This window comes from Vidua macroura, chromosome 6 (assembly GCF_024509145.1).
Source record: "Vidua macroura isolate BioBank_ID:100142 chromosome 6, ASM2450914v1, whole genome shotgun sequence".
Taxonomy (NCBI): domain Eukaryota; kingdom Metazoa; phylum Chordata; class Aves; order Passeriformes; family Viduidae; genus Vidua; species Vidua macroura.
The window spans coordinates 5,900,786-6,187,202 of NC_071576.1; the positions used below are offsets into that span (position 1 = coordinate 5,900,786).

The window sequence follows — 286,417 nt, forward strand, 5'->3', positions numbered from 1 at the left end:
GCAGGAAGAGGGACCAGTTAATCTAAACACCAATAAAAGAGCAATTCACATGAGGAAAGAGAAATTGATTCTGCATGGCATTTTAAGAATATGTTTCTTCTGTATCATGAAGTAGATTGATTAATTAACCCTGAATCACATTTAATAATCAAGCAATCAGTTATGTGTTCCAGGAATTCTGGTTCTATGACCCATCTCCCAATAACAGCAAATTACTAACTGTGTTTAAGATGGAGTTAACATAATTTTTTTTGACTGCTAGAAGAGCTGATGTCATAACATCAGACAGGTCAATCAGTTTTGGATAATAATCTTGAATTTTGGAGGAGGACAGTTCTACTCCTAGAATTCTCTTAAGATAAATAAATGATGGCAAGTTTTCCTTAAGCCTGGTTCTACCCAGTAGTACAAGCTAGTTAATGAGGGACTTAGAAGTTGCTGGAAATACTTTATTTTTGAGTTTATGGACATTTGATACAGTGCTGAATCCATATATTGCCTTTAAATCTAAGAAGCATAACAAACCTCTACATTTTCTGCATTAATCTAGATGTATTTAATTAGCAGTAAAGCATGAGGCTGGGAGCCAGGAGGTCTGGGCTGTAACTGCTGTGGGGATCCTTTGCAAGCCTTGCCTTTGCCTGTCACCTGGGAATAAAAGTCTCTCCAGGGAGCATTTGCCACAGTGGAACTTAATTTACTGATGTTTTTAAAGAGCTTTAAAGGACTGAAATGGGAGGCACAGGAGAAATGAGAATTGTGAGGATCTATTGTGCATCCCAGGACCCTGGCAGCTCTTAATGATGGACACATGGCAGAAAGTTTACAGAATAGCTTAGATAGCCACATAGTTGGGTACTTACCAAACACAAAGCTTGTTCCTCCTGAAATCAATGGAAGTCCTGTGCTAAACCTCATGAAAGCAAGACCAGCCCTTGTTCTCTGGGTCTGTGTCAAAAAAAATGATGCAGACATGTTGTCATAAAATTTTCCCACCAGGACTGCCTTCATCACGTTGAACTAGAAAGTGCAAAGGAAGAGGGAAGCAAGATATGTATCTCTTTACATGAAATGGAATTTTATTTTTAATCTCGAGACAGGCTTTTCTTGATTGCTGTGCACAAATTTGTTTTACTTTGCTATTGCCAAATTTCTTGAGCTACTGCCAGTCGTAATTCATCTGAGCTCCTATGTCATGATTAAACACGTTGAGTGACTGAATGAAGATGGGAAATGCCAGCGCACATAAATCACAACAGACTGTCAGTTGTTCTTCATTTGCTTCCTCCTGCTCCTCCTCATTGTCTCCCAACACCCACGATCAGTGCTGTTTCTTGGTTGCTTCACTCACATGTGTCCTCATCCTGCCTTTCTTACAGCTTCGTTTACAAAAGCTTCAGAACTCTTGTTCTGCCAAGCAATCCTTGTTTCTGGGGAAAGCCCACGTGGAACACTCAGGTGAGTCAAATCCAGTGGCTTCCACTAGCATTGCAGGGATATGTTCACATTAGTGTGAAAAACCCATTCAGCTTGACTTTTCAGCCATTGAGAAATGCCACTAATCCACATCTCAGTTCTCATGGCTCTGCCCCAGCAACGGCTCCCACCCCAGCCCAAAGAATCTTGAGCTCACAGCCAGTGGAGGAAAGAGCACAGAAAACTGGGGCTACGTTTCAGCCCAGACTGATGAAGAACTGTGCTCTGGGCTCCTGGCAGCTGTTTCTTCCTTTGGCAGAAGATCACAAAAATGATACGCGAAAACACCGAAGAAATGGTAAATCACTCAAGGAAAACTACATCTATTTTGTTTTGTCCTGAAGTGTTTCATTATAATCATAAACTATAAGGTGTTAAAGGGGTTAACAGGCTCTCAACTCATTGTCAACTAATTATCTTTAAGGTGTTGTCATCACATACTAATCGCTGGGTGAATGCCAGTCCCACCACGGGGAGGTGCCCAACCCCAGGGTGACCTTCTCTCACCTAACAGATGCTTACTTCATTAACTTCAACCATCACTTGCACGGAAAAAAGCTTTTAGGGGCTTTCATCTTTTTAAAAGGGCAGGGAAAAAAACCCTAATAAACTGGTAGCCTGGTTAGCAGTAGGGGACAGCTTTAGCTTCAGGCACCATGGGTGGCTAAGATGTATGAGAAACAGATGTAAGGCCTTTGGTGATAGGTCTGCACTTTCTATTTATTGACAAATGAAACAGGCAATAGAAGGCAATTAAAAGCCAATGATTGCACACAAACAGTGCAAACCACAACAGCAGAGAGGAAAGAAAAGCAACAGCACAGTGCAACTCAGCTTGTTCAGGGCCAAGTGACATCGATTTGGGAAGCAAAAATGTGAATTCGTTGCAAAGAAAATGTTTTGAGTTTAAAGCTGAAGAGGTTTGATAGTTGTTCTTGCTTTTGTATTCTGTTTTTCCCTAAGGGCTGCCCAGTTACAAGGTACTTCCCAGCTGTGTGACTCTGGTTTTCTTTCTGGGGTTCAAAGAGGAGCTTCAGCACTGGTTTTAATTGATGGAATGGATAAGAAAGATAATCAAATGTGAATAGACAGCAAAGGGACAGTCCTTCATTGCTGTGACTGAATGTGACAGTGTTCTGATACCAAACCTCAAGTTTGACAACCTCTCTAGATCTTAACGTTTTCCTAACAGGCAGCTGAGACCTGGACATGAAAAGATAAATTCAAATTCCTCTACTCGGGTTCTCTAGAGAGATTTATCCCTTTTCATTACTAATCTTCTGTCCTCAGGAAATCAGTTTGCAAGATAGTTTATCTCTGAAAGAACTCGAGGAGTGTGTGTTCTGCTGACCTCCCTGATCCCAGAGTGTACAGATAGGGAATGCAGGGAAGAGGGGATCTTCTTTGTAGGTATTTTAACAACCAGACCTGAGATAACACCTACTTTTCACTTAATATGATGAAGGTGCAAATCCATAGGCCCAATTTAAGTGAGTCTTTATTCTGCAAACTATAATTTTGCACCAGAGGCAAGGAGAAAACCAGCAAACCCTCTCAGGATGATGTTACGGCCGAGCAGAATCTCATTAAAAATCAATTCCTCATGTCCATAAAACAAGTTTATTTTATCTTGTGGGAGCCTGCTGTTAGCACTCACACAGTCCCATTGTGTGGAATTCCTGCCCCTAGTTGCATGCCAAACTGCACAGTGTACCATTAACAAGTTTCAATTTTATGCTAAGCTTTTCAATATTTTTGGTGTCATTAACCGCAGGTTATTTTGCCAGCATGTGGTGTCTTATAACATATGTTATTAATAGTGATGACATGTTTAGGTTCTGAAGGTTTAAACAAGACCTCCAATATTTACATTTATAAAAGGGGGAAATGATGAGAGCAGTGCTGCCATTGGCCACTGAAGGCTCCAGCTGTGCAGGTATTCATCCTAACCCTCACAGGTCAAGGCTTGCTGGCCAACTGTTACAAAAACATAATGCAAACCACATTTTATAAGCACCACAAGACAAGCCAATACATGTTAATTATCTATTAATCTGCCCTTTTTGTAGAGGGTAACAGGAGGGACATGTGTTTGGCCTTGTGCTTTGCAGAACCCCACCCAACCAAGGCCTGCAGGGATGATGGCACCTGGGTGATGTGGGTGCCATGGGCTCAGGTGTCCTAATCACTTACACTGCCTTAACACCACAGATAATCACAGAATAGCCAGAGCTGGAAGGGATTCACACGGGTCTTTGAGTCCAACTCCTGGCCCTGCACAGGACAGCCCCAAAAATCACCTGAGAGTGTTGTCCAAACACTGGATGAACTGTGGCAGAGCTCAAGATGCTCAGCAGCTCTTCTTCACTGAGACCACGCCATGAAAGCAAGGTAAAATACACTCACATCTCAAAAAGAGAGGTCTGAATTAATGCATTTTATGCCTTACTGCAACAGGTTAAGAATATGCACATGCTCAGTAAATAGTTTTGCTGGCCTGTGGTGATTTAAACTTCTGTAACTTGATTGTGTCTCTGGGCCTTTCATCTACAGGGCTTCTACATCTCTCTCTCTGTGTTCTGGTTGAAAAATGGCATTTAGGATTTTTAGGCACTACTGTAATTAATGAATAATGGTTTCATAATGATTTAGAAATGTCACTTTTGCAAGCTGTGAAGAAAACATCATATCTTCAAAGTATTGCTAATTTTGCATGTGTGTGTTTGGGAAGAGAGGAGGGAATTGCAGTCCTTAGTGCCAGACATAATTAGGATGATTAGTCAGGGCTGACTACACTGTAAATTATAGGGAGCAAAGAATGGTGCTTGAGTGATGCTTTGTGGTGCTAGGAAATGATTCATGTCTAGGAAGAATAAACACAGTGACTTAAATGAATTATCATATACTGTATTTAGCTGTAGTGACAGAAGGAGTCTAATTTTCATTTTTTTAAAAATTTATGGTGCACCTAAGATTGCAGGCTTAGAGATTTTCAAAAGGACACATTCAGCTCTATTTAGGCAACCAACTAATTGACTTCATTTACTTGATTAAATTTCCCTTAGAAATTCCAGTGGCACTGGTTTAGGTTTTTGGTTCACAAAAAAAGTACAGGCATGGAAAAATGCTGCATGAAGTGGAATTTCCTGTGAAGACAGAGTTGCTGTGTTTGTAACAGGTAAGTGTAGGCAGCAAGGAAGTGATGGTCACAAATGTGCCTGTGGGCCCAGCTGCTGAACAGAACCAGGCATGGGCATGGACCTCTTGGGAGAAGTCATCCACTTTTCATTCCTTACATAACGATTGTGCTTTTTGTAACAGTGATGTTATTTGCTGTGATCTCAAATACTTCAATTAAAATACAGGTAATTAAAAATGCGACATGACCTCATGCTGTTATCTCTGAAATGAATGGTCACAGAGCAGATAAGGACTTGGTGATGCATCACTTGTTTGGGTCACCAGGGAGCCCAAGATCTCTGCTCCTCAAACTTCTCTGGGCATAGGAGATGTCCTGGTCAGTCAATTTATTTTATTTTCCTATTAGTTTTTGAATCAAAATTGCACAATGAATAAAGTGAAGGATAAAATAGAGCTGAAATTATCCTTATTGTTTTATATAAGGAAACAAACAAAATTACCTGACACATCACGTGTTCCCAAGCCTGTATTTTCATCTTCCATTCATCCAATAAAAGTTGTGTGAAATTTTTAGGGAATTTCAACCAAATCAGACAAACAGAAAGAAGATTTAAAGTAAGGATTCACAGGGGATTCCTACAGGTTTTATGGAAAGTGATGTCTGTGTAAAATGAAATCTCCTTTCAGTACTTCAAGGGAGCTTATAAAAAAGAGAGTGACTTTATACACAAGTAGCTAGAGATAGGACAAAGGGGGATGGTTTTAAACTAAAAGAAGACAAGTTTAGATTGAAAGAAATTCTTCCCTGTGGGGGTGGGGAGGCCCTGGCACAGGTTGCCCAGAGAAGCTGTGGCTGCCCCATCCCAGGAAATATTCAAGGCCAGGCTAGATGGGGCTTGGAGCAACCTGGGACAGTGGAAGGTGCCCATGGCAGGGGAATGAGATGATCTTTAAGGTCCCTTCCAACCCAAGCCATTCTGTGATGATTCTGTAAAAGATGTAAATAAAAGCCCCCCCTGAGAGAGAGAGAGGCAGCAGCACAGCTCCTGCTGTACTGATAGAAATGGGAAATACCTGTGAAACACTGAATACTTGTGTCACACTGAACACCCCGAGAAGAGAAGAAGCCTGCGCTGGAGTTCTGATCCAAGTATGAGACACAGCTACAGGTTTCACAAGTTATGGTGTTTACAGAACCCCTTGACTTTAGACCCCAAAAATTAAAATTCCTTTTGAATTCAGCATCATAAAATAGCATCTAGGAAATGGAATACTTGCAGTATGGTCAGGACACTGAAGAAGGATTCTGTTTTGTTAAAAAGGCTTGTTTTTATGAGTTCTCTCAAATATTACACACAGAAGAAATAATTTGTTGTTAGTCAAGAAAAATTACCCAAATTTTATTTTCTTTCTAATTAATGAGTTTCAAAATAATATTTATTGGAGTTTTTCAAGGCAAATGGGCAAGTTAGGCATGCATCTCCTGCTGGCTTTCAGTGAGGACTCAACAATTCACTGCCATATTTTTTCTTTAAAAATCTCCTCCACCACTATGCAACTATTCATTTAGGCAGGACTGATTTTGTATAGAAGGAGTGCCAGAACATTAACACAACTTGTAAATAATAGAGGGCTCTGCTGGGTGGTGAACTAGGTCCTGTCTCACCATGCTGCAGCCCTCTCACAACAGCTAACCCTGGATTCAGGCATCCAGCACTAGGAGCAAATTGAGAAATGCAGCTGGTGACTTTTTTTGTTTCATTTTTATTTTTCTCCTCCTCTTAGAAGTCTCCAGCTAGAATTCCACAGCAAGGCCCCCTGCAGACAGCAGGAGCAAAGTAGTTGGTGGAGTCAGGAAATTCTGGAGAACCAGAATGATCCGATCTTCATTGTTGATCCTCTTGGTTCATATTTATTTCTGGTTTGGGAAGTGTCACTGCCTCCCTACAGCATCTCTTAAAGGTTACCTATGGAACTTTTTGGAATTTTAAGAGCCTTCAATTTTCTCCAATTCATCTGGTGACAAAAAGATGGGATGGCACAGCGCAGTGCCCAGGAAGGCTTGGAAGGAAAGTGTGACCTGGACCTGGACTGGGGTGTGCCAGCTGCTGCTGGGGCCAGGAGTGTGTCCATGTGCACTGAGCTGCTTCTCCCACATCCTTTCATTCAGTGAGCTGAGTGGGGTCTCTGCCCTGCTCTCAACCTCAGCACAGGCTCTTGCCTCTTCCCTGACACTGCATTTACAGCACAGCAGCTGAACAGCCTCAGGACTGGTGTTTTTCTTCCTCTTTACCTAAAACTACCCTTTTTGAGGGTAGTTTTCAACCTGCCCTGCCTGCAGGTCACTGTTTTGGAGGAGCACAAAGAAATTTGGGGTTTGCAGCAGGTTCTACATTCAATTATTGCTTTGAAGTCATTACAGTAATCAACACCAAAAGCACACAGACTCAGATGCACTTTCCTGCTTTCCTCATTTTGGGAGCTCTTTGGGATCAAGGCAGAATTCTTGCTAGTCTGGCTCTTTCTCATTCTCACTATGTCTTGTCTTCAGGACCTGGGAGCCTTTTCTGCTCCTCTCTTGCACACTTTCTTTATCTCAGCTGGCTCTGAAACCAACATTCTTCAGTATAAAAGCATCTCCTGTTTCCTGCACGTGCTGTCTTTCCCAGAACCTACAGTCCCTTTGGTCTCTTCATTTGCAATTCCCTGCCACTGTTTTCTGCTATTCTCTCTCTTGTCAGGTGGCCTCAAGCAGCCTCCAAAGTTATCCAGGTCCCCACCTGATGATCAGCAGCTGAGCCTTCTTCCCTCCCAGTCCCTGAGATGTTCATCACACTTAAGAAGTGAGGTAGCAGCTTTCTCTTTGTCCATGGCTGTTACAGTGGAACAGACTTTTGGCAGCATTTAGTGACCCCCTTTTTTATTAGCCCTGTGAAAGGGCACTAAAGTTTCTCTCATCACCTCCTGTGGATTCTGGGACACTCTAAGCCTAAGGGAGCCAAGAAAGAAAAAGATTCCCTGCTCAGAGTAGGTTTTGTAGCCTCTGAGACATGCAAAGAGAGTCCCAGAGAGCAAGCAGAATTCACAAGCTGTGTGTGGAGAGATTGCCCAACTTGTCACTTAACATGAAATTTTACAGTCTTTCCCTAGGAACGTATATTACTTTAACAAAATAAAAAGACTTTCCCCTTATCAAGCATTATTCTTTTACATTTACAGTTTGCCTGACATACAGGAGTAATATTCCATGGTTTGCTACAACTTGTAAGTTTATGACCCTTCTGTGGCAGATCAGACTAAACATAATTCATTCACAGCTACTTAGTGTTCTGGGAAATAAACCCCTGAACTTAAATAACTATAGTGTGACCTCTGTAAAATATTATTTATGGGTTAAGAACTGTTATTATGTACATATCAAGATATGCCAAAGGTTATAAAACAAACACTAGTCAGCAAACTGCACTGTTTACTGGCCAAGTCACTCGTGGCTTGCTTTCTGGTTATAGTCCTACAAATTCTGTAAATGGAGAAAAAATATGACTTGGCTGCCTTGGTAATTAGAATGAAGTTGAAGCTATTGACCACTAAGGATTCGATAACAAATAATTCTCTGTCATAAACAGAATGCCAAAATGCAACCAAGCAATCCAATGGAAACAGATGGAGCTTTCCATTAAAAGAACATTGATTGCCACAAGGGTGCAGCCACTGTCCCAGTCAGCAGGGAAATGACAGCCCCTCATCCACGACTCATTCTGTAAATCAGTCAGGAGAAAGCTCCAAGCACGATGTAATGCCTCCAGAAGGGAATTTCAGGTTCTGGTTTTGATATCTGCCATCTCACAGGGGGCTTGGGGAGCATGTGAGGGTGTATTCATTGCTCTGCTTGTTCGTGGGTAATTTACCTCTGTCAGAGCACATCTTGTGCACAAGGCTCCTGAAATGTTTTACAGGCAGGGCTGTACAGACACATAGATCAGAAATGTTCATATCAGTCAAAACCACATCATATAATTTTATGTGAGAAATCTGTCATGGTTTATTTCCCCTTCCCCTTACTCTCCCCTTCCCCCCCAGATAATGGTAATAAAAGAAAAAAAAAAAACAAAAAAAACCAAAAAGGGTTTGAATGAAAAATTAACCACTTACTTTATTTGGACAAATCTTGTAACAGTCACATTTAATGTCATAGACAGACCCTTCTCTATCACTTTTTCAGACAGAGAAGTTCCCCAGGAATGTCAAAGGGATTTTAATAATTTCTACAATAAGGACAAATGTAAGTACCTGCACACAGATTTTCCTGGCTCTCACATCAAGTCCAGTAATGCTCAGCTCACAAAGACCCCTTTCAACTTGCTCTTTAGACATCAGGGAGGGTTTTAGGCACATAAAGTAAACTTGTAAGGGGAAATAAAATTTTTTCTAGCCCTCTGAAGAGAAATTTTTTTAATATTAACTCAGGATTTTTTCTTTTCTTGTCCTACTACAAAACTACCACATAAGAGAGCTGGTACCAAAATAGCCAACAGCCCTGTGGTTAGGACAACCCCTAGAGATAGTGAAGACTGAAATTCATGTTCTTTTGCAAACTTTGGATTTGCTCCTTGGTGTGCCACCTCCCATGAGAGTGCCTGCTGACCTTCCTCTGCTGACCAAAACCCCATGCTGGGCTGAGCCAGCTTTTCTCCTGGGAGCTGGGGTGGGAACCAGCACCTTTCACTGGAATTTCTCAATCCATTTTGTTCAACAGGTCTCTTCTGCCCTACTAGCTCATGCTTTTTCCATAGTGTTTGTTACACATCCTAACATTTCCTTCCTGACTCGATCCCATTACAGGAGTGACTCTGGCAGTGACTCTGGGTATTTACTTAAACACCATTTTCACTGCATTGAGGCTGTTGAAAGATCCCAGTTTAATAGCAAGGAGAAAGCAGGTCCTGCACCAGTATGATGTAGACTGGGAGGAGTGAGTTTGCTGCTATATTGTCACTTCTGGATGGAATTGCATGAATTCCAGGCTGATATCCCTAATCTGGGTGGAAAACTGGCTGTTAGCATGGGAGCTAAACTGCTCACTAAATCCCTCTGAGATTCCCTTAGAATATGGCAGGTGTAGGCTTAGCCACCAGTCTCCAGAGATATGGGAGGTACTGGAACAGGCAGAGCTGGGTGGATTTTCCTTTGAAAAAATGAAAAAAAGTGGCATTTCCAAATATTTGGTTCCTTTTGCTAGGTCACAGTTTAGGTTAATGTTTACTCATGCGCACACTTCCTGTGACCTGCTTTAGTTTAGCTGCAGCAGGACTGGGGGGACCTGGCTTTCAGAAGAGCTGTGCATCCATGTCTGCATTCTAGGAGGAAAAACCCAAACCATGGGGAAACCAGGGCACACTGAGCACAGAGCATCTGAAGCCAGCACAGGGACCCTGGCAGGGGAACTGGCTGACCTGTGTCCTATTCCTGGCTCTGTCCCACCTGCAGGGTAGTCTCGAGCCACCACTTTTCCCCTCTTGGGTCTGTTTTCCTTCTTCCCTTATGCAATGTCTGTTTTGATGGTAAGCTCTGTGGAACAAGCTGTGTGTTTCTTCCTAGGTGTTCACCCAGTTCCTAGTACAGGGCAGTCCTCTGCTTATTTCACTCCACTAAGGCACCACTAAAAAGCAAATAACATAAGAGATCTGAGCATTTTTGCTCTTATGTGTTAAACAAGATTAAATATGTATTTTGAAAGTGAGCTCCTGTGGGTCTCCTGGTTTTTTTTTTTTTTCATTTACACCCCAGAGTAATTTTTGTCTCTGATTGCACAGGAGGCTTTAACGTTTATGTCCTTGGAAGAGGCTGGAGCTGGTAGTTGAAAGCACAGCCCTGTGCTGCTCAGTGCAGTCCCAGCCTGCCCAGGGGGCTGGTCTAACCAACCAGAATCAAATTAAAGCGCATCATAAAATTACAGCATGCTTTTCTGTAAAGTTTTATTTTTACTTTCCTGGGCCTGGCCTTCAGGTTTCATTAGAAGCAGTGCTCAGCAGAGCTCCCTGTGGGCTGAGGGTACCCTCTAGAGGAACAGGCACTGGCAGCAGTGAAATACAGGGATGCTCTGTCATCCCAAAGGCTTTTTTAAGGCTAATGAGAAATGAGGGAATATGAAATGCTGACTCTGGATCCTGCCCATTTGTGCTGCTCACTCTGTGCAAGGGTGACATGGTGCAGGTGGTTTTAGGGGTCACGTTTAAAGGGAGATGTGTGCTTCTTCAATCCTCCCAAAATCTGGGGTTTGTGGTTCCCAGGCCTGGTGGGAATAGTGCAGTGCAAAGAGGGACACAACACTTGGTGTTTCCTCCTGGCATAGTGCTGGCAGAGAATCATTTAGGTTGGAAAAGACCTTTTAGGTCATCAAATCCAACCATTGTCCCAGCACTGTCAGGCCCACCACCAATCCACATCCCCAAGTGCCACATCTAAAAGATTTTTGAACACTTCCAGGGACCGTTGTTATGATTCCACCACTTCCCCAAACAGCCTGTTTAGGGCAGTTTGACCACCCTTTCAGTGAAGAAATTGTTCCTAATATCCAATCTAAGCTTCCTCTAGTGAGGCCATTTCCCCTTGTCCTGTCCCTTGCTCCCCGGGAGCAGAGCCTGACCCCCACCTGGCTCCACCCTCCTGTCAGGAGTTGTGCAGAGCCACAAGGTTCCCCCTGAGCCTCCTTTTCTCCAGGCTGAGCCCCTCCAGCTCCCTCAGCTGCTCCTCATCAGACTTGTGCTCCAGATCCTTCCCCAGCTCCATTCCCTTCTCTGCACCAGTCCCTCGATGTCTTTCTTGTTGTGAGGATCCCAAACCTGACCCCAGGATTCGAGGTGTGGCCGTGGTGGTCCCCTCAAGGCTTATATGGGATCATGCAGGCTGAGCACGACGTTCAGGCTGTCAGTTCTCTTCAGTCTGGCCAGCCCTGCTGGGAAAATTGTTTCCCCTGTCCATGGAATGGGGTAGGTCTTCCTGAAATGGAGTTCACACTTTATGGGAGGAAAAAGACTTCTTTTTTATTTGAATTTTTGCAGTGTTTCCTTCTTCATAGGAATATTCTTTACACTCAGATCTCAGCACCCTCCAGTCGAATCTGTCTCTTCACCCCCAAACAATTGGAAGGAATGACTTTTGTGAGCAAGGGCATTGGCAACACAGGTTGCCAATTCTTTGGTTTCTCAAAGAATTATGGAGAAGCTGACAGTATCTAATGACAGCACAACATGCAAAATAATGCTCCCACTCCATTCTCCCGTTGCAAATGCCTAAGCTTTATATTCCCATTGCCTTGCCTTATTGCAGTACTTCAGCAGCTCTTCCTTGGTTTGAAAACAAAAGAGGCAGCTCCATCTAGAGGTCTGTGACAAGGGAAGAAATCCTGGTTTTCATAGCTCTGCTCTTAGGAGTTTCTGTTGATGCAGCGTTGTGTATGTGGGAGTGCTTTCTCCTGTTCAGCATGGCTTTGCCTCCTGGTTTCTAAATGTTTTCTAAGTTCTAAGATTTTTGGAGCAAGGTCTTGAAGTTTTAGAGCAATCCTGAGCTATTCTTATTTCCCCAGCTTATCCAGAGTGAGCTGCAGCTCAGCAAGAGCATCCCTATGTGTAGTTGGCTGCCTGTGTGCAGAGTCTGGGACAGAAATGGGATGGTCAGGGAGGTCCTGAGCATTGTTTCTCCCTGATTCTTTACAGACATCTGAGAATTTCTCAATGCAGTGTGGGAGAGAGGACTGTGCTCAGGCCTGCACTGGTATTTTCTGGCTGAGTGCACACCCTGATCCCAGCGAAGGGAAGAGTTCCACTCTGGGAACTCCACCATGGAGTGGGGATGGGGACATGCAGGTAACTTTTATTCATAGGTGTGTACCAAGAGAAATGTTATTTTAAGTAATTAGGAATCTAACAGTCTGACTCAAAGGGTCCTTGGGATGGCATCTTCATATCCCAGAGCTTTGGGCTTTACTGAGATTTTAAAGATCTCAGTAAAGGTGCATACAGTGCTTTTTTTCTACCTCTCAGTGATGATTAAAGCAAAACCACAGAGATACATCCCCTGCACAGCACATCCCAGAGTGCAGCCCTGCCACAGCACTGTAATCCTGTGCTGGGGGTTGTGTTGGGGCTTGACTCTGAACCAAGAGGAGAGTTCTTTGTAATGGACTGAAGAATAAAAATCAATATTGCTTAGATGTAATTCAAAGGTTAATAATGCCCAACACTTCCTATATGTTTCTTTTTCTTTGGATCATCCAGTCCAGGTAATTGCTCCCTTCCCCCTTTGAGCATCCTTCATCATCATTATATTCTCCATAGTGTACTCTCATTAGAATACTTTCAACACCATTATTCCTAACCCTTTCCTGCTGCCTGTTATACTTCCATCTGTACTATAGGTATTGAAGATGATAGATCTTGTGGTTGCTAGAAAATGTACAGATAAATAGAAATTAGTGGTCAATGCCTGCATTTCAGTAGAACAGAGTTCAGCTCTTGAGATGAAGAATGAATATGCAGTTCTTGGCAGATGAGATTTTGTTCTGAGAAAATAAAAATTTATGAGAGACATGGCAGGAAACTGAAAGATCAGGCTCAGTCTTGACTGAAAAAAGAACTTTGAGAGCTTGTTGATCCTTTGCCAGTGTTAAAGGAGTCGACTCAGTTAAGTATTCTTAGCTAATATAATGAGTCTACAATGTGTAGTCATAAGAGCCCCATAACATTATTACATTTTTTCCCCTCCTCTTTAGTGTTAAACAATGTCTACTATTGTTTTAGCTCAGCTCATAGTTCAGTCTTTGGAGGACTTAAAAAAATGCAAAGTTAAATTATTCAATAAATAAACAACACCCTACTTCTTAAGGAATAACATTAATATTAGATAAACATTGCAGTGAACAAGGACATCTTTAACTAGATCAGTTTGCTCAGAGCCCCATCCAACCTGACCTTGAATGTTTCCAGGGATGGGACATCCACAGTGTTTAACCACCCTTGTTGTAAAAAAAGTCTTTCTTATATCTGATCTAAACCAACCCTCTTTTAGTTTAAAACCATTACTCTTATTGCAACAGGGTCTACTAGAAGTTTGTATCCATCTGTCTTCCAAACCCCCTTTAAGTATTAAAAAGTCTCCCTGGAGCCTTCTCTTCTCCAGGTTGAACACCCCTAACTCTCAGCCTTTCCTCACAGCAGAGGAGCTCTGAGCACCTCCACGGCCTCCTCTGGACCATCTCCAACAGTTCCATGTCCTTCCTGTGATGGGGATCCCAGAGCTGGATGCAGCACTCTAGGTGGGCAAAGACACTGGGGTCTCTTCAGTTTTTGAACAGTCCTGCTGTTCCTCTTGGAAAATCCTGGGATTTATTATGTTCCTCTTGGAAAATCCTGGGATTTATTAAGTTCTGATCTGACCAGAAGCTGAAAGAGGCAGAGATGCTCTTTTATTCTACCCCATTTCCAAAAGGTAAAGAGAATGCACACACCTGACAGTCTGGGGCCATTCCCAGCAAGCCTGTGCTGCTTAAAGGCATAAAGTGCACATCCTTGGGCTTCTTAAATACTTCTGAATTTCTTGTCCAACTGGTTCTGTTGCACAACATGTTAGCACGTGCTGGCTTGGGAAAGAAGTGGTGGGAAGGAAGTTGTTATCAGAAGCTGATAGGAGGGAAGCTGTATCCCAAGTGCCTTGTTTATAGACAGGAACAGATAAGGTGACTCATATCTCTGAGTCCCCAGCACTACAACATCCCCATGCTCATACCACGTGAGACACAGAGGCTTTAACCCCTGCCTCAGGGATGACAGAAGCACTTTTTAATCCTTGGTTGTACAAACCAAGAGTGTCTTTAGCCTGCTCTTATCAAAATCTCCCATCTTTTTCCTCTTGATACTGGATCCATTGGTTGCCACAACATCTCAATGGGCTTGCAGGTAGCACTGGGCTGATGTAATTTGACCAAATTTGAAGAAGTCCATGCTTGTCCTCTGACCACTTTGTGTGTAGTCAAACCATGACAAGATCCCATTTCACAAGCCAAACAGGAGCAGGGTTGGTGAGGCACCTCCAGTGCAATGCATTCAGATACTGCATCGTGAATCACTTTATTTGAGGAGCGTGACCTCTCCTCTTCAGAGAGTTAAGCATCACATGTGCCACCAATACCCTGTGCTGGTTGTGGCCCTATCTGATTGATCCAAGCCTTTAGTGAACAGGTTGGATCACCTATTCCAGGTGTGCCTTTGTAGGAGAGAACAACTTTAAAAGGACCATTAATAAGTGCAGTGCGGTAGGAAAAGACCAACAGCTGAGAAATTGAGTTATTTCAATACCATTAAATATACCCAACCACACAGAGGGCAAGGCTCAGTCATCTCACATATCTTCACCTCTGAAGCGCTGATAGTTGTCTTGCAACACCAGCTGTGTCTAGCACTGAGGGAGTCCAGAAGATGGTGCTCTCAAAGAGCACTAACAATGCATTTCTGGGTGTCTCCTCCCTCATTTGGGTACCACTGCAGGTTGAAGAATACTGCTCAGACTGCTCCATGAAAGCCACTTCCATGACAAGCTGCTGCCAGGCCTTCATGGCATTTTGACACTGGTGTTGTTTTTCCATTGCTTTGAACTGCAAAAAGGAGAAGAAAGCAGAGAGAAAAGTGGATCAGAGACCTTCAGCATTCAAAATGTGTGAGGGAAGGGCTTTCATATCTCAGTCATACTGGGCAATATTCCTCCCGTGCAGGCATTAGCAAGATTAGGGCTCTAAGCTTATTTGTAAGCCACAAGGCCAGAAGAGGACTGTACAATTATCTGGAGTAAATGTTAATGAGGGGCAGAAAGCATTCACCCTTAGCTGACACATAAGTCCCTATGAAGAGGAAGTAAAAGACATTTTTAAACTTGAATGTTGGATTTCAGTAGATTAGAAAGAGAGAACCATGAATGAAGCAGAAGATTTTCCAGCCTTCTATGTACACGCTACTGGATCTTTTACAGAAATCTCATTATTAAGCATATGGGTGGAAGCTGCTGCCCAACAAAAAAATACAGAAAATCAGGAAAGCAGAGGGCACTGCAGATGCCTGGTGCCTCAGAGCTCTATGGTTTGGAGGAGAGGTTTGTTGGGCTCAGGGGTAGGGGGCTGGCATGTGAACTGAGTGTCCACATGAATGCCTTGAACCCATTTCTGAGCATGTCCGTCATGTTCGGGAAAAAGTGAGAAACTAAATTATAAATAATAGAGCAAGACTGCTGGGAAAGAAATAAACCCCAGTAAACCAGAACAATCAGTTTGTTCTCCAGTGTTTCCTGTACAAGTAATAAAATCTAATAACTGAGTTGCTGTTAACAGTTAATGACCACTGCATTTGTTAATGGACCCAGACAAATGAGAGCAGTTTAATACAACAAACAGGCCATTAGCTGTATTAATGCTTGGATTGTAGGAGTTAGAGCTCTTATAAACTATATTCTGCAGTTTATAATACCAGCACTTTATAAAATGACCTGGTGTTTTCCAAAAAAATAAAAAATAATAAGGATCAGGTGAGCTACAATTTAAAACAATTTCGTTTTCCAAAAAAAAAAAAAAAAAAAAAAAAAAAGGATCAGGTGAGCTACAGTTTAGAAAATCAGTATTCATGGCAACTAGGAAAAGCTGATATTAGGCTACAATCTCTTTTTCTGTTTTGTACTGGAATAAATCAGGATCAACAACATGCAAACCAGGCCTGATTCTTGTATAGCTTAAATGAGTGGCAGCTTTGATTTTGACTTCAGTGAGTTTTGGATTGATCCTATAATTATTATTATTAGAGAGGAATTTGATCTTTTTTTTTTTTTTTTCTTCTCCCTAAACCACAAATGATTCCACATATGGGATATTCAGTCTTTAGCAGCTGTCATTGTTTAAAGGTTTAACAAGCAGTCCTATAGAAAGAACTATAAAAGGGAAGTGGTATAAATAGACTAAAATTAATAGAGGAACAAAATAGAGTTAGTTCCTACTTCAATTGCCTCTGCAGTTCTCTTAATATTTTGTATTTTTTATAGTGTATTTAGCTGCAGTTTCAGTTACAAAAAGTGTCACTGGCACTTTTTGCAATGGTAGTTGTGAAAGACAAAATTCTTCCATTGCTTTACAGACTCACTGCTGAATGTAACCAATGTCTGGTAGAAATTTAATGTGGAGCATTTTAAGACTTTGCCCTTAACTTGCCAAATGAGGATGATACTAAATTATTACAGAATTATAGGCTGCTGGGGAAGGGAATAACACACAGTTTGGTAGGAAAAAGAAATGGAGATTTTTACAGGGTGCATTAAATGGGCTCTAATTTGTGTATATCTGTAGTGTGAGATGGGGCCAGGCTTAAATCACAGTGTTACAACAGGACTTGGCCAAGCTCTTTGGCTTTGTTTGTGGATCTGAACTGGAAGTTCTTCAGACAGATTCCCAAAAACACAAGAGAGAAGTTGCACAAACTTATCCTTAAGGTTACTGTGACCTGAAGGAAGAATGCAGCAGTAAACTTTGAGAATTGTTCCCATTTTTGACCATGCACCCACCTGCAGGGAATGGTGCCTAAGCCAGCCTAAGGAGGTGTCATTCTTCATTTTTTTTTTTTTTACTTAGATATGGAAATTACAGTTCAGAGGAGCATAGCATGCTCACTGTGTCCCTCCTAGATCCATCATACCTCAGCCATGCTGTTCCATGTCCTTCCTGTTGATTCCTTTCAGCTGGCAATTTGTGGTTTAAGACATTCCTGAGCCAGGGTTTATCTCATGGTCAAGTAGCCACTATTAAGTCTATCCTCCATTAACACCTAGTCCTGGATAAGGCTGTTTATATTTCTGGCCTCCATTTTTTGCAATGAACTCCAAATTATAACTATGCATTCTCTGAATAGGCATTTGCTTCTGTATGTTTTTGAACCTCTGACCTCAAAACAATTGTAAGTGTCTTTTAGGTCTTGGCTGGGAAAGAATGAAAAATCCTTTCCCATTCATACAGCTCATGTGGTTTATGATTGTACAGATCTTGCTCATATTTTCCTTTTCATTCATTCCTTCCCAGACTTAGAAATATCAAGCTAGGCAGTCTCTTTCCCTTCACAACCATATTTCGTGCCTTTCATCACCTTTGTCATCTTTTTCTGTGCCTTTTCTAGATCTATTCTGCATTTTTTTGAGATGATGGGAGCAGCAGGCTTGCATACAATAAATGGTATGAAGTGTGTCATTTATACAGTGCCTGAGTGACAGTTTTGGCATTGCTGTTAGTTGTTTCAAACAATTACCAATAGTCTACTTGTCTTTTTGATTGTTGGTGAGCTCTAAGCTTTTTTTTTTCCCCAGGGGGTTTTCCACTACTACACTGAAACCTTCTCCTAGAGTGCCAGGTTAATAAGATTGCTTGTACTCTGGCTTGTTTATCCTGTAATTTACCCATAATTCAGATTGCACTGCCTTTCTGCTTTATTTTCTATTTGTTGCCACTGCATGTCTCCCACCACTCTGCTGCTCAGGCACATCAGGAGACCTGTTCACTCTTCTCAGTGGGTTCCTTGAACAGCTCTGTGCCACGGGCTGACTGCTCAGGGAACCATCCAGCTTGGCAGGAAGCACAGGGAAGAGCTCAGCCTCCCTGAGCACTCGAGGCCACAGAATGAATCACCCTGCCATGCCTGGAGCCTGGTCTCCAAGGTCCTGCTGAGGAAAGGAAGAGAATCCACACTCCTGCAGACCTGACTGGCCCCCACAGCTGTACAAGGAGGATCAATGCAGCCATCACCAGATGGTACAGCTGCATTCAGCCTTGCAAGGTCAGGGTGTGCAGGGATGCTTTTGTTCTTGGAAGAAAATACCTAACTGGGGATGTTTTTCTATTGCATGGATGTCTGGAGAGTAGGCAGGGTAGATTCTGACTTCATGTCGCTGCTCAGTTCTCTTTGAGAACAGGACATTTGGCCTTTGGCTGGGAGTTCAGAATAGGGGTGTGTTCAGATGCTGTTTGAGATGATCTGTTCCAGACTGGTTTGAGTGCATAAACAAAATTAATTAGATTCACATCATATGAGTCCACAGGATTGATTTTTTCCTGCAGCAGAAAACTGGCTCACACTGCTGTTCACCAGAAATACTTACAACTGTGGCTCACCTGCTTTTTTCCACGAGTTTTACAATACTTGCTAGGTTTATTTGAAGTCTGGGATAGAGGAATCACGTTATGACATGAGATTCCAATGAACCACTGTATAGAAAAAGTTATTTACGTCCTCACTCCTATTATGGATGAAACTCCAGCATGGCAAAGTACTTCACCTTATGTGATTAAGCAGAGGAAATGGCACTGTCTGAGCCTTTAACCAGCAGATTTTTGTCTTCTCCCTGTTTCTGACAGTAAATATGTGAGCCAGCCATTACTTCTAACACATAATGCTTGGGGTGACTTTCATCTCTGCCTGCTCAGGAAACTGAGGAAAAGGTAAAGAGAAATTTTGACAGTATTATGTCACTCAGTGATTGTAATTCATGTTTATCTCTTAAGTATAGTTAACCAAACGTTCTTCACTGCTATTGCACTGAGCCCTTTGAAAGGGCTCCAAGCAAAGTAAAATCTGTATTTGATGATTTGGAATTTACAGAGTGAGTGCTTCACCCTTTCTAAGGCCTTCAGCCTCATCCTTTGGGTACTCATGCTGGGTACTTTAAAGTTCAGGCTGTCTTTAAACCTTGTCTGCAGCCCTGAGTGAGTCCTGGTGAAGTCTTCTAAGAACTCTGGGTTGCCCATGATGGTCAGTATGGATTCTGCCCTGGCTTCAAGGGACAGCTCATAACTCAGAAGGACAGAATTGGTGAAAGTACCAAATGACAGATACTGGTGCTCTTGAAAAGGTAAATATGAGACTTTTTTATTTTATGGTGTCATGAAAGATGAAGTGGTGAATCCAGACACAAAAGCAGTAGCAGATACACAGCTGATAAAAGGAAATCTTTATTTCTGACCAGCTCACTGCTGTGGGATACTGGAATCCAAGAAGGTACAAAGACTAAACCCAGGGAAAAGAAAATTACCTAGAATGATCACAGCTAATGCTAAAATGCATTTCAGAAGGAACATCAACACAAAAATCCTAAGTCTACAAGTCTTTTATGAGAAGAGAGTACTCTGTTTACTTGGCCATACCTGCTGTTAAAAGATCTGGAGCCAGTCACTCCTGGAAACAAAATCCCAGAATGTGGGGTGGCAATTTCAAAAACTAAGCCTGTATTTCTCCTCAGGATGAGCTGTCCTAACCAAGCTAAAAAAAATCTTAAACACTTGTCTTCTCCAGTTAATAGTGACAGAGCAAGGAACTTAAAAGCCTTGAAAGGAGACCTGTCAGAAGTCTGATTTAAGAGTCTACAAGTTTTTCTGGCAGAACAGTTGCTTCCATGTGAGGAGTGATCACATTACTGAACCTGTTCCACCTGCTCTCTCCAGAGGAGGCAATCAGAGACAACCTGCTCTGTCTGAGGCTTGGAAGGAGCCTTGGCTTGGTGCTCCTGCAAAACTTGGGACTTCTAGAAGAAGAAAACAACATGGCAAAGGGGGCAAGCGAGGAAAGGGCATGGGAGAAAACAGAGACGGTCTGCTAGGGAATGTGAAAGATGGCAGAGCTGAGGTAAGAGGAGTGGTCTGGAAAAAAAAAAGAAAAAAAAAAAAAAAGAACCACATCAAAAAAACGCTGCCAGCTGTTAGCCACTCTTGGCACCATCCAGCTGTGGTGGGGTCACTCAAAGGACCGCATCTTAGGGAGCACAACCTAATTCAGACGATGCCGGCTGAACAATGCCACCGGGAATGCAGGATTTCATTGTTCCCTACCCAGTTCACACCGCTTTGCTGTGAAATCTGCAAAGCAATTAAAACTAATTAAATTCCGACTTTATTAAGTGCGATCAACCCCCCGAAGACAATCCACCCTAAAAACAACCCTGCACGCCGAGTGCCAGGCACGTTAATCACCCGCAATTAAGCCCCAAACGGCGGAGCCAACCCATCCTTGTGTTCATCGCGCACGTTCTCCCGGCTGAGCGATGCGGGAAGGCGCCGGCAGCCAAGGGCGAGGTGCGGGCGGCGGAGGCAGCGCTGCTCTGGGTCGCTCCTGCCCCCGTGCAGCCGCCGAGGGGCCGCGGGTCCGAGCGGCGGGCGCAGCCCCAGCCCTTCCCGGGAGGTGCTGAACGGGGGCTTGGAGTCCCGGGGGTCGGAGTCACTCGGGGGTGTCTCGGAGCTTGCCCCCGGGGCTGTGTGCTCTCCCGGGGCCGGGCAGCGGCCGCTCCTCGCCCCGCGCCGGGGGCTCCGGGCCGCACCTCGGCAGCAGCGGGACGGGACGGGCCGAGCCGTGCGCTCCCCGCCCTCACGGCGCGGCTCCGCGGCTCCTCCCCGCCCGCCGCCGCCGCCCCACGCCCAGGTGTCCCCGAGCCGGATCGTGCCGCTCCCCCGCGGCAGGAGCAGCCCGGGCCGGGCGGCGGAGCGGCGGCGGGAGCGGGCGGGGCGGTTCCGGAGCCCCGGCAGAGCCCGGGGGCGGGCGCGGTGCCACCGCCCGGCCCCCTGAGGAGGCGCGGCGGGGCTGCGCCGGCCCGGCAGGAGAGGCTGGGTGCCTCTCCCGGCGGGAGCGGGCTCTGGCTCTCCTCCCGGCGCCCGGGCGCCCCGGGGGCGCGGCCATGTCCGGAGCCATGAAGTTCAGCGGGTACCTGAAGGTGCGGATCGGGGAGGCGGTGGGGCTGCAGCCCACCCGCTGGTCCCTCCGGCACTCGCTCTTCCGCAAGGGCTACCAGCTCCTGGATCCCTATGTCACCGTCAGCGTGGACCAGGTGCGCGTGGGGCAGACCAGCACCAAGCAGAAGACCAACAAGCCCACCTACAACGAGGAGTTCTCGGCCACGGTCACCGACGGCCATCAGATCGAGCTCTCCGTCTTCCACGACACCCCCATCGGCTACGATGACTTCGTGGCCAACTGCATCTTGCACTTCCAGGACCTGCTGCGCTCCGCCGCCCCCAGCGACACCTTCGAGGGCTGGGTGAGTACCCGTCCGGAGGAGAAGCCGGGAGAGCTCCTCTGGGAATGAATGAAGGGCACTGGCGGCGCCGGGGCTTGTCCTTGCATGCCTGTGCCGCAGACGCGCAGCCCGGTGTGTGTCTGCAGGTACACAGGTGTGCTCCTTCACGCATCTGTTTGTGCCCCTCTGCTTCACATTTGCTCAGGCTGCTGTTCCTTAGGGACCCTACGGACCCTCAGCTGTCGTAGCTTGAGGGTGAGGACGCTGTAGTGGAGGGCTGTGAAGTCTCTCCTCATGTTTGTAAATGAACGGAGACAGGACCTGTAATACGTAACTTGCAAACTACACCAGCAAATTCACACAAAGGTATTCCTCCCTCCTTTTGCTCAGCACACAGAGGCGCACTTGGAGACTCGGATACCTGGGTTGGACGTATTTCTGCCCAGCTCTACACATGCTTGCACAATAGCTTGATGTGTGCATGTGGATTTCTTTGACTTCTTAGCAGAATGGCAGGACTAGTCTTGTGTCTGTTATGTACACTGCTGCTCTGCGTCAATGCAGTTTCACTCTGAGCTAATTCTAGGTTATTTTCAGGTAAATGTCACTTGTATGCAGCCCAGAGAACCTCGTTCATGGATTAGTCCTGATGGTGAGAGAAACAGTACAGTCTCTAAAGTTGTACCTTTGTTTCCAGCCTTGTAAAGGAGGACAAGGTGACTGCATTGATCCAGCCAGTTTGCTGGTAAGAGTTAGTTTGATAAAAAAAGGCATTTATTCTGAGTAGAGAAGGTGCAGAAGTGCTGAGAATATTCAAGGCTGTGATGGGTATAAACTTTTTGAGGCCAAGAAGTTCAGGATATGCGGTCAGATAACCACCACAATAAAACCAGGTGTTGAGGCTGACACCTCAACGTATAGAGAACAGATAGACATCTTGATCCTATCACTGGTGAGAATGCTGGGACTTTCTGCTCTCAGTCAGTGTCTGTGACTGAGGTGCGATGCTACACACCTTTGGGGTGATTATAGGCAATGATTAATAAATGTATATTGGGGCCATTTAGTTAGGCCCCTTATGGATAGGTGTGAGGTTCATGCACTGGAGGTGTTCTCTCTCAGTCCCTGATGCGGTTTTTGTGTCGGACAGAAGGGTCCCAGCCAGTCTCCAGTGGCTTAGCTGAGGTGCTGCTCCTGACAGCCCAACCAGAGCTTAGGTAATGGGGTTTGCCTGGTGCATGCATGCCCAGCTTCCCACACTTCCTGTGTCCCTGGAAAGTATCTGCTCTGCTCCTGGGGTTTGTGCTAAACCAGTTTCAAATACAGAACAGACCCCCATGGGCAAGGCAGAGAGTGAGCTTGGGATAGAGCTATGTGGTTTTGAGGGTTTTCTTGATGTTTAAGTTGCTGGGGATGTTTGCTGTTTAGAGAGGCCCAGTCCTCTAGGGAGGCTGGAGTCCTGGACACACTGGAGCTGGCTACACGTGGAGTGGGACTCCTCTGCTGCAAAGGTGGTGGCCTTATTTACATTACTGAAATACCTGTCATAATACTGCTGCTGGTGTGGATCCACATACATTTCTGCCATTTAGTCCATCCTGCAGTGCTGATTTTTAGGGCAGATGCAGACTGTGGCCTGAAATAATAATCTGTTCTTTGGTGAGGAAAAAGTTTCTAATCCTTGCGGGATAGACGTGTGTTTTATGAACAACTGTACCTGTGAGCTGATGGGTGCAATGGGGTGGGAAATCAGAGAATTCTTTTAACTAGATTGATGGAAACTGATTTTATATTTGGGCATGTAGACAGAGGCTAAGAGCTGCTGCTCTCCCTTTAAATGAATGTCTGAAACTTACAGCTGGGGTGGATTTCGTGGGGAATGAGCAAATGTTTGTCTTCTGTTGCCTTTCTCTCTCCCCTCCCTTCTGATTTGCTTCGTTAGCATCTCACATAGCGTGCAGCCTGGATCACATGATGACAGGGAACAGCATCTTGCCCTGATAATTTAATATGTCTTGATAAATCCAGCAAGGCTGTCACGGGAGTTTGTGTAACCAGAAGAATAGGAAATGCTGGTTTGTACTAACCCAAGGTCTATGAGCTGCTGGCACAAGGCGAAACACCGCAAGGAAATGTGGATGATTTGAAACACCTCCACTCCAAAATCCTTAATTTCTGTCCTTTTTCCATCCCCAAAATAAAAGCACAGATAGACAACTAGGGAGTGAATCAAATGAGAGGAAAATTGGTGAATCTTCCCAAGTTTAACGTGGCTTATGCTTACTTGGCTGTGCACAATTTTTCATTTTGATTTGAAATAGAACTTTTATGTTCACTTTTCTGATACAGTATTTCGGTAAAATCCAAATGATTACTAACAGGCAAACAGGGCAGTTGGCTGCTTCTGCTCCCTGAGCTCTCCTCCTGAGAGGAAGCTATCAAGAATTACCTATGGCAGTCTTGGTGTCAGCTGTCAGGCTCATGCTGCTCTGTTTATAAACATGGATTTTCTCCTGCTGAAAGAAAAAAATAAGTGTTTAGTTGTAACATCGGTCAGCACCTTTTGTGAGACCTGTAGGAAGTTTCAGTGAGAGGCAAGGAGGAGCAGTTGGTGTGTAAGAGTTGGTGCTTCCCAGATGACTTGCAGGTACATAACTGCAATTATGACCTGAACACTTATGCAGATGAGTAAGTGTATGGACATGAGCTGTCTCATCAGTAATGCTTATACACCTGAGTCATCCCACTGGGTGCTGGGGCAGTGTTCTCTGTTCATGGTTTGCTTTAAAATTCATGTTTCAGAGACTTCAAAACTGACCCTTTTCCTTGTAACCATTCAGGTTGTTTTCCAAAGTCTTTCTAGAAAACACATTAGCATGGTCTGGATAGCTTCTAATTTGCGTGTTTGTTGTTACACACATTTGACTTATTTTCCAAGGATCAAATTTGCAAGACCTTATTAACTTCAAGATCCTTCTCACTGTTTCCCCTTTCTTATATTAACTTGTCAGGTTTCAGCAAAGTCATTTTTATTAACATTTTCAATTAAACGCCGTAGTGCCTTCACCGTGCTGTAACGCAGTCACAGCTGAGTGCCATCTCCCCAGTGCCATGTTCTGTCTCTGGTAGGAATTTGCCTGTGTGGGTGTGAGATTGTGCAAACCTGAATGGTTACATTTTACACAGGTGTGCATGACCAGGTGCAGGGAGGGAGCTGAGCTGTTTGCTGGGATTTACATCAGGGCTGAAACTTGCCTCTTGAAAGCATTTAATTTTGCACTAGCCTGTGCTAGGATCTTTTTACTTGACATATGCACCTTTAAAAGGTATTATCTCCTCTTTGACTGTCTCTGAGTGCAGTATAGAAAGCTGTCATATATCAGTGAAACAAATGGAGTGTAGCTGAAATGGGCGATGTTTACAGTACCTAGGATTATTCCTGAGTTTTATGTAGTAGCTGAAGTAATTTTTAACCTTGGGGAAACACTCTTTACAGATACTGAATGGCATTGTTACAAGGGGATTATTTAATCACAGTTGTAAAAATTGTTAGTCCCTGAGTGGAGATGCCATAATTTCTAAGACTTTAACAAGGAGTAGAAATTTAAACCTTGATCTTGAAGTAGCAGATAATGAGACTACACTGAAGGAAATCACATAACAGATGGGCTATAAGATTAGTGAGCCAGTCACAACTTCCTGATGAGTTTGTTGCCATTCGCTCGTGTGCAGGAAGAGATTAAGGCAATTCTTGTGTGTTCCTTCACTTCAGCTCTTTTGCCTGTATGCTTCCCTATAATTTTTTTTCTTTCTTAGGGCAGAAATAATTGTGTTTCACCCATGTTTATATACAATTATATTTCTTGAAAGTGAAGTTCAAGAGCTAAAAGATAATTCACCTTCTCTCCAGAACATCATGGCCATGGCAGAGAGGCAGAGTGCTGCAGGTCAAATATAATATGGTTGCCTCTTCTTTTGACTCCTGCTTGACTGCAGGGTTCTTCAGGTGGGCAAAAGTTGCTTCAGGAAGCCAAAATACTTTATAGCTCTTGACAGAGGATTTTGTGATGCAGTATTTTGTGTCTGCCCAACTGTAGAGATAAATGAAGCTTGTAGAGCTGGAATAAGTGGTGTCTCCATGCACGGAGCAGCAGCAGGCTGGGGTGAAGTCCATTTGACTTCTGTTTCCATGCACACGACAGTGGTATACATAGTGCAGATCTCTGATCTGTGTGAAGGTCACACTGCATATTAATTAGGCTTGAGCAAAACGAGCTCCTTCCCTAACTTTTTGGAAGCTTTGTTTCTGTAATTGTTATTACTGATATGCAGTTACTATGTTGAATAGGACTTGTGGAGAGATATGCCCACTGCAGGAGGTAAGATGGGTCTGAAAGCTACTGGAATTTCAGCTTTTCTTTCTTTCCTTTAGCATAAAGTTGTCCTTTGGCCCTATGAACGGACCCCCTCAAAATGTCAAAAGAGACCCAGGACTACCTGAGAGTGCCCTGCAGCCCAAGACAAAGGCTGTAATAAGTAAGGGAAAATTTGTTGCTATTTGTCAGGTGTTAATAGTCTGTGGGGGTGTGATGCTAAAAACAGTTGTTCTGACTGAGGCAGATGAGACAGCTGACTGTCACAAAGAGCTGCACACGTACTGCCCTGTTTCAGCATCAGAAGTTGAGCTGTTTGGAGTCCTGTTTCTTGCTCCTCCCCAGTAAAAGACCTGGCTGGCAGCTGTGAGAATCCTTGGAGAACATGGGAATTTTGCTTGAGAGGAGAGAGTGTTTGGCTGGGAAGATTTGACCCAAGCATGAGAAGAGCCAGTTTCCAGTATTTGGGGCCAGTAGAAGGTTATGGGACTGGTGTTCTTGTCCTGGCTTTGAATTGAGTGCAGCAAGATATGAGTTTGGCTCTCAAGGTTTTCTGGGGGGCAGCCATATGGGCAGTGAAGTGACAGTGTTCCTGTCCCCTTCAAAGATATTGTCACTGCATTCATCAGGGACTGTGGCTGAGGCGGGGGAGTTCTGTGCCTGGGGCAGAGCCAGAATTCCAGGAGTGCAGGACAAGGCAGGACAGAAGAGTCCAGGCAATTGGGTACTGCAGTGACCTGGAGGGAAATGGTCACATGGCTGATGGGCATCCTTTGGGTACTCTTGCCACCAAAAGCAGTGGCAGTCACCTCGAGGTGACTGGAATGATGTACTGGAGTACTGCATCCATCCCTGGGGCCCCTCAATAAAAGAAAAATATGGGCTTTTTGGAGGGAGCCCAGAGGAGGCCATGAAGATGCTCAAAGGGCTGGAGCACCTCTGCTATGAGGACAGGCTGAGAAGAGTTGGGGTTTTTCAGCTTGGAGAAGGCAAAAGGGAGGCCTGGCAGCACCTTTCAGTGCCTAAAGGGGCTAAAATAGAGCTGGGGAAGGATTTTTGTCAAAAGCATAGAGACAGCAAAAGGGTAATGGCTTTAAACTGATAGAGGGGAGATTTAGATTGGATGTAAGGAAGAAATTTTTTACAATGAGAGTGGCACAGGTTGCCCAGAGAAGCTGTGGATGCCCCATCCTGGGCTGTGTTCAAGACCAGGCTGGATTTGGCTTGGAGCAACCTGGTCTGGTGGAAGGTGTCCCTGTGCGTGGCAGAGGGTATGGAATGAGGTGGTCTTTAAGGTCCCTTCTATTCTGTGGTTCTCTCAAGCCCTTGTTGGTGTGGTTGGCTGGAGTGGGGGGCTGACTTTGATGCCAGGGGTACCTTTACATTCCTGCTGATGGAGTTGCTGATGAACCAGTTGGAACCCCTGGTTGGAGGGAGAAGAGGCAGCCAAGGGCTGATGCCCACATTGCCCACATTTGGTCACGTTAGACGCTCATGAGAAGGTGTTTGCAGGCCTGCACCCGCAGCCCTGAGGGTGCTTTTTGCAGAGAGGCTGTGAGGAGGAGGAGGGGGCAGCAGGGTGACCGCAGCACAAGTGAGCCCAGCACCCCAGGAAGCTCTGTCCCCAGCCCTGCGCCCTGCTGGCCCCACCTCACCCTGGTGGTGGTTTATATTTAGCTTTTTCCACTAGTCTTTTAGTAAAGCACATTTCACCCAGGCTGTCAGAGGCTTTCTGTTTGGAGTATTTTCTGAGTAATGATTTGGTTTCTGGCCATTTTGAGCTTATAGGCAATAAACTCTGCAGAACGAATTGTCAAGGGGGCCATTTGAGCTATTGAAATGCCATTAGAAAGTCTACTGATTTACAGGGTAATTCAATATGAAAAACATATCCCTTACTGAAGTGAATAAGACTCCCACCCTTTCTTCACAAACTATCAAGGCTCCTTTGATGTTTTAGGCTTCAGCTATTGTGCTTTGCTAATACAGCCAGAAAACTGGGGGCCTTTTGTGTAACCATGGAGAAAAAGATGAACAGCAGAGTTACCACATGAAATGAGTTACTGGCAGCTTTTATAAGGATTCTGGATCAGCATCGCACCTTCTTGCCTCCCAGATTTCATCCTATTTAGGCATGCAGTTAAGACATGTCAGACCATGCTGCAAATTTAATTTCTTCTGGAGACAATGAGCAATCTTTGCTCTGATTGCTTGCTCCACCCCTGTGCTATTTGTAGGGCCATGCTGGACCCAGGCTGGAGTTGTGGATAACTAACCTGGCGCCGTGTCCTGGTGGAGATCACCACATGGTTGTTCCTCTCCCAGGCCATGCCCTTTTGCTGGCTGCTTGTGAGGGAAAGCCCTGCTTTATAATAATGATATCAAAGATAAATATGTTTCTGAAACAAAGAACATCCAGAAGCGTCCCATTAGCATTGCTAAGCCACTTAGGGTAAGCCAGACAAACAACTATATTTCTGCAATGCCACTGATATTTTTGTATGCTTTGATATGATGAGATGTTGTCATCACTTAGGGAGGTCAATTGTTGAGGAAGCCATCCTGGTTTAATTTAGAAGCCAGCACCACGAGCAGATGTGAGCCAGCTTTTGTCGCATTTGAGCAATGCTGTGTGGAAACAAGCATCCCTCAGCAGCTCCTGTGCTCTTGATATTCAGTGTCTGTCCTGGGCCCAAGGTGATGGAAAAAATTGCTTTTTCACTGCCCCTGCAAGACCTTTTGTGCCCTTGTTGTGCTAAATCAGAGGCATCTAATCAATGTCCAGATCTATCCCGCAGGCTGCCAGAGCAGTCTGACCAGCTGATGGCCCCACTCCCTGCGCTGCTCTGTCCTGGGGCTCCTCCAATGTGGGGCAGCTTGCAGGCAGAAGAGTTGTTCTGGTAACTGCCAGTTTTTTTTTTTTTTGGCTGGTCTTCCTTGTGAGACCCACTGCATCTTCAGAAAGCCTCATGCTCTCCAGCCTGCTGGTGCTCTGTGTTCAGATGCAGCTCTCAAGCAGAGACAGGATGCCTGTGACCTGTGTGACAAATGGATGGCACACCCCGGGCTGTCTCCTCTGAGTGCCACATTGCAAAGCAATTAAACCCATCCCGGGGAAGATGCTCTCCTGGGCTGCAAAGCCACAGGGATTTTGGGATGTCAGGTCTGGGATAAGATTTTCACTTGCTGGCTGGACCTCCGTGGCTCTGGATGGGAATTTCAGTGCTCCACCATGTGGTGTGGATCTGCCCTTTGGGTCAGCACAGCTCACACAGAACTGAAACCCAGCTGCTGTCACTGTGCTTACCCAGGAGCTTTGCCAGTGCAAAAAAATGTTGGCAGGGGAAGAAGGAGGGAGGGAGGTATGAATCTGTTAGATGACATTACATAAGGGCTTTTTCTTGGTGCTCACCTGCGCAGTTTCGTAAGTTTTGACTTTTGTGAGTGAGTTGGTTGTATTTGAATCAGTGATACAGTGGCAGCTCTCCAGACTCCTTCCAGGAGGGATCTCCTTTCTGTGGAACAGGTAGGAGATGAAGTATTGATGCAGAAACACAAGCTGGGCAGCTTTGGTAGCTGACTTCAGTTTGTGAAATGGGAGATAGAATAAATAATCTATTTTTTAACCAACATGAGAATGCTATTTAGGCCTTAGTGGAATTTCTCTCTTATTTTTATTTTTTTACTTTTTATTGTAGTACAGATATTTCTGTCAAAATGGGGAGAGGAGGAAAATGCATCCATGCAAGGCACATTTCTAAATGTGTGATTTGCTGTATGAGTGTTGCATGTCTGCTGTATGTTTAAAAAAAGACTGGTACAATCATTTGCAGTGTGAAATCACTTAACAGATCAGTAGAGCCCAGTAATCTCTCAAAATGAGGCAGTAAGGGACAGGATGTGAGAAACAGGCTGTGTGTCTCTGCTGTCCCAGGACTTTACATCTAATAGTAAGAATCACAGTGACAGATTGTCTGATAATGTGCAGCCAGGGGCTGAGGAGAGGTTTGAGCTGCTACCTCCATATCTGACACTGTGGTGTTTTTCCTGCCTTTCTCTCATACATTCTATATTAGCCATTCTCAGAGACAGGATTTTGACTTGCCAGCTGGTCTCATTTGGTGTGAAAGAGCAACTCGCACCTCTCTGCAGCACCTCTGGCTTCCAGCTCTTTCTCGCTCTCTGGCCTGCTCTGTGGTTTCTGTTTTGCCTTTGCTTGTTTCTTTTTTTTTTTTTTTTTTAATTCCTTGCCATCAGTCTGCATTTTAGCATAGCACAGTCTTTTGCTTTTTTTCTCATGAGTGCATTTAATTTTACTCTGTCACGTAAGCAAGGCATCCCTTGGAAATTAAATTCTTCATGTAGATCTCCACTTGCTAAATTTAGTGTCTTAAACCTCCTATGATAGCAGTAGCATCTTAGTTTGGGAATCCTGCTGTCATTTTTGGATAGAAAAATGTTTGCCATCCTTCACAGCTTTATAGATGCTGTAGTAGGTTCAAGCAGGACCAGTGCTGCTGGGTGCTGTGGGTGTGAGTCAGAGGGAGAAGTGCACTGTCAGAGGGATCATTTAGGGCTGTGGCAGCTCTCTGGAGCTGGCTGGCTCCACAGTCAGGATGGGAAAGAGGATGACAGTTTAACTATGACAGTAAAAGTCAGCATGGGATGTCTGTGCTCCAAAGTGCTTTTATCTGACAAAATAGTTGCAAATCAGTGCTGTCTCTGATAGCATTGGAGCTGGCTTGTCAATGTGTGAGTTAGTTCCTAGAGGGATTCTCTCCACCTAGACTGGTCAGTGTGCTCATCCCATGCTAAATGTATTCAGTTCTGGGCTTTGCTCCTTCAGAATAACAAAGGTTGTATAAATCAGGAATGACTAATGAAAGACTAGCTTATCCTGTTTGAATTCCTACTTTGTCTTGCATTTGCTTTCTTGGTAAACAAGGACGTATAGCTTGTTGGCCTTTTCCTCAGGACTGCAGAGCAGAGGAAAAATAGAGTTCTAAGTAGTGAAATTTGGGATTGATTTACTGCATGTTTTCTTCTATCTCATATCCTTCAATTCTTTTAAGTTTTACGTGCTTTTAATGTTATCCTTCCCTCACATGTAAACTGGCACATACATGAAGCTCTCTGTACCTCACTTCTTTCTGGTATCAATTTTTAATAACATCTACGTTAAAGATGCCTTCTTCCTTTCTTACTTGTTTTTAAAAGGTTTGCCTGTGTCTTCTGTGAGATTCCAGCAGAACAGGAGCCTGGTGTTTGCTCCTGCTGTTGCTTGTGAGGTTTACGTCAGTGGATTCCCCATGGCTTCGATGGAATTATGCTCCCAGCTTTGCAGTGGCTAACTGGGAGAAGAACTGGACACGTTTCCTTCCCCCTTCTTGCATGCAACAGAGTTGATAATGATGGCTGGGTTGTACATTATTTATTGGGCACAGCGAGTGCCCATGGTGCTCTGAGAAAGAGGAAGGAATTGGTTTTCGTCAATGGGTTTATTATCTAGGTCATTCACAGACTGAGGCATCTCACACTAATATATTCAATGAAAATTTATTCCCTCAGGCAGTTTGCTCCTGAGCCTGGAAGAAAATATAACCATGTGAGGAAAGTGTTCCCGTGCAGTCCAAATCCATGGTGGGATTTCTTGTCAGTGCTGCTCGATGGAACACGCTGTTAATACAAAAGCTACAAAGGTTTGTGTAGGGTGAGCCTCCATCTCCTAATAGGGCGTGGTGGGAGTATTGCTGCTGATAATCAGTTTTCTACACGGAGTCCCACGCTTATCACTTCATTATCTGTTTACTTGGTAGCAGTAAAAAGTCCAGCTTTGGGTACTTCCCAAGAACTCCTCACCAGACTGGTTTGTAAGGGAGGGTGATTTACTGGAGATTGTTGAAAATGACCCTGCAAATAGTTTTCTTTTATAGAAGTTTGTCCCTTGTTTCTGCAAGGGACTCCTGATGTGGCAGCTAAGAAGAAATGCTGGTTTATTTAGTCTTCTTGAATATGACGGGATGTAACTATGGTCATTTAGTAGCTACTTTACAAGCAACTAAGCTGTTCTCAGCTTAGAGTGGAGCAGAACTGGGTGGAAAAGATAAGCCATCTTCCTCTCAAAAATTAGCCCGTGTTACAATAATCCTGTCAATACCTGTGATAGTAACTTATTTTGACCATGCTTTAAATCAATTAGCTTGAGTAACATCTAGCCTGTCTTGCCAATAGGGATGGTGTTTTCCCGTCTTCCCTTGATTCTAGAAAGGAACGTGTTCCACTTTCCTCTTGCTGAAAGGTTTATCAAAATCTAGATCTTCAAATTCATTTTGCTTATGTCCAAGAAAGGAGCAAGGTCTAGAGCTGTCCTAATGAGCCCAGAAAATAGAGCTTTATTCTTTCCTTTTGAAGGACAAAAGGGGTGTGATATGGCAAAATAAGTGGTACAGGAATAGATAAAAGTTTCTTTGGCACATTTGCACAGGTTGAGGCTGATTTCTCCAGCTCTATCTAAAACACAGTGGAATCCCCTCGTATTTACTGTTAAGGAGCTGTCTCTGCTGGCCAAGACTCACTGTATCCACATCCTTAGGACTTGTCATCTTCTGGGAGTGACAGTGTCGAAATGAAGATCCTCCTGGATTCTGGAGGATCAGGGATAAAGCATCAAAAATCCAGGCTGTGCTGCACATCCTCACAGAGTGTTTTTCAGCCCCTTGTAAACAAAACAGGTTCATGTGCTAGCATGACCCTTTCCATCTGGGCTAACATAATAGTAATGAAGTCATCCAGTGTAGGAATGAGTTTTGTGTTTAAATGTGAGGGAGCACTTTTTCAGCAGGCCTGTGACGTGTGGGCTCTGGCAGTTTGGACAGGGCAGATCCAGGAGGGCACCCAGCAGGTTTTTGCCTTCCTCTGCCCCATGGGCAGTCGCTGTGCAGCAGGAGAGGTGGAGAGCTTCCTGCTTGAGTCTCAGCTTCTCACATACCCCATTTCACAGCTGAGCTTGCTAAAGAAACCATCAGTCAGGCGCCGGGCAAGTCAGTGTGGGGGGCTGTTTGCTGTGGTTTTGGAGTCGTGCGAAAGCAACCGTCCATTGTGCTGCCTCTGCGGAGGAGCGGTGGCGGCCGGAAGAAGAGGTGGGAGCGGAATTTTGGGGCAGCTGGGGCCCTTAATCTGCTTTTGGTCAAAGCTTGATGCCGGGATGGTTTTCCCCTGTATTTTGTATCTACCAAAGAACTTGGTTAATGATTTATCAGTTCACAGAATCACAGAACTGTTTGGGTTGTAAGGGACCTTAAAGCTTATCAAAGTTCCAACCCCTGCCATGGGCAGGGACACCTTCCACCAGACCAGATTGCTCCAAGCCACGTCCAACCTGGTCTGGATCACTTCCAAGGATGGGCCAGCCACAGCTTCTCTGAGCAAATTGTGCCAGTGCCTCATGCCCTCATAGGGAAGAATTTCTTCCTAATCTCTAATATTTACCCTCCTTCAGCTTGAACCATCATCAACCCCCTACTTCCCCCGCGGTTTCTGATGACCACTGTACCAAGCCCTGTTCTGAGGTTACCTGTACTCCTCTGGAGGCGTGTTGGTGGCTGCTCTCTTCTCTCTCTCAGGTGAGAGTTGCTGTGTGTAGTTGCACATCTGCAGGAGAGCAGGATGTTGATGCAGTGGTGTGGAGCTGCCTGTGAACGCCTGCCTGCTGTGGCACAGACAGGACATGACACACATTCATTTTAGTTCTTGCTTGGCGCTGTATCTAGCGAGGAGAAACCCTTTTGGCTGGTTATGTTCTTCCTGGTTAGCGCTTTCTTGGTTAAAATTCTTAGAATTAAAAGCTTCAGAAATTTTAAGAAGGAGCTTAGAACAGAGAATTGAAGCTGTATCTAAAATCATCACTTGATTCATTTTAGAATTGCATGATTCTGATTTTGTCAAGAGTAATATTGAAGGATCTGAGTGATTTCTTCACTCTGAAGGATCTGAGTGGATTTCTTCAAAGAGGAGCAAAAGATCATTCAAGCTGTCACATGTTTTGGCTTATGTGGATGTGATCTCAGAAGGTTTCTGGTGTGCCCTTGCAAGTTTGTCATTTCCCATTGTCATGGAGAAAGCTGTGTCTGTGATTAATACGAGGTCACTGGTGTTATTTCTATATATAAATAAGCTTAGTGCAAAGAGGCTTGCCTCAGCAATGCATATGCAGTACTCATTGTTTTTAAGTAATGCACTTCTTATTTTAGTAACATTTTTGAAGCTCCTGTTCCTGTTTTGAACATGAACATTAGGTGAGAAAAGAGTAACTAAACGTGCAGGTTTTAAGTAGCCCTTGGTGTCCCCATGTTTGGCTTCTGAAAGATTGCTCTGAAAACATCTTTGTGACCTCAAAAAAGCTCATCAGCGTTTTCTCAGTATAAGTTTTGTGGTTCATTTCTAGGTTGACTAAACTATCTTTTTATGTTAATAGTTCTGGTCATAGGAAGCTTCATTTGCAGAAAAATTTGCAGATTCTCTCATCTCTGGAAGTGTTCAAGACCAGGTTGGATGGGGCTTGGAGCTACCTGGTCTAGGTAAAGTATCCCTGCCTGTGGCAGTGGGGTAGGAATGAGATGATCTTTAAGATCCATTCCAAACCAAACCATTCTATGATTCTATGTAATTTGGGTTTGGTTTTTTTTTTTGGTTTTTTTTTTTTGTTTTGTTTGTTTTTTGTTTTTTTTTTTTTTTGTTTTGTTTTTTTTTTTTTTTTAATTACTCCAGCTGCACAAAAAATATGCTGTTTCAGTGCCTGATAATGTTTTTCTCTGTCAGCAAGAAGGATTTTTTTCTCTTTTGAATATATATGTATATTTTAGCCAGTAAATGGGTAGTTGCAAAATTCTGTACACCTATAGCATTTCTTCTTACTCCATCTCTGACAATATTAAGCAAGTGTTTCCACAGGAACAGTGCTCTTTACAATAGACAAGTGTTGTGGCTTGCTTCAAAGCCACAGCCAGAACACGTAGGTGTTTGAAGAGTACCAGATCTTTCCATCTCTTGCTGTGAATTTTCCCGTGGGTCAGTACTTGTTCAGACTTTCTAGCTCAGTATCCGAAACCACCCCCCTGTTTCATGTTGCTCTGTGTGGTAATGCCTCAGAAGCCTTTCAAACTCTGCTGGGCTGCAAGAGGAGTTTTTTGGAATCATGAAAAATCGCAATTCGTGGTGCGGCCAAGATCTAGTCAGCAGCTCCAGTTCAGGATCAAGTAAGTGTTCAAGGCCAGGCTGGATGGGGCTTGGAGCAACCTGGTCTAGAGGAAGGTGTTCCTGCCCATGGCAAGATGATGGAACTGAATGATCTTTGAGATCCCTTCCAAACAAAACTGTTCTATGCTTTTTTTTTGTGGTTCCATCAAACTCCTCACTACTGTAATCTTATCTCAGGCTCTTTCAATGTAATGTGTATTAGGAGTTGAACAGTGTTAGGTATTTTATTATCTTTCTTAGGGAACTGTGTTTGTAATGTTTCCCTTCACTGAATGTGGGTCAGTCATTAAAAGGGACTGGATCTCTTCTTTTACTTCCCTCCAAGGTGGTTGCTGAGAGGACAGGAACTGAGTGGCTCTTGGCTTTATATCACAGGGCTTGGTAAATCTTAAAGAAGGCAAGCAATTTGACTTTATTTTCAGAGGAGATGAATGCTGTCCAAGAGATTTCTGTCCTCAGCTGGTGAGAATTAAGGTAAAAGACTAAAACTAATGTGACTTTTCCCAGCGTGAGTAAACTCTTGCTTTGGGAATTACGGGAATGTGTCCCCACACACAGCAAGGGCTGTTTGTCAGCAGGAAGAGGAGCATGAGGTCCACATTAGCAGTACCACCCAGGTGGGGATGTGCTTTTCTCCAGGAGGAAATTTATACTTTAAACACATTAGTGTGTTTAAAGTATAAGCATGTTAAAAGCATGTGTGTTTGTATATAAAACACATGCAACACTCTGGCACAGATAAAATGCCAGGCCTTCCATTCACAAAGAACAAAACATTAAAACATTTGTCAAGGAGGGAACACGACAACAGTTGTCCTAAATATGACTGGCTTTGTAAGTGAGCCTGTCCTGCTCTTGCCTTACCCAGGATTGCCATGTGCTGGGGCTTGTGGCAATCCTCAGCAAAAGCTTTGTTTGGAGAGCAGAGGGCTTATCTGCAGGTTTGTGGGTGATGCTGAAATGTGAATGGGAAATGTGGTCAGCACCAAAGTTATGTTCTCGACTGACCTGTCAGCAAAACCACTCCAACCATGTTCTGACCTTTTCCTCTACATACCCTTTCTGGGTGTCTCAACCCTCTGGTTTATTTAATCCAAGGTAAATCTTGGTCACATTGGTTCCTCATCTTGAAACCACACTTTGGAAAGGGAAAAAGAAACACTAAAAAGAGGAAATAGGTGACAGCATGCTGCTGGTAGGTGCTAGCAAGCTGCCTGTCAGCTTGCAATTGTTCACAAAACCCTGGAGAGCCTTTGTCCTTCAGAGGGAGGCAGGTGGCTGGGTCAGCTGAGCAGCACATCCCAGTGACACGGCACCTCGTCACCATCCGGTGGCTTGGGAAGGCTGGAGGCTGGTGCTGTTCAGCTCCTTCCTGGCTTAGCCTAATTGTTGGAGTTACAGCTCTGACTTCATGGTCACAAGTGGGTAGTGAGATCATCTCTCTCATGAGGTAGATGAGGAAAACTGTAGTCACAGACTTGATAGGACTAAAAATTGCTTGGTCTTGGACAGTCTGTCTCTTTTTGTAATGCTTGGCCTCAGGATTTCAGGACAATTTTTTTTCCATATTATTTTTGGTACTGATATCCAACCCACTGTCCTTCCCCATTAAAAACCTCACCTCTGCACCCTTTTTTCTAACTGCTATTTCACAGAAATATTTTGATTGTACTCTTCCATCATCCCCACCAAAAAAAAAAAAAAAAACCAAAAAAACCCCAAAAAAACCCAAACAGAAAACCAAACACATAAACAAAACCCACTGTACAAATAGGATATGATCTAACTTGGCAAAGCAAGTGTTGGCAGTGGCGTGTCCTTTCTGGGTGTTGTCATCTGCAACCTACATTCTTTGTGCTGCCTGAAGACTTGATTGTGGCTCCCAGCACTGGACCTCATGGGATTGAAGCAGAGATGTGAGCAGTAACATCTGGACAGCAGGAGCAAGCATCATACCTTCAGGAATGCTGGGGGAGTGCAAGCCTTGGCACTCTTTTTTTTTTTTTTTTGGTACCTTTGGAAGCATCTAATTGGCTATGCAACCAGAAACTGCTGGTGCTTTTACATGATGTTCTGGGATGTGTGTACCCAGGGATATGGAGCAATCCCATAAGTGGTTGGCAGGGAATGGGAGAGGCAGTATGTGGGCTAAAGTACTTTTAAACCTTTCTTTTCATCTTTCCCTGTGTCCCAAGCAGGTTCTTTTCTGTGAGATGCCACTCATATTTGAGAGTTTGCTTTTCATCTTTCTGTCTCAAATTATTGGGCAGATAATCTTGCAACATGGAGAGGGGATGTGGTGGATTAATACTGGCTGGGTATAAATGTTAGTCCTTAATAATTTCAGTGCTAAGAAACTGCCAGGTGAGGAAGTGAGAGGAAGAAGAAGGAAGTCACTTTGATCAATTCCAGATCTGGGAAGAATTATCAGAGCTGAGGTGCTTAGGCTTCCCCATAGTGTTACAGCCCATGCTAAGGTTGAAAGTTGCTGGATTTAATCTCTCCTTTTTGTATCCTCACTAAGGATGAGTAATGGGACTAACACTTTAAATGGGAATGTGAGCTATGTTGGGAACTGTACTTCTAAAGACTGGCATGCCCCTGAGACATGCCATTTGAAATCTCAGGATTTGCCAGAAATATTGCTGATAACTTGATCCTGCACATAAATTAATTCATTGTGATGCTGACAGGGGTGGTGTTGTGTGCCCCTCAATCACTTAGCTCAAGGCTTTAAAGTCACTGAAAAGACTGAGAGTTCTGGTGCTTTGAAGCAATTGACTCTTCTTGATGTCTGGACTTCTTTGGAGTCCAGGTACATGTTGCTTTTGTGGGTTTTGCCTAGTTTCCCTTGCACTTCTCCAAGCAGTGTGGCTGCTGTGCAGTGAGCTGTTTTTTGAAGACCCAAAGCCCTGTTTCTACCTCTGCTCCTGCCATCTCCATACATTGTTTTCCTTTTCTGTAAAACTGATGGCATGAGATGTGCTCAGCACCCAGAGGGGCTTTGCTGTCTTTGATTGGAAAGGTGGAGATGTGTGGGATGTGTCTGATGTGGGTGATGTGTTTGGAGTGCACGATCTCCTGTGCAGCTCCTTCCCTCTGTCACATTGGCTTCAGGAGAGATACGGCAACAGCCCGGTGGAATGTGACACCAGGATGGCAGCCTGGGTGACAGCCAGCACTGTGGACCTTCCTGAAACTTCTGCCATCCACTTTTTAGGGTTCCAGCTGTCCCCAGCGCAGTGAAGATCAGTAAAATCTTTGTAACACTTGGTGTCGAAGGGAGGGATGAAGAAGGAAGGTGCCTATAAATCAAGCTCTCTGCAGAGCTGTTGGTTTGCATCTTTGCCTCTGTGTTGTGGAGCCCCATCTTCCTGGCATCAAGATGCTGAGCACATCTCACTCCAGAACCCTTCTTTTGTAGTTTTATAGTGCTCATTATTAGTGATCAAGCATCATAAACACCTGAACTTTTCCATCAGATTGTGTTTTGCTGCAGCACCAGGACTTAACTTTTTACTGTTGCTAAAAGGATGGTATTTGGCTCTTCAATATCTGACTGAAATGGTTGGAGTAGGAAAAAGTTATGACCTTTCCCCTTTCTACCTGAGGTGTTGAGAAATTTGATGGATTAGTTTGAGAACTAATGGATTTTAATGGTTCATGATCTCATCTGCTGTGGCCTGGTTTTAGAAAGAAGAAAGAGCTATTGGACAAAAATGGAAAAGCAGCAGTACACCAGATGAATTACATGTAGTAGGAAGATATTTTAAAAATAGTGACACACCTAATGGAGACTCAAATGAGAATAATTTCTCAGAAGTTTAGGATTATGCAATAAAGCCTATGAATAATGAGAAAATATTTCCCAGCACTGAATAGTGGAGAACAACACAAGGAGGTGAGTGAGCAAAATTCTGGGGAGACAGCTGCGGAGGGGCTCTTCACATAGTGATGCAGCTGGTTTAGGAGTCCCTGCTCCTTGGGTTCGATCCATGAACTGGGTATTGAGGGCTCTGCCTGATGCTGTACAACCCAGTGGATTGCCCCTAAGTTACCCCTAAGTGCTGTCCTGCTGTAGGTGTGCAGTGGTGGTCCCTGGGCAAGCCATGAGACACAGAACCTCAGACCATGTGCAGACTGTGCTGCTTAATGTAAAGTCATAAATTATTCATAAAGTCTGCCTCGATTTGTCAGGGAGGTTAATTAAAGCTGAAGGTGAATGCTGAGCCTTGGAAGACTTCTCAAGACTGAGAGAACTGTTGTTGCTTCTCTGCCCAATCTTTTTGTTTCTCCTCCCGTATTTCTGCCTGGTGGCTGTTCTGTTCCTCTCTGGCCAAACCCAGGTCTCTGGTGTGCACTGGGCTACCTGAGCTGGCTTTTTCACTGCTCTTTCCTTCCTGAGGGGCATTGCCTCAGTTCTAAGCACATCTGTGTCATTGCTTTTGAGGAAGCTCTGCTCAGCATTTCATCGTGGTGGCCCTTGGAGTGTTTCCATGTGGGAAGTGCCACCAACTTGCCTACTTGGTACCAGTCAATGAATTTATTTCTTTATAATTGTAAACAGAAAAAGTGGCACAATTTCCTGTGTTTTCTGCCAAGTTATGTTGGGTTCATGTAGGAGACAGAGAATACACTGGTTGATAATCTCCAGATCTTGGAGACAGAGAAGGGCAATTCCTGTATTGTGTGCTCAGTGATAGACCTAAATAGTGAGCTGTTGGGATCATCCCTTTGCAACTCCAGCTCTACAGCTATTTAAAGATTTTTCTTTTGGTGGTGATAACTGGTTGTTGAGGTCTATTGATATGTTGTCACTGTTAATTGACTGGAAATAGAAGATTTTTGTTGTCTGATTATTGGTCAATGCTTTGAAGTCCCCTCAAGAGGAGAGACCTTGTCCCACTGTCAGCCTCTTTTACCTGCAGTTGCACACAGAGGCAGATTTCTATACCTTGCATATGCAAAGCTGATAGCCTGATAGCAGCTACTGAATGTGAGCATGGGTGTATTTGCTGTAATCAAGTGTTCAGACAGCTGAAAATGAAGCCCTACATTTGCTGTCCTTTAATTTAGTGGTCCTGCATTGATGTCAGCATTTGCCTTTGGGAAATTAAAGTAATCTGTGATTTTCCTTCCCATCCCTTAAAAAAAACTAGCTGTAGGAGGAAGACAAGAGTAGTTAGAAGGAAAATACAGTGATGGACTGGACATGGTGACATTTGGCACGGTGTTACAAAGATGCATGGTGAATAATTAAGGTTTAATTGTGCTCAGCAGAGCTAAAGCTCTGCTTGTATGTGCTTGTGGTAGGGAAAGGCAGCATCCGTCCTGCCCACGCGATTCTGGTTTCGCACGGGCTGTGGGAGTGAGCTGGGGGGTTCCTGCCCCTTCTCTCTGCTCAGGGAGGCTCAGAGCAGCCTTTTCTCTCTGCCTGGCATCTACCCTGGCCATCATGTGCTGTCCCTGGGGTGGTTCCAGCAGCTTTGCTGTCCGTGGCAGTTCACAGAGTCATCCCACGCTTGGCATGTTCTGTGCCCTCAGGAAATGGACCCTCGCTGGTAGGGTCTGGTCACCCTTCACATTTGCTTCTCAGCCCATTTACCATACCAGCCATTTCTAGCCCCACACTTGTAGGAGGTGGTGGATGAAAGCTCTTCTCTGTTGCAGATTCCAGTGTGTGCACGACATTCTTAGACTCTTCCATGTCCTCCCCCCCCCCCCATTTTGTTTTGAATTTCACTTAAATTTCTAAAGGAGTGGGTTCTTACTCAGTGATGGTACTGTTGGGATCAGTGCCCACACCTTGTCTTCAAGAAACTTCAGTACCATGGGATTTGTAAACAGGCAATTGGATCCTCTCCCCCGGCACATAACTTGGGAAAAAAGGTAAAAAAATCCCTCTGGAGAGTTGCTGTTTTTCTTTGCAAATATTAGGAGAACCAAAACGTAATAGTCCCTGAACCAGTCATGTCTATGTTTCTCTCTTTTTAACTTTATAACATTAATTTTTTTTCAAATATGCTGAAGAGCATCTTCCTGTAATCATTACTTGTAAATCATTCATTGCTTTAGAGGTATTTCTCAAAAGCCATATAAATTGCTGTAACACCAGAGGAGCAGGCTCTAGCTCCTGCTTTCAAAAGTTTTATTTTTTTTTTAAGATTTGAAACCTCCTTTTTTTATCTGTATTATATTTGTAGCTCTTCAAGCAGGTTTTCTTGGCAGGAATTTTCACAGGATAAATAAATCTTGTTCCCACCTCAGCAAATCTCCTGTAGAGGTGGGTAGTCTCTTGGATGAAACCAGACTAAAATTGATTAAAGAGTCCAGGATTGGCTAAGAGTCATTAGTTATGCATACTTGTTCATGGCTGGTGCACAGGTTATAATTAGTCAGCTTGAACGAAAACAAAAGTAATATTTTAAGCAGCTGTCCTGAAACAAAAAATTAGAATGACAATATTACAATAATAGCTGGAATAACTGGTTATAGGAGTTTTGAGAGAGACTTGACTTTCCACCCATGTGTGAGTTTAGCTGCAGAGTATTAAACTTTGTTCAGGTGAGCTGCAAGGGCTTTAACACTCATGGTACATGGACCTGCTGACTGCAGGTGGGATTGGCAGCTTTTCCCACTGCTGCCCAGGTCTGCCCCTGGCACCTGTGGTGGGAATTGCTGCCCTGAGCATTTGGCAGCTTTCAAAGCAATAAGAAGATACTTGGTACCCTGTTGTGTGTGTGTGTGTGGTTTTTTTTTTTTTTTTTTTTTTTTTTTTTTTTTTTTTTTGGTTGTTTTTTTTTTTTTTTGTTTGGTTTTTTTTTGTTTTTTTTAAGGCACCCTAATTTGAATCTTAAAAAGTGCATGCTGTGCATTTGTAGGAAGAATACTTTAATGGGTTGGTCTGGAAATGCAAAATCCCCTTTGTACTAGGCAGCCCTGAGGATTTTCAAAGGTGTCTGACTTGATAGACAGGTGTCTGTCAGCCTCAAAAAGTATAAGAGGGACTGATTAACCCAGACATTTGTATTTGGCTGAGAAAATTGCCAATTGACCTGTCCAAGGAAGTGCTACCTTATTAAAATAAAGAAAGATCTGGCATTCCATAAGCATGATCTGGTAAGAGCTTAAACAAGAAAGATGACAAGAAATAACTAGAGGCATGTGAAAAACCAGCTTTAGCCTAACCCAAATCTTCAGCTCTTTCGACTGAGCCTTGGGAATTGCCTCTACAAACTACTGATTACATACGCAGTTCTGTTAATTAAAATTAAAAATTATGTAGGAAGTAAAAAGATACAGCTACTTGTTTAATTAAGCTAATGAAGTCCCTAGGTAGCTTTTATATTTGCTTTACTCACTGCAAGTGTCTGGCCTGTTCTGTTTTTGAAGCCATGTCAGCATTGACATGCCTTAGAAAAAGGCTGTGCTTCTAGGATGCTTATGGATTGTGCCTATGGGGAAGGAAGGACAGGGCAGCAATGGGAGAAGGGATGTTCTAGGCTCCAGGGTAAACACAGTCATCTTTTGTGTCTGATCCAAACACAATAAAAAGATTCCCACTGATTCTGATGTGCCTCAGATCAGACTTCCCAGGCTGGATTATCTGTTGAGGGGATGGGAGGGGGGAAAAAAAAAAATCTTATAAACTTGCGTTTGCAAGATGTAGTGCTCTCGCCAGGTGCAGTGCTGAAGATGTCTTTTCATCCTGGAGACCCACCATATCTACCTCATCTTGATTTTGGAGAGTGAGTGACTTGCAGGCAGGCACCCTTTGGATCTGCCTCTTCCCATCCTTTCCCGGGGCAGGCTGGGCTCTCTCGGAGGCCAACTCACTATACCTGCTCTTCAAGTTCAGTGGATGCTTCAGCTGGGTGTTGATATGTTGCCTGAGAGATTACCCTCATTCTGAATTTGTTTTCCAAACCTCTTCCATTGATGAATCATGCACGGCCAGTTTTTGTTATATGTGGGAAGGTATGTGATTAAGGAGCCCTGTTTTGGTCTCCCTGCATCTGCTCCACTCCTGAACTAACTTATTTTTTGTGATGCAGAGAAGGAGCGTAAATAACAGCTGCCCTGTGGTTGGGAGTGATGCCAGCACAGCCCTTTGCTGGGGAAGGTGTGTGAGATGCTTCACTGGGGCCCCTCCTTGTGGGAAACTGGTCCCTGGCAGCTCCCTTTGAAGTCACGTGGAACAGCAGGATTCTGGCAAGTTCAGGCATGGGGCACCATGTGAGTGGTTTGGGTTAGGAGTGGAGTTCCTCACTCCCAGCACACTGTCCTGGCAAAGGCTTGTGCCTCGCAGTGGAAGTGTCATGAAGCCATGCCTGAGCTCATCATCCTTACCTGCTCATTTCCAGCTCGCCTGCCAAAATCCTCCAGCGCTTGTTTTCCCTGGTCCGGCTGTGAAGTTCAACAGAAGTTAAAGTGTGTGCTTAGCTCTGGGCCAAAATCCTGTGCTGTTCTCACAGGTACAGCTGAGTTGATCTTTTCCTCTCCTTGTGCTGTGGACAAATGTGCTTGCCTTCATTTCCTTCAGGGTGACTAAAGGATTTACTACACTGATAAGCACACTTTCCTCTCCCAGTAAGCTAAAACTTGGCCAAGTTACGTCTAAACCAGCCAGAAAGTCTGTGTTTTTCCTCCTGGTTCTTCCCTGGGGGACCAGGCTGAGGATGAAAGTGCTGGCGAGGGGGGAGGGTGATGATTGTTTACAGATCTACGTGCCGGTGGTATGCTGCATGCCACCAGTTTAGTTTGACTTATTCTAAGATCACTGCACCTCACGGCATTCACAGTATCAGGCATGCATAGAATTTCATACTTCTCCTTTGCTCCCAATACAGCAGGACTTTCCTTTGGTTTTGATACTAAGTTTACTTCCAGGCATAAGCTTGTGATTCCCTAAAATAAGTTATCCCATGCTAGATCTTTGGCATTAGGAAACTTTTCTCTGTACATATTACTTTTTGATGATTGTGTCAAATACATATGGATGGTTACATTCCTGTATCACTTCTCTTATACTATGGTGTAGGAGTTCCCCCTGAGCATCACCTGTGCTGCCTTCAGGCTGTTGAGCCTCTCTCCTGCTTTCTTTAAGAAAGAATATCAGCTGCTTTGTTGACCCAAACTGATTTCATGGTCTACTTTGGACTTTATTAACTCTGTCAAGATTAATACTGCGACACCCTGTTTCTCTGTAAAAATGTAGGGGTTTTGCCTTTAATGTCAATGCTGGGAAATGAAAAACAAAGAAGAAGTGAGGAGCAAAATTTGGTGTCTGCGTGGTGCTTGTGTTCCACCCACGCTGCTGTTGGGAGGATCCCGAGGGTGTTTGCTGGTGCTGGGAGGTACTGGCATCACCGGAGCTGTGCCAGCATGGAGTCAGGGCTTGGGCTGCCAGCCCAGGTCGGGTTATCCCTTCCATGGCTGGAGGGCCAGTCCTTTGGCAGCTGCTCCCTTTTGAACTGCTCAGGTCTTATTAAGTAACAGAACACAGTGAGAATCCCTGTCTGTCTGTGAAAGTAGGTGCTGGTGCTGGAAGTGCTTTGGTGACTGCAAAGATTGAAGGAGGGCTTATATCAGGAGTTCCTCCTTGTGGGGACACAGTGGGGTACCAGACTCCTGACTCTGAGTCTCTGGTTTCAGCTGGCTCTGGGCAATTTCTGCGTGCCCAGATCTGGCTGCAGTTGCTGGGTTGGGAGAGTTTCCCACAGCGTGTGCTACAACTGTGGCTGCAGTGCAAGGGTGAGAGCGGTGCTGAGGGTGTGAAGCAGGGGCAGGAGCATGAGTGGCTGTGCTGCAGGGCTGCCTGAGGTCACCCCCAGGGCCTGAGCGAGGTGCTGGCTGTTCACACCCAGCTCAGCACGCGTGGCTGCCCCGGCACCGTGCGTCCAGCAAGTGTGAGCAGCTCACAGGTGTCAGCTGCCACCAGCACAAGACCATGGTGTGGCCATGGTTCAGGTGTCCCTGTGATGGTGGGAAGCATGTCCTGTCAGGCAGCTGCTGCTCTCAGGGAGTTGGTGATGTTTCTCAGGCCAGCTCAGCTCTGTGGTCAGACATTTTCTTTTTAGGTTTTTAGGTCCAGCGTTGCTTTCTGTTTCGGGCATTTCCGCATGTCTTGAGTTATCTCAGGTACCGAGTTGGCTGCTACTTAGCTGGTCAAATTCATCCTTAAAGGAGATCACAACAAGTCCAAAAGTCAGACTTTTCCCTGTGGTCTGTTATTATTTCATTTCCTGGTATGTTATCTTTTGTTGTTCTGTTGCTATCAATTTAAGACTAGAGAAACCCTTAAGACTGTCTGGTTTAAACCCTTGTCTAGGATAAGAATTCCCCATTGGTCCTGCATCCATCAGTGCCGGTGTGCCAAAGTTTCAGCAGCTCCTGGCATGCTGGGGCTTCAGCCTCATTTTGGAGCCTTTCAGCTGTAATTTTTAATTAGATCCCCTTTAGATGTTCTGTAAGAAGATATTGAGTGTAGCTCAAGTCCTCTTGGCTGAGTGCTCTTGGACTGTGGTACAACATGAGCACAGCCACTTAGTAGGTGTAGGGGATTTGACTGGCCTTTAATCTTGGAGTCTGGAGGGGAGAGAGATTGTTTTATAACCCTCAGAAATCTCCTGCTATTGCTTTCTGAATTAATTTGTTTCTGTTTTGTAAGACTGCTATAGGCAGAGGACTCTGCTGTGCTAGGGGCAGAGGAATCCTCTTTGCAGAGATGGAGAACAAAGTGTGTCAGGACTTTGGGCCAGTTTTTGTCTGTGCCCTGTGTCGAAGGTGGGTGATGCTTTTGTTGGATTCCCTAGCCTTATCCCAGAAGCTTGAGTCCTGACAATCCTTTGCTTTTAAGACTGAACAAGGAGTACAGGATTTATTCCACATCCCACCAGAGGTACTATGTGTCAGAAGAAGGGAGGAAGGTTCTTCTTTGTCAGTGTAGAAGCAGGAATCTGACATATCCTGTATGGAGACTGGTAGGAAAATGCTAAGCACTGAAGAATGAGTTTGGAAACCTAAGTAAGTAAGGATTTTTCCATAAAACCTGAATCCTTAGTCTTGTAAATCGATTTGTGTGATTATATATTATTATATATTTTGGAAAGAACCATCTCTTTACAAAGCTGCACATCTCTCCAGGGAACTGAAATTTAGGCAAAAATGATGCATGGTATTGCTGGAGTTGAAATCTATTTGGGAAATATCTTCAATATTAATGGAGACAGAGGGCTGTTCAAACACAGCTTCCTAAAACCAGTGTAATATGCAGTGCAAACAAGCACAAAAATTAATATTGAGTTAAGACTAAATATTTGCTTTAAAATTTCCTTGTGAGACTGATTTTAATTATTTTTTTTAGTGGAGAATGTAGTGTCCATAAAATCATCATTTTGGTAGGAAAAATCCTAATCCCAAGCAGTTGTAGTTTCCCTGTTTGTGTCGCATTGATAGTGTGTGTAGCACCTTACAACCATAGCTGGAATCATGTGAATGAGATGTTCACTCATTCTTTTTCCTGAGAACATTTCTTCTGCTCATCCTAACAAATTCCCAGCAGTTTAAGTAACAATTTCTCTACTTCTGCAACAAATTGTGGGCTAGGGAAATGTATGGCTGTCTGTGCTTCCCCTTCACTTACCCCAGAAGGCTGTTTTTTTCTGGGCTGTGTCAGCATTCTGTACCTTAGCCCTGCAGAGTCAGCCCAGCTCAGTCACCTCCTCCCACCTACAGCTGTGCAGGTGCTTTCCTTGCATTTGTAGCTTGGCTGTTTGGCTTTTCTTTAGGGTTCATCTTTCTGTTTTTCCAGTATCTTAATATTATTGCCTGTTAGGTTCATGGCAGCAGCATTTTTTTGGAAACCAGGAGCAAGTTCCTGGGTCAGGGGTGGTCCATAGCCCTTGCCTGAGGAGCTCGGGTTGATGTTGGGAGTTTATTTCAGTGATGTGCTGGGTGTTTACACTGGAGAGGAATCAAAGGCTCACAGGGTACAGGAGGCAGCCTGAGCTCATCATCCTGTGGTTGTACAGGAGGAGCAGGGAGGGTTTGGATGAGCAATCTATTAATTCCCCCAGAGAGCTCCATTTTCAAAATTCCTGTTCTGCACAGGTGATTGATACCAATGAGGTGTGAAGCTCCTCTTTGCTAATTTTAATCTTGAAATTTGTGGGAAATTCGGGGGGTGCCTTGTTACTTCTTTCTTTGTTTTTGTTTTTTAACTGAGATTTCTGTGTGACAGCCTGACTCAAATGTCAGGAATCCTTAGCTGGCAAATTAAAAAAAAAAACAAAACAAACCACCAAAAGCAAGACCTTTATTAAAAATGTATCTCAAAATGAAAAATCTACTCACCAAAAAATAAATGCTTTCTTACAAGGACAGGCTGACTGACACTGGGATTGAATGTCTGATCCCTAAAATTATGTTCTGTATCTCTATCTAATTTAGATTAAACGACAAGAAGTCCTTAGGTAACAGCACTAATAGTTTTCTATTTCCTATGGTTTAAGGCCAAAAGGTGATTTATGTAAGAAATCAGCATTTGCCTCAGCAATTATGGTATTTTGAGAGACTGAAACAATTTCACTGAGATAAAATATAATAGAGAGGAAATATCCGTGTAATTCTCGAAACAGCTGCACATTGATCTTTTCAGAGAATCCAGTGTTAGTCCTGCTTCATTTATCTCACAAATTGGAACACTATTACCCATATTTTTTTTTTTAAACTTCTGTTTCCTCTAGCAAGGTTGAGATTGTTCAGCACTTCCAGGAAAAAGGAGGACTAAAGTTCCTTATTTTTTATGGAGCCCTGAATGCTGAACAATTTGGGCACTGGATGCTTGATTTTTTTTTTTTTTTTTTTTTTTTCAATTAAGGTGTACATGAGAATATATACACGTTCAAATTTTTTCAAATTTCTGCCTCAAAGAAACCAATCTTCTAACATTTCCTTTCCTTTTTTTTCAGGTGGATTTGGAGCCAGAAGGCAAAGTGTTTGTTGTCATAACTCTTACAGGAAACTTCACAGAAGGTAAGGGAGTTACTCTGGCTTGTTTCCATTCAGAGCTGGACTCTGGTTTGTGTCCCTGCCATCAGTTCCAGAGCAGTGCAGACATTTTGGATTCTTCAGGGGCCACAGGCTGTGGTGTGCCTGAGGTTTCCTGAGTGATGGGGGAGATCTGGAAGGGGCTGTTGGTGGCAGCTGGAGCTGTGTGTGCCCTCTGCTCTGATCTCAGACCTGGAGAGCTGGGTCATGCTCTCTCTGGTTTATTTCCCTTAAGTTCTCCTTCAGACAGGTTGTTTTTGTCACTTGTGCTTTTCACCTGGCTGTCTCTCGAAGGGCAAGCTGAGGAGAAAGCAGAGCATGTTTAAAATGGAGCATGTTTAAAACATCTGGGTGGTTTTTGTTCCATAATGGTTCACATCTGCTTCAGGAGCATTTCTGTTTCCCGTGTTCCCTTCGCACAGGAAGCTTGCAAGATTTTAGTGTGACAGCTGCCCCAAAAAATTATCTGGGCAGCCTTTTTTCGGTAACTATATTTAATATATATTTAATAGTGTGATGGTTTTGATGTCCCTGTTGTTTATTGTGATACCAGTTATGAGCACGGATGTGAACTGTGCTGCAGCAACCCAGGAAATCTCGGTATTTGTAACCAGAGAACAGGGAGAATGCCAAGGTGTGCTGGGGAAGCCTGGAGGAATTTCTTGCAGGGATGAAAAGGATGTTAGAAATTGGATTTAATTTCCTATGACAGAGCCAGGGATGGAAGGAGAAGAAACTGGAGTGCTTTTACTGACTTACATCCCAATTTGTATCCACATGCAAGAATGCCATGCTTGGCCATTTAAAGCAGGGTTGAGCAGGGATGGTGGGCATGAGCATAAAGCCAGAGTGTGTTTCAGACCTGTGCTGGTGGCTGAGCATGTTGCTAACAAGGTCTCAGGAGATGAGAAATGCAGAACTCAGATGTTCTGAAAGCTACTGCTTTCCGAGGGAAATTGGATATGTTGGAAATAATTTACTTCTCTTTCCTCTGTTGTTCTTGAGGATGTGTAGACTTACAGAACAGGAACATCAAATATGGCACTTGGGTTTTTTCTTGTCTGGTTGTTCCTATGTATGGTCACATTTAGAGTTTCCAAGAAAAGTCTTAACCCAGGGCAAGCCTGATTGCAGATACTGACTTTTCCCAGTCATTGGGTAAAGGAGATATTCATGAAGAAGTGGTTTCCCTCTGATACACAGAGAGGTCTCATTCATAATATCATATTTGAGTCTGCTTTTGCCTCTTTTGCTGGAAGTGTGGAGGCTCTGAATGGTATTTGAAATTTTAAGGGTTTTTTAGAAAAAAGTCAGAGAATAATTCATTACTTGAAAGCTCAAAAAGAGGCTTCCCACTCATTCCCCTGATCTGGAGGGCAGCTGCTACTACCACGTCATCCTTGCTCCCTATGACTTCTTATGCTGAGCTAGTTGTTTTGTTTATGGAAATAGCCAAATTCACAGGGTCTCAGGCACCATTGTCTACCTCCAGTAAAGTAAAAGTCCAAAAAGTGGTTAAAGAGAGGGAGGAAGTAGGGGGGATAGAAGAAAAAATAGCAAAACCCAAAAAAAACCCCAACAAAACAATTGAGACTGGGGTTTTAGGCCCACCTGAGACTGCCCTATTTTGTTTGTCCTGTTTTGCTTACTCAAAACAGGCAGTCCTGGTGGTGCTTGGACTTTACCTTTAGGAGTGCTGTTTTTTTGGTTTGATCAGAAGTTCTTGTGACCAAAACCTTAATTTGGTTCTGCTCACCTAGAGCAGGGATGGGGAGCAGGGTGTGACTCCTGGGAGTCTGCCAGAGGCATTTGAGAGCTGTCAGGATGTGAGGGCAGTACAGCAAACATGCAGCTGCAAAGAGGTCAGTTCTTTGCAGATTCCTGTATCTGTCCATCACTGCTACCCTGCTGTTTTGAGGCAGGGAGATCTGCATGTTTGATGTGTTAAAAATACATGTAGTTTTTCAGAAAAAGAAAGGAACAGAGGAATAGGAAGTGGGGGAGGCCTAGAGAAATTATACCTGCCTCTCCTTATTTTCTCTGCTTGGATGTACTTGCTGTGCTAAGCTGTATTTGATTATATTAACTACCCTCATTCAGCTGACATTTCCTGTGTAAAGCAACCAGTGCAAAATTAAAATGAAAGTCTCCTTACCTTGGGAGGAGATTACCTCTCAGAGAAAATACAGAATACTCTGAGATGGAAGGGATCCACAAGGGTCAGCAAAGTCCAGCTCCTGAACTCCCCAAGGGTGACCCATCCCTGGTGGCCCTGGCATGCAGCTGGGGTGGAGGGAAGCACACTCTTCCCCAGCCATCTCCCTCACTGACTCAGGAACTGTTCCAGTCCAGATTGTTTTACAGAGAAGGGGAGGACTGACTTCTGCCTGCCATACTTCAGGCGTTGCTTAGGGATTGATTTCCTGTCTCTTCTCAAATGAATTTATTTACTCTTTCCTGGGTTTTATTTATTTCACCCTTTTAGGATTTTTTTTCCAGTCATAATTTTTTTTTTCAAGTCCTATGATTCCTTTTGAAAACTTTCTTATTGTTTTTTCTCTGGATATAAATATGATTTTTTTCTCCCCCAAGGGTGTCTTTAGCATTTCTTACCTCTGTCTCTGTGTCTCCTTGCCTCTGCTCTCTTAAAAATAGTGAATGTGCCTTCTCTGAGATGTGTTTTTGCTGTGGACGTGCCCCATCTGTGGATGTGTGAGGCATGTTGTCAGCTGAGGAGCTGGGAGCAGCAGCAGGCTGCAGTGTGTGGGACCACACCAAGCTCTGCCCAGCCCTGGGGACTGCAGGAGCTGTGGTTTAACAGAACCCAGAGAGTCCTGCTTCCCTCCCTCCCTGTGATCCCATGTGTGTGCCAGGATCTCTGAGATAATCCACAAGATCTCAACTCTTGCAGGCCCTCTTTAAAGGGAGAAAATCTGCTTTATTGCTCTCTTACACATGTAGGGATCTTGAGGTGACCCAGAGGGTGTTGCTCAGCTGGTGACATGAATTCAGACCTGCTCTCCAGTCCTTGTTGCTTTTCCCACTGAACACTGGTTTCAGCTGTGAAAGAGCAAACCCTGAATGAACTCTTCTTGGGCAGGATATGATTTGAAATCAAAAGCCTTGCAGTGAGTGTGGGTGAACCACTGCTGTGATTTGTGCCTCTGGACCCCTGTGGGAAGTTAGAAGAGATTCCCAAGAGCCGATGATGGTGCTTGGGCCAGGCTGTTTGGCTGCAGCAAGGTCAGGCTGGACACTGAGAGGCCCCAGGTGCGTGCCTGGATGTTTGAACCTCTCCCCTTGCAACACTGGAGTCCCAGAGCCAGCCCAGTCCCCTCGCACTTTGCCTGCAAGGTGTGCTGTGTGCCCTCAGTTTGCCACCTCTCTTTCTGTTTGCTCTATTTAATTCTGAGCAAAGCTAATTAAATTAATACAAATGAAGTATTTGACTGAATTAATGAATGAAGCAAGCCCTGTAGAAAACAGAGTGTTTCTATTTTAGTGCTTTGAACTCTTGCAATTTGCCTTTTTTTTTTTTTTTTTTTTGTGTTGTCACTCAAAGTGATAATTCTGGCTTGAAGTTCGGTTTTAATTTCATTGTTCTAAAATAAGTAATGATTGTTTCTTTTCTTTCAGTGTCAGTAAAGACAATGAAAAATTTGAGTTCTGGCTAAGAAATAGAATATTGAAAAGCCAAGTCTAGAGCGGATATAGCACCTATTACTAAATATTGCATGTTGGTAGGGTTTGCAGCAGCAAGGAATCATAGAATCATATTGGAAGGGACCTTTAGGATCATCTAGTCCCATCCCCCCAAGGGGGAAACTGAACCTGTTTACCTACAGGTAACCTAAGAAGCAGGTTGAGGAAGCCCAAACCTGCTTCTGGACCAAGAAATGCTTCTTTGTTTTGCAGCTGGCACATTCAAAAGGTTTGTCTTCAAACACAGAGACTTGTGGTCTTTTGCTGTCATTTTTCTTAGAATACATTTTTCTAACACAAAGTTTTTTTAAAAGAAATAATGTTTCCTCTGACAGGTATCACTAAAGATCTGAAGCCTTAAAGTGTCAAGTGGAACAGAGGTACTGTGCTAACAAGATCCTTGCTCTGCAGTATAATGTAGCTCCTCTGCCCCATAAAATTTCTATTGACACATCTGTTATCAGGTTCTTGCACAACAGGGAGGAAAAAGAGTTTTACCAATCCTCTGTAAACTGCAACAATGACTGCTTTTAGCCCATCTTTTATAGTTAAGGGAATAAATACTGGAAACTAGGAACCAGGAATTTAAAAAATGCCCTGTTCTCATCTCCTGTGTTTTGGGCCAGTCTTCTCTTTTGGTTTAGTGGCTCTAGCAGAGTTTTAAAACTTGTAGTAGACACCATCTAGAAAACCTGCTGGTCCAAACAGGACATACCAGTGCAGAGTAAGAAAGTTCTGCTGTCTTTGGTTCACAGTCTGAGGATATGGAAGTCTTTAATGTCTAGCCCAAAGTCTTATGTGGCAGAGACCAGCAGGAAACATGCATTTCTATGCTCTTGTATTTTTTTTTTCCAATGTCTGCACATTTTTTCAGTGCTTTACACTTGTCACACCTGTGTGCTGTAGGCAAGGGATTTCCAGATCCACTCCATGTTGGTTCAGCTCTGCATTTTCAGATGGAGATAGGTCAGGACAGTGTTGAGTCTCATGGGGGAGAAAATACACCCTAAGTGTGCCCTGAGAAGATTGAGCCCTTGCAGGGACTGGGAATGTAACCCACAAATGCTGTGCGTCTCTGTGTGGCAGGCAGGTGAGCTTCAGTGGATTCCCAGCCTTGCTGAAAGATGTCACTCAGGTTAAAAAATAAAACGCTAGGTTAAAAAAATAAAAGGTTTCCAGAGGCTGATCTTGAAGTCCTGAGCAAGTATTGGTCTCCTGGAGGTCACACTCTGCACACACCAACAGAGGTTTATCAGCCAAGCAGGTGGAGCAAGAGCAGCTCTGTCCTTGTCCTGAAGCCTCCATGAGTTTCTTTGTTTGTATTTAGAAGTGAAACTTTCAAAATGTGCACATTGCATTTCACATGTAAATATTGCCGAGAAAACCGAGTATTCTTGCACCCTGGAACTCTGATATCTCATATATGTCTCTCTGCCATTAAAAAAGAAAACCAAACAAAGCAAGTTTGTTAAATTCTGAATTTTCACAGGGAAAATATTTCAACATGAAAGCAAACAAACAAAGCTGTGTATTCCTGGTAGCAGGGAGAGCCAGACCCTGGGAAATGAAGTGATTTGCTTGGTGTTTATGGAGGGACTGTAATGCAGAGGCAGGAGGAGAACAGCACCCCAGCCTGCCACATATCCACAAGACTACTTTTATTTCTCAGAAAATGATCCATGTGAGCCCCACAGCTATTGCAGTGTTCTAATGCCAAGAGGTTTTTGTCATTCATTTGTGACTTGCCAAGGTCTGTCAACTGCAGAGATACCCAGGCACTGTAAAAATGCAACAAACATCAATATCAGGGTTAACTTCACTTCCTCAGTGGGCTCTGTTTTGTCTGGGCTCTGAAACCTAGAGATAAATATGCAGGCTTGCAATCAGTGGGATTTCAGTGTTCCTGGCTGTAATGAGGAACAGAGGTTTCTTTGCTTTATTTGAATGTGGTTCCTGGAAGAGGTGACGATAGTTCCCAGGGGAGACGAAATCTCCTTGGCCTTGGAGGACAGGGCTGTGCTGGAGCTGGTGTTTGTGCTGCAGTGGGGCTGGATGGGGAGTGTGGGATGGAAGGAGAGGAACACGAAGCTGAAGGAGGTGAGTGCTGGGATGCAGGGATGATGGCACAGCCCTGGTTGCTGCACCCTGATGCTGTTTCATGGCCATCCCTCTCTGGACCCAGTGTGGTTGAAGGCACCTGGATGATACCCTTGACTGGGATGAAGGGGATGCCTTGACAAGTAGCACACCTCAGGCTGTGCCTGGATTTCTCTAGACCACAGTTTGTGAGGTGCCTGACTGATGGAATAGGTAAATGGCTATTCAGAAGCCTCAGTGCTTTACCAGGGGTCAGTCTGTAAAGCTGTGCCAGAAACTGCAGGGAAAAAATACCAACAAAGCCATGCTGTTCATTTTTTTCATCCATATATATATTCACACACACACACACACACATATATATATATATATATATATATATATATATATATATATATATACACATATATATATATATATATATATACACATATATGTATATATACCTTTGGCTCCAACAACTATCAAATTAGGCTGTATCCCATTTAATATCTGAGTCTCTCAATTCTGGCTGCTGGAGGAGACTCCTGATTTAGGTGGTACCACCCCAGTCAAGGGTTTTCCTTGTGTCTGGGAGCCTGGCAGCCCAGCCTGTCCAGCATCCAGAAGTCCTTGTCCCCTGAAGGTAACAAGTGCTGTTGTGCTGCAGTGTTTAATTACCTCAGTTTACCTGGGAGGTGTTCAGGCATGGTTAGTGCTTGTGGGGAGACCCAAGGGTCCCTCTGGCTCCACAGACATGAGGAGGATCAGCAGCATCAGTCTGCTTGGTGAGGGTGTTGTGCAGTTCAGTCCTTCACTTCACTGGAGGAGGACAACACGTCCCAAATAACCAACTGAGCTCTGACCCAGCAGAGCTGAGTCTTTGGCATTGGGTGAGCTGGCATGGAGCTGTAGGAAGCAGAGCTCATCTCCTAGTGGTGCTTTAGGAGGTGAATACTCACACTTTCAGTTGATTCACCTCTGCTTTAGGTTGTTGCAGACCATGCCTAGCAGAAAATAATAGGTTTCCTGCTCTTCAGTGCCAGCTGGTTTTGTTTCCTGGAGTGCTTCAGCAGCAATGATTCTGTTTGTTTTCCGGAATGAAATGCTGAATCAAAATAGAGCTTTGAGCAAAGAGATCCTGACGTTGTTTGGCCAGGGTGACCTCAAGCTTGGCAGAGGCAAGAGAGGGAGGGATGAAAGCTGCTGCTGTCCCTGTCTGCTGTCTTTGGGGAATATTTACTCATTTGCAATGTGGGATAAATTGCATGCCATCAGCATGGCTCAGGGTGCTGTGGACACCACCTGCACTGAGCCACCTCAGTGGCTGCTGCTCCTGGCATTGCCTGCACTGCTGGTGCAGATGAGGGAATGAAGCAGTTTCATAATTGAGGGTAAATCTGTCTGTCTGAAAAGGATGCTCTTGGGTTTCCCTGGGGCTGCCTTGGGTGAGGCCAGTTCTGCACCAGCTGTCTGGACTGGGCAATTGGAGCAGGGCTGTGGTTGGTTTTTGGGCCAGAATTCTCCCTGACTGAGCTCAGCCCTGCCCTGGGTGCTGCAGTGAGGCAGGAAGGGGAGCCCTGGCAGTGCTGCAGAGGAGGGAGCAAGGCAGGAGGTCTGGCTGAGCAGGTGTCCTGCTCTCCTTGTTCCCATCTGCTGAGACAAGGGACCAGGGCAGTGAATGGTGGAAACACTGGGAAGAGTTGCTTGGAGAAGAAATAGAGCCATAAGGGTCTGGAAGAAGGACAGAGATAAGGAATTTTAGGAGAGATAGAAGGAAGTAGGAGACTGGTCTGGGGAGTGGTGATGGATGGGTATGGGCAGGAGTAGTCAGAAAGAAGCAGCTTAAAAGAAGCCCAAAAGGTTAAAGGAGGTGGGAGGAGGAGAGAATATGGACAGAGGGGGTTGTAGAGGAGCTGCAGGGGACAGGGAAAGGCTGCAGCAGCAGCATAGCTGTGACCATCAAAGCCAGTTTCTTGCTAGAGTCTGGAACTGTTTTTAATCCCAGAATCTCAGCTCTTTTCTGCCGTCTAGCTGCCAGACTGTTGAGCATGTGTGTCTGTCTCTGGCACTGATCCACACAGTAAAGCAGAGTCCGTTCCTGGGAAGTGTGTTCCCCTGTTAGTGCTCTCCTTTCTCCCTGGAGCTGTGTGCTCAAAACCACAGCCTTGCTGCTGAGCCAGGACCGAGGAGACTGCTGCAGTTCCAGCAGATGAACTTGCTTCCAATAATAAAATTCTTTGTTTATAAAATGTAGGAAATTGCCTTAAAGCCAGAAACCTTTTCATTTGAAGGAAATCATTAGAAAATAAAACTCTCAAAAGTCAGGCAATGCTGAATTTTTGTGACTAAGATGTGTCCTTGCTGTATGTTCACAGTACAAACTTGCAGATCACACTTGAAAGTCAGCAAGGATAAAGGCAGAAAAATGTTTCTTGTCCAGCCTGCCCAGCTCAGAGTTCTTAGGTATTGAGTGAGGGCCTCAGTCCAGTCCTACACCTGTTTTTACTTGCATCAGCTCTGGTTCTGTATTTCACTTGTGAATGGGAGGCAGAGTGGGAGAAACAAGCCCTTCAAGGAAGGGTCCAATTGCCTCTAAAAGGGCTGATGACAACTTGCACATGAAGGCCATGGCAGAGAAATCCCCGTGTCCCACGATCTGGCTGGAAAATGGCTGTGTGGGAAGGCAGTGCTGGAAGGAAGGCAGGGTGCTGTGTGGGGGGAGAGCTGCTTAAACCTGTGTGAGGGCTGTTGTGACCCTCAAACCACAAGCTGGCTTTCATCCCCTGTCATTTGAGCCTAAACTATTTCCCTCCTGAAGTGTTCCTTCCCCATTGAAGGACTGGGAAAAAAGATGAAGCGAGGTACAGGTTTTAGGTGTCTCTCCCTAGGCTGTTGGGGAAAGTGACTTCCTTTCTGCTCACCCAGTCTGCTTGGTTGTTAATTGAGAGGAGTGAGAGGGGAGAGTCTGTGGAGAGGAAGGGTATGCAGTTTCTGCTGTTCTTACACCTGCTGGAAAGGGCCACCTGTTTGGGAGAATGAAATTGGTGGCGTCACATTATGGAACTGCTGACACCAAACTGCCCAAGCAATCTAAGGGTGAGTCGCCATCCCTGGAAGTGTTCAAGAAACAGCTGGACATGGCACTCAGTGCTGTGGTTTGACAATGTGATGTTTGGTCAGAGGTTGGACTCGATGATCTTGGAGGTCTTTTCCAACCTTTGTGATTCTATGAGCCTGAACCGAGGCAAGCAACACCCTCTCCATGTGGCAGCCAGCATTTTTAACTCTGTATTTGTTTGGATTTGGGACATCTGCTTTTGAAATACCAGAGACATATTTCAGAAGTGGAGAAATATGTATTGCAGGGTGAAAACCATGTTTGGGAGGAGATGGGGAAGGGGGAGAGAATCAGATCTGGCTGTGTTAGCTGCTGGGAAGCTGTTGGGGCCAACTGTGTTTCCTGAAGGCCTTGGGAAATCCCTCTGGGAAATCCCAATAATCCCCTGGCACTGGGAGGGGCAGAGCACTCATGCCATCTGCAGAAGTTTCAGGATGGATTGTGCGATCCCCAGCCTGAGCACTGAGTATTTCCTTGCTGCATTGCCAAGGTGGGGATGTGTTGATGAGGTGTTGATTCTTGGCAGAGCTCTTCCCAATAAGCTGGGAATATAAGAGGCTGAATTTATTTTTCTTGACAGATGCTTTGCAGTGGCAGTGTCTTGCTCAGCCCATGGTGTGTGGGAACCTGTGTGGGAGAGCAGCATGGTAAACAACCTGCTTTTTAAGGCTGTTGAAATTAGAGGACTCATTGGCAAGCTGCCACATGGAAATCTCAAAAGTTCCTGGGTCAGCTGTGGAATCAGAGCTGAGTTTGTTGCTGGACCACTTGGGCTCCGCAGCTGTGGGGTGACCAGTCCACCAGGAGAATCCAGGTGTAGCAGGGTGGTGATTCAGGTGTTGATCATCCTGCCCAGTGAGCCTGAGGCCAGTGCACCTCCAGGGGAAAAGCTGAGGCCTCATGACAGCAGTCAGAGGCCCCAGGGGCAGAAAAAGGGGAATATTTAACTTGTCCTGCTGAATTAGCTTTTCCAGGTACTTTGTTCCTGACTAGACTCCAGTTGTGCTTTGGGGTACAGTTTACTTTCTTGTGGAAAAAAGAGCAGTGCCCTTGGTGAGGAAGGCTCAAGATTTCATCGTAGGGATGGCTGCTGTGTTGAGTAACGTGGTTACTTATTTCTGGAGATGCTGCAACGTTTTGGGATCCTCTGGACACAAGATGCTTGATATTCCCATCTCAACTGGCTTTCTGTTCATCCTAGTTGCTTTGTGTGTTTTGTCTTTGTGTTCCATAAAGAGCATTCTCCTACTTCTCCTTCTTTTGAGGTTGATGTTAAACCTGTGTCTCTACAAATTACACTGCCTGGACATAAAAATATGAGTTTTCAGCAGATTTGGTTGATTGTCAGGCATTGTGTGGACACCCTTGTTTCAATACCAAAGTATCCAACTTCTAAAGCTGCTCCCATGCCCAAAAAGGGGGATGTCCACTTCAAAAATAGCTTTAAGCTGCCCTTGGTTAAAAATAGGTTTGACTTGGATTTCGTGCTTCCCTGTGTGAGTTGTGATCCCTGGGCAGGGCCTCCCAAGAGTGAGTTGTGATCCCTGCTCTGGAACTACCCACAGCATGTGAGCTGCTGGTGGTTGTGACACACAGGAGCCCCCAAGCAGCAACAGCAGGGAGGATTCAGGATCTCCCTGCTACCAGTTCTGCTTTTCTGGAGGATTTTGCACAAGTGATGGGAGCTTTGACTTACAAATGCTGTCACTCTGTTCCTGCTGCTTCTGCTCTGCAGCCAGCGTGGTTTGAGATCTTCTAAATCAGAGGGCTTCTGGCACATGAATTAATCATGGAAAAGATCAAAGTTGCTTTGTTAGCTTTATTTTCCTGTTTTTAATGAATAATGTATTAAAATGGTTTCCTTCCCTAGTAAATCTCAGCATTTTTCTCTTTGAGTTTGGTAAGTGGAAAGGACCAACAGGAGGTTTTATAATGGAAATTCGCTTGCCTAAGCCCAAGGAAATAGTAATGATTCTAATTGTGAGGGGAGGAGGGAGAGGAGTCAGTTTGTTAGGGCTCTAATGAGCCATGCATGCAGTAAGAAGTGTTTTGGGTTTTGTTGGGGGTTTTTTGCCTGTTCTTATGTAGGTCAGTGTGACAGGAGTGGGTTATGGAGCAGTTGAATGCTGGTAGGTCTGAGATGGCAGGAAGGGGGCTCCATTGTGAGGAGGGAACAGTGGATGGGGTGACTTTTAGATTCAACTTCTGCTGGAAGACCATGTTCAGCTACAGCCAGAGGGAAGCACCTGTCTGGGATATGACCAGACTAATTTATTTTGCTTTTTGAAATTGTGTTTTGCTGGGTAAGGGACAGATACAAGGTGGCATTCTGGTCTCAGTGCCTGTCTGGGGCTCTCACAGCCTCAGTTCAGTGCTCAGGTTTCTCTTGTCTCCCTCAAATCCCTCTTCTGATTTCTATATAAAATCCTTTTCTCCTGGAATCTCCTCTCTGTGCAGGCTGAGATGGTTCTTTGCCATCACTGCCCAAGCCTGGTCTCTCTGGCAAACAGATATATCCTGAGGTTTTGCAAATGAATGCAAAAACTTGCAGAGATGGAATGGTAAGGTTACTCACTATAGAAATGAGTGGAAAGGCTTTTCCACTGACATTTTTCAGCCTTGTGCAACATACTGTGGTGCCTTGCTTCACAGCTGTCAACATCTGCAAGCAAATGTCTAAAACCAGCTTTTCTTAGGAAAAAAAAGAAAGCAACCTTTTCCAAGAAAAATCTTATAATAGCAACTGTGGAAAAGCTGCTCTGTGCATGTCTGAAAACCTGTGAGGCAGGTGGGATTAAAACTCTATGCAAAGTAACCTGTATGGTGTTCATAACTGGTTGGGAGACTTGAAGAGGCAGAAGAATACTTGTTTAGAGGTTCTCAAGCTGCCTTCTTCCTGCTCTCTCATGTTCTCACAGGAGTTATGCAAACAGATAAAAAGCAGCTATTCCTCACTCAGCCCCAGCACTGGGCTGTACCCTTGGCTTTGCAGCCATCTCCCCTCCTGAAGATGAGGATGCTCCCAGCAGCCACACGCTGGTCACACCAGCTCTGCAGAGCTGTCCTGCTCTCCCTGGCACTGTTACAGCCAAGTCCAAGAAGCTGAAAAAAACTGAGCCCCCCAAAAGTTGCTCTTCTGTCTTACCTACTGGTACCACCAGAGCTTTGGCATCATTGTGTAATTCTAGAAATAAGCCTGCGATGTGCTTTTTGTCATGCTCACCAGTATTGTTGTGTGAACCTCAGTGGTCCTGTTCTCACTGCTGCCACACTGAAACATCATCCTTCAGCTTCAGTCCTCAAATTTTATTAATCACTGGGAGCTGAGAAGAGTTTATGTCCTAGATCTGGCAAGAAAACAAGGAAGATGGATCTGCCCTACTTCAGCACTTGGACCAGAAACAGAGGTCTTGCCTCCAGTGCACAGTTCTGTGTGATTTGATGCAGGGATGATTACATGTTTGCATTTCCAAGACTGCTGATAGTGCTGTTTCACACTCCTGAGTGGGGAAACCTTTTTTGGATTCAGAACATCATTGTTCCTTTTTACTCTTTCAGACAATATTGACAGGTTGGCATCTTGAGATGAGCTGCCCATTAACATGGCTTTTCTGTGAAGTTCTGGAAGACAGCAAAGTGCTGCCAGCCCTCACTGGCTCTTTCTGTGATCTTCACACAAAACTTTATCCAGTTTCAGAGGGCAAAACAACAGCTGGATCAACCACAAGTCCCAGCCTGTGTTTGATGTGCCACATGTTTGCTTTGCAAGGAGCCTCTCGTGGGGTTGGAAGCAGAGTGCAGAGACCAGATTGTGCACAGACCGGCAAAAGCAACAGAAAGATCAACTGCTGCTGGGAGAGAAACCCCATTTGGCCAACATGATCTTTGTGGGGGTGGCTGTTTTCCACCTGGCTGATTTGTGCATCCAGCTTAACTTTTGAGGGGAACTGAAGAAAAGCTTTGTAATAAAAAAGGCTAGGCTTTCACTCTGCAGCACTAATGTTAGGGAAACAGAATAAGGTGTTTAAATCCTTTTCCCTTTTCAGGGTCCAGCTGTGAGCTTCTTCAATGGTGTGTTTGTGTTTATAACATTTTGATTAGCAAAGCTTCCCATGGTTTTGACCATCCACAGGATTATGGTGATAAAACTCCTGCTTAAAAGGTGCAAAACCTTAGTAAGGGATTTTTGTCATAACTTACATGTTTTCCAGCCAGAAAAATAAACTTACTGGTTTAGCCTCAATTTATATTCAGTAGATGTGAGGAAGCCCACTGTTGGGTAAATATTGAGAGAACACCTACATACTGATGGCTGGAGGGTGTGAGGGGTGAATTAATTTACTTGATCTGATTTATGTATTCTTTTCCTAAAACACCCACTGCTACTCTCTGTTACTCATGGGCTAGATGAGCATTTAGCATGATCTGAGATTGTTGTTCAGTGCTGTGGTGCTTGCAAGAGGTGAGGGGTCCCTTAATCTTCTATCTTGATTTTTATACTCCAGTAAAATCAGTGGTTGGTCTTTGCTCCATGCTTGTGTGTCACTCAGTGCAAGGGGAGCTTGCTTGCAGTGCTCCTTGGGGAGGATAATGTGTATACTGCTCCTGGTACTGATAAAAAAAAGGCTTAATTAAGTTTTTACCTAATAACATTATTGATTTAAGGCTCTTACATTGCTTTTAAAAATATCTTTATTTCTTTCAAATTAAAATGCCATGGTGCATATGGGAGTGCGACACTAGGAACCGTCATGTGTGAGGAGGTACCTGGCTGACCTTTGCTGTGCTGGAGTTACAGCAGTGGTCAACAGCACCACGGTGAGATTTATTTCCAGCAGATGAAACCTGACTCGAGTCAAACAGTTCCAAACACACCATTTCATCCTGCAGCTCTTCCTCTTGTTTTCCTGCTGTAGTTATGCCACCACTGTAAGGATTTGCCTGGCATAACCCCCTGGAATACAAACTGGGGCAGGGGGGAGAGGAGATATCTTTGCCCAGGAAGCTCAGGGGGCAGGTGGGGTGGTGGTAGAGGCTGCTGAGTGGGTGAGGATGTGCTGGTGCTTGCATGTGTCCTCAGATGACTTGGTGGGTTATTTATTCTCCTCTCCCGCTGCATGTATAATTTCCACTGCCATAAACACATGTTCAGTGTGAGTGCAGAGGAGGAAAGGGGAAGAGGCTTTTTAGTGTTGAACTTTGTAGTTAAGTTTTGCACATGGGCAGGCATAGTGGATACCCCATAGTTACAAATGTCCCAGTTGAACCAAGGATGTGGCAACTCCCTTCACTGAGCAATTACTTGTCTTCTTTTATAGCAGTATTTGGACATTTGAGCCATTCATGATGGTTGTTGCTTTACCAGAGATTAGAGGCTTTTAAAAGTCTGGGTCTCTTTAATGGTCTAGAATGGCTTTGTTTTGTAAAACACTCTCTGCATCCAAAAGGAAAATATGTATCCTACAGGAATCTGGCCATAATGCAAAACATGAGCTGGGAAAATGTCTCTGATGGCTTTATATTTTCTGACACCAAGGATGGGAGGCATGAGGTGCTGCTGCATTGGCCACCCTGTCACAGAATTACAAATTGGTTTGAGTTGGAAGAGACCTTAAAGATCACCTCATTCCAGCCCTCTTCTATGGGCAAGGACACCTTCCACTAGAACAGGTTGCTGCAAACCCCATCCAGCACACCCTGGATCACTGCCAGGGATGGAGCAGCCGCAGCTTCTCTGGGCACCCTGTGCCAGGCCCTCACCACCCTCACAGGGAAGAATTTCTTGTTAATAACTCATCTAAATCTTTCAGTTTGGATCTATTCCCCCTTGTCCTAGCACTACATACCCTTGCAAACAGTCTCTCTTCAGATTCCTGGTAGGTTCCCTTCAGGTACTGAAAGGCTTCATTAAGGTCACCCCAGAGCTGCCTCTTCTCCAGGCTGAGCAATCCCAATTCTCTCAGCCTTTCCATTACCAGGCTTCAGTGCTGCATTGATGGATGATTTCTGCCTACAGCCTCTCACTCAGTGGCACTGGGTCCTGCTGAACAGATGTGATGGGTGTGAGCTGAGGAACTGCTATCCTGGTGCTTGCAAGGAAGGAGGTTTTGGTAGCCATATGTTTCACCATTTCAAAATCACTTGCAGCTTGTTGGAGAGCTGAACTTGCCAGCTCCATGGTATGGTGAGTGGCATGCATGAGCACCCAAGCCCTGAGACAGGGGGATTTATTCTGTGAGATGTGGTTGTATATGTAGCTCCACTAAATCATGTGGTGGATGGTCTCCTGCAGCTACACCTGGGCTCAAGGTGTGGCTGAGGTTGAGCTAAGCTCTCCCTCTCCATTTCACTTGAGCCAGCACCAGGAAATGGGAAAGAAGAGTGCCCAAAAGAGTTGATGGCATGTGGAAAGTAATCCAGACCTTTCTGAAGCCTGCTTAGTAACACCCAGATTTGTTATATTGTAAATTGAGGTGAACCTAAGTATGGGTGAAGATCACCTGAAAGATATGCAGTATCAGCAGAACATTAGCTGGGTCTGACAGCCAAGTAGTGGGAGAAAGTGTGAAATTTGAGGAGTGTTTTAAATATGAGTTAGCTTTTAGTAAAGAAAAAACCCCAACTTGTGGCATGTGCATTAATGACAAGCAGATCTGCAAGATGGAACTGTTGTGCTGTGAGATTTTGGTGTCTGGAGAACGGGGGATGGAAGCCAAGTACAGCTCTAGGGAGGAGGCTTCAGGCTGGCCCTGGATGTGATCCACCAGTGCTGGCAGCATGGAGACTCCCTCTGTAGCCCAGGAAAAAGTAAGTGCCTGTAATTCTTTGGGCTTTGTGAACTGTTTCAAAATTGCAGTCTGTCTGAAGCTGGGCAAACCACAGGGATGCACAGCAGTGTCCCATGGGTGGCTTTGCAGGCTGTCATCGACTGTCCCCTATTCCTGGTGCCAAGGATTGATTCCCTCTTGCCACGTGTGGTCTGCACTGCATGGGAGAGCACCAGGGAGGTGATTACCCCATGCTGGTTCTTGATGGGAACCATAAAAAAACCAGAAGCTGTGGGAGCTAAATTGGGAACATACTCTTTTAAACCCTGCTAAATGGGAGCTTAAAGCTGTTGGGCTTCTAATGGAGCAGCTGGCATGGAGCAGGCTGGTAACTGGATTGCTTCTTTAGGTGATTTACTTAGGTGCTCACCGTCCACTCAAGCTCTGTGCTTCCCTTTCCATCAGAAGTTCTCCTCTGCATGCTGAACACCTATACAGGATACTTTGCCAGTTGAGGTGTTTGGCCCTGATCCAGGAAAAACACTTAAGTGTTTGCCTAAACCTAGATCAAAGTGATGATCTCTTGAATTTGAAGTTGGGAACATTCTGTAATACTATAAGGAATTTATTTTTTTTTATTCTCACATGAAGTTGCAGGAGGCTCAGGCTCAGCAAAGCAACTGTCTCTTCATCTTCCTTTTAGAGGACCTTTTGGTTGACCTCTTGAGGTTCTTCTTGGGCTTGTTTTCTATGGTAGATAACAAGGCAGTTGAACTTGTGCAATGATGGTTGAATGTTTGAAAGGAATATTAAACCTCCACAAATCAGATCTCACTTCTGGAGATCAAAATGACATTTCGTGCGTGGAAAAGAGGCGAATTATCTCCCAGCTGCAGAGTTCCTCCATCTTGCTGTCATGTGTTTCTGGTTGCCCACTGACAGAGGCAGGATGCTGAACTAGATGGACTGGTGTTCTGATTCAGTCTGGTAATTCCTGTGGTCCCCTGAGTCCTGTTGACCTCAGTGGGAATTAAACACTTGTTTAAGCACTTCCCTGCAAAGGCAGGCTCTTCTGAACCAGTCTCTGCCCAGCTGCTTGGAGCTCTGCACTGAAGAAAGCAGGTTTCTGTTAAATGCTTGGATCAGGCTTACCACATCCTTTTTCTTGGTGTGTTGAAATGGGAAAATCCTAATTTATATCATGTGCTTCCATGTAAAAAATAAATGCAAGCTGTCCTAAAGTCAAACCATGCTCCATGTCACTCTGATGCCATTGGGTAGGAGGTTTCCATCAGTGCCTGTGGAAGGGGCACATGCAGAAATGACAGGGAGAATTCAGCAGAAAACTCTTGGGCTTTATGGCTGGCTTTGCTCCTGTAGCAAGAGTACCAGGAGGAATACATCCCGTAGCTCACGGCCCCTTGAAGTGGCTGGGCTCAGTACTGACAGGATGGTTTCCCTTATCTCGACTCCTACAAAGAGGACCAGGAAATATGCCTGTGATGTGGGATTCCTACATTTCAGGCCTTGATCAGGTTGACAGCTTTTCCTCTATTTCCACCATCTCCCTTCCCCCGGTGGTTAATGAGCAAAGCCAGTTGAAAGCAGGGAATTGCTCTGCCCCTTTTTTGTGGCAAGATAAGTGGAAGGGTGACAGCTGTGTTTGGGTCCTGCTGCCAATCCACTGCTCTGGGAGTTTACAGACCTGTCCCTTCCTGTGGAATTATATCCATGCAGAGGGTTTGGCAGGAGCTGGCTTTGGTCTTGCATCCAGTCCACTCTCAAAACAAAAGTCCTGAACACAGAACACTGTTGCACAGTCACCTCTGGCAGACTCTGGTGTGTTGTTTTGAGGGCCTTCACTTTGCAAATTAACTAACTTGAAAACTGCAAATTTCATTTCTTTCTTCTGAGCAAGTGTGCCCCAGATGAGGCTTTGATCTGGGAAGCTCAGCTGAGTCTGACTAGGTCTGTGTGAGGATCCCAGAGACCAGCTGGCAGTTTGGACAGCTGCTGCCTAAATGAGAATGGCTCTCTTGATCTAGAGCTCAGTTCATGCCCTTTGAGAGACACTTGTTTTGTGTAAATTGAGCTTTGCTAGGAAATTGTTATGTGGCTGAACTAAACTCAGCAAAAAGATTAGATTATATTGATAGGTAATTAAATTGTGATATTAAATTGTGCCAGAGGAGTTTGGACTGGGCATGAGGAAGCATTTTTTTAATGAGAGGTGATTCAGACATGGAAAAAGGCTTCCTAGACAGGTGGTCAGTGCCCATAGCCTGTCATATTTAAGAAGCATTTGAGCAATGCTCTTAAAATACATAAACTTTTGGTCCATTCTGACATGGTCAGGCAGTTGGACTGGATGATTATTCTAAGTCCCTTTTAATTGAAATATTCTACTCTGTTCTGAAATTAAATTTTATTTTGGAACAATTCAGATTTGAATGCCAGCAGTTCCTAGATCCATCTTTCTAGAACGATCAAATATTACCTAACCTTTGGAAAATGAACCCTTTAAAAGAAGCTGAGTGTGGCACATATCAAACAACTAGCCATCATTGAAAAAGTAGCCTATGTTTTTTTTTAACCAGCACAGGAAGTATTGGAAGTATGTAAAAATGCTGCAAATAGTGATAAAGAAATGTAGCATGAGAATACCAAAGGTGGATGAACACTGTTCTCAAAGAAAGGCACTGCTTTCATTCAGCAAGTGTGGTGGTGGTCAGGTGGGTATGTGTAGTTTTGTTTTCAGGAGCTCTTGCCCAAAAAGCTGTGAGTTACAATAACTCATTAGCCTTGAGCTTCTGGTCTATTTACAGTTCTTGAATTAATAGCATGTCTCAATATAGGAGAGGAGTGAGGGGAAGATAGGAAAAGGCAGATATTTATAGATAAAAAATACAATTTTGAGCTAAAGGGGACATTGCAATTAAGTTCTGTACCTGTTCCAGATGCCATCCTTGTTCTAGACCACAGTCCCCTGACTTCTAAACCAGGGATGTAATTACGGCTTTTGAAAGCATTTTAGCATAGAACCATAGAATGGTTTGTATTGGAAGCGACCTTAAATATCATCTAATTCCAACCCCCTGCCATGGGCAGGGACACCTTCCTCTAGACCATGTTTCTCCAAGCCCCATCCAGCCTGGCCTGGAATATTTCCAGGGATGGGGCAGCCGCAGCTCCTGTGGGCAACCTCTGCCAGGGCCTCACCTCCCTCACAGTCATTAATTTCTTCAAAACATCCAATCTAAACCCACTGTCTTTCAGTGTGAAGCCATTCCCCCTTGTCCTGTCACTCTATGGCCTTGTCAAAAGTCTCTCTCCAGCTCTCTTGGAGCCCCCTTCAGGCACTGGAAGGACCTCTAAGGTCACTCCAGAGCCATCTCTTCTCCAGGCTGAAGAGTCCCAGCTCTTTCAGCCTGTCTTCACGGCAGAGGGGCTCCAGCCCTGGCATCATCTCCATGGCCACCTCTGGGCTTGCTTCAGCAGGTCCACATCCTCCTTAGGTTGAGGACCCAAACTGAATGCTGTAGCAAAACCAGAAACAATAGCTGTGTGTGATGACCTTAATGTCTTGTCCTTTTTTCTCCTTCTCCCCTGCTCAGGGACTCTGCAGAGGGACCGGATCTTTAAGAACCTCACTCGGAAGCGGCAGCGGGCGATGCGAAGGCGGGTGCACCAGGTGAACGGGCACAAGTTCATGGCCACCTACCTGCGACAGCCCACCTACTGCTCTCACTGCAGGGAGTTCATCTGGTAAGAGCAGCTCAAACACCCTGGCACAGAGCTCCCCAGTCCTTTGTGTTCTGGGGACAAAGCGCCCCAATCCTGAATGTCACTTAGGACTTTAGCCAGGGCCTCCGATGTGATGCCCTTTGCCCATCAGGTTTGGCAGGGTGCATTTGTGCTGCAAACTGGAGTCTGCTGCAGAGAGGCCAGAGGTGATGTGTATCTTGGATGCTGGAAGCAAACTGGCTTGGTGTGGGGATGTGGCAGTGTCCCTCCCTTGTAACCACAGATGTTATTTCAAGAGAAAAAAAGTAATGAAGCAACCTGAAGAAAGACCCTACTCACTGGAGTGGAACGTTGAGATTACACTGAGGAAAAAAAAAGTTGCCTGAATGTTTAGAGAAAATTCCTGAGAACAGAAAAGCCATCGGAGAGGTGTGAAGTGATGCATGTGGAGGAGTAGGCAGAGTAAGGAGAAAAACGTAGATATGCCTCAAAAGAACATGGAGTGGGAGAAATAATAACAGGGTGTGGGCTGCTGGGATCAGTGTAATGTGTGGTGTGTGTTGTAATGAAGTGAGGTATTTGAGAAATGAGAGTGAGGGGGAATATGGGGAATACAGGCATGTTGACAGCCTGCCCTGTGAGCCATGCCTGTGCAGTGCTTTCCTGTGCTCTCACACCCCTGTGCTGGATTGCACCACTACTGCTGGGCAGCTCTGCCATGGGATCTGATAATTTGGGATCCTCCTTCATTTTGGCTCTGCCCTCTGTAAACAGTCTGCAAGACGACCGTCCTTCTGCCACTGAACTGTGTCCATGTTTTCTCTTGGCCAGGGGCGTGTTTGGGAAGCAGGGATACCAGTGCCAAGGTAAGGTGCTCTGCTCCTGTGTGCTGTGTGTGTGGGATGTGCTGCTTTGGGATGTGCTGGGACATCCTGCAGCTGTGAGCTGCTCTGGAGCCACCACTCCTCTTCCTCCCCAGGCAGCCAGACCTGTGCTTTTGAGCCCCTGTCAGGTTTGCCACCAACATTCCTGCAAACACCTGCGTGTCCAGTTGCTGTTCCATCCTGTGCAGGTCCACTCAGTTGCTACATGCAACACCCAGCTGGGCTTGAGGCACCCAGGGTGCCTTCAGAACAGTGCTCAGCTGGTATTGGGACACCAAGTACCCTGCTGGAATGGCCACCTTCCTTTCTCTCCCTATGAACTTCAACAAAATAAAATCTGGGAGTTTGCGACTTTGTGGGCTGGCACAGCCCTCGTGCCAGAATGCATGGTTTGGTTGACTGGCTGTGGAGATGTATGTGGTGCTTATTTGCATTTAATTATTGTTCTGCATTTCTCTTTATTTTGCCTTTCCCTTTTTCCCAGAACTGTCTGCTTCCTGGTCATTCAGTACAGCCTAACACAGCCTGTTCCTGTGCAGTATAACAGGGCACTGGTGTCCTGTGAAAGGAAGCTGCATGTAAACAAAATGGATATTGGGTGTGAAACCCTCTTCACTGGATAATTATTTCAGCAGCATTTTTTAAATAGCTTGAGAAGCTATCCTGCTTCTTTCCGAGTCCATCACCCATGTTTGATATAGGCAGCTGTTTTCTAGGCTGTGTGAATAATCCAGTGCAGAATTTTTGTTGCAGTAGGTTGAAGATACATCTCCAAGTCTGTTGTAAATTCCAAGCCACCAACTATTTTTCACATCTGCACTGTGTGCTGATGATGCAGCTGAGCCTTAAGGAGCCCAGCTGGTGGATTGATGTGTTCTGAGTCTTCCAAGGGCTCTTCTCAGCGTGCCTCTTTTATTTCCTAGTGTGCACCTGTGTTGTACACAAGCGCTGCCATCACCTCATTGTCACAGCTTGCACGTGCCAAAACAATACTAACAAGAACGATCTCAAGGTAAAGTCATGTTGGTTATTTTGGGTCATCATACTTTTTCTGGGTTGCTGGGGTTGTCCTATAAGAGAATTTACTTTATGTTATTTTTATTCATGGGTTTAAAAGTGGAAAAGAGTGATAGGGACCTGCTTAAAAGCCATGCAGTGTCATCCAGTTGTTCTGTCGATGCCATTAACTGTTTGGAGTAGCACATGGTTTAAGAAGTCAGGCTATTTTCACTGGAAGACATCAATAAGTGGCAAATCTACTGGTTTCCTTGGTAATTTTCTTGCATGATTAACCGTGGCGCAATCAAAATCTGGTGTCAAGTTCTTAAATGTGGATTTCTCTGGCCAACCACTGGTCTTTGTTTTGCTTCTCTTTTCTTTCCTGATTGCCTGAAGGGCTCATTTAGTTGTCGCTGCACACCTTTGCTCTTTGAAATACATTGTAATAAAGAACCCTTGCATAAGTTATGTTTCTGAAAGTTTTCCTTCTTGCTGGTTTTGGCTGTGTTTGATGGGAGTAACATCCCTACCAAACACTGCCCTGTGCATTGCGTGTCTCATTTCTGGGACTGAAAATGGTTCAATAACTGTTTGAGGAAAAATCAAATCAAATCTGTTTATTCACGAGGCAGCTCTGTGTTTTGTGCCATGCAATTGCCTTTGTTACTTCTTCCCTCCAAACTGCTGAGCTGAACTCCTTAAAATGACCTCTTGACAAGCCAGATGAAAATGAGTTAAGAAGCCTAAGAGTAGAGTGCAAGTTAATTAGTGAATGTCCTTGCCCCTCTCTCAGGATTATGAAGGTTTTATGACACATTTAAACTACTTTTAAAAGAAGCCAGAATTGAGGAGGCACCACTCACCTTGAACTTCTTGTTCCAGTCACACCTCTGACTTTTCTTTAATAGAGTTGTGGGTTCCACCTCAGCTTTCCAGGATCTGCATGTTGAGAAACAAAGTCAAAAGTGATGAATATTGCTAAATGGGGACTGATTTCTTCAGCCATTGAAACATTTTCTAAAGGTGCCCTTGAGATGTGAATGATTTACAATTGGAAAAGGACAGATTTAAAAAGGGGATGAGTGCAAGTGATAAAGTGGAATGTGTGGCTGAAAGGCTGTTAATTACAAGGAGGGCAAAAAGAGGAATGAGAATTTTAGGAGGAGATGTGTAAGCAGTTCTATGTTAAAATTAATAAAATCAACAGTTTGACCTAAAGTTACATAATTTTTGCACATAGTATGCAAGTCAATCATTTTGAAACTGCGTGATTAAAAAATGCTCTAACTCACTGCAGTGGGATTAGTTTGTTTTGAGGTATTCAAATTCTGTCTTGTCTTTAAGAATTTAGACTTGGCTCGGGAGCCCTTGTTTTAAAATCTGCTTTGCCAGGTAGTCTGGCCAGACCAGCAAGGAAGGCAGGGCTGGCTCACAGCAGATGAGGCTGTTAATTCAGTATTCACTTGCCATAAACCTCAGTGAGGTGACATACTGGGACATTTTCTGACTTGAAATTATTTTCTTAGATTTGCACTTAAATGTCTGTATGTAAATGAACACCAGCTTAGAAATATGTGTTTGAATTTTAAACCTGTTCTTTCCTTTTGGTGCTGCAGGTGACTGAACAGAGGTTTGGGATCAACATTCCTCATAAATTCGGCATCCACAACTACAAAGTCCCAACGTTCTGTGACCACTGCGGCTCCTTGCTCTGGGGGATCCTGCGACAGGGTCTACAGTGTAAAAGTGAGCAGCTTCTCACTGTTGCATTTTCACAAAATACATTTATTTTTAGACTCTTGATGCACTGTGTGGACTTGATTTGTGCAACCTTCAGGAGAAAGCTGAGCAATGAATATTTATCTTTGTAAGAGTTAAAAAAAAGGTGGATCTCCTTTTTAATCTCTGGCTGCCAGAAAGACTCTACTTTGCACTCCCAGCACAGCTTTGTTTAACTTGCATTATTAAAAGTATTCTGCTTTCTGCATTTGTATTTTCCCTTTACCTGTAGGTTTTTCCTCAGCTAATGAGGTAAGGCAGTGAAAAGGCATCTGAAGTGAAAAAAAGGTTATTGCTTTAGGCTGACTGTCTTGCCTATTAATTGATGACTAAGCATGTTCCAGTGTTATGTTTTTGTTTCAGTGATCCAGACTGTAAAATCCTTGCCTTCATCTCCCACAAGAGGGTGTGTGTGTGCCCATGAGTTAGGGCAAGAATGATTTTTGTTTCCCACTGAATGCTGTCTTTAAAATTAGATACAGGAAAATGCAGGGGACGTTTGTTGTGAATTCTGTGGCATTATAAATATTAATTGTACTTACAGACACAGCTGCAATGGTAGTTATGCACCTCAAAAATACGTGCTTATGAAAAGCTTTAGGCAACAATGGCATCCTGCTTGGAGAGTTTGGGGTCTGTTCCTGGTTTTCAGGAGTTTATTCTCTTACTAAAGTCCTAATTTTGCTTCCACTTAGATCAGTGGCAAAGAAATCCCTCTAGTTTAAAGATGCAGGGTAGGTCCAGATGGGTGTATTTCCCGAAGCAGAATTAGTAAATTGTTTCTCAGCATTAAACCCTCCAAGTTATTTTAATTGTTCCTTTGCTTTTACTTTCCATTGCCCCCGTCAGTCTGTAAAATGAATGTCCACATCCGATGCCAAGCAAACGTTGCTCCAAACTGTGGAGTGAACTCAGCAGAGCTTGCCAAAACCTTGGCCTGCATGGGTCTGCAGCCAGGAAGCATTTCCCCAAATTCAGTGAGTATTTGTTTTTTTCCTTCTCTATTTAAAGCATTTACAACTGAGTCTTTCTATGGGTGTAGGAGGGGGCAGAAGCTTCCCACAGGACAGGTAATGTTGGGTGGTGGACTGCAGGAGTAGGTCTGTGGCTTGTGGCAAAGGCCTCACCTGGAAAATGGATGTCTGACATCCAGGTTTTAATCTATAGCTGTTGCTTTGCAATGTGCTTATGTTTCACAGTGCTGTGACTCTTCAACACTCTTTCATCTGCTTATCACAAATGAGAGCAGAATAAGACCCCCCCTGACTAATTAGTGATCAATATAATTCATGCCATGCTTTTTTTTTTTTTTTTTACTGCAAGTGCAAATGCTATCTGCATGCGTGTTTTGTGATAGAGCAAAAGAGCTCAAGAAGAAGCCTAGTTCTCTTCCCAGCTTTGTTACTTTTTCTGTGTGATTTTGGGGAAACCATTTCAGTCTTCACTACATCCCTGGCCAAAAATCTGCGGTCCCTGTCAACACAACAAAAGGAAAATGTTAAAGCCCAAACCATAATTTCCAGATGTGGTAAATCTTCTCATACAATTGGCCAGCTACATTGATCAAGCACATCAGGCTGTATCAGCCTAGCAGGCTCATTAGGCTGTGCTGCCCCTTTTGATTTCAGTTGGTTTGTAGCAAACTCTTATCCTTGCTCTTCCCCCTGTAGCAGTTTGGGGGACAGTTATCCTGAGAATTACAGGGAAATCCCATACTCCCTTTTCCATTCTGCAAAAGTCAACACTTGTTAACACTTGTTTGTATCATCTGCACATCAAAAGGAGATGAAAACAGAAAAAAAATCTGTGCTTGGTGTTTAATGATGTCTTCTTGTTATTCATGACATAAAGGATCTAGGAAAGTGTTCAGACTGTGCTGTAAGAACAACCCTGAATGGCTTTAAGCTGAATGAGGGTGAGTTTAGATTATATATTAGGAAGAAATTCTTTACTGTGAGCCTGGTCAGGCCCTGCCACAGGTTGCCTAGAGAAGCTGTGAATGCCCCATCCCTGATGTGTTCAAGATCAGGTTGGATGGGGTTTTGAGCAACCTGGTCTGGTGGAAGGTGTCCCTGCAGGGATTTGGAACTAAATGATCTTGAAAGTCCCTTCCAACCCAAACCTCTGTGTGTTTCTGTGACTGCTCTTGGTTCTTTGCCCACGGTGACAAGTCTCCTGTGCAGAAGGAACTTTGCTGTACACCAAAGCAGTCACAAGATGGAGCTCACGAAGTCCCTGTGACTTTGTTCAGACCAATAAACTGAATAGAAGTGCTCGTTTGTATGCACATGCATACCTGGGGAGCGGTGAGCAGAGGGCACCGGAGGTTGGCTTGATCTTTCTGTACTTCAGAATTAAGAGCTCTAGAAAAGTGTGCTAATACTGGTACAACTCCTGAATATGCAGCACCTCACTGCTGGCATGGGAATGAACAGCTTTCCATCAAATTTGGAGCAGTGGAGTAAGCCAGCAGCCCAAATGTGGACAAGAGACATTTGTTGAAGGTGGGGTCCCACTGAGCTGGGCTTTGAGTAAGAGTCTTAAAATCAAGTAGAATCATAAGAAATTCAGATGAGATCTGCTAGGGTTTTGAATCTCACCAGCCCTTTGCCTATTGCAGAAATTATGCAGTCCTCCTTACTTTGCTGATAGATAGAAGACTTGAATTTCCCCACTCATTCTCTTTATTTTTTGTGGGGAGTAGGGGGTGGAGAGAGTCAGCCTTGCCTCTTGACTACTGGGGATGGTCCTGTGCAGGGCCTGGAGTTGGACTTGATCCTTGTGGGTCCCTTCCAAACTCAGCATGTTCTGTGATTTTCTGTGATGTGCTGGGCAGTGGGTTTACAACCTGAAATGCCCAGATCAGGAGCTGGTGTTGAGATGTCAGCACAGCCCTGAGCAGTGCTGAGTTTGGCTGGTCACATGTGGCAGCTGTGTGATTCTACCAGCACAACTTTCTGTCTCTGCAGCCATAAAGTGCCCCTGGAAAGGCCCCAAATGCCATGGTTGGTAGATTGCCTACCTGTGAGCACCTCTGAAGCAGAAGTACAATTCCTCTGCAGACTGACACTTTTCTGCTTTCTTTCACAGAAACTGGTTTCCAGGTCTACATTGAAACATCAGGGAAAAGGCAGCCTGAAGGATGGCGACACCATTAATGAAATTTCAGCAAGCAAACTTGGGATCAAAGACCTAACCTTCCTTCGTGTATTGGGAAAGGGGAGCTTTGGAAAGGTGAGAGTTATTCCTGGCTATTTTGTGAGAAACCACATTCCTTATTTAAGAAGCCCCAAGGTAGGTGATTTCATAACATGGTACACAGGCTGTCCAGTGGTACTCCAGAGCAAGTACTAAGTGGTACTTGCTTTGTGCAACGAAGTTGGTTACAGAGAGCAGGGAGAAAAGGGAAGAGAAAGAAAGCTGACAGCAAAGTGAAGAACTGGATATCACAAAAAAGAAGTTAGCACCTGAAGGAACAGCTGCATGCCAGGGCCCATACCAGGAGCTGCAAGTGTGTGTTAACACCCATTTGGGCAGCATTTCTTGGAGCGTGTAAAGACTTTTCCTTTAAAGGCAACAAGGCAGTAGTTTCAAGCATGGTGGGGTGGTGGTTTTGTTTCTCTGCTTTGTCAGGAAGCTGATGTGAGTGTGTTTGAGTTTTATAACTGAGGAGAGAGGTGGAACGAAAGGCCCTGCTCAGGCAGTTTGTGCTGGCACAGTGGGTGACCTTTGACCAGCCAGCCCTGTGGCAGACAGGAGCAGCATGTGGGCATTTCTGTCCAGAGCAGCCTGCTGCAGGCAGTAGTGTGTGTCATTGATTGTACACTGGTGCCCATGCTAACAGGCTGACTCACTTTGGTCCACAATCCTGGTCATGAGATGACTGACATTTCCAGCCTGGGAAGGTGTGACAGGCTCTGTGCTGCTCAGAGACAGAGGGCTCAGCCCTTGCCATTCACCCTCACTTTTGCTTTAGGTGATGCTTGCCAAGATGAAAGAGAGTGGGCAGCTGTATGCAGTGAAGGTGCTGAAGAAGGATGTCATTCTCCAGGATGACGACGTTGAATGCACCATGACCGAGAAGCGCATCCTCTCCTTAGCCAGGAACCACCCCTTCCTCACCAAGCTCTACTGGTGCTTCCAGACTCCTGTAAGTATAGCCAGGCAGTGGCCAGCCTTCCTCCTGACACTGGCTGGAATGAGGAACCTTACTGTGTATTTGGCCCCTGGCCTGTTATCAGTGTCCACCTCAGACCCAGGAGAAACCTCTCTGCTGGAGGATGAACAGAGCACTGTGCTGTATTGCACCTCTAACATCTGCTGGGCATGTGGCAAGCAAAATCCTGGCCTTTTCTAAGATCCCTAACAAATTGGTAAGGCACAAAGCCTTTCTTTGTGTCTTCCCTAGAAACATCTCTGTGCCATTGAACGTTTCCAAGTGCAAATACCTGCACACCTGTAGTGTCCTCTGGTTGCTCTGAGATCTCAGGCTCTGCTCTGTTGCTGCCTGAATTTTTAACAAGACTGTATTTGCTTTGAGTTTTCTGCAAACTTTAAGATTTGCACTTGGAACTGAAGGTAGCCTCCGGTCTCTGACAGCATTTGCAGACTGCTCAGAACTGAACAAAAGATCCTTTTGGGGTTACTGGAAAGGGTCTGCCTGACAGGGGTGGACACTGGGTCAGATCCATGTGTGGTTGGTATTTCTTTTTGTGGGGGGCAGGCAAATGGTAGCATTGCTGTCCCTTGTGCCCCGTGTACCGAAGTGGAGCACAGAACATGGGCTGGGAGCCTCATCTGGTGTGTGCTGGTGGCTGGGAGCCTCTTGCTGGTGTGGGTGGTGGAGGGAGGAGTGGCTGACATGGAGGCAGTGGCCACAGCCATGTATGGCAAGGTGAATTTGGGAATCCCTCAGCTAAGCTGTTATTAGGACCAAAGCATTTTATGCAGTGTAGCTCTTCAAAACTGCCTGGGCTCCTTTCCAGTTGCATTTTATTCTTTGCTAAAGGGCAGTAGAGCTTTTTTTCCTCTTCCAAGACATAGGAGAAACTTGCCCTTTTAATTGCAGCTTTGCTCCTCCTACATAAACCCAAAATACCTTTAAAAAAACAAAAAAAGAGCAGACAAATGTATTCAGCCACCCACCCATTTCTCTTTTCACCGGGGTGATGCAACAGCCAGCTATGGATGTGAAGAAGTGTGCTCATTTAGGGTGGAGCCTTTGGGTAGACTCATCTAATAGAAATGAGTGGTTTGTGTTGGGTTTTATTTAATGCACAGCTCACATGGTTCACAGAGCAGCTGTGCTGTATAGCAGAAATGAAACTTAAAGCTCACTGTTGTCACTAGTAACCAAAGAAACTTTCATTTCATGATAGTTCAACTTGTAATGGCTTTCCTGAAATATCAGGAATGTCCAGTATTGTTGTGTTCTCTTTGAGGTCAAATGTGGACTTTGCCAGTCATTGCTATGGCCTTTGCTATGGCTTTGCTTAGTAAGTTTGCACTGTGGATGTGAAAACAGTCAGTGTGTTCCTGGGCTTGCAGGGTGCTTCTTATGACCTCAGAGAAGATCCAAGGTCACTGTGTGAGCACTGTTTGTCACATTCAGAAAAACTGAGTGCAGTCTGCTGTGGGTGCAGGCAAGGTCTTCTGGGCTGGTGAAGTAATTGCAGTCTTTTGCAAAGAGGAAGAAAAGGGGAGAACTCAGCCTGTTTAGACTAGCAAAATGAAAGCAAAAAGAGGATCTGATTGATGTCTACAGATGTCAGGCACTGAAGAGGGAAACAAAGCTGTCAAGATGCTGGTTAGGATTAAATGAGTCTAGACTGGCCATGGGTACAGTTAGACTGGAAATTAAAAGGAGGTTGCTAAACAGTAGAGCAGCCTGGAACAGGAGTTTCTGGACCAGCTTATCATCAGAGGAGCAGAGGGAAGAACCCCTCAGCCCTTGGTGCCTGAACACAGAGCTGGTCAGTCCTTGAAATGGTGTAGGAGTGGTGCTTGTATAGCAGGACCCTGCTACTTCCAGTCTTCCCTGGGTTCCTCTTTTACTTGAATCCCACTTCCCCTCTGATGATGAATAACACAAAGAAGGGAAGCATTTTTAACAAAAAAATGCAGATTTCAAATTAAGGTGGTTCATGACGTCTTTTGCCCATGGTCTGCACTCAGTGACACCCACTTCAGTCCAGAATAATTAGGTTTAAATTGTTTATTAAAGCACAATGAAACCCCTTTGCTATAGTAGAGAAATTATTACAACACCAGGATATTCACTGGTCACAGTCCTTCCAGGAAGGCTTAACCAGGCTGATACAAACTTGGGGTTTCTGTTTATTGTTTGTATGGCATGGGGATATCCCCTCCATTAACAAGACCTTGGCAGAAAAAGATATCTAAATATATAAACCATTATAGATATGAAAAGAGTAACCACTTATCCAAAATGTCATCCTGCAGCCATATTTAAAAATTTATGGATATTGGGCATGGTAGCACAAATACCCAGTTTGCAATTAGATGGAAACCACATGACATGTATCACAGTTACAGCCCAGACTCTTAAAATGTGGTATTAATGGTTCATGTTATAAAAAATAAAACACATCTCCAGTCTGCCACGGAGATCCTGGGTACATAATGACCTACAGGGCCTGCCTTTGGGAATTGTTGAAGAACTAGCCAATTTGAGGCCTCTTACCATCTGTCAAGGCCAAGTCAAAGCCTGATCCCATAAGATCAGGACAAGGTGGGCCTGTCTGGCACAGCAGTAGCCCAGCTGGAAGGCAGACAGGGCTTATGGTAGGTGCCATGTTCAGTTGGAGCCAGCAGTGCAGCCCCGTGGAATGTGAGCTAAGTTATGGACCAGGCTGCTTCAGGAACTTGGAAGAGTCATTGTCCATTCTGCCAGGCACCATCCATGCCTGGCACTGGTGAGGCTGCACCTGACACAGGGGTGTCCAGTTACAGCCTCCTTCATCCCAGTTCAAGAGGAAATCATGGAAACTCAAAAGGAAGGCTCTTGGAAGCGCCTGAGATGCTGCTGCAGTGTGAGGACAGAGCACTCATAGGATCTGAGAATTTGGCTGGATCCAGAGCCACTTGAATTCTGTTTCTTTTACAATATCCCACCCAAACCAGCAAACTCTTCCCCTGGCTTAAGCAGCCTGAGGGTGACTTTAACAGCCTGGGACATGTCTGTGCTGCACGGTGTGATGTCCTGTGGTGCCAGGAATGCAGCATTATTCCAGGGATGCCCCATCCCTGGAAGTGTCCAAGGCTAGGCTGGATGAAGCCCTGATCAACCTGATCACCATTCTGTGATTCCATGATTCGCTGAGCAGGCACAAGTACCCGAAAGAGCAGTGCGTTACCTGAGTTCATCTATACTGCTGCTTCTTCTTCTTGCCTATCTTAGAGCTGGCTGAGGTTTTGCTGAGCTTACATTAACCACTGATGGTTTTCAGAAAGGTTTTCTGTTCTCTTGTGCTGCCTCTGTGCTCAGTGTGAGCCTGCCTTAGTCTCAGCTGCTGCTTAAGTGATGACTTCCAGCAAGGGCAGCTTTATTTTCCCAGGGTGGGCTGAAGCTGCCTGACCTCCAGGCAGTCTCCTCGTTCCATCAGGGCTGAATCCTGCAGCCACTAGGTGGTAGGAGCTGCAAGGGCTGTCTCTGCCTGCTGTGGGTCACAGTTTTCAGAGTGTAAAGATGAAATATCAGCAGCTCAGCGGGCTGGCAGAGGCTCGATATAGCCATCTGTGTGCCCAGCACTGGGCTGGGCAGTTTTGGACTTGCATCTTTGGATTCCTTTCCTATGAAAGGCAAGGAAGGAGTCCATTGCAGGGGGACAGTTTTAATCCTGCTTCAGCTGCATCTATGGGAGGTCTTCCTTCCTCACCACTTCTCTGGTTTTTTGTTTTTTTTTTTTTTATATTTAAGGCTTTGCCTTGGGAGCTTTCCACCTTGCCTAAGCCATTTACCTCTGCTTTTTCTAGGGCCTTAGAATAATTCTTTACTGCCAGAGAGGATTATGCTTCTGCTCCAGTAATCTGTGAGTTGCTGACAGGTGCTGGGACCTGTGGATAATCGTGGATCCTGCATTAAGGGTGACAAGCACCAAAAAGTGTTTGTTTCCTTTTACCTGACAATGGTGTCATCCAACACCTCAACAATACTGCCCTAGGAGGGGTGATAGAGGCTAAATGTATAAATAGCTAAGTCAGTAATACAATCCTGGGGAATGTGAATGCTGGAATGTTTTAATTAAAATCAGTTTGCAGTAAGTAAGTCCTGTCTTCTTCGGGGTTTAGCAGCTATCCTTCCTGCACAGGTGGTTTGCTTTTAAATCCTTTTGTCTCCACTCATGAGAATGAAGAGGGGTGGGGGAGATCAGCTTCCCATGCCAACAGTGTTGAATGGCTTCTGGGTTTTACTTTTATTGCCCTTATCCCTTTTCTGGAGACCAAAGTGTCCTTCCAGGGGACTGTCCCCCAGGCGATGCTGTTCCCAGCGCTGTCCCGGTCAGCCAGCCTGATCGTTGTATGGATTTGCTTTCCCTCTGGCTCTGCTGACAGTTGCTGAGGCTCAGAGCCTGCCCCTGTTGTTCCAAAAATAGTGAGACACGAGAACTTGGCAGTGGGATGTGATTTTCTATAACGAGCGTCCTTCCAGATAATGACGAGCAGGCAGGACTGGCCTGGGACTCCAGGACAGTATAATCATGGAACTGGTCCCGTTTTACGAGGGCAACCTGCTCTTTGGCACGCGGCTTTTTGTCCCCATTTCTGGCCCAGGGCTCATGTCATGCTCTCAGCTTGGAAGGGGAAGGCTTCTCTCCACCTCCACTGGATCTTGGGGCAACTCAGGCAGTTCTGCCAGGGTCACCATGGTCATCTTGTCATGGGACCCTGTTCTTTAGAGAATTGAGCCTGCATTTCACCTCCTAGAATTGCTAGAGCTGACCTGGAGCCTTCAAGAGGAGCATCATTTTTAAGTGAGGGCCCACGAGCCAAATTGGTGGGACTGAGAGGTGGCAGCTCACCCACCCCTTGCCCCCAGGTGCCACAAGGGAGGTCGAAGTGCCCTTGTATGTCCAGGGGAGTCCTCAGTTGTGGTCTCCCCAGGGGATCTCCAGCATCAGCCTGGTTGTCCACCAGCCACTCCAGTGTCACCAAATGGGCAGAGCACAGTGCAGAGCCTGGTGTGGTGGAGGTGAGGGAGGCTGGAGAGGCAGTGACAGCCTTCCCAGGGCTCTGGGAGATGAACAAGTGCCCTGACACAGACTTTGGAGTGTGCTGGTGGGCGTTCAGGAAGCTGTGAGGCCTCTTTGATGTTCTTTGAAAGGCACTGGGAGGGAGCCCTTTGGGAGCAGAGAGGATGGCTTTGATCCACTCCCAGGCTCTGAACCCCCAGCATTCCCTCTGTGGAGGCACAACTCCTTGCATGCATTCACGTGACAGCCAAGTGCATGTCTTGGATACTTTTCTGCAGGCATTGACACTTTTTCTCTTATTCTTGAGAATTGACACCTGTGTTAGCCCCAAGCCACTCTGCTGGAAGGCTCTGCAACTCAGGCTGGAAGGAGCTTGAGTTGTTCTTTACCTGGGGTGGCAGGTTAGTTTTTGGGGTGCTCTTGGACAGGGAGGTACAGGGGAATTTCCTCTCTTCCCCTTCACTCTCTAGTGTAGATCCTGCAGGTGTGTGTGCCGTGTGCCCTCGTGTTGGCTTTGTGCCTACAACAGGGACAGCCAGTTTCTGCTTTCCTCTGGCTCCTGTCTAGCACAGAATAAAGGCAGGCTGGTCGAAAGTGCCTCTTCCTGTGGTTTGACAGTGTCCACATCCAGTTGTTGCTGGTTCCAGTTGTCAGTAAACCTGACGTGCGAGGCCTCCACGGCCCGCTCGGAAAATCTCTGCTTTTTCTGACATCTGCAGTGGCACCTTGCAGTGGGCACTTCATTGCAGGAACATTTGAGGCCAGGGGTTTTTTTGCAGGCAGGAGGTGAAACAAGATCAGACTGACATTTCTGACTCTAATCTGTGAACTTTGCTGGACGTCCATGCTTGGGCTGCACACTGAGGCGATGTGAGCTGAGGTGAAAACATGAGCTGGAGGGTTGGAAGGGTCAGCTGCCATCGTCCTGTCGTAGCTCCCCGGTGTAACTTTCTGACCCCAGATGGTTGAGGGACTTTGGATATTTGCATTTTCATGAAGCTGATATAAATGCCTGTCTCCATCTGCAGTGGCTCAGGGGCGAGACTGTAGCTTGGACAAATCATCAAGCTCACTACAAGGGTAGCCAAGTGTGTTGCCTATGGTTAGCCACAGTATGTGAAATTAATATTTTTTGTCCTTAAAATCAAGGAAGTTGCCGCATAAAAAGAGAACAAAATGGAAGCAGCTCTCAAGCAGCCCTGAGCAAGCAGATGTCAGTCAGTATTGAGGAGGAAGGGGAAGAAAAAAACAAAGGCAATCTAAGCTCAGAGAAGAAGTAACTGAGGTGTAAGCCAGTGATGCTTTAGGTTTCAGTCTCTTTGAATCCATATTGCTTTCCAGGTGATGTTTAAGGTGAGAAGATGGTTCACAAATCCTCACAGCAAGCTGTTTCCAAGTGGCTTTTGGGTGTTTTGGCACTCTTAATTTTTGTGAAGACCTTTGGCTGAGCTTGTAGAGGTCTCTAGCCTTCCCTTGCCCTGCCTGAGCCAGCAAACATTGCAGAGCTCAGTATTTTGTAAAATGGGAAGAGCTGTTGCAGGTTGGTCACTCTGAACTGAAAAGACAAATTTCAGTAGCCTTTTTAAACTGAGGGCTGTAAAAAAAGCATGGTATTTACAGGGCTATTCTCTTCTGACACACCAAGATGCCAGCAGCCAGCTGAGGGGTGCAGATGACCTATGAATCTTTGATTAACAGGTAATGTCTATAGTGTCATACACTCTTATTTCCTTATTTCTCAATTTATTCCCCTCTAAGTTCAGTCAGTCCTTTGAATTTTTGTAATCTTTCAGGTGGAAAGGAGTATTTACATGGTTTTCTTTACCATTTTAAAAGGTCTGGGAGGAAGATTTTGTGTTGCTTCTTCTTTCAATTTGTTTTGTATCCTTTTAATATTTAATTTTAATGATGCTCAAAGTGTCTTTTTTTTAATTGGGATTAACAAAACAGACTTTTTTTGTACATAATTGATTGGCTTATCTGAGTTTTGGGTTTTTTTCTAATTTGGGTCTGGTCTTGTTTCAAGTGGAACAGATACAGGTGAACAGGATAATCATCCCTTTGCACATATGGTGTGTAAAAGTTTCTAGTGAAAAGATAAGCTAATAGTGCTGTGAATTAGGCTGTCTTGCAGGGAGGGGATGAGGAGGAAGGATGTGTGTACGCTTCACTTGAATACCCCAGAAGATGCATTGTTCCAGACAAATGACTGAATTTGCCTGTTACGAAAACTCTTCAGCACATGAGCTTGAAATATCAGCCAAGTGGTTAAGAAAATAGGGGCAGGAATTTGGAGGCTGCAGATAGATTTGGGCTTGTTTGGTTGTTTGTTGTTTTTTTGGTTTTTTTTCCTTCTGGGGCAAGTGGGAATCCACAGCTCCCCTCAGCCCATCCTGGTTTGTGGTTGTCATCGTTGAGCTGCTCTGGAATGAGCTCAGTGTTGATGCTGCACTGTGCACCCAAGTGCCAGGGCCACCTTCACCCCGAGGGACCCTGCAGAGTTTATTTATGCAAGTGGCAAGAGCCACTTCATGATTCTCTGGGCCATGTGTATGTGCCTTTCTGCAGTGGCCTCACAGGGAGCCTCGTGGTGCCCACTGTCAGCAAGGTCAGAGAGCAGAGGTGGTGAGATGATAACCAGTGATAACTGCCTCATTTAGGTTGGTGACTCTTTATTAAAGGACCTGAAAACGAGCCTGGTGTGGGGAAGTGACATGAGATTCTCAGAAATGTGTTCACCAGCTGCCCAGCCCGGAGGAGACACCAGACGTACCTTATGCCCACTCTGAGCTGGCTTAATTTCCACTGCACCTCCTTCTAGCTTAATAAACCACCCAAAACCAGCAGAAGGAAGAAACCTTCCCCTTCTTAGCCTTTCAGCTGCATCACACAGTGAGCCCTCATCTGGGAACCCCAGGGCTGTGTGTGCCATCTGTGGAAGAAGTGGTTCCTGGGGCTGGCAGGCACTTCTGCAGCCACTGGAGCAGGGAGGAAGAGCAGCTCAACAGAGCAGATGGCTGTAAAACCTGCTTGCCTCTCTGTCTGGGAGTCCTGGGCCACATGCATGGCGTTCCATCTGTGCCAGCATGGGGCAGAGGTGTTCCTTGATGTAGTTGCTCTGATTTGAAATGAAAGGACTAAATCTTCACCTGACATCAGTCACTGCCTTGCTCCGTTGCAGTTGAGTGAGAGTGGCTTTGTCTGGAAATTTGGGGCTGAGCTCATGAGGTCTGCTCTTGTGCTCACACACGTGTTTGTGCAAGGGTTGTGGTGAGGCTGTTCACAGGATACCTGTGATCCTCCCTGGGTTTGAAGCCATGTGGAACCCCCCTGGATAGCCTGTTCTCCCTAGCCCTTGGAGCTGGGAGCGGCAGGTAGCTCGTGGGGTGCAGGGCTGCCTTGGTCCAAGGGCTGGGTGTAGATGGGAGACATTTCCAACAGGAATTCATAGAATCTGTGTACTCTGTGAAGGGCTGGGCATGGAATCATAGACTCATGGAATATGCTGAGTTGGAAGGGACCCATCAGCAGCACTGAGTCCAGCTCCTGGCCCTGCACAGCAGAGTCCCCAAGAGTCCCACCCTATGCCTGAGGGCATTGTCCAAACCCTCCTTGAGCTCTGCCAGGCTTGGTGCTGTGACCACTGCCCTGGGGAGCCTGTTCCAGTGCCATCCACCTCTGGGTGAAGACCCTTTTCCTGATATCCAACCTACACCTTCCCTGACAACTTCAAGCCATTCCTTCGGGTTCTGTCACTGGGCACCACAGAGATCAGTGCCTCCCCCTCTGCCTCCCTCATGAGGATGTTGAACAACCACAGTGAGGGAGGGGAAGCACTTCCAACAGGAATTCATAGAATCTGAATGCTGTGGAGGGATGGGTATGGAGGGGAGGCATTTCCAACAGGAATTCATCGGTTCTGTGAGGCCTGGGTATGGAGGATGAGCATTTCCTCACACAGCAACTTCTAAGAGTGGGGCATGACTGTGTTAGTCCTACAGAAATATTCAGTTACAAGCCTGTTTCCTATTCCTCCTCCAGATCCTGTGCTTTGCAGTGCCTTGACCCAGATACAGATGGCCACTTGCACTGCTGGGGAGTTGGACCTGTGGCTTTCTGAAGCCCAGTACTGAGAAATCATGGTTTATTTGCTCGCTCTCAGCAAGACCTGGGGCAGATTTGCTTTGTGTGGGGGTTGTGGACCACGAAGGGAGAACACTGGGAGCACTGAGAGAGCCTGCCAGCTCTTGTAATTATCTTGTAATAATTTGCTTGCAAGCTCCCTAAGCCATGCTGCTCTTTTTGGAAACAATAACGTTTCTCTGGGAAGCAGTGACACAGCTGTCTCTGTTTGGGGATGATTTGGAAAACCTCCTTTCTGCTCTGCAAAGCATAAATTACCAAAACAGGGAAAAATTACTGTTTTCTTGGGGAAGCCCTTTGGCTTCAGTGAACTCAGACTGAGCCCAAAGCTGATTTTCTAAGGAGTTGTGTGCATAAATTACTTCCAAAAAGATAAAATGCAAACTCAGTGGAATTCCTGAGCCAAGCTGACTTTTTTGTGGGGAAAAATGAGACCCTTGTGATTGGTGATAAGGTCCCAGGAGGCCTTTGGACTTGTGTGGGCTGTAAACAGACATTAGCTATGACTTTTAAGTAGAAGAGGGTAGAAGTTGGCCATCACACTGTCCCTTTTGGGCACAGGGAGAAAAAGGATGCTCTGTAAATAAAATCTGGATTTTTTTTTTTTCTTCCCCTGGGATGACAAAGAAGAAAGGCATGAGGATCCAAAACAGTTTGTAGAGCTGGTGAGGGCAAAGGGCTAAAGTGATGCTTGAGATGGATTTTAGTGTTTGCAAGGGGCAGTAACCAGTGTGTGTATTGTCCTTCGTGGCTCTTGCAGTCAGGGACTTTCTTCAAGTCCCACAAAACCCCCTAAGACAATGAACGAATATAATGGGCCACTGCTGTGCTTCCAACAGCCCCTGCCCTGCTAACAGGTGAACAAATAGGGATGGAAAATGAAAAGAAATAAATTTTTAGAAAAGCCAAGCAAAATAAAAAAGACAGCGCTCTTGCATGAAAATGGACAGGATTAATCTCTACATGTAAGTTGAAATAAACCTGCTTGATCCCATGGATTTTGTTTCCTCCAAGTGTTTTTTTTCAATTTACAGTAACAATTGCTCTGAGAGTTTATTCATCTTGATCCCAGTCCAGGAGTGGTGCAATGTGATTTCCTCCTGTGGCTGCCACTTGCTGCGAAGCCTTTCGTGTCACTGTTTCCTGTTGACTCAAATGCTCCTTTCTTACCACGTCAAACAGAGATCCCACATCAGGCAGACTTCTGGGCAAAGCACAATAGAAAAATAGACATGTGAGGAGTTCAGCACTGGGCTCTGTCAAAAAACAATCCAGCTTTCAGCTCCTCCTAATTCCCACTGATAGTCCCCAAGGAAGGAGGAGACACATAACTGACTCTTAGGTCAAATTTGCAAGTGTCTGAACTATCTACTGTTTTAAGATTTACTTTTCCTGGCCTCTTCTTAAGTTATTTACTCTGTCTTACTCTTCTGGCTGCAAATTGCCTTCTTTTTTTCTTCTTTATTCTTTATTTTCTATTCGTCTCACTCCTTCCCTCCCTCCTTCTTCTCCCTTCTTCCCCCTGCCCTTCCCTTCCTCCCTCTTCCCCCACTTCCCTCCATCTCCCTCCTTCTTTCCCCCTCTTTTCTTTTCCTTCTCCCCTCTTTTCTTCCCCTCCTCTTTTTTTTTTTTTTTTTATAGGATACCACTGTTTATTTTATTTCTTAACAATTCTGTGAGAGTGGTTGGTCTTTGCAGTTTTGCAAGCTGATAGTCTTCCTTAAGAGTAAAAATCATCTAGAAGCCTTGCCTGGCTTCTAGATGATTTTCCCCAAAGGATGATCATTAGTGCTGATTTTCCAAATGCTTGTTGCCAGGCATGTAGCTGACCAGTGCACAAATGCTGCATTATAAAGCAATTGTAATACCCATCCTGCTCTTTTCTTCAGCAGCCCTATGGGATTTCTAAGTGTTAGGAAACTGGGAAGACAATAAGTTGGACCTCCTTAAAATAATTTGGAAAAAAAAAATTAAAGATGCAGTAGCCCAAAGTTCTGTATCTCTGCTTGACCAGTGAAATGAGTCCATGGGTGGGTGTGACCATATAACACATGCAGTTATACTTGCTCAGATTTGCAGTTAGTCTGAAGCAAAAGCAGTTTTTAGAAAAAACCTGCTAATTCCATAGCAGCAGTGATGTGAATTTTAAAATCAGCTCTTTTGGTGCTTACCTGAACATTTGAGAAAGAAGTAGTGTCTTTCTGTAAGCATCATAGTAAAGATGAGTACAGGCAGAAGTCTCAGGGGGCTGTGGAGTTTTGCTTGTTCTGGAGAAGCTGGACATACATGTTTTAAGATAGGAAGTGTTAATTTTGTTTCCCTGAAGGTCACCTTTTAGGAAAGAATAGAAAATCCATGTGTGTTCACCTAAGTGCATGCATGTTTATACAGGCATATGTACCACTTACATAAACACACACACCGTCCCTCACCAGGCTGCTGGTAAATTAAATTGCTTCCTGTTGGGGTTCTGGCAAGAGGGATTTCTTTTTAAGTATGGGCTTGAGGAGATGCCTGGACAAGCTGGGCTAGATAAGCATGTGTCATGTGGAGAGATCAGCAAGGAAGGAGGTGGGAAAGAATAACAAGGAGATGTAAAAGCTGGCCCAACTGGAGAGGCAGAGGTGATACCTGTGCTGCAGCCAGAGGAACAGGCAGGCACAGCACAGCCAGACTGAGTTTAACCATCTGCAGTGAGGATGTGGCATTAGAAGGCTGATGTGGGCTGAAGAGCCAAGGCTGGTGATGGGTTTGCACAGTTCATGCTGCTCTGGCTCAGACCGCTGCCTAGACAAAGCAGCTCGGGTCTCTTTCAGTGCCCTCTCATAAAGACAGAGTGAAACAATGGGGTGGTGTTGTCTGTATGGACTGGAGATAGAATTCAGCACATGGCCTTGGTGCTGCAGTAGTGTTGTGGGAGTGCTGGGAGCAGTGGTGAGGCTGCACCTCAAATTCTGCGTTCAGTTTGGGACCCTCAGTGCAAGAAGGACATTGAGGTGCTGGAGTGTGTCCAGGAAAGACAGTGGAGCTGGGCAGGGGTCTGGAGCACAAGTCTGATGAGGAGCAGCTGAGGGAGCTGGAGGGGCTCAGTCTGGAGAAAAGGAGACTCAGGAGGGACCTTGTGGCTCTCTGCAACTCCCTGACAGGAGGGTGGAGCCAGGTAGGAGTCAGGCTCTGCTCTCAGGGAATAAAGGACAGACAAGAGGAAATGGTCTGATGTTGCACCAGGGGAAATTTAGATTGGATATTAGGAACAATTTATTCACTGAAAATGTGGTCAGGCTGCCTGAAACAGTCTGCCCGGGGCAGTGGTGGAGTTACCATCACTGAAGGTGTTTAAAAGATGTGTAGATGTGTGACACTTGGGGACATGGCTTAGTGGTGGGCTTGGCAGAGTTGGGTTAGTGGTTGATGGTCTCTAAAGGTCTTTTCCAACCCAGATGATTCTGTGATTTCATGATCTTTACCTTCTGGAAGGAGCCCAGGAGGAGCTGTTGGGCAGAGCCTAGGTTGGCTATGTGAAGAAGGCTGTCCTCATGTGTTACAAGCCATTTGCTTTCCTGCTCATGTCCAATGAGAAATGAGAGAATTTCTGTTTTTTTCTTCTGCTGTGTGCATCTCAAGATGTTAATACCGGTAGTCATTTCAAGCTGGCTGGCTGCCAGAAAGTGGAGCACGACAATGCTTATCCTCTTAAACTTAGAGAGGGTTTAAAAGTAGCTTGTAGATAATTAGCATCAGACTTGGGAAGAGGCTTGTGGGAAAGAAGAGAAAATATTACCATTAAAAGCCTGGCTGATCTCAGTTGAATTCTATGCCTGTTTTCCAATCTGCTTGTTCCTGATATTCAGAGGAAAACTGAAACAACAAATACTGAAAGTCCTGAAACAATTGCTGAGAGGAATTTTTGAACTGGACAGCAACAATTCCAGGGTTTATTTTTGTGCCAAATCTCTCTGTGTCCTTCCTCTCACAATCAAGTGAACACAGGCGAAACCCCTACTCACTGCAGAGTACACAACTTGAGCAAGTGCCTCCCTATCTGTAGGCTTTTGCAAAAGCCAGAACAAAGCCAAAAAAGAAACCTCAGAGACCAATAGCTGTGGTTAATGAACTGAACTTTATCAAACAGGTTGCTTTTCTGCTCAGCAGAAACTTTTATTTACGCTTCATGCTTATCAGTTCCTCTGTTCCCCAGAGGTGTCTGCAGGTTAGTCAGAGGAAAGCTGGAACCTGAGGGCCCAAAAAGCTGCTGCCATGCAAGTGTATGGCAGGAAATCCCATCCTGGAAAACAGCCCACGTTCTCCAGAAATAATGTTGGGATATCCTCGAGACAATGTTGTGCTGTTGTGGTGAAGCTGTACATTGTGTTATGGAGCAGCTTTCCCCCGAGATCTGAGCTGTTTACTAGGGAGTGAGTGATTTTTTGCAGATTTCTCTTGTGCCATTCAGCTCAGAAAGTATTGATGAGGGGTATCATCCCTGCTGGTTGAGGCTAAGGATAATTCAGAGAAACCCAATGGGAGCTGATTACTGATGAGCACACACTTACTAGCATGCCCAATCCACACGTGAACAAGAATTCATTTCACCACTGGGGTCAAAACTTTTGGGAGGAGTGCAGGGCAAGGAGGTACTAGCAGGTCTGCCTGGTATTAATTTGATTTTTCCTGAAAAAATCAGCCTTTCCCCTCACTCACTGTCTCACGCTTACTTAATCTGTTTCTGTTTGGGAGAAAATAGTTTTACTAAGACTTTTCCAAGCCTGAGCAAGGCTGTGATTAATGCTGTTCATGTTTGTTGTGTTTGCCTGTGTGTAGGATCGCCTGTTCTTCGTGATGGAGTTCGTCAACGGTGGGGACCTGATGTTCCACATCCAGAAGTCGCGGCGCTTCGACGAAGATCGGGCCCGGTTCTACGCTGCAGAAATTATTTCAGCCCTCATGTTTCTCCATAGCAGAGGCATCATTTACCGGTGAGCTCTGCATTCCTGGCTTCCCTTTGTCTGAGCCCCACAGCTGAGATGAGAGCTGGAGTTTTCTGCTTGAATAGAGAAGTGTCACTTGCTGCCCACCAGGAGCAAGTTGTCAGCTGGTGTCACAGTATCTCCACATTCCCTGTGCACGTTGGTCAAGGTGCACCACTTCCCAGGGAGTGAAATTTCTGGGCAAGCATCAAATGAAACCTTCCCAGATTTTCTGTGAGGTGAATGTAAGGATCTGTTGCTTTGGCCACAGTATGCCATCTTATTTCAAGGCTAATATATGCTAGTCACACTAAAGCCTGTACTTCCCTGCAGTAGCTACTCTGTTTAAACCCTGTCTATTTCACATACCTATTCAGTGCCACTCATCTCAGCCATTAAAAGTGTTTTCACTTCTGCCATGGCTCTACAGCAGGAGTTTTTCCTTCCTGTCCATGTCTGGCATCTTTGTGTTTGCAGCAGGATTGGAGCATTGTTGCCTCCATGCGTCAGTCGCCGCTCGAGGTCTCAAGGCTGTTCTCAGGAAGCTATTTCCCATAGATAGCTCTCCTTTGTTATTTGTCAGTTTTCTGTACTCAGGGGGGCAGTTTGGTTATATTTTTTCCTTTCTGTGCTGCTGAAGTGCTCCCCTGTCAGCTCAAGCATAAATGCATAGAGCAGCCAGCATGGATCAGAGCCAGGCTGCCATGCAGAGCCCTCCCTGGGCCAGCATCACCATTTGACCAGCCTCCTCCCTCATGCCCCAGAGGCAGAGCAAGGCTTCTTCTGGGATGGAGTAGGACTGAAGCGGGAGGTGTCAGCACTGAGACAGTCTGGTTGTACAGAAAAGTTTCTTTCTGCCATACTTCACACAACACCTCTGAAATCCTTCTGCCCAGAGCACTGGGGAGGAGGAACTGGCTGTTGTTTTCTTTGGAATGCTGTTACCTGGAATCCAGCAGTGAAGCACGTATTTTTGAGTATGGTGTAGTGTATCCCTGCTCAGTCCCACTTGTGGCATGCCAGCACTGCAAAGAATAATGTCAAATCTCTCTTTTTTGCTGCTTGGTTACAGTTGTACAGCTGGGATCCAGAGCTGGGTGCAGGATGGGGCCAGTTCCAATCCCAGTCCAGCTCTGTTAATGCCATTTCTGTGGGTTGGGCCAAATGTCATCTGATTTGGGACTTTACATAGTTTAACCCAGCCAGTAGGACATCCTCCCATGACAGATGAACTCAGGTTTGAGCTCACAAAAACCAGAATAGCTGAGGGCTAAAGTGGCCAAAGGGCTGGGGGCTGTGCAAGGGGCACTTTCCTATCTGATGGGGAGATGATAGGATCAGCCAAGTAAAAGCAGCTTCTCTGTCTCTTTCTAGCTTGAGCTCCAGTAAGAAACAGATGGTCAGGTGAGGACATAGAATATTAAAATATTTTTAAGCATGAACTCATGTGACATATATGGCACAGTGAAATAGAGAAGGAGTGTCATTTTAATATTCTCCATGTCCTGAGAGTCTGAAGATGACTAGTGATATATACCCTATGTATTGAGCTCCTAAAGCACTGTGATTGTCTGTACAGAATAGCAAATCTCCTTACTCTACAGCTGGATTTCAGTCTAATTCTTCCCTTGTGAATACTGCCAGCCGCTGAGGAGAGACCCTACCAGATAATTACCCAAATGACATTATCTTTAAAATAGTGACATCCAGTAGTTATTGTCAGTCATTCAGCAGCAAAACTGGGTCCGTGCGTAATGTAAAGCCTTGTGCTTATAGCTTGTCCTGTCTGTCCCAGCCTGCTGCCTGTCACAGGGCAGGAATAACTGATCCCTCTGGGTTTTGGCACTCTTCAAGTGCTGCTGTAATTCATGATAGAAACTGGAGGAATAATTGGAAAGCTCCTCGAATAACTGCACAGGCTCTGATCTTGTTGAGAAACTGGTTAAGCTGTGGAGTCAGGTAGCTTCAGCTTCATGGGGCAGGTCTGCAGGGGGGTGACTTGGTTTCTTATAATTAGTTGGGGTTCTGGAAGATACAAGAGGAGAGAGCTGCTGGCTGGGGCTGTACTGAGCTGAGGTTGCTTCTGTCATGCCACAGACACCAGGCTCTGGGAAGGAGTGTGCAGGATAGAAGGGGATATTCAGAATGGATATTCACTGCACTTGTGTAGAAGTTTGGATCAGATTTTATGGTAAGAATGTGAGTGTTTGCTTAGAGAGCAGGGGGCAGAGACACCAGAAGTAGCCTGACCAGAAAGGGTTTTACCACAAGCTCTTCAAGGTGTCTTCTTTCTGGGTTTCCAGGGTCAGTAGAGGAAGAGAGTTGCTGGCCTAGAATACTCTGTGTAATTTGTTTTTCTTCTGGGCTTAACTTAATAATACTGTATTTTTCTTTACCCCCTTCAAGACCGAGCAGTTCAGGAAAGAATCTGCATCTGCAAATGCAGCTTGACTTAGCAGGAGAACACTCATTGCAATGAGTGTTCTGCAAGTCAAGTTGCATTTGCCAAAAGTGCTGCCAAAAGCTGGGTTTTCTTTTCTTTGAAATGGTAGAGAGGTTTGAGAGACAGCACTGAAAGTTCATCAAGAAGTAGTTGAAACTTATCATTGTGGTCTAGCAGGACAGTGCTGGTGGCTGCTAAAATCAGGTGTTCATTGATTCCTTTTTCAGCCACACACAAGTAATTTGAAATAGCTGTAGAGCAATATTTTTGCAATTGCTACTGTAATGGGGTTTTGAGGCAGATGATGCATTTTGGCTATATACAATTTTTAATTTTAAAACTGGGCTTACAGCTGGATTAGTTCTTTCATGGGATGGTTTTCAAGATTCAACTGAAATTCTCTGTGAGTTTGCTCCTCATTTTGAGGAAAGACCTTTTTGTTTTCTTTTAAAGAGAGCTTTCAGTTTCAAAAATCTTTATTTTTCTCTCTTCATTTGCAGCACTACAAAGGAGAGATGGCTTTTTGGCCTTATCAAGGAAAGGTCTCTGTCTTGCCCTGAGCTGAGGTTTAGCTGTCAACTTAGCAGCACCTATTTATAGTTGCTTCCTGTAAAAAAAAAAAATAAAAATCAGCAAGTACAGTGGAGTTCCTTAGCCCATCATACAGGAGTATGCATCCAGACATGAAAACAATCCTTTTGCATCACCCCTAACCACAGAGGAGTAGGGCAAGGACATATTTGGGATCAGCTCATGCTGAATGCTGCCAGGACAATGTTAGGTAATAATCATGCTTATTGTAAATAAAATCTTTGCTCACAGGGCAATATTTGTGCACTGCTGCTTTCTCTAAGATTATTTCTAAAGGAAATTACTGTGCTGGGCTCTGTTGCAGATAGGTAGGTTGGTTTGTCATTTTTTCTAATGGCTGGATGTGCTATTTTTCTTGAGGCAGCTCTTGCCGACTTTCACTTTCCAGTTCAGCAGTTCCCAGAGTAGGGGAAGCATATTTTGGCTTCTGTACATGCCAGAAACAAAACAAAGCAGCATATCTGAGCAGAATTAGGTTGCACAATGGCTTACTCAGTACGAGGGAGCTGGTCCACTCACAGTCTGCTAAAAGGCAAAGTGATAGTGGATGACTGTAAGGGTTTATTTTAAAATCAGGGTATTTCCTTCTGAGTAGCACGACTGTGAAAATGGCTGGACTGCCCTGCTGTCCTTGAATTCAGACCTTGGCATAGGCTGAGGTACAGCTTTGGGAGTGGGTGGATCCACATGCCAAGGTCACCTACTTGAGTATTGAGGGCAAATGCAAGTATTTCCTTAAATTTGGTTATTATGGGGTTGGTTTTTTTTTTTTTTTTTTTTTGTTTTTTGTTTGGTGTTTTTGTTTTTTTTTTTTGGAGGAGGGGGCTTCGAGGTTTACAGTAAAATACAGTAAGACCTTTCTAAAGGCAACATAAAGCAGTCAGCCCAGCCTAGTGGCACAGCCTTAATTTTTATGACAAACCTTTCTCTCTCTCTGCAAATATGTCTCACTAGCAGGGTGCCTGGGCTGAGAGGGTCTCTTTTCAGAACATACCTCCACTACCTGCAGCGGTGATGCAGCATGCAGGACACAGCCAGCTGTGCACCCTGTACTTTAGTGGTGGTTTTGGCAGCCTGAGGTGTAGAGTTGGACAACTCCATGGCCCAGCTCAGTGCTTGGCACAGCACAGGGGCAGATCCATCCTTAAGGCTACAGGTGATGCAGCATGGAGGTAATGCAGCTGGCCAGGAGCCAGAGGAGCTAAAACACTGCTGAGAAGGACTGGTTATTGGCTGGCTGAAGAACCTTGCTTTCATCCTGAGGGCTCTGCTGGTCAGCTCATTTCACTGCCTTTGTGTCTCTGTTGGTGTTTCTAATGCAGCTGACCCCACTGGAGAGGCTGGGGGTCTGCTGCCTGCCACACCTCTGCATGTGGGATGGTGTGCAAAGAATGCCTATGCTCTGGTGTGTTGGTCCTGTGACTCAGTGGTCTTTAATAGGATGGGTGGTCCTTTTGGAAGGCAGAAGATAATTATGCAATGCCCAGATGAGAACATGGTCTGGCCTTGGGGCTGAACTCCAGCTCTTGGGGAAAATAAGATAAGCATATTATAACAGGTAGTGTTTCCTCCTCTGTGTGTTACCTGAGAGTATCTCCTTACTGTGTGGGGGACTTCTTATGACAGGGAAAAGCTTTCTCCTCTGGGATCTGGAAAGATTGCTGGATACTGGCCAGGCCTCTGAATTCATCACCTTTCCTTGGTGGAGGAGACCCATCAGGTCTGCAGCTCTGTGTCTCATGACTATTGGCTTTTATAGGGAAGGGGCTTTTTGCAACAGGTTAATTCCCTGCTAATTCAAACAATGAGCCTGTGACACTTGAAGGAAGCTTTACATAAGCCTTTTATGGAGACCAGTTTTGCTGGAAAGACTGCTGTTAACTGAAACAACACTAAGGTTTCTTTCAGCAAAATCAATTAAAAATTACATGCTGAAAACAGAAGCTGAATGCCTTTCCTAATTACATACAGCCACTGTTAACAGAGCAACTTTTATTAGTGTGATGTTTGCTTTTTCCATGGGTCAAGACAGTGTAGACATGGGATTCCTCATGTTCACTCTTTGATTTGTTTTTTGGTTATTGTTTTTTTTGTTTGGTGGGTGGGTTTTTTTTGGTTGTTTTTTTTTTTTTTCCACCAGTGATTTTGTTTAGTTTCATCTCATGCCCTTTTTCACATCTGGAGCCAGCTCTTGTTTCCCCTGAAGTCAAGGGGCTTTCCCCAGGGAGGTAAATGAGCAGTTGAACTGGATTTGTGACTGATAGCAGCAGTGCTCTGCAAGGCAAACTGGCTGGCTGGGGGGCTATTCAGGGATTAGTGGTGGTTTGCTTAGGTGCTGTGCATAGCTTTGTTTTCTTGGTAAATAAAGATAAGCCTTTGGTTCAATGAGGTGTTTTTAAGATTTTCTGAAAGAGAAAGACCTGATAGCAGCCTTCTAATATCTAAGAGGGGTCTACAAGAAGGCTTTTTTTTTTTAAAGAGACTTTTTGCAAGGGTATGCAGTGATAAGACAAGGGGGAATGGCCTTAAGCTGAAGAAGGGTAGATTGAGGTTAGATATTAAAAAGAAATTCTTTACTGTGAGGGTGCTGAGGCCCTGGCACAGGTTGCCCAGAGAAGCTGTGGATGCCTCATCCCTGGAAGTGTTCAAGGGCAGGTTGGACAGGGAAGATGTTCCTTCCCATGGCAGTGGGGGTTGGAATGAGATGATCTTTAAGGTGCCTTCCAACCCAAACTGTTTTATTGCTCAGTGAAAGTTTTTTGCTTGAATGTGCTACAGTTGATGCCTCTCTAGGTAACCATTGCTGATTTGATGTGTTTTATGCCTCTGTTCCCCATGGATTTGGCTGTGTGGGCAGAGTTGTTTGCATCTGAGGAAAGGGTGGGAACAGCCCAACCAGTGCCAAAATGGGTGTGAGTCTCCATAACCTCAGCTGTGGGATCTGCTGGCTGTCACTTCAAGAACTCTGTTTGGGAGAGCTCCGAGGCTCGGTGCTGTGTGGGATTGGGGCTCCAAAGACCAGAGTGGATATAAATGTAAGCAGAGTAAAATGAAGGATGTGCTGCATTCTGAGAGCAGCAGAAGGGATGAAATATAAGCTGATTATCTGGTGAATGAGTGAAGCAAATCAGCTAAAAGCTGCAAACTGGCACAGAATACCCCACCAGCAGAGCTATCCCTACAACTGCTTAGTGTAGAAGAGGAATTTTCATGCTGGAGTCTCTGGAGATGTTTCATTCAGCTTTAGAAAACATAAAGGGATGTGTCTGAGGGTCAGTAGTGTAGTGATGTCTGTAGTTATCTTATCTGACAGTCAACAGCTCGTGTAGACTGATTTGTGCTTCTAGACAGTGCATCTTCCACAGAGTTTTCCACTCCAATGTGGTTGTTGCATGCTTGTGAGATGGGCTCTTTTACAGCCTCTGGCATGCAGTGCTTAAAGGATTGCTTCTCTGCACTTGATCAAATGGAAAGTGCAGAGAGGAAAAAAAACCCCAGCCTCTCACGTTTCCGTGTCATGTTTAATCAGTCAGAGTGCAGGACAGTTTAGTCCTGATTTACAGTTGTGCTTACGAAGAGCTGTCCTGTTTTGAGATCCACAGATCAGATCTCTGTGCCCCATTGACTCCACTGTATATCGTCTGTGAACTTTGGTGGAACTTTCCACATGACTAAGGACTACTGAATAGCCCACAGAAGCTGTTGGCTCTGCTAGTGTCTACTTTTCCTTTATGGTTATTTAAAGGGACTAATTTAAAACCTGCAAACCCTGCACATAATGAGTTTGTATAAATCATTAAAAAACCCAGCTCAAAGGGGCCTCAAGAGTTTCTGTAGTTCATCCACCTGCCCCAAGGCTGGAGAACCTTTGCTGAATGCCAGTCTCATACTTTCACCTTTTTTTTTTTGGTGTAGCTGCTACATTTGCATATTAAAATATGTGAACTCTTACAGGCACAGACTCATTTAGGGAAGGCTTGCAATGAGAGTTTGGTGTTGTTTGAGAATTCTGGTGCTGGTGCAATAAAAATATAAATAAAAGAATCCCCTCATCTGTGGAGGGGATAGGTGATTAGATGTGAGTTGTGTTCTGGCATTCCTTTGTGACTAATACATCCTCATGCAGGCATTTCACAATTAAAGAGCATGCAGATGCAATTAAGAAATAGCTATGTGTAACAATTACAAGTTTGCAAAGAAAGGAGACTTGGAAACCAGAATTAGGTTCAATCTTTAAGTCCCAGAGGACCAGGGAGTATTTAGATTAGAACTTTTGAAATTAAGAAACTTTTCTACAAAAATACTGTTTTTCTGTCTTTCCTGCTCTCTTCATTCTGTTTTAAAAGCATAAAGGTCAACAGAAGGAGAAAACATAAAAACTTAAATATATTTTATGTTACTTAAAATTTATTTTTAAAAACTGCCCCTAAATATAACTGTTATGTTTTTAGCCAGAACTGCTCATATGGCTTTTAACATGTTCCCTGATACCAAGGGCATTCAGGTATATCATTTCACAAATTTAGAAAACATTTGCTCTGAGCTCTCCAGAATTGCCCAGCATTAATCCAGTAATTTTATTGATCTTTGTACCCATCTCAAAATGAGGAAGCTTTCAGTGTCACTCTCTGAGAACATGAGCCCTGGGTTGGCATTAGGAAGCTGATATATATAGCTGGGGAAAAGGTCTCTCTGTCAACCTTAATAAATGTTTTGTACAACTTCTTGAAAGAAGGATTATGCTGACAAAACACTGTTGCATCTGCTCCTCTGGCTTGCTGAAATTGAAGATTTCTTGCATCACGACGTGTTGCAGTGGGTGAAGTTGCTGTATTTGTGAGGGACACAATGAGAGACTCTGTGTCGAAATATTTGGCCTGCAGCAACAGCTGTAGTTAGCCAGGGAGATTTTGACTTATTCTTTTAGCTGCAGCAAGATTGGCACCTGATGTTTCCTTCGTCAATAATCCCAATGTTTAGATCTTGTTCTTTATGCCAGGGAGCATGTGGGTTACTCTGCTTTTATGCAAGCAGAGGAATTTTGTAAAGCCATCCAGTAACTTTTAATATCAGTGGTGCATCGCTGTCACACCTTGTCTATAGATTTTGTTTCAGAGCTGCCTGTAATGATACAGATATAAACTAAAAATAATAACACAATAGAAAATTTTAACTATGACAGGGTAGTGCTGCAGTAATAAGTGTTTTACAATTCAGAATTTCTGTCGGAGAGATTTCTCTCTCCTGTCAGTGGTACCCTGGGCAGGCTGGTGGGCACAGCTTTGTTTCTGCCCTCTGTGTGCCAGCTGAACTAGTGCTGGGGCTTGTCCTTAGCTGCTGGTGCAGGCCAGGTTGCTGTTTATGGGGCCTATTCTCATGGAGCAAGGGGAAAGCATTGCTCATCATTTGGCCTCTGAGTCATGGCACCTTTGCTGTTAATAGGTTGGAGAACCTCCCCTTTTATGAGGCTGTGCCTGAGGGCACAATTTAATCTTGGAATTGTATTACTTGGTTATTATTCCACTGAAGAAGCAGTGGCAGTATTCCAGCTGACAACAATGGAAAGGGGAGCAAGCCTTCAAGTCTCAATTGTGTACAAATGTGATATATTCAGAACCACAGAGATCCTTCACGCTCTGAGCTGATTCCTTCTGAATCAATTAAAGTTTCACAAGCACGATATATTATTAACATCCAGGGCTGCGTTCACAAATCTCTCAGCAGCGTGGTTAGAGGAGTGCTCATGAATCAAGAAAATGGCTTCCAAGTAGGAGAGGTTATTTACTAGCTAAATCCCTGATCCAGGCATACTGCCATGGCTAAGTCTGTCCAATAGGATGTGCGCATCCACATCCGAAGCATTTCTGATCTGAAGCATTTTTGTCATGGTGCCTGGCCAGAGTGGGTCATGCCATCTTTGATTGTTGTGCTGGAAAAGGAAGTGGGATGGAGGAGAGGATAAATTGGGAAAAGCAGGGTTAGCTGTGCAAGGGAGCAGGGGGATATTCTGCCATGTGCAAAGCTGTGTGGCAGCAGGGGCAGTAGGAAGTGCTCCCTTCAGACTCTCCAAGGACATTCCAGTCAGCCAGCGTGGGCTGTGGTAGTGAGGCTGCCATGTGTCTCCATGTCCAGACTCTGTGGCACTTGTGCTAAGGGTCTGAGCTGGTGTGTGACATTTAGCAAGCAGGCTTCGGGCTTTCTCCTTCCTTCTCTGGATCTTGTTGCGTTCCTTTTGACATTTACCTGGGCATGAAAATGTAGCAGGGTCCCATGTCCTGGTTGACTCGTGCCTAAAAGCTGAATTAGTGTGCTTTGTATTTCTGTTTGTCAGTATCTCTTAACCATAAGTTGAGGAATTGTATGCTTATCTGTGCTTCGGAGATTTTGACACAATCTTAGCAACTTTGTAACCTTTAGCATTTCCTGCACCCTCTCTTTTTTTTTTTTCCCTTTTACTTTATAACCATTCTTCCTAGCTAGAGCTCTCCATTGCAGTATTACTCATATAATTTCTCATATATTTTGAGCAGTAGCTTGAAACTTGGTGCCCAAACAGCAGCTTTACAGCCAGAATTTCTACCTTCAGACCCTGTTGAGCACAGAGGGAGCAAAAACCTTGGCAGCTGATTCCTGCTTCTTGCTGCTCTGTCCAGCCTTGATAAATGAGAAAGCCAAGGAGAAGCTGTGACTCCTGCCAGCTGGCCAAGCTCCCAGAGAGATAGTCCACCCACTGGGAAGGTCAGGAGGCAGCCCTGCCCGGCCACTCCACCCTTGCAGCAGCACAGAGCGTGGAGCCAGAGCTGGGCCTGCCAGTCCTGCTCCTGCTGGGGTCTCTTTGGGGCCAGGGCCACCCTCCACAGGAGGGTGACAGCTCTTGGTGTCCTTTGTGCTGCTTGGGATGCAGCAAGCCAGGGGAGATTCAGGCAGTCAGCTCATGCCTTGCACTGCACAGTTAATTTTGAAGTTGGGGTGGCCCATGGATGGCAGCTGATCTGCTGGTGGTAGGTTTGAGGCAGGACTGGTATAACTCCCGCCTGAATTGATGGGGTTTTTTCCCTCTCCTTACACAAAGAGAAAATGCCCAAACAAGCCTTTGTGGCATCATATCTGTTAAATAAATATCTTTTATCAGTGACTGAGCCACTTGAAATATAGTTCCCTGTCTGCTGTCAGAAAAGGCAATACTAAACTGTGCTGCTTCTTGGAACTCATGAGGTTTTGGAAATGAGCCAGAGCAAAGGGAAACCAGCTTTCAAACCCCTAAAGCCACAGGTCATCTGTGGCTTGAGTGGGCTGAAGTTGGATTCATGCATGGAAAGTCTCTATGTCACAGAGTCCCCTACACTCTTTTGATCTTGTGAAATTGCCTTGCTCACTCAAAGTGGTGACTGCCCTGACAGGGATAGCCCCGGGGGAAGGACAGCTATTTGGTGTGATACAATTAATGGGAAGCTATCTTGCAGCCTGCCTTATTTACTGCCCCTCACTGTCTCCACTCAGAGCTGCCTTGGGGTCCTTCAGGACTGATGGTTTTCCCAAGCCTCAGGACAGTCAGAAGTTCCTGCCAGAACTGTTGGTTGCTGCTTCCCAGCATCAGCCTGTGGCATCTCTGGTTCCCTGTGGCCGGAATAATGCCAGTAAATGCCAGATATTGCCAGTGAGCTGACACTGGGATGGGGACACATGGAAGAGAGAGGATGGTCTTTGGAGGCCTGGCTGTTGCCTGTGCATGAGTTAAATGTGGCATGGAGTACTGGGCATCTCACATTCTGTCATATCTGGGTCAGGGTAATTGAAGTCACTGGTTGTCTGAGAGCCTTCCCTACTTTCTCCTCACTTTCCTACAACCAGGCTCATGCTGAAAATCTCTACCTCTTCTCCAGGGAAGCTCCTAATATTTCCAAGTCTTTGCTTTGCCTGTATCTTCCTTGGGACCTTGCTGTGGTTTGGGGCAGTTCAGGTTGTTCTCCTGTTCCCTGAGGGATGCAGTTAAAAGACAACTGTCCTTCAGCAGAGCTGGGTTATAGAAATAAGCACATAATTCCCAGACAATCCCTATTTCCCTGAAGCCCACAGCATGTAAGGGTGGCTGGGGCCTCTGGGTGTAGCACAGGCACTGCTTGCTCCCAGGCTTTCTTTGGGCTGTGCTGGCACAGCCGTGCTCAGCACTGACCAAGTGAGTGTCTGTCCCAGCACTGTTATGTAAGGAGGAATTTCAACATTAATTACCTGTCTTGGCTTTGGGTTTCATTCTGTCTCTGCTGACACCAGAATGAGTCTCAGAAGATTCAGCGTGGCTTCCACAAACAAAACAAACTTTATTTCACAGGCTCTGGGCTTTGCTGCTTTCTGCCAGGAGCATCCACTCTTCTGGGATGTTTTCCCTTTGTTTCCCTGCCACTGAGGAGGGACAGCAGTTTTTCTGGAGATGCTGCTGAGCATAGCTAACATGCTCAAGTATTTGAGCTGCAGGGAGGCTGGCACTTCCAGTCAGGCCAATTAAAAGGGAAAAATTAACATTTCCCTTTGCTCTCAGCCACCTTCCTGTATTCTGAAGGGCTGGAGGAGGGAGGGATGTCTTTACAGCTGTAGAGGTTGGCTGGGACAGAAGTATGTGCTGGGCCAGACGTATCTGTGTGGATCGTGTTCTCCCTAATGGCTTTCCTCCCCCCATCTGAAGTCATTAATGCTCGTTAAGCCAGGATGGAAACAAACCCAAACAACAACAGTCTACAAAATAATTCCATCCACTCCAGACTAGTTCTTTTTTTTTACCTCCAGTGAAGCAATTAGTCTCCTGTGATCCCATTTTTAGCCAGACTGGAAACAACCAGCCGGACAATAGTGAATTCCTCTTCTGGCAGAGCATTCATCAGATCTGCTCCCTGATGGGAAAGGTGAGGCGAGTCCCCTTGCCTGGCTCTAGGGGAAGAATCTCCCTGCAGAAATTCCTGTGGGCCTTGCTGAAAGCCCTATTTCTGTGCAGCCTCTCCCAGTGAGTCACAGCCTCTGACTCTCTGACTACTCTGAGAGCTCTCAGTACCATGGCTTTTCTGCCAGCCCACTGCAGGGTTAATTCTCTGTGGTTTTGCTCTCATGGGTGTACAGCCCATCCCACTTGCTGGCTGATGATGCCAGTTGTGGGTGCCAGAAAGTCATGAAGTAACTTGTGGTTTATACCAACAGCAGGCCCATGTAGGACTCACATGGAGGTGGGGCGAGACTTTTCCAGTCTCGCTCATTTGAGTGGTACTTGGTCCTGGGAATGGCCCAACTTGGTCCTGGGAATGGCTCAGCCCGTGCTAGGGGACAGTGTTGCGGAGCAGCGGAGTGTGATATGAGCAGGGGCTGGCAAAATTCGGGGTGTGTGATAGGGCTGAAGTCACTGAGGCTGCCACCTGAGCAGGCTGCCCAGAGAAGCTGTGGATGCCCCATCCCTGGAAGTGTTCAAGGCCAGGCTGGAGGGGGCTTGGAGCAACCTGTTTTAGGGGAAGGTGTCCCTGCCCATGGCAACTAGGTTGGAATGAGATAATCTTTAGGGTCCTTTCTAACCACAGCCGTTCTGTGATTCTCTTCTATGATTCCCTGAAGTCCTGTGTAGCACCACACAGGGCTGTGGGGGGAGCTTGGCCAGAGCCACCCGGGAAATGACTCCATTCCTGTAGCTGCTTGTAACATGAGTAAGGTGTAGTGCTGTCCTCTGCCCAGGGCAGAGCCTGCAGTTGTGTCACACAGAGGGCCTTCCTCTTGCCTTTGAGGTTTTTGTAGGGTGTGGGGAAGTGCTGGATTCCCCCTCCATCGCTGCAGCTCCCTGCAGGACACTGCCTGCCAGGCATGCTGCACCCTCGCTGCCCTGAAAAGCACAGATGGGACAGGGGGGGCAGGTACAGATGGAGAGCACTGTGGCTGTGCTGCTGGAGGAGGAGACTTAAATCGCCAGGAAAAGGGATCTTGCTGTCTCTAGGTTCTGAAAAGCAGCCTTGATGCCACCTTAGCAGCTGGACAGTGCTAAACCCAAACACTTCCCTTTCAAGATGCAGGAAGGCTCTAAGCCCAAATCCACGTTTTACCTCACACACATGAGGTAAAAGCCACAGGGTTTCTAGTCAGGTGCCAGGAAAAGCTGCAGCTGCCTAGAAAAGGGCAGCTGAGGACAGAGGGGAGCTCTGCTCGCTCGGCTGCTGGGATTAAGAGCAGCTCACTGCGTGTTTGAGTCATGTGTCACCAGCGCCGAGCTCTGACTCCTCTGGTATGAAGGTGCCGTGTGGGCACCGGAGCCGGCGGGCTGTGGAGTGCTTCTGCTCGAGATGGAAAGCCAGGGTAGAGGAACACTTGGCAAAGAAGTCTGCCAGGCAGGCTCATCCAGGGATGTGCAGAAAAAGTGTTTCTGTCTGATCCCTACAGCTCGGATCAGCTCTGGGACAGAGCCTGCTGCATCCGAGCATCACCCTGGGTGTCGGCTGCTCCCGCTCTGTGCCTGGGCAGAGCCACCTTGGTTGCTGTGGAGGGATGAGAGGATGTTGATAAACGTTGTCATCTTGTTGGGTGTTCTCTGTTTTGAGTCATTCCAGTCATGGTGATGGTTGCTGGTAGTGCCAGCAGGCACTTGGGGTGTGGGCAGCAAACCGAATGCCCGAGGGTTGAGTTCCAGGTGGGTGGAATGGCGGTGGAGATGCCGGCGTGTGCAAGGGAAATTCAGGGATTCCAAACCTGCAGCGCCAAATTAAAGGATTGGCTGGAGAGGAAGCAGGATGGGTTTGTGTTTGTATCACTGTGGTTCTTCCCAAGTCACCACAGGGACAATGGGAGGTGGGAAGTGAAGTAAACCAGTGTTCAAAAACGGATTCCAAATGCATCAAGGACATAACCTTGATGGGAAAGCAGCTGCTATGGCATGGTGTGATTGCTTTCCTGTTAACAGCCCAGGACAGAGCACACTGCAGGACCCACAGCACCACCCCCCAAACAGTGTCCTGTGCTCTCACAGCCATGGGATCATTTCAGGTACTGTGGAATCATTCCTCATGCAAAAGCATGGAGAAGTTTGCAAACCACTTGTGAAGTAAAGCACTGTGGAATCTGTTTGAGACCAGAGATGGAGGGAGAGGTAAGCTTAAAATTTATGTCCCCAAAGTGCAGAGATGACATGGGCCATCTATTGCTCCATGTCTGCAAACCCATCTAGAAAAGTTCCAGGGGCTCATTAGCTTTAATGTGTCAATTGTGGGTAATGCATTTCAGCATGTTGGTATTAAAATAATGCCCTTTTTATTCCTTTTTCTCAGGACAGTACAGTCATTCTGCTTTCCCTGAACCTCCATGGTTATCCATTAGTCCTCAATCAATTATTTATTCATGGCAGAGTATCTGAGAGCAGCAGTACTTACTTGACTGTGGAGATGAGTTTGAAGTACCTGATGGCTGAAACCACTGGAATTGTCAATAACATTAAGAAGTACTTTCCTGCCACAAAATAAAAATGTAGCCTTGTAGGTGGAGAGTGCTAAACTTTGATGAGGACATGAGCTAAAAAACAGTGCACTTTAGATGCCACCTGGGTGCAACTTTAGTGAGTACAGACAAGGAGTTTTTTGAAAATCACCTTGCCTTCAAGTTGACTAACTTTTGCATTGTGATAGAAAATTTGTATTGTTGTGCAGTTCTGGCCTGTGTTGTAAACATGGGAGGTTTAGGTAGAAAATCTGTAATTCTGAGCTTTGATCTGATGTGGTGCCTCAGCAAGAGGCACCAAGGTTTTTGCCTGATGTTTCTTGTCACCCTAGACTAGAAATAAGTTTTGTTGGGGATTTGTGGTATCTTCTTCCTGACCAAAGGGATTTATAAGCAAGAAATATAATTTGAGCCTGTGTAAGCAAGAGGGACCTGACAGCTTCAGATCTTCCACAGCTAAAATAGTAAAATCTGAATATGTCAGGAGGAATATTTCCAGATAGACACACAGTCCCCTGGGCATCCTTCTCCATGGTCACACATGTCAGAGGTCAAAGGGACTTGCAGGGAGTTGATGTGTGAATGTGCTAAAAATTCAAGGGCTGAGCATTGTGAAGACAGACTTTCCTCACTCATGTCCCATTTCTATTTCTTTCCTTGATGGGGAAGAGGAGACAGTGCTTATTTCATTTTGTGATTCATTTGTTTCATACATAACAGGAACAAGGCAGCTGGCAGCTCCTTGTGCCTGGTAGCCATGTCAGGTGAGCACCACTTGATTCCTGCTCTGGGTTACTGCTGCTTTACTGACAACCAGGCAGCCATCTAAAGCACCTGATTTGGGAACTTTGGTAGCCTTGTCAGCTGGTGAGTCAAGTTTAGAGGGCCTGAAGTGGCTTGGGAAAGCTGAAGAGGGAGCCCAGACCAATGAGACTCAAGGTTAAGCACTTGATGTGCCACGGGGATAACACCAGCCAGCATTGTTGATGGGCAGTTTGGGGTCTGTTTGATGCTGTGTGGCATTTGGGGTGACACATGGGATCTGGTCTGTCCCTGCTGACTTGGCAAAAAGGTCAGAGTCACTGGTTCCTGCATGCAGGCAGCCTGGGAGGAGTCAGAGTGGGACTGCTGAGAGCTGAGCATGCCCAGCCAGGAATTCCACCTGGCTCTGCCCTGCTTATCCAGCATCCTTGGGCTTCACACAGCTCTGGATGAATCACCTGTAATTCACATGAAATGAGAAACTAAATCTTGGGATAATGACCCATCTTCTAGGCTCCTAGAAAAGCTTCTTCCATTTTATATTTAAGTGATTGCTGTGGTCAAAAGCAGAGAGATCAGAGCCGTCAGAAAAGCACTGTTTGCCTAAAGGTTCCCTGGAGTCTTGGAAAAAAAAAAAGAGCCAATTATATCAGTGATGGTGTCGGTCTGTTTTTTAAAGAAACAGCTCTCAGGACAGCATTTCCTAATAAATTCATTCATTTCTTCCAAGGGGAACCAGGCAGAACCCCCTCCTGTGCAGCAGTGGGATGGCTGTGTGCTTTGTGCCCACAATGTGTCACTAGCAGGGAGACTGTTCTTTTGCTCTGTGCATAAAAATTCAGTTCAGATAGTGAGGTTTTCAAAAGCAGCCCTGCTGGGCCAGCACAGATGCTCTCTCAAAAGTTAATAGTAAGTTTGGCAGTGCAAATCAACAGGCCAAAGCAAGGTGCTTTTAAAAATCCTGTCTAAAAATACAGTACTTCTGCCTTCAGCTTTGTTTATTCCATTATAGAAAGGAGATTAGCACCTGTAGTCTTAGCTTTATAAATCTGGATCTGTAATTCAGAGCCTTAATAAGGTTAAGTAGTTTTTTTTTTTCCTCAGGGCCTATTTCAGAATTGAGTGAACTTGACAGGAGTTGGTTTTTTTTCACTGATTTCTCTAGATTTAGAGTCAGGCTTAGAGTACAGTGAACCTTACCTGTATCAGATGAATGTGGAGAAGTCTGCCTGACCAGATTTACAGGTTCCAGGCAAGAGTGTCCTTCCCACAGAGCACTGTGCTGGCATTGCCAGTACCAGCACAGGTTGGTTTGCTGCCCAAGCCAGTGCTAGAGGCAGTCTGCACACATCATCCTGATGGATAGGGACATCTTCATTTTTATTTTCTTTGCTATTTCTAGGAGCAAAATATTCCCCCTAAGTCTGGAGTGTGAGGAGGGTGGATTCCATGGCAGCTGTGGGATGAGCAGGAGTCCCTTTGGTGTGGGCTGCTGGCTCATCCCCCCAGGGCAGGTTTAGTGGCACACAGTGGGGACGTGTTGCTGTGTGCTGGGGGAAGGAGGAGCCTTTGCAGCAGCACAGACCAACCCTGATGCTACCAGGACAGCTTGGAGCCTTCAGCAGCCCTGTGGTGGGCTGTGGGCAGCTGGTGATGAGTAATCCTGGATAACTCTCACTTCATCTTGTAGTGTTGAGACCATGCTGTGCTGCAGGCACAAACCTGATTTCATTTTAATTTCTATATCAGGCTTTGAATCAACATTGATCTATTTTTGTCCAAGTGACACAACAGGCTTGTGCTTTTTGACCTCTCCTAGCTCCATCAGTCTCCTGATTCTTGTTCCTGCTTTTGGGTCTTGAGTCTGTTGTGTGCCTCCTCTGAAGAGTTCGGGCAATAGGATGCACAGAAAGAAGCATTGTGGTTGGTGGGGTTTTTTTCTTTTTTTTTTTTTTTCCCTCTTTTTCTGGCAACAGTAGAATAAGAGCTCTGTTGGGAGCAACTCAGCAAGTAATGTTTCAGGGCCAGCAAATTCCAGTGTTGCTGCCCAGTGGGACTGAGGAGTCTATCACAGGACTAGGCTGGCAGCTCATCCAGAGAGAGAACGTGTGGCATCCATACCAAAAGCTGGACACGAAGCCTTTTTCCCTCCACCTCTCCCTTTCCTGCAGTAAACGGGGGGACAAATGCTCTGGGATTCAAGGAAACACTTCAAGTGTAGCTCCTCTTTCCTGATTAGAGTCCCACATAAAAGTGCAGCAAATAATACATAGATGATATATAAGTATCCATTAAAAATGCACACACACCAATTTAGATGTATAAATAAATTATAGGGATTGTGCCATCTTTGGGATTACTCCAGTGTGGCAACCTCCAGCACGCCTGTGTTTCACCAGTAATGGCTCTGGCTCATAGCTGCCCCATTTCACATGTCCCCCATGTCTTTTTGCCCTTGTAAAGCTGCCTTTGGACACTGTCATCAGCCCTCTTAGAGCTGCTGTGGCTGTAGTAAAGGGGCAGCTTGTGGGTGTGCCTGACCCCAGAGAGACTCACTGAGGTCCCACTGGATCTGTACCACCAACCAGCGTGGGGGAAGCTCTGTGATCATCTCTCGTGGTGTGCCCAGGGTTTTTAGTCTCTGCCTTCATACTTGAGCTTACCACTCTTGTTTTAACTGGAGGATGAATCACGCCTGCTCATCTCAGCAGCAATGAAGTCCTGTGAGTAATTGTGTTAACCTTCCACTGGTGCCCTTCTGAAGTGCCCAGAGGGAGGGGAGGTGGGAGTGCTGGTGCTTCAAACCACGGGAGAGGTCTTGGATGCTGGGTAGTGCCATCTCCTGTGCTGTAAGAGAAGTCAGTGCCTTGGGCACTGCTTTGTCTTCAGAGCAGCAGCCCGGGGTTCAGCAGGAGAGGGCCAGTGCTCTAATGTGGGCTGGGGAGCCCTTGCAGGCAGGAAGGGGTCAGGCAGATGGACAGCCAGCAGCGCTGGGTGCCAGCCCATCTCTGCCAAAAACCCCATGGTGCTGCCTTAATACAGACAGATTCCTTGTAGAAACTTGTCCTTGTGCTTCGAGGGCTGCTTGACTTTAAAATACTAATAACAGAGCACTTCTGGATACAGTGCCTGCCAGTCTGTTTAGTCTGAAGCTCAAGCAGCAGAGCAAGAATCAGAATTACCCCGTGAGTGTGCAAGACTGATACCAAGTGCCTTTAGGCATCCTGAAGAGCACAGATGCAGGTGTGAGGATCTGTCTTGGGCTAATTCACCCACTCCTGACCTTGCCCTCAGGGCAGTCCTTAGCCATGTGCTGTGGTGAGAGTGTTCAGCATGCTCCAGTGCTGAGTCTGACCCTGGACTTGAGTCCATATTGCATCAGTCTGTAACATCTTGTGTTGCAAGAGAGGTGGAGCCTGCTTTGGAGGCTGAGTATCCCTAATCCATCACACCTTTATCCTAACACATGGCTGCAGAGCATTTCCAAAGGTCTGTGCTCTGTGTGGTGTGTGTGGTGAAGCAGCAGGGTGTGTTGGGTGAAGCAGAGACAAGGCAGGAGGCTCTTGTTGTATTCTGCCACATTCCCCTCCCCAGCTGTCTGTGCAGTCTGCAGGATGTGCTGTGGTGGGATGGGGCTGTAAAAGCCCCAGGAATGGTGCTGGGCTCCTGGCAGGAGCACTGCTCACATGCTGAGGTGGCTGTAGGATGGACCTTTCCCCCAAGCCTCCTCTGGCTCCCATGGACAGCAAGGACAGGCAGCTGTCTACTGTTAAGTGGCCCAGCAATGGGTGTGGATTTTCAGTGGAGAGTTTCACTTACTTGTACCACTTACCCTGAATTCTGGGTTGGATCCATGAATCATTATATCACATTTCTGCTATTGCTTTGTTTGTGAGAAATGAGAAGGTCAGCCTGGAGCCGTGGTGGCTGTATTTACAGTCCCTAAACACTGAAGTCTGGTCAGATTTTGGAAACAACTTTTGGCTGTTAGGCCAGTGTAGAAGGGCACTTGCTATGTTTTGTGCCTACTTTCTGGTCATTACAAATTACAAATGTCTGGAGAGATCTTCCCTTCCTTTCTGTCCTGTTACGCAGCACTGCAGGTTGCAGTTTGCTGTAGCCAGGCTGTCTGTGTGGCTGACAGTGGTCTGGGTGGGTTTCACCTCAGAGGTTGTTTGGAAACCAAAATAAATGTTCTCTTTACCCAAAGGAATGTTTTTTCAAGGAAACAAAGAGTTGAAGTTACGTTTTGCAGTCCCTGTGTATTTTGACATTACTTCATGCCGTGCTGGGGAACATGGAGCACACAGACTGAATCTCATGAGATTTTGGGAATTGTGCTAGGAAGCTGCAGGTGTGTAAAGCAACACTTTCCATCTCAGCCTGCAATGCCCAGACAGTGGTGTGTGTAAATGCCTACACACTGCTTATATGTTGGGTAACAACAGTGTCCTACCTCTTTTTATTTGGCAGCAAAACTCAGATTTCAACTGTTTTTCTCCAGCTTGCTGCAGCTTGATCCTTTTCTGATCTCTGCTTTGTGGCTCCCTTTATCAAAGGCCAGTAAGCTGATGTTTCACTTGTGATTTCAGTGTTTCCTCCTGCCCTAAAGATGTGCCTAAGCAAATACCCAGCTCAGCCTGGGCTTTTATGTCTTAGCTCTGGTAGAATATGTTGCAGGTGTCAGCTTCAGCCTGTATTTACTGCTGCCACTCAGCTTTACCACTGCCTAGGACATGTTTATCTCTTCTTTGGGGCTATGAGAGTACGAGTTTCTGGTTATAAAAGTTTACTTGATCATAGAAATAAATAATGTTTGGTTATTATTAGAAAAATGTGGGAGATGTGAACCATTTTCTGTGAAGGAACTTATAAGCAAGTTCTCTACAACCCAAGACTTGCAGTAGAAATGGCCTTAATTCCCAAAGTGGTATAAAATCTTGAGGACAAAATGTGGAGATCCCTAGTCCAAAGCTGGTGGGAATAGATTCATGAAAATAATTATTTTCTTTGAGTTTCCTAACTGAGTCTCTCAGATTTAGTATGGAAAGAAAGATAGAAAATAGTTTTGTGGGCCCAAAATAAATGTTTAGGCTTTTTAAAAGCAATTTACTTTTTTTTTTTTTTTGCAAGTCAAGACAGCATTAGTTTCAGGTAAAATGAAGTATTTTAGTTTGGATGTTCCTTATGAATGCAAAGGAAAATGGGAGACATTATGAGCTTCAGAGGAGTATTTAGGGCTTTACATAAAACTGAGACCTCCATCTGTTCTCCTCCTTATTTAATCAAAGTATGGGTTTAAATCTGTTGTCCACTGTATTTGGAGCAAAGCCTCCAACTTGAAAACTACTGCCTTTTCCTTAACTATCTTACCAACTGTGCTATTCTGCTGGTTGTACATCTTTCATTCTCCTCTGTTGAAGTTGCTTCATTAAAAAAAAATTACAATGTTTTTGGAGCAGGAGCTGGAAATGTGTATTGCTTTGGCTACCAGAGCAGGCAATAAAAATGCATTTTTCTGCGTCATGATGGAGATTGCAGTATTTTTGCAAAGTAAAATGACTTCAGCAGAAGAGGTGGAGAAAAATTAAAAAGTTATCCCTGCGTGCAAAGGGACTTGAATGCACATTTGCTCACCCAAAAGTGTTTCCAAGGAGTGTCTACAGGGAAAGTTTTCCCCTTCAGAAAAGCCAAAGTTACTCATTTAGCTAATTTCAGGTTTGGGGATTTTGTTTTTCATTGTGTATTTTTTGAAAACCATTTGGCTGGAGTTTTATGTTAGCCACATTTACCTTTGTGGCTGGCACCCACTGCTTTCACAACTGAGTGATTTGCATTGAGATGGGAGCACCAGGCTTTAATGAGCTTTAAACTGGACCTCTGAGATTAGCAACCCTGGGATAAACTTGAGGGGAGGCAGGAAGCCAGTGTCTGCCACCCTTACACCTCTGGTTCCTTACTACATGGACAGCCCTTACCAAAACAGGGTGATGGAACCAAAATAAGGAAAAATCCCACTAAGCTTCATCCTTTCAAATACAGTTTCTACATCAGGAGTGAGATGGCAGGTACGTGTATCACACACATTCCCTGGCAAAAGTCCCTGGTGCAGGGAAATTGCATTTGACAGATGCTTTGGAAAAGGACCAGATCATCTGCAATTGTAATTTTGGATTTTTTATGAATGTCAAACTTGAGCAGCAGATGTGCAGAGAACACCTCTCCCAGTGAGTGACACTGAAGCAGCTCATTTTGTCATTTCTTCTGGGTCTAGACTAAACAAGACCATTAAGCCAGTGTGCCATAGCTGAGGGTGAGGACAAAGACAGCCTTTTCTGAGTCAGGATGAAGCCTGTTTTCCAGGGAAGGTTTGCCAGTGAAAGGCAGAACCTCAGCTGGACCTTAGAAACGCAGCCTCAGAAAACCTCTCTGCCGTTACTGCTTCATGGAACTGCTAAAAATACTGGATGGAAAATGCAAGTATTAAGGAAATGAGGTAGATTTGGCCTTTCTGAGCTGGATGGCTTCCAGTTTCATCAGCTTCCCGGAATCCTTGTTGCAAAAATGAAGAGCTCCTTGTAAATCTCAGAGAACTGTCAGTGTTTTTCCTCTCGTGTGGCCGTGCTGGCTTACAGGGTTCGGTGCGTGGGGAGACCTGTCAGCATCAAGCAGTGAGTTCAGAGCTCACAACTGCTGGGATGGCTTGGGACAAATGCTCAAACCACAGCTTTCCCAGGGATTTATCATATGGAGCAGCCAGAGAGAGCAGGCTCCAGAGGAGCCCGTGGCTGAGGCTGCCACTGTGCTGGCCCATGAGACCTCTGAGAGGGAAGCGTAGGATGATCTCCTGTCACTTTGCCGAGCAAAGAGCATTGAGCAGCCTTCTGTGGTCATGGGAGGTCCTCTTCTGAAATGATCTGCACGTAGCCAAGGGCCTGAGCAAGTGAGAGCCAGAGTAACGTCACACTACAGGTTATGTGAAAATAGAAAATGCAAGTGTTGGGTTTCACACTGCTGGACCGAAGTCAGGAGGAGACAACAGACACTGTTAATGGGTTTAACGTGCAGTGTGGAGAAGCCAAGGGCTGGAGCTTTGCCTCATGTGGTTAGAACTACGCTTACCCGGCGAGAGACAGTTTAAATTGAATGGCAGTGACAGAGATAGAGGCTTTCTGGGAGGACACAGCCAGCGCAGCGCTCTCGCACCTGCAGGGCTCCTGCCATCTCAGAGCTGGGATGAGCATGGTGCACTGTGCAGCTAACAGGGATTTTGGAACTCCTGCAGCATGTCCTGTGGGGCAGAGGCTGGAAGTGGCAGCGTGCCTTGGCGACGTGGTCAGCAGAGCTGGCCCAGCCCCGTAGCTGCCTCTTGCCTCTGCTCTTCCACGTTCGTGACTGTGTTTCTGCTGGCTCAGATGTAAGGATGGTGTATTTTGAGGTATGTCCAAGGTGTTCCAGGACATGGTGGATGTTTCAGGGAACAGAAGAAGGTTTGCTAGGGGGATCTCCAAGCAAGTTCACCAAAATTCCCCTTCCAGCTGTATCTTTAGGGGCACACTGCAACAGCCAGCACTGCCCAGGACCGAGAAGGTGTGTGCTGCATTTAAACCCAAGCCAAGAATAAACTGTGCATTTCAGCCACATTTTGGCAGATTCCTGAAAACAAGGCCTGCCTTCATGCTTGGAGGGCTTCCTTGCCCTGCCAGGAACCACAGGGAAGAGCAACAGGAGCTTTGGCTGTAAACTACTGCTGAAGATGGGCTGTTGTGGGCAACCACGCACAAACCTCTCCCTGTGCTCGCCTAAAGCCTTTCCAGGACAAGCCTTTGCCCACATGCCTCAGCCATCATTTGTGATTCTCAGAAGGGAAAAAATAAGTGTCTCCTGCTGAGCATTCCACCCAGAGCAAACACTGCGGCATGAAACAGGCATGGGCACTGCCCTTGGCACCCAAATTTCACTGGCCACTGGGCAGCTCGTGGGCCTGCTGGGAAGGGCAGCAGTGTTGCAGAAAGGCTTTTTGCTGGCTCGTGTAGCCAAGCCATCTTAAAGTTGAAGAGAGAGGATGTGTGATCTTGTGATTAAGATCTGAGCTAGAATTCAGGAAGCTGTTGTTCAGCCTTGTCTCTGGAGGACATGGGCAAATTTCTTAACTTCTATCCTGTGCTTTCCCATCCATTCAAAAGAGGCTAAGAATACTTTTCCTTATCTCTTTAGGAGAGGATGTGGCTCTGGTTGTCTTACACAATGTGTCCTTGATCTTTCCAGTGCCGCAGTGTAGCTGAGGGAGGGCGGTCTGGAGTCCTGTGGAAATGCCAATGCACAACAGAGCCATCAACCCCCTGATGCTCACTTTAGGATCATAGATAGAGGATGAACAGGATCAAGCTGGATTCAGCTTTCAGCTCAACCATAGGCTTTTATATTCATGTGGAGATGTCACCACCTATGTTACCACCCTCCCTACTGCTCTCCCTTCCTAGGGAAGGAGATATCCAACCAAAGGGCAAAGTGGATAAGAATCTCACATGAAGGAGTTCTGAGACCCTAGGATGTATTTTGTTTTTTGATCCTGATGTGGGCATCAGAATGACTTTAAAGATGGCTTTGTCAAGCCACCCCGTCACGGTGCTGCTGTGATGGCTCTGGGCAGCTCTTGGGCCAACACCTGACACAGTTCAAAAACTGAGCTGTGAGCTGTTTGTGCTGCACAGAGCTCCCATCAGAGCTCCTCTCCTGCATCTGCAGTGGTGCCTGGAGCTTGTCTGGCAGCTGCAAAGCAGAGGTGCTACGAGCTGCACTATTTTTAGGCAGGCATTGCCTAAGTCTGCAGATGACCTGTGGTGTTCCTGACAGTGCTTCTGGCTGCAGGCTATTCCCATGGGCAATCTCAAGGTCAGGCAAGCTGATAAGCTTTGTTAGGGCTCTGTCATTTTGGCAGCTCTGCTTTCCTTGAGGAGTTCCCAGGCTGTTAGAGGTGACGTACTGGAAAAAGCGTCCCCCTGCAGCTTGTTGGGCTGCAGGTCTCTTGTGACAGTGACAAGGAGGTCCTCACTCCAGTGAGGGCTATGGGGGATGTTCACTGCTTATATTAGTGCACTGCTGGAATTGATACAGCTGGGAGGACTATAAGAGTTTGCCTTATGATGGAGACATCCTGTGCTGCCCAAAGATTCCCCCTGCCCATGTGGTGTGATGTCAGTAGGAAGTTTCTTCTCTTCTCAGCTTGGATGATGCTCCAGATGGGGCTTATCAGTCAGGCTGATAACAAGGAGATCTGGGACTGAAGCCCCAAGACCTCAGGAGAGCAGGGAAGGTGCTTACCCTCTGCAGAGGCCTTGCTGTGCTCCCCAGCTCCAGTGTCTGCTCCACTGCAGCTTGGCTGAATCAGAGTGCAGCCTGTGTGCAGCATTTTGCTGCATCATAACATCCTTACACAATCTGACAGCTCTGGCAACCTCTGCTCCAGTGAGTCCCAGAGCTAAACGAGCAGGAGCCCTGCCAGCCAGGTTTGTGGTGTGTTTGGAAACCCATGTGGGCAAACTCATGCAGCATTAAATGGCATTGGAAGAATGATGCTTCTTCCTGCTTCCCTTTTGTAAGAGATGAAGCAAAAGAAAACCTCTCCTGCATGACTTTTGTTATATTTTTTGTGAAGATGAGGTTTGTCCAGGTTGCAGGTTGAGCTTTGGAGGCCTGGGATGGTGCCTGCATCTGTGTGGGACTGCTCCAAGCACGCAGTGACTCTGAATGATTCTCATTTCAGGGACTTGAAGCTGGACAACGTGCTGCTGGACTACGAGGGGCACTGCAAGCTGGCAGACTTTGGAATGTGCAAAGAGGGCATTCACGATGGCATCACCACAGCCACCTTCTGTGGCACGCCAGACTACATCGCTCCAGAGGTGAGGAAACCTTTCTTTGGTCAGGAAAATGGCCACCATGTGAAAAGTGTAAGTTAGCTTTTGGAACTGCCAGTGTCTTTGGCTTTGCCTCATTTGATTGCTGAGCTCAAGGTTTCCTCCTTAGATGTATTATCAGTAAAGCATGAGTAAATCTTCAGGCTGCTGTAGACACCAAAATAAGCCTATATTTTTCTCTAGAAAATGTGAGGTGAAAAATCGAAATAGAGCTGCAAAAATCTTGAGAGGCACATACAGATGCTGTCTCAGCTTGATTTGAAAGGAGATTGAATTCTCCTTCGTTACACAGTTCCTTTTTCTACCTCCTCACACTCCCTGTCATTCCCCAGTCTCACTACAAAATTAATAAACACCTCTTTAAGGAACAGCTGCCTCCAGATGCTGCCAGATGTTCCGACAAGGTTTCACATCCTTCAACACAATTGAATTTGTCTGTGGTTGATGTTTGCACCATTCTCCCACACTGACACTGTTTCCCCTGTCCAGCTGAAAGCCTTGCTGTAGGAGCCAGGTAGGTGTTTTCTTCCCAAGAAAGGGTAAGGAGGAGGTGATGTCAGCTCACACACGTGGCTGCTCAGCTGCTTCTGAGCTCAGCCAGTTTTGCTGGAGTGCCCCTTCTCCTCCAGCTCAGCCCCAGCATCGTTCTAAGGCCTTCCTTCCCAGGTGACCCAGCCAAGCTAATTCAGCCCTTGCTTAAAGCACCTGATGTACCTTTGTGCTGATCTGGGGGTTCCCAGAGTGAGATCACCTCATATTCCTGGACAACCTAACAGAGAGTGCTGTTAGCGAGAACTTCTGTGTTACCATTTCCAAACCCTTCTTTCCTCCCCTGCTCCTATATGAAGCTTCAGGGTTGGTGTTTCTTTCCTCCCTGTGCTGCAGATCCTGCAGGAGATGCTGTATGGCCCTGATGTGGACTGGTGGGCCATGGGAGTGCTGCTCTACGAGATGTTGTGCGGCCACGCGCCCTTTGAGGCCGAGAACGAGGACGACCTCTTCGAGGCCATTCTGAATGATGAAGTCGTCTACCCGACGTGGCTCCAGCAGGATGCAGTGGCAATCCTCAAAGCAGTGAGTTCCTTTGGCTGTTTGCTCTCTGTCCTAGCTTTCTCCAGCCTAATTCCAGCAAAAGAGAGCAGGGCCAGGGCATTGGCACGTTGAAATCGCGTGAGAGTCTGACCCTGACCCTCTTCTTATCTCGGATTGAAGGGTAAACAGAAAGAACATCCTGCCACACTTAGGTGTGTTTGCATAGTTATATGGTTTAGTAGCCAATTTGGCAAGTGGAGTGTGAACCTGTCTGTGTGTCTGGGCATTCCCCTGCTTGCTTAATGATTGACAGTGTGTGGTCATCTCCCAGAACAGAAGCAAACACAGGGTTTAATCAGTAGCAGCCATATGGCCAAGAAGTGAAGGCTTCCTGATAATCCTCTCTGGTAATGCCAACGTCCCCCAGGGTTGCTGCCTATCTGCATGCAAAGACAGGGGTTTGTTTTTTGTGTGTTTGGGAGGAAAAGAAACAGCAAAAAGTTTGAGGAGAGCTGTTGCTGGCAACACTCTGTCCTTGTCCTGCCATGTATTCCCAACTTTTTCCATGAGTTCTTCATCCACATGCCTCACATCTTTGCCTGTGACATGGGAACTAAGCTTTGAAGATTTTGGGCTCTGTGTGAGCCTAATGCACTGGAACTGCCTGCCTGTAAGGAATCAAAAGGTGATTTATGACAAGAGTGTTAAACTATGAACTGGGAGACCTAACTTGACTGTTCTGCTACTGACTTCTTCCTGGCCCTCGTCACATCACCAAATATCTCTAAGAACCTTTTGGAAAGAGAAGGATCAGAGTATTCCCTTTTCTCGATAAAGCACTGTGGACAAAGATGCATTTAAGAGTGGATACCAGTAAATATTATGGTAATAGAGGATCTAAGAAATCATTGAATAAGGTAGTAATTTATAGAAACTCATGGAGCACTAGCCCAGAGAAATGGGGTAGTCAGTGATGGGACCATTTGAGGGAAAGAGGAGAGTTTTTAGTTGCGAAAATGTGGAAATTTTCTGCTGAAGGGTTTCTGTTGTGAGTCAAGCAACTGCTTCCTATAGCTGAAAATACATCTGATAAATTTCACCGAAGTCAACTGACAATAAAATCCACTCCTGGAGGAGTAAGAGGAGCTTTGAAATCACAGGTTGTGTTCAGAAGTGATTGTTTGTGATGCTGGAGGCCCTCTTGGGTTTTGTAAATAACTTGCTACATATTTTAAATATAAACATGAACTTCAGACTCATTGCAGCTTCTGGAGCAGTGTTTATGTGGTTGAACTGGGACTTTAAGTACCTCTTAAGTACCAATTCCTCTTCTGCAGTGACAAGTCCTAGAGGAGTGGATTTGTTGCAGGTATATTGCATAATCATGAGATGGAGGTAAAATGTGGTCGTGTAGATGCTTGTCATAACAGGAATCTCAGGGTGTAATAAAATATGATTTGTGTTTTAGCTTCTTGATGAAATGAGTGTTTTCCTCATGCTGATATGGCCTGCCAGCAACAGCCAATGCAAGCTGCAGTCACCCCAGGCTGCTCTAGTTTGTATTCACAGCTCAGATTTTAACAGCTTAAGGTCCCTTCTGTGATTAATAGACAAGGAACTTGATGAGGGGCACTGGAAGAAGAAGGCCAGAATTGAGCAGGGAGCTGAGAATTTAAATAGAAAGCATTGAGCATCTCCAAAACCAGTCAGCTCAGTAACTGCTGGTTCCTTGCCTGAAAAACTTGTATGTTGTATTATGCTTGTCTGCTGTATTATTTGTTGCTGGTGACAAACAAATGAAATCACAGCTGCCTCTCTGAAATGCACATGCACTGCTCAAGAAAAGCACTACACTGTGTCTGCTCTGGGGAAAAAGGCTGGATTTTGAGGCATTCAACAAGACTCTTGGGATTTGACAGTTTGGATTTGGGATTTGGGAATTGACAAGTGAGATGTTCACTGGACCTTCAGCTCCTCAGTGTTTCTGCTCCCTGGGTGGCTGCTGCCTGGAGGTGATTGTTGCATCTTACTTAACAGCACTGGTGATAGCTGCCTACAGGCTGAATTTCTGCAGCTTCACAGTAGCTGCTTTTGGGCCAAGAGCTGTTCACTGGAAGAGCTCCTTCTTTCCTCCTTTCCTTCTTACACTGAATTCTAAAGAAGCATCAGAGCATGATGGCTTTAATGGGAAGGAAACATCCTGTCAAGAGATTTTCTGGGGCTCTAGATTAAAATGGAAGCCACACACACAGACACTTTGATTTCTTTTGAATGATAACAAATGTTATCGCTGCTGAGGTATTACATTTTTCATTATATTTTTGATATTGTTTGGTCAGTATTTTTGGGTGTTAGTATAACACAGAGTGGTAAACCTGGTTTTTTTTTTTTTTTGAGAAAGACAGTAAATTTTCTAGATGCTAAATATGTAGATTTACTTTTATACACGCTTTTGATGCTAATATTTCTCTTAGATGCAGCATTATGACTGAATGAGCATCTTCTAATTACTGTTTTGTTTTTTTTCTCCAACAAAACATGCACTTGAGCTCTCTGATTTGGAGCTGTGACAGTACTTTCTAGCCATGATGCTAAAAGCTCTGGAAAATCAGCATCCAACTACTTCAGTGACATAAATGATTGTAAGTAATTACATGGCATGGGAAGCCCGTGGAAGATCAGGGAATTAAACCTGGATTCTCTTGTATTGCAGGCTAAGGCCTTAGTAGCCTTAGTAACTGGATTATCCCCTCACTGCAAGTTCTGGTCTCTAACCTTGAACAGGACTAGTGAGAATTCACCGAGTTTGAATGGTACAAAGCTCTGAAATGAAAATCAAATTCTTAGGTGTACTTTGGTACAGGTGCTTAGTGATGCTCTACAAATAGATATATCTAGGTTTAGAAAGCACTGGATTCATTTGCCTTTGTGAAGAGCTTCATTTTAAATGAGGATAGTGACTTTTATTAGTCATTTCACAGATGCTCTTGCCTCGTTTGGCTTTCATTTTGCGTAATTGCATTTCACCAATTTCCCCTCATCAGAAACCACATGGTTTCTGAAGATTGCACCCTGTTCATCTTTGCAGTTTCTTGATCATAACAAAACTATGTTCTTAAGACCTCATTTACGTCACTGGGTGTTCCTGGAGGGTTTGTGAACACAGGTACCAAGGAAAACAAAACTGACCTCAGTGCCCTCCGACTTTGTATAGAATTGAAATAGGAAATATTTGTGCTCCAGAAAAAAAGGTTTTTATCTGTTTCCCTTTCTAATTATTTTTTTTTTTTTTCTTTTTTGTCCTTGAAATTTCCCCTGGAGTGCTGGGGAAGGGAGTAGGACAGAGGTAAATCAGCAAGGTTTGATAGAGTCAGTATTCCCAGAGGAGGAAAGTTGAACATCTCACTTGTGTACTCTGCTGTGTCAGAATGTGTCACTGGGGAATTCAGGTACTGATGCTTGAAGCCAGGAGGAGAGGACTCAAACTGAGCTCTCCTCTACTTGTGCGAGCAAGTCAAACTGGGCATGGATTTGCTTGTAGGAGTAATAAAATTGCAGGACAGGAGGATTGCTGCTGAATGGATTCAGACCACTTCAGCTTATTCTAGACATAAGTTTTGCTTTGATTTTAATTCCTAATTTCTCCATTGCCCTACCTGAATGCAATTGCAAGGAGTTCATGGCAGTTACAAGGAGCTATTGTGTTTGTGTGTGTCAAATAAATTATTTAAAATACTTTGCCATCAGCTGACAGAGCAGTAACCAGGGTCTGATCATGGAGAAACTGTGAGGGAGAAACTGTGTGAGTGCGCAGAGACTGCTGCACCAAATCTCTTACGGGGAGAGTGCAGCTAGAGATTACTTTGTTACAGCATATCAATATTCTGAATTTGTTAATTGTCACCACCAAAAAGTGCTGGAGCACAGAGGAGAGCTTTCCAGGCAGCATGAAGCTTTGGGATTGAGCTGAGTGAACTGCAAAATGAAATACAATCCTCTTGCTTCCCATAAGCGGGGTGGGTTTTTGGCAGCATGTTTCACTCACTTCATGCATGCCTTTCTCAAATGCAATTCAGCCACCCTGCCTGGCTCACAGGCAGCTTAGTTTGAGGGGAGAATGGAGGCACACACTGAAAATCAGGTCTCAGAAGTCGATGGTGTAATGGGAAGCAAATTCCCTGGGAAAGCTGCAGGGATTTTCCTTTCTGAGCTTGGTTTCAGATGAGGAGAGAAGGGCTAAGCCTATTGAGTCCCTCCATGGATTGGTGATCTCAAGTAGCAATGCTTGGCCCAAAGGCTTGGAAATTTGGATGAACAAGTGCAGCTTAGATGTTTTCACCCTCAGAGCCTGGTAACAGCAGGGGCTGGAAAGCAGCATCTCCCTAGGGAAGTGTTAGTACTGCTTTGCCTTCTACACCCTGGGTTTCCAAACTCCTGTCACAGCTGAGTTTGCTAAAGCCAAGGATGTCTCTTGGCATTTTTATGCTAACCCCCAGTCCTAATGAGAGCTCTGAAATATTTCTGGCCTAGCTGAAATGCTCCTTCCAAAAGTGAGGCTTAGGCAGCCTTGCCTGTAGCTTTATGTTTTGGAGACACAAATGAGACTAAATCCTGTTCTTCCTCCAGCTGGTTAAAGACGTGCATTCTGAGAAAAACCCTACTGGAGTTAAGAGAGTGGGCAGAAGTGGTTATATCCACCTCCAAGTGGGTTTTATGTGAGAAATAAACACCAGACAAGAAAAGAAGAAGGTGCAGAGGAAATTGGCTGTGTTTTTAGCAGCCCGTGCTCTCTCTCAGTGCAGGTGGAATGGCACCAGGGTGCCCAAATGCCCCTGGATTGGTGTGAAGAGTGAGAGGGGTGGGAAAGTGAGGGAGCTTGGCTGAGGGCAAGCATGAGAAAAATTGCATCAGCACTACAGTGCCAAGGATGCAAAAGTAAAACTTGAGCCATGTTTCTAGAGAACAACAGCCTGGAAGTGACTCAAAAGGCAAATGGTGTGGTTGAGTGAACTCTTTCCTGCTTTGTGTCACTGAGTTCCTTTCCCACCTCCAGACACCGAGACTTTGTTCTTGCAGAATTGTGTAAAATCCCCTTTGCACTGTCAGGTTAACTCCAGGAGGCTGTCCTGTCTGGGAGTGGTGCTGCAGACTCAGCTGCAGCAGTAATGGTGCTTTGTGGGTCAACAGGAGCAAGGTCCTGCTCTGACAACCTATGTTTTATGGACTTGTTTCTGGCTGTCAGACCACAAGGTGAGGGAGTTGGGATTTCCTATGTGTACCCATGTGCATACATAGAAATAAGTTTGGTGGAAGTTAGGAAAGTGCGTGTATGTGTATGATTTTCTTCTTCCCTAAATCTGCAGCTGACACTAGGTGAGGAAAAACTGTATTTGAAGGGTACCTTCCTCTGTCCCTCCTTGTCATGAAAAGGAACAGTGTTTCCCATCATTTTTCAGGAATCCTAAGTGATGATAAAGTGAGATAAATTTTATTGCTATGTTTGTGTGTATGAGTTGAATCCAGGACTCCCTGGGGAGTAGAAGTTGTCATTCCAAAGAAATACTGAGGAGCTCCTCGTGTCCCACATGGCCAGTGCACAGGGCAGTCCAGTTTGGCTGGATGCAGAATAACAGCTCCAGCAGAGCCCCTGGAGATTCAGGCTGTGCAGGCACTTACCTGAGAAGAAAAGAGTGGTGAGATCACAGAATGGTTTGGGTTGGAAGGGACTTTAAACACCATCTAGTTTCAACCCCCTGCCATGAGCAGGGACACCTTCTACCTGACCAGGTTGCTCCAAGCCCCACCCAACCTGGCCTTGAACGCTTCCAGGGATAATTGACAGCTTCTCTGGGCAGCCTGTGCCAATGCCTCACCACTCCATGGCCAAGAATTTCTTCCTTATATCTAATCTGTATCTCTTCTCTCAGTTTAAAACTGTTCCCCTTGTCCCTATCTGCCTGTGTAAAAAGTCCTTCTCCCTCTTTTTTATAAGCTTCCTTCTAATACTGGAAGTGTCCACATGCAAATAAAAAAGAAAATTCCCTGGAACACTTCATCCAGGGCCTGCTAAGAGAGAGAAGGCAAAGTGAGCTGCCCACCCTAAGGGTGCCACCCTGAGTGCCCAAGCCCTCAGTGAGGACCCCTTATTTTCAGAAGGGCTTTGTGGATGGTGAATGCTCTGTGCTGAACCAGACTGGCCCCACCACTGTGGGCAAATTGGAAATGCCTTGATGAGGAGAGGAGGCAAAGGGGTGGAGCTCTTACAGCAGAAAGACTTAAAGGAAGATTTTTTAATGTAATCAAAACAAACAGTCTGCTGTCACAGAGGAGTGGAGGGGAAAGGTCTGTTTCCAAACTGCTGACGAGGATGTCTGAATTCAGGAGAGGTGTGGATGATCCCAGCTGCCTACTTGCTGCAGCTGCTCGCCCCTGACATCAGCAGGAGGGTGAGGTCCTCTGGACTTTGAAGAAGTTTATTCTGTTCATATTCTGCAGTTTTTTGGGGTCGAGCACCTCTGGATAGGGGGAGGTCAGAAGTAGCTGTCACCAGCTCAGATGTCACAGGGGTGTCTGCCTCCTCCCTCAGCACATCACTCATTGTAACATCTGTGCTTTCTGCTGCCTTCATGCCTCACCTTTTCCCTAAGTCCTGGGCAGTCACTTTGGCCCCTGTGTAAACTCGACCAAACCCCAGTGTTTGTGCTCCTCAGGCCTCTCCTGAACACCTCCTAGGAGTGAAAAGAGGCAGCCAGATGCTGATGGTGCCTTTGTGTCACTGCTCAAGTTGTGTCTCCCCTTTGCATTTGTATCCTGCAGATCTGAGCCAGGTTCTTCCTTTCCAAGTGACAGAGAAAGGCAGATAATCTGTTTCACATTCAGTGCTGGAATAGACAGAATGAACTTGTTTCTGAATGAACCAGATGTATTTTTTAGGCAAAGTTCAAAAGGAAAAGGAACAGCACGATGGTGGACCCACTGAAATCAAAGAGGGAGCTGGATGAGCTCATTGCTTTATCCTCAGAGCTGAGGAGCCTGCTAACAAAGGCAGATAGATATTAAAAGTGCCTTCAAATGCCAATAAATTATTCTCCTTGGCATCTCTTCAGAGTTGGCAGTCTCCGTAAATTCTCTTGCACAATTTGATTAAGCTTTGGCTTTCAGCATGAGGCTGATATTGAAATCTCTCTGTGAAGCTCCGTGCTGGATCTGTGTACACATTTTTCCTTTATTTTGTTTTTCAGAAATGCTTTCATCTTGCATTTCCTGGTTGGCTCCACAACCACTGCTGCAAAAGCAGGGCTCTGGAGCCTGTTGTTTCCCAGCTGGGGAGGAACTCTGCAGTTTTAAATGATCTCTTGCCTAGACCATTTCTGCTATTAACACACCGTGGTGAGGTGACAGGGCTGTGCCCCACCATAGGTTGCCTTCTTACCTCTTTTGCCTGAGCTTCTACATCCATATCTGTAACCTGCTGTCTCTTACTCTTTCCCTCCTAATTCTTAAACAGCAAACAGTTTTCCCCAGTGATTTTAATCTCTTCTGTTGATTGATCACACCTTTTTCTGAAGCACTTCTCTTCCCCACAGTGATAGTCCCATGCTTCTGAATAATTCACTCTGAAAGAAAACTACAGGTATCTGTATAGAGCTTGCCAAGGCCAAATTAATCTTGAAGTAGTCATTAGGTCTTTTACCATTCCCTTTCCAACAGGCTGAAATTAGCTTCTTGTTTAAGTCAGCAGCGTGCAAGCTCAGATTTACTTCAGAAAAAGCTCCTGAAGCAGCCTATTGTAACATCAAGTGTGACTCATCCTCCTCTTTCCTGCCAGGGATGGGGGAAGGTGAAGGTGTATTCATAGTGCCAACATTGTCTTCCCCATCTTTTTTTCCTCCTTACTCCCTGGTGCTCAGGAAGGAGCAATTCCCGTGTCTGAGCCTAAGACCTGTGGCCCAGGCTCCTTCCTCAGCTCTGCCATATCTAAACTGATACCGAAGACCCACAAAAGGGGTTTGGTGAAGTCCATTAAAATCCAGTCTTGGGGCAAATCCTAAGGATTCCTTTGAGAACCTGGGTCCAGCCTGGGGTTGGGAATGATTGCTGGGATGGGGCCAGCTCTGGCTGTGCAGCCCCTGGCAGAAGGGGCCAGTCCATCTAACTGGGAGGTCTTCACACTGTGATAGAGGTACCAAAACTCTGACTGACTGAACTGTCCAGGGCTTTAGGTCTTACTCATCCCTCCAGCTTTGAACTTTATGACATGCTGTGTCTCCTTGGGAACTTTAAAATTAAAAGAATTGAAATATAACCAGGACTACAAAAAAAAAAGCTTCTTTGAAGTATTTTTTTTCTTTATTGGACTTTACAGGTTTGTTCAGGGCACTTTAGTCCCCTTTGTACTTGACAAATAGTAAATAGACCACCCAGGGTTGTGTAACAGATTCCCAGTTCCTCTTCTTGACAGGACTATCAGAAAAGGATTAATTGTTTTCCCCTGCAACCCAAGGAGGATTTTATTTCTGCTTAAAATGAGAGTGGGATCATGCTCCCCGTCTGTTAATAAGTGTGATGCTCATTTTGCCTTTGTGTTTGTGCTACTCTGATTGATGTATTGATTTAGTAATGGACCTGCATATCCCCAAGCTGTACCTGTAGCCTGACTGTGGTAATTGAAAACCAGCAGCAGGATTTTGATGTTGTCTGAGCAGCCTCTGCAGCTGGTGACCCCTGTGGGGGGTGACTCCTCATTTCTGAAAGCACAGAACACTCACTAAAACATTTGTCAAATATTCCACATAGTCAATGACTGAAGTTAGTGTATACTTATTATTACTTATTAGAGAAGTACCAAAAGCAGAAGCTTCAAAAATCAGTAGTTATCCTCAGGGGCCAATGCACTTGATACTTGTGGCCTTTTTATTCTACTTTTGTGTTGATGAGTTTGTTGTTGATGAGAGGGGAGAGGCAAGGAAACAGGTAGATTTTAACACAGTGAGGAGGAAGTTTGTAGCTATTCAGACAACATTTCATTCTGGTAGTCAGCAGAGTCTCATCAGTTTACACCACTGGGAGATCTGGAGCCAGATGTGTCTGTCCCACATGGGAGTTGCTCGGTCCACCTGGGTTTATTTTGCTAGTCAGTCCACCTTGGTTTATTTTGCTGTTCTCTTGCTCAGCACTGTTTGCAATCCAGTGAGTCCTTCTTGTTCCCTTGAGCTCTGTCTGGGCAGCATCGAGCAGCCATTTCTGCACCAGAGGAAAGTGAGATCAAATTTATCTGCTTAATACCCACTGCACTGACATTTTGTCCTTCTTGCCTGGGGCTAGCACATTGGACATGTGACTTCTGTCATGCTTATTGTTACATTCTTCTGGCTTTTAGGGAGCTGAGCTGAAGACTTATTTTTACCTCCCTTCCCCTTTTTATCTGGAAAAGGAGATAACAGATATTTCACACTCTGTCTCTTCCTCCCCCCTCTCCTTAAAATGCTTTCGGGGCAGCCTTGTACTTCTGAACCCTGGCACTGTGCTGGCTGGGCCTTCTCTGCACTGAAGGATTTCACCTGCTCCCAGTTTTGTGTAGCCAGGACTGCAGTGTGGGGGTACCCACACCCTTGGGGTCACATCCTGCCTCAGCACCACCACGAATTGCACTGGTAGCGATCAGGGCTTCCAGCAATTGATCCTTCTGTGTGCAGGAGAGGAGCAGAAACACCACGTGGCCTCTGATGTCTGCAGTCAGGGCAAATCCCCAGATGAGACAGAGGTGGCATTTGAGAGCGCCACGGTGACTCCAGGCCTGCTCTCAGCAGCACTCAGGGAAGGTCAGGAGGAGTCCAGCTTCCAAGTGCCTGGCTCACAGCCACAACCAGGCACTGGCTGAGCTGCCCTAAGTACAAGGACTTCCATGAGACAGCTCTCTGGCCACACCTTTTAGTGAAACTGGGCTGTGCTTCTTCCCTCAGCTCTTGTAACCCACTTGTGTGTCCAAGGCCTGGATTGCTCTTGCCTGGGGAAATAAGGCACATTTGTGAGATTCACCTGGCAGGACTGGGATGGAGGCTGATGGGAGCTTTGCCCAAGAGAGCGAAAGACAATTCCGGCTCGAAATGAGCAGCTTTGTATTAAAAGAAAAAAAAAAAAAAGAAAAGAAAAGGAAGATTCTTGGCTTCCAGTCATTAAAAATAATATAAGCATTAACAGACAGAACCACAGAACCATCTTTCTTCCTCTTTATTTGAGGGCTAATGACACTCCAGACCATGGGTTTATTTGCCTTACATAATAGGCAGCCAAACTGTTTTCAGCATTCAGTTGAGAGATTCATGTAGGGAAGCCTTAATTAGAGTAATTGCTCTATTTATATAATGATTCCCTTTTGTCTCAGATCAAATGGATCTTTGAGAAATCTTATTTCCTTTCCAGTTAATTTCTGCCCTGTTAGTTTAGCTCATGAATCTTAATGAAGAGAAGCACCTTGGGTATCTCTGATCTGTTCTCCCTCATTACTGGGGGGAAGACTGTGGGGCATTAATCTCCTGTGCTGTTGCTGCTGCTCTTTACTTTGGTACCAACATGGGAGAAACACCAACAGGCAAATTTTAAAACCATGACCAGGGAAATATTCCAATCCTTTAACAGTTTGAGTTGACTATTACAGTGCCACAATTTGAGTAGGGGCCCTGTGAGGCACGGGGTGTGATGCAGAGGTGATACTGAGGTACTGCCATCCTATCTGTGACAGGCAAAATAAAATGATGAATTTTCCTTGGTCTCTGTTCCCTGCCTGTATGTTTGGGAATATCCTCCCTCTCTGCTGTGTGCTTGTGTTTGAAAGAACTTCTGGGACACAGGATTTCTCTTACAGAGTAAATACACCAGAGACCTGGTAGAAACTGGTGTGTCTAAAAGGTTCTTTAGTACAAGAGAGAATGATTTCTTTCTTGTCCAGATGGCTGACAGTGTGAAGAGAGTGGCTGAGCAGAAAGTTGTATTTCTCTTCCTGAAGTGCAGCACTCCTGTGATAGGATTGAGCCTTGTTAATGTTTTTCTAGAACGTGATGCAATCTCACGTAATCTATGATATTACTCATGAAATTAATTGTCCTGATGCAAATAACACATAATCAGCTACGTAAAACAAATCAGGGATTCCAGTATTGAGAAAGAAGACTTGTAATTCAAGGAAATTAATGCAAGGAAATGGTTGGTTTGTGCAAACATCCCTGCAGTGACTCCCAGGCCGTTAGACTGATTTGCAGACTCAGCCTCTTGAGACAGAAGTTGCAATGCTGCATGTGAGCAACAATGGAAGAGTCCACCACAGCCTTGCCCAGTGTCCTAAGAGTCCTGGAGCCCTTCCCAGCATGTCTGAGCCATGGGTGAAGGGGAGGACCCGTCTCCTGCTGCAGGCTGAGCTCCCAAGGCTGACACAGATTTTCCCCAATGGTTGGCACTGCTATAGCAGCATTTTTTCCTTGTAACTTCACAGGCCCTCTGTGGACTAATCCCCAGATTTTAATTTCTTGTCATGGCTTGCTGCATTTTCTCTCACTAAAGGTTTTCAAATGATCTCGTGAAGTCATGGTTTTGGCTCATGCCAGCTGCTGGTTTTGGCTGCGAGGCTGCTGGGAGGGTTAGCTGAGGTCAGGGAGAGCTTTGCTCCAGTTTGCTGCTCAGCAAACTGGTGTAGCCCAAAGGATCCCAGTCTGAGGATGCTCCCAAGGGGCTCCTTACCCTGGGAATGGGGTAATTTCCCATGGCTGGATGTGGTCACAGAGCAAGGGCTTGACAGCCTGGTTCAGGTTTGAGCTTGATAGTGTTGTTATTGGTTTTGCTGGGAGGCATCTTGGATTTGGGTTTCTTTTTGCTCAGGAACATCTCTGGTTTGCCTTGTTGTTACTGTTAATTTTTTGTTTTCTTTGTGTTTCTTCACCTGTGTGCCAGAGGCTGAGGCTTGTGCTGCATTCATGGTTATTGTGGAAAAATAGAGATAATTAAGCATTAAGAGATGACATCTTTCCACAAAAAGCTTTCTGTTGAGCATCTCTCACCACCTGCACTGAAAGGTTGTCCTTGGAAGGACATTGAGGGTTATCAAACCTGTGAAGCAAGTGTCAACCTCTGGCCTTCCCAGGAATGCCAGAACAGCAAACACTTTGTAAGACATTTTCCAGCTGTTTTTGAGTGCAGCCAAGGGGGTCACGGGGAAGAGGAGCTACACTTCTGAAAACCTTTCCCCTGTGTGTGTAGGGGACACTGTGCAGTCTCAGCACTTCACCCCTCCTGCTGCACAAGAGCCTCTCACATGGTCAGGACAGGGGCATGGGCTGCAGATACTCATTTCAGAGATGGAGACTGAGCTGGTAATTTAAGTTTTTCAGAAGTCTTGAGCTCTTTGCTTTGCTGTTAGTGCCATCAGACAGCAGAGGCAGCACAAGATGGTCTGCCAGATGCTGCCCTGCTGCAGCAGAGAAATGTCAGTGCAGCCTCAGACAGGGAGGAAGCAGGATTCATGGGTTTTGGAGCCTTTGAGAGGTCATTGGAGTCTTTCAGGTTTTTCTGCCTACTGGGCAACACAAACTGAAAATTTATCATTTCTGTGTCAGTGCAATAATTCCTGGTGAATTCAAATAATGTTTGAGAGGCTTTGTTATTCATTTTAGTGGAAGCGGGCTTCAAAAATTTCATTCTGTCATTTTATATACCTCTTACATCAAAGCAGGCAGCTGTTCCAGTGCAGAACATCAGTGTGTCTCTGTTGGAGTCATCATTTGCACTCCTGCTTTTCAGCCCAGAAAATGACTGGAGCCACTTCCCAGAGAAACACCAGACTGTGTTGGATCTGGCACCTCCAAAATCCACCAGGAGATTTTATGTGAGGGAGGGGCAGCCATGGCCAGCCTGTGGTTTTCCATCACAGCCCCTGGGTGCAGAGGTGTGTGTGCATCCCCAGGCTGGGTAACCTGGCAGGGTGCTGCACTGCCCAGACTGCAGGGCTGTGTTTCACGTGCCACGCTGCTCAGAGCCCCATCCAGCCTGACCTTGAGTTCTTCCAGGGGTGAGGCATTCTCTGGGCAACCTGTGCCACATTTTTGCTGAAGCAGACCAAGTGTGTTTGACTGCCATGGAAGGGGAGCCTCTTCACGTTGTTGTGTTCACACTCTTGGTAGAGTGCATGGTCTATAACTCACTTCCAAGGTCCTGTTAGCCTGTGTTGGGTGCTTCCAGCACCTGGGAAACAGGCTTAGAGAGTCCTCTCCAGAGTGGTTCATGATGCTCTGGGGTCACTGCAGCCCCTTGTGCTTCTCAGCCCTCTTTTTACGTAGCCAGAGAGGCAGCAGCACTGACCATAGGTCAGTTCATTCCTGTTGGAGACAAGGAATAATCCAGAGGGGTCTTGTGGAAACCTGGCATTGGTTTCAGGAGCCAACCAGGGAAATGTGCTCCAGCAGTAGATTAATTCTTCACTCTTCTTCTGCCTCCTTTGTGGAGTGAATGGTACCCAGCTGAGGTTTCCCAGTCTCTGGGTCCAATGGACAAACCGGAGCTGGCCACTCGAATTTGAACAGTTTTGGTTTGAATGTTGTTTTACTTTCTCAGACCTCAAAACAGCCCACCTTAAGGGATGGCCTTTGCCTAATCCTCATTGTCCTAACAAAAAGGGTGTTTTAAGCAGCCAGGAATGAATTTATATTGGCTCTTCACTTGTTGCATTGGATTTCTTTGCTTGGTGCAGTTTTGGCATCACATGGAATACATCAAGCAAATAGGAATATAAACACACTTTTATATCCCAGGACTCTGAACTGGTCTGGAAATGGGCAGTTGGGTTCAGGTTTTGGTCTTATATGGTTGGGCATGAATGGGAACCCAAGCAAAGTTTGTTGCCAGTCCTTTTCAGAGTTTATTTACTTTCATGATTATTTTTTCCCTTTCCACATTTAACAGAAAGTTCCTGGTGTAATGGAGGTGGCGGTAGGGCAGGAGCCAGGAGACATGTGATGTATTCCCAGATCTTTTCTCCATTTTTTTCTTGTCTTTTTGGAATGTTTCAGTCTATACAACTCCCAGCACCAGCAAGCTCTGGTCTTATTTGAGCTTTCTAGGTGTTCCAGCAATGCAAATAAGAGCTAGTGAGGTGCAGATATCTATCTGTGGGGACAAAGAATGAATCTCTAGAGAAAGACAGGGCTGCCAGGAGGTTTCTGGTCTGTTTTGCAAAACAAAGAAGCCTAGTTCAAGGCTTGCAAAGGCTTGTCTGAACCAGGTCTCTCAGAGATTTTGGCTTGACCCATTTCTTGTTTGGAAACCAAGCTGTTTCTGGGTATATCACTATCCCCAACACTGTATATCACTGTTGGGGCAGTCTCTTGAGAAAGAAATTGTGTTGAAGTTCTGCTGGTAGAAAGGGAGAAGAACAGGCTGGAAGGGTTAGGGAGATACAGAAGTTCTGCCTGTCCTTGAGCCTGACCCTGGAAATGCTGCATCACCAGGGGCTGAAGAGTCCAGAAGAGCATGGGAAGAGCCCAGCTACAGCAGCCACCTTGGCTTCATTCCTGTCCTGTGGCTCCTCCTACAAATCTGGGTGCACCTGGCAGCTCTTTCTACTGATGTTTTGGGTAGAATGCTGGAAAACAGTTCTACTATCCTGTGGCAGCACGTGACCTCAGAGGGTTCAGGGGGTCAGGGTAGAGCTGGGGGGTTTGTGCTGATGCCAAAGGTGCAAGGTGAGCTGCAAGGTGTCAGCTAAAGGTGCCCCATCTGCTTCGTCCCTGTAGCCCCCTCAAATGGGGAGAATTCTATAAATCAGGCAGTCATCTTTCTCCTCCCCACCTTCTCTCTAGATGGGGAATGACTAGACCCTTTATCCACTTGTCCTAGGAGAGTTTGTACCTTGTGAAAGGCTCCTGCAGTCAGAATGCAGTTGGTCTCTCGCCGCACCTCCCCTTTTCATTCCCCCATTGCTGAGATGCAGCAGACTTGGCCATTCCCAAACAGTGACCGATTGTCTGCTTTGGCTGGTTCAGCTGTTTGCTAAACATAATGCTCTTTCATCTTCCAGGAAATCGTCTGGACACCTCCACCGGAGTGCAGCTTGCTTTATGCTGCTGTTTCAATAGGCAAATAAAAGCAGCTATTTTCCCAGTTTAAACATAACCTGATTTCTCCAGTGAATTGGAAATACTTGGGGGAAGGGGAAAGATTGTTTATGACTGAATTTTCAAGAACTGTTATTCTAAATTAACAAGCCAACCAGCTCTTTTCCTTCCTGGGGAAAGGATTCTCCTCCTCCCCTTTAAGAATATCCACAGCACTCACACTTCATCATTTTCATCAGGACCTAAAGCGCACCCACCGGGGCCCTCTCACACCATCTGTGTGATGTATGGCTTTCCTCATTGCTCCCTGGCAAGTCAGGGCACTTTGGCTGAGATTTGAGATTTCTTTTTTGCTGGCAGCAGAATAAAAATGTTACAAAATGAAATCCTTTACTGGCGTTTCAGCAGCGCGAGAGGAGACGGTCACCTGTCTGCTCCCATCAGCTCAGGGTCAGAGGGCTCTAAAAGCCAGAGCCTTGCCCGTTTTCCTCTGTTTCCTGAGATGACAGGAAGGAAAGCGTAGGCATCTGGCAGGGCTTCAGCAGGGAGAGGTTTAGGAAAATGGCACAGCTCAGGACTGACTCCAGGCCAAAGCCTGGCTGGCTGCTGGGCGGCGTTTGAGAGAAAGCTTGTACTCCTGAGAAATTAATACAGGAACAAATAATGACCAAACACACTGGGCAATATTTGTAATATTGCAAATGATGCAATTCAACTTTCTTTTCTTACTGTGGTAATCAAGGATTTCACCAAAAGCAAGAGGACCATGGAGAAATACACCCCAGCTTCTTCCTCTGGGGAGCGAGTCAAGTTCCTTGCACGCGGTTCCATTACGAGGAACTTGAGAAGTCCGGCCAGCAGCTGGGTTCAACAGGAAAGCTGAGGACAAGCTTTTGTGTGACTGCTAATGGGTCCCTCTCCCGTGGCCGTGCCGGATGGGAGGGAACAAACAGCCCTTTCTGTTTTGCAGTTCATGACAAAGAACCCCACGATGCGGCTGGGCAGCCCCGGGCTGGGCGGCGAGAGCGCGATCCTGCGGCACCCCTACTTCAAGGAGCTGGACTGGGACCTGCTGAACCGGCGGCAGATGGAGCCCCCCTTCAGGCCCCGCATCGTACGTGGGGAGGAGGGCTGGGGGAAGGGGATCCCTTGGGATTTTTTCCTCTTTTTGCCTCTGTAAGCAGATTTATTCCCGTGAGACAGGAAAGAGGTGAAGGAAGGGAAGTGAGGCCTCTGACCCTGGCTTGGCTGCTGGTTGGCCACCTGGTGAGCCACCTCTTTTCCCTTCCATGCTGGATTTTCAAAGGCAGCTCAGTGAAAAGATGCAGATTTGTAAAAGCAGCTGCAGCAGGTTAGGTGCTAAAGTACCCTTTGGCTTACCCCAAAGATAAAACAGGGTAAGTAATCCTCATACTGTTCACTCCACCTACCCCTCCACAGCAGGGCTGTCTCTCCCTTGTCTCTCTGTGTCTGTTCAGCACCCAGCACAGTGCTCGCTGCTCAGGCCACTGTCAGTGAGTGCTTCACGTGGCAGAGAGGCTGCACAGGACACAGTGGTGCCACACAGCCCTCAGGATGCTGTGTGAGAGAAGAGCACTGCTCTTCATGGACAGCCTTTCTGGGGTTGTTGCTGTGGCTTCCTTGCCTGGGGTGGCTTGTCTCATGCTGTGGTCACTCTGCGAGCTCTCGGTGGCAGTGGTCCACCCAGTCCTGCTCCCTGAGCACTGGGTGCAGGATCAGGTACTTGGGGAGGTGTGACAGCTCAAAAGCAGAATCTTCAGTTGCCCCTTAGCCTGAATCAAAGGCTAAGGCAGCCTGCTCTGTCTGCCACAAGCTGGGCAGGATCTAGGAATGTTAGACTTCAATGTCAATAAATTTTATTGACCTCAATGTCAATAAAATATCTTGCTCTGGGTGCAAGAAAAACACACCTCATGAAAATGTGCTACGAACACAGTTTGTGTGTGTGCATTCTAAACAGCCCCACTCTGTGGCACACAGCAAGGAATCCAACACCTGGAGGCCAGCCATTTGTCTTCCCACGGCCCAATAATTCAGTATTGTGCGAGTTTAATGGCTGGTACTAAGAGGAGTGCCCTCCACCCCCTCCCCAAAACCCAGCTGAGACACTCTGCAGATGAGGAGTGACTGTGTGGAGTCAGCCAGTTGGGAACGCAGCTGGTAACTGCACGGGGGCTGTGCTGCCACTTGAGGAGAGGGACTGATTTATGTTCCCTGCCCTGCCATGTCTGGCCAGGGAAGCCCCCAGAGTTGCTGTCAGTTAAATTTGAGAGGGGGTTCCCTGTCAGAACCTTCAGAGGCTGGAAAAGGCTTTGCTCTGTGAGGGGCTCTGTGGGGATAGCTGCTCCTACTCCAAGCCCTGAAAAAGCTCTCAGTCAGCTCAGCCTGGGTTATGGAAGTGATGGTTCAATGCACTCAGATACAGAGCAAGGATCAAGCAGATGATACACACTTTTGACGTGTCTTCCCTTTGTGTTTTCCATTTGACAGAAATCCAAAGATGACGTGAGCAACTTTGATCCAGATTTTATAAAAGAGGAGCCCATCCTGACCCCCATTGAAGAAGGGATCCTTCCAATGATAAACCAAGATGAATTTAGACACTTTTCTTTCACCAGCCCAGAACTGTATGAATAGCTGTGGCTCTGGAGAAAAGTTACTGAGAGGACTGGGTGGAAATCAAATGAAAACCAAGTTTACCAGTAATTTCATTCTCAAGGAGTAGCAGTGCACTGACTGGCACGATACAGCAGCACCACTGTCAGTGTTACCTTAATGTGAAATTGAAACCTTCCTGTGTTTGTAGGACTTCTGCAGCTCTTGGATCAAATATTGACAGGGTAGAACAAACATGATATTGTAAATAGCTGCTGCAGACAGAGCTTTGGATGCTGAGCTGGTTGGCTCAGCCTCAGTGTCACTGCTTGCAGTGGATTCGAGGAGTCGGCTTGAGCATGAAGCAAGTGTCTTGCAGCCCTGAGCCAAACAGACTTGTCACAATGCTGATTGTTTGCAAGACTCTTCTGAGGAGTCCCAGCACTGTCCAGCGTTTTGGAGACGTCACCCAACATCCCATGGCCTGACTGAACCAGATGTTCCTACTGACTTTACCTGTTTCCTGCAGTATTTATTTCTTTCCGAAGCACAAATGGCTCTTTTTGACACTGTTTGGGTTCCCATGTGAAATATTTCATTGTGCTGACTAGCAGAAGGAAAAAAAAAAAAAAACAAACAAATGTCCTATGCCCCACACAGATTCTTCCAAATCAAAGGGAAGTCATGTGCTTGTAGTGTTTTACTCTTTGTGCGTGTTGAAAAGTTTTAGTGTTTGCATTCTGTGAAATGCCTTTTTACATCATACATCTTCAATGCTCCTTTCTTTGCCTCCCAGCTGTTTTCAACTATAATGTAACTTGTTGTACTGTTTATTTAGGCCCTTTCTATTTAATTATGTTACACAGAGCCCCTTTTGTGGGTTTAGTGCCTCATTAAAATTTTGATCCAAAGTGGTAGCACTTAAATTATTTGTAGCATTATTGCGATGGGAGCCGCAGAGCTGGCAAGCTGCTTGAAGGCAGAGTTGTCAACCAATAGGTAACACAAAAGGACAGCTTTTCTCCCATGCGAGTGATAAACCTTATCTAAAGATACACAGTGACTTGGTTTGGATTGAGGAGCTCATTACTCACAGGGCACTTCTTATCGGTTGCATCCTCAAGCTTCTGCCACAGGCAGACTGAGATGATTTTTCAGTGCAGATTTTAGAACCCAGATGCTCTGGGAGAGGGTTTTATGCTTTTCCTGTTCTCCTGGAAGCTGGATGATTTTTCTGAAGCTCCTTGGCACACGTTTGCACTCCTTGCTGGGCTTGAAGCTGTATGACAGTTTTATAGCCTCTTCCTTGGGCAGATATGAATTCCTGGAGAAGGAAAAGGATTCTAACCTCTTGCAAAACTGATTATGTTTGTAGAGGGCTCCTCACGTGTTTTAGCTTGAGAGAAGGGTGAGGTGCAGCAGAGAGGGACAGTTCTGCACAGACCTTGCCCCACTGCAGCTGTGGAAGTTGTGTAGGGGAGCAGGAGCCTTGGGCATGGAAATTACAGAGGTACAGCACAGACCCACTGGTCTGTACATGCTCACCTGCTGTGAAGAAGAAATCTGAGATGAAGAAGCTGAGATGTACATGCAAGAATTATTCCTTCTCACTCCAGTCCCCTCTACTTGACTCAGTCACTTCTACCTCTGAAGCATCTCTGAACTGTCTGATAGGTGGGGCAGAGGCTCAGTTACCCATGGACTCTTCTTGTCTTTGTGCCTGTGTGTTCCACCAGTTCTCCCTCTTTCTTTCCTGTGTCTCCTCTTCCAGTAAGCACAGCTTCATCCTCTGATCTCCCTTCCCTTCCATGGGCACCTTCTGGTCACATTGTAGCCCAACCCTTTGCTGGTGTGTAGATATCCAGCTCCTCCAAAGCAGGGAAAGAGAGGAAGGAAGGAATGACAGGTTGTGTTGTCTAAGTGGGAGAAAAAGAGCAGATTTCCAGAAAAATGATCCCAGAACCAGCCGTGCAGGCTGGCTTGAGTTGTTTTCCCATATAGGAAGAAGCAGTACAGGGATGGATGCATTTGCATGAGGGGGGCACTGTGGCACCTTGGTCACGTGTGAATGACAGGTGGTGTGCACCCATCTGGTGCAGATGAGACCCAAGGCAATTCCTCACTCCAATTCCTTCTCAGTTTCGTGGGATTACAACTGCAGCAGTGCTCGCTAAGTTGGCCACCAAGAGTGAGAGCCCCAAACTGTCTGAATTTTGTGTTAGTGGCTTTTTGACTCTCCTACTCTCAAAAGAAGTCTCCTACTTTTGACTCTGCTGTGAGCAGCCTCTCCTTCCCTGGGGTCAGTGCTGGAGAACAGAAAGTGATAGACCTTTTTTTTGCCAGCACAGTGGCATCATCCCAGGGTTTCATTGGTTGTGTTATTCTTTGGGGCTCAGGAGACCTTATGGAATAGTTCCTGCTGGAGAAGCTCCTGCCACAGTGTTGCCTTCAGCATCAAAACATGGTACCATTTCCCTGGCCCCAGGATCTGAGAGTTTACGTCGCTGACAGCATGAAGAATGTGCAGTAATCACCTTTGGAGAGCTTTATTGCTGTGTCAATATTGTATCATATTTCATATCAATACTCACCAACCAGTCTGTGTCCTAAAAGCTTGGAGAGTGACAACTAAGTCACCTCTGGAGGTGGTCTGTTAGGATTGTGGTGAACTGCAAACCAGAAGGCTCGTGCATTTCTGGAGGATATAAGATGGTATTCTGGGGAGCAGCAAAGCTCTCACTGTGGCCAGCCACTACCTGCTTGTTGGCTTAATGGGGCAGGGTTCAAGTGACAAAGGGAGTTTTTCCCCCAGCTTCACTTTTCATTGATTTAAAGTGGCATCAGGGTCACTGCACCCTTCCATCACCCTTGATGCAAATTCATTGGCAATTCCGTGATTGCATTTGGAAGCCTGAGGTTCTGCTATATAGGAATTTTCTTGATTTTCACAGTTTTCACCTGGATCCTGATCTGTAATTTAGGGCAGCTCTTCCCCTCCGTTGCCTGCCTGGAACTCATATGTCTGGGTAATGCTTTCAGCCACTGGAGTCAGCAGATCCTGAGTCAGCCACATTTGGCCAAGATCCCTGAACTCTCCCATACTTTTTATGAGGAGCTGCCATTTCAGCTGAGTTCCCTGAGACTCTGTCAGCAGTATGGATGAAGATCAGCTCAATAAAAAGTATCAATGCAATAGCTTTGCTTTTGAAAAGCTGGATTAGTGTTTGCCATGCCATTGGATATGTAAATAAATATTGATTTATTAAAGAAAGAAAAAATCAAGCAAGGGTACAAAACGCAAGAATTTTCCAGGAGCTACCTTGGCAGCTTTTTTGGCTTCATTGCTTGCCTCAGTGGATACAAGATGGTTTTAGTCTGTTAATTTGCTTCTGGCTTTAGAAGTATATTAAGCTGGCAGCCACAAGTTTGTAAGGTTTAAAGCATAAAATGCTTGTATTCTCTCCAGTGTGAAAACTGGCAATTGAGCAAATTGTAATTAGTTCCCTTTGCACTGCTTTTAGTGCTTGCATGAAAAAAGAAGATCCCTTTGATGTCTGTAAATTTGTGTTCGGTGCAATCCTTTCATTTTCAAAGAGGTTCATGAAGTCTAGCTATAAAATTCAGTGGCCTACGTCTCCTTCAAGGCCTTTGAAAGTTGAGGCTAAGAAGCAGATGGTCTGGGATGAAGAGATGAAAATCATCTTGCAACTGCTCATGCTAGCTGTGCTGCCAAAGCCATCATTTTAAATACCACTGCTTGATAGGCAATGGAAAAAAATCTCACAGACTTCCAGTGCCCAAAGGATTTTAAGGTAAAAAATTCAATTCTGACTGCTGGCTGAGGATGCTTTGAATGCATTCCCAAGGACTGGCACGGGTTCCTCACTCCTTGTGAAGTCCTAAATGCTTTGCAACAGTAGCTTTTCCCTTGGAGCTGTGTGCTCCTCCTACAGAAGCTGCTCTTTCTCCAGTCAGATTTGAGAACAGCTCCCGTGGCTGTGGTATGGCAGTAGACTTGATTAGCAAAGCCCAGAGCCAGGAGCAGTGAAATGAAAACGTTTCTGGGATCATCTGCTCTGTCCCTTGGCCAGAAAGGGAAGAGCTGTTCACTGCTGCCTGCTCTCCCTCGGTTTGTTCAGCTGCTCAAGCGTGTAGCCAGAAGGTTTCTGCTCCTCCCCAGGGAGACCATTTCACAGCTTTTACAACTCTTCCCGCAAAGTAAATGTCCTGATATTTGGAAATGACGTGAATGAGATGAAAATCTGTCTTATCATGCCATTAGGATTCTCATTGGAAGCTGCAAGTCAGGGTTTGTATTACTAAATATATACAAGGCTGCCAAACCAAAGCATTCAGAAATGATGAGTCAGGTTGTCTGAAAATTGCAGCTCAGAAATCAAGAGCTTTCCAAAATAATAAATGTCTCCTTTTCTTTCTTTCTTTCTTCTCTTTTTTTTTTTTTTAAACATCTGTATTAAAATATTTTAGTTCCTGACTTTCACTTCTCCACATCAATAGGAGCAGGAATGTCATGCAATTATAATTTTTTTAGATGAAAGCTGAGGTCTGTGAATTGATGTGAAGCCAGGCATTGGAGCATGGAGAAAAATGCCAAACACCAAGAGCTGGATGATAAAACTGTGAGCAGGCATAGGTTTATGTATTTTTCCATCTCTTCCTACTGTTTACGTACAGTCACCACAGTGTGCTCCCTTGCATCCTTGTCTCCAAACTCACAGAGCAGGGCACGCAGAAAGCACAGGAGTGAGGAAGGAGAAGGGAGGAAGGCTGGGGAAGGCATTTATGTGCTGTGTAGTCACTGTGTGTAGGGCTTGTCCAGCAGCATTTCTGAACACGTGCATCAGCCCTTGCACAAGCCTGTCACCTTCTGCATCCCACACTGCCCGTCCTGCCTTCCCCTGGGCACAGCACTCAGCATCATCCCTCAGGCTGCCACGGGCTGGAAGTGCCCTGCTGATGGAGCCAGGCCTGAAGGAAGAGCAGGAGGTCATAAAGCATGGAGGAAAGGGAGCAGTGCTGGGATTTGGCAACCTTGGTGTCTTCTCATGGGGTCTTTGGTACAGCCAGTGTCCCGGTGATGCCCATATACATGACTGGCAGCTGAGGGGCTGTCTCCCCTCTCATGCCTTTAATAGCAGCTAAAAAAGAGAGGAGAGAGGGCAGTGCCCTCAAGAAATGGGGTCACAGCTCTGGGTTGTGACTGAGAAGATTTCACTGTATTTTAGAGGTGCCTCAGGCCACTGAAGGCACACAAGAATCATCAATTCTGCCCCATCCACCCTGGGGAAATCTCTCCATGAGGGCAGTTTGAGTGAAGGGACTTGGGGACCACAGGTCTCAGGGATGTGGGTGTTAGACGGCGCTGTGGCAAGAGGCTGCAGGGCAGGATTGAAAAGGAACATCCCCAAACCCTTTCATCTCAAGAAGGAAGCTTGAAACGAGCTTGGGTCAGACCAAGATGAAGTCTTCCCTGTGTGGGCTCCCCCAGGTAACGTGTCAGTGTGAAGTTAGCCCTGAAACAGTTTTAACTTGCCCGTGGTGTCAGTTCTGCTCCAGCTCTGAGCTCCCACAGCTGCTGTTGGCAGCAGTTCTTATAAAAGTGGAGTTGAGAGAATTCAGCAGTGAGTTCAGGATTGCTTAAAACTGTTGACTCAGTTCCTCCAGTGCCTCCTTCCCCCTCCTTCAAATGAGGGGTTTATTCATCACCTGGCTTTTCATTTCCAACCATGAACTGGGGTCAGGGCCTCAGTTTTTCTACAACAGTGACAATTAAAACTCCATTTCTTCTTAAATGGAACCTCACTTGATTCCAGGAACAGGATCTCCAGATCTTCAAACCACTGCAACAACTTCAACACCTCCACTATAACCACCACATCTTCCAGGAGAAGAACATTGCAGGAGTTGTTAATGAGCCTTTTTTGGAGACTGGCCAAGGTGTTCTGTAGTTCAGCTGGGAGTGAGAGGCAATTTTCATGTATCTCCATCTTATCTGCTGTTAGACCCAGACAGGAAGCAATTCCAGACCTCCCAGTCATTACAGGCCTGTCTGCTGCCCAGAGATGCCTCCTGCACAAAAGTCTGGCTTTCTTTTCACAAATGCTGTGTGGAAGAAACAGGGTATCAAGAGCTTTGTTAGGGGTTGGTGCTAAGCACAGTTTTCTTCTGAACTGAGACACAGTGGCACGTTTATCCCAAGAACGGGGTTGTTGGGTTTGCAGATTACTCTGGCCAGTGTCTCCTCCAGCCTCTGGGATGTTGCTGTCTCCACACTTTGGAACAATGGCAGCACCATCAGTAGCTCACACCTGACTGAGGCAGGAGGGCAGCATTACAGGTGAGTATTTCACCTGGAATTGAGTCATCATTATTTTTAAGCTCTGTGAAGAGCTTGAGCTGAGGTATTGTTATCTGGCAGACATATCTGGACATGTTGCTCTCCTTGGGGCAGCCTTTCTGCTTGCCTCTTCTCAGGCCCTTTATTCTTACTCATCACCAGCCCTTTCTCCAAAGGGAAGGCCGGGTGATGGTTTTCAACAGCTTGGTGCTTCTGCCATTTCCCTGGACAGTGGAGAAAACCTGCCTCCAGCTGCCTGAGGAAATGGGTCAAGTGTGCCCTATGTCACAGGTTAATGTTCCCTCTCAAATGCTAATCTCAGTAGTTTAAAACCCAGTTTTAACTGGAGAAAAAAAAAAGGCAAGTGGGACCTTTAAGCACATTCAGCTAGGCCTGGAATTCAGCAAAATCCCTGCACTTGTGGGAACCTTCATCCCCAAGTTTCACCAGGGCTCCCTGCAGACCCATGGAAATTGCCATGTAGAGCCTGTGTCTAAATTAGACCCTGGCAACCAAAGGCTCTTTTGTTTCTCCTTACCATGAGCAAGAGTTTCCTCTGCCAGTTTGGGATGTCTTCCCTCATCTGTTACCCCGACTCCTTTAATTTTTCTTCCAGTGCACCAATTTACCACGGCCCCAAGTCTCCTGCACACACAGTGGGGTCTTCTGCTGGTACCCATCTGGTGGAGATGTTGTAACCCAGAACGGGGCTTTCTCTCAGCTATTTTAGTGGAGTCTGGTAATTTGTCTGACACAGAAAATCTCCAAGCTGCAATCAGTGCCTGGGATGCTTGAGTGGAAAATGACAAAATTATATCATAGTTCATCTCCCCGTGGTCAATTACTCTGTGCCTACACATAGTCTAGAGCAGCCAGGGTGACTGTAAAGGTATCCAGCCTTTGTTTTGGCTCCATGGCCTCTGTTTTTGGGGAAACAGAATACCCATGGCCTAACAGTTGTTAGAGGTGAGTGGTCCTCAGTTCCTCTGGGAGCATCTTGGGCAAAAAGCCATCGACCTCCTCTTCCCTCCCATTTAGCCAGGCCTGGGCAGAGGGGGTGGAGGGATGGGTGGATGCCCTCTTCTCTCAGCAAGAGGGGATGTGTCTCCTGGAACTGAGGGAGGTACCAGGGAGCCTGGTGGTGGTGGCCAAATTTTCAGGGTGATTTGATAGAGGTGTCTCACAGTTTTGGTGGAGCGTGAGCGTATCCCAAGTGTATCCCTGAGCTGATTTAGGGCCCTAACAAATGGGTTTGGAGCACGTGGAGTTCCACACCAGGCAGTGGCCCACGGTGTCCTGCCTTGGAGACTGGATCCTAGGCAGAGACAAGGCATGAGCAAGGAGTTGCCTGGAGCTACCCAGGCCTGGAGTGAAAGCCTTAAAGCAGAAAGCTTATTAGTGCTCAGTGGGGCTGCAAGAGGCACTTGAGGTCACTCAGGGACTTTGCCTTAGTCCTCCACCCACCTGTGCACTCGGGCTGGGGCCATGGTGAGCAACTCCTGGGGGAGTGGAGCCGACTTGGTGTGCAGGACCTTGGGCTTGGGCAATGTATGAAAAGGCACCTGAGACTGGAATCAGGAAGCTTCTTTTAAGCACAGTATCATAAAATATCCTGAGTTGTTGGGTCCCACAAGGATCATTGAGTCCAACTCCTGGCCCTGCACCAGACCACCCTTATTTAGACAATACTTCAATGAGCATTTTAGTTGAGAAAAGGTGATGGAACCCTAAGCTGCTGGTGGTGCCTAGACCCTCCCCTGCTCCTTGTTCCCAGCCTTTCCCCCCAAAGCACTGCTGCCCTTGAGACAGTTGTTCATGGAGTGATGACCACAGGCAGCAGGAGCCCTGTGCTGATTTGGGGTCATTGGGAAAAGGTCACACAGACAACATCTGAGCTTCTAAATCTTGGTGTCCACCAAGATAGAAAGCAGTGTTCTGCAGCTTGTTTTTATGACCATCATAAACTAAATCCAGCATCTTCCTGAGACAGGGTACAAGATAAGCCTGCAACAAACCCAAGTAGAGAAGTAATTTTCTTTTAATTGCTGTCGTAGGACAGTAGAGATGAAAAACCAAGTGTCCAAGGGTATAGAAGCCCTCATCCCCTGATTAGATACATATAATGAGATGGAAAGCTAATCTATCATATTTAGAATCAGTCAATTAGAGGGTTAGGGTTATAGATGCATTAGCTTCAGCGTTAGGGACATATTTAAACCACAAACTGTACTTAGTCATTGCCATGCTAAGTGATAGTAGATGCAGGTCACCCTATATATGGGCCATGGTAATCAGCTTAAGTATTACTAATTAAGCCTTTCACCTTTGGGCTCCCTTCCATGCCACCACGCATGAAATGGGCCATTGAGGTCACAGTGAGATGCTCCTTAAAACCCAATACCCAGTGTTTATGGTGAAGTGGAGGGTGATTTGGCTTTCTAGCTCTGTCCCTGCTGCGTGGAGAGGGCTGTAAGCACACAGCTCTTGCTTTAATCATGTATTTTGCTTCTGAGTCTCAAGATGCCAGCTGGGCATTATTTGAAGCCCACGAACTGTCCAGGTGAATAAACCACATCAAAGTGAGCGTGGCTCTGGCATCTCCCTCCTGGCAATCCTCAGTCATGTTTTCAGAGGAAGTCAATAAAGGCTGCAAAGGCTGTAGTTGCTCTGGAAAGCAGCTTATGTGATTAGGCAGAAGGTCAAAAATAGCCCACAAAGGAAAGGCTGAAAATTTGTGGGTGTGATGCAGTGATGCCCAGTGATGCCCTCCCTCCCCACGCCCTGAGACACAGGTAGGTGTCCAAGGTCCTCAGTTGGCTCTGGCACCAGCCCCTCCTCTTCAGATTTCATGGATCCCTCAGGCCAAAAGCTCTTGATGACTTTATATTAATGTGCAGTTGCACCTGCTTTTAGGACTTTGCTGTGTCAGGATGGTGGCAGAGCCACAGGCCACCCTGCTGCAGAGGGCAGAACAGGGAGCTTCCCAGTGCCTCCCAGGCCAGGAGGAAGGCAGGGATAGCCATGGAAACGGGTGCAATGACTCTGGTTGCTCTCCAGCCCAAAGGGAGCAACTGTTTTAGAGCAGCTTATCTCTGTTACTGAGACATTCCTGGGAACAGTCAGGCTCCACTTTCATAGAAACATAGAATATCCTGAGCTGGGAGGGACCCACAAGGATCATCCAAGTCCAACTCCTGGCCCTGCACAGGACAACCTCAAGAATCCCACTATGTGCCTGAGAGCCTTGTCTAAATATTTCTTGAGCTCTGTCAAGCCTGGGGCTGTGAAACAACCACCCTGCCCTTAAACCTTTCCCTCTCCATCCTTTCCTCAGAGGCTAATTGCTCCATTTCTGCCTTCATTTCTGGTCTGCTGCGAATCTGAGTAAGATCCTCCTGCTTGTGATGGGTAAAGCCGAATACATGTCCATAGCAGCCCTTTCCAGGCACTTCCAAACCCTTCAACCCCATCCCTCTGGGGCAATTCTTTGCAAGCTGGCAGGAGCTGGCACAGAGGGCTTGAAGCAAGGATTTTGGTATTCTATCTCAGGAGAATACCAGGAACTTGTGCTGCTCACCAGGTACTGGAAAAGGTCTTAATTTTGGCATGCCCTGTGACCAGGAAATGATCTGAAATATTGCGTATTTTCTGGGACATGGGGCAAATATTGGCTGGGGCCAGCTGGTGAAGATCCCCCAGGGAAAGCTGGCAGGTTTGGGGCTGGCAGACCTGGCCCAGGGAGGTGGAGTGGGGATGATGCAATGAGCCACAGCTCTTGCACTGCCAGGGTTGGGGCGTGGGCAGGGAAAGTGTCCACGGTGTCCGGAGCCGGCGCTGGACGGCCAGGGTGCTGTGACATGGCAGCAGCTCTTCACCAGGCTCTGGAGGGGCAGCCAAAGCTATTGGCTTTCTTGGCAGGTCCCTGGTGTTTTGCTACCTGTGTTCCCAAGGGCCAGGGACACTGTAGGTAGAGCACAGAACCTTGATGTAGAGTTAAATTAGCAGCAAGTGCTTGTGGCAAGAAGCCTGTGACAAACATTTCACGTTTTCATGGAATCACAGAATGGTTTGGGTTGGAAGAGACCTTGAGGATCATCTTGTTCAAACCCCCTGCCATGGGCAAGGACACCTTCTGCTAGACCAGGTTGCTCCAACCCCAATGATGTTTCCCTTATGCTGATGGGGAAGCATTTTTGTCCCATGAACTGTGCTCTTTAGCAGCAGTATAATCTGTTGGGATTTCCCCCCCTAATTCTTAGCCAGTAACTGCAGGTCTTTGAGGGACTTTCCATCTGGCCATGTTCAGCTGCACCTTGGCACTTGTAGGTTGGTCAATCACTGGACGAGTCTTTGCAATCCATGCTCAGCCAAGCCAGCCCACAGCCACACCTCTCTCTGTACCTGCAGGATCTGTGCATTGTCTTATTCATTCTCCTCCTTTTTTTTTGGTCTTTTGCCCATCTGTGATCCTCCACCGCAGTTTCTGCTCCCTGTTTGGGGGAGAGCAGCATTGTACCAAGGAAAAATTATCAGTGTGACCTCTGAAAAGTGGATTTTATCACTCCCTGAGCCTGTGTTTTGTTTTGGGGGGGGTTATTTGTTGTTCATTCACCCGGCTTGCCGAGCTGCTCCAGTGCTCAGTCAGCACTTGGAGGTGGTGTAAGCGAGCACAGCTCTGTCCAGCAGAGTAGGGATGTCTTTGCTGTGGTGTGAGCAGTGTTGCCATTGGTTTGAATGTCACTTTTGGGGGTGGCATGGCCACCTCCCCATCACTGGTGGGGAGGGCAGTGCTTCCCTTTGCTCAGCACGATAGTGGGGCCAGACACTCTCCTTTTCCATGGAAAGAGACAGGCACTCTGAGCACAGGGAATTGTTCCTACTCTTCCCCATAGGATCCACCACCATTTTTGTTGCCTGTTTTTCCCATGAACTTTGCCAGTTTTCCACAGGTACCAGAGGTGTCCTGCCAGCCTTCCTCTGAGCCATGGCCCATCTGTGAGAGCCCAAGAGCAAAAGGGCTGAAACCATGGGGGTCCTGCATGTCAGAGACCCCCAGCTGGCATCTGTCTCTGCTTGAAAGGTGAAGATCTGTCTCCCAGCTGGGTACTGTGGAAGAACAGCCATGCCCAGGGTGAGAGGGTGGAGCCAGCAGGAAGCACACCTGTGGTTTAGATATGGGGTGAGAGCCTGGATTTTCAGAAGTAAACTTTGGGTCATGTTTTTGGGAGGTGCTGCAGTTGGGTTGGTATTTTCCTGTTTGTTTTCTTACATTGCTGAATTCCTGAAGGTGGATGCTCAGCCTGGACTCCAGGCCTGTATTCCTGGTGATGGCAATGGAAATCCTGTCTGTGACCTGAAACACCATCAGATTCTCAAAGCCTGAGCACATTGTGTGACCCCTCCAGTGCATCCCATGGGGAGAGAGTGAGTGAGTCCACTCCTGACTACCTGCTGCAGGGATTTAGGGGATAAAAAAGGCAAGAGCCATGCTGGGCACCGACCCAGCTGCCAAGCCCAGGGCTGAGGTAGTGTGAACATTGTGGGGGTGGATCCTGGCACTGTGAAATGAGGGCTAAAGGCAGACCTGCTCTCCAGCCACAAGTAACACAGGCTGTGGGGACATTTAGTTGCCTCTTGGCAAGGCACTGACTGGGAGGGGACTGTGTTTTTTGCAGCATCCCTGGTGCAGGAATATGGGCTGTGGCAGTGTTTGTCCACCGGCACGCGCAGCAAACAACTCGGCTGTTAGTCCTGGCTGCCTGCCTGGCAGCTGATACCTGTCAGAGTCCAGGACACCCCTCTGGCTGCCCTGGATGTCTCGAGACCCTGGCAGGGGGCTCGGGGACCTTGGCAAGAAGTCAAAAACACCTGTGGCTTCCATTTTAGCCCATGGGAGAAGCTGCCAACTCTATATGAGGAATTACAAGCCAAAAGGGTTTGAGTAGTGTAATAGGTGAATTGCCACAGGGTGGAAAAGTAGAATTTGGGGTTTTTTTTAGAATGTAATTCAGGGGTAAAAGATGGAGGAATCTGGGCGTGTCCTGGCCATCTTGTCCTCCATGTCTTGGTGTGATGGTGACACTTTTCTATTGGTTTAAGGCAGAGATTCACTGTTTAACATAGGTGGTGGGCATTGGCACAAATCTGTAAACATACCACACGTAATTTTGAGTATATAATGTGGGAGCTGCCCAAGGCTCGGGAGAGACTGCTATGGCTTCTGCACTAGGTGGACCTCGGCAGGTCAGAGAGAGAATTTTATAGATAAGGAGAAATAAACCACCTTGAAAACTCGACTTCACACATTCCAGACCTCCTCTTCAGCTGCCGGGCTAGGGGAACAAAGACTTTCACACTGTTGGGGTCTCACCAGCTGACCCTGACAGATACCAAGGGCTGTTGCCATCCCTGTGGGATGGAGACCCAAGCCTACCACAGAAAGAGGAATCTTTTCAGCTGAGAGAAGCCCAGAGATGTTTTTTTGGGGTCCCAGCTTCAGAAGCCAAGCAGGTGCTGCAGTGAGGAGAAGCTGCCCGCTCGCTGCCTTTGCCACTTCTCCTGTGTGGGGCTGTTGCACCATCCCAGCTGACAAGTCAAACATGGCAGGGAGTGCCCTTTACTCCTTCCTGGGTCAGTTGCTGCTGAATCACTCAATATTTGTTCTGGTTACATGGCCCTTCTTATCAGAGCTTTTTCTACTTCACCCTTCCACTTCCTAGCACACCAGGGTTTATCTCCTGACCCACTGGGCATTTCCAAGCTCTGTTTCCAATCTGGGGTTTCCATCCTGGCCCTGTGAGTGAGGCAGGCTCAGCCTTCCCACTGCCTTCCCAAGCATTCTCTATTTCACTGTGCCAGGGGGATAGAGCTGCAGCACCCAGCACATTTCTGGGTTAAATCACACCAGTTAACTCTCTCCTGGGACATTCTGGCCCATCCCCAGTGTGCTCTGGGGCCTGGGGTGTGAGGTGAGAGTATCCCAGAGGCTCATTCCATCCCAAAATGAGCCTGAACACCATGCATTTGGGCATGCCTAGTGCCTCGTTTTCCTCCCCTCTGCAGATCAGGGGGGATGGGGGCTTCAGGAGCACAATTCATGGCTGCCTTTCTCAGGTTTACAGGCCATCCCAGCTGCAGCATGCCCAAATTCTGGATGTGGCCCTAAACCAGCTGATACCACACAGGGAGCTTCCAGCTGGGTGGGTGCAGCCCTTGCCCTGAGATGCCAAGGTTGGGGTGTGGAGCAGATGTTTCCAGGGCTGTGCCGGCACCCCTGCAGCACCCAAAAACTGCCATTGGGGCCTGGATCTGAGAAGGGGTCACCACTGTTCCCCCCCTGCCCCACACAAAAGTGTTGGCTACCCTACACAGCCATCAGGGAGCCTGAGCAGGGTGAGGCTCCCTCCCTGTGGCGTCAGTTCACTGCGCCCCTGTGTTTGGGCTGTGGCTGATTAAAGCTCTGAGCAAGGCAATTGTGGGATGCAGGGTGCATAAATAGGAGGTGCTGGGGAGATGAGCTCCTCTGCCCTCTTGGAGAGTATCTGGGGGTGTATCTGTGGGTCATTCCTGCCTTCCCTGCCCTGCCTGAGCCCCTGGATCACCTTCACGGCGCGGTGATTTCCAGTAGCGGTGTGTGGTGGTCAGCAGTGGCCTGGAGGGATTTGCTCTGTCCCTCACTTGGTGGTGTCTTCCCTCCCTGGCAGGGGTGATTGAAGCAGCTGGAGAGCCTGGCCCTACCTGTCCAGGCAAAAGCAAACCCTGGGAGGCCACAGTCAAGTGAATTTGCTCTTAGAGTTTACTCCAGTTTCATTTTCAAGGACTTCTCTCAATTTGTGATTTGAACTAATAAGAGAGACTCTAGAAACAAAAGATAAATCCAGCCCAGCACTGCATCACTGAGCATCCTTTTCACACCTCAGGGCTTTCTCTTTTTTTTGATATTTAGAGTTTATTTAGAGTTTTCACAGAATAGTTTGGGTTGGAAGAGACCTTAAAGACCATCTCATTTCAACCCCCTGCCATGGGCAGGGACATCTCATGTTGCTCAGACCCCCATCCCTGAGCACTTCCAGGGATGCGGCATCCACAGCTTCTGTGGGGAACTTGTGCCAGTGCTTCAGCACCCTAAGCATTTTCTTCTAACCTTTCTTTTCTTTCTTTCTTTTCTTTCTTTCTTTCTTTCTTTCTTTCTTTCTTTCTTTCTTTCTTTCTTTCTTTCTTTCTTTCTTTCTTTCTTTCTTTCTTTCTTTCTTTCTTTCTTTCTTTCTTTCTTTCTTTCTTTCTTTCTTTCTTTCTTTCTTTCTTTCTTTCTTTCTTTCTTTCTTTCTTTCTTTCTTTCTTTCTTTCTTCTTTTTTTCTTTCTTTTCTTTTCTTTTCTTTTCTTTTCTTTTCTTTTCTTTTCTTTTCTTTCTTTTCTTTTCTTTTCTTTTCTTTTCTTTTCTTTTCTTTTCTTTTCTTTTCTTTTCTTTTCTTTTCTTTCTTTTCTTTTCTCTTTTCTTTTCTTTTTCTTTTCTTTTCTTTTCTTTTCTTTTCTTTTCTTTTCTTTTCTTTTCTTTTCTTTTCTTTTCTTTTCTTTTCTTTTCTTTTCTTTTCTTTTCTTTTCTTTTCTTTTCTTTTCTTTTCTTTTCTTTTCTTTTCTTTTCTTTTCTTTTCTTTTCTTTTCTTTTCTTTTCTTTTCTTTTCTTTTCTTTTCTTTTCTTTTCTTTTCTTTTCTTTTCTTTTCTTTTCTTTTCTTTTCTTTTCTTTCTTTTCTTTTCTTTTCTTTTCTTTTCTTTTCTTTTCTTTTCTTTTCTTTTCTTTTCTTTTCTTTTCTTTTCTTTTCTTTTCTTTTCTTTCTCTTTCCCCCTCAGAAGCCAGCTGACTGTGTGCTGTCTGGATGAATCCAGCTTTTCTTACTGCTGCCCCACCTTCCCATCTCCTGGAGCTACACAGCAGTTGAGACATGGTATTCATGTGCATCTACATGTTGTATATGGAGACATCCTCTATTCATCTTAAACACTCTTTGATCAGAAAAGTAATGACTCCCTGGCATGAACTGCTTCACAAATTTTGCTTTTGTGGAGAGAAGCTCCTTGGCTTGAGCTTTTCCATCCTAATAGGAACAAGTTATATCTGATGAACAGACCTTGCTGCTTTCATTCACAAAGCAGTAATTTACCCTCCAAGCAGCAGCATCCCAGCTTATCATCCCTGCAGCACCATTTATTCAGCAGTGCAGTCAGCCAGGGGGATAACGTGGGGTGCAAACCGTGGGGTTCCTATCTGCTCTGTGCTGTCTGGCATGGCTTTCCCCTTCTTGGTATATTTCAGGACACATAAACCAGGCAGGGAAATGTTTTTTTCTTAGTGTGAGGAAATTCACGTCACCACATAACCAAATTTATCCTGCAGAATAGCAGCTACAGCTCCCAGTAGATCCAGTGGAAAATTGTTGTAGCCCAGCAAATTCCACTTCGACCCATACAGCTGCAAAGCCATAAAAGACTTGGATCTTTCCCTGCACAAAGGTCCTATAAAGGCTTCCTGCAGCCTTGACTCCTTGCCAGCTCAGCCTCCCAGGCCACCTCAGCCCAGCCAGGACTTTCCAAAGAAAATCCTGTCCAAACCTCCCCAATTTCTCTGGTTTGTGTTTTGTGCAGTGCTCCGATGTGAAAATATTGATTCTGGACTTTAAAGCAGCTGCTTTGTATATTTGACCAATTAATCAGTACCAAAGTGTGGCCTGAACTGTCCTTGTCCTTGTCTGGGTCCCTTTTTATATTTTTAATGCAGCCTTAAAAGCACAGGGGGAATTGACATAAGGAAGAGCCAAATGTAACAATGATTCAGCACAAATCCTCTATACTGGCAATTTAGTCTGTTTTGGCTACATGCAACTTTTTAAAATTCATTTTTGTTCTTTTACCCTCCAGATTTTATTCAAAATGGAAAATTTTAAAAGGCCATCTCAGAAGAATGTTAAGCATTTATGCAGAAACAGAGAAAATCAGGCTGATGGAAAAAATACAGAAACCCAAGCCTTTAGCTGAAGAAGAGTAGGTTTAGGTGGGATATTAGGAAGAAATTCTTTGCTATGAGGGTGGTGAGGCCCTGGCACAGATTGCCCAGAGAAGCTGTGGTTGCCTCATCCCTGGTAGTGCTCCAGGCCAGGTTGGATGGGGCTTGGAGCAACCTGGGGTAGTGGAAGGTGTCCCTGCCCTTGGCGGGGGGTGGAACAAGATGATCTTTAAAGTCTCTTCCAAGCCAACCCATTCTATGATTCTATACTGGTCACACTGATCTGCCCAGAGATTTCTGTGCCTAGGGCTTTTCAGCAGTTTCTGTGAGCACAAACCTTTCCACAGGGCTGAAGCTGATGAGGTTTGTTACGAGGAGCTGGAGTGCATCCTGTGCTTGCCACTCACTAGGCTCCAGTCAAAACTCCTTTTCATTTGCTTAACATGGGCTCAGCTCACGCCTGTGCCTGCTCCAATTGGGATTTGGGTTGGAGCAGTGTTTGGACGTGGTCTGGCCCTGTTCTGGCACCCCACACTCCTCAGCACGGTGCTGCTCCCTGCTAAGCAGTCCTGAGAGGGGCTCTGGTGATGAAATCTTTTGGCAAAGCAGCAAATGATCCCAGTGGCAGCCCCAAAGCCCTCCATCAGAGATCTGTGCACTAGAAATGCTCTGCCCTCACTCAGCACTGTCCCAGTGAGGTGTCATGCTGAGCTAGTCTAAAAAATTTAACCCTTGGATGAAGAAGCATCAAAGATATATTTGCTCTAACTTAGAAGTAGTTTCCTATCTCTGAATCAAAACGGTTCCATGGCTTGGTCCCACAACTGGGCACATTGTGTAAGTCTTCCTGGGTGACTGTGCTGACCCCTGGGCATCTCCCACCACTGCACCTCCCACCCCTGCGTGTCCCACTGCTGCTCTGTGCTGGTAACAGGGGTATGATCCATGAGGGCAGATGAAGAGCCAGGGGCATTTTTTTTTTTTTCCAGCTCTCCCCATGCTGTATCAGCACAAGCCAGCCCATAATTCTGCAGCCAGCTTTGAGGACAGGACACCCACCACAGGGTCCAGGTGAGGACTGAATGTCACCTCTCCAAGGAGCAGGACTGCCTGTGCCTGGGCAGGGTGGGAAGGCAGCCTGAGCTGCCCTCCAGCTCCATGTCCTGTCCCCTTACTTAGTCCAAGTCTTCTTAAAAGGCCAAAAGGCAAAGCAGGAGGATAAAGGGTGGGGAATTTCCTCCTGGGCATGGCTCAGTGACCCCGTGGGTTAAGCGTGTGGCTATTTTGAAACAAAGCAGGCAGGGTGGGAGGTAATGGGGTCTCTGCTGCCATCAGTGGGGTTCTTGAGCATGTGCTGGAGCTGGGGTTGGTGCAGGGGCTGTGCTGTCCCCCTCATCAATTTTAGATTGGCAAAATCCCAAAACTTTCCAGACCACATCCTGGTGTCTTATGCAGGTCTGTAGGATGGTAGGACTGAGGAGGTACCGAAGGCTTCCACTGAGCCCGTGGGAGAGGCTGGTGGGTCTCGTGGGGCAGCAGCTCACCTCTGCATTTGGGAGAGAGGGAGGGGAAAAAAGATCCAACTTTTTGTTTCCAGGCTCTTTGTCTTTCTCACAGAGCTGGCAAAAAATGGAAAGTGTGTAGGGCAGGGAAGGAAGATCTTGTGTAAATGAGACACACTCTGAAGCTGAGAGCTGTTGTCTTGGCACAGGGGAAGCAGCTGCTGCAGTGGGACTGGGTTTGATGTGCACAGAGCCACTTGGCAAAAGTGTCCTCAGGAGCATCGTGGGGCAGATTCACTCTCTCCAGCTTGTTTTAAAAGGTGAGGAGCTGACAGGAGCCTGCCTAGCACAGCCTTTCCAGCAACAGGACAACGTGTGGCTGCGACTCAGGGCAGCTATCACACAACATTCTCACACAGGGGCAGCAGGGGAGAGCTGAACTTGAGATAACCTGCTAAGATTGAAGCAAAATCAGCTGAGAAAACGACCCTGGCTTTGCACTGCTGCCAGTACCAGCAGAAGCCGGAGATGGAGCAGTCCTGGCTCAGACAAAACAAAAAAGCTCGCTGGGCTGTGTTGCCAGCTTTTGTCCGCGGCTTTCCGCAAGGCTGGTTCCCCACTCCCTGCAAAGCTGTGCAAAACTTGCATCTCACCACAAAACATGACAGGGTGAGCTGAGAACCAGAGCTCACAGGGCACTTCAACTCAGCTCAGAGCAAAGGTGAGGGTTGTTCCTGTCCTCATGGGGGGATTTGCCCTCCTGGGGCTCCATGAGGACCCTGAAGTGAGGAGAGCAGGGAAAAAAGCCTTCACCTTGAAGAGCTTGTGGAGAAGCCACAGGTGCTCCAGGGTACTTGATCAGGATAGAGGATCAGGAGAGGGCCTGGGGGGACTTACTCTCAGAAGAGAGACAAAAAATAAAGCTCCTCAGAGTTTCTGAAGTTATTTGTGCCCTGAGTTAGTGCTCTTGATGGATGTCCTCCTTACAGCATTTGGTGAAAGTGAGTCCGAAGGTTGTTTAGCAGCAGTTTATTTTTAGCTGAGATGACTTGTGACAGCACAATGGTATTGCAACACCACGTTCTTGTCTGTGGCTTCCCTGTGCTTTGGTAGAGGAGTGAGTGAAGGCTCCTGACAGGGGCTCATTGTGCTGGAAATTGCAGAGATGTCGCAAGACCAGATCCCTCCCCAGGAGGCAGTGAACAGCCCTGCAGAAGCAGAAAGAAGGAAGTGGAGTTGGCCTCGTGGACATCCTGTGGGTTCTTGTCACAGCCCCACCGTGGCTCGAGCCACCTACCCCGACCCCAGCACAGCCAAGTGGTGCACAACCCCCATGGACCTTCTTCTCTGAGGGGATGGAGATGGGAGGCTCCTGCCACAGGAGCTCCTTGCAGCTCTCCTCCCAGCCTTGCTGCTTCTTGCACAGCTGCTTTGCTTTGCCCTCCATCTCCTCCATGAGCGTGGACCACACTGCTCTAAAATAGTTGTTCTAACTCCAGCAACATCACTGCAACTGTGTGAAGTGACAGAACTGGAAACCAGTATGGGGCCAGGGAGGAGGCTGGGGGCCAAAAGGAAATCTAAACCTACAGCCCATGTCTGTAACTAAAGCTGGCTGCCAAAGGCAGCCTTCTCAGTTCAGTTTCTTACCTGGTGGAAGAGAAGAGACATCAAAGGCATAAGGATCTGGTTTCCTCAGCTACTGTCCTTTCACTTGTGCCTCCTTTCTGCCTGTGTAAATCCATTAACTCTTGCCCAAGGTAACAGCCCAGAATGAGGTACCTGATCTGCCTCTTTTCAGGCAACACAACCTGAGATGAAAGCTGTGCAAGCTTGGCATGCCACTCTGTAAATCCCTACGTGTTGATTCCCTGTCTCCTCCTCAAGTTTTACAGGATGCCGACAGCTTTCTGCCTGTTTTATGGTTTCATGGCAGTTGCTCGACACATCAATATGAGAATTAATTAATCTTGGCTACAGGGTAGGCAGCAGCTCAGGCAGCCCAAGAGCAAACAAGGTCAGGATTTCAGCAACAGCCCATTTAGAGAACTTGCTGGGGCTCCAGCAGAGCAGCCTCATCTCTGCAATTTTTATTTGGATCACTTCTCTCTTGCCTTGTTTGCAAGTTCTGTCCTGTTGGCAAGGCTGCTGTGAAGCCAAACCCAGAAGACTATAGCAGATGACTCTGCTCCATACAGGGAGCAAGGATTAGGGCAGGGATAGTGTTTGGCTCACAAACACAGTCACTACAAAACAATTATTGACTTAAAATCCTTTTACTGATGACCCAACTTTCATCTGGTGATGTTAAAAGGTCAGAAGGAAAATGAAGCTTTTTTTCCCCTAATTTCTTTAAGTGCTAAATTCATGGAAAGCAATTGAATCAACAATTTAAATTAAGGCAATAGCTTCAGATGATGGAGAAACTCTGCTCCTCAAAGGATGCCTGAATAAAAAATGAAATGCAGCTTTTCACAATGGGATTGGAATTGCCCTTGGCCTCCTGTTACAAAGATCCTCCTTGGTAAGTGAATAATCCAGGACAGTCATGCTCATTGCAGTTCTCAGCCCTGCAACATGCCCACAGATCACAGTGAAAGACTTTGAGCAGCAGCAATAAATTCAGGGGAGAAGAAATATCTGCATCAGACTGGCTCTAAATTAATCTGTTTCCTGAAAAAAAAATCAATAAATAATTACTATTACCAGTGAACTGTATTTATCAAGTTGATTCTCTTTAAATCCTTGGTAAGTATGAAATATTTTTAAATATTTTTTTTAAATTTTTCTTCTCCTTGTGTAGCCAAACTTTCTCTGGATGATCAGAGTGCAGAGTGAGGATGCCCTGATGGAGAGGAGGAATGTGCTCTCTCCATAGAAAGGAACACAGTGAGTACAAAGCACGGTGGCAGAGGCAAAGGCAAACCCAAAGGAGGGCTCAAGGGTGATGTGACTCCTTTCTTCCTCGGGCCCTGGTCACAGACCGTGCTCCAGCTGAGTGCTCTCAGCTCAAGCAGGCAATAATCCAACAGGCTGCGAGGTGTAGATTGGATCTTGCATGGTTTAGTTGGGATGCAGCCAGCTCGTTTCCGTGGTGCCTGTTGGCAGAAGGGCTTTTACTGCACATGCAAGCCTTAGAAGAGACAAAACTCATGTCTCCCTTTCCAACGGGAGAATGGAGAGATATGACTCTGTCAGCAAAAGGTATTTTTCATGTGAGTGGGTTGGGTTGGAAGGGAGGCAGAGATCACCTGGTTCCAACCCCCTGCCATGGGCAGGGACTTCTTCCACGAGACCGGGTTGCTCCAAGCCCCACCCAGCCTGACCTTGAACAATTCCAGGGACTGTGCACCACAGCTTCTCTGGGCAACCAGGAAACTCATCCTGGACTTTCTCATCAAGCTGGAAAGCTGATGAATAGTGGTGTGTAGCTTTGCATGGCCCAGCCCCTATAAACTGATAGTTTTATTCCAGTGTGAGATGACCCTTTGTAATCTAAACCACAATGGTTGGCCATCCTGGTGAAGCAGGAAAATCCTCTTATTAGGAGCAGAAACTTATTAAATTCCCATTTATCACTCTTAAACAGTGGTTCCAGCCATCCCTCTATCCCAAACCCTTGGCTTCAATTTCTTTTTTTTTTTGTGGGGGAGAGGAATGTTTGGGTTTTTTTTGGGGGGGGGTTGTTTGTTTGTTGGGGTTTTTGTTTTGTTTTGTTTTTGGTTGGTTGGTTGGTTGGTTGGTTTTTTGGTTGTTGTTTTTTTGGGGTTTGTTTTTTTTGGTTTTTTTTGAGTTTTAGATTTGCCTAGGAAATTTCTTGTCCTGAGAACCGTGCTGAGAAATATGTTTTCCATGACTGGTTCCTTCACAAATATTATTACTGGCTTGGGAGAATTCTTGTACAATAAGATTAAGTTTCTCTTACTGGAAAATTCAGACACTACAAATTTTTAATGTCAAAAAACCAAACAAGTAAAACCAAGTAATTTCCTATGAACATACACAATCTGGTGTTGGTAGTTTTTCATGGGAAAATGCTTCACTCCAGTGTGTGTGCCTGTTCCTAAAGAAACTCATGGCAGATGGGGTGAGAGGAAAAACACACTGGATAATTACAAAGCCCCACTTATCAACCTGCTCCTAACTGTGCTTTGGAGTGGTAGGCAAACATGCAAAACACTGAACCACTCTGTATTTTTATGATGCTTTGAAGTGCGAGTTCCAAAGAAATTTTAACTCGCATCACTTCAGCATTTCCATAGCTGGGTAGTGCTGGTGTCTTGGGGCAACAGCCACCATCTGGCTTTCCAGAAAGAAGTCCAGAACAGAGGGTCTAGTTGGAGATACCATGTCCTTAATGAAGAGAAGAGGTGGGCAAAGGTGGGAGCTTGTGAAGTCTTGATGGGTAAGTCCCACCGTGGTCCTTCTCATGTCCTAAGGGATATTCCCACCATGCAACCTTCGGTGCTCCAGGGTGGCATCTTTGAAGCACAAACAGGTTGGTAGAAGGGGAACCATCATCCCTGACGTATTTCAGAGGTGATTTTTCAGGGATCCTTTAGTCGGGGTTCTCTCCCTCCTTCAGCCAAGCATGTGCGTTTCCCACTTTTCTGGTATTGCTCTCCAGAGTGGAGTGGCAACGAGAGGTGCTGAGTGTCAACCCTGGGGAGCCTCTGCCATCAGCAGATGCAGGTGTTGGCAAGTGCAGGCAGGCTGCTAAAAATATCCCGCATGCTTTATTCTTGCTTCAAAGGCCATTAAGTATTTCTATGAGAGTCTTTTTCATCTTCAGCATGGAGATCTGCCTAGTACTCCCACGCATCCTTTATAATCCCTGGAATCTCAGGTTCTTCCAAACGGGGATATCTGGGCTGCAGATCTGAGCAACAAAACCTTTAGTGCTGTGTGGCAGCACTAGGAAATATAGGCAATGAAACTGAATTTCTTCCCCTTTTAGCCCTCCTTGCAACACTAATTCTACTGAGTGCAGGCTGTGGGTTTACTTCCTGTATCTGCAAAGAGCACAATCAAATCCAATTACACTTCACATGAGCATAATCCACATATGTGACTTTTTAATGCAGACTATTTAGGTCTGCTTCATAAATAGCAGAGGGGTGTTGCGAGGAAGTGTCGTCGTCTCACCCACAGGCACCTCACAGAACCCAACACACCCATGCCTTAAAAACAAAAGCACGTTGCTTTCCTCTCAGCCTGTGCATTCCCAGTGTGTGCTCTGTGATTCCTAGTAGCCCTGTGATTCCTAGCAGCCCGGGTGTTTTTAGTCATCCTAATGTGTTTGCTTAGGCTCCAACATTAGTGTCAAAAGCACTTAATGCAAAGGAAACTCCCCAGGAGTGCGCTGCTCCCTGCCAGATCCATCGGTCCCGCGTCGGGAGCGCGTGCAGTGTTTATTACTGCGGGCTGGGTAATGAATTACCCTCTGATTCTGAGGGCTGCTTCCCACTAGGCCATCTGGGAAGAAAAACCTGCTGGGCCCCGTATTGACAGGATGAGAGGGTTGGGGTTTCTCAGCCTGGGAAACAGAAGGTTTTGGGGACACCTTATTGCATCTTCCAGTACATAAAGGGGGCTGGCAAGAGAGCTGGAGAGAGACTTTGGACAAGGGCATGGAGTGACAGGACAAAGGGGAATGGCTTTAAAACTGAAGGAGGGCAGAGTGAGATTAGATATTAGGAGGAAATTCTTGACTGTGAGGGTGGTGAGGCACAGGTTGCCCAAACAGATTGTGGATTCCTCATCTCTAGAAGTGCTCCAGGCCAGGCTGGATGGGGCTTGGAGCAACCTGGGATAGTGGAAGGTGTTCCAGGGGGCTGGAACCAGATGATCTTTAAGGTCCCTTCTAATCCAAACCATTCTGTGATTCTGTGATCCTATATTAGGTGGCCGTGGGTCCTCGTGCACTCACAGCCTCCAATGGCAATAAATACGAGATGAGGATGGAAATGTTTATTCTTGACTGATGCTGTGATCTCATTTTGAGCAGATGATTCAAACCTGTGACACAGTGACATCCTCCCACCCTGGAGTCTTTTCATGAAAACTCTTATTTCCCATCAGGCTAATTGGGGCTGAGGCCCTGGGAACCCCTGGCAAGGTGCCTGACCCCTTTCCCAGCCCCTAGCAATGATTCCAGATTTTCTCCTGTGCCCCCAGCTGTTTTTCAGTGCAAGCAGCTCAGTTTGGAAGCGAGGCTTTAAACCAGGCTTACCTGAGCCTAGATGTGGGTTTTGGGGCAGAGGATTTAGCCAAGAGCCTTCCCATGTGACCCCATCTTTTAGTAAGCAACTGCAAGGCTCTGTCTGTGAGCTCTCCTTAGGCAAATGGAGGCCTGCCTCACTCACTGCTTTAAGAAGCCCTCTTTCCTTTATGATTTGTTTGCTGCTTTGATTATCTTTTTTTTCAAGTTTCAAGTCTTTGATGTAAAGGAAACAGTTAGGAGGAATTTGAGCTGAGCTGTGGAGGTGAAGAAGTAGTCAGAGATTCCATTTCAATCTGCTACTGGAGTTTTGAAGGCAACTCTTAGTCATTTTTCTTTTCTAATCTCTTCTTTCTTCCCCCTTTGTAGCAGAAAGTGACCTTTCCTGGGATTCCTGGCTATCACATCGTGCTGGAGGTGGGTGAATCCTCTCTGTGCCCACCAGGATTTGTTGCTTTGCTGTTGGATCAGCTCTGCCTGTGGAGGTGCCTCCAGCCATCCTTCCATGCATGCTGTCTTCCCTGGAGCTGTAACAAGGAAAACACAACAATAATATTAATATAAGAATCCCCACAATTGCTTTAATTCAAGTGCTTTTTTCTTAGGGTTTCCAGTGCCAAACTCTTATGCCTGGAAATATCCAGAGCTAATCCATACTTGAAAACGCTGGAGTCACCCTAACAGCAGCTGAACCAGCAAGAGGCTTCCCTGCCCCTGTACCTTTACATCAGGCTTCAGAGCCTGGCAGTGATGGCTCTGACTCACAGGACACTGTCCCAGTCCCCTGGAGATGGAGGGTGGAGGATCCCAGCCTGCACAGGAGCTTTCCAGAGGGAGCTGGGAAGTGGCGAGGCTGGTTTGTTCTTCCCACATGCCAATTTACTGTAACGCAAGGCAAGTCACCTCCTAGCTATCATCAAAGTGGTAGAGTTTATTCCAGGGGATTTTTGGGGTGGATTTGCCCAGGGCTGGTGCCTGAGCTGATGAGGCCATTAATTAGAGCAAACCATATTGACTCTCATCCTCTTTTGAGAAACTGAGGATCATTTTAAAGAGACAGATTCCCTAAAAGGACCTTGTGCCAATCCCTCACCATTCCAGGAAGGCTGGAACCAGCCTGGCTCATCCCATCCTAGCCTGTGCCTCCTGCTCTAACAAGGATTTAATATTCCCACTACAAATCCATAGAGGAACTGACCCTCTTTCCATATATATCTCTGAGAGAGAGTGAGATCATTACAAACAGTGCAACTCTGAACAATTAATTGCTTGCAATGTAAATATTACAAACAGTGTTTTCACCCTAAATCCCAGAGTTTCTCACCCTGTGGAGAAGGGGTGTGAGCTCCTGCTCCTCCAGCCAGCTGCCTGGCTTGAAGCCAGTGTTTTTACAGTGCCAGGGAGCAGAATTTGGAGTATTTGGGCGCAGACACAGCAGCTGTGCCTTTGTCACCACGTGCCTTGGCAGCTGGAATGTGGAGCTCCTCAAAGGGCATGCCATCCGATTTCCTGGCACGGTGCAATTCCCTGGACCCTTGGCATTTTACAGCCCTCAGAAAAGGTTTCTTGCTCAGGGCTTTGTTAGTGTTTGATGTTTTAAGAACACTAAGCAGACACCACTCTCCTAATCCTGTCAGGCTTGCAATGAAGCAGATATGTAATCCTTCATGGGTATTAAATTTAGTAGCAATAAAGTCTATTTAAGAATTACACTGTCAAATGCCTGCCTAAGCAGAGGAAAATATTCTTAATTTAAACTTCATCAGAAATCTATTTCCAGTTGTTATTGTGGAAATCTCTCCTGCATGTGTGGGGGTAAAGATGAGGAAAATCAGGCAGCCCCAGATCACTCTTTTCTGGACACTTTTGTGAGAAACAATTCCCTGTAATACATGACCATGAGTGCACATACATCTGTACAACTGCTTTTATATCCATAACAGCAGATGTGGGTGCACTCAGGGGCACCCCTGTGTTTAAGGAAAAGCCCCAAGCTACATAATGCATATTCATTCTAGGGGCAGGATTTGGGGGCGCTGGGAGGGGAGATGTGCTGGGGGCTGAGAGAGAGGAGGTGGAAGCTGTGCCACAGGCAGGATCAGCAGCTCTGGGAGGGATGAGCAACAGGTGGGGTTGAATAAGGAATGGGGGGCACAGCCCTGGGGAGGGGAGCAGTGAGGAGAAGTCCTGAGCCTCTGGGTTTGGTGCCTCTCCTAACTGGGGAGCCGTAGCTTGGCTTTGCTTGGGCTTGGCCCAAACACTGGGGGAAGCAGGTTCATTTCACAGATGGAAAGCAGGTTTCTCAGCTGAGTAAACAGCTGAGTTAGCTACCTAATTAAACAATAATTTTAGCGTCTAAAAATTTTAACTCAGCCTCTACTTTTGGCATGAAATGGATAAGAGGTCCTTATCTGACCCTCAGTGTCCCAGTGCCACGGCTGGGAGCCCTGGTGCAGGCAGGAGGATGAGGTGGAGCTGCCGTGGTGGTGGTGCCTGAGACACAGCTCACAGCAGAGGGGAAAGTCTTACAGAAAAAGGCTTTTGTGAGACTCCAGGTCGAGAAAAAAAGAGGAAAACTCCATCTTCACTGGATGTGAGCTGTGCAGCACGATGTGGTGGGCAAAACATGGAATGGTTGTTTCAGATGCTGGGTGACTTTTCTCGGAGAATTCCCATCCTCCTCCTCCCACCAGCCGTGGCACAGGGAGCTGGGAGCAGAGAATGCTATCAGGACGTCACACAAACAAATCCTGTGTGACATGAGTGCCCCTCTCCAGGTCCCCTCTGTGCCCCCAGCCCCCCGGGTAGTCAGCAAACACCCGGCTGTGCTGTGGTTTACACGAAAACTTCTTCCACGTGACAAAACGAAGCCCGTGGTGTCGCCCAGACCCAACCAGCCGCCGGCACAGGAACTGCCTGATACCACGGGCTAATTAAGGAGCTTTTAATTCGTTTCCGCCAGCGATATGATAACGTGCTGGCTCTCTGAGGAAGCCTTGAGAAAGGTGACAGGGTTTTCCATGCCATCCCTCCTCTCCTACAAGGAGCTACCGGCAGCTGCCTTCCCAGGAAAGCCGCTGAACGCCGGGGCAGGGATGGAAGGTGCTCCTTCCCTTTTGAATGCGCGGATCATCCCCGCCACGGCTCTGGATGCTGTGCAGGGATGGTTGGCGGCGTGGGAGGACCTGTTTGGGGTGGGAGGCAGCTCAGCCGGCTTTGCTTAGTGCCACAGCCCGGTGCCATCCTCCCAAGAGGGTTTTTTCGCATCCATCCAGGCTGCTCTCGGCTCCAGGCTGCCGGGTGTCCCAGGCTGAGCCTGCTCCAACACGAGCCCGAGGGAGCCGGGGAGAGCTGGAGCTCGCAGATGTCTCCCCTTAAAAACCCCTTAAAAACCCGGCAAAGCGGGTGGAAATCCCCCGCCCGGGGCTGGAGGGGGGGACGGGGAGGGAGAGCCCCGGCGCTGGGATGAGTTTTGGTTTGATCCTGATTAAGAGAGGGCAGGAGGAGCCTGAGCCAGCGTGGCCCCCGCTGCTCTCAGCCTCAGATGACCCCGGGTGAGAGTCCGAGCGCTGCAGGGCGGCTGCTGGCAGCGTTCCTCCGTGCCGACCGCAGAAAACTCCTCTGCAGCATCTCTGCAGCCCGGCGAGGAGCTTCTGCTGCCGGCCATGGGCGCTGGATGCATGGCAAGGCTTTTGCTGAAAAGTGAGACTTCGTGGGGATAAGTCTCTGCAGAATTTTCAAGTCCCTTATCGTTTTTCATGCATGTGCTGGGAAACCATCGCCTAGATCACACTGCGGGGTCAATTTTACAGCAACACAAGCATTGTATTTCATACAGAAAATCCATATGCTTGGAAAACATTTAGTCCATGCAGTCTGACATTAGCTAAAACCTCTGAGATAAACATCTTTCGGACTGAGAATTTGAGCTGTGGAATAAGCAGACTGAAGTCTGCTAAACTTGGTTTTTCACAGAGTTAGAAATGTGTGATAAAAGGCACATATTCCTGTGGCTGAGTCACCCCCTTGTAAACAGAGTGTCACAAGAATGCTTTGCCTTGAAACACCTTCTCTTGGAGCAGCCAAGCCTTGACCCTTCCAGACAGCATGAAAATATCTATATATATAGTTCCAGTAGATTTTCATACTGTCTGCCCAGCTGCCAGCACCTACTTCGGAGAGAGTTGCCTTCCCTGGAGGCAAGGACACAAACAGGAATCTGTGTTATGGTTTCAGTTTTCTCTTAAAATGCAAAATTGAATTTTAAACAAATGAGAGGGGTTGGCTGATCACAGACTATTCTGTGATGGATGCTCTGTACCTGCTGACTGATGGAGGCTGTAAACCTGCTCCCCGTGGAGACACCCTGATTTACATGGGCTGAGGATTGAGACCACTGGATTTATGTTAGACATTGTGGCTTTTGACTCCTGGTTGTGTCCCAGGGAGTGCAGGAGAGGAAAAACTCACCCAAGTAAAAGGCAGCTGCTTGCCTCCATGTCTGTGGCAGAACAATATTGGCCTCTTAATTTCCTACTGATTAAACTGTAGGAAAACAAAATCTGCTTTGCCTGGAGCGATTTGGCTTCAGCTCAAAAGCTTTCTCATCAAAATGAAATATCATTTGCTGTGAAACCGTTAGCAGGAGGATAAATGTAGTTATAAAAGCAGCTATTTGTAAAACCCAAGTGGGGAACATCAAAATGCTGTAATTTAGGAGAAAATCTCCACAAGGGCTCTGGAGGGCAAAACTCCTTATAAAGCCCAAGTTTCATCAGGATTGTGTGATGAAAAAGAGAATAGATCTGCCCATCACTCAGATACAGAAGCATTTTCTTTCCTAACATGTCTCTTGGCTTGTCTAAAAGATGAGCTGGCTGGCACAGGGCTGGTGGGACCCTCCAGTCTGGTTTTGATGTCCCCGAGCTCAGAAGAAGGGGTTGGAGACAATTTGTTTGGGAAGCATGAGGTTGGAAATGGTGGTGCAGCCCCTCAAACAGCCACATACTGTGATCAGCAGGGCTCAGAGCTGGAAAATGAAGTATAACCTGTATAATCCTACATAATGCCTAGTAAATAGCAGGTCATTTTAGTCCTGGGAAATAGCCACAAGAGGGAGATGTGATTGGATGTGCCAAATGTATGTCTTTAATAGTCAGGAATCTTGAGAAATTGCATATTATTTCAGAGCTTACTAGAGATCCAGGAAAAAATTTCAGCACAGGAGCCTGCAGTTTTGGGGTGACCGAGCTGAATTTTGGAAGTACTTTTACAGTAACAAAATTGTCCATGATGAATATTGGCCTTAAATCTCCCTAGCCCTAATGAAAAATAGTGTTTTCTTGAACACTGCCTGAATTACATTAACAATTTTAAGTGAAAAGAGGGGAAACGCCGAGCTCCCCAAAACCCTAACAAAGACAAGAAGTCAAATTTTCATTTCAGGTTGATTCAAAGAAAAATTTTGATCAGTGAACCAAAAATTCCCTCATTCAGACAGCACAGCTGTAATTATCTTGCCCTCAAGGGCCGACTGACCGGGTGATGCTGCAGCATTTTGGAGCGTGCTATGGAGATGGCTTGAATCTGCTTCCTGCATTCTGTGCTTTCAGTTTAAACAAAACATTTCTTGAAAGCCAGCAGTCTGCCACCTTTCCCTTGTATGAGAATAATTTCTGCTAAAAATAAACCTCCTTCTTTCTCCCCTCTCTCTTTTTTCCCCCCTGTCCTCCACAAACCCAGACTCTGATACCGAGAGTTCTGTGGGGCTGAAGATTTAGGAAGCGTAGCCAGGGCTGTGGATACTCCCTTTAAAATAATCTCTGTGCCCTTTAAATCATCTGACCCTTGACTCTCATTGTAACAATGGGGAAAAAAACTTTTTTTTTTCCTCTTCTTAGAGCTGCTCTTGTTACATAACTGCTAATACAGTATCTGGCTCCTCTTGTCCATCCTCCTTGGGTCTTTCAGACCTATTTACACAGAAACAGCCTAACACCCATCTGAAAGTCATCTCAGGCACAAAGAAAGGATCCTTTTGCCTCCCCAAAATAACAATCCTTCTCTGCAGGGCACTGAATACCTGTTTGGCAAAGTGAGTGCCAGGCTGGTGCTTAGGTTAATCTGCTTAGATCGACTAACACAGTTGTGCAAGGGTAGAAAATATCCAGTCAAGTAAATTACATCATCCGGGGAAAAGCTATTCTAAAGAAAGCTCACGCTGTATAAGCCTGAGCAAAATCCTGCTCAGGTAAACATTTACATATATATACAAGCAGAAGCTCATTGCTTTCCTTGTTAAAAAAAAAAAAAAAAAAAAAAAAAAAGGGGGGAAAAGAAAAGAAAAATGAGATCTTTGAAGTTTTTTGGCTAACAGAAAAACATCTAACTAAATTAATTAACTGGCCAAGATCCAGAATGAATTAAAAACCCATTACAATTTTTCTCACATTAGTAGTACTAAGTAGGTAAAGTCCCCAATCCAGAAGAAAGGAGATCAAGGTGTTGCTTAGCATTGTGCATAAGCAATGGCACTTCCTTGGCTATATTGGGTCTACCTTTGAAATGCTGTAATTCCTTCTCCTGTCAGACCATATTTTAACAATCTCCATCACTTGATGCTTCACTAAAATATTTTGTTCTCTCTGCAGTCTTAAATGCAATATGAGAAGGGGAAAAAATGAAATTAGGGTGGACAGAGGAATTTAGAGACTGTAAGCACATCTGGATTTAAATATTTAACCCCTGCTGACTTGTTTTTTACTGTCCTGTTCAGAAATACTTTCAGTGTAAGATCTGTTGTCAGTGGTGAGGCCTGAAAAGGGCTGATGGTGATGTGCCTGGCTGCCAGCAGCTTTCTGGCTCATCTTTCCCCAGAGGAAGTGCTTGAGCTTCAGCAAAATGAAGGATGGGATCAAAAGCTAAGGAAGGGTTGGTCTTGCCACAGAGCCTGAGCTGTTGCCATCATCCTGGGTCACATCCTTGGGAATTACAGCCCAGAAGGCAAGCACCACAACAGTCTCAAGAAGAGTTAAATGCCCCCACAGATGTGTGGAAAGGTAGCAGAGGGTGCTGGAAACAGACCAGATCTTGGGGTCTCTGTTGCATTCCCTGGCCCAGAGCCCATTCCAGCTGCCTTACACCCCTTGCTGGAAGGAAGTGGTTGTGCAGTGACACCTGAACACATCACACAGGGGTCAAGCTCAGTGCACAGACCCCTGAACCCAGCCTTGGCAGCAGCAGCATCCCTCCCTCCATGCCTGTTCTGCTTTAGCAGAAAGTTCTGCCGCATGCCAGGAGTTCTTCTTCAGCTTTCTGTGGTTGCACTGAAAGCTCTCCTCTAGCAAAGCTCTTTGTCATGGTTTGAGCCTTAGATTACAGTTTGGGTCCAAATATGCAAGTGTGTCACATTGGGAATTCCCACAAATAGAGTAAAAGTAATGTAGTTGGACTAAGTTCATATTTAAATGCAGTAGCTTTTTTTTTTTTCTAAGCCCTTGTGAACTTCACCTTGTTATAAAATTATATTTGGGTCCAAATTAATCTTTTGTTTTTTCCTCTTCTTCCTCCCAGTTTCATCTGATCAAGCCCTTGTCAGTTTTAAGAATCCATTTATATTAATTAAAAAAAAAAATAGCTAATCCATTTATATTAATTACCCTTTGGAATAATCTTGTCTTATTACCTTTCCCTCCCATCCCTTTTCATCCTCTTTTTCCTGTGGTCTTGATTCACTTTGGCTTAAAGTCCCATGAAATGAGAACAGCCACATTAGTAACAATAAAAGGATAAGTTTCCTGCAAGGGTAATTGAGTCTTTTTAGGATTTTATCTGCCTGACCGTGTTAGCAAAAGGACTATTAAAGAAATGTGAAATTTAAAACTAGGTATTGTGTGTGATATATTGGCTTCTACAGTGCACCCATGTGATCAGCTGGATGGGTGATTCATCATTACAAGGCTTAGTAGTGCTCAAGAGCTGGACAAGGCAGCATTCATCAGGTTCTCCACATTGACTGCCCTGCCCTGGACTGCTCTGACCCAGCTCTCCTCTGCCTCTCCCTTCCCACTTATTCACCAGTTTGATCTCCCAGATCTGGCTTCAGACCATCACTGCAGATAAACTCATCTATCCAATGGGTAAATACACCCATAGACATGTTGTGGCAGGGTGAGGGTCATAATATTGTGTCCATACAATTCTGTGAGTCACACTGAGTCCTTGTGTTCATAAGAATGAGGAAAATCCTTAATAAGCGTTATTACTATTGGTGTTTAGTGACAGTCCTGTCACTGGCATAGGTGTTCCCATGTAAGCATATATTAAATGCCCATTTAAAATCCTCAATCTATTTTTTTTCTACGCTACAAAAGAGCTGATAAATGATTGCAGCCTTTTGGGATTATAACATGAATTGACATTCAAAAAAAAAAAGTTCCATCTCCATCTGTTTAGGTTACATAACTCATGATCTCAAGCAATCTCAGGGGCAGGATTTTCTGCATAAATAGTACAATTTCCAGTAAGGAGATTAAGGCTTCTTTGCTGGGAAAGGAAGAAATTACCAAAAAAGCTGTCATGTCAATGGACACAAATAAATCATGTTCCAAAATACACAAGGAAGACAAATTTATGTCATTTAGTCCCTCTGCCTCAGATGCTCCCTCCCCACCTGTCAGAAAAAAGCATTTTGCCACAAAATACCATTCATCCTTTAAACATTTACGAAACGCGGTCAGCTCTATTTTCCACATGTTAACTCCTTAAAAAATCAGTGCTGCTATTAACATTGTACATTTTTACAGCTTTAATCCAAGTGTGGTTTTTTTTTTTGTTTTTTTTTTTTTTTTTTTTTTTGTTTTTTTTTAAATATCTAGTGGCTTTCTGCAAGTGCTGGACTTCAGTGAATCCAAGCGCTGGGCATCATAAAATATATTCCACCAGGATAAAGAGAGGCACTCAGAGCAGCTACTCTGGGGCAGCCTGGCAGCAGATCCTGCTCTGTGTGATGGAGAGAAAAGCTCTCCCCCAGCACCTGACAGCGCTGTGTTCGTGCTCCATGAAAGCACGTGAGTTTTAGGTTAAAAACACACCATTTGTGTGTGTGTGTGTGAATAAGGAGAAAACTCCTGGTTTGGCCTCTTTCTGCACACAGACAGGCAAGTGTTTCTGCAGACAGACTGTTACCACACGTCACATCCTCCCGAGGCAAAGCTCCCATTAAAAAGCTGCTGGCAGAAAATGTTTATTAAAGAAACTCACAGCGATGGCAGCGCTGCCCCACAGCCAGCACTGCACAGGATCACTGCCCCAGCCAAAATTCCCTTTGCTGGAGGGGAGAAAAAGCAGAGCCCACTTGGGAAAGCCCCAGGTCAGGCTGGAGCTGTGTGCTGAGCCCCAGCTCAGGGCAGGTGGGTCGCTTCCCCAGCATTGCCCAGACCTCTGCCAGGCTGTGGGCTCTCTCCAGGGCTCACCCTGTTTCTGCCCCTGTTTATTTTTCATTTTCTGCTGCAGCTCTTATGTGCACCAAGGCCCCTCTTATGTCTAAGGTTTAAGCGTGGACCAAGCCATGGCTACTCAGCAGATCCCTGTTTGTCCTTCCTGGTGTCTTTTCCTTGGAAAGCCAAGCGAGTCTGGTGTGTGGTTAACAGGAAATGTTCTGCTGGTGGCTCCCATCTTGCTGCTCGTGCATTACCATCCCTCTGCTGAAACCACTTCATGCCTGAGTCATGTGTTCACCATCCCTGTGGTCTAGGGCCACATCCATTCTTTTACTCATCCCCTGTATGCTTCAGGAGCTCAGGGACTTCCAAGGATGTCCTGGGAAATCCTCCCTCTTCCTAGGCTTGGCTATTTGCTTCTCCATCAAAATGGCATGAAAAAAAAAAATGAGGAGGCCCTCATGCTGCTCTCACTCACACAAGTCCCCAGGACTCTAAAATACCTCTTTATCTCCTTGTTTCACAACAGGGGAAATGAACTTGCCCATGCTGATATGCAGAAGGAACAGAGCAGCAAAGGGGGTACGGCTTGCCTGGAAGCTCTTGTGCTCAGCAGCATCAGCAAACTGAGTCAAAGTGCTTTGGAGCACTGTCCCATTTAATTCCTGGGAAACTGCTGCTTATGACCTACCACAGCAAAACATCACAGAGATGACTCAGGAAAACAGAGATTGCTTCGTGTACGGGGGAGATACTCACATGAGTCAGTGCCTTCCTGCTGCCTGTCCTCCCCTCTTCCGTGCACATCCCCTCAAACTGGCAGTGGGACAGTCTCCATCTCCAGGGGCTATCACACCTGCTTCCCTCCCCAGACAACAGTTTTCCATCAAAACTCCTTTGCCTCAGCTTCACAAAACCCCATCCCAGCTCCTCTGCACTTCCAGCAGGGTAAATGCAGACATGGGTTTCCAGAGCTGGTCCCCATATTCCTGAAGATAAGCTGAATGTTGAAGGGGGAAGCCCTGGGTTTCCCTGTCCTGTGGCTTTGTGGGAAACTGTCAGTGCTACAGAGAGAAATGACTGAAGAGTTGCAAAATGCCACTGCATGTATGACTGACTATGAACATTTCCCATCATCTGAAAAGAGAAAGGACAACTTCTGGCCTGGCCAAGTGGAGAAGAGAGCAGCTGCTGGAGCAGGAGCTGCCTGGGAGCAGGGAACAGAGCCAATGACCTGAACCCAGCCCCATTTAACTCCTGCTGCCCTGCAGAAGCTGCAGTCATTTCCTAAAGGTCAAAATGGTGTTATAGCAGGACATGAACCCTGGTGTTGTTTCAGAGGGATGGATCAATACTCCTGACATGGGAAAGTGGCCAGAGATGAGGCAGAGCCCCACTGCCACGGAGAGGGCTGGCAGCACTGTGTGGCTTGCAAGCCAGTTTACAATATGGACTTGCTAATATACTTATGCTTTAATTGCTATTTAGCAATGAGGTGTTTGGGAGGAGTTGCCCAGACAGGAGAGATTAGAGAGGACCAACAGAAGAGATGCTAATCAATGAGATGATGGACTTTCTCTGGTCTGATATGTTGGCTAACTCCAGGAAATTATTTTTTTCCTCATACCCTTCTTATAAGCCAGCAAGAGCTTGGCCTGATTTCACTGATATTCAGCACTTTGAAGGTGGCCACATCCAACATCAGGATGTGTCTGACACTGGCCACAGCCCTGGGACCAGCAGCTGCCTCTGCTTAGCAGCACTTTTCAGGTGATTATCCATCTGCACCATTAACGTTCTTGCACTGAGATGTGCGGTTTTATAATTTATTTTAAAAAATAAACCAGTCGTGCTGTCTCAGACGTGATTGACAGAACTTCGTTACTCTCTCCACGGGGCTGCAGCAGCAATTTCTTTACCATCACATTCAGCAGAGGCTGCAGGACACTCACAGGCTACAGAAACTCTGAGGTCATGCGGAAACTTTCCACATTAATGAGGGCTACTGAACAGAATTCTGTTCTGCAAAATAAACATTGCTCCTGGGTAGTTTTTGCTCATTTAGATCACTTTCAGCCATTTTTTACCATGAGTTTGCTTAGCAGGGAAAAACAATAAAAGATGTATGATGCAAGATACTTGTCTTTTCTTGATGGGGTAAAAACATATGAGGGACTTTTTACTTGTAAAAAATCTCTGTCAGGATGACTGTGGTTACCTCACAGATCTGTGAATTTGGAAACTGTGAATCCCTGAGAAGCTGACTGGCTGTCTACATGATCTAGAAGAAGTCAGTGGGCAGACAACAACCTTTGGGTTGAGCCAAGCCTACTTTGAGGGGAAAAGGGGTGGGTTTTGTTGGGTTTTATGACTGTGGCTGTTTTCTCACATCTCTGATTTTCCACTGAGAAGCCACAGAGTCGGAGCAGGCTGCCTGTCCCTGCCTTTCCTGCAGCCCAGAGCACTGGGGACACCTCACATGGGCTCTGCCCCCTCCTCTGCACATACCTGTGGGGAAGAAAGGTCACACCAAGGTACCACATATGGGGCACTGCTCAGCCAGCCAGGCTGGCTAGAGAGGAGCCTCAGATCTTTCTCAGGTGATTCCCTAAGGGATTGATTTTTGTTTGCTCATTTTCAAGCTTATATCAATTAAAAACCTTTCAAAAGTGTTCCTGTTACACCAGAATGGATTCTTCCCTCTCAGAAACCCACTCTCTACTCCTGCAATTAGATTTTTTTTTCTGCTGCTTTGGGAGAAGTTGTTCAGCTGCTGGTCCTATCAATAATCCACGAGCTGCTATACTCAGGCCTACGCTTGCTTTTACCTGGGGGAGATTGCAGTAGTGCTTCCTTCTCTGACTTTTGCGTAACAATTCCAGTAAAATAAATGAGTAGTCGAGATGCTCTTGCTACAATCTTCCTGCATTTTTAAGAAGAAAGTCATGAAATGGTGATGAAATTTAACTGGTTTTTGGCCTTGCCATCCAGTTTTTTGATGACGCGCTTTGTTCACGATGAACCAAGGGTTTCTCAACTAAAAATAAAAATTACATCCATGAATGAACTTTTTTTTTCTTTTCCAAGAAAACAGGAAAACTAAAATTGATTAGCTTGTGTGTCTCTCTCTGTTGTAAGCATGAATACCTATATGTACTAAAGGTTTGCCCTGAGCAAAAGCAGTCAGCATAAACAAATTTTCATTTGGTTCTGAAAATGGTGAGGTCTGTGGTCATTCTTATCTTATCCTAGAAAATCTTTATTTCCCACGCTCATGAGTTGCCTCTTATTGATGAACATTTCATTATTTAGGGCATGATCTCAGATAGCAAAGTGAGGTTTGATGCACCAACTTTGTCATTATGGTTCTGAATTTTGCTTACTCAGTTCCTTGGCGGGCAAACTCCTTCTATCCTGTGTTGACATCTTATAAACCCAGGGGTTTCCTGGGCTCTGAAATGCTGGGCTTGTCAGTTCCTACCAGAACCATGCCAAAGTCTTCATTAACAATAGAGAAATGCCCCCAGCCCATTCTATGCCTCCATTATATTGCTTTTTCTGATTTTCCCACCTGCCAAAGTGCTCTGAGAACCCAGCACTGGTGGTCCTTATTTCACTGCCCTTCACTTCACCCTTCCTGTGCTCCACAGCATCTCCAGCTAAAGGAATGTGGAGTTTGAACAAAGAAATGGCTGGAAAGCCATCAAAGGGGATGCTGGTCTCCTGCTGCTGGCTAAGGTGGGTAGCACTAAGAAGAAGACACCAGGCAGAATGCTCAGATGCTGCTTTGTGGCCAAACACCTGGAGCTGCTCAGTCACTGCCCATCCTTAGCTCTTACTTGGCCTTGGCTTTTTGTGACAGGAGTTGTTCTGCTGAAAGTACCTATTACACCTTTCCTAAGTGGAGAACTCAGTCTCTCTTCCAAAGGACCACATCCACAGACTATTTATGTATCTAGGTCCAACTGATTTTTATCTCAGCTGCCTGGATACCTTTGCATATCTGGACCCGAGTGTTTTGTCTGTGGTCACGAGGGAAGTCTATGGTAAGCAGAGAAATGAAAACACAGCGCAAGCTAAAGCTGTAACTACTTGTGCCACTCTTCCCTTCACTGGGAATGTTTTGGGAGCTGGAGAAGATCTCAGTCTGCTGTGAATAACAGCAGTATGTTGCCTCTGCATTTTAATATTTGTCTTTAAAATAAAACCCCATATCACTGCAGCGAAAAATACCTATTGATTGTCCCCTCAGAAGCTGGAGAGCTCATTTCAGCTGGCACTGCTGTGGCTGAAAGCCAGCACTGCAATTGATCATTTAATTAACTGGAAGAAAATTAAAGGAACTGTAATCTGTGTCTCAGCTCTGTTGTTATCAAGCTGGCAAAGTGCTTGTTTCTGCCTAGAGCAATGATCGGCTCCTTGACCCTGTGATTTAAAACACCTGTTTAGGCATCCCCCCTCACCTACCCACCTGGATTTCTGCAAGGCAGGAAGCAATGCAGCTGGATCCTTCCTCCGTCTTCTTGTGCTTCCCAGATACTTCAGGGGTACTTGACACCTCTCACAGTGGGCTGGAACAGCTAAACCTACCTCTCATCACCTCCATGAAGGTGAGATTAATGTGAAGAACCATGAAGGTTCAAGATCAATAGGTGGAAAATCTGGAAAGTCTGGAAGAAAAATGAATGTACTGTAGAAGTCATTTATTTAGAGGCTGAAATGAGAACTTGGGAGCTCTTGAGTTCAACATTTCCTTAAAGGGATTGAGATATTGATTTTTATTTTGCTACTTCAAATAAGTAAGATGGAACAGTGTGTTTGAGAGAAAAACTACTGGTCCTGAAAATCTGGCCAGCTCTAAAGCTTTGGCTTAAACAAGCAACTTGAGTGGTCTGTGAACACAGAGAGGAAAAAAAGAAAGGTATAAGAAGGCATTGTTTTAACAATTGTGTTGCCATATCAAGAGAATAAAGACAGCTGCTTCAAACTTGTCTTTGCATGCCCAAGTAATATGTTAATTACCTCGTTCCCCCATACATGCCTACAGTCCTCCAAAAGGCATGTTAAAACAGACATAGTCATTAAAGCTTGCGCTGCATTTTAATGTGTTGCTGGGAAAACAAACAAACAAACAAATAAAACCTCAAGCCCTTTGTCTTTTAGCTAGATCCAAGTTGGGGAAATGTTAGGCAAAAACACTTAAGAAACTGTGTAATTGGAAAGAAAGTGTGTTTTAATATCAAACCAGGAAAAATCCCCAATCAGAATTTGAAACTTCTTTATGTTGGATCAGGTAAAAGAGTTTGGTCACCTTTACATTTTCATTACAAGTGCAGCCCATTTAATTTCATCTTTTTTTTGGATATTTTGGACTCTTTCTTGGTCTGTGTGAGAAATTTGTGGTCCAGGCTGTGAAATAACAAAGGGCTTCGTAGGAGGGATGAAAAGGATCAAAAGAAGGAAAAAGAAGCCTCTTTCTGAATGTTCCTGTGGATCATAACTAGCTGTAGGAGTCAGAAATCTGCATGAAATTGAAAGCACTCCTTCTGAGAAAGGCATATTCCCTCTGCTCTGGGTTATAACTTATGCAAAGACTGTTGCCCCGTTCACGCTGCTGCTGCTGGCTGCTCATCTGGCTTCCCTTCCCTGTCCTCAAAGAGCTTCACTTGTGTTTATAGTGCCTTCAAAAGGGAAGAAGTGCAGAGAAGAAAGTAAAACTAGCCTGGTAGGTCTGAGGTGTTACGAGCTGATTGGCAAATGAGGAGTGTCCTGCTGGCTCCTGAGATGTGGGTTAAAACCACTTTGTTGGTCACAAGGAGAACCAGCTGGTGTCCTGCTTCCCAGTGTGATGACAGACTGTGCTGCCCTGGTCACCACAGCCTCACAAGAAAGCTGTGCTTGGAGTGTGTGAGCAGAGCAGAGGAGGAAAAGGAGGTGTCTGTGTCTCCATCTCACACAGTGAGACTGGTGGCCATGAAAACAGCACGTGGTGAGCTCAGGAGCACTTAGGATCATGCCAAGGAACACCAAGCCCACTGTTCAGGCACTCTGAGTGGGGAAAACTCTGCCCAAATCTCTTTTGCCTGGTGTGGTGAGAGGATTTAAACCCAGTTCCTTCATGTCCCCAATGTTCCTCTGGAAACTGCAGTTAAGGGGCTAAACTGAAACAGCTCCCAAAGGAGAGACAAAGGGAAGCTTTGACCAAGTTGTTGCCAAACCTTACCCTGAGCTGGACAGGACAGGGGCTGAAGAAGCATCTCTGGCCTCCAAGAGAGCACTTTATGCCCCAGACTTTGGCTGCTCTTTCCAAGTCCCATTGCTGTGCTTTGCTGCAGGGTGGAGTTACCAGCTGGGGATCCTGAGCACAGACATATCCTGAAAGCCAAAAGCTGGACCTGGCTTTGACAAGGTCCCTTTTTTTTTCCATATTTGCATTGTGGTTGTCTCTTGCTCCCTCCTCAGCTCGTTCCTTAGGGTTCCAGAACTGCCAGTTTGCTGCATGGGGAACTGGACTTCATGTATGGCACGCAGTGGATTCCTCCACTCAGCGCTGTGGCAAAGCATTGCAGCACTGAAAATAGAAAGCCTTTCTCTAAGTGAGTTGTGTAGAGTCCTACAGGAAGCCTGGAACCAAACCTCGGCCCCCAGAGCCTTTGTTCAGGGCTTAGACCACAAACCCATCTTTTCTGTAAGGACAATTTTAAAATTCCATGTTGTTTTTTGTCCACATCAGGAAAACCACTGTACAATTGGCAGTATCTGCTCAGGAGGGACCTGGGATAGGCAGGATGCAGCCAACTGGTGAAATTGTAGTGTAGCCTGCTGAGTGCCTGCTTGCCTTACGCTTTCATCTGTTAAACTCCGTTCATGGGTAGAGAATCCTTCCCCAAATCTAATTGCACTGAATTGGACATAGTGCTTTTATTACACTGAAGAATTTGTTATCATATTGGGGTACCTGTATAGAAACAACAGTCCAGAGAGTATTTCCAAATGCCTAAGTGTACACTGACCCAAACAGACTTTAAGAGGTGGTCATAGTTAAAAAAATGGGGATTGTGCAGATGCAAAAGGAAAAATAAACAAGATCTTGGCACAAGAAGGAAAGAAGAAGCACTGAGGTTAGAAAAGACACGAGGAAACAACAACAAGGAAACGATCTCCAAAGGGAGATTCTGTCTCCCATCACGTACTCTCGTTTCAGAAAATATTTTATATTTGAGAAAGAGCAGCATTAAGCTTCCAATGCCAATGGTTTGGTTTGAATTAGATTCAAATTTCAGTTCATTTTTCTATTGTGAAATGAGTTGACCACCAGAGCTCTCAGGTTCTTGCACTGTTAAGTGCAGTAAGTTGTAGTAACAGCTATTAGCCTGTGTTACAGAGCCCTGGGTCTGCACAGCATTTGAGACCTCATGGCATTCCTCTGTCAACTCAACACTTCACAGTGGTGCTGTGAGCAAGACAGGTTTTTTGGTCAAATATTGATAGACTAGAATGTACCCTTCATTATAGCTCAATTACTGAACCAGTGAGTGTTAATTCCCTACATGTAGGTAATGCTGTAAGTTTTAGTTTTCATATTTTTCAGATTCTGTACTGCATTAGTATATAGCTCTGAACTTCATAAAAATGGTTCTCTTCACAGTTTAGTTAGAAAAAACAGTCCTTTTCCAGCCCAAGAACCAAGGATACCCTTGCAGCTTCAGCCCCAAAAAGTATAAACAACAGGAGGATGGGACTTCATAACCTGAAGCTGTAATTGGACAATTAACCCCAATATGTAAATGGACCAAAACTTATAAAAGTGTGAAAACTCGTATCCCACCATCCATCTTGGGTATAGTCTTGGCCAGGCTCTTGTACTGCCCAAGGTGTATCCTTTGAAGACTTTTAAAATAAATATGTACTTTATTCCTTTAACGCTGTCTAACTTTTGTTCTCAGTAGCCTCTCAAGGCAGCATAGGGGGCTGTACAATGAGGCAAAAGCCCAGGAAAGCCAGTGCTGAGGGCAGGTTGTTTGTGACATCCCCTGTGATGTGAGCTGCCGGCTCCAGAGAGATAAATGAAGCTTCTCTTGAACACCCTCTGCCTGCCCCAGCGAGTCCCTGCTCAGAAATGGTGAGTGGTTTTGGGAGGTAAGATGCCTTAACTAAATCCCTGATTTCTTCCCACCGAAGTCAGAAGTTCTACCAGTCGTTATTGATGGGGATGCACTTGGATCCTGATAGTAAATGCCTGCAGAGCCCATCACGGTGACACCTGACTCTTCAGCAAACAGATCCGAAGCCACAGGCAGGAGCACTGCTCACATCTTCACCCGGACTTGTTCTGCTGCCCAGTCGCTGCCGCTGTCCTCCCGAGCCGTTTGCTGACTCATCAGCTTGTGCATTTGCCCTAATTAGTCATTTGCAAACACCATTGTGTTCAGGAAGTTCTCTAACGTAAGCGTGAGTGTGAACTTAGAGCAGCAATAAAGGTCAAGAAAAGTGACTAAGGCATCATATACTGGAATAAGTTTCTGTTATCAGCCACTGGGAAAGCAGGAAAGAAAGTGTATATGCAGACTATTCGAGGAGTGGCACAAAAGTTTAATAAAGGGAAGGATGTGTGTGAGGGAGAGCATTTACTTAACATCTCTCAAGAGCTGCTGCAGTATGAAATGCTTAATTGCAGAACAAGTTTCCACTAACACCCTTCAGAAACACAGCTGGGTTTTAAAGCATTATTCTTTATTATGAGCTCGGGATAAGCATGTTTGGCATGAAAGAAATGTGTCTCATAAGGAGACCACAACACTTACTCACAGGTCCCCAGACAGTTCATGCTGGGAAGTCTGATATCTTTGAACAATCATTTGAGCAGCATTAGCAAAGTGTAGACTGGGAATTTTCCTCCAGTGATTTTTACTCAGGGGTCACCAACACATCTCGAGCTGTTATGTCCAAGTGATTTAAAGTGAGCAGAACCTTAGGTAAGAATACTCAATGGGAAACCCTTTTGATGTGTTACACATTATGTGAATTTGCACAAGTGAACTCTAAGACATCCATGCTTATAGACACTAATATTGTCATTCAAAGAGTGACAAGAGTTAAAATAAAATCCTATTGGGTAGGGTAAGGCGGGTTCTGTAGGTTACAACTCAGCAGTCCCTGGTCCAGACCGCATCAAGTGCCTCTTGGTCTTTGAAGGACACTGAGATTGCAGTCAAAGTAAAGAAGAGGCTTTCACTTTCAAGTGTGCCAGGCTCACCAGGAACCACTTCAACCTCAATCTGAGCGATTAGAGGAGCTGCAACGACTGCTCTGAGTTGCACCAGCCTCCTCTAAGGCATGGGAAGTACCTCTGATATCACCACTTCACTACCAAAACTCCCCAGATGCCTTCCAGGGGCTCTGGTGGGGAAGATTGCATTGAGCTGGCCTTGTCATTTCTGCACCCACCAGGAGATCCCTCCCCATTTAACCAGAAAATTCTCTAGGGGCTGTTATGGTGACTCTGTGAACAGACTAAAAAAACCTGCACAAGCTGCAGTGCACAACTGAATTTCTTCCTATGTTTGAGCTGCCTAAACCTCATTTTGAAAGATAAAGTTGTCTGTAAGCCCTTGGGGAGGGCTTCTTGGCACTTATGCAAGACACTTGAGTTTGAGTCTTCCTTAGATTGTTTTTCTTCTCGAGGCTCCAGTGAGCAGAGAACAACAGAAATATCAGTAGTTCACAGCCACACTGCCATGGGCTATTGTGTTGTCACAGCTCATAAGCAAAGCAGAGCTGGGCTTTGTCCATGTTTGGATGGAAAGACCTTGAAGGAATGAAAGTAGTCAGAAGCACCTGTGCCTCTTCCACGTATCTGACTGCTGTGGGCAGAAGCAATCATTTTCTTACAGGAACTCCTTGTGATTGCTAACAAATGTCACAGTCACTGCTTTTTCTTTTTCTAAACAAACAAAAAAAAAAAATTAATAACCCCCCTCAAATACAGAACACCCATGACTGTATGCCTAAACCAACTGCTTGTTACCTGGAAGTTGGGAATCCACAGCAGAAGTGTTAGGAAGGTGCAGAAACACCATCACTTTGCCCTGCAGGTGTTTCTTATGTCACCACATGTGCACAGAGCAGCTAAAGAATGCCACTTATGCCTGTCAAAGCTGTTTTTTTTTAAAGGTATCATTACTGCTGAGCTGCAAACTGAGTAGTCTCGTAAGGTTCAGCTCCAGATGGTCACTTGAAGTCCTGGCTAGTAGGAGCCCACAAGATGTAAAGGAACCCCTGAGCTCTGTGGGGTCACTCCACCTCGAACTGTGCCTTTCCTGCCTCCCCAGAGTGCTTACCCACCCATGACCCTGAGCTAAGGGTACAGAGCTAAGGCTTTTAACTTTAAATGTGTGGGCTCTGCCCCAGTTTTCCTCTCCTTGCTCTCCCATGGCTGTATCGTGGCTCCTGATCTAAGAGGCCACTCGCCTGTGTGGCCATGGCAGTGCCAGGTGTCCACTGTCCAGCCCCTCCTGCTGCGCCTCCAGGGCCAGCCAAGGTTAGCAGGAGATCTTGGGGCTCTCAGATGAGCAGTGCCTGAGGCCATGGGGGGAGCAAGGAGAGGAAAATTGGACACAGGCACTGGGAAGATGTCATTTGATCTAGGCCAGCCTGGGAGGGTGGCAGGGAAGGCAGAGGGGTCACAGTGCCTCAGCACAGCCTCCTGGCTCTGCTGTTGGGTTTGGGAAGTTGTAAAACTTGCTCGAAATGTGCTTAATTACCTGTCGGTTCCCCTTCTGGGCTGCCCGGCTGTGGAGCTGACTGTTCCCTTTAATTAATGTGAGGTTCTGAACCCTTTAACTGGAAATGGACTAGAAAACGTCTCGTGAGGAGTGGCTGTGGGAGCTGGGTTTGCTTTGTCTAGAGAAGAGAAGGTGCAGGGGGGGCTGCATCACTGTCTAAATCTCACGAGAGGAGGTTGTAGGGAGCTCTCTGCTGCCGTGGCTGCAGTGACAGGACAGGAGGACATGCTCTTAAGGAAAGACAGGGGAGATTCAGATTAGATAGTAGAGAATAAAAATGTCTCTGTTAGGATGGTCAGGCATGGGAATAGGCTCTTCGCGTGCGGTGGAGTCACCATCCCTGGAGGTGTTTAAGAGGCGCTGGGGATGCGGTTTAGGGGCTACAGGGGCAGTGCCAGGTGGGTGCTTGGACTGGATGATCTTAAAGGTCTCTTCCAACCTCGATGTTTCTATGAGTCTAAACGTCCCGGCGTTTTACTGTACTACGACACCTCTGGGAGAGGCAGCGGAGTCAAGTACCGACCAAAGTGAGAAAGGAAAAAAGGAGGCGATAAAGAGGGGACTAACTCCTCGCGCTGCGCCCACGGGGGTGCGATTTGTGGCAGGATCCGCACGGGCGGTGCTCGGAGCGGGCCGGGCCCCGCCGGCGGGCGCTGTGGGGCCGCTGTGGGGCCGGCCGGGCCCGGGCCCGCCCCGCACGCAGCGCCGCACGTGAGGCGCCGGCCCCCGCCCAGCTGAGCGCTCAGCTGACCCCGCGCGCAGGGGCCGGGCCGCGCCGCCGCTCCTCACTGGCGCAGCGCGGGCCCCGCGCCGCGCCCGCCGCCGCCGCGCCCGCACCTCCCCGCAGCCTGCGCCCCGATGCTCTGAGCCCGCGCGGCCCCAGACCCGGCCAGCGCCGCCATCTCCCCGCGCCCCGTGGCGGCCATCGGAGCCGCGGCCGCCTCGCATCTAGGGAGCCGGCGGGAGGAGAAGCCGTCCCGCCGCCATGGACAGCCCCGGCGGCGTCACCGACAAGAAGAGGTACCGATGCCGCGCCGCCCGCCCCCCGCCTCCCCCTTCGCTCTCTGCTGCCGGCCCCCGCCGCCCTCTGCTTTGTTACCGCCGCCCCCTCCTCGTCCTCTTCCCCGCTGCCCTCCCCGCTTTCCCCGGGCTCCGCTCTTCCATTCCTCCTTCTCCTTCTCGTCCACGTCGCCATTTTGTCGGCGGGGGGAGCGGGCCGGGGCTCGGGGCTGGCGGCGGGGCCGGGGGTGAAGCGCCCGGTGTCGGCCGCGGTGCCGGGGAGCGGCCCGGGGGCTGCTCCGCTCCTGGGAATGAGCGGGCAGGGATTGATCGTGTCCCGTGCCCGGCGCGCTCCGAGCCCGCCGTGCCCCGGCTTTGTGCGGAAAAGGGCCGGCTCGCATTCTGGAGATATTAAGCTTTTAAAAAAAATCCCCAGAAGTCGCGCTGGGGAGGTGTAAGGGGGGTGGGGGGGAGGGGGAGCGGATGGACAATGTGAGTTGAGGAGTATGAATAATTCACCGAGGATTGTAAGCGCAAATTAGAGGAAAGGGGGGGAATAAAAGCCTTAAAAGCCTTTGTTAGGCGGTGAAGTTTAAGGAGCCGGGGGGCTCGGGTGAGCAGGTCCCGGCGGTGGGGCTTTGTGGGGGGATTAATTGCGGTGTTCGCCATCTGCAGAAGGTTTGTTTATATGGATATCGATACCTTTTCTCGGCTTTTAATTATTCGAGATGGGTTTTGCCTGCCCTTGTATCCAAGGGTCATCTGAGCAGGTTAAGCGCAGTAAGTGTTACAGCGTGTAAGTTGTGTCGGGAAGGAGCCTGGCCGGCTTGTAAAATGGATGGTGAGCTTTGTGCTGAGCTGGGAGGAGGCACCGGGAGCGCCCGGACAGCACCGGCCCCCTTGGAGCGCCTTTGGAGCCGGTGCCGGGGTGGGATGGGGGAGAAGCGCCTCTCGGTCCACTGAAATCCCGACACGGGGGCACCTGGGGCGGCACTCAACCTCTAGTTTCTCGGCTCCAGGCGGATGGCTCTTGAGAAGCCTGTGAGAAAATGTTGCAACCAAAATGATTAATCTGCTCTTTGCTCTGATGCCCTAATTTAGTGGCAGGTCTAGGAAAGGGGTTTGAGAGTTGAGTTGTTTTCTGATACTTTTTATTTTGGTTTATTGGGCTTTTTTTGTTTCTCTTTTTTATTTTTTCTTTTGCCCTTGAGCATTTGTTATTTTTTACTTACCGTTCTCCCCCACTGGAGGACTTTTTTATTTTTTGAATTCTCTTATCCTGGATGTAATCTGCTTTCTTCAGAATGCAAGAATGAGTATGCAAAGCTTATCCTTCCTTCCTAAAGGCAGGGCTTAAGAAAGAGAATTTGTTGTTTTCTGTTTCCTGCAGACAAAGTTCAAAGTCAGGAATGTTTCTTATAAAGGAATGTTCAGATTACTCCTGTTGTAGGGTTTTAATGGAAAACATAAAGCTGTGTCTGTGGTACATTCATCCTGGGGGCTGTGGATGTACAGTTGAGCGAAGATAGCTAAGCAAAAAAAGGAAGGATATGAGCTCAGCAGAGGACTTCATGAAAATAGCAAGCATTTCTCAAAAACCTGGGTTGTTTTTGAAAGGTTTAGGTTTGATAGTGTCCATATTCAGAATACCTTGAAGGGAGAAGTCCTTTACGGCCTGTTTTTTGTCACCTTTGATGATAAAACTTTGGTTAGTCATATATACAGTACACCTCAATTTTGGTATGGGTTAAGATCCTTTTATTCCTTGCCTCTCCCTCTGCTTGTATGTGGATAGTGTTTATCTCTTGATAGTTAATGTAAAGCTTGTTGTTCAATTAGAGGCTGTGAGATTCAGAAAATATGGAATTTGCCCAAGTTTGTCTCAGTCTTTAAAGTGAAGTTTGGTCATAGCAGTATCTGGAGGTGTGGATTTTTATACTGGCCTGTTGAGTCCATTTTTTGATGTGGTTCCAAGCTTCTCATATATGTACAGGGGTCAAGATTCCCTAAGAAATCCAGTATCAGTGCCATGATTAGATACTGAATTATTTGGGTTTTAGCCATTCTTCAGTTGTTGTATCACTTTGATGTGCTCCTGGGTTTTCCCCCAGGTGCTGCAAAGACAGCGTTTCCCTGCATGGAGTGGGTGAAACAGAGTTGTTGGGAGCTTTGTTTGCTCATCGACTCTCATTTGAGCCAAATTTAAGGCTTTTGGTGAGAAGTACGAGATTTTTCTCAATATTCTTTTAACAAACTCCAGTGTGCAGATGGCTGATGCAATGAAAAGAAAAGCTTTTCCTCGGGTCTGTGCTGTGACACTTCACTATTAGCAGAGGAATTCTGGTGTGTTTTTAAGTAAATGAGCCATTTCGGGTTATGGGTTAGTCGTTACTTTTGTAGTGGCTTGCAGTTGGTCGGTAACCCAGATTAATTTTTTTAGTGTGCTGTAAGTCTTTAGAACATAAAATACATATCTTAAATGCTATAGGTACTAAATAAAAATAAGTGATTTCTGGAGCATTCATTCTGGGTCTTAAGATGGTATAAGCCAGTGAAATTTAATATTCTGACATGAATGCCTTGCAGAAGAACTTCAGCTTTTCAGTTTCTCAGAGTTGGGCCCTGAAACTTATTTTTTAGTGTCTAAAGGGGATGATTTGGGAGATCAGCGGTTTTCTGCTGGATTTTTGCCACCGAAGTCCAGCTCCAGAATCTGTTTGAGAAGCCTGTACCCTGTGCTGATGGCACTGAAGGGCAGTGGCTACCCATGTTTTTTCTTAAACCTGTGTGAGGTCTTTAAGATTGTATGTGCCACTGCTTTTGTCTGTTAATTTCTCTCCGCGCTGGGGGAGCCACCGTTGCTAGAGTCGAAAGTGAATACAAAACCCTTTTGTATAATCTGGGCTGTAAGAAGAGGAGGAATCTTTCAGTAAATCTCCGGTAGAGTCTCCCCACAGGTATGGGGAAGGCTGAGTGGTTTCTGGCTCATAGAACAGTGGTTTTACTGCTTTCTGGGTTTTTCTGGATTGTTTGCCTTGCCATAGGGCTTACCTGTGTTGTCTGTTCTTTGCACTGCCTCAAACATGAAAAGTTTTGTGAATTCCTTTAATAAAAATGACTAGAAATGGTTTTCTAGTGCCCACTAAAGATGAAGGGGACAGCATAGTGCTACTGCCCATCCTCATCAGCATCAAGGCACTGAAAATCAGGGAAGAATAGCTGTGGAGGATTTGCCTGCTGGTGCTTTGGTTCCATTTATCAGTGAAAGTCTGATAATTTGCCAGTGAGCTGATGGAAGCAACAGGAGGGTTTTCTGGTTTTTGTTTTCAGTCATGCTTGCTTTGCCCTTTAAAACACAGTGTCTCCAGTCTGCAGTCTGGGTCTCTTGGTTGGGGTGCCTGAAATAACAGCAACCAGTCCACGCTTAGCTAAGAGAGCTGGTGCAGCTGTGATCAGATGGTCCAGGTTGTCAGGGGGTATGTAACAGGGTGATGTGGTAGTAAGAGGTTGTTCTTTGAAGCACTTTCAAGTTTTTCTAGCAATTCAGCCTTCTGTTGAAATGCTTTTCCTTTCCTGGAGGCACACGCTGGACCATGTTTGGAAGGTGTGGGGGGAACAAACTCTTATCAGCATACTCTTATCAGCATCCTGAATGTGCCAGTTAAGTCAACTGTTGGTTTAAAGGTGGAGGTGTGAAGTGGATAATCGATTTTATTCTCTCATTTAATTGCTATCGCTGTCTTCTGGTTGGTTTCTTTTATCAGAAGTGCCCATCAAGGGCTTACTTAGGTTAGGCTAAGGTGGCATGCCCTTTGTGAGCCTTGAGGAACTGAGAAGCAGTGCCATGCTGTCTTCCTAGTGCCACTAGAGGAGACCACGCTGCTGTCATGCGTGTGACGCCTGAATTCACCTACAGGTGCTTGCTTCCTCCCCTGCACGTGTTGTGCAAGCAGCCATAGACCTTTGTTCCTCCCTATCCTTGAACTATAATGCCTGGAGTTCATGTGTCTGGTTCCAAGACTGATTGCTGATGGTGAAGTGGAAACAAAAAAAAAAAAATAGTCAATAAATATTAATATCACTGTCAAATGTCAGCGGCATTGCACTGTAAGCCCAAAACTCCTAAGATTGTTCATGTTCCCGTTGGTGTGCTTCCAGCCTGGAAGCCTGGAGGACTCTTGCTGAGCCTGTGTAACACAGTGGATTGAATTCTTGGATGTGTTCATGTTGCTCAATATTAATATTGCACTAATTTGTGTTAGAATGCTGGATTTCAAGTAGGCTTGCGTGAGATTTTTTTATATTAAAGGGGACATTGAATGACAGAAGCTGCTGATTTTTTAATTTTTTTTTTTTTTTTTTTTTTGTACTACCAAAGAGAATTTGGCAGTATTAATTTATTCCTAAGGAGCTTTGGTGTTAGGACATGCTAACAAAATAATTTTTACCTGGTTGTAGAGTGTGCATGGCTAAGTAAACCCAGGAGGGAAGTCCCACATGGTTTAGTGGTGGTATACAAGAGCATCAAGCTTTTCCTGATGATACTTCCAAGGAGATGCAAATACCAATTCAATTACAAGATGTGTTCTTTAAAAAACAAGCAGATTCAAAACAAAAACAAACTTTGCAAGAGCCTTACAAGAAGACACAATAACCCATACCTGTTCCTAGCAAGCTGGTGTCCAAAAGGAAGGAATGTTCCAGATTACTGCACCTTTTATCTTCACATACACAGTTATATGGGCAGGTGTTTACATGCCTCAGAAAAACCACCTAGGTAATGCATGGAAAGTGTGGACCTTAATCATCTTTTCATGTTATAACAGCCCTTTCCCTTTTGAATTTGAGAAAGTCTGAGCATTTTGAGCCTCTCCTGAGAAACTTCCTTTGTATTAGAGTGGATGGAAGAGAATGCAGGAAAATCTGAGCTTTCCACTGAGGACTGCTCTGAAATGGGAGACACGGGGAGGTTTTGTGACACTGGAGACTACAGGAGAGAAGATAAGACTTTGCACTTTAACTAATGACTGAAAATGTAAGGAAGATACAAGTTGCCAAATTACCATTGGACATGAAGCCTGTTGAAGTTTTTCTCTACTGAGATCTCTGCTATTTAGCTTGGAATAAAAATCTCTATGAAAATTACATTCTGAAATCATTAGGAACATGGAATCAAGTGAACGCATGCCAGCATATGTATTTTTTGAATGCAGTTTTTGTAGGTGATGAACACTTCAGGGTTCTTTGATGTGGAGCCACAGCCCCGGTTGAAGCTATGCCTGTTCATACCAGCCTGGGGGTTGGGTTTGAGAACTCAGAGAAAGTGCATTGATAAAGAGCAATTCCATCATGTGCATAATCTGTCCTTTCTTCCTGTTGAAGTCTGATAACACTGGGACTTGTAGAGAAATGTAGCCCTTTAAAAACTTGAGATATTTTAGTACCAAGAAATTCAAAATGGCTTTGCTGGCACTGAAGAACTGGTGCTTCAAGATGGTAACTAGTTGTTCCGTAAAGACACCAAAGCGTAACTATGTGTGTGTTAGCAGAGATACTGTGCAGCTTCTGTTTAATTTGGTGTGATTGAATGCTCCTTAAGCATTTTGAGAAATGTTACAACAAATCTCTTAACTCACTGCATTAAAATAGAGCCTGAATGTGAAGTGAAGAATTGAGGGTACTGAATCAGCAGCACTGATTATAATTACAACAGTGGAAGGTTTTACCAAGCAACTTGTTTAATAACCATTTTGACTCGATTTGTAATAATCCTGGAAATGTTACCTGAAAAAGATGACCTGTTTTGTTTACCAGAATGAGTTCCTTCATTGTCAATCTTAAACCAAAACTAGACTGATGTCACTTTATGAAAATTTGTGCATTTCAAGAAGCAAAAGGATTTGAGGCCAAGCCTCCTGTTTTTTGCTCACAAATGAGAATAGTAAATGGACTGTTATGATAGAAAGGGAGTTACTAAAGGCTTACCTCCTTATGTTTGCTCCCTGATCATCTCCCTTGGAAGACATTAATTAATCCACATCAAACATAAAGGCTGCAGCCTCCACTAGCTAAACTATAGAAAGGAATGGTTTAGTTGGGGATGGGAATTTTGGTGCTCAGTCCTTCAGAAAGGACTTTCTCCTTGCACCCTATTGAGTCTATTGGATGCTGAGCTGACATTGCTGCAGGCTTTTTGTCCTTGCTATTGTAAATGTTTCTCTTGACTGCTTAGTGGGTCTGTTCTTTATTCATACATATTGATATCTCTTACTTCTGTTCTTTTTTTTTTTTCCTGTTCTTAAAAACCTTTGATTACAAAATACCCTGTTAACTGAAAGCAGTTGAGAAACTTGAGGTGAAGGGATGAAACTTGGATGGAAGCAATGAGGGAAAATATCCAGCCTCCAGTCTTGAAAACCAAATGCAGTGAACAAAACAGAAGATACATTTTAATGCCATGATTTAGACTAAAATTAGTTACTTTTTCAAGAGTCTGCATCTGTCTGAAGGTAGACCAGTTCTTAGCTAAAACTTTGTTAACTGAGAGCCTGACAGATATCTTGGGGATATGTTTTGCATCATTTTTTGTGAGCTTGGTAGAAGCAAAAGCAGAAGAGCTGAAGGGAGGAGAGCACTTAGTGTCTAGTTCTGTCAAGCCCATGTTCAGATAACTCTTTTGAATAGCTCTGATTTTTCTGTAATACTAAACACAGTTTTACTACCATGTACTTTTAATCCTGAAGGGTTTTTACTACCATGTACTTTTAATCCTGAAGCACAACTAATTAAGGAAAAAATATACTCAAGAAAAAGCCAAATAACGTAGCTGAAAAAAAATTTTCTTACATGCCACCGCTGTATGCCATGTGGTTATTTTAAAACAATATATTACAACACAAAGGTAAACTGTGGGTGGGTTACACTGTATAGTAAGACATGATAGAATCACTTCACCATGATCTAAATTAGAAATGACAATATTTAAGCTTTTCCCCTTTTACTCACGCTTTCTATGTGGGGAGGTAGTTGGGGTTTCAGGTCAATCCCAGGCCAAATCCAGTTGATGGATAATCTTGTCAGTGTGGTGCTGTGATGGGTTCAGGCCATTAAGGCTCTGCTGCTGGCTCCTGTGTGCTGTGATTTGTCTGTAGGATGGGTGTTTATATGGATTTTGTGGTGTTGCCAGTAAGACTTCTCTAGGTGAGCTGAGTGAGTCTCCTCTGGCTGCCTCTCCCCACTCTCATTTTGCAAACGCCCGTGGCTTTCAGAGCATTGGGGCTGCTGTAGCTAATCCAGGCTGACCTGCCTGCTTGCTCTCCTGATTTGTTAGGGGTTTGTTTTGGTGGTAGTCAGGCTATGGGAAATGCCTGCAACTATCCTCATGTAAAGAAAATGGTTTGAATTGCTGTGTTAGAAAGAAATATACAAAGGAATTAATTTAATAGTTTATGTACAGTGGTGTCATTTCTGCTTGGATATTATGTTAGTTTCTGCAGTTAAATCTCTTTTAAATCATTCATACTGTATGTAAGGAATTTGAGTTCTTTCCTGAGTTGGATTAGTGGGCTGTGATGTTCATTAATTCATGAAGAGCAAGACTTTCTTCTGCGTAATCACATGCTTCTGATTGCACACGAGGTTTGGGTGTGGGTTTTTTTTTTCCTCACAAGAACTTTGTACACAGACTATAAGAACAACTAGTAAATAAAATTGGCCACAAAGCAATAATACTTTAAAAGGAAATCACGTCAAAGCAAGGTGGGTCAAAGCTGGAACCCATGGAAAACTGGCAGCTGAGAGGCTGCAGTAATTCTGTACAGCTGCAATAGGAGGAAGGAGCACCCCTCCCAGCCAATTTGAAAAAAGTTTGCCTGCTGAGGGATGAACAGTCTGGGCTGCTGGTCAGGACAGACAAGTGTGTCACTGCAGGGCTAGGAGGGAAAGGGAGTGGGGCTCTTGGGGCTGCCTGCGACCCTGGGCCATGTTTGTGTGGGTCTGTCTCAAGACTTGATAGATGGTGCTAACACTGCAGCTCTGTCCCCCCTCACTGAAGTTGATCAGCTCCTTAGCTCCCCTATACCTAAATAACTGGATTTGAGTGGTGTTCTCTTTCATTATAAACCAGTTTTTCATATGAAGTTGTCGATAGAGCGGTTCCACTGTTTTAGTTTGTCTGCGCTAAGTACTGGGCTTACCTGGACCTTCTTTCCATGGAGAAATAATTTAGCAAGTATCATGGCTAGCAGCTCTGGACAAAACACAGATCTTGCAAACAGTGAAAAAACCCAAGTGATCTTGTATTGAGCAGAGTCAGGAGAGTAGAACTTTGTCCTAATCCTCTTTGGCCGTGGGTGAGAGTGGTTGGTGGGACAAGCCTGGGGCTGAGCCATTCACACTCTGTATGGACACAACTGGTTATTCTGGGTGTTCTGCAGGGTATGGCTGCGGACCAGGAGCTGCCCCTCTGTCCTGTTCAGCTGTGCTGCCAGAAATACCTTGCTTAGGCTGGGCCTGAAAAGGTGACCAAGTTTTATGCCAACTGCAGGAATGCATTCAGCCTTAAAAGTTAAATGTGAGACCACTTGCAGGTCTACTTTCTAAAGTTCCAATACCATCCTGATGTCATATACTTTTATTATATTACTGTGTTGTAATATTTGCATTTTTTTTGGTTTAATGAAGAAAAAAATGAAGCTATGTTATAGTGGATATAGTTCTTGTGATTCCATTTCTAAGCCAGGTGTTTCCCATAGTAATTTTACAGTCTGAAAGGAGAGATTGTTACTAACATGGAAATACTATCTGAATCTTTTACTGGCAAATGATGGCAATTAATGTCAGAACTGAAAACTAGTTAAAGCTCAAGAAGATGTTACCAGATTTGAAGCACATTACTAATTCAGATTTCCTGTTTCCTACAATGTATATTTCTATGAAACTTAAGGAACAAATAATGTGATAAATACAAAACCACTTGGTTAAAGAAAGCAAATCTAAAGAGAAAAATGTGAAGTGCTCTCAGAAGATGTTTATATTCCAGAATATTCTCAAAACCTGTATCAAGAAAGATGAGCCTGGGTTAATTAATCATGCACAAGTTATTTTACATGGGAACTGAAAACACCTATAGAGCAAAATGTACCTGATTAGAGAAATAGTAAGTTTGAATGGGAGAAAATCTGTAACCATAGCAAAGTGACATAAAGGAAGCCTCTTGATTTTTATTTTTTTTTAATCTAATAATATCTACACAGGATAAAATTTTTCTTAACGCTGGGTGGTGATTTTAAAAGCTAGAAGGAGACAGAGTTGACTGCTAGACATATTAAGTTCTATCCATTGACCATTTTTAATCTAATTATTTTCAACCAAAATTATTACCAGTTACTGGTGGTATTTTCCAGGGCTTTTTTTTGTGTTTTTTTTGGTGGTGGTTTGTTTTTTTGTTTTTTTTGGGTTTTTTTTGTTTTTTTTTTTGTCTATTTGCCATTGGTAAATAAGGAGGAACAAGCCAACTTATATGTGATTAGTTTTTCATTCAAGGAAATGAAAAATTGCGGCTTCATTTAGACAATTGGGGGCTGACTTGTAGGAATCTGCTGTGGAGGGGTCTCTGGGATGGTGTGGGGATTGATGTGTTATTTGGGAGATGCTGTGGCCCAGATGGTTGGTGTGACCACGATGACAGGAGCTGCACACTCAAGTTTTAACATCTGTATATCTGGTGGGCACGGGCTTGCTGCTGGTGTGCTTTGCTCTCAAGGCTGTTGGGCAAATTCTTGCTGTACAACTTTGTTTCTGTTCACCATGATTTGAGGCAGGGGATAGGAGTCTGGGTTATATCCTTCAGCTGAGCTCTTGGTTCAGCTGCAGTGATTGCTGGTTGTGAAATACCCTTTTGCTCTGGGTCTCTAACTCAAATATCTTCTGGAGCCCAGATTTTTATTCAGCTATTGCATGTAAATATCTCTTATATACAAGAAGTGGTATTGGGTTTAAAGGGGTCAGTGAAACTGCTTTCACTGTGCTCTCATGGATAACATGCTTATGATTTTCTGCTTCTGTATTCTGGTGGTAGAAATACAAAATGGAAATGAATGTCTGGCACTGAGATTGTGCAGGAGAAATGAGACCTGCAAATGCATGCAATTTCCTGTCCAGCACCGGCATTTCTGATATTTTCATTGCACGTATAATCCACTCAGCAGCTGAGGTTTTCTTCAGGCTCTTGAGGTGTTTTTGTTTCGTGCCAGACTGACAGCAGAAGGCTGCAATACAGCTCTGAGGTTTGAGGGTTATTTTAAATGGAGCTCGGCTCCTTTTCTGCAGAATGCTCTTGCTGTTGAGAAGATCATGAGCTTTACACAGGGGCAGCTCCAAAAGAACAGATAAGAGAAGTGATATGATTTGTTTAAACTGATCTTGTGGCACTTCACATCTCACTATTTAAAATCCTTGAGCTCCCTTTCCTTCCCCTCTGGTGAGGAGATTGCTCACTTTGGAAATACATTTTCTTTACAGGAATTCAGTGTCATTTAATTGGCTGCACAGAAAAGTGTGAGCAGCTATACATGCTGATGTGTGGTTTTTAATTTACTTTATGCAATTGTAACAAAGCTCAGAGTATTCACAATAGTAAAGAGTTTTTTTTTTTTTTTGGTTTGGTGGCATTTCAGTGTTGAGGCAACAATGACTTCACTTGGTAATTAAACCTCATTTGTGAAAGACCTTCTCCCTATTAATTTGATCCATTAAAGAAACGCTCTTTGAAGCTGGTAGTTAATCTTCCTATTTAAATGGCTGGGTTTTACTCAGATTGGTTACAGCTTAGGTTTAAATAGCAGCTAAAAATAGCCAACTGTTGTGCTGTACAGTTTAAACATCTATCTATAGTAGTAGCCTTTCTAGAAAGGAAACATGTAGTAAAAGGGAGAGGAGATGCTGCCACTCGGGCAGCACTGGTTGGTTCCAACATCCCTTTTTCCTTGGGTTTTGCCCATCAGCTCCAGCTGGCAGCACTTGATGATCTTACTGTGGGATTAATTTTTACCAGAAAGCACTATGGGCTGGATTTGAGCAGCGTTTGGGTTGGTAATTAATAATTCAATGGCTGGGAGAAGTTTTGACTGTTCCTGCTGAAGGCTGCTGCCAAGGGTGCTAAAAACTGGCAAAAATCTGGAAACTACCCAAAATATTTTCAAGAACATTAGGCTGTCAGAAAGAAAATACAAGGGCTGAAATCACAACTTGTGAGGCTAGTGTCTATCTTCATCTCTTGAGTGCCCTGTGTGATTCACACAAGCCTGACAAATCTGTGGACTTGAAGTGCTCAGCATGATTGCCAAAGCAGGGGAGTTTTAACTTAAAAGTGTCTGCAATTGAAAAGGAAGCCGTGACAAAACTGCAGGAATCTGGGTGGATGGCAAGCATTTACTTCCAGTAATTCTCTCTTGAGTTTTTCTTGTAGGATGAACATTTTGCCAGTGAAGGGGTCTTGAATGAGGAGCTAACAAAAATCAAAGGTATAAAGGTGACTCTATCTAAGGCAACAGAATTTCATGTGCTGTTGTTACAGTTTCAGCTGGGATAGAGTTAATTTTCTTCCTAGTAGTTGGTGCAGGGCTCTGTTTTGGAGAATAGTGCTGGCAGCACGCTGATGTTTTAGTTGTTGTTGCACAGTGCTTCCCCTGAGTTAAGGACTCCTCAGTTTCCCCTGCTGTGCCAGTAAGGAGATGCACAGGAAGGCAGGAGGGGAAAAAGAAAGCACAGCCAGGACAGCTGACCTGGGCTGACCAAAGAGACATTCCAAAGCACAGAGCATCGTGGCCAGTGTGTGCACTATGGGAGTTGGCTGGGAGGTGCTGGGCCGTGCTCTGGGACAGTCAGAGGGTGGGGAGCAATTGCATCGAGCATCACTTGTCTGTCTTGAGTCTTGTTTCTTTCTTTATGTTGTCTCCTTTGTCCTTGCAATTATTACTTTGTTTCAGTTATTAAACTGTTTTTAAGTTGACCCATGGGTTTTACCTTCATTGCAGTTTTCCTCCCCATCCCACGAGGGTGGGACAGGTAGTGAGCAAACAGCTTTGTGGTACTTAGTTGTGGGCTGGGGTTAAACCACAATAGTTACCTTGAAATACCTTTGACAAAATAGTGTTACAGTGAAATCTGGGTCCAAGAAAGAGAACAGATGTTTTTTTTTCCCCTCCACCCTTAGTTTTCCACCAAGAGAAAAGGTACTTGAGGCCTGTCTTCAGTAATAAATATTTAATCAGTCAGGTTAAATAGCTAAAATATTTTTGCAGTATTGTTAAAGGTCAGCCTTTTCGTAATGGCTGTTTCCAGATATACCTGTATGTCAGGAGCCTCAAGCTTCTCAGACCAAGATATCCATCACTACAACAGGAACATCTGTTGTCACAGGGAAATTCAATGTGAAGAAATCTGCAATGTGGGGAAATATTGTCAGATATTTTATGCTGCCTTTCTGAGGGACATGGGCTTATATTCACAGGAATCAATTGGACTATTGTATGTCCAGAATTTTTTACAATTATAATTCCCATAAGTTAGTTTTCCAAAGGTCTTTTTATTACTATTATGTCAATCTATTAATGTTTCTCATTCCACAGAAATAGTTTTTCTCTGCTGGCAGGAGTAGGAGGAGGGGATGATGGGGATGGCATATAGTTTTATCAAGTTGGTAAAAAGGAAGGTAATTGTAAAAGAGATTCTGATAGCTTATTTTGTCTTTTTCATGGATTATTAAGCTTCTTCCATATGTCAAGGCATTTGTGCTTCCAACATCCAACACGGTATTGTCACACCTGTTTTTCTGCTCAAGCTGAGGAAGGTTTTGGCCACTGTGGGTAGCACGGCAGGTATAGGACTGAAATGTGGTTTTGGGCATGTATTTGCTGATACTGAAGAGGGGAGATACAGATTAGATATTGGGAAGAATCTCTTTGCTCTGAGGATGGTGAGGCCCTGGCACAGATTGCCCAGAGCAGCTGTGATTGCCCCACTCCAGTGCTCCAGGCCGGGTTGGATGGGGCTGGGAGCAACCTGGGATAGTGGAAGGTGTCCCTGCTCATGGCAGGCGGGTTGAAACTGGTTGATCTTGAAGGTCACTTCCAACCAAACCATTCTGTGATTCTTTGAATCTGGTTCATTATGTCCCAGGGATCATTAGCTCGTGAATTGCTTTGCTCTGTAATTTGTGGCACCTCTCACAAGATGTGTGCTAACTTAAAAGGACTTCTGCACAGATCCACAGACTTAGCAACGGAAATTTTGCAGTGGTAGTAGATGGCTTTTAAGTCTTGTGAAATCTTTAAAAAAGTAATTCCCAAACTGCCTTTTATATCTCAGGTGAATGCAAAATGAAGACCGGGTTCCTTCAGAAGATGTAAATGTATAAAAAGAAAACGTTAATACAATAATAGTGTGTGGTTTTGTATTGTTCATTTAAAAATAAAAACATATTTATTTCCTCGGGAACCACAACAGCACTGAGTTCTTGTTTGTATGTGGGAAAATTTGGAGCTCCCATGTGAAAATGTTTAGTTCAAAACTCATCTGACCAGATGCATGAGGCAGAAGTGACCTGGTGTGTGTGATGTGAAAATGGGGAATTCTCCCTGTTACTCACAGTCTTAACTGTTTCAGTGCTTTCTCTCAGTGAGCTGCTCTCTACCTTGTGTTCTGGAGGAGGCAGGTCTACAGAGGCAGTGAAAGGAAAATGAGGTATTGTTTTCCAGTATAGGGGAGACTCTGGAAGGGGCTTTTCTGGAGAAAGAGTGAATCATAGAATCACCATAGATGGTTTTGGGGAAGGGACTTTCTGGATTGCTTGAAAAGCAGCGTATCTCATGTTAAATGAGTACCCTTGCTTGTCTGACCTGTTAGGTGGGCTTTGTAAGGATGGTAAAAAAGGAAGAACTTGGAGAATGTACGTGATAAATGATGCTGGAGCATTGAGCTGGAAATTACCTACTCTGTAATTTGTTGAATGGGCTTGAAGGGTCAGGATTTGGAGGCTGAAGAGGCAGCACTCAAAGTATGAGATAAGCAGGAAGGGTTCTGTGTATGAAAGTCTCTTTGAAGAACTGATCTCGTTGGAAGGCTGTGGGTTTGAATTTAATTCTGGCAGAGCCCAACTGGGCCAGAAGTTGATACAAAGAATTACACTTGCACTTTTAAACTGAGTCTTTACATTATTCAACTTCCACAACTGGTTTACTTGATCGCTGGGCAACTTAGTTTCAAAGACACCTGTCCCAGAGAGCTCACTTCCCTCTACTAACCTGAAACTTTGTTTCTATAGGATTAGCTCTGAGCGCAGGAAAGAGAAGTCGAGGGATGCAGCCCGGTGCCGGAGGAGCAAGGAGTCAGAAGTGTTCTATGAGCTGGCCCACCAGCTGCCCCTGCCCCACACGGTCAGCGCACACCTGGACAAGGCGTCCATCATGAGGCTGACCATCAGCTACCTGCGCATGAGGAAGCTGCTGGATGCTGGTGAGGGAACAGTGTGGCACCATCTGGGAAGGATATTGAGGAAGAATCTATTTGTAAGGCCTGTCAGCAGTAAAAGAAATGAATGTGTTATTAGTTGTGTCCTTGCTCTGGGAAGACGGGAGACCTTACGGTAGAAATCAGCTATTAGCAATGAGGCAGGAAAATTCCACTGTTCAATGGACTTCATTTTTTCCCTTTCTGTTCTGGTGATCCTGGTTGTTCTCATCACAGCTGTTGTGCCCTTTTCAGTCTCATTTGACCCTTCTCCCAAAGTTAGATTTCTTCATTTAAACCTCTTTTCCCTCTAAACTTGTTTGTTCCAGCTGTGCTTTCTTGACTGTAGGTAATTGGTTCAAGGTTGACCGAGCTAACTATAGTTGTGTCCCCTTAAAATAAACTGCAAGGAATAGTTTTGTAAATTGTGTTTCTGTGATGTGCTCCTCTGGAGGTGAAGTCAGCTGAGGATGTGTTGTCTCTGCAGCTACAACTGCAGGAATATCTGAGTCAGGCTGTGAGCCTGTAGCTGATAGCCTGCCATGGGCAGTGTACTGGTTATTTGTGCTCATGCATGTCTGCCTCCACTATGTGGAGGAGTAACTTCAGTAGCCAGACTTGGAAAACACTCCCAGAAAGCCTCTGAGACAAGTTTAGAATGCCTTTGTGAAATGGGTGATAATTTTTTTGCCATATAGATCTTTTCCTTAAGGTGGAAGGTTTATTGGTTAATACATAATAGCACAGAGGATTAACCTCACTCTGATTTCTGGTACCTAACTAGAGCTTGAAGAATTGAACTGATCATTTATCTAAATGAATCATACTGGTTTTGAATGGTCCTGCAAGATTGACTCCTTGCAGACTGGTGCCAGAAGTCATTCCTGCTGGTAAGTGAAGAATGACTGGTGTTTGCTTAAACAAAAATGTGTGGCTTCTTGCAGGTGAACTGGAGACAGAAGCCAAAATGGAGAAGGAACTGAACTGTTTCTACTTGAAAGCTCTTGATGGCTTTGTCATGGTTCTGTCTGAAGATGGGGACATGATTTACATGTCTGAAAACGTGAACAAGTGTATGGGACTCACTCAGGTGAAATACTGACATTTCCTAAGACTGTTTCAAAAAGCTGTTCCATTTTTGTGTATGTGAAGTTAAACACCTGTATGCCTCTTCATTTTTGCAGTTTGAGTTGACGGGGCACAGTGTATTTGATTTCACTCATCCATGTGACCACGAGGAGCTGAGAGAAATGCTTACGCACAGAAATGGTGAGAAGAAAGAAAAAAAAATCAATTTCATTTACTTATGGATAGTTTCTGTTGGCATTAATACAATTGGATATCTGCCAGAAAATGGTGTTGAGTTCAAAAGCTAATATGTTTTTATTTCTTAAATCTCAAATTAAACCTTGTTGAGAGACACTAACAACAGGAATCACCAAAATGTTTTGGCTATATCCTAATTATAGAAGAAATGAGATTTCAGTAGGATTCCTTAATCTAACAAAATTAATTACTAAAATGGAGTTTTTGAGGGCTGAAAGAATTAGTGCCTACAGGAATAAAATTTAGAGGTAGGTTGAATGAGAATACAGCAATTGCTTAAAATCAGAGGGACATGGAGAAGCTCAGTTGTGCATTTGTCTTGGTCTGGCCTTGCCTTTACAGGACAGCTGAGAACAAATGCTTTCTTCCAGAAATCTGTGGTCGTATCCAAGACAAAAACCCAAAAATACTGTATTTAAATTTTAGGACATGAAGACCCCGATCTGGGAATATTTGAACAGCCCCAAAAAGGGCTTTGGGGTTGATGCTTCTCTGTACCTTTTAATTGGTGCATGAAATTGGTATCTTTTCACAGATTTCTGGCTCTTCTTTTCTCCCTCTGTGGGAGCAGAGCACTGTGTTTACATGTGCTGTGTGCTTTGATATTTAACAATTGCCCATGAATTACAGCTTTTGTGCCTTCTGAAGATTTGATAAAGGCTATAAAGGCTTGGCAGCCTGCATGCCTCCAAACAAATCTGCTTTACTCAGTAGTTAGAAGCCTAAAATCTGACCTCTCCACTTTCTCTTTCATCAAATGAGGTTTATATGGACTCTGAATTCAGATAGTGATAAATTAATAAAGCTGACCTCTGCTTTCTTGTAGCATTGTAAATCTTATGTAAGTCTTATGTTGTCATCTATTTAATTCAGTGGAAAGGACCTGATAAGATATGGCATTAAGGGCCCGACTTTGATTTTGTAAGCATTTTGTAAATTTGTCTGCCCTTAGAATTGAAGTATGTTTCGAAGGCTAGATTAGACTCCTCCCCTGCCTCCCCCTTTGGAAAACAGTAATACATCTTAGGAGTGGGAGAGCAATTTTCCTAAAGCAGTGTAAAAATCCTGCTTTTGTTGCAAAAGCTTATTCTTAAAAATGTAGTATCACTGAGTTTCATGCAAACCATCTCAAGCATGTCTAAATTGGCCAGACTGGAATCGGATGTCTGGAAACCATTATTACAAAAGCTGTTTTGCAAATGACGTTGGCAGACAGAAGTCTAAATTACGGTAGTAATAGTACATTTTTATATTTATTAGTATTCCCAGGTTTCTTTCGACTGCAGCTCTTACATCAGTGGAATTATTTTGGTTTTGAATTGAGTATTAAATATTCCCCTTTGGGACTGTACAAGTGCAAGTGAATATAAATGCATTTGGCAGAAACAGAACTGCATTCTCATTTTATGAAGCTGCTTTTTAAACTTTCAAAGCTGGCCATTTTAAAAAATAATGTCTGGTGCTGAATCAGACTTGAAAGTTGCTCCATCTTTTACAGCTGCTTCTCGAAGCAGAGCCTCATGCGTCAGGACTTGGTAACAGTAATATGTGATCGTCAGCTATCAATTTATAGATTGGTTTAATTCTTAAAACATGCTGAATTAAATAAGTTTTTGCTGCTTCTGTGAATTCTGCTTTAGTTTCTCCCCCACTTCCTCCATTATCAAGGTTGTTTTAAAGTAGCATAAAATATGCTTGAGCCCTTTAGTCTTTTCCTCTGCTCGAAGCAATAAACAAGTTAGCATAGGGGCTTTAACATTTTTCTAATTAATTTTGTCAAGCCAGTAACTGCAGTGCAAGCCATCACAAAGAATTTCATAGCTACTATTGTCTGTGCAGGATGAGAGCAAATTATTGTATAAACTTGTATCAGAAGTAAGCTCACGTGTTCTAAACTTCCCCCTCTGCCATGATTTGGTCCTTACTCTTTAGCAAGCCTCAGCAAACTGGCTCTTCCACTGCTCCTTCCCCTGGGTGCTGCATTGCCTCCTTGCACACATTGTGAGCTGCTTGCAGCTCTCCTGATAGCATCAGTTACATTTTCTTTGCCCACAATAGCATAACTAGTAATTGACTCTGCAAGGTCCTCTGTACAGGCAAAAACTTAACTTAAAGCCTGCTGGTAGAGAGGCTAAAAAATAATGCTGCAAATGTTGATTTGTATTAGGGTTTCTCAATTTTTTTCCTCCCAAGAATGTTAATAATGTGTTTAAAAACTTGGTCCCTGATTGCTTCAAGAGTGTAAAACACTGTGGAAATACTTGGATGCATATAAACAGCTGAGTTGTTAGTTTTGAGTTGAAAAACTTGCAATCCTGAAGAGCAACAAGCCCAAAAGGTGCTTTGAACGAACTCATAGTGAATTATTGATGCATTTCAGTGGAAACCACCTCAACAAGGTTTCTTATTCTACATATGTTTTTATTGTCCTCTGTCACAATTTTAAAATATATTGAATTTCCAATTGGTCTCTCTTTCTTCCTGCTCCTTTTTCCTGAATATGGGAGTGTGGAGTTGGCTACAAATATAATCTTGATCTTAAATTATTGAAACTGGACTGCATCAAAAGCCTCTCCTGTGAGGACAGACTGAGAGAGGGCTGGGTTTGTTCACCCTGGAAAAGAAATGGCTCTGGGGAGATCTTTGAGTCTTTTCCTCTACCTAAAAGGGCTCCAAGAGAACTGGAGAGGGACTTTAGACAAGGGCCTGGAGTGACAGGACAAGGGGAATGGCTTCCCACTGACTGAGGGCAGGCTCAGGTGGTTTTTGGGAAGGAATTCTTCCCACTGAGGGTGCTGAGGCCCTGGCACAGGGTGTCCAGAGGAGCTGTGCATGCCCCATCCCTGGCAGTGTTCCAGGTGAGGTTGGATGGGGCTTGGAGCAACCTGGGATAGAGGAAGGTATCCCTGCTCATGGCAGGAGGGTTGGAACAAGATGGTCTTTAAGGTCACTTCCAACACAAACTGTTCTATAACTCTATGAAACTTCAGGGTTTTTTTTAATCTACTTGATAGTAAAACTTGCTCTGAAAAATACCATTATCAGACGTGCTATTAGGTGTATGAATACTTTTAGTTTATTTTTTGGGTCTTCCCTTAGTCTCAGAGTTCTATAAGGTGTTTTTGGAGGTTTTTTAATGCCTTTGGAAGATGATCCAAGTATTTTAAGAATGGGTTTGCTGTTTGCTTCTGCTAGGTCCTGTGAAAAAGGGCAAAGAGCAAAACACGGAGCGCAGCTTTTTTCTCAGAATGAAGTGTACACTGACTAGCAGGGGAAGAACAGTGAATATAAAGTCTGCTACATGGAAGGTAACTAATGCAAAGGAATATTTGCATAATTTGGCAGCTTCCTCTTCAGATGTCATAACACTGTATTTCAACATTTTTGCTTCATGTAACGAGCTTGAATTTCACTAAGTACTTTATAATTTAATAATTGTGCTTCATTATGCTGAATTTTAATGCTGACTACATCACAGAGGTAACTGAAACAATGTTTTAAAATTAGTTTTTCAAAACTCTTTTAATGAATTTTCCATTTTAAATTAGAGGTCATTTACTTACAAACAATTATAATTACCAAATATGTCTGCATAAAGCCTTCTCTGGGAAAAAAGTACTTGACATTACTTATGCTGATCCCTGATTTCTTTTGATTTGTCACTGAAAATGTGATAGTTGAGGTCTCTCTGAAGGACTTCAATGCCATTCTTTTGAAGCTGCTGGCTCTCCCTTTTGTAACAGTTGGAACAAAAAGAGGCCAGCCCTATAACTTTCTGCAGTGAATGCATTTTCTCCTCTGGACAAAGTAACCTTTTACTGTATCCAGTGGATTATGGCTCACAGTTCTCTTTTATGATTTGAATTTGATTACTCTGGATCAAACAACTTCTTTGCTGCTGTCTGTGAACTATTTCTGCTTCAGAATGGTTAAAAGAAAACCCCACAAAATGCAAAAGTTCCTGTCTGTTGAAGAATGTATTTGATCTCTGTCATGAGCTCTGCAGAATATCTAAAATGGGGATTTCTACTATTACCGTAACTTTCAGATTTAAATTGTGAATGCCTTTTGCTGAGGCATCTGCTCATCAGAGTTGACATTACAGTGACTAGGAAGAAGAGTTCACAGAAATGCAGCAATGTTTGGTGTTGCTTCAGCCAGTGCTGAGGAAGGAGTTGGGCTGTGAACCCATCCCACGATATGTGGGGTAAGGAGGAGGACACTGCTCTCCTCCAGCCATCCCTTGTCACTGTCCCCTTGAGGGGTGGGGTGGGGAAGGACTTGGCTCTGGGTGTGCTGGTGGCAGTAGGATTGTGTTGTCTGACAGACCAAACCTTGTCTCTTTCTAAATCCAACTGCCTGCAGGTGCTGCACTGCACTGGCCACATCCGTGTGTACGACACGTGTGGGAACCAGACTCACTGCGGATACAAAAAGCCTCCCATGACCTGCCTGGTGTTGATCTGTGAACCTATTCCTCACCCATCAAACATTGAGGTCCCCCTGGACAGTAAAACGTTCCTCAGTCGTCACAGTCTTGATATGAAATTTTCCTATTGTGATGAAAGGTAATATATATGATTTATACTGTAGAAAATCATTTGTTTGAAAGATTTGCAGGGCTGGTACATGTTGGCTAATGTTTGCCTTCTCAATAACATGATTTATCTTGACAATGCAACCATTGATGGATGCTTGGCCTTTTCCTAACTGATCAGGATGTCTTAAAAGCCAGGTTTTTAGATCTAAGGAGGACGCAGGGTTATTACTTTGGAATAACAAAAGGGAAAGGGACTTTTTATACAGGCAGCTAGTGACAGGACAATGGTTGTAAACTGACAGAGAGGGCATGTTTAGATTAGATATTAGGAGGAAGAAATTCTTGACAAGGAGCTGTGGCTGCCCCATTCCTGAAGGTGTTCCAGACCAGGCTGGATGGAACCTGCTCTAGCGAAAGGTGTCCCTGCCCATGGCAGGGATTTGGAACAGGATGATCTTGAAGGTGCCTTCCAACCCAAGCCATTCTATGATTCGATGAATAAAACCTTTGCCTTTAGTTAACTGCCTCTTCAAATTGGTCTTTACTGTAGTGGCAGTGATTTAAATTGAAATGAGAAGATTCTTCCAGACACTGAAAAAGCAGGATTTTAGGTTTGTCAAAGATGGGGCATTTTGATGAAAAGAGTGTGCATGTAACACTTGTCAGATGTATTTTATTGCTACTGCTTCCCCTGTCTCCCTTCCTCAGGGGATCAGTGTCTGATTTTTTTCTGTCAAAAAAACCCAGACATTCAGCTGTACTTATAATGCAATACATCTGCTGTTGAAAAATGAGATTTTGTGTTCTGGTGCAAATCAGGGGTGTAGTCAGACACATCGGACTGATTTTCCTATCCTCTGGGAACTTAGCTTGATAAATTTGATAAATGCAAATGAAGGAAATAGTCAGCTCAAGTTTGGGGTTGATTTGTTTCATTTTTTGTTTGCTTTTAATTTGGTGTTATTTTTTACTACCCATTTCCTTTATTTTATAAAAAAAGTGAATTTCTAGTTAGTTGTTGCAGTTAGATGCCAAAAGAGGTTGATGCATGGTAATTTCTGACCTCTGCAGTAACAACCTTTCTAGGACAGATGGTGTCACATAAAAGGTACTTATTTGGTCACATTCTGCATCTACATTGGAGCAAAATACAAGCACTTCCCTGGTTAGCACTGCCCTCTAGAGACTAAAGAAATCCCACTTGCCTTAAAAGCAGACAGTGCTTGAGTGGGTTGATTCCTAATTTCTCTTAGTCGCAGGATTAAAACTGTTGAAGTGTATCTTTATTATTTTGTTAAATTCTCATATTTGCCTAAGCTGGTCTGTAAGTAGCTGGTCTACCTTGAAGCAAAAAGACAAGATGTATAAAAAGTGGGGATTTGTTTAATCCTATCTCCACTACATGATTTATAAATACTCAGTGAGAAGTGAAATCCTATGCCTGCTAAAATTTATCTTTTAAAGAAGCATCAAAATAGCAATTTATTTCAAAATGAAAAGTCCCAATTTGCTGCTGATATGTGTGGTAGTGATTCTTAAGGCTTTTCTAGATGTGCAAGCATCCAAATGCTCTGGTATTTGTGTTGGCCCATGTCTGCTTTCACATAGCAATTTTTTCCCTTGTTTTAAAGAATTACAGAGTTGATGGGGTATGAGCCAGAGGAGCTCCTGGGTCGCTCAATCTATGAGTACTATCACGCACTGGATTCTGATCATCTGACCAAAACACACCACGACAGTAAGTGAAAACTGAATTTAAAGCCCTCAGACTACAGGAGATGAGAGACAGCCCTGGGGGAAAGCAGCAGAAGAATGAGGGCTTTCTTTTAGTTGCAGATAGGAATCTGCAATGAATACTGACCTCAAACAGTTCTGGGGTTTTTCTGCCTGTAATTGAAGCTGGTGTCCTTTCTGCTTTTAGTGTTCACAAAAGGGCAGGTGACAACAGGACAGTACAGAATGCTGGCCAAACAAGGTGGCTATGTCTGGGTTGAAACTCAAGCAACTGTTATATACAACACTAAGAATTCTCAGCCGCAGTGCATAGTGTGTGTGAACTACGTGTTGAGGTAAGTTGAGTGGATTTCAGCATTCTTTATCATCATTTCTACTGAAGATCAAGTCAAATTCTGATGGCACTGGTCCCCTGCCGAGTTATGTCGTTATGATGTTACTGTTCCCTACCAGTGAATATTTTCTTAGAATACTGTCAGTCCTAGGATTAGAAACTGTGTTTGAGAACAAAATGCTTTTTTGGTCTAGCGATGTCAGTAGATGATATCTGCAGGCAAATGAGTGTAGAACCAGCCTCTTCTGTATGATTGGAAGCACTTGAGCATTTGCATTCTAGACAACTCTCTTATCTTTGTCCCAAGTCTGGAGCAGTTAATTGCACTAATAACTTAGTCATGGAGTCAGAGCAGTAGTGGTGTCATTCTCAAGCCCATCTATCTTTTTATTCCTTAGAACTCCTCTTTTAATTGAAAGCTTCAGCTGAAGGCAGACTGGTTGACTATTCTGCAAATGCCTAATAGTCCTAAATTACTTTTTCAAAACTTCAGTGAATGTCCTAATATAAGTCTATCAAGATACTGCACATTCATTTAAAACAAAGAAAAGTAGTTTAGGAAATATCTAACTTTTTTCCCCTTTTTTAAAATCTTTTCCTTTTTCAATGCTTTCAGAAAAGCATGTTTATGTTTGTTACTTTTTTGTGATTGCACCACAGTTAGTGCTTGCTTGCTTTGTCTTTTACTTTTGAGGAAAGAATGCTTAAAGCTCTTATCCTGGTAATTTTGTGGGATATGTGTGATGGGGTGATTTTTGTTCGGTTTGGTTTGGGGTTTTTGGGTGGGAAGAGTGAGTGGGTTTCAACCTACAAAACTATTAGGCCAGAACTTATTCCTTTTAGCTGTTCTTTAACAGTTATCTTCTTCTCTGTCTGACAGTGGAATTGTTCAGAAGGACTTAATTTTTTCCCTTGGACAAACTGAGTGTATGCTGAAACCAGTGGAGTCTCCTGACATGAAAATGACCAAAATACTCAGTAAAGATGATCTGGATGATACCAACAGCCTATTTGAAAAACTTAAACAGGAACCAGATGCTTTAACTGTGCTAGCCCCAGCTGCTGGAGACACAATTATCTCTCTAGATTTCAGCAGTAATGGTGGGTGTGTGTTTAAATTGGAGAGCATGTTCATTAGCAAAGTTACTTTTTGTTGTAGATTTCATAAAATAACCTCCCGGTACCACTTGTCCAGTGGTATTTCAACTGCTGTTTCAATTTAATGAGGTCCATAGACACACACAGTACTGTTACTTAGGTTGATGGTTTCTTTTAATTTTTATAGAGTCTGATGAACAACAATGTGATGAAGTTCCTTTGTATAACGATGTAATGCTCCCCTCATCCAGTGAGAAATTGCAGAATATAAATATGGCAATGTCCCCACTACCTGCCTCTGAAACTACAAAGCCACTTCGTAGCAATGCTGATCCTGCACTCAATAGAGAAGTTGTATCAAAGTTGGAGCCAAACACAGAGCCACTCGAACTTTCTTTTACCATGCCTCAGGTGCAAGAACAACCAACCAGCCCTTCTGATGCAAGTACCAGCCAAAGTTCACCTGAGGTGAGTTTCATAATTTGGATATGCTGTCATTAAAATGGATGTGCTGCTGGGGCTTGTGGGGCAGATCTGGTTAAGGATGCAGCCAGGACAGGGATTGGAAATTATTTCTACCTTATGACTTAAGCTCACACCATGATCTGAGGAAACTGAGAAATTGTCATATCTTTTCATTAAAGTGAGTCTTGCAAATGTATGCAATACTATCTGACAGAAATAAGGAGAGCTTGGGATTGGTCTTTTTCATTCAGTTGGTTCAGATACAACTTCCCTAAACAGCAAAGTATTTGCTGTGAATTATTGTAGAGGCTACTTCCAGGTTTCAACTAAGCAAGTGCTTCCCTGGTGGGGTAAATTTGAATGTATACAGGTAAATGTAAGTGTTTTCCTTTCCCATTTTAATTTAGTGCAGCTACAGCTTGGGATTTGTTTCTACATTAGAACATTTTGCAGAGAATCTGTAGGTAACAATGTCAAGTCATGCAGTGACAGAAACCTAAATCTGTTCAAAATGTTTTCATTTCAGCCCAGTAGTCCCAACGACTACTGCTTTGATGTGGATAATGATATGGCCAGTGAATTCAAACTGGAATTAGTGGAGAAACTCTTTGCCATAGATACAGAAGCAAAAAATCCATTCTCTACTCAGGTAATGTACAGTAACTTAAAATGCTTTATCATCTTATTTTGAATGTACTTCTTTTCCTTTTTGGAATGTTTTCAGGAACCTCCTTCCCTTTTTACATAATATTTTGATTAAAACATAAAAAGAAATTTGTAAGGATTTGGTAGAAGGAAAAGCCTTGAAGAAGTCATAGCTGAGGTTTCTTCCACACTGATAAGTTCCACCTTTTGGCTGTTCCAGGAAACCGATTTAGATTTAGAGATGTTGGCTCCTTACATCCCGATGGATGACGACTTCCAGCTGCGCTCCTTCGATCAGCTGTCCCCGCTGGAAAGCAGCTCCTCCAGCTCTCAGAGTGCAGCCACCACCATCACCATATTCCAGCAGGGCCAGACAGCAGCGGGCAGTGCTGAGGAGGTGAAGCCGGCGGAGCGCGCGGACGACGTGAAGACGATAATTGTCCCTTCCTCGCCCGCGCGCGGGGTCCCCGAGTCCAGCAGTGCCCCCGCCTCGCCCTACGGCGGCAGCAGGAGTCGAACTGCCTCTCCCATCAGGCCAGGGAAAGCAACAGTGGATCAGGTGGAAAAGCCTTCTCCAGGAGCACCCAGCTTGCTAACAGTCACTCTGAATGAAAGGTATTTAAAAGTGCAGCTTAAGCTCTGGTGTCTGTTCAAGGAATTAGATATAAATTCTGTGAGCTGTTGTGTGTTCATCCTCAGCGTTCTTCAGAATAGAAATTGAGACATTTAAATTTGGACATGTCAAATGAGCCTTTTTTTAGTAGTAAACTCCTCCCCTAGAGGTAATTTCATGGTAGCTTTTACCTAAGCACCTCATGTAAAAGCCATCTACTGTAAAAATTCTGTTCTGCTCTTGTACCTGATGTGCAGCCTTTATAAAGATGCAAGCAACTAAGGTAGTTACACCCACACAATATTTCTGGTGCTTTCCTTGTCCACTGTGTTAGAGGTAAGAGGCAACTACAGTCTGTGCTGCAGATACTGCAGATATCAGATATACAGATATCTATCTACAAGCAGTAGATACTGCTTTTCAAACTAAATGTGTTTTGTGATGGTCTGTGATGCCTGTAGTACATATTCATCACAATAGAAAACTATATTAAGTCAAACATGAGATTTACGATATGTAAAAGATTTATCTGTACATAAAAATATTCAGAATAGACTTTCCCTCACTCTTCTTTCCCTTTTTTCTGTTAATAGTGAACTGCTGAACTTCTATGCTTTTTTTTCTGCAGATTTAAAAATTTTTGTTGAAACTCATTCAGAGCTTCACAGCAAGATTAAAGGCTAACATTTGCTATGCTCATAGAAAATGATTGTTGAAATAAGTCAGTTTATGAATGAAAAGTAGTGGAGTTCATAAATTCAGTTCTGTGATGTTGTATATAAAAGTGTCCACGAAAGAAGAATGGCTCGAGGAAAGTAGAAACGTCTTAACAGCCTGAATCAATTTTTCTTAGATCTACTGCACTGGATGAAGAACTAAATCCAAAGATGCTAGCTTTGCATAATGCTCAGAGAAAACGAAAAATGGAACATGATGGTTCACTTTTTCAGGCAGTTGGAATTGTGAGTTTTGTTTTACCATTTTAAAATATTCACTTTTAACTTTGCAATTTCTGAAATGAGGCATCAGTGCAGACTCCTGACTTGAGCTGTTGGTAAGCAGTGGAATCTTGGGATGAGAGATAATTGATAGTGAGATTTTTATATATATATATATATGTATATATATACGCAGATACTCCACTTTTAGTTCTCTTTTACTGTCAACTTTTCAAAAGTGCCCTCTACACCCATGTGCATTTCTTGATTAGAAACATATGTGAACATGTGTTTCTTTAGTAGAATATGCATAAATGTAAGACGTCACATTTGAATGTGTAATTGCTGTATTTATTTAACTTTTGAATTCATACTCCATTTTCATATTTGTCAACACTGAAGATTAGTGTTCTTATGCTTCTTCCTATGCTTTTATTTTTCCATTGGGTCTGAGATTCCTTTACTTAATCAGATGACAAGACCGTCTGAACTGTGAGGGAAGAGAGCTCCTATAATAACCTAGCTAATGTCTATTGCTGCCACTCCCTTTCATGCATGCTCTCTCTAGTATTAGTGTGGGCACTTGGGAGTAGCTCATCCTCATCTGTCCTAGCTATTCAAAAGAAACTTTGTAGTTAGTCCTAGATTTCCAACTTGACTGGGGGTTGTCCAGCTTGTTATTTTCTGCAAGAGTACATTGTTTCCATAATCTTTGTCTCACTGTCAGTTCTCAGTATTTTGACACCTGAGCTTTGCCATTGCACACTGTTCTCGCTCTCTCTCATCTTCACTGCAAATTCCCAATTGTCAAGTTTTGAGAAGTCTTAGTCTTAATTCCTCTACTGCAATGTAGCCCTTGAGCTTCTTTGTTTCTCTTCTGGGCCACCTCCTAGTTGTAGTCATCTACCGTATCTTACAGTGCAGGATTATTTTTCCTCTGAACTCTCCTTACTCCTGTACTAGCATTCTAGTCTGGGCATAAGACAAATCAGTTTGTCTATGCCATTTCTATGTGGTTGTTTTCATTTGCTAAATGCTTTGCACTTCCATGCATGTTGTTCTGCACTTCCAGAAGCCCTGTAAGAATTCACAGCTCTGCAAGAAATGTTATTGCCTTCCACTTCCCTTTTCTCATTCAAAGGTGCTACAGCTCATAGTGTTGCTGATAAAATATTCAAAACAGCATGGGATGTCATTAAATGTACAGAACACAAGCAGTTCAGTGTTAACTGCTGGAATACTGTTCAGGCTTCTGTGCTTAGTGCCAGTTGAATGCTTACAGGTTCAGACTTCATCCTATGCTAAACTTTTTCTTTTGTCTGTATCTGGCAAAAGTGTTACAGATATTTTGATGGTTTCTCAGAGTCAGAAGCTGAATTTCCATGAAGCTGGGTCTTAGTGGAGTTATTTTAAGAAGGGCTTTTGTTGTTTGGCTTGTCTCTCCACCATGGATTTCTGGGAGGATATACAGGCCTTTCACACAAGCAGAAGAAAAATGATGTTAAATTCAGGCTTAGAATACTTGCTGTTCTAGGGCTGTACAAACACTTGCCACAACGTTTTAGCTCTAGGGAAGTGGGATGTATTTTGCAAAGAGTGAAGTGAAGACCAAAGTAAAATACTACTTTAGCTTCTGAGAAAACAGGAGAATCAGACAAGGACAAGATACAGTAAGGTTATAAAATATTGTGTTATAGTGAGGTTATAAAATAATGATACGAATCATTACACTGGAACAGTTACAAGCCATATCTTTCTTAACATGAAGGGCTGGAATGCACTCATGGTAGAATGCAGCAGCAATGTAGGTGACTAATCTCACTATGAACTGCAGCTCTGAGTTAACTATAACTTTTACTATACAGCTGCTCCTTTGACTTACACGGGTGTTTTATAACCTGAAAACATATGCTCTTCACTATTTTGAGGATAATGGCAGTGTTGTGAAATCCCTTCTCCTCTTTTTGCAGCAGTCAGTATCTCTAACAAGACCAAACTTTGCAGATTCAAGTACTTTTGCCAGCAGACTTGATATTAAGATGGTGCCTTTTCCTTCCATCCCATCTGTTTCAGTGGAAGCTTCTTCTTCCTTATCACAATTATATGAAGCCCTTACAGCTTCCTAATCTCCATATCTTCTGTTCTGCTGTCAAAACAATATGCTAAGGAGCCATATCTGCACTAGACTGGTGTAGGACTGCATTTTCCACAAGGTTTGGGTTAGGTGGCTTGGTGGCAATAACTGGAGTGCAAGCAGAATTTACATCCTAAATGTGTAGATAGAATCGACCTACTGAGGTTCCTGACTCTCCTGCCTACACTATTAATTCAAGTGCAGAAAGCCATTAGAGACTCCAGTGAAAACCTGATGCTTACTCACCCCAGAGCAGTGGTAATTAAATGGGTGTGTTTGTGTACATGTACACGCTAATCTTGAGCACGGTAACTGATGATAACCAGGATTTTGTAATTATTTTCTCTAAGGGAAGTCAGGTCAGCTTTCTGTTAAACAATTTTCAAGTTAGTGTACTTGGAAATATATTTCTCCCCAAATTCTGAACAAAATCCACTTTAAATTGTAACAATGCTATATTAGTGACAGGAACTGTTCATTTGGAAGAGGGACGTGGAGGGTTATAAAGATACAATATTCACTAAAGAAGATTAATTTTATTTCTTTCTAGGGGTCTTTATTCCAGCAGACAGGTGACCGTGGAGGAAATGCATCACTTGCTTGGAAACGTGTAAAGGGATGCAAAACAAATGGTCACAGTGGAGTGGAGCAAAAGACAATCATTCTACTATCAACTGGTTGGTATCTTCCTTTCCTAGGCAGAGGGGGTGGAGGGGGCTGTGTGAAAGAAAACAGAGCCTCCAAAACTATCCAAACATAGCTCCTTGTGACAGCTCTAGGAGAGGTTAAGCATGGTGAATAAAGTGCACTTTTTCTCCTTCCCCTCCCTCTTTAGACATAGCAAGTAAACTTCTAGGGCAGTCGATGGATGAGAGTGGACTCCCCCAACTCACGAGTTACGACTGCGAAGTAAACGCTCCCATACAGGGCAACAGAAACCTGCTACAGGGGGAAGAACTGCTCAGAGCTCTGGATCAAGTTAACTGAGCTTTCACAAAACTTGCTCCTTTTTTGGACACTGGTGAATCATCACCTAAAGCAGTCTATTTATATTTTCTATATCTGATTTTAGAAGCCTGGCTACAGTACTGCACTAATTCAGTTAGTTCAGTTTTGATCCCCTTTCTACTTATTTTGACAGTCTTTTTAATATGTTCTTTATGTAACAATAACTCAAACTCTAGTGCATTTTTATAATTCTTTGGTACATACACTTTTAAGTCCATTACATTTAAAACACACTTGCAATAGCAGCTTTGAAATATGCACCTGATTTAAAAAAATATTTATTTTTTGGCTGGGGAGTTGGTCACCAAAACTTATCATTAGTAAAATGTCAACACAGGAAAAACTGGCAATACTTCCATCCTGCTTTTCATAGGTAGTTGGAAGACTTGTGCTCTCTTACTCTTTATGTTCAAGTAAGTTTTTTATGTTAATAGTTTTTATAAGAAACAACAATGCTTTGCAGCGGTGCATTGTAGCCACAATCGCACAATATATTTTCTTAAAAAATACCAGCAGTTCCTCATGCAATATATTCTGCATTTATAAAAACTAGTTTTTAAGAAGAATCTTTTGTTTGCCTATGAAAACATGTTTAAACCTGGATTATGTCATTATTTTAGTCACGTTGTAATATAAATTGTTCTCAAATGCTGTCTTATGCTTTTGACTTCAGTGGGTGTGGTTAGTCAAAGGAAAGGCTTTATCTGGAAAGGGCTAGCAGCATTTTCTTTGGATACGTTCTCAATTTAGAGAAAGTTTGATGTTCTTAAAGTAGTCACTTTGCCAGCTTAAAAAAAAAAAATCCCTGCCTGTAGTTGTTGAAGTTAATGCTAATATTGTGTATGATCTTAAATCTAAATGTTCAGCTTACCCTGTGTGGTATAGGTGATATTTCAAGCAGATTGTAAAACATCTTGCATTGTTAGCAAACTTTTATCTAGTACATCATTGAGTTGCTCAATATTTTGATGTTTTGGTTTTATGCACCTTGTTGCTATTAACATCCATATGTTTTCATGTAGATTTCAATAACTTGAATATATTTAGAAGCCTTTTTATTTAGAAATATATAGTTGTCACAAACATCTTATTTTCCTATATGTACTGTACAAAACCTTAATTCACTCATTCTTTTTGCTCTTTGTGGTTGGATCTAACACTAACTGTATTGTTTTCTTACATCAATAAACTATATGTGGACCAGGCCCCCTTGGGGAGTGTGTTATCTGAGAGAAATGAGATAATTTATATTTTTGTTAGTGGTTATTGTTCATCCGTGTTCCCTTTTTAACTTAGAGTTGATTGGAAACTACTGCTTCCTTATTTTAATTGTAACATCTCTGCGTTAATTATTTGAGCCTGTTCAGTACTGAAGTCTCCCAGACAGTGTTGTACTACCACTCGCCAAAGACATTACACTTCTCAACCTGTAATCACAGCAGTGAGCAAACCTGGCAGCGAGGAGGCAGCATCTTTGTTTTACTTTAGAGCAGAAAGAATTCATCTTTATGAACAGCTTAAAGGCTTGTCTCTGGAAGCTTTATCAAGGTAACACAGGAAAGCAGGAAAAGGTAAAATTCACAGGAGTGATTGATCTGAGATGGATTTCTATCACAAAACTCCATGATTAAAAAATTAAGCTGGTACTTGATGAAACTTGTTCCACGTTTTTGTGCTGTTGACCCAGTGACTTTCCTCATTTGCTGTCATAAACCACAATGCTACTGTTAACCCTGTGTTGTGTAAATATGGTCAAGATATTCTGTGCATTCTCCAAACTATTCTTACAAAACTTATTTCAATATAAGTAAGCAATCGTGGAGTGTCAAAAGAGTTACTTTGGGTTTATGTTGTAAACTCCTTGGTTTCATTGCACTGTTTTGAAATCAATGCCATAGTACATAAGCGTAACCTGTTCTCTAAAATTACTCTTTCACTGAAAGGAGCACTTTCCAAACTGCCACAACTCTATGAAACTAAAAGGACACTTAACAAAAAATCATAGGGCACTGGCAGCAGGAGATAGTTGCACACTTGTTAAAGTTTTGAGTAGAAGCTGCACAGAGAGGAGAAGGTAGGGGCAGTCAGCTGCAGCTGAAGCTTCATGCAGAGAACGTTTTCACTAGTGAACATTTTTAATGCATTTTTAATGGCTAAAAGCAGCAGAGCTCCTCCTTGCCTGCTGTGTCTCTGCTGGCATTCTTTCTATGGTGTAGTTAGGAGGTTTAAATAGTGAAGTTGGGTTAAGCCTCCACTCTTTCAGGCATCCCTCCTGCTTTAGCTCTGCATGGATTGATGTGGTGCTTCTGTGAGAGTCTTGCAGGCAAGTGAAAAGTGCAGCTGGGTTCTACTTTTGTACTGCCCTACCAAACTTTGAGCTGGCCTGAGGGGGGTTATCCCTTTGCACTTCCAAGAGACAGGTCAGAGGTGTTCTGCTGCTCTCTTGGCTGTGTTTTGGAGGAGCCTGAACTGTTTGGATCTGTCAGGTCCTCTTGAGTGCACTAAGAGGGCAGAAAGTTTTCAGACTAAAATCCATGTTAAAAAGAGAAGGAAGACTGGAGTGCCCCATATGATTTATGGTCATGAGCCCGCTGGAGTCAGAGGATGGCTTGGGTTGGAAGGGACTTTAAAGGTCATCTTGTTCCCACACCCCTGTCATGGGCATTCCATGAGATCAGGTTGCTCAGAGCCCCATCCACCCTGTCCTTGATCATCTCTGTTCTTAGTAAGAGCAGCTGTGGATTTAACTGAGCTAGGTTTCATCTAAAAATCTCAATTCTAACACTTTTTTTACTATGCATAATAACAACATTTACGATGCATAATAATAATATTTTAATTACTGTGATGAACTGCTGTAGCTGTATTGGCTTACTATAGAGGACAAATAACCTAACAAAATCCCCCCAAGCCTCCTAAAGACACTGAACAAGGCACAGAAAAGGAGCAGTAATTGTTCTGGCCTTGTAAGAGCTTTGCTAAATGCAGATGCCAGTTTGCAAAACCTAGTTCACCTTTCAGTTGCTTTTGCATTTGTAAAATCTATCTTTTACTAACTTCCCCCCCCCCCCACCCCCAAACATTTTGGTCTCTTTAGACTCCAGGAATATACAGTCTAGTCTGATTCTAGAGCTAATTTGGAGTACAAGCTTCTAGAATAAATAGTTTTTTAAGTGTTTTCTTAATGATTTTGCATGCTTTGTTTGCCAACTTGCTGCCTTTTTAAAACGTTGAGACACCATATTAGAAATAATGAGGAAATTAATAACTGTGAGGGTGGTGAGACACTGGCAAAGGTTTCCCAGAGCAGCTGTGGAGAACCCAGCCCTGGAAGTGTCCAAAGCCAGGTTGGATGGGACTTGGAGCAACCCAGGATAGTGAAAGGTGTCCCTGCACATGGCAGGGGCTTGGAACTAGGCGAGTTTTAAGGTCCCTTCCCACCCAAATCATTCTGTGATTTATTCTTTGTTGTAAAGAAGAAACTGTGGGTAAATACAGTATTTCCTCCAGTACATAGAACATGCTAATTATGTGAAAATGGTAAACTGAGGAGAATAACAGAGTTACCTTCCAGGTTTTCCTGACTACAGCAGTAGTCAAGCCAGACCTTCTTCAGGGCACAGTACAATTACTGTTCTTACATACAGATTTTATTGATGTTTTAATCATCAACAGTGACGATTTTGTTAAAGGGTAAAGGAATTTTTAAGCTAGTATTTATGATGACATAATTCCTTCCTTTACCTGAAAGTTAAAATTAACTACAGCTGTAACTCCTCAGAAATCACTTAAATAGGGTGTGCAGTAACTTATCTTGGGTGTAAGATATGAGTAAATGAAGGTATTCTGAAGTCCAAAGTACCTCTTGCTAACATACCTTCCTCCCAGCTAGTGAGACTGGTTTGGACTTCAGTGACCTTTGAAAACCTTTGGGTGAAATGGAAACAACTTACCTGAGAAACAAAACTTAATAGTATCTGTGTACACACATTAAACTCTCCCAAAGTAATTACTGAATTAAAGAATCACAGATTAGGGCCCAAAAGAACCATTTACACATAACTCTGATGAGGGTTTTAAGGACTTCAAAGCTTAGTTTAGATGAAATTATCAGCTCTGCTTCCAATGAAATACAACTGTTGGGTCAGGTAATTCTGATGATTACAGGTTAAACTACTGCATATTTAATAGTAATGTTTCATTACTTGAAGAGCTGTTTAATTAAACAGCTAAGCACTGGCAGCTAAAGGCAGTATCTGTTGGCAAGTGTTCTCCCCTGTTACACTGCTGAGTGAACCTTTCCCGACAGTGTGGTGGGATCTGGGAGCATCCTGCCCCTGTCAGCTGGGCTGGCCAGGCCCCAGGTCAGCCGTCTGTCCCTTCCCACTGCTGCCCTGCTCCTGACCTGAGCACGCATCTCACTCAAGTGTCACTGCACTTAGGCACGTTACTCAAACTGTAACTGCCCAGCATGAATATAAACACGTCACAGGCCACAAGGACTTCGTAGGAAGTCCATTTTCATAGGAATCCCACAGGAGTTGGGTATCCAGCTTTCATTAAAAATACCATTATGACTTAACTCCCTGAAAAGCTCCATTCTGGAGGACTGTGATTTTTGAACTCAATTCTAGAACTGAATTATCATTTTCCTTCTGCTTCCCTGTTTACCTTGAGCAAGTTACCAAAAAGTTAAAGAGTTTGCTGCTGGATTTATACAGTACAGTAGATTTTGTGAATAATAGCAGTATTCTCTCATGAAGAAGTGGTATATTTTAATGGAATTCTTTTTTGGAACCAAGTACAACGTATTGCAATTGATATTTCTCTTGAAACATTTTGACGTACTTGTGACTGTATTTCTTTTTGATTGTGTACCAGTATAAAATTCAATAAAAGAGAGGGTTTGTTTCTAATTTGTGACATCTGTGATTATTCTGTCCATCCCTTTTCCCTGTTGTAAAAGGTGGAGGTGACTTTAAAGTGAACTAAACCACTGTGCAGAGTAACAAATTCCTCGCAGGTTTGAGACTTTACTGCCCACTGTCAGAAACTTGGGCATCAAGCAGCCATGGTCACAGTCTCCAGAAACATACATTTTATATTAAATACAATATAAATAGATAATATTTATATATAAGCTGAATCCTATTCACATGTGGTTATCCCACCTGAGTTAAGTAGATTGCATGTGTGAACAAAAGAGGTCAAATATAACAATTTCACAATTTGGATATGGGAATGTTAAATCAATGCCACTTCCTACTGCACAGATTAAAAAGCTTTTGCAAAATTTGTGCTTGTTGGGAAGTCTGAAAGCAGGAGGCATGCACCAGTGGAGTATAATCCTGTTACTAGCAATAGGTTTGTACATACCAAAGGTGGAATAAGCCATTTAATAAAATATATTAATGATTTATTTTCACGTTTTCAACCTGAAAATATGTTCTGATGCAATCATATATGGTATTAAAAGAGAAACTTGTTTTGTGCCATATGCACCTGGAAAACCCCATTATTTATACCAGTGCAAGATAAATGGCTTTTAAATTGCAACTTATAAACTAGGAATTAATAGAGCAAATAGGATTTCATCCTTTTGTTTAGCAGTTGAATATGAAGAAGATACAGTAACCAGCACACTCTTCCTTACATCATCTAATTCTATTTTTTTTTTTAGTTTGAAGGCATTAATTGTACTAAAAATGTACTAATTTGAAGGAGCACTGAAAACACAGGTGATGAAGAAGAGTATTAATTAGTCTAAAAATTGATACTGTATTTAATTTTATATACCACACCAGAGAAATTGCATGAAGAGACCCTGTCACTTTTTGGTTTTATTCTTCTGCATTTTCATTCTTTACAATGTACCCAAACTTCCTGCAAGGGAAGACTTAGGGCACATTCACATGGGCACAACAGCCTCATCCTCACTACATCTTGCATCATGCAGCCCCATCTGCCTCAGGAAAAAAAAACATCCATATAGTGTTCCTTGAAACATCATCTCTGAGAAATCACCCCACTCACTGCATGCTTAAAATACAAAAAATCAGAAAACACACTCTGAGCTTTACAAATTCAGCATCACTCCAGAGCCAGGCTCCTCTGCTCCTATTAAATTAAGGGATGACTCCTATAACTAAGCAGGGCTTGGTTTGAGCTGTATGTAACGGTGAACTCGCTCCATGATGTGTCAATTTTGACTCATTTGTGCTTTGAATCCTTAAATCCATTGTGGGGGTGAGAACATTATTTCTGTTTTCCTAAAGTGTTGGCATTCTGTTCCAAAATCAGTACAATCTGTTGAAGTCGGGGTCACGTACTGGATGAATGGGGTCACTGCCCTCCATCTCTAAACATGAATCCAAATCATAGATTAAAGTGTCTTTTCAGAAAAAGGAAAAAAATGCAAACCAAACCCTGGTAGGTGCAGTTCTCCTGTTAAACCCTGTACAGTTCATATGCAACAGCTCTGCAAATATCTCTGTTCTTATAGTCAATGACATTGGCAACCATTTGTGCTCAAAGGCAACTGCTGTTCAGCCGATGGCAAATTACCTCCTAATAAAGGCTGCTAAAGGTTGCATTCCAGCAACCTTTTGGGAAATACAATAAATATGGAAAGATGCTTGCATGCCTGGAGCACTGTGGGAGCTCCTGACATTGTAGGAGCTGACAGCTTGATGTGCCTCGCTGTAAGGAGCGACCTTTGGATCAATTAGTTGATGCTTTTGGTGAACTGGAGAACATCACGGTACCGTAGCCAGCAGAATTCAACACTCATTTTGCAGTGCATGATTATTTGAGAAAGCCAAATGTGATTTTTTTTTTTACCCGGTCGCTGGGAAAACTCCTGCAGATTTAAACATCCCAAACAATCCCACACAAGGCTCTATCCCAAGCCCATACTTCCCCGACACGCTGCAGGGGAAGCGTGGTTTCCCCTGCGCAGGGGATCTCGCACCTGCCGAGCCCCGCACCCCGTGGGTGCACGGGCACCCGGCCGCTCTCCTGCCCAGCCCGGGAGCGCTCCCGGCGCAGGTGCCGCTGTCCAGCCGCGCTCCCACAATCCGCAGCCAAGCCCCGACCGCAGCGGAGATCACAGCAACACCGCCTTGAAACCCGAGCCCCGTCCTTAAACCCTCTAGGGACCCGCCCGAAGGGCTGCGGAGCCTCCCGAGCACCAGAAACTGCTTCCCCGGGACACTGCCCGCCCCCGCCCCGAGCGGTGCCCGGTGCCCCGGTGCCGCGGGTCCGTACTCACCGCGGCGCGGGGCTCTCCGACGCCGGCGCTGCTCCCGGCAGCCGCCTCGGTGGCCGCTCGCCCCTCTCTGTACGTGCGCCGGGGAGCGCGGGCAGGGGAGCCCCCGCCGCCCGCACCGCGCCGCCGGCGAGGCCGCACCCACCCACCCTACGTGCGGCTCGGCAGCCGCGGCCCCCTCCCCGCCCGCCCCGCTGCCCCGGCCGCCTACGTGTGGCCGTGCATGCGGGGAGCGGGCGGCACGGCACGATATGACACGGCAGGGCAGGGAAGGGCAGGGAAGGGCAGGGCACGGCATCCCGCCGCTCCGGGGGGCGGCCGCCGGCTTATCCCTGCCTGCCGCGCTCGCCCAGGAGGAAACGAGACCCCCGCAGCCGTCAGGGTTTTGGGATAGCCAGGGGAGCAGCGGGGACCGGCGCAGGGGGCCGGCAGTGGCCCTTCACCGGAGCGTGGCGGTGTGTCACGTCCCCACGGCCGCGGGCGCTCCGCGGGGCCGCCGGGCGCCCTTCCCGCTGGGGAACCGCTGTTCCCGAGCCCGCCGGGCCACGGCCCCCGAGCTCGCTGCCGGGGGAGCCTGTGGGGACTGGGGCGGGGAGTGTGAAGCCCCGCGCCTCGAGAGCGTCCCCGGGATCTCCGGGCTGTGGTACAGCGGCGTCCGCCCGAGCGGACCCGCCGCTGCTCATCCCGCCCGAACCCGCTCATCCCCGCGGGCTGCGCCCCGGGACCACCCAGGGGTGCGCTGCTCGGAGAGGCATTTTGCCCGTGCACCGGGCTCGCCCTCCACGGCGGGAAGGAGCGGGACAGCGCCCGAGGCGGGCAGAGCGAGCGCCCGTCACTGACGGGGTCTCGCCACACACAGCGGCACCGGGGCCGGAGCGCGGCGGGTCGGGACAGCCCCGCTCCCTCACGGGCAGCCCGAGCGGCTCCTCCCGGCCCCTCCCGGCACGGGCCGTGCGCAGGCGCGGAGGGGCCGCGCAGGCGCCGCGCGGCTGTTGTGGGGCGGGAGCGCATGTGCGGAGCGGCCGCGGGGTGAGCGCGGGGCCGGCGCGATCAGCGCGGGGCCGGCGGCATGAGCGGCGTGCCGGGGCTGAAGGAGGACTTCGAGGAGCTGCTCGGCGCCTTCCAGCAGGCAGACACCGTCCGCTTCGAGCGCTTCGCCGAGCTGTGGCGGGAGCGCCGCTTCCACACTATCTTCTAGTGAGTGAGGGAGGGAGGGAGGGGATGGATGGCTCCCGGCCGCCCCTCAGGCCAAGCCTCACCTTCCCCTCTCCTGCCCCTCACCTTCCCCTCTCCTGCCCCTCGCCAGGCCCGCAGCCCCCGGTGCTCGGCTTCCCCCCGGGGTAGGCCAGCCTGCGCCGTGTGCCCCCTCAGGCCTGGCTCGGGGAGAGAGTTGCCTGGCTGGGCTCTAAAGAAAGTGGAGCATCGGTCCCTCTGTAATGATGGAAAAGAGTTTTAAATTCAGTGTATTTCGCGCATTAGCAATGTGTGTCATTTGAGCGCTGACTCCGCAGGGGGCTTGGTGCAGTCCTCGTGAGATTTAAAAGTGTGATCGCAGGACATGCATGTTTCACTGAATCATAGAATATCCTGAGACGGAAGGAACCCACACAAATCATGGAATCCAACTCCTGGCCCTGCACAGGACACCCCAAGGGTCATAGCCTGTGCTGAGAGTCTTGTCCAGACTCTTCTTGAACTCTGTCAGGTTGTGATTCTTGGGGTCATCCTCTGCAGGGCCAGGAGTTGGACTCAGTGATCCCTGTGGGTCCCTTCCAGCAGAGGACATTCAATGATTCTATATTTTTAAAACATCTAAAGCTTGTTTCTGCATTACAGATTTTTGTAAAGCCTGCAGTTTTATATGTATGTGCTTTAACATGCTGCTTTTTTTGTTTGTTTGTTTGTTTGCTTTAGTGGTAGAATAAGAGCTTTGGAGAGGAATAAGCTCACAAAGAAGACTCTAGATCTGGCCCAGCAGTACTTCTTTCCCCCCTACTCCTTCCAGATCCGAGTTGGTGCTCTGTACCTTCTGTATGGGCTCTATAATGCCCAGCTTTGTCAGCCAAAACAAAAGGTAATTGTTCCTGAGGTTTTATTCTCGGGAGATACTAGGCATAAGATATGTGGTACGCTGCTGTCTGCTTTGTCATCATAAATGGTTAGGGCATTTCCTCTTGCTTTCTTAAAATAAAAATACTTAAAGCCAGATTGGAAGCTATTGGAAAAGGCAGAGATAGAGAATGTGTTCATCAGCTGTAGGGTGCACCCCATTTACAGCCTGAGTTACTCTTTAGAATTCCAACAGAATGGAGACTGAATTATTTCCGCTTCCAACTAACCAGAAAAGGAATTCATAAGTAGGTTGAGAGGGCGTGTGCCTGAATGACACTCTCCTTGCTGCTTTTAGGATAGGAGACCAATATCTAAAGGAATTACAAACTCAGTGCAAGGAGAAGTGGCTTGCTTAGGAACTTTGTGATCTGTGTTGAGTGCGCATGCAAAATTGAGTCCAAATTCTTTAAATAACAAACTGAATTTGGAATAGTCTACAATGATGCCGTGATGTCTCATATTTTGACCTCAGAGGAATCAATAACTTTTTATGAAGATTAATTTAGGCAATTTTAAAGCCACTGCTGGATAGCAGCTGTAAGAGGGTGCACAAGTTTTCCAGAAAGTTAAGCAGAGAGAAAGGGAAGTGGGCAGAGTGGATGTGACAGGAGAGAAAGGAAGAAATAAGGGAAAAAGAACATTTATGAGCATTTCAGTGGCAGCACGACCTGCTATGAGTATTGTTTCCTAATCACTAGTGAAAGGAAATGTCCTAGGTGCAGACTACTTTTCACACACTTCAGAATGTGAAGAATGAATGTTTTCAAGTGTCAGAAAGGACTTGTGTTCCATGTCACTGTCAAAGAAAGTGACATAATAATAATCTTAGGTGCATAAAATGATGATGGTAATAACGAGTGTTATAGTGGGATCCTTTCTGCAGCTCTGGACATCCAGGTGTTGTCACAGTGGTCAGCTCAGTTAATTTTTATGGTTGAAGTATTGCTTTAACAGTACGTAACTCTTTGGTTACAGATCAGAATCGCACTCAAGGACTGGCCTGAAATCCAGAAATTTCAGCTGGATCTGCTTGACTCCCAGCACTATGATGCAGCCTATATCTTTAGGAGATTGCGACTTGCCAGAGCCTTCCATTTCACAGCAATGCCAAAGCTAGTGAGTTATTACACTAATGACTTACATTTTAAAATAAAATTTTTAAATAAAATGCATCCTTCAATGCCTGACAGTTCAACAGCACTTGTGGTTAGCTCAGCCTTGAGGCTGTGTTAAAATGCAATATGTGTGGCTTTACATAGGTAGGTGATGAAGAGCTTAGAGGGTGTTTGAATGCTTCTCACCTGAAAATATTTTTTCAGTGTCTAATGTTCCTAATGGATTTGAAATGTCTTACCAGTTGGGGAAGTTAGTCTAGGTGCTGGATTAAATTCTTAACTAGAGAATAATTTGTGAAAAGTGCTGGCTCTGCGCATGCGACAGCAAAGCTGTTGTTTTATGTGGTTTTATGCCTTTCAGTATCTCCCATCTCCTGATTGATGGATATGCAGTAATAATTCTCAAGAGGAGGTGCCTTTTAAAGTTTTCTTTTAGGTTACAAACATTTCCTCTTGTTTTAGCTGACCTACAGAACTAAGAAGAAGATTGAGGAAAATTATTTTAAAGAAGAATTTAAGGACCCGAGTAACAGAGTAAACAGCCTCATCACTAATGATGTATTGGAGGTCAGTAAACTTTAAACTACAGATTAATCAATGGGGTTTGTTTTGTTTTAATTTCTCTGTTGTCCAAGAGCTGCAACTTCTCTAATCAGCAGTCTTGTCCTTTTGTGACATGCAGACTAAGGTAATTTTACCAGACACTCAGAAATGTGGCATTTAGTTTGGAAGAATTTTTTCAATACTGAATTTTTTCAATTTCAATACAAGAATTTTTTCCAATACTGAAATATGCTCTAATGTTTTGTGGTTTTGCCTCAGTAAGATGTAAAAGGGTGTAAATGGTTAATTGTCACTTAGAGAAAAATGGAAAATGGGGGAAGCATGTTTGTTTTGATATGTCTGCAGGTTGCAACTGGAGGCTTGATACTTGTGATAATATGAATTTACTTATCTGCAAGTTCATAGTCTTCTCTCACCTTTATTTCTCCTTTCAAACATTAGGGGTTTTTATTATATGATGCATTTGATAAAAACCTGAGTAATTCAAGCCAAGTAAAGGTTCTCATATCAAGCATAAAGATTCTTATATCACTCAGTGATAGAACTTCCTTTGCAGCGTTTTTCATTTGTTGCTGGCAAATGTGTATCAGTAAGGTTGACTGCAGTGGTACAGAAATCTGTGAAGTAAAATGTTTTCTCCAAAGAGATGAAAATAAACCACAGTATCAGAATGAGCCCTGTGTGAACAGTGGCCCTGAATAACCTTCTTACTTCACAAGATACTCTTTCTTCTTTAGCTTATTTGATGGGTCAAGTTCTGGTTAACAGGATTCCTTGGCTCTAAAACTCAAATAGTCTAACCAGAATCAGTTTCTAACATTCCTCCTGGTCTAATGATCTCCTTGGAATGGTTTCTATAACCCTGGGTTTGTACATTGAGGACTGTTACTGCTTTACTGCTGGAATCTTTTTTTTTCCTGAAAGACACTTTTTTTTTTTTTTTAAATAATTTCAGGAACTGATGAATATTCACGACCACTATCAGAAAATGAAGTGTGTCATTTCAGCTGACAAATCCCAGCCAGACAAGGCCCTGAGCTTGATAAAAGATGACTTTGTGGTTAGTCTCAAAGACATAACCTTGGAACATCAGGAATGGCAGCAGAACAGAATGGTAGGTACTACCAACCACTAGGCTGTAGTGCCTTAGCAGGTTGGGTGAAGGAACTGGATTTCTTGGTGTGATTACCTCTGAGCTGGTACATCTCAGACTGAAGGGGAAGGAACTGTGACACTGAAGGCATGCACTGTGTGAGGCCTGAGGCAGGCATGTGGTATGGAAGAAAGGACTTGTGGGTGGTCTTGCCTCTGGGATACCACAACTGACTGCTGAGAGGGAAGCCCTGACCTCATGAAATACCTCTGTAACACATTCCTGGATCAAAGAAAGGCCACAGTGTAAGGTAGATGTAGAAAATGGGCATGTGTGTAAATACTTGTCTTGTTTTTTAGAGTTCTTGGATTTTAGCTTTCTTGCATATCACAGATATTTAGAGAAAAACACTTTTCTTCCCCACAGGAATTACTCCGAAATTCTAAAATAACTAATGAAACAGAAGACAAAAAGAAAGAAGAGATTTTCCTACAATCAGAGGTAAGGAAACTTTGCTGCATTGCACAGGCCAAATCTGTTCATTTTTTGACTTCAGATCTCAGGCTAAGCAGTGTAGGCCAAAGTTTGATAGTGCCAAAATAAATTCCAAGGACAGCTGGTGGGGCTGATTGCATGGTTTTGTTTTTAACTCACATTGTTTTCTATTGAGCTGTGAGCATTTACTGCTGTGACAGCTCTTATATGATCACCATAAAAAGTCTCTCTCAGGTAAGGAGGGAAAAGAGCTGTATTTTCTCAGCCAAACTCCTTTACACTTCCGCCTGGAGTTTCAGCTTAAGGCAATATTCATTTTTTATGCTCCAGAATTGTCTCATGTTGTCTCAATTGTTTGCTTTGAATTTGAGGAAGATGTGAAGTTTTGAATTTGATTTTTTTCCTCCTGGGCTTTGTAACAGTGAAGGCAACCAAAATTATGCTCTGTCTTTTTAATTAATTTTTTTTCCTTGAAGTACCATTTTGGTGGTGTGGAAATTATGTAGAACTAATTATAGAGTTACAGCTGTAGTGAGATACTGCTCAAGTGGTTGCCTGATGTAATATTTCAGTACTGCTATAATAGAATAAGAATCTTTTCTGACTGGACTCTTGTTTCTTTACAGGGTTCTGAAAGAGCAAATGCCCTGGCCAGAATCAAATACAAGTCTTATTCTGCAGTTGTTGAGGTAGGTATGAAAATTGATAATGGGATGTATTTATTTTTCAAGAACAATTTTAAGTACCAGTTTAATGTAAATGTAGGCTCAAAAAGGAATGAGTTAAAACTGCACTCTGTAATTCAGTTTTTTGAATGTTTTAGTTTTCCTAACACAGAAGGGAAACCCAAAGCTCTTAGTCTTCTTAGATTTATGGAACAGTGCAGATAAGGCCTGTGCTTGGGGGATTTTCCTTTACAGGGCATCTTTTAATATCTACTCTCTGTTTAAGTAGATGGAATTTTAAGATGTATAAAAATACATGAGAGTTTCATTGCTCAGAGTCTTTGTATCTTAGATATTGGAATCTTGGAAAATGCCTGTGAAAATGGGACTTGGGAGTTGAAAGTCAGTTGCAAGTTCTTGGAAACTTTGTTTCAGTAGCTTCTACCTTAAAATAATATTGTTGTTTTGTCTTTTTTTCAGCAGTCCTATGAGAAACATTTCAACTTTCTCTGTTTATTAAAATCTCATATCGAAAAACATGTCATTAAATGAAACACAGCTCTGGATTTTAGAACAGTCCAGACTCATGAAAGTGCAGTGATGTTTTCTAGGCACTTAAGCAAAATATGATGGTAAGGAGGCTTTACAGGACAGCAGTTTTTGGAAGTGTTTCTTTTATGTAGGGGGATGCAGCATGATGTAGCTTGGTAGTAACAGAGAATGGATTGGGAATTAATGAATGTTTCATTATCTGCATTTTGAGTTACACACCCATTAAATCATAGAAGGGCATTGTCCTGTTAAAGCTGAAGAACAGCAAGTGGGAGTCCTCCCTCTCTCCCTCTTTCCACCTCTATCCCTTTTTCACCCTGACATCAAGTTGATGCTTTGGTCTCTGCTGGTTTGTCAGGTGACCCACAGCAAGATTTGGCTGTAGAAGTTCAGCTTTTTTTGTGTCATTCAGGTTTCCAAATCCAGGAGACATCGTCAAGTGCAGTTGGAATCCTCTGAATCAGGATCCGGTTGTGGGAAGTCTCCAAGTCGAAGTAAAAAAGCCAGCAGGAGACCACAGCCAGCAAGGAGAGGCTCTTCAGAAGTTAGAGGTACTTCTCCATTGCATCCATGAGCCTGGGGAGGTTGCAAAAGTTTATCCATTGCTTTGCTAGCTGGGTTAAATTTTGCTGTTGATCACTGAGAAGTTACTTTTCCTAAGGAAATTCTTTTTCTGATATCCAACTTTTCAACTGATAGAAGTTGCTCTGCTGTCTAAATTTTTTGTTTACTCCTTATTTGTTACAGTTTAAATGAAACTAAACAGCAAAATGGTTTTAGCTTGTCTTTATTTTTTGGCTTGTCTTTATTTTTTGGCTTGTCTTTATTTTGAAGATGTGTATTTAATTTCAAAGTTCCAAACTCAGTTTTCAGACTTGCTTAGCCTCTGCTAGGGGAAAAAAAGTTACTGAGGAAATTAATCCCTCTTCAGAGATGAGCATTAGGCAGCGTTGCCCTTGCTTGTCTTTAAAAGAGAAGATGAAGTGTTTTGGAGCTGTAAGGGCATTGTGAGTTATTGAACTGAGTTGGTGATTAATTTGCTTTAAATTGGTAATGTTAATTGCTTGTTATTGAAGGTTTCTTAGTGAGCCATGTGGAAGGTACTGTGAAAAGTAGGTTTGTCTGCAGCATTTGACAGTGTCTCAGGAGAGCAGCAGTGAACAATCTTTTAACTACTGGATGAGGGATGTAGAAGCAAAAAAATGCTGACAGTTTTTCCTCAAAATCTGTGTGCAGGTGAAATGCAAGTGGCCAAGGAAACTGTAACTCAGCATATCGGGATGCCAGTAATCATAGAAGAGGACTCAGATGAAGGAGGTACAACAGTTACAATTCCAGCAAACCAGTGACTTGTTTTTTAATATCCTCTGCTGTGTTTTTCTGAAACTAAAGCTGATATTTGGATCATGTCTTGATGAGCTAGATTTGCTTTTAGCCTGTAAATTGTTGCATGAAAATTGAAGCTTTGAAATGCTGTGGCAAAGTCCCCAGAGTAATATTTTTCTGCACAGATTTCATTGTAGTGTGTTCAGAGTTAAAACTGGTCCAGTTTAAAGCAGTTTCATTCTTTGTAATGTCTTGAGGAGTTCCACTGTGTAGGGAAAAGTGATTTTTTTGCTCAGTCACCCACTTACAGAAGATGCCTGTTCTGGTAACTCTGTGAACTTAGGAAAGAATAACCCTGACTGCCCTCACCTTTGCTGAGGGGAGAGAAGGTTCCTCTCTAGCCTTACTTTCAGCTGGGCAGTGTTTCATGGATTGAGCTTCAGTACAGCAATAGCATCCTCTGCTGTACTGGAAGTTATCTGACATTGTCAGGGGAGGACTGGGAACTGCACCAGGGGAGTGAATGGCTTTGCTCTCTCTCAGGTTACTGGAAATAATGGGATTTTAATTGTGAAGCAGTGGTAAAGCAGATTGCTCAAAGCTTACAGTGGAGTTGCTCTGCAGAAGCATCAGTGTTGGATGATGTTGAGCTGCTTTGCAACTCAGAAGCTTCAGGGTCTGTTCTCAGCTGTTTGAAAACATGGCACAGTATAAAAAATCTTCTGCAGTTAATTCACTATCCAAAATTCTATGTAATGGAAAGATATTTAATACATTTAAATGTATTAAAATACATTTTTAGTGACACTGTATATTTATATTTGCTCCGTTTAGAAGCAAAGGAGCATCTCATACTGAAGATTACATTCTCTGGTCACTTTTATTTGTAGACAGTGGGAATTAATTCAATTTTAAATGCTCAGATTGAAGGTGCCATGGAGCATTTAATATTGTACTTTGTTTACTTTCCCTTCACTTGTCCACTTGTTGTGGACAAAAAGTTTCTTTCTAAATCAGAAACCTTCTCCATTTCTCAGAATTTTCCAGTAAATTCTGAAGCATTAAAAATACCCATAAGCAGTCTCTTCAGATATTTTGTGAGTATTCCATTTGTGAGATTCACAGCAAAATCTGAAAGATGTTGGTGAGGAGCAGAAAGCTTTTAAAATGGAATAAATTTTGAAGTACAATATTCATCAGTGGAATTTCAGGTGATACTTTGAATCATAGTGTGCTGTAGAATCCAGAAAGATTTTTTTTCATATTTAAAAATCATGGGGAGAGGGACTGGGAGGGGATCTCAAGAGCTCATGTTAATTTCCTGTGCTGGATAGAATTCATTCTACTTGAACAAATCCCATGAAGGAAGATGGATTTAAAAGCTTGTAAAAAAAACCCTTCTCTTTATTTTGTTTCAGGAGTATCTCTCCCCAAGAGGAGAAGACTATTTTAGAGGATGCAGTTGGAGAAGCACTAATGTTAATTTTAATGACAAAATGAAAATGTCAGAGGTAACACCAAGTGCTTGTTTTGGATACCTTGGAACATAAAAGAAGTGTCTGGGACCAGAAGCACAGGTGATGTTGGAATACTGGTAGTGACTGGGATACTTCAGCTGTCTTGTGGTGCCTTTATTCACCTGGTGAATGCTTCTTATGGAAGACTGAAGTTGCTGTATCCTGGCTGAGGTGGAAAAAGAAGGCTCAGAAAATATTTCCCCATGTAAGATATGTCTATAATCCCTTATCTGTGAACATAAGGTTATTGACTGTTGAAAATTAGTACAATAAATTATTTTTCATGGTTGACTTGCTCCATTTTATGGTGTGTAAACTTCACTGCTTATCATGGTTTGGTCCCACACATGTGGAAATGAATTTGCTGATAAGCTTTTTGTTGTGCCCTGTCTCCAGCAGATCTGGAGTTACTGTATATTCAAATGGAGGGATGTAAAGGGTGTTCATTAATTCTGCAGATAACCCTAAGCTGTACAAGGGCAGGACTGGAATTCAAAATGATCTTTATAAAATGGAGGGGAGTGAAAGAAGTGGGTGCAGAAATAAACATGGATCTCAGCATTGAGAACAGGCACAGCATGGGGAAATACTTTCTTGGTAACAGTGCAGCAGAAAAAGCAAATGGGCTGAGAATCATCAGCTGGAATGTTTTCTGTAAACACTAAAACAGTAGAATTTGTGTCACTCAGCCTTAAAGATCCCCATCTGACCACAACAGTTTAAGAAGAATGTGGAGTTACTCTCCTTGGAATTTCTCCAGTTGATCACAGCTGTTCTTTCAAGAAAGGCAAAGGAGTTAAGTGTCCTTTTCTACAAGAAGAAATAGAAATTAGAAATTTGAAAGATTTTGAATACACAAAGAACCTAATTTGAATTAATTAGTTGGGCAGTATGACTCTCAAAGTCTGGAGGAATTAAAATGCTCTTACTAGAAGAAAAAACCATTTCAATGGAGATACAAATGGTTTTACTATCAAAGGTTTCCATATTAAATGTGTTAGTTGGCAAGGAGAATGGGCCAAAATGAGGCTGGACACTGGAAAAGCTGATGATGAAGTGCCAGTGTTGCACTCAACCTTGTTAATGAGAAAAGAGGAAACACTTTGTAATAAAGCCAAACCTTACTGCACTGTAAACTAAACAATCAAATATTCAGTTGAGTAACCAAAGTCTTGATAGTCTAATCCAAAAGTCATTATTAGCTTAGATCTAATTATTACAGAAGAGGAATACTTCTACACAGATTAAAAATCCCTATAGTGGTAACAACACAGTTAAAGTCATCATACATATATTTAGTTTCTACTCTTTTTTTTTTTTTTCTGGTTTATCATTCACTCTTCCACTGCTCTCTTTGTGCTGAGGTTGGGCTAAGGCTGTGGATGGTTCAGATGTGGCCTTCTTAAAAGGACTCATCTATGGTTATAAATGTTTGGAGGTATCATTTCTGTAAATTTTGAACAACTTGATTTTATTTGGGTTTTCTGACAGTGACAATGCCTGTGCTTTTCTGTTGCCTGCACAAACCATGCCTCTGTGCATTTCTTCTACTTTTTGATGAGCAGGTACAAAAAAACCAGAAGAGACCTCAAAGGGAAACTTAATCAGACTATTTTTGCTCAGTAACTTGTTTAAGGAACATGTTTAATACTATTCCCGGCACTTTTTTGTAACATGACCATCTAATTTGCCTCTCCTCATACCTTTGAGCCATCCCAAGAGCTGAAATAAGGGGTGGAATTTGTCACAATTTTTGATACTCAGTGACATGAGTCCTCCTTGCACTCCTCTGCAAATGATGTACAAAGTGTGCAAAGGCTTGGCTAGGCACAAGGATGGGTGCATTCAACTAAGTTATTTTCATATTGTAATAATGAAAACAAATTTGTTTATAAAATTGCATAGATGTAAAATGGAAGTCATGATTAAGAATAAACTTAGAACTGCTGGCTATATGCATGGTGATGTTTCAAAACTAATCCTGAGAATGTAGAGGCAGCTGTAAGCAGAGTTTCACAATGCTGGTGTAATATTTAAAAGAAAAAAAGTCCCTTGCTGCAGTCTGATGGGCAATTACAGGCTTTGAAAAACAGGAGAGGGACTTCCTAAAATGCTTCATTGAAGCAAGCAGCTGTCATTAAAAAAAAAACTTCAACAATAATTTTAGAAATCCAAATAGTAATAGTAGTAGTAGACTTTCTGGGATCTAAATTCTCTCATACTTGTAGCCTCAGCTACTGCAGTGGTTAAAGAAATTTAATCTCTGTAATGCCAGCCTAACTTCTAGCTCTGCTGGTGGATAGGAGTGAGACCATATGACAGTATCTGTTGTTACAGTTTTCAGAAATAAATTGAAAATAAGCTGAAGCTTCTCTGAGGTAGATGCACAACTGTCTGTTCATCCGAAGGCAATCACCATTTCTTTAGCAAAGGTGAAAGATCCTCTTAGTGGAGGCTTGAGCCAGTGCTCAGTGTTTGCAAGGATAATGTGGGTGATAAAAAACAAAATACACCTAACCTAGAGGTGACATCAGTTTACAGCATCACAGAATCAATTATCTTGGAAAAGACCTCTGGCATCGTTGAGTCCAACTTTTGACTGATCACCACCTTGTCAACCAGAGCATGGCACTGAGTACCATGTCCAGTCTTTTCTTGAGCACCTGGAAACTGTTTTAAGTGAAAGTATACAACATATTTTTTATTCTTATTATGAAAGCAACCAACAAGATCTAATTAAGTCAAAGTAAGTGCAAAAGACTGGACAAATTAAGCTCAAATACCAGCTTGGGAATGCTCCTGTAAGCAGCTGTGCTCAACCTGGAGGTTTTTGCAGCCTTCAAACTGAAGCTGAAACAGCAATATGGGAGTGATGTGAAAAAATTCCAAATGCTGTGGATGACAGTGGAGATCTCTGTGTTGTGTAGCTTAGTGTCACTGTAGGTATCACCTCTAGAATAACTGGAGAATCCTACAGTAAAAGGGATTTTGCTGTTTAAGGCCAGATTGTTTACTGTGAAATTCTCCTATTAAGTAAATCCATGTTGGTACCAGTTGCACATCTCTACTGTAGTGAGCACAGAGAAAAATTAATTAATCACCATCTGCATAAAGACACATTACAAAGATGGAGAGACTGTTCCACTTATTCTAAACTCTTTCTTTTCCAGACTAAAATCAAAAGCAGTCTGCTTTTTTTTTGTTGCTTTTTTTTTTTTTTCCAGGATTCTAAAGGTAGACCTGATCCTAGAGGACTAAAAGATACTTTGAGGTTTATTCTGGTGTCATACTTAAATGTCTTATATAGCAGGACTCTATGCAGAGTGTTTGTATTCTCTCATCACATGAGACCTGCATAGCAGCTTTCTTCAAATGACACTATTTTATCCCTTCTTGTCTGGAATGTTTCATTTTGAAGTTAATTCTGCATCTGGAATTGCCTATTTAGATTTTACAAAGCTTGCTAAGTGGCTTCCTCAGCCCATTTTCATCTTGGTCCTCAAACCTGGGCACGTGATTAAGCCAGATAATGAAATATTTCCCTCCTCCATGTGCAGCCCAGCGTTTGGAAATGGGACTCCTGGAACTTCATCAGCTACAAGGAACTGAAAAAATGTGCTAAGCTCTGTCATTCTCCTAGCACTTAGGACTTAGAATTGTAGAAGATCCTGAGATGGATGGGACCTACAACAAAAATTGAAGTCCAACTCCTGGCCCAGCAAGGGACATGGCAGGAGTCACACCAGGTGCCTGAAAGCCTTGTCCAAATACTGAACTCTGTCAGCCTTGGTGACCAGTGCCCTGGGGAGCCTGTTCAGTGCCCGACCACCCTTTGGGGGAAGAACTTTTTCCTGATATCCAACCTAAACCTCCCCTGACACAACTTCTGGTCATTCCCTCAGGTCCTGTCACTGGTCATCAGAGAAGAAATCAGTGCCTGCCCCTCTCTTCCCCTCAAGGGGAAGTTGTAGACTGTGATAAGCTCTCCCCACAGTCTCCTCCAAGCTGAACAGACCAAGTGACCTCAGCTGCTTTTGCATGGCTTCACCTCTGGAGCTTTCACCATCTTCATAGCCCCTGGGTCAATCTCTATACTGTGACATAGTCTGGCTGTAATAGAAACCATCAAAGGAATATCTTTCAGCTGTTTGAGCTTTCTGTAACAGACACCAAACTGCTTCCTCTTTAGTCACAGCAACATAAACCTGGGTATGGGACATCAGGCAGGACATAAGAGCCAGCCCTCAGCTTCTAAGGACAAAGCTGTTGCTGGAGATGGGGAGTAACTTGTTTTTTTCTTACATTGGAGTTTTGTGTGGGTTTTGAAAAGTGAGGTAGCAATTAAATCCGAGAGACAAGCTCAGTGCACCCTGCTGAGCAGGTGATTCTGACACGGGGCTGCGAGTTGTCACTGTCCGTCCCGCTGGGCTGGGGGTTGCCTCTGGTAGCCGGTCAACCAACCAGTCAGCCCAGTCCTGAGGACCCATGAAAAGACGCGGTACAACATTTTGGAAGACGCAGCGAAGCCCTTACCCTCCCCAAGCTGCATTTTAGGGTGAAATGTGGCAGAGCCCCGGCGCCCGGTGCCGCCCCGGCAGAGGCAGCGCTGCTCCCTCCCGCGGGACCCCGCGGCCGCGCCCGGCTCCCCCCGCTGCCCGCGCCGGGCGGGGATGAACCGAGCGGGGCCAGCGCGCACCCTCCGCGCTGCCGGCCGCGTCCCCGCGGGGCTCCGCTCCGCGCAGCGAGCGCGGCTGCCCGGGCCGCGGCCATGGCCACGGACGGTGAGTGCGGGCGGGGGCGGCGGCCGCGCCCCGCTCTGGCCCGGGATGCGGGATGAGGGATGCTGACGGGAGAGGGAGCGGGATGCTGATGGGAGCAGGATGCTGCGGAGAGCAGGATGCTGACGGGAGAGGGAGCGGGATGCTGCGGGATGCAGGATGCTGACGGGAGCGGGAGTGGGATGCTGCGGGATGCAGGATGCTGACGGGAGAGGGAGTGGGATGCTGCGGGATGCGGGATGCTGACGGGAGAGGGAGCGGGATGCTGCGGGATGCGGGATGCTGATGGAAGCGGGGCACTGAGGGATGCTGACGGCCCCGGGGACGGGCACGGAGGGGGAAACCGGGCTCAGCTCCAGTGGCCCTGCCCCTGGGACGGTGAGGACCCTCCGCCGTGGGGCCCGGCGGGGTGGGAGAAGGAGGTTCGGGGGTCGCTGTCCCCCTCCCCGGGCCGGCTGCGGGCGGTGCCCCTCGGCCGCTGCCCGCGGGTCTCACAGGGAGCCGTGGCGGGCTGTGCTGCCTGTGTGTTTCCCACCGAAAGGGCTCCTGTGCACAGACACGAATTTTAGGGAGAATAAAGGAATAGGAAAGCTGGCTTTTGAGACATTGACGAAGAGCAGGTGTTCTTGTAATCATGGGGGACTTGTCTGTTTCTGGGAGCCTGGGAGTTGTTGGGTTTTCTTATCACAGCATAACGATTTGAGAGGAGGATTTTTGAGTGATGAGGGTGTTGTTTTGATTGATGGTGTTGTTGACTCACCCTGGCTCAGCTCATGGTTGTGACAGTGGTGCTGCTGCCAGGTGTTTCCCTTAATATTTCAGATCACAGCATCAGCGAGTTGCTGAATCTGAACTGCTGATATTAGACACAGTCCTGGCAGTCTCCTCCTGATTTACTGTAAAAATGACAACTTCAATGCTTCTTGAGGATTGCTGGGTTGATTTTGCTGCATCTTTTGCCAGCTTTGGGGAAAATAATCACGTGAGCCTTTAAGAGATGCCAGGATGTCATATAGCAGTGTATGAGCTCTCAGGAAAAAAATCCTAGGCTTGAGCTTTTTATTAAAAAGCTTAATCAGGCGTCTAATTTCTCTCCCCCTTTTGCCATTTGGTGATGTCCCTTTGTGTTTGCTGTTCCTCATTTTCTTTCAAGGCTGTGTCCTTAAGGAAGTGTCATCTCAGGCAAGGCCCAGGCTGATGGGTGGAGCTGTGGATTTTCCACAACATGGAGGAAATTTGGTGCTTCAGCGTGGCCTTAGCAGAACTAGAAACTAACCTGGTTTGTTTAGAGTAGTATTAGTACACTTTTACCTTGCAGAATCTGTGCTTCCATATTTTAGATTTTTCAGCAGGGATCCACATCTGACAGTTGACGCCTCATCTGTTTGAAAATTGCTAAATATTTTGATTGAGAAATAATAACCTGAAATGAAAAAGACTGGAGGGGAGCCTGAAGTTAAAATGAATAAATTGGCATTCCTTGGACTTGGTGTACTTGTATTAAATTCCACTTAGTTATAAACTATGATTCTTATTGAAGTGGGAAAATCTGGATTGTTCTGTTTGGCTTTATATCCAACCTCAGCAGATGCCACTTGTATGGAGAAGTGCTACCATCAGCAGGACCGGGGGATTCTCTTGTCTGGGGAGCTCTGGGAGGAGCAAGGGCATCCTGAGAGCTCAGGTAGTGTCCACTTCTGTCCTTGTGTCAGAGCTGTTCCTCTGAGAAAGGCAGAAAGAGCCAGAAAGTCTCTCTTCCTCTGTGATTCTGGGCTGCCAGAAGAGGTGGCAGTGATGACTTGAGGTGATCAGAGATATATTTTACAGCTGTCTGCTCTGGTTTAATTGCTGAATAATTCATTGTTCCTGCTGGCACAAGGATCAGAAGTGAGGGAAGTTTGGTTTCCAGTAATTATGGCTTCAGCTCAATTGGAAATGAGTTTAGCTTGGACAGAGTTCAGGTCAGTGCCAAACAGAACTGTGGATCATTTGACTACATTTCTAATGGTTTTAATTAAAGATGTGGGAGCCAGTGCTGTTTAGCTCTTTATTGATGATCTGGATGAAAGGATTGAGTGTGTGGGTGACAACATCAAGTTGGGTGGGAGTGTTGATCTGCTGGAGGGAAGGAAGGCTCTGCAGAGGGATGCAGGAGGCTGGATTGATGGACCAAGGCCAATTTTGTGAGACCACAAGGGGAAGTGCCAGGTCCTACACCTGGATCACAACAACCCATGTACCACCACAGGCTGGGGGCAGAGTGGCTGGAAAGCTGCCTGGAGAAAAAGGATCTGGGGGTGTTGGCAGCAGTGAACATGAGCCAGGTGTGCCCAGGTGGGCAAGAAGGCCAATGGCATCCTGGGCTGTGCCAGGAATAGTGTGGCCAGCCAGATCACAGCAGTGATTTTCCCTCTGTACTCACTGGTGAGGCTGCACCTCAAATCCTGAGTTCAGTTTTGGGCCTCTCGTGCCAGGAAAGACATTGAGGGGCTGGAGCATGTACAGAGAAGGGAAGAGAGATGGGTAAGGGTCTGGAGAACAGGTCTGATAAGGAGCACCTGAGAGAACTGGGTGGGCTCAGCCTGGAGAAGAGGAGGCTCAGGGGGGACCTTCTGGCTCTCTACAACTCCCTGACAGGAGGGTGGAGCCAGGTGGGGGTCAAGTTCTGTGTGGAACAAGCAATAGGACAAGAGGAAATGGCCTCAAGCTGTGCTAGAAGAGGTTTAGATTGGATATTAGGAAAAAAAAAATAATGGAAAAGGTCGTCAAGCATCAGAACAGGCTGCCCAGGGCAGTGGTGGAGTTACCATCCCTGGAGGGATTGAAAGGAAAGGTAGATGTGGCACTTGGGGACATGGTTTAATGTTGGGCTTGGCAGTGCTGGTTGGGCTTGGTGATTTTAGAGGTCTTTTCCAGCCTAAATGATTTCATGATTTGATGGTATCCTCATAATATTAAGACCATTCTGTATATTTTAAAATCAAAGATCTCCCAGGAGAATATATTTAAAAGAGGAGACATACGTGTGACTCTTCGGAGTAGTTTTTAAATACTGGAAGTATACTGACTTCCATTTGAAAGTTCATGTCATTGTATCTTGGTTTTGTTTTTAATTCTTGTTTCATTTTGATGTAACATTGCCTAAATTCTTGCTGATAATAGACCTGCATCACATCTGGCTGCATTGAAGGCAAGTCTTAAAAAAAGTCTGCTTTGTGGAAAATACTGATTGCACTTGTGTGTTCTTTTCTAAACATGTGAAACACAGGTACTTCCACAAAGAGCCTGCATTTGTGCATATGCACCTGTCCCTCTGAGAAAACATTTAGGTACATAGTCAGACTTCAAAGTAAACTGGAGAATATTTAAAATCTGTTTCCTTTCTGTTTTGATGCAAGGGATGGGGGGATATTCTCCAGGGATGCTGTTTCTGAGCAGAGTTTGTTTTTCACAAAGAAAGGCACCTTTGGAGGCATCTTGGAGGAGAGGATGGAGAGGGCTTCACTGAAGAACTGGGCTGCAGTTACAAAGGTACAGAAAGCATAAAGAGCCCTAAAGCCAGGCTTATAATAACATTTTTAGAGGTTTGAAGACAAAAGTGAGTTAACAAACCAAGTATTTTTGAGGCTTCAGGGCACCTGAAGCCAAATGCATCCCCGTAGCCTTGTTACTGAGGGCTGTAGCACGGGTTTAATATGCTATTGTCACCGTGAAATGGGTCCTGTTCAGTGCAGAGGGGTAATTATGGAGGAAGTGTTGTGGGTGTGGTGTGGCTGAGGATGTGCTGGAAGCACTGTGGCAGCCAGAGCACTTCCAGCTGTGTCAGGTTTTGGGAAGTGCAGCACTGTGCCTTGCCTTTGCTCCAAGTAATGATGCCAGCCCTTCCTCAGGGAGCCATCTGCAGGAGTCTGGGATGTTTATTTGCCTACTAGGAGTGTTCTTTTTCTTCCTGTGCACATGGGGAACAAGTGAGTTCCATGTGGGTACGTCCTTCCATGGTGCTGCTCAGCTGTAGAGACATCTCTTAAGTAAAGAGGAGCAGTCATAATTATCAGGGGACATTTCTAAAAACATCAGGCAGCTTTGTGTCAAAAAGCAGCCTCAGATGTGCTTTAGGTGGGTTGATGTCATGACTGATGGGGTTGAGTAGTCACTAAGGAGACTTTGTGTTCGTGTCCCATTTGTGTGATCTCTTGTTGAAGGCTCTGGTTCTGCACACAAAAAGTTTGATCAGTTTTTCAGCAAGGGCTTGAGTCTAAGCTGTCTCAGAGCTGGCAAGCCACTGCCTCTACAGACTGGTGTGGTTGGTCGTTATTTAGGCACTCTGACTTTGCACAGACTGTTATTTGTGTAGTTTTGGGAGATGAATTCCCAGTCAGAGGAGAATATGGTTATCAAGCAGATATATATACACCCAGCCTGTGACAGTGGCTGTAATCAAATTCAATTAGGCATGCTTTAATCAATCTGGGCTGCTAGGTTATTTGTGCTGTCTGGAATGAACTTCTTGGATACCTTCCTTTTTATGTTTCAGATAGATTGGCTTTGTGTCAGAGGGTTAAACAGGGGGGTAAACAGTTAAACAGTTAAAATTTCCAAAATTATCCATCAACAGCTGCAGGACTTGGTTAAAGCAATGAAAAGTGACTTTGTGGCAGCCTTCTCAGTGGGTATGAGGGGGACAATATGCCATTTGTGAAGTCCTGAGAAGAGCAGTGCCAAGAGGAGATATGATCTCAAGCAAAGTCTCTGATTGCATCAGCTGACAGGTTGAGGAGGACAGAGACAGTGTTAGCCAAAGAAGGGGTACTGGGATGTCGAGGTCTCGGGGTTCTGAGGGTCAGGGTGACCCCGAGATCGTAAAGAGTCTTTGCTTCCCTAGCCCGAAGCAGCCAAAGAAGGAGCCTGGAATGTGCCCGATTGTGCTTTCAAGGTTGTTTATTTCTTCTTATCTAAACATTCTTTCTCTGACCTGCTGAGCTCTGCCTAGCAAGGAGGCCATGGCATTCTGCCCTTTTTACCAATTTATTACCAATTCCTATCATCTATGTTAGACTGTGAATCTCTGCCTTAAGCCAATAGAAAAGTGTCACCATCACACCAAGACATGGAGGACAAGAAGAAGGAAAAGAAGGCTAGGACACGCCCAAATGTCTCCATCTTGTAACCCCTTGAACCCTATTCTAAAAATCCCAAAATTATACTTTTCCACCCTGTGTTAGTTCAAATATCACACTACTAAAACCCTTGTGGCTTGTAATCCCTCATACAAAATTGACAGCTTTTTCCACAGGCCAAAATCGAAGCCACAGATGTTTTTGACTTCATGCCAGGGTCTCCAAGCCCCCTGCCAGGGTCTCGAGACAGCCAGGGCAGCCAGAGGGATGTCCTGGACTCTGACACTGGGAGGGTATCACAGAGCCCACCCTGCACACAAACCCACAACATTGCACTTGTTCCTCCCTCTGCTTGGGTGGCATCTCTTCATTAACTGGGTGGCATCTCTTCATTAACACTGCCCCTGTTTCTGGCTCGGAATAACCTGTGTGGTGCTCCCTGGTGACATGAGGAGTGCAGGGTCCCTGAGTGGCACTGGGCAAGGGCAGGCATGGGATGGGGCTGGTTTATTTTCTTTCTCAGGGCACCTCATCCCATTCTGACCCCTCTGTTCCACAAGTTACCTTTTGTGCCTCTCTCTGTCCCTGCAGAAGGCACAGCTGGGACTTGTTTTGGGATTCTGCCACAGAGTCCTAGAATGGTTTGGGTTGGAAGGGGCCTTAAAGATCATTTAATTGCAACTCCTCTGCCACAGGCAGGGACACCTTCCACTGGACCAGACCTTGCTCTGATGCTGACTTTGAGACTGGGGGGGTTTTGCTTCTGCTCCCTGTTTGCCTGTGCTGTAATAGTGCTTTGTAAATAGTAATAATAATAATAATAATAATAATAATAATAATAAACTAACTAATATATAATAATAAACTAAAATCTATACCTTCTTCAAACAGTAATAGGTATTTTACTTAAATATGTAGATCTGAAGTAAATCATGAGGCAAAAATATCAGCTGCTATAACAAATAACTTTCTAGTCCTTGTGGCAATGAATAAAAGGCCTTTTTTCCTTCTTCTTCTTCTTCTTGTTATTATTATTATTATTATTATTATTATTATTATTATTATTATTTAGTGACTCAAATGCACAAGACACTGGGTGCCTTCAAGGAGTGGGAAGTCAGTCCTAATCAGCTTTCATTGGCTTTGGTAGGGTTTGAAAATATCTGGGAACTTGCAGATAGTGCTTACTCCTACAGCTGGCAGGAGTGTTTTTAAGATTGTTGTTATTCTTAAAAAAAAAAAAAAAAATACAGGTTTTCAGATACCAGAACAACTTATGCTGGGACAAAACCAGAGTTTTCAAACACTTAAGCACTTATAAAAATGTGGAAAATCAAAATGTGGTTTACATCTTAGGAGTGTTTAGGAAGCATAGTCAGATAATGTACATAAATTTTTAAAAATTCCCCCAAATGTTTCCCATCACATTATTCTGACAACCAAATGCTTTCACAGCTGCAACAAAAATGTTTGGTAGCTGAACAAAAACCCAGTAATTTTAACAAAGATCTACTCAAGCCCTTTTGGTGTCTCACTGCAAGTGAAAGAAGAGAGCTTTTAAAAGAATTTATTGCTCTTTGGTGTGGTACTTTCTCTTTTCCTAAGCATTATTTCTACCAGTGTGGGGAGAGGGATTCTGCAAAGAGAAGGCATCTACACAATGCTGATTCCTGCTGGTAATGTGAATTTAGTCTCAAGATAAACATTTGGGCCACTGTTTAAAGGTAGTTATTGGGATCTTGAGGCTGTCTGCAGAAAAGAATTTGTTATGCATTTATCAGACAATGGCAGGGGGGCACGAAGCACTGTTCAAGAGTGGGAATTTCTTCTCTCTTGTTTCCTAGTGGCTCTTTGGAACCAACATTTTCCATCAATAACTTTTGTTGAAAATACTCAAGAAGGTTTGTTGTCTGAAACCCATTTTGCATAACACGCCTTGGTTATGCTTTGTGCTTAAAATCTTTGAGTCAACCCTGAAGAACAACACAATCACCATAGAAATCACACAAAATGCTTCATGTGTGGGTGGGTTTTGTCCTCTTTCTTGTTTTGCAGCACTTGAAATCTTCAGAGTTTCTCTCCAGAGGAGAAAATAGAAGGAAAGAAGGCTTTTTTATTCATTGCCACAAGGACTAGAAGGTTATTTGTTATAGCAGCTGATATTTCTGCCTCATGATTTACTCCAGATCTACACATTTAGGTAAAATACCTATTACTGTTTGATGAAGGTATAGATTTTAGTTGGTGAAGTTGTGATACTTGCCTTTAAAGTCTTTAATAAATGTGCATGCTCCATGAAACATGCGTAGAGTTACAAATTATTTTATTTTCTGGGTGCAAAAATGACTTTAGAATTTCTGTAACATCAACACTGCAATTATATTCATTGGTCATCATATGGGGGATACAACTGTGCTGGGAGCCCTGCAGAAAAATTAATCCAGGAGGTTCTGTTGCTGTACTTCAGAGTAAATGCTTGTTGAGATTTTACTGAAGCTGTAAGAGATGAGATGTACAAATGCTCATAGGATTTTGCAGCAGTGCTTTGGGTTCTGTTCTGTAGTTTGAATTACTTGGTCTGCTCCCTGCATTTCAGTATAACATTAATAATTGTCTCCCCAGCTTAACTTGGATTTTATATGATTGTTGTATCACAGACTTTTCAGTGGAAGCAGAATGCAGATCATGCTGAAGTTGGAAGACAGCCTGTAAACAAATTAGGGTGTATTTCCATGATTTTTAGGGTGCATTTCCATGATTTGCATTGGGAAGTTCTGACATGTTTTTTGAGGCAGTTCACAGTGAGGGATCTGACAATCTGCAGGTTTTTCTGTCTGTGCTGCTCTTGCTGTGTATCAGAGTGGTTGTCCTGCCTGGCTCCAAGAGCCACGTGCCAATGTTGTCATGGTCTGAACCATGTGATGTGCACCTAACCATGCACTAATTACATATTTATTACTCATTGCATAAGACCCATGTGTAAGGGACACTTCATGGGTGGAAAATAGTGATCCCACCACCCAGCTACAGAGTCTTGACTGTATTTGACGATATTTTCAATTTAGCCCAAATACTGGCACCCTCACCTCTTACATTACCCAGGAACCCAGGCCATGACCTCATCTATCCAAAATGACAAAATGACCAGAGAGCTGCAATTTAGTAAAGACAAATGCTGTCTGTGCTGGTACAACTCAATGTGTCCTGCTTTGGTGCTGCTCAGGATTTCCTCTTTGTCACTGGGGCGTGTGCTGTGAAGGTCAAGTGGGGCGGAGGGGGCAGGGGATGTGCTGTTCCTTGCCCCTCTGAAAATTGGTTTAGGTATGTCTGAGTCACAGAACGGTTTGTGTTGGAAGGGACCTTAAAGATCATCTTGTTCCAACTCCCCTGCCATCCCCTTCCACTAGACCAGGTTGTTCCAAGCCCCATCCAACCTGGCCTGGAACGTTTCCATGGGTGGGGCTGCTACAGCTTCTCTGAACAACCTGTGCCAGGGCCTCAGCACCCTCAGAGCCAAGAATTTCTTCTTAATATCTAATCTAAACCTACTCTCTTCCAGTCTGAAGCCATTACTCCTTGTCCTATCAAGAATTACATCCTTCAGGCTCTGTGAAGATGTCAAGGTGACAGTGTTGCCACTTGCTCCTCAGCCCTGGCCTCCCAACCCTGTAAGCTACTGTTGAAAAATCACTTGTTTTAAGTCTCAAAAAGCATACACACCATGACTGACTCTGACCTTTACTCTGCTTACCTCTGGTTTCCCAATATTTCTCCTGCAAAAACATGAGCTAGAAACAGAAGTATAAAACAAAGCTGACCTTCTCTTTTGTGCTGACTTGGGTCCAAGTGTTACAGAGTCAAGAAAAACAGCAAATAACTTAAATGTGCTAGCATCTCTGGGAACAGAGCTGCGGGTCCCCCTTTCAGAGAAAAAGGAATGGATTGAAGATTTCCCAACAGGCAGGCTCAGGTGGGGAAGGAGTGATGATAGTGAGCACATTTGTTTTCAGTGCTTCCACAGCAATGGCTATGCACAGTATGTAGTCATTTATTTGCCTGCTGAAGGCACAAGGACAGATCTCCAGAGCTGCTCTTCTCCCTGTTTGCCTTCCCATGGCTTTCTTGCTTTTTTGGTTCAGTTCTTTACTCTCTTCACTTCCCCTCCAGGGTGATGGAAAACTGGGAGTTGTGCTTGGCTTACTCACTGAAGAGCTGGAGACCCCGAGGGAAGGTTTCCTTCTCAGACACTGCAGCGAGGTCCACGAGGAACTGAAACAGAGCAGTCACACAGATGCAGTCACCTGCCAGGTGTCTCCATGGGAAGCCCTGCAGCCTGTGTGGATTGCTCTAAGTCAATCAATGTGAGAGGCAGAGCAGCATAAAGGGAGAATGTGCCCCTTTCTTGTGCTGGAAAGAGGAGCCTTCAGAGTCCTGAGCTGCTGCCCACGTTCTCTGTGCTTGGCAGCAGCAACCACTGGAGCATGAGCAGAAAGTCAAGATTGCCTTGGGTCAGGAGACTTTCTCACAATGGAGATCACAATGGGCTTGTGCCCCTCTGGCCTTTTTCTTTGGTCCACTGAACATTTAAAAGGAGCAGCTCCAGCAGGGTGCACTGAGAGAGGATTCTTCAGGAGGGTCCCACAGGCCAGGACAGTGAGCATGGTAGGGTTCAGATCCTTCTAGACAAAGCCAGGACTTCCCCTCAGGGCTGGCCCACCTTGTAGCCATGCTGGAAAGGAAAAGTGCTGCCCACATGATCTCACATGGTGCTTCATCTCTTTAGTAATAGATGATCTCACCAGGAAACGTAGGCAGAAGTTGCTGTGCTATGGGTTATGGGGAGGATTAGGTATGAAAGAGTTCTGCTGTTTTGGTTCATGCTGTCATGGTTTCTGTGAGCAGGTGGGTGCCCAGGGAATTTTAATGCAAAAAATGTCAGATCCCCTAGGATTAGGTGTCAACTGACTGATGATTTTGAGGAATGAAGTCTTGAATTTGGCACACAAAAATAGCAGTTGCGTGGGACCTTGTCACCGATTTCCTTTGGGAATCAACCCTTTTCTGAGAACTTTAGCTTTGGGATTCTGCTGGTGTTCAGTTCTAGTATGTAAATATTCATTCACCAAGTCTCACTCTTCTGCACTCTGCCCCCAGTGCCTCCCTGTAGCATTTACTGTGCTAATGGGATGGCAATGGGTTACATGTTGCATAATAAGGTGAGGACTGTAAGGCCTGAGCTTCACATGGCTGGAAATGTGTTAGTACCATGATAATCACAAGGTAGCAGCTGTCTTACCCTCTCCTTTTATTTTTCTTTTTGAAACCCACTCCACTTGTTTTATAATTACTTGGGCTCATTATGAGCGCAAAAATAGCTCCTCTATTTAAAGAGAACAGATGGTTTTTCTAATGATTTTTCCTTAAGACTGAATGAGTTGTGGTTGAGTCAGAAACTGCCAGCCCAGAAACGTATGTTTTGATTAGAGAAATACTTGATTAGGTTAACTGAGTGTGACTCAGTGTGATGTACATTTGGGCAACTTAAAAGCTTTCCAACTTTGTCTTGGATAGAGAGTGCAGTACATCTCTGAGGACAGAGTAGCAGGGAAGGGAGTGCAGGTGAAGATGGATAAGCCAAAGGGATGTAACACTTTCAGGAGGACTGGGAAGCATTTAAAACATGAGGACACATTTGTCCATTCACATCTTGCTCCTCAGAGTGAGGTCTTTGCCAAGAGCAAACTCCTTCCAGTTTCCACCTCTGAGAGGCCTCTGAACGAGCCAAGCTTGGACCCAAACTAAGAGACAGCTAAGAGTGGTCCTGGGGACCCAGCCTGGAGGAGAGGGGAAGAGAGAGTAAGCTGTAGAGCAAGTTTGCCTTTGGGAAGTCCAAAGTGTCATGAGAGGCAGCAGGGATTTGGTTACACTGAGACTTGATAAGTTGAAGACTTCAGAGCCATGTTTGTGACATCCAGGAGAGCGTGTGTTTTAGCAGACAGGTGGTCTTTTCTGACTTTAATAGAAAAGGAGATAGAAGATCTCCTGAGCGGGCTTAGTGTCACTCAAGGTGCTTTAGTTAGGCCATGGAGAGAATTTAATGTGCTGTTATTTCCATGCAAGCTCAAGCTTGGTGGGACAGGGTACAGCAGAGATGATGAGGAGCTCAGCAAAACAGGTAAACTTCAGAGAATAACCCCAAATCTCTAACTTCTTGACTATTTCATTATGTTTGCTGGAGACTAAGGGATTGTGATGCTTCTCTGAGACCTCAGTCCTCTTCCAGATGCTGGCATGTAGCCAGAAAAACTCTTGAGAGATGTGTCCTGTGCTCCTTTCCTTTGTGACTGAAATGGCATGCACAAAATGCAGTCCTTGATGTTCCCACTGTAATCCAGCACTTGGTCTGGGTGGTGTCCAGGACCATCTTCTAGAGACTCTTCATTTCCTGTGGCTGTGTAAGTCTGAATATAAACTCAAACCTCTTTGAGAGGATCCCAGCAGTCCTGGTTTTGTAATTCCCACCATGTCTTTTAGCAACTGGGCAGCCATTCTTTTATCTTTTTTGCTTTTTCCCCAGTTCTTATTTCCATTCCCTTTTCCCTGTGTGGCTCATGAAGCAGAGACCTCCTTCTCCAGACCTGATCTCAGTGTTGCTGCTGTGGTGCTGCAAAGGTCAGCAGGCAGCTGCCAATGGGCAGCAGGAGGGTGGCTCAGCCATGTCTCTGTGCTCTTTGAAGGGTACTTTGTGTGTCTGTGTCCCTTCAGGCATGTCCTGTTACGTGCTTGAAATGAATCATCTCCCACAGCACTTGTGCAGTTTGATGTGGGCAGTGACAAACCAAACCAAACAGGTCCTGGCCTTATTTCATCCTCTTTTTGTGGGCCAGGACATCAAGGCAGACACCACCTGCTGGGACAGCATGTAGGTGTGAAGCAGGAGCTCTGGAACGATGTGTAGAAGATGCTCTGCCAATCCCAAAGGAGAAGGATGAGATGTACAGCCCCCCTCCTGTTACAAGGGTGATGCAAAGGTGTCCATGTGGCTGTTAGGATGTGGTATTGACAGAGACATTTGCTGTAGTTTGATATGTCAGGGTTAAGTTATGTTTTATCCTCTCCTTGCTGGGTTATGAATGGAAAAAATTATTACATTAAGCTGCTTGAAGGTATGTAGGTATGGTAGCGAGCTGTGTTGGAGGATCTTTCATTATGAATCTGAGAGAAAGGAACTAGAACTAATTTAAAATCAAAGCAAAGCACTCACAGGAGCAATATCCATCTTTCTCTAGCACTGCACAGAATTTGGATGCAGCAGGTCTGAGTGCATCAATTTTCCATCCTGAAAGGATCAGGTAAATTCCTCATCCTGTGATCTGAGTTACAGGAATAGTTGTGGCTCTGGGGAAAGGAGCAAGTAATTAAAACCACAATATTTATTTTTCTCTTTGTTAGAATCTCTATTTCTATTTTTTTTTTAATTTTATTATCAAATTTTTATTTGATATTGAAAGTCCTTCCTAAAAGGCCATACCTTATTTCATAGATGTGCCTTCCTAGATAGAGGCAGGGGCAGGTGAAATATTGTCCAAAATGCACTGACAACCACCTGAAGAGCTTGAATCTGAGTTCTTGTCTCAATTATTGGCCGTGCCTCATATCTGGTAGACAGCACTCCCCTCTGTGGTGTCTTTAGAGCCGATTTTGTAAGAATATTTGCCTAGATGCTGGAATGAGAAAGTGAGAGAGGCTCTAGAGGGCAGTGCAGCATCCCTGTGATGGGAGTGCCTCCAGGATTCGTTCATAGGAATCTTAATTCTGCAGGATGATTGCTTTAAATAGATAAAAAAGAAGATAGAATTAAGCAGTAGTTTTTGTTATTTCACAGGGAGTTTTTATTGATGAAATTTTTTTGCACCAAGAAGACTTAGCCCTCTTTTTAGAGGAGCTTTGAACATTAGACTGGCTGTACTAATTTTGGAAAGGTTTTAATCTCTTAAAAAAAAAAGTACGATGTTTGTGTACAATTTATGGAAACAAACAAACCAAAGCTCATCCCTCCTGTGCACCTAGCAGAGTCCACATAAGAACTATTTGTTTTCACATTGTTTTTCCCCTTCTCCAGCACAGCCTTATAATGCAACACGTCCTTTGACTGGATGTGTTCCTGTTTCCCTTGTAGAGAGATAAATCAATAAATCACTGTTTCAGCAGAGCACAGCTTGAAGCAACATTTCCTTGTGCTGGAATGATTTGAATTCACTTCAGGTGGGAGCTCAGATGTGCCACACACACCTGCCTGCTGATAATATTCCAGGGCTGCATCCAGAATGGCAGGGTGGTGATTCAGGGTGTCAGCCTGCTCCTCAGGATGTCAAACCACAACCTGGAGTCTGCTCCTGCTGTCAGAAGGGGTCAGTAGCTCCTTGCTACCCCATAAACAGCTTATATATGGCTGGCTGATTATTTAATGAGCTGTTGGCATGGATTTTTGCTCTGTGAGAGAGTTCATGTCTCCAGACTGTGTGGACTGTGCTGCTCATGTGGTCGTTCAGGGCTGGGCATGGAGGAATCAGGGCTGAAATCCTGCAGAGAGGTGTTTGAGCCAGGACTGTGCCACCAACACCCCTCGGTAAGGCAGCACATGAGGGATTTCCATCAACTTTCAAGGTAGCAATACTTCTTCCAAATTAAAATCGACTGCCTTTCACAGCAGGAGAGAGGAGATTATCCCAAGCAGTTACTCTGGGTGAATGCAAAGGATCTGTATATGGGCTCAGCATTAGATAATTGATACTTTTGAAACAAGTATTTGTTTGTTTTCTAAGTAGAGTACATCTTGTTCATCTGTGCAAATCACAGATGATGAGAGAAAAGGAGGGGCTATGGGTAACAGAGAGGACTTTACATAACTGAGGTGAAAAATAAGATGCTCTCATTTGAACCAGAGGGAAGGAAAATGACTTATATATTCTTCCAGAATAATACTTTTTTAAAAATAAAAGCAGCAGTGTTTCCTCTCTCCCTTCTGCTTTATTTTCTTCAGTTCTGCCTTTAAAGAGAGGGTACATGAGACCTACAAATACCACAGTTCTACTGTGACTTAATTCTCTTTTTCAGCAGCACCTATCCACGTTCTCTATGGTTTTTGGAAGAGCTGCTGCTGGTGGTGTTTGTCCAGGTGAATTAAACAAGCTGCCTGTCAGACCACCCTGATTTTCAGACACCAAAATGTAGAATTTTCAAGTAGGAGACCTGTTGGCAACACTTTGTGAATCAGACTGTCTGCTGCCTGATGAATGCTGCATAGCTATTACTGTAGTAGAGATTACTGCTAATTTTTGTTTGTACCAATTAATTTCCCTATGTGTTTCCTAATTAAATAAGGTATGACTGTAAAGCAGATTAACAGAATGATGCCAAATTCCTGTCTACACAGTCTCCTTCTGAATGAAGCTTGTTATTTCCTCTATGGTTTAAAACTGAGCCATGTGTGCTGTCTTCATTTAGATTAAAGAGCAAGAAATCAGCTTAATTTCATACTGCTATTATTTAAGACTGCTTTGATTTTTTGGAGAAGGGAGATAGCCAAAGGGCTTAATGCCATTGAACTGATGTGCTGCAAGTTCTTGTCATTAGCATTGCTTTTGTGTGCAGCTCCTTTAACATAAGGGACATCTTTTCTGCTTGGTGCTCTCACACCATTCCTTTGCCTACCTGATGCTCCAGGTGTTCAGAAGTGTATAAACAATAGGGAGGAGGGATTTTATTTTTCCTAAAATTTGAGAGTCAAAGTATGGTTGCTGGCTTTTAAATACAGTGGTGCTTTTTATTACCCTTTTTCCCCTGAGTGATTTCACCTCCTGTTAACGGGGGTGATCTGCAGTGAACTTGGCTGAATTCTCCCTGTTTTAACAACACGAGGTAAAGCCCTCAACACTCTAAGGAAAAGTCCAGAAACTTAAAATAGATTCAGTATAAGCAGTGCCTGGGCACACAGAAAGTTAATTGTTCTACTAATGAGAGATAATTCTGCCTCACTCAGCTGGGTCAGTTGGGAACTTAGAGAAGCAAACATGATGACTCTCAGCCCTAAAGCTTCTGCTGGTGTCACTGCTTTTGTAACTCTTGCACTTCAAGGAGAGAGAACGATTTGGAGTTTAATATTCCCTCTCTTCACATACTCTCATTAAAGCTGTGCTCATGGCTTTCAGGCTGGATCTGACGTAACCATCACAACTTCCTGACTTCACTGGCATTACTTTCTACACTGGAAGATCTCACCAAGGTTTTAAAATCAAATTCAGTTCACTTGAGCAGGTGAGGGCTGCTCCTCACCTGCTGGAGCTACAGGCGTGTGCCAGCTTCAGAGAAAATCTGAGCAAGCACCTGAAGTGAAAGGCAAAGTTGGCAGCAGTGCTAGGGAAAGTACAGCGCTCTCCTGCACGGTCTTGTTCAACCCACTTATTCCTCAGATAATGCTGGCTGGTTTAGTGCTGAGAAAAACACTTTTTTTGTCTAACTTGTGAGAAAGCAAGCACAGAGTTGTGTGGCAGCAGGGCACATCCACTGTCAGTCACAGCATGGCAGGAAAGCTCCTTTCCATTGCTGAGCAGGGAACATGGGAGAGAGAGGGAGAGAATCTGAGGCTGAGGATGGGACAGCAGCACCTGCTGGGAGACCCTTTGGTGCTGGGTCCTTTTCCAGGGAGCACAGAGCCCTCAGTGCTCTGCTGGGATGGTGTGAATTGCTGCTGCTACGTTAGAAAGTGCAAGACAGGCACTGGTGGGCGTCAGGAATGCAAATCGCTCTGAGACTTGACAAGTCTGTTGCAGTTTTGCCAAGAGGAAAGGGCTGGCTCCTGGCTCATCCCTGAACCTGTCTGCCATGGAGTATGGGAGCCACAAGGGATCGTGGGGTGGTCTAGACAATTTGCAGGTGCTTTAGTGCCTGCCTGCCCCGGAGTTTGATGCAGTCATTGCTAGCCCGGTGTGTGGGAGTGGGAAGAGACAGCAGGACCTGCCTGGCACTCCAGCAGAAGGTGGATGTGGGAGCCACCCTCGAAGCACTGGCAAACACAGAATGATAATGAAGTTTTCCAGTCTGTCCCTGGGGCTGTGGAGGGAAGGGTGGAGGGAAGGGTGACTGCAGCCAGAAGTAAATCTGCCTGGTCAGCACCTCGTCTCTGACAGCAAGCAGTGCCTGGTAGGAGCACAGGAGCAGGGCTGACATGAGAGCTGCTTCTCCTTTCGTGATTTCACCCAGCTTTCACAGCCTGCAGTTCAGGGACTGCCCAGCCAGGGATGAGCACCTCTGCTTCCAGCTCCTGCCACGCTGCTCCACCAGGATGCAGGGATGCACACTGCAGGCAGGCAAGGTCACACTGCTTTCCTGTAAATGGCAGGCATGTGCAAAGTGTAATGGATAATTCCATGATGTCAACGACCAAAAGCAAACGTCTCGAAGGGTGTAATTGGTTTTTCTATAGTGTCAAGTGCTTTTATGTGTTCAGCATAAATATCTTTGCATTGATTGGGAGAAGAAGATAAAAATCGATGATTTACAACACTGAAGTGCTTAGAACATGACATTAAAATGACTCTGGGAGACTGAGCTCATAGGGGACATAGTAAATACTCAAGAGGTACAGGAAATGAAGAGACTCTTCCCAAGTCCTGAAACCAAGCAATAGATATGATAGATGCTTTGTTTCTCTGCCTAATGGGTTTTAATACTGATTTTCTTTTTGTAGAATTACTCTCGTTTCTGTTGTTTAGCTGTGGTTATTTTTTACTCTTATTTGTGTGGATGTTTAGGACCCCAGGCTAAACGGAGACATTATTATTTTCATGAGGAAACCCTATAGCTTGAGCAAAATGGGAAACAAGTCCTGTTTTTGCTGGCTTTATACACTAAGCAGCAGGAGAGTGTCTTGAATTATGAGTGCTGAGGAGCACGGATAATCACAGAAAATAAAGCTGGACAGGAACACAGATCCATCCTTTTACCCCACATCCAGATGAATTGTGTCTAGCTCACTCCTCACAGATTTTCTTCCTGCAATTTAAGCACTGGATCTAATAGATACAGAGATCAGATAAGATCAGATAATCTCCATTCCATCCATAGTGTTTTTTTTATTTCCCCTTTCTTTGTATCTCCTTGTGTCACATGTTTTCTAGAGGCTTTTTTTTTTTTTTTTTTTTTTTTGATCTTTTTTGTTTCTTTTTTTTTTTTTTACTAGGCTTTTAAATTGTCCCCCTTTTTAACCCCAGTAAGCTACCAGACATGAGTCTGGTACTTTGATTCCTCCCTGTCTACAAAATAAGACACACTGTTTTTTGATGAAAGTCTTTATATGCTACTTTGGTACTTTTGTATTAGTCAGGAGAATCCTAACTGTCTTTCAGTGCTGGCAGCAACTCGTGTGATGAGCTGTTCCCTGTAGAGGATAAATGCTCTGAGCTTCCTAAGGGATTGCATCCTCTTGTCTGGGAATCTCAACTTGAGTTTGGGCTTTAAAGTAGAAGGAAAAAAAAAAAAAGCAAATTAAAGCTGAAGGATTCCAGATCTGCCTGGTGCAGAAGGCCATGTGATGAAGTGTGCAAATGGATGGCTGGTGTGTTTAGCTGAAAGTCAGATGCTGTGTGCTTGCATTTATGTGAGGGGTACAAAGCACAAAGCAGGGTGTCCCTGAGGTGCTCTGCTGGGCCTGTGCATCAATATCAGCAAAAGTCAGCACAGAGCTTTACTCTGTTCTTGAAATATCTGTATGTAACAAGGGCAGGAAGCCACATGAAGGGAATTGACAATGATATTTTCAAGAATTTTCACTAAGATTGCATGCAGCTACCTGCAGACACAAGGTAAAGCATCAGCTATATCCAGTGTCACTTTCTTCCTCATACCTAAAATGAGGAAGGAAAAACTGTTTGCTCAGGACTTTCTGCCTCTTCGGTGCACAGGTCTGACTTGACTTTGGCTGCCTGCTCTAATTGCTGTTTAATGAAAAAGCTGTAAAGCCCTGTGGAACAGCCAATAAATCAGCAAGGTATATGGAAAATTTAAAAAGCGTGTGCATTCCCAAAGTGACATGAGAGCAACAGGGGATGTGATAACCTGAGACCCTCTGACCTTTTTACCCCCAAATCTCTGTGGGAACTCCTGTTTTTCCACCTGGCTGTTGGCAGAATTGATGATTTCTGTCTCACCATCTCCTCAGCCGTGCACTGCCTTTGAATCCAGTCCAGCCCAGCTCTGCTCCTCTGCCAGGCAGGCTGCTGTGGGTAGTGCTGACTGTACACTCTATCCAGCACTGCCAGGAAATTGCTGCCCCAGGGTGAGGCCAGGAATTGTTAAGTTTTTAAGGAACAAGTCAAGGCTGTTGCTGAACTGAGGGTAGGAACATGCTGTGAACTGAAATAATTAACACAGCTTTGATCACAGAAGTAGGCACTGCTTTGTCTATGGTTTTATACAAAGTTAAAGGAAAAAGTGAAAGGTGTTAATGGTACCTCTTCATTAACCTAACCCTTCAGACCGGCAAATTTGGTCCTGGTTTCTGTCCCTGCCACCAGCGTTGGTGTGTAGCCTCTTCCTGTGCCTTTCCCACTGCTCTTGCTGCCTTTTGGTTTGGAAGTGAGTGATGCTGGATCACTGGGTGGAATAAATTTATGACAGTTCAAAGCACAGCTTAGGTGGTCCTGGTGAAGGAAAATCAAGCAACAGTGACCTTGTGCTGGATGAACATCTGGCATACCACGTGTCATCCCAGCCTGCTTTGTGCAGCCACTGCCTCTTTTACACTTGGATTGCCAAACACCAGCCCAGATGATGAATGTCTGCTGAGTCCACGTGTCAATTCCCATGCCAAGGGATGATCCTACAGGACAGGGCAGTGGTGGGCTGCAGGTGCCATCTGAAGGCAGCCAAACCCCATGTTCTGTCTACTCCCATCTCAGCCTGGGAAGGTGATGGCTGTGCAGGCAGCTGGAGGGACACACTGGCTCTTAGGGGGGGTTGTAGATGTGTGCTGTTGCTGAGGGGTGAACAGATAACTCCTGGGTGCCGCTGGGGAAATGTGCTTTTGGCTCTCTGCAGGGGAGCGAGAGGGGTCATACTGGTTCTTCCTTTTCTGCCCTGTCAAGGGAGCTGCAAGGCCCGTTCCTGGTGGGTGTCTTGGCCATTTTAATGAGCCAGGTGTGCAATGTGTTGGCTCATGTGTATTTGATTTAATGGAAAGAGTGGAAGAAATTCTTCATCCAAAACTGTTTTTATTCTTGCCCGTCTGTCATCGTCTGCTGCTCACTCCTCGTGTCTTTCACAAGCTGTGGGTGAGCACAATCCCCACATTGCTTTCCTTTCTCCCTCTCCTGCATGCCCTTGTAAGAACCCTAGAGAGGGAGAATCACTGTGCAAGCACACAGCACTGACTGGGGACATCTGCTCAAGCAAAAGAGTAAGCAGAAACAGTAATTTTTTGCAAAGCTGACGAGGGTTCGGGAGAGTGGGAGTGGCAGATGAGGACCTTGCCCTCCGTGTCCCAGCTGTGGTTGTGTGAGCTGCTCTGGGGTGTCACTGCCCCAGGCAGAGCAGCCCCAGCAGCAGCAGCAGGCAGGGCAGGCAGCATTCCCTGTGGGCACAGCTCCTGGCTGTCCCTGCAGACCTGTGGGGGAAGCGGAGGGGAAAAGCGGAGCCAGCGCCTGTCCCGGCTTCCTGCCAGCACCTGCCAAGGGCAGAGGCAGCACAGATGCTGCTGGTGGAGGGCATCTGCTTTGGAAGGGCACAGAGATCCTGTGCAGGGAGTCAGCATCCACTGAGCCTGTCTGGAAGGCTTGGCTGGAGGAAATGAGGTTAACAGAAGCAGAAGTTTCTACAGCTTGCCTACCAAGCGACGGCCCAAGTTGGCCCAGGATGCTGGAAACCACTTTTTAGCCTGGGCACTTCTCCATCTCCATCCAATCTGTGCAGCAACACAGCTAAAGAGCAGGAATGTGACTTTCCCTGGACCTGTCTTGTAGAAGGTAAAGCACCATATGGAAGCTGATGGCTCAACCTGCCTGCAAAAGGTATTTGGAGAGAGAGAGAGGAAACACGAGGCCCACATCTTTAAAGATAAAGAAGAATGTGTGGGTGCCATTTCCTCAGCAACTGAAGCTGTTGCAGTGCCTGATCTGTCTGTGGTTTCAGTCTCTCTTCAACAGCATTTCTGCTAAGGGGGCAGCTGGGAAGAACTTTTGCTCCATAATAAATTTTCAAGGGAGATTAGATATGAGATCAGAATGTGGTTTTTTATTGTTTAGTTCATATTTTCTCACCACATGCTGATTTTTTTCAGATTTGATATTTTTGGTTTTGTCCATGAGATTTCTGCTTTGAACTCTGGAAACACATTCCTTATACAGCCTAAGGCGTGGTTTGTTTGGTTTTTTTTGTTTTTTTTTTTTTTTTTTTTTTTTGTTTTTTTTTTTTTTTTTTTATTTTATTTTTATTTTCATCACTCTCTCTCTTTTCCTGATTAATATTTTGTTGTAATCCCTCCTCTTATTTTACACCACCTTAATCTGAGGCTCTTTAGACTCAGCTATCTAACATAGAAAGCTTTCTGCAGGCAGAAAGCCATGGGAAGTATGGGCACTTAGGAAACTTCAGTTTTGAGATGGGCAGGCAGAACCTAAAGTGCTTTTAAGTCTGGAGAACTTCTGGAAAACGTTATCTCCCTCCCTAGCTGTCGTTCTGTGATTTGCAAGATTGTGGAAATTCAATTACAGAAGGTAGCTGTGAACACAGCGAATGTAGGCGGTCACTTTTTGCTCCCTTGCCATTCAGAATGACAATCCACACCATTAAAACTCAGTGCATGTGTACTTGATATTAAACAAATCGGATAGCTCTGAGATTGCTTATTTCTTCCAGGGATACAAGGATGAATTGAGCCAAAGCAGTTTGCAGCCCGGCGTGTCTCAGCTCAAGGCTGCTAATGACGCATCCTAGAAACACAGAGCATCAGCAAGTCCTTTGTACTTTGCTAATATTTTTCCTGCAGTAACACGAGAGCAATTACAACTTGGAAGGATGGGAGTTGGAAGGCTGGAGGAGATGAAAAAATTCAAAGGGAAGAACAGGGTTTCATGAAGTGAAGGCAGGGAGTGTATGTGGGTGGGCGAGGGAGCAAGCATCTGTAAATAGTTGGCACTGACAGCTGCTTTTAAAAATATGTGGGAATCTGGAAAGAGAGAGGTGGAACAGCTGCAAGTGTGTGTATGGTTTATGGAAAGAGGAGAGCAATGTGCAGCCTGTGAGGGAAGGAGCAAAAGAGCAGAGCTAAGCAGGAATCCGTGGAAGGGGTGAGAGAAAGTGGGGCAAAACCAGAGTGAAGTTGGGGAAGAAAGGGATTCATTCCAAGAGATTTCAGGAATGGGTATAAAGTGTAGTGCAGCTGATGTAAGAGTCACTGTCGTGCCTGTGACTGCCAGTGGTGAGGGGGGAATTGCCGCTGCCGCCTGCCTGTCGTCCCAGCCTGTCCTCCCTCCTCTGGCTTTATTTTTTGATTTATCATAATAAGAAATCAGCCTTCCTAAGAGCGGGTCATGGGGCTGGGCTGAGGGATTAAAGCCAAGCCTCCGACCTCTGGGCATATTGTAATGCTTGTGAGCCATTGACTCATCCTCTTTATTGGCAGGTTGATGGATTCCTAACTAGGTTGTTAGTGGCATCTCGGCGTTGCTGCCTGAGATGTGCCTTTTGTGTTTAAACTCTGACTTAGAGAAACAAGTTCATTTCAGGCTCTTTGTGCTTCTCTCCTCCTCCTTTTCACAGCTTTTACTTCTTTAAATGTAGACTTCTTTTGACAGATCATCTCCATGGTAACTAACAGGACGGGGCTGCCTACAGAAATTGTAGTAATAAAATGGTTGGTTTTTACACATGATGAAAAGATGATGAAGCACAATGATAGGTGATAAAGACACAGGTAATTGCTCTAGAATAATATTGCTGCCAAGAAGATGACTGAACTCCCACACAGAAGATGAACAGATGGTGTATTTATTGAAATTCATAGGCTGAGGGAAGAAAATGTAATTGCTGGCTGTGTAGGTTTGGTTTCAGTTTACTATGTTCTGCGCAGAGCCGGGAGAGCGGCGCGCCGGCAGATGGAGCCCGTATGCAGAGCCACTGTATTTCCTCACTGGAGCTCAGAATTCCAATCAGAGCCATAAAGGCAGCAGAACCACTAATTGCTCGGATGCATTTTGCTGGTTTTGATCTGTCACATAGCTCCGGGTTGTTTTAGAAAGGATGTCATTCTTTTGTAAGAGCAGTGATGGTAAATTGCGTTAGAATACCGGGAACATGGAAGTAGAGCCTGGAAAAATGAACACTTGCAAAACATGTGCTCAGTAAAAGTTTTCCAAGACCAGATGTGTGTCTGTTTTAGTGAAGGGCAGCTGTGGCATGTTTGCTAACCTGATTGCTGGTTTCCTGGTACAGCAGGTCTGTTGTGCAGAATCCATGGGAAGGCAAAACCAGGGAGTTTTCTTCTGTTGCTCTCTGTGTGTTTTCAGGTATAAGTTAAAACTGTTAAATGTGATGTTGAGGCTTCAGTGAAAGTGTTGTCTGTCTGTGTACGGCAGTGCTACAGATCTGGTTTGAATGATCCCAGCACAAGAAAGGCATTGACCTGTTGGAAAAAGCCCAGAGGAAGGCACAAAGGCTCACAGGGCTGGAGCACATCTCCTATCAAGAGAGGCTGAGAGAGTTGGGGCTCTTCAGTTTGGAGTAGAGAAGGCTCCACGGAGATCTTTGAGGCCCTTCCAGTACCTAAAGGGGCTCCAAGAGAGCTGGAGAGGGAATTTTCATAAAGGTATGGGTGACAGGACAAGGGGGAATGGATTTTAAGAGAAGGAGGCTAGGTTGAGAATAGATGTAATTAGGAAAGTTTTACTCTCCGTATGGTGAGGAACTGACACAGGTTTCCCAGAGCAGTGGTGGACTCCCCATCCCTGGAAATGTTCAAGACCAGGCTGGATGGGGCTCTGAGTAAGCTGCTCTAGTGAAAGACTCCTTGCCCATGGCAGGGGGGTTTGAACAAGATGATCTCTAAGTTCCCTTCCAAGCTAAGCCAGTCTCTGATGGTATGACTGCATTGCTGCCTTGTGGTGTGGTGCAGTGGTCCCAAATGCGGGGTGCTGTGGCATCCCTTGCCACAGGGCTTGGTGCCTTCAGGCTCCCCAAAAGATTACTTCAGTGCTGCCAGGAGAACATAAATGTCCATGGCAGTCAGTCTCTGAAGGGCTTCTCTCTGAACAGTACAAAAAACCACAGCAAGAAGTGCCAGCTCTGGGGCATAAAGATTCTTCTGTATGGATAAAAATGCTACCCGTTGGGGGAGAAACTCCCTCGGCAGGAGCTGGTTGAGCTAAAGTGCTGGTGGCTGTCCTTCCTGCAGCTCCTCTGTGTTCAGCAGCTTCAGCACCCCTGTTGTGCCCCTGCTAACCCCCACAGTTTTGTGATTTATTGCTGATAATGCCTGGGTGCTGTTTAGTACATCATAAGATTCTCTCTTCCTCTGCAGTCTGGTGCTAGTTTATGGATTGTATAACTCATTTTCTCATCAAGTTCTGCAACAAAACCATTTCCCACTTGGGTTTACCTCCAGTTGCACCTACTCTCATGTTGACTACGTTTGTAGCTCTTGCATGCAAGGAGCTTTGAGGAGGTGCATAAACACGAGAAGAAATAGGTATTTCTTCTTACAATGGTAGTGCCAATGAGAATGAAAATAAATACGTAGGTAGTATGGAAGAAACTCTCTCCAGGACACTTTGCCCCAGTGAGGAAACTAAAAGTTTCGGGTTCATCACTTGACAGTGTTTGTGTCAAATTCATCCTTCCTTTTATTCCTTCCCTTCAGATTGTCAGGGCACCCACATCTTTTGTGGCACCTGAAAAACCTGATTTGCATGCAAATTGCTCCCGTTTAGGTTGAAACATTTTTGTCATTCTTCTTTCCAACTTCTTCCCTTTTTCCTGCAGAAAAGGAGGGGTGGAAAAAGTTACTTAAGTGATACACCTTCTTCATACAAGATTAAACAGAATTGCTCTGGATGTGGAACGATGTGCTTTTTTGAGACCTGTCAGGCAGCCAGCAAACAGAGCATTAAGTTAGAGATGCCTGAAAGATGTACTATGTAATAAAAGAGAGAATTAGAAAAAGGAAGAGGGTGAATCTGAGGACTGAAAAGAGACTGACCTACTGCTATATTTGAGCTGTTACTTGAGTGCATGGAGCATGGTTGGAGTCACATTAAGCCAGCCTGGTGACTATCATTGTGATGACTGGCTCCTAAGGAGCCTCCTGATTTATTTTCAGTGCTGTCCATCCCTGTTGCTAAACCCAGGCCCTGCAGACTTCACCAGGGCACCCAGCAGGGTCTGAGGGACCTTAGCACCCTGGGGGGAGTTCCCTGGAGAAGATGGTACAGGACATCCTTGAAAGGCTAAGCCTTGCTTGAGATAAAGGGTGATTTTTTAGCTTGAACACAGGTTTGTCAGGTGCCTGGTGGCCGGAGTGCTGCCAGCTTCTCTGTCAGCCTGGCTTTGTTTGCTGCCCAGCTGCTGGCCTCTTTTCTTTTCCCCACCAATTCCTGCTCTGCCCTTCACCACTAATTGAGTGTTTCAGGCAAAGCTGGTCAAAACATTTTTATTCAAAACTTATTTTGCTGGCAGCCAAGCTTGGCAGCATCAAAGAAAAAGATAAATAAAATATACTGTCATTTTTCTGGGAGAAATTCTCTTTTAAAAGCTGGAAGCTGAACTGTTGTCACCCAGTTGAGAGGGAATATACATTGCCAATTACTTTTCCTTTTCTTGTTTACCTTCTCACCCTTTTTCCTTCCATCCCCATTCCCTCTCCCCATCTCTTTTTTCCCTACTCGGCTGTATTTCCTTACTTGTGCAGAAAGGCCAAAGGAATCTAGGCTGACATGAAGACTCTCTCTCCAAGTTGAGTGTTTTTCATTCAAAAAATAATCAGATGTTTTCCAGCTTCCCTGCCCCCCAAATGTAATGGTTATTCTTGGGCTGGCTTCTGCCTCAGACAGAATCATAGAATGACACAAGATGGAAGAGACCCACAAAGGATCATCGAAGATGGACTAAGGTTTCTGTGGTTTCCACACCCATCAGGGCAAGTAATAGCCAGTGGGGCAGGGCTGGGCTGGTTCTCTGGTTCCCAGGCCTCTCCATCAGGCAGCAAAGCTCATCCATGAAACTCTCTGTGTCCCCTGAGTGTCCCACTGCTCACATGCACATGAGGGGGGCTGAAAGAAGGAAGTTGTTTTGCCAGTGCTGGAGTGATGTTACCTGGCCAGGAGAACAACCACTTTAAGTGTTTCTCCTTGGCATGGAGGAGACCCCAGGCTGGAGGAGAGGATTCTGGTGTCCTGGTAGATGGAAGCACAGAATGGGTCAGGTTAGAAGGGACCTCAGTGGCTCATCTTGTCCCACCTTCCTGCTCCAGCAGGGCCATCCCAGAGCACACAGCATGGGATTGTGTCCAGATGGTTCTGGAATATCTCCACACTCTCTCTGGGCTACTTGTTCCAGTGCTCAGTCACTGCACAGGAGAAAAGTTGTTCCTCATGGTCAGGTGGAACTCCAGTGCATCAGTTTCTGCCTGTAACCTCTGTCCTGTTGCTCAGCTCTGAGAAGAGCCTGGCCTGTGCTCTTGACACCCTAAAGATATTTGAATACAATTATGAGGTCCTCTCTCAGTCGTCTCTTCTTGAGGCTGAGCAGGTGCAGCCCCCTCATCTTTTCCTCATAAGAGAGAAGCTCCAGTCCCTCAATCATCCTTGTAGCCTGTGCTGGAACCACCCCAGGAGCTCCTTGTCTCTCCTGTACTGGAGAGCCCAGAACTGGCTCTGCCCTCCTGGCAGAGGATCCATTACCAGAGTGGTGACCTGTCCCTGTGCTGCCTGGCAGAAACTGAGAGCACCTCAGGAAAACCAGCATGAATAATGTTCCAGATGAATGCCTTGCCCTAGTTTAGGGGTGATCTGGCATTATGGAACATCTCTGATAATCTTGTAAAGGCGAGTTGCAGGACCAGAGGACTATACTGACCGCTGTGTACATAGCACACCTGCTGGGTGGTGTGGTCCTCTGTTAGTTGCTGGGTAATTAGCAGTGGAAATTAGCTTTCAGATACCATTCCTGCTGGGACTGCTGCCTCTGAACTTAAAGCAAATTATCAGAAAGGTTTATTTGACAGGTAAAGCTGCTGAAGAATGTTATTTTCTTTGATTTACTGAGTGAAAACCGCAAACCAAGCAGTTCATTTTTTTACAGTTTGTTAACAGCTTGCAATCCTATGGGTTCAGATTATTTTTAAATTTAAAAATAAATTTAAAAGTTAAACAAGAAAGCAATCTGTGGTGCAGTGCCAGAAGAGTGGTTGTTCTGTGTCAAAGCAAAGATCCCTGATGCTGGCTGGTAGCAAGTACCTGGGGAGAATATTTAAGAGCAGAGTCTGGCTTTGTGTTCCCAGTTTCTGCCAATCAGCAGCTTGGGACTTTCTAACCCAGAGGTTATGTTTGATGGCCTATGATGAACCCATTTATCTGTTTGGTTTTTGAAATACTTATGCTTCCAGGCTGTGCAACACCTGCAGCAGTGAGTTCCATAGTCTTGTGTTGCATGAGACATTATTTCTGTGCATTGTGATTTGTACCTGATACCTGCTCATTTCGTTGTGTGCCCTCTAGTTGTTTTCTAGAAAGGTGTAGTTACAATTCATTCTTTATTTGCTGCTGTCCCAGATTGCAAGACAAGATGTATTCCATTTGCCATCTCCATGGCAGTTGTCTTCTGTTAAGCGGGCAGTTTTCCTTATCTCTTCCACAACCAATTCTCCCTCTGGGGAGACATCTGCTGATAATGGGCTATTGAATGTCACTGTTGACTGATAAAAGTTACAGCATCCCATTGTGAGACGCTCCGCTCAGAGGCAGGAGCCAAGCATTCCTACCTGGATATAATCTGGGTTTTGGGGACACCAGACAGGCTTTTCTGCTGGATTTCCAGGAGGACTGCAGCCATTCCAATTTGGACTGCTACCAACACGCTGGCCAAAGGGATGTCAGGTTGTATTCTGACTCTGTCCGTGGTTTTTCTGTTGTATTATTGCATGTATTTTGTTTTCTTTTTCACTTTTCCTAATAAATTGTATTTCTGTCTTGGAGTCTCTCACTGGTTTTGTTTTCAAACCAGAACAGCCACCTCCATAACACTTATTACCCCTGTTTTATTGCCTCTCCATCTGCTCTGATCTCATGATTACCTCTTTTTTTGACAACATTAAGTTTTTCCTTGAGCAGAAGTTCTTGCAGACCCCTCATTACCCAAGTTGCCTGTACCAGCATGGTGCTATAATGGGGTGTATCTATTAAGTCTTTTAAGAAGTCTTTTAAGACTTCTACACTCTAGTGAAAGAGGGGGAGCGGTGTGAATTTGTAATGCCAATGCTTTTTGTGGTCTTACTAGTTTTCATAATGTTTCTTTATTTGCCTTGTTCCTGAACACTGAGCTATTTTCAAGGAACTATTTGGGCAGTCACCAAGATCCATTTTCTGAGTGAAAATAGTCCTGAATTACATCTTTCAACTTCTCTGCAGGTGACACTGGTGCAAAATTTGGCTTTCCTAGTTAGGCTTATCATCATCAGTGTTCCTTGTCCACCATCACTGGTGACCCCACCAGCTTTCAGAAAGGAGTCCTATTTCTGCAACACTTGAAAAGGAGTTGTAGTTAAATTTTTATGCTATCAGAAAGTTGCTGACCACATTTAGTTTTTGGTCTGTCCTCCTGTGATTCCACATTGGACTTGACAGTAGTTCACCATCTGTTTTTCTTTTCCTCCCCTGAACATGATGTTCACATTCTGAAGGATAGTTTTTTCCTGTTTTTGGCTTTACTATCAGTAATTGCCTTAAGTAACCATTCAATCCCAATCAACAAATTGATTTTTTTGGTACTTTTATAATATTTTGAATTAATAAGTGTCCTGATACTTTCCTATAGTACCTGTACATGGTGTCCTGAAGTATTTCTGCCTTTCCACCTACTTCATCGTACTGCTACGCTGCTTTTTATGTAGTTTTCCATTTTCAAATCCAGGTTTATTACTTAGATTTCCGTGGGCTTCTTTGTTGAAGAATAGCCATTCTCATGTGTTGCTGGGGACGAGTTGCTCTTCTATTACAGGTTTTTAACTAGTTATTTATAATGTATAAAAATGCAGTGTTTTCAGCACCCTGTCAAGACAGTTTCCCAGTCTCTGTGGTATAACTTTAGTTTCAAATCATTCCTTATTTCTGTCTCCATACCCAGTCACCCTGTGGACAGTGTCACAATCTGGTAGGTTTTAAACTAATCTTAATCTGAGGGTTTTTTTAACACATTGCACCATTTGCCCTGACATTCTCCTGCTTCTCATGTTCAGGGATTTACAGCTTCCCAGTGGGTTTTGTCTTCCACTGAGCCTCTTCTTGCTGTGTGCCCCTTTTGTCTCTCCTATCCCATAGCAGCTCCAGCCTCGCCTGTTTGGAGGTGGCAGCACGGAGGGTGCAGCCTTGGATGTTATGACAGGACAAGAGGGGAATGGCTTCAAACTGAGAGAAGGCAGGTTTAGGAAGAAATTCTTGTCTGTGAGGGTGGTGAGGCCCTGGCAGAGGTTGCTGAGAGAAGATGTGGATGCCCCACCCCTGAAAGTGTTAAAGGCTGGATGGATCATCGAGCAGCCCAGTCTAGTGGAAGGTGTCCCTGCCCATGGAAAGTGTTGGAATGGGATGACCTTTTATGTCCCTTCAAACCCAAACCAGTCCGGGATTCCATGATCCATGGCTGTGTTTGGAGAGCCAGCTGCCTGGGGGACACAGGTCCTTGCAGGGAAGAAAAGCTGCTGGAACATTCTCCTCTTGTGCTGAAGTTTTTGCTGCAGGTTTTGATTCACATCTCTGATCTCCACCAGACATTCACCTAATTGAGTAGATTGACCCTGGCTCTAATGTAACAGGCAATTAATCAAAGGCTGACTAATCAGCTCTCTCCATGGCTGGCACCTTGCAGAGAGTCTGGGAATCACTTACATGCTACTCTGCAAACCAGTTTTAGGCTCTGAGATTTACAGCCAGTTAATTCTATTGAACTCTGTGGATTTACTGTAAACTTCAATTATTATAATCTCTGAAACATAATAAAAATTCCTTTACTTAGCTACCTTAAGTGGCAATTTAAAAACTAAGTTTTGTAGCTCCTTTAACTAATAACACTCAGGAGTTTGACCATAGTATTAAAATTTAGCTGAAATCTGTCATCTTTCCTTGGATTTCAATACCTTGAAAACTGATTGGCTAAGCAATAGAGTTTAAACCTATTTTTCAATGTTTAAAGGTATTTTCTTTTCAAAGCACTTAATTTTGATCTAGATAACTTCTGAAGTTTGATACTGCTGAAATGTAGAACCTGATTTTTGAGTTGAGGTTCTCATTTGCCAAGCTGTAGCAGTTAACAGCCACTCAGTGATGTTGACTGACATCTATTAAGAGCTTTAAATTGAAGATGCACTGTGAAATAAGATAAAATTAAAGCAGAATAAACACCAGCAAACGCTTACTCCTCCTGTATAGCCAAACTCATTCAAGTAAGTGTGTTTTGTGCTGGGGTGTTTTGAAGCAAAGGGCACTGCAGGGATGCAGCTGGAGACCATGGCACTGTCCCAAGGGCAACAAAGCTACTGCTGACATCCTGTCAGGAGTGACATGGGGGTGATTTTTTTATCTTTTTCTCCAGCCAGGCCTATTTATGAGCTCCCTGCCCATCCTCTGAGCCCCATTCTGACTTCATTTTTCTGCAGGAAGGGGGTAAGCAAGCTGCACGTTTCTTGTTTGGTTGATGCTGAGTTTTTCTGATGCTCTGGAAAATCACACCTGTTCCCTTTCTTGTAACAAGTGTTCAAGCTTCTTCACAATTAAATAAACCAAATTGCTGTGGGCAATGTTGGCTGTCTCTTACTGTACCCCAACTTTCTTTTAGTTCCTTTTCTCACCACCCTGGATATCATCTGCTGATTTTTACCATTGTTTCCATATTTTTTGGTATTTGGAGTCCAGACACATTCACCTCTGCTGTGTTTGTTGTTTATGATCCTTGGTGCCTGTATTGTTGAAGCTGCCTGCTTTGCTTGGCTTTCTCTTAAAGATGTTTGTGTCCTTTCTGTCACTTCAATGACACAAAGCATGTTGCTAACACTGAAAATACAACCTTTATTTGCTCTCCAGTCAAATTCTGAACTGAACTACCCGTACAACTGGTAGTGAATCTCTCCTGCACATTTTTCTGCACTGTTAGTCTTGTGGCTGTCTTTTCACTGTTTTATTTTCTTTTCAATTTTGTGAGTTAATAATATTGCACCAGCTCAATATAAGAGGAGTTGCACCAGCTCTGGAAGCATTGTTGGTCTCTTTAAAGTGAGGACTCCCTGTGTTTTCTGGGGTGTGAACATTCCCCAATGCATCTCAGCTTCTCCTCAGAATTCCTGAAAGTTTTCGAGGATCATTCTTCTAAAATCCATTGTCAAGGTATTTATTTCCCTGCCCTCTTCCTGTTTCAGAGCAGGCTGGAGCTGGGCTGGGTCAGCATCCTCCTTTCCCCAGCACCCCAGATGCCAGTTTTCCACTTCTTTTTTCTACCTCTGTTGAGATCAGGATTGAAGGCACTTGAGACGATAGATGTTTATTTTTTCTTATCTATGTTACAGTCTCACAGCAGTGAGTTCTGTAGTCTTTCACTAACAAGGCACAAAATTGATAACTATCTCTTGTTACAAGATCTTTTAAGGCTAAACTATCCCATTAAGAAATGACACCTAAATTATTTTCACTTTCAACCCAATAACTAATCCCTCATGTCCCGCAATGTGGACTTTTCTGTCCAATTGCAAAATACCACCCAAACCTATGAAGAAGGTGAAGAAGAAGGACCAGCCTCCACCATAAAACCTCCATCTTGCTCCATATATATTACTATATTCTAAAACCCCAAACTCTAAGTTATCTACCCTGTGATATTACACACTTCTAATCAACTCCACACCCACAATCCCAGTGCTATCATTCCATTTTGGAAACCTTCTCCACAGCCTCAGGTCAAATGCAGTGCTCTCCCGGGAGTCAGAGTCTGTCAGCACAGAAAATCCAAAATTCTCAGCATCCAGAAGTCCAACACCCAGGGTGTGCTCCCAGCAGATCCCTGGCTGCCATTCATGAGTGCTGAGCATGGATAGGTGACAGTGCTTGTGCCATGTCAAGGTTTTGCAATAACAGTCCTGGTACTTTGAGCTCCTTCTTGTTTGCCTGTGCTTGCTCATGCATCTCCAAATGGTTTCACTGTCTGTGGTGAGCAGCTGCTCCTTTTCCTCCAGTCTGATACTGCTGCTTATCAGTGTGGCTGGGATTAGGCTGCAGTGTTTGTACATGGCAAGGTTTCTAATTAGCTAAAGTCACTCTGGAGGCATTTTTCTCTTATTTGGTAATGTTCCCAATTGGTGCACATGTTGCTGTTTGCTGGTTCCTCTTTTTTTTTTTTTTTTTTTTCAATTCCTGCAGTATTTGGTTCTGTCTCTCTCATCTCTGTCAAGAGAGCTCTTAGGAGGGTATTTCCCTCTCATATCACTTTCCATGGTGGAATGGTGGCTTTTGCCTGTATTCCAAGTCTGTTTGTCACATCCATCAAGCTACATTGCTTTAGTCCATGGGCTGACTCAGTATTTGGATTCATGTTGGGTTCCTTCTCTAAATACAGCCATTGCCTGTGACTTTGTTTGTGGTTTTGGAGATTTAGGTCTGCTCTTGTCCATACTCTTGCTTGCAAGCTGGTCTTGTGTAACCCACAATGTTTCTATTTAGATTGATGTTGACAAAGTAGTCTGTGCACTTAGCTGCAAGGTGAAGTTCTGATCATTTCTTTCTTGATTTCTGATCAAAACCTACCACTTTCCTGGGGAATTCCAACCTTCCTTCATCTCCTTTGCAACTGTAATGGTTTTGGTTGCATTTCTGTCAACAATCTCTTTTAATTCTGAATTTTTCTTTTATATATATATAAAATAATCACCCAGCTTTAATTAGAAAGTCAAAATCCTTGCCACTGATTTTCAAGTCTCTAAGTAGACTTGAACCACCCTTGTGTACACAGACATGTTTTTGGAAATCTACCTCATGTGGAGTTTGAATTGGCCTGCCTGTTTGCTTTGTTTGATTGTCTACTCTTGGGGTTGATTTGTCTACTCATTTGTAATTCCTGGGCATCCCACTAAACTGAGTGCTGCTCCAGGCTTTCCTTCTTCCCATCAGCAGAATAAATGCAGGTTGCAAGAGAGACCCTGGGGTTCTCCTGAAACTTCTGCAAATTCCTGTGAACTGGACCTTTCAGGTCCACTTCAGAGGTTGTTAAAATAGTGGGAAACTGTTTGATTGGAATAAGTGAGCTGTGAAGTCCAAGCCTGGGGTGAAAGTGAGAACTGGATCCAAAAACCCATTTGTGAAGTGTACAGGAACACAGCGCAGTGGCTGCCTGGCCATCAGGCAGCAGCAACTAGAATAACCACAAGGAAATGATTAGATCAAATTACTGCTAGATAATCTACAACTTCTTTATTTGCACACTTCAGCAAGCCAGGTCAGATTTCTCTACTACAGGCTTAGTGGCCACATGGATTTTGTTGATATTTTGTACTCTAGGTGAAGCTAACCCTTTTGTTTGTGGCTAATGGCTCACAGCCTCATTTCAGTTAATTTTCAAGTGCATTTTCAAGCACTTGGTCTGTGCTGCTTCATGGAAATTTTAGTGAGGAAATGCTGTGGTGTCCATACACGTGTTTAATTGAAACACTGCTTCTGCTAAGAGAGTTTCCTCCTCCTTTGAGTTCAGGGAGTTTCCTTGTCGTCTGTACCTGCCAGCAGCCAGCAGGTGAATATGACTTGGGCAGAAACGTGTTGTGCAAATATTTCTGCCTTCACGCCTCTCCAGCACAGGCACATTCCTTCCAGCTGGCCCAAAGGAGTGGAGTACTGGGAGACACTGCCTGACCTCAGCAAGATGTGCCAGAGATGTTTCACTCAGATATTCATGCCTTGGCAAGAGGAGTACATTGCCCTGAACTCTATTTCATAAGCTTTTCTAGTTTTGGGGCTCATGTCTCTGCTGCATGCAGTTTGCTCTTTACTCTTATATTTCTGTTGAATAAGGCTTGGGGCCTAGAAGGGAGAATAACTGCAACTTAAGTTCAAGCACTGGGAGATGTATTTGGTTTTTTCAAGTCTAGAGAATGTTGAGGAAGGCTTAATGTATTGAACAAAGTGGAAGTGTGAGTTGCTGCTGCTTGTGTGCAGTTTTATTGCCATCCTGCCTTCCCTGCACATTCATGCTTTGTTCAGCCAAGTTTACCTCCAGCAAATGCTGCAGAAATAATTGTTTTGCAAAGAACTACAATGAAAGTGGTGCCTGCTAAATATCAGGTATGTGGCAAGTATCCCATGGCTGCTGCTCTGTGAGGGAATTAAATCAGCCACACCAGCATAAAGACTCTTTTTCTTGGCATAAATGGGCTGTGTCAGGGTTGATCTCTCATCCAGGCCCAGGGCAGGAGATGCCTGAAAGGGATCTCACTGCTTGGCCAAGCCAGAAGCACATCCTGTTGCTGGAGGAACAGCCATTCCAGTGGCTCCCAGGTGAAAGGATGCTTGATCTTTGGAATAATGGTGTAAAGGTTTATGTGAAATACATTTCCTGGGTTTAAAAAATACCAGCTTGACATTTAGTAGGACATAAAGGGAATATATCTACAGTTTAGCTGGTGGTTGACAAAGAATAATAAAAACTGACTACATCAGAAAATGTGTTTGAATTCCTGCCAATTGTGCTCTAGCTCTTTTAGCACAACAGTTCTGGGAAAAAACAATCATAGAAAGGGCAGTGTTGAGTTGAAAAGGATGAGAGTTTATTCTTTTAACATTATTGTGCTATTATTTCTGGATTACATTTTTTTCCCATTGCAACTTTGTAAAGGAAGATTTCAAGAATAAAGTAGAGTAAGGACTTGATGTGGGAGATGAAGAAAGGCAGCTGAGTGCATGGGAATCAGAGTGGGAGACTTGTATGGTCTCCCATTACCTTCCCTAAATGTGACAGTCCTGATGAATTCTGAAGAAATTTGAATGGAAGTGGATAAGCATCTCATTTCCACAGAAAACATGTTAGGGACTACAGAGAAAGTTGCAAAGGGAAGAGTTCAAAAATAAGGGAATAACAGAACAATCATTGGGAAGAAGTCTGGAGTAAGCAACTTCTCTGGTGCAGTAAACCTGGGCAAACCTTATTGAACTTGAGACCTTATTTTCTCTTTGGCAACTCATTTCACAGCTTCTCTTCTGGAGTTTCTGCTTGAACATTTATTTTCAATCATGCAGCATTGGAAATACAGGGAATGTACAGGGAATGAGGCACCCACAGACCTGTGTGCCCAACTGTGCAGGCAGCCTGGCTCTGCACATCTTCATTCTAAATCAGCAGGGAAATTTCCCCTTGGCTTAGCAGATGAGATAATCCTCCTGGGCAATGGATGGATGGAAGTGGCTCTCTCAGCTGGCTCCAGTGATGAGTCTGACATAACCAGGCTCGGTGTTTCCCTCGTGGCTCTGCTGCACTCCCACATATTTTTAACCACAACCCCATGGCTGCTGCCTCCTGCTCTGGCTCATCAGCACGGCCACTCAGCCATGTCTGAGTGGCACCACGGGGACAGGGGACAGGCTGTGAGTCTGGGAACAGCCCTGCTTGAAGGCACATGTGGCTCTTCACCAGGGCTCTGCCCATGCAGCCAGACACCCTCTCCAGCTGGGATCCATTGGGATTCTGCCATGGCCAGACTCATGTAATTCCAGGGGACTGAGGTCTGCCCAATGAGAACTTTTCTTCCACTTCTTGAGCTCTTTCTAAGTAGCTTTTCTTTTGAAGATGGCAGTCTGGACTGCTTTTGGGGGATCTGTCAGGCAACAGCTTTTAGCAACAAGATCATCAGAACACCTTCTCTTTTCTTTTTCTTTACTTTTTTTTGGGGGGGGGGAAAGAGCTGCATTAGGAGCACCTGCAGAAAATTGCCTCAGGGAGCAGTTTGCCTTAGAAAGGCAAGCTACTGCTGAGGGCAGATTAGAGCCAGTTTACAAATTGCTGCAGGCTGTAGGGCCAGAAGCCCTTTCGGTTGTGAGCAGCCACGTCTTTGTACTCCCTTCCTTCCACTCATTTTCTGTCCACTTTTCCCACCCTCCCTCATGTTTTGAGCATTGTGAGTAGCTGGATTCGGATGTGTGGTTTTATTTTATAGCTTTTCCATGCTGATTTTGGGGAACATCAGGTGTTCTAGAAGCTGGAAACAATTTTTTTTACACCAATAAATGAATTGTTGGGAAGAGCTTCAGTTTCACTACAGAGAGACCTTTTGCAGGCAGAGACTGAGGAAGGATTTGCCGTGAATATCAGGGGAAAATGATCTTTCTCATGCTGGCATTCAAAACTACATCCAAAATGCACATTCAAAGTAGCAGTTGTGTGGAGAGTGAAGAGAGAGAATAGAATGTGCCATCATGGTACATGAGGCTTACACAGAGCCTTCCTTAAGGTTAACAAGGGATGCATTGGGATCAGTACTGTGCTTACACCTTTTGCTCTAAAACCAGCTTTTACCTCTGTGTAAAAACCCATTGGGAAGCTGCTGGCACAGCTTTGCCCTTCCAGCCTGGGATCCCCCAGAGATGGAGCAGGGCTTGGCCCCAGGGTGAGCAGAGTTCAGGGAAGTAATGACTGGCTGAGCATGGCAAGTGCAAGGGGCAGGCTTCTCCCTTTGCTTTAGATGAATGATCCTTAATTTACCCTTTTTCTGCAAATCTGTGGGAATCCAGGATGGGAAAGGTACATTTCCAAAGTGGATCCAAAGTACTTATTACCAGACTGTGAATTTAAGCCAAGTAATAAATGATATCTCCATACAGGAAAGAAAATCACTTACAATTTCCAATTTCCTGATACATGAATAACAATTTTTTTTTTAGGCAATTTTTCAGCAAGATAATTGTTTGACTAAAGACCTAGCACTCATAAGGTGAGAGCAGTAGAAAAGGTGAGGCAGTAATATTTAAATATCTCCTTTAGGAAGTGGCATAGGCGGCTTTATCTCGTTTCCCTGGCTCACATTCCTTTGGTGGCTGTCACATGTTTACCAACCAGCAGTGTTCCTTCTTCCTTGGGATGTTAAATCAACAAGCACATGCAGAGAAAAGGGCAAGAACACCAGCACCACTCCTGTTTCTCCAACTCAGGACTGTGCCTCTCTTCAGCTTTGCCCAGTTCATGTGAGTATTACAGAGTCTAAGGATTTAGCAGACTGTCCTAGGAAGAAGGCTTTTCTCATAAACAACACATTTCAAAGCTTTCTTGGGAAATTCTGGTTAGACTCATCTTGCTGCTTTATGTAAGTGTGATAAGGTAAGTCTTGTGTTTGGAATGCTTTGGGACTATTTCTTGGTGAGAAGATAGCTTCCCTAGTTTGTTACTTTCAAGACAATTACAGTTTGAAAAGAAAATCCTATGCTACCCTCACTTCTAACTTTGGATTTGTGTGCTGCTTTGGTTTTCTTAAAATACAAAGATCCTGGAAATTGCAAGGAATTAAATAGGAGTAAGCCTTTTCTTCTGTTTTCTACTTTGACATTATTCTGTTTCCTGCTGTCACTCCAGATTTTATTTTAAGGCAGTAGTAGACTGTAGTTCTAGATCCATAATGAGTAATAAAAGTGCAAAGTATTTGCATTCCTGTTAAGCAGAGGGCACATCTGATTACTGTGCAAGGGAAGCCATGGGTGCTTGCAGGTGTTTGGGACTGTGACAGGTTCAAAGCAAAAAAGGAACTTAATGTAGCATGGTGGCGGTGGGGGAAAACAGCTGAAGGGATCCCAATAAAATACTAAATACATTCCATAGCTTGGCTCACTGTGTCTGAAAATATCCCAAGAGCAGGCTGCACTTTATTCTTGTGGTCCTTTATGTCAAGTTTTTTGCAGAGTGTGTGTGTGGATGTTTGCTCACGTGGGCTGGGCTGGGCTGGAGTGTCGGTGCTGCAGAAGCCCTTGGAGTGCACAGAATCTATTTTAGTCCACCTCCATTGCATCTGTTCTGGCTAAGAGTTGCCTCTATCTGCCTCCCCTCTTCCCTTCTCCTGGCTCTGAAGTGGCACAGCTCTCCATTTACCCCTGAGAACAGCTGGACATCACAGCTTTTTCTTGAAAGAAACTCTGGGTAGATTCTTTGAAACCTGTTAATGCAAATGAATCCTCTGAAACGACTTTGTGGCTGCTTGCATCTGGAGAAGGCCCTTCCATCTGCAGAAGGCCCTTCCCCAGGTTTTGAAATGCTGGGGTCCTGCCCTGCATGTTGTTTTCACAAGGGTATTATGGAGGGTGACTTACAACAGTTGTTTTCTCCGAGGTCATTCCTGCTCCCCATTAAATCAGTGACCACTCTCCTTTTGATTTTCCATGTCCTGTAGAGACAGATATTTCAGGCATAAGTACCAGGGTTCATCTTTCATTCAGTTTGGCTGAGCTTTTCAGTTTTTGGCCAAACTCAGGTTCAGTAAAGCTGAGGAGTGCCTGGTCCAGAAGAAACTGTGATGTAGGAAAGAATAAACTGGGAAGGCACATATAGGGAATGAACTGTTCTCCTGGTCATTTAAAATGAGCTCTGCTTCCCTCTTCCTTATGCCTGCAGGATTTCATTGCCTCTCCTTTGTCACAGAACCCTGGGTTAGCTGAGCAATGACTTCAGTTCCTTCCTTTCTCCATGCAGCCCTAGTAACTGGTTAACTGCTTTATACCTGTGTGGAGGGACAAATATGAGAAATATTCCCAGGGCCATGGTAAAAGGTGGCAGTAATTGCTCAGCTCTTCACTCAGGTGAATACGTGACTCTAGAAACTGCTGACATTTTTTTCCCCCACACAAGCATTTGTTTAATGGCTTTTGTTATTCTTAGAACATATTTTCTCAGGGCGTAGGTCACTTGGTCGATACCAGAGGCCTAGAAGTCTTCCACAACACTTTGTCTTTGAAATCACACCCTGCTTTATGAGCAGCAGCCTTCTGCTTCAGGCCTCCCTGTTAAATGCCAACGATTCTTCCATCCTGCTCCTCAAAAGCCAGAGCCTGAGGCTGGTGGCTAGGTCCCAGGAAGCTGTGGTGGGGCAGCTTCTCTTGTGCAGACATCCTCAAAAACCATCTGAGGATCCCTCATGCCAATTGTAGCTATACCAGAAGTTAATTTGGCAGCAAATAACCTATGTGGAATGAAACTCCATGCAGGATCTGTGGCATTTGGGTTTGGAGAGTTGTGGATTAGTGTCCTCTGAGATGCTGTAAAGGATGATCCAGGAAGGAAAAGAGAACCTGAATGCCAAAGCTACCCCTGCTGCTCAAACACCCTGGTTTCTTTTGGCAATTGCATGGAAAGGTCACAGTCAGGGCCATCTTTGGTGATGCAGCTCTGGTGGTTGTTAGATGGAAACTGGTGGTTGTTCATGGATGTGAATCTCATCACCACCACACAGAATTTCTTATCTCAGCAGCAGCAGGACTGTAGAACACTCCTCTCTCCCCCTTGCTGCTCATGCCTCTTTTTGTGCCCCCTTGGCTTGCTAAATGCCAGACTGATTGTCTGGATTTGTGGCTGGGCTTAAATGCAGGGCTTAAATGCAGAAACCTTTAGTGGATCTTTATAAAGATTGACCTGGCTACTCCTTTAGAAAAAATAAAAATCAATGGCTGGCCATGCTTTCAAGGCAAAATTAGCCACCAAAGCTGCCCCTTTAGCACTGCCAATTAGAAGTTTTAGGAAAAAGTAGGTGTTCTGTGCTGCAATTTGACAGCAGCCCCTGATCAAGGAAGGCTGAGAGGCACACGCTTGTCTCCCTTTTTCTCTTTGGTCAGCAGTTTGCCACTGCTGCCTGGATGTATTTGATGGAAGCTGAAATAGGGACAGAGCAGCTTCAGAAGGCTCCAAAGAAGTAGCACCAAGGGGGTGTGCAATGCCAATATTGGAAACTTTATTTTCATTTTCAAGGTCAGGGGTTGAGGCATGGATATTGTGAGGGTCCTGCATCCTGCCAGGCTGTGCTGAGTGCAGGTGTGAGGTTGTGGTCCCTTGCCACCTTTCTTCTCCTTTGGTACCTGCCAGGACATGTCAGTGGCCTACAAAGATCCAACAAATAACAGGTCAAGGAGGAGCCAGGGCTGTGTTCAGAGCGTGCCCTGCTTTCCATTGGCACGTGGCCCACTCTCCACAGATGGGAAATCGTCTAAATATTAAGAGATTTGGTTTGATTAGCTAAATTCTCCTGTTGGCAGCACATTTCCAGTCCCTGGAGCAATGGAGATCAGACAGGTTGCCAAGGCAACGCACAGCCTTCAGTGAGAGGTTTACTGTGGCGTTGTCCTTGGTCAATTGATGGAGTAAGGTTTATTTAGGTCTTTGAAAAAAACCCAAAGCTTCTGTCCAGCCTTTTGCTGTGATGAGTCATTGTGCCTTGGGTCAAATTGGTGAAACTAAGAGCAAGGTTTTGTGGATGAGAAAAATAACAACATGAGAGCATAAAGGTCCCAATTAGATTCCTCTTTGAAGAGGTGAAAGCACTTCAATTCTGAGTGGGGACAACTTGTTCTTCTTTATCCCCCCAAGTAAGTGAAACAGCAACTGAGATCCTCCTTTCTCCCCCTTCTCCTCCCATTTTCTCTCTCTCCCAAATGTAAAATACTTATTTTTATTCTCTAGAGAACTCTGTGCTCACTGTTTAATTCTTGACTCATATCAGAGGTCCTTCCAGTTTGACCTTTTGTCACTGCTTTGTTTGTTGCTCTCTGCTCCCTTCTCTGTTAAAGAAGCCCTGGTAAATTCAGCTTATAAAAGTTTCCATTTCATTACATTATTCCTCCCTTTGTATCAACTGGGAGATGAAAATCAAGTCACTGTGTCTCCTGTTGTCTCTTAATTCTTCTGGATCCCAAATCAGGGAGTGCATGGGGACAGGAGCATCTCTCACTGTGACTGCTCCCTGGATTTACTCACACAGCAGAATTGTGCCAGTGGTGGCCACAGCCACCTCTGAAATTTTGAAAAGGACCTGATTCAATGTTCTCACAAGCCAAGAAGGGAAGTGCCATTGTGCTGAGTATCAGGCCTCAATTTGCTAAATTAGTAAAGGTTTCTGTTTTAAAATAAGTCTGGTGGCGATAGGAAAGACTCCAAGGCTACAAGGATAACATGATCACAGGGAGCTAAAGGTGGTTATAGGTGACCCCCATCAGAGTCCCCCTTTTTGTTTCTCTCACTGTTGAGATGAAAGTGAGTTATTCTCACCAGTGGATACCCTGTTAGTTCAGGGAGAAATCACTGTACAAGCAAGATTTGCAAAGAGTCACTGCATGGTTTAACATGGGGAGCCAGGCTGGCATTTTGTGAACATGCAGGTGCTGTTCTCTTTTGAGTGTGGACCTCAGCTGGTGTCATGTAGCATAGGGAGAAGAGAAGGAATTGAAAAATAACTCTAGACACTGCTTGCTGTGAGAGAAATTCTGACCTCCTCTATAATAAAACCGAGGCATGAACTTTATAGACAGTGATTTGTATATGAGAGGGAAAAATTTTAAAGGGTGGAAGAGCCCTTAAAATTCTGCATTGGCATCCTTATTTATTTATCCTTTTTGAGAGCATGGCAGCTGATAGATGTGTCACTGTGATGCTGCACAGTTATCTTCTTTCCCTGTCTCAAAATACTGCATTAGTGATACCATGGCAACAAAGCAGTTGTCTTTAAGAAAAGAAAAGAAAAAAAAAAAAAAAGCGTGACTTCAGTGTTCAAGAAAGGTGGCAGACTGACAGCCCTAGTCTTCCCTTTCTACCAGTAAGTAGTGTCAGTGTCAGCTATGACAAAAGGTATCAGATTATGATCTCTGTCTTGTACTGTGACTGAAAACAAACCTGGGACACGATCAAAGACAAACCTACTACAGGGAGAGCCAGCTGAGAACCTTTTGAGAAAAGGTGCTCCTGTTGGACAATTAAATTCTGTTTAAATTATAAATTTTCCTAGAAGTTGCACTTTCCTAAGAAGTGCATCACCTTGAAAAAACTTTTTCTTAGACCCAGGTTGTGTCCTCTTTCAGGATGGAATTCTTCTCTGAGCAGTCTGTGAGACTGTCCCCTGATACTGTGGTAGTTTTTCCAGAGGCTGGAAAGTCAAAGGATATCTGGAAGGGGCAAGTGGAGACCTCTGTCCTGTTTGATTTATTTGCATTTGAGTACATCTCTTATCTCTAACATGAGAGCCCTAAGCAGCAGGAGGTCGGCTTTTAGGGACTGGATTCTTTCATTTGCTCTAATTCAAGTTGTATTTATCATTATCCTTACAGCCATTTTCTTGCTTTTCTATGCCTTAGGTGAAAGCTTCGACCTCCAAGATAGCTCACTGCTTTGTGTGATAGCTGGTTTTACAATGGAAAATAGTTCCAGAGTGCAAAATGGAGAACTTTGGCATAGCTCAGAGATTAAAGTGAATGTTGAGATGGAGAAGAAATGGCAGAGCAAAATTCTGGGTGTGAGGCCACAGATTGTGGGTTGGGAAAGTAATTTTCCACCTGGTTCTAATTTTTCTTCCCTGGTCTGGAGAAGAACAGAGATGAACAGTTGTGAGGCTGCAGGTTTCACTTTGATCACCTCAGCTGTGGGCCCAGCCCTGGGGACAATCCTGGCAGGGACCTTGGGCCAAGAGGACCAAGACCTGGATGGGTGTGAGGTTCCTTGTGCTGTCCTCATCAAATCTGTCCAGCCCTGACATGGAGGGGACCAGCTTTCAGCTCATGAATGACAATTCAAGTTCTGTGCTGCTCAAATTCTCAGTCTCCCTGGCCCTGTTAAATTCAAATAATTTTGAATACTGTGCTGAACTGGAGCCATTTTTATGGTTATTACTAAAACTGATGGTGGAACCTCTGGATCACCCTTGTGAGTGACCTCCACCAGACAGTGTGAACTCTCCCTGTCTATCAGGACACATTTCTGTTCCCTTCTTCCATCTGTGTTTGTGGTGTGTTTGCTTACAGATGGAGGAATGAGGAGAGAGCCAGGACTCTTCAGGATGCAGAACTTCACGTGTCATTGTTTGCTGAGGCTGTGGACTTGAACTAGTGCTCCACACTCGTTTGAAACACATCCAGCAAAACTAATACTTCATCTTTTCTGGTTGAAAAGTGCCTTTTGTTGAAGGCAGAATGTTTCACAGAACCCTGTGTGCTCAGTTACAAATGTCATCAAGAGCACTGCTCAAGGCCAGGATGGGTTTCTTGCTGCTGGGAAAAGAGCGCTGCCACAGGGTCGTACATAGCAAAACACAGAGCCTTTGTCAGGTGGAAAATCTGGCCTCAGGGAAAGCCCTTTTGAAATTGGGCCTGTGGCTCTCACAGGTTGGCTGCTGGGTGCTTTGAGGTTTGCCCTCCCAGTGTCTATGTCTTGGTCATTTATCTCCAGCAGGTTCTAAGTGAACTCCAGACTGCATGCTGAGGATTCAAGTCTGAGTCTGGTTTTTATGAGTAGGCCAAGAAAAATCAGATCTGCTGCTACTTCTGGCCCCAATACAGGCTGCACAGTGAGCCAAGCTGAGCCTGAAGGATAGAGGCTGCCCTCCTCTAGTCCTGCACCTTAGACATGGTACTGGGAAAAGGAAAATGTGGGTTTAAGGGAGAATTCATCTCAGGCCTTCCATTTCTGAGGGGAGAGCACTTGCTACATACCACTGCCTCTGTGTCTCCTGTTGTGCCTGATGTGCCTTCAATTCAGCGTGGCCTGAAGGTTTTGAGCACCTCTACTGGATTTCATCTCTTAGAGAATCAGAGGATGCAGCTCCCCAATTTGGGGGGGGGAAAAATGCCAATTCTGTGGCTTTTGTGTGACCCAGTGTGACTGAGGAGAGATGCCTGGAGTGCTGTGACTGTCACCATGATGTCCTCTCTAGATGAAGCCTCAGATTTGGGGTGAAACATGAGGTAATTCTAAGCACTGAAATGCCTGTGTAGGTGGATGTAACTTTTCTTGCTTGCTCTTTTGGATCTAACTTCCACCCTTTGGAGTTGTGCCTGTGATCCATGTCCCCCATGGATCCTGTTCCGTGGGGCAGTTGTGTTAGTGTTTCCCTGCTTTAGAGACCTGCTGGGGGGATAAATGCATTGAAGCCTGCAAGGTGTTTGGGTGGCTCTGTGGGTGGTAGAAGAGAGGGAAATGAAGTTGATTTACTGTCTTTGAGACCTTTGAAATTGCATGCCTATGTCAGAGGCCATAAGGGCAGCTTAAACCTTTGAAGATGACCTGAAAATACACCAGCAGCAGCTACAAGTGGGCCCATTCCTCCATCCTTTAATCAGACAAAATTGGCAGTCAAAGTAAATAGAGGTATAGTCAGGTCATAAGTGCCTTTCTGTTCTTCATATTCCTTATATAAAAGGGCTGGAGAACCTCCTCATTCTTGCTATCTGTAAATCAGCACATAAAAATAAAGTGTGCGAAACCCAGCCTCTATGCAGGGCAAGTCCTCCTGCCTTGGATGGGAATTTCACTCCTGCTACAGCGCCAAATGTGGTCTGATTGCATTTCTGATAATGTATTGGTGGATCACCTTGGGGAGAAGAGGGGGAGTTATACAACTGTTCCCTCACAGTGCTGTTGGAAAGGGTCGGGCTTTGTCTCCTTTGAAATAGATATCAGGAGAGAGCTGCAATCCTGTGAAAACACACATTTATTTCTGAAGTGTTTGTGTATTGTGTGTGTGGTACACGTGAATAGAATTGCCACCTGTCCAAGGCTGATAAGGACAAGCAGTGGTCATGTTCTTGCAGTTTGCTGTGTGAAGAATTGGCACCTACAGCTTCCCTCAGTCTGGGTTTATGAAATGCTGCATGCAAGGAGTTGCTTCACCATTTGTGGCACTTTCTGAGTTTGCAAAGATGAGGATTTGTTGGAGGTTTTTCTGTAATGGATACAGTGTTAACCATGGCTTCTGAAAACCTTTTTCTTCTGTCCTGCTGTCTCAGAAAGATCCCATTAGTTATCCTGTTCCTTTAGGAATCCACATATGGCACTGCTTTCCTTGATAACCTTGGCCTCAGCTTGTGGGTGGGCAAAGTGACAAGATTCTGGTACCCACGTGCTTTGGGCACTCAGTAGAGGAAGTGACTGAGAAAGCTGCTTGGTGTTTCCATTGCACCCAGCAGGGAACTTGCCCTTGCAGTGGGGCTGCTGCCATCATTCCATCCCACATAACTTCCCTTCAATATTTGCTGAGCCTTGCCAAGCACAAGGATGGACTCCTGGGCTTTGCTGTGACACTGCTGATAGGGATGAGGATATGTAGATATGCAAGTAGGTGGAAACTCTCTAATACATCATAATAGTAATAATAATAATGTACACTTGTACTGCCTTGCAGCTTTCGCTGGAACTTCTGCCCACGCACCAGCCTACTTGGTTCACAATGCAGTGTGCATGCTAGACAATTAGTGGCTGATAATGAAAAATGTCATGGGAACCAGCAGGAAAATCATAGCTTACTCCAAATATATAATGAAATGCAATTAGCACAGACAGCAAAACAGACAATTTATGGTTTCTTTTATTTTTCGTAATTAAAAAGTACCAGTAAACATTCCTTTTTCAGGAAGTTTGCTATCAAATGAAATTAAAGAACTATTGTCTGGAATAGTATTTTATGCAGAATTTAACCCTTGCACAGCAGCATGGATTAAGATCTTGCTACTTGCAGGTTCTCCAAGTCAATCTACTATGGAGTTTCTTGTGTTCATTCTCCTGGCCCTGGTCCATCAGGAGGGGCCAGGTCTGGTAGTAGGATTGCTGTGACACCGGCTACAAGCCCAAAACCCAGCTGGATTCCATGCATGTAACACGGTGGCCAGCACTTCTCTCTTGTTCTTCTGGACAGACTCTCCCTGAAGTCATCTTGTAGTGTGGATGTGGCTTTGAGGAGAGGTTGGAGCAGGAACAGCATTATAATGCCTTGTGCTCCCTATGTCCTCTCTCAGATTTCTTCTGTTGACCTCACCTCCATTTCTGATCTCTTTTCTACCTTGGGGACCTTCACACTGCACCTCTGGTTTGCTCCTGAGCAGTGGGCAAGGAGTGTGTGACCTCAACCTGCCAGGAGCTCAAACACCATTTCTTGCTTTGTGCTCTCAACCAGAGGAGCAGAACGAGTGGACCCACTGTGGCACTGCACAAAGGTGTCTATGGCATTCATTTCTTGGCTTAAAAATGGGTAAATGGGGGAGGATCCTGGCTGAATGGTTATGTCCCAAAGCATGTGGTGGTCAGCACCTCCCAGGGTTTGGACCAAGAGCTGAATGCCTTACTATGTCACATTTTCTCACTCCAGGCACAATCTGTCATCCGTTGGTGTGAGGATGGACATTTTACCTGTGAAAATTCCAGCAATGTGACACATTCCAGCAATGCTGCAGCACAAGGGATGTCTGTGCGTTTCTGCTACTTTTCCTCCTCAGCATCTCTCAGGCCCAGACAGCTGCCACAAGCCACAACAGAGCTCTGCTCCAAATCAGTTTTACAGCCATTTCCCAGGCACAGCCTTAGTTTGGAGTTTCAAATCTGCAGAGAAAGCCCTTCAGCTGAGGGTTGGGAAGAGAGCTGGGAGGTATGATCAGGACTGTAGGCAGGTGCAGAATGTTTTCCTCTTGATGATGGAGAAGCAAATTACCAGCCTGCCCCCTCTCCAGAGGGATTTGAGCTTCCAGCTGGAGCCAGCTGCAGTGTGTGAGGCAGTGCTCAGGTGCAAACTCAGCCCTCCCTCACAGACATTGAGGCACAAACTTCTGGTATCTGGCACGAATATTGTGGTTGAGAAAAGAGGAAATCTGTGCATAAAGCCACGGGACAGGATACATGAGCTGTGTTGCCTTGTGCTGTAGAAGTCTCAGTCACCTCCTTGCATTTGGACAGACTGTCTTTAGGAGGGATAGGAGAGCTGCTTGGTGCCCATATTGAAGGGAGGTGAGGGATCTGAGGCCTTGTTGGTCTTTTCCATGCAGGAAGAGTCTGTGCAGTCCCTTCTTGCCTGTGCTCCCAAAAATTCTGCCTGTGTGGACAGTTTTTAGTACTTGGCTTTGTAAACTTCCTCCTGGAAGTTGATGCTGGACCTTTGGTGAGCTCTGATAAGTGGTGCCTTTTATATTTTTGCCCCAGGCAGTAGGGGAAGCCAGAAGAGTTGTCTCAAGTCCTATGTCACTGAGCTACTACATTCTTGTTCCTCTGTATCTGACCAGGAAACAAGGATTAGAAGGGCAATAACGCTGTTGTGCCAGTCTGAGTTACTTTAGAGCAAATATATAGCAGGTGATCATTTGTCTCAAGCTCTCCTTCAGGATGCCTCTCTAGTCAAAGATCTGCTTTTTCTTCTGTGGTTTTGCAAGGTACTTGAAGGTCTGTTGGGGAAAAGGGGCACTTTGAGGATTTTCTCTAGCTGGGGCTTGTGTAGCATTTCAGAGCATATGTTGAATAATTTATATTTAAAAATACTGATGGCTTGCTTGTGCCCTGTCTGAGAAGGGGAAACCCTGGTGTCTCCCTTGGCTCACTGAGATATTTATGAAATAAAATAAATGCTAACACTGGTGTCCTTGCTGCACACATCCTCTTGTGTGCTGAGATGTGGTGATCCCATGTGTTTTATATATAAGGTAGAGCATTATCCTTTTTCCTACTTATTCTATGCTCAAGAACAGGGCAAGTCCGTGATGGGATGCAGCCAGGCTTTCATTTTCATGTATATTCTGGGGTTATGGCTACTTTGATTTATACTCATATCCTTTGATTTATCCTTGACTCCAGCAACCATTTAATGGTGACTTCAGCAGCTGAAAATAGCCAAAGTCGGTCTCACTCAGCCGCTCTCACATCCTCAGCCCTGCTCCCTGGGTTGAGGTGTGAGGGGAAAATGGGTCTGAGATGTGCTGGCCAAATTATCTAGGGAAATTGTGGCACCAAATGCAGTGCTGGCAGGCTCAAGGAGAGGTTGGATGGGGCTCTGAGCATCCTAGGGGAAGGTACCCCTGTCCATATCAGGACAATTGGAACTAGATGGTCTTTAAAGTGCCTTCCAACCCAAACCATTCTGTGAATTGTCTGTGTCCATGCAGAATAGAGCAAGGGAAGTGTAGACTTCACCTTGTTGTCATTTCAGCTGCTGCGGTTCAGTGCATATTTCTGTTCCTTCCTCAGGCTGGGATGAGGAAGGTCAGAGCCACCTCCAGAGTTTGTGTAACACATGTTCCTCCGGGTTCAGTCCCAACCACTTGTTTGTTTTGCATGTGGGCTGCTGCTATGCATTGGTGATTTTTGCCTCCAGTTGAGACATGTTGTCTTGTATTAATTTAAGTTTTTAAAATGTGCTTGGTAGCAGTCATGCAGTGCACTATCAAGGCTGTAACTGGGGTTAGTGTGGCTCTTCTAGCCCAAGTCTTTTGCTGAGTCAAGTCTTATAAATTTCCTGTTGGATTTTCCACAGGCAGGGCTCTGTTTATATCCTTTCATCCTGCTCATCTCATCTGTGAACTGCAGCTTTGTAATCACAGGCATCCCTGGTGTGCCACTGATGCTGCTGATGTTTCATTTTTATGGGGTCTTTGACTGGAATTGAGCAGCTGAACTTCACCCCTTCTTGGTGAAGTAATTACCAGAATAACAAACCATTTTTTTTTTGCAGATGACACTGAAAGTTTTTGACATGTGTGCCCTTGCCACCCACATCAAGTGATGTATGTAGTGTTTGTCCTTTGTTTTGGCATTTTGATATGTGTGAGAGAGGTGAAATGGCTTTAAAAGCTTTTTGCTGGCGCCTGTGGTTTGTTGCAGACCCAGTGGTACAGGCAGAACATGATAAATTGAAACCAGACTGTTTCTTTACAGTTTGACATAGGGATGTTGATGTATAGGGCTGGGGCATCTGCTACTGCAAACCACTGTGCTCATCACCTGTGGTCAAACCTGACACCCAAGGAGCTAAATGAATTACCTGAGCTGGAGGCTGATGATTTTTCCCCCCCAGAAAAGAATGGTAATTATGTGGTACAGTAATATACTCCTTACTTAAGGGTGAAGTAGCTGTTGAATGAGGATCATAGTCTATACATTAACCTGGTTCTAAGTAAATGTAATGAAGTTAGTGAGTACCATTATGTGTAATCTGATTGTTCCAAAGAAAATACATAAATTGCAAAGGAGATGTTGGGGCCTTAATGACCAACTACCCTTTCTTGGCTGGATCCTTGTTGTAGTACAGATGGAGAGTGTCTCTCTTGGAGCTGGTGGAATTCTGCATTCCTACAAAACTTTATTAAAATCTGTTGGTGTCTTGCCTGTGCTGGAATTCACCCTGTGACAGAAATGAAGACCTTAACTGGAACCAAGTCTGTGTGATGTACATCCTTAGCAGACCAGATTGATGAGTTAAATGGATGTTATATCCAAGCCCAAATTCTGCTGGATTTCAGTTCCATTTCTTCTGTGGAGAGGATGGGGAAGCAGAGCCATGGATGCAGCTCTGTTTAAACCACATCTTTCCCTAGGCAGTTTGTCCTGGTTGTGCCGATGATTTATTTTTTTACTTTTTGTTATTAGTTGCTCCTGACGCCACTGGATTTTTGCCTGCAGTTGGAGCCTTCATTATCCTCCCTGCAGTCCTCTTTCACTTCATCAACAAGAAGCTCTGCTGTGAAGAGAGAGGTGGGCTCCCATGCCTGGAACAACAAGGACGAAGAAATCACTGCAAAGAAAAGTCCAGAGCCCATGAAGGTCTTGGTGAGTGTCACAGAATTACACTGCCTTTGATGTACAGAGTCTTCTGGAGGCTTTGATTGCTGGGAGGACAGACACAGGCCCACTTGCTGTTTCTCAGGTTGTTTGTGTGGAGAACAGTAGGGTTTTGGGTAACAACCTCCCAAATTTGATCATAAGGATATGCAATTACTACTGTGTTCCCATTATCTTTGTTGTCTGGAGTAATGTCTTGAAAAATGAAAGTCAACACTGGAGAAAGAAGCCCACTCCCTGCTCTGTCTCTTGTGGGAGTGTTTTGTTTATCCAGTGAGGTGCAAAATGTGAGTGTTTCTGAGTAACAACTGTGCCTTTCTGCTCATAAAGGATATGTCTGTCCTGGTTTCCTTGTAGTAGCTATTACATGCTCCTTCATGTGTTGTGTTCTGGAAATGTTATGTCTTGGGTAAACCCATAAATCCTGGAGTCAAAACATCTGGGAATTGTACTATGCTAAAAAAAGAACATTTTAATTTTTCTCAGCCATCAGAAATGCATCCGTTCTGGTAATGGTGGTCACTGTGAATTTGGTAATTTCCTCCTGCACATCAGAAGTGTATAATCACTGAGATAATCAGCCAAGAAGAGGCCTCAGAAGCCCTCAACTGAAAGGTCTGCTTCTCAATTATTCTGTCTTAAATCTAATGGCAGGAGAACGCAATCCCAAAACATAGAGCTCATATGAGGTTGCTTTGTTGTTCATTTTGCCTTGTGCCTCAGCGTGGCTGAGGACATGATCTGGTCATACTTTGAGACTCCAGGACTCATGGACAGTTGAAAGCTTGGATGCCACCTGTGGTAGGAACTCAGTGGGACTAATTCTTGCTAAATTCATTAGTAAGCCAGGGACAGACACCGAAAAGGTACAAGTACAAATGGTACTTGAAATGATTCCCACCCACACCCCTCTCGACTGAAAGGCCTAACTTCAGTGTTTCTAAACAAAGACTATGGGGTTTTTTTATAAGTTTCCTTCATCAATATTACTTTTAAGTTTTTTTCCCCTTCTCTTCGCCTCCCATGAAGTGGTGTAAAAATGAGGCTTTTATTTCGGTTTTTAAGATGACACATCTCCCAGGAGCGTGTGGGTGTTGACATTCTATGGAGCTGTCACAGGCTATCATGTAAACATGTATTTGCAATGCTTTTAAAAATGTGAATTATTAATAAACAGAGTGGCTTGCTTATTTTTTGGTGTTTGTTGCTTCCAGGTTTTGAAGGACAAGAAATTGCTTCCCAGCTGACACTCTCGATGGCAATTTTCATTTCAGACTAAATCTCATGTGTCTGAGTGATAAACCTTTGAAAACATGGGCTTATAATGGAAACACTAAGTCAACTTTAACTACAGCTGTGCAATGCAAGAAAAATACCACGTACCTTAATGAGGTGCTAAATCTGATACGGCAGAGGAATGTGTTGTAATCATTAATTACAATGGAAGCTTAAAGCTGGAGTCTGCCTTTTCCGTTCAAATAAAATTGGCTTGGCGAGTTGGAGCTGAGAGTTACTTAAAAATATCACCTCTATATTTAGTTTAAATTTCACCGTGGTGTCTTGGTACTTGTAAAGTCAATATGGAATCTGTGTGTAGGAAATGCCAATGCTTTTAAAGGACAGCAGCATGAGGGAATATATTAAACCCTGGGCTAACTCAGTGTGTCATATGGCGAATGTAGAAACCTGGAGGCTGAGCTTGGGCAGGGAAGCCAGGGAAGGCTGTTTCCAGCACCGTGAGGGAGCTCTCCCAAGAGGAGTGTTGACAAGCAAGAGTTTGCTTCGAATTTGGAATATGGCTTTGGTGGGTAGGAAGGAGCAGGATGGGGGAGCATTTGCAGCATGCAGTTCATTGGTTAGCATCCACTTTTCCTCTTTTCAACTCTTTTCTTCTGAGCTGTGTATGTTGCAAGGAGATCTTGATTCCAAGGACTCTGGTCTTCTTTAACATGCAGCCCATTAATGGTTGCTCTTCCCAGTTCTAAGTTCTCAAATTGTGGAAAGATTTTCATTTCTCCACCTCTGGAATTAAGAGTGCTTAGAACATATCCATCTAAATAGGAGAGAAGGCATTTTGCATGACTGTGACACCTGCTATAGGATGAACCCCCACATGCAATAGCACAGGTGAATGAAGGCTGTGGCCTGGGAAGGGCTGTATGGGTTCAGTGCATGAGCTGCCCCTCTTGCCCTTGGATCCAGCTGAGTTTTGAGTTATCTACCAACGAAGAAGAGAGCTGGTAGAGAAACATGAGGAAATCTGTCTACTTTGCAGGTGTGCAGGGTGACTTTAAGAAAATGTACTGTAAAATGTCAGAGCCTCTTTTTTGTTGTTTTTGCTTTCCTGTATAGAGCCTCACCCCAGAACAAGGCAAGTGACAGAATGAAATAGATGCACCCATCAACATGGCTTTAGGATACATCTGGCTGGTTTGTTCCTGATTTAATTTTAATTGCACAGTGTCGGAATCTGTGATATTTAAATGCTCCCGAGATTGTAGAAAGTCTCTGTCTTTCAGCCCCGCTGCCAAAGAAGAAGTCGTAATTCATCTGTGCTGGTTTTCAAGGTTGTTTATTTCTTCGTATCTAAAATATTTTCTCTCTGACCTGCAGCAGGTCTGTCTGGCAGGACAGTGTGCAGAGCTCTGCCCCTCAGTGGGATGTTACAAACATTATATACTAGAAACTACATGTGCTATATTTACAATAACGTGCCAATATCTGTCACCCATGTTGAACAGTCCCCAGCCTAAACCAATAGAAAAATGCCAACACCACAATGAAACATGGAGGGCAGGAAGAAGAAGAAAAAGGACAAGGCACGCCCAATTTCCTTCATCTTGGCCCCTTTGAACCCCTTATCTAAAATCCTAAAATTCTACTTTTGCACCCGTGCCACACTAATTACTACTTATATCAAACACTCAGAGCTTGTAATTCATCCTCTAAGATTGAAAACTCTTTTCCATGGACAGAGATCAGAGACAGTGTCTCCTGGGGCTCTGTACAGGGGACTCCTGACCCCCTGCCTGGGTTCCAGACCTTCCAGGGCAGCCACAGGGACGCCCTAGATTCCCACAGCACAGTTTGTGTCTCTATGGAGGGAGAAAGAGAAGGAAAAGATCATTGTGAAAATGAAGATTTCATTGAAAACCTTTTAGGAGGCTTCAGGACAAAGATTCTTAATTACTGGGACAAAATGAATGGCAGATTTTTGGTACTTTAGACTTCTATGAATCCTGTTCTTGACTGGTTCATTGATCTTAATGATGAGTCCATCTCTGGAGCAGGGATGTGCTGCCCTGGTTTCTTCTCACTCAGCTGCAGGAGTCCCTTCACTGGGAGGGCTGGAGCTTATCTGGACACAGCCAGCCTGTATTTAGGATGCACTTGGCACTGCAGAGGAGAGCTCAGAGCAGGCTGCAAAGGCAGAGATACCTGGTAGGAAGGTAGCACAGAGCATATCAGGCTTGCTTGGCTATGTCCAAGCATGTGCAGAAGGAAGAGGTGGTGGCATGAAGCAGTCCTGGTCTTTCCAGAGTGATGTAGAGCATTTATAGAGGTCATGTGCAGAACTCCTTAGTGAGGGAAAGATTAACTGCCATACCTTTAGAGTCACCTGTAGTGGCTCTTCACAGCACTGGTGGTCTGTCAGGCACTGGGAGAGTGTGTATGGGAAATTGCCCCTTGAATCATCTCTCCACACAAGAAAGGAGGAGCTTCCCTTGAGCAGAGGCTTGAGAGAAATCATTGAGGTCTCATGTGGGACCTTTTGCTAGTTTGTGATGGTTTGTGAGACCTTGTGGTGGTTTGGTGTCCCTATCTGTAGTGTGAATTTTGGGACCAAGAGGAGATGGTGATGTTCCTACACACAGTGTTTATAGAGTTGGGGAGCCCTTTACTTCAAAAGTTAATGGGCGAAGTGAATTTTGCAGGTACTTGTGGCAATGCTGGGCAAACCTTTGTGTAAAGAGCTGTAACCAACCATAGGCTTCAGTGCTGTGGCTCAAGAGAGTGAAGGGTCCTCTTTGTTCTACGCAGCAATCTTTTCATAATGATCTCACCTGAGACTGGGAAAGAAATTGTAGCTTAGTACACTGTGCTTTATATGAAAATATTCCAGTTGTGCCTTGCCTTGAACACTTGTTAAAGATGTATTCTTAATGTGCGAAAACAGCATAAATATGATGAGGCTTGAAGGAAGATTTTTTTTTTTCATTTTTCCTTCTGTTTTATCAGCCTCAAGAGCACTTTCAGTTCATGTTCTCAAGCTGTTCTGCACAGCCACTGTTCCAGCCTCTAGGGCTAGCTGCACACTTAAAATAAATAAATGGAGATGCAGTTCTTATATAAAACCACTCATCTTCCTTAGCTGAGGCTTTAAGGAAAGCATCAACACCTCTCACACTCACCCAGGGCTGGAATGTTTGCAGTGCTGCCTGGGTGCTGGCTTTCATTGTCAGTGCTGCCCTGGGCCCAGGTGGGCCCTGGGGACCTGTCACATGCAGTGAGTGGGACTGTCACATGCAGCACAGGCAGAGAGTCATGTTTAGAAATAAGAAACGTGGGTGAGTGTGACAGCACCAGTCTGGCTTCCTCCAAAGTTGTGGAAAACCCAGGGGTGTACTTCTCCAAAGAAATACAGCTGTGGTTGGTCCTTTTAACTCTGATGCTGAGTACCCTGTAGCTCCACTCTCCTCAGCAAGGGCAGATTGAGAGCGAGCCTGAGGTTGTTTCTGTCACCCAGCTGAGGTATGTAGTTCAGATTCCTTGACCAACCTGTGGCAGGAAGGAGAGAAGGTTGTGAAAGGGAAGTTTCTCAGTGCCCACATGAAGCTGCTCTTCTAAATTGCATTTTCTCTCAACCGCTTCAGTGGAAGAAGGAATAGTGAGTGGCCATGGGACAGTTTGATTGCTGCTACTGATGCCTGCCCTAGGTGTTGGAGAGCCTGGTTTGCAACAAGCTGAATTAAATGAAGGATTAGAGGAGCTGAGGGAGCAGTCACTAAGTCAATAGGGACAACTGCCTGCTCAGATCTGTGGCTCCAAATTCCTTTAAATTCTTTGAGTCTAGGTCTGGTTTTCCTGGTGACCCCTCAGCCTCCCAGCATTTCTGGCTGGACTGGTGGTTGAGAGGAGATGGAAACTGCAGACTCAGCCACGTGTGCACACCAAGATGGATCACCAGGAATCATCCACTGTGTTTTTGTCTCCCAAACAGCACTGCCTGCACTGCTCTTGGTGGTCCACACAGAGCAATTCCCACAGGCTCTGTAAGGATGGAGTGTGTGCGTGGGGGAAGGAGTAACAGGAACTGGGTGACTCCTTTAAATGTTTCTAAAATAACTTCATTTTGTTAAACAGCTAGATATGCTCTCCCACTGCTGATTTCCGTGCAAGTAATTGCTCTGATTGACCCTGGTTTGTTCACTTGCTGCAAACTGGGTAGCACAGTTGCAGGCAGGGTGGAGTTTTTGGGATCTGCTCTAGGGAGCAGCTTGACAGCACAGGTGGGTGGTTTGGAGTGGTGGTGTAAATTGGTGTTTCTCCAGCCCTTTGAACTTGTGATTTCCTTTTGGCTATTCTGTCTTCATGCAAGCCGGGGAATGGCAGCAGCTCAATTACAGAACTTGCTGTAATTTCTGACTGCAGGTTTCTTCTTTCATTCCCCTAATCCAGTAATTACAGATGTTTCTCAGTCTTTCAGCCTGAAAGAGCACAGTTGCCACTACTAACACCACTTTTCTAATACTCCAATGATTTGTGAATTTCTTTATGCCCTTTGTGTAACCCTCGGCTGGAGAAGTATAAATGAAGTTATTCATTGCTGCTTTTTGTACAACCATTTGGCATGGAACAGTTAGGGGCTTTTTTGTGCCTCTGGTGACAAGTAGCTCTTTAAATGCAAAAGGCTTTATTTTGATTTGAAGGATGTGACTGCCTTCGGTGGAGTGACTCTGGATTTAACACCAGTGCCAAGTCAGAATCTGGCTTGCCGAAATATCTAAACCAAGTATTGTGGCCAGGGAGGTGTTGCCATTTTCTCTCTCCTGAAATTCCCCCATGTTTTGTATTAATATTTTGGTGGCAATAATAGCTATCTGTGCATTCACAGATCCTCTGCTTTCCGGGTGCCCAGGACTGACGTGAGATGAACACCTCTGATTTCAGTAGTTCTTACAATCTAGGCAAAACAGAGCTATGAAGAGGTCAGCATAGGAAATCACCATCAGCTCCTCAGCCCCACTGCTGTTGGAGCTTCTGAGCACAATATTTGAATCCTGGTCTTCCAGAAGCTTTTTTTTTTTTTTTCACTTGAATTTGTCATCATACTCTGTATGATGGAGAGACTTGGGTTTTTGAAAAAAGCTCCACAATTTTGAACGATAAATGTCACATTTGCATAATTCCTTTTTTTTTCTTCTACCTCTTTCCTTTTCTCCCCATCCCACTGAAGCAGTGAAGATCAGTAAATTTTTGCCATTGTTATTGACAAAAGGAGAGCACAAAGGAATGAAAAGAAAGTAGGAGACAACGTGGGGCTAAATATCCTGATCAAAACCACTTTTGTCATTTGGGCATCAATTTTTACAACTAATTTGGCACAGCATCACTAAGCGAGCTGCCTGCAAAGACATGAGATGATTTGGGAGTGAGAAATAAGTCTGCAGGCTTCCTGTGCGTGGGCTGAGCCCCGTGCAGCCGGGTACATTGCTGTCTGCCTGAGCTCATCTTTGTTTTCTCTTCACCATTCTGGGGCTTGCAGGACCAGTGCTCTGCAGCAGTGGGTTTATTGCTGTCTTGATTTGTAACCCGTGAATGTTTCCAATGAGATGTGTCTAATTTATTGGCATAAACCATTAGATTTTCCTTCAGTGCCCTGGAGTTTCTGATTCACCAGCTGAAAACTATTATCACAGAGCACATAATCACTTGGAAAGTGCCTCTGTCTTCTCTTTTTTTTGTGTGTTAAATTTAACCACATAAATAGCATTTTTATAGCACAAAATAGGCCAAAAAGGTACCAGATATTCTGTATTTCTGTTTTGTTTTTCCCGTAGGGAAGTTTGGTCAGTAGTGATGCTCGCAGCTGATGTGAACCTTGGGTGCACTGTCTGTGAACTTCCCTCATAACACTTCTGCAAGGAGCTCCAACCCTCTGAACAGTTTCAAGTGCACAGGCTGGGCTTGGCACTGTGACAATTTCAGCTGGAAATACATTTTCATCATAGTAATGTTTGGTGAGAGTGCAAGGGCTTTGCAAGCATCTTGTTAGATACAATTCTGGCAACTGCAAGAGGAGCAAAGAGTCCAGATTGTTCCCAGAACCAGGATAGAGGATTTCTTGGCCCAGTGTTGCTGCTGCCTGCCTTCATCTGAGTACATTTCTAATCTACCCTCTGCTATTTTATATGTGTATTTTAATTGGGTTCTAGTCTGAAAGGAGGATCAG

The 286,417-nt window shown here is 44.9% G+C and overlaps 3 protein-coding genes across 3 annotated transcripts; all 3 read left to right on the forward strand.

The window, feature by feature from the left end:
- Positions 1-21,268: 21,268 nt before the first annotated feature.
- On the forward strand, positions 21,269-134,586 carry PRKCH (protein kinase C eta). Its single transcript, XM_053981017.1, has 14 exons — positions 21,269-21,711; positions 48,290-48,353; positions 67,649-67,799; positions 68,610-68,644; positions 69,586-69,674; positions 71,278-71,407; positions 72,290-72,417; positions 74,531-74,674; positions 75,417-75,590; positions 89,617-89,771; positions 114,776-114,914; positions 115,815-116,003; positions 132,030-132,173; positions 133,571-134,586. Exons 1-14 carry the CDS (start codon positions 21,352-21,354, stop codon positions 133,715-133,717), a joined length of 2,049 nt encoding a protein of 682 aa, XP_053836992.1. The 5' UTR covers positions 21,269-21,351; the 3' UTR covers positions 133,718-134,586.
- A 44,295-nt stretch (positions 134,587-178,881) lies between these two features.
- On the forward strand, positions 178,882-213,236 carry HIF1A (hypoxia inducible factor 1 subunit alpha). Its single transcript, XM_053979744.1, has 15 exons — positions 178,882-178,998; positions 193,301-193,491; positions 194,430-194,575; positions 194,670-194,754; positions 198,007-198,119; positions 199,177-199,379; positions 200,983-201,089; positions 201,273-201,420; positions 202,300-202,520; positions 202,705-202,985; positions 203,509-203,631; positions 203,848-204,242; positions 205,094-205,202; positions 207,863-207,989; positions 208,148-213,236. Exons 1-15 carry the CDS (start codon positions 178,964-178,966, stop codon positions 208,297-208,299), a joined length of 2,436 nt encoding a protein of 811 aa, XP_053835719.1. The 5' UTR covers positions 178,882-178,963; the 3' UTR covers positions 208,300-213,236.
- Positions 213,237-216,581: 3,345 nt separating this feature from the next.
- SNAPC1 (small nuclear RNA activating complex polypeptide 1) lies at positions 216,582-225,326 on the forward strand. Its single transcript, XM_053981443.1, has 10 exons — positions 216,582-216,784; positions 217,502-217,661; positions 218,675-218,815; positions 219,277-219,381; positions 220,334-220,492; positions 220,898-220,972; positions 221,593-221,655; positions 222,596-222,734; positions 223,420-223,500; positions 224,928-225,326. Exons 1-10 carry the CDS (start codon positions 216,657-216,659, stop codon positions 224,960-224,962), a joined length of 1,086 nt encoding a protein of 361 aa, XP_053837418.1. The 5' UTR covers positions 216,582-216,656; the 3' UTR covers positions 224,963-225,326.
- The last annotated feature ends 61,091 nt before the right edge of the window (positions 225,327-286,417 follow it).

Excerpts from the sequence above, each read along its gene's own strand:
- PRKCH (XM_053981017.1), top strand. The coding sequence starts at position 21,352 with ATGTCCGGAGCCATGAAGTTCAGCGGGTACCTGAAGGTGCGGATCGGG. Across the intron at positions 72,418-74,530 it reads GAAGCATTTCCCCAAATTCA|AAACTGGTTTCCAGGTCTAC; the intron begins GTGAGTATTTGT and ends TTTCTTTCACAG. Across the intron at positions 89,772-114,775 it reads AGCAGAGGCATCATTTACCG|GGACTTGAAGCTGGACAACG; the intron begins GTGAGCTCTGCA and ends TTCTCATTTCAG.
- HIF1A (XM_053979744.1), top strand. The coding sequence starts at position 178,964 with ATGGACAGCCCCGGCGGCGTCACCGACAAGAAGAG. Across the intron at positions 201,421-202,299 it reads TGTGTGAACTACGTGTTGAG|TGGAATTGTTCAGAAGGACT; the intron begins GTAAGTTGAGTG and ends TCTGTCTGACAG. Across the intron at positions 202,521-202,704 it reads TCTAGATTTCAGCAGTAATG|AGTCTGATGAACAACAATGT; the intron begins GTGGGTGTGTGT and ends TAATTTTTATAG.
- SNAPC1 (XM_053981443.1), top strand. The coding sequence starts at position 216,657 with ATGAGCGGCGTGCCGGGGCTGAAGGAGGACTTCGAGGAGCTGCTCGGC. Across the intron at positions 217,662-218,674 it reads TTTGTCAGCCAAAACAAAAG|ATCAGAATCGCACTCAAGGA; the intron begins GTAATTGTTCCT and ends CTTTGGTTACAG. Across the intron at positions 220,973-221,592 it reads AGATTTTCCTACAATCAGAG|GGTTCTGAAAGAGCAAATGC; the intron begins GTAAGGAAACTT and ends GTTTCTTTACAG.